We start from the raw sequence: 229,834 nt of genomic DNA, 5'->3' as shown, positions 1-229,834 counted from the left end.
GGAGCAACAGCCCCTGAGCGGACAGGGTACAGAAGACCCTTGTGAGCCCAGCGTCAGCCCTGGGGTCCCCTCCCTGACAGGGTACAGAAGACCCTTGTGAGCCCAGCGTCAGCCCTGGGGTCCCCTCCCTGATTGATGCACGTCTGCTGCTTTTTGCCTCTCCTTGGTCCACAGTCCTGGCCCTCACTTGGTATACCTGACATTCAAAACTTTCAGGGAGGCCAATTTAGGGTCAGCTAATCTCCATTAGCTGTCTTACGAGTTTGGATTCCCCAGAAACAGACTCTGAGACAAAGCTTCAAGTGCAAGGGAAGTATTTGGGAGTAACTCCCAGAAGCACTAGAGAGGGAGTAGGGAATTGAGACTAGGAAGGGAAGGAAGCCAGTAAAGGATGCTCTCAGAGCGGGTAGCCACTGTGGCCAAATGGGGCTTAATCTGCGGGTGCCAGTGTGGAACACAAGCCTGTGTTATCCCATCCAAAGAGGAGAGAGCTGGGTGCCTACACACCCTCTCTCATGAGCCACAGTTAAGGGCTGCCTCTGGGGGGTGTTAATTCCTCAGCCGATAATATAGCCTATGCAGCAAAGGCGTTTCCGACGACCAGAGAGCGCTCTCAGGCCCGAAGAGCCACACACGGGCGTGATGCGGGTGGGGTCCCAATGTGTCTCTTCTGCCACCTGATAGGATCAGTGCTACCGGACAGAGCTCTAGGACCATGCCAGCCCACCAGCACTGGCCTCTCCTACTTTTCTTCTGTGCTGAGATTCCCGAGTGCTCAGAAAAACGTCTCTGAAGAGACATTCAGTGTAAGTATGTCCCAAACAGTACAATGAGAGACTGAATATACACACAGATAATGGTCAGACCATGTATAAAAGCAGATCTCTGACCCACGACCTGCAGCAACCTGCCCGGGAAACCAAGCCCAGGAAGGCAGCCTGCTGTAAGCCAGACTTGGGGGAAGTGAGACAGCTGTCTCTGCTGACAATGCAGGAAGCCAAACAACAACTCCTGGCCCCCAACAGCCAGAAGTTGATTACTAACGGACAGCTTCCCAAAGTTTGTCCCCATTTCCAACTTCAGACCAACCAGAGGAAGCCAACTATGGAGCCCTAAGCCAGCCATGTAACACACCTCCCTCGTAGTTGGCCACCTCCAGCTTCCCCAGGCCCACTGTCCCCCATCAGTCCCCACACCCGAAGCCCTCCCTTTTTCCACCAGAAAGCTTTCCCACTCCTCTGTCTGCCTGTGGGTTGCTGCCAAAACACAGGTGATGGTGGCTGACCCTCTTGCCGTAGCCAGCTCTGAATAGATAGCCTTTACTTTTCTCATTTGATTGGTCTTTATTTCTACAATAAGTATGTCTCAAGTAAGTTACACTAAAAATTTATGGGGTTTTATCTGATATTGAAATTGAACTGGGCATCCTGAATTTTATCTGGAAATGCTAACGCTGCTTCATCTACGTGAGGATCCAAGTCAAGGCTCCATCCCCTCGGGTTGGAGGACTGCTGTGTTTCCACAGCTGGAAGGAGGGACTTCATAAGGTATGTGTCTGTAGCAAGCAAAGAGCAGAGACAGTAATTACCACCAACTGCAGACTGTCTTCCCATCAAAAAGAACCAAGTGGAAGCTAAGGGAGTATTTGCTTTAGGGTTGAACTTTTAAACATAAATGGAAACTTAGAGCAGTAAATATTCCCTGTCAAAGATGCATTTAACTCATAAGTTATCTAACACTAATTACCTATTGGCTGCATGACTTTGGACAAGCTACTTTACATCTCAGGGGAGAGAGGTTTTGCAATCGGAGTTCAGCCACATGAACTACCTCTTTTTAAAAAAAAACAGTCAACAGTCTTCAGGGGAACATAACAGAATTCTGAGGATCTGCAATTCATCATTCACAATATCCAGGATACGATATCATTCATCATGTCCAGGATATAATCCAAAATTGCTTTATATAAAAAGAATCTGCAAAAAAAAAAAGAATCTGCAAGATTCTTAGAGAAAAGACATAGAGATCAACCCCATTCCAGATATTGGAATTAGCAGATAAAAATTTACAGCAGGGCTTCCCTGGTGGTGCAGTGGTTGAGAGTCCACCTGCCAATGCAGGGGACACGGGTTTGTGCCCCGGTCCGGGAAGATCCCACATGCCGCGGAGCGGCTGGGCCCGTGAGCCATGGCCGCTGAGCCTGCGCGTCTGGAGCCTGTGCTCTGCAACGGGAGAGGCCACAACAGTGAGAGGCCCACATACTGCAAAAAAAAAAAAAATATATATATATATATATATATATATATATGTATATTCACAGCAGTTATTATAATTACTCCCAAGGACATAAAGGAAAATATTCCTGAAATAAATTAAGAGATAGAAAAATCTCAGCAGAGAAATAGACATTTAAAAAAGTCTACACAGAATTCTAGTTGAGTAAAAATATCCTTCAAGAATGAACATGAAATACAGACATTTGCACATAAGAGAAAACTGAGAGAATTTGTTGCTATCAGATCTACAACCAAAAAAATGCTAAAGGAATTTTTTAGGCTAATGGGATATGATAATAGGTAGAAACTCAGTTCTTTAGGAAAGAATGAAAAGCATTGGAAATGTTAAATATATGGATAAATATAAAAGACTCTTTTCTCTTAATTTCTTTAAAATATACTGTGTAAAACAATAATTATAACATGTTATTGTAGGGTTTATAAAATATATAGATGAAATACTTATGATAATTGCAGCTTAAAGGTAGAGGAGGGTGGGAAATGGAGCTATATGATTGCCAGGTTTAAACATTTCACATGAAGTGGTACAATATTAACTCTAAATAGACCGTGAAGTGTTAAAAGATATATGTTTTAATCTCTAGAACAACCACCAAAGAAGGGGATTCTAAGGGAGCTTTGTGTCTTCCAGTGGCCTCCAATTCCGCCTCCATATTTCTTCCATATTTCTGGGTTTTGATCCTTTTCTGTCCCTTGCTGGTCCCTACCCCAGTTCATTCACTCGGCAAAACACCACCCATGAGTGAAAGCCCACGTGTAAGACGGACTTCACTGAAATTTGGGGGCAGTGTTTTGTTGCCACATCACAGACAACGATTTACAAATAACTATTATACATCTTTGTTCTTAAAATTCTTCAGTCACCTGGCCACCCGAAATTTCTCTCTGAGCTACTTTCTCTGGGGTGCCCCCGCACCCTGCACTGGCCCTCCCTCTGCTCAGAATTCTCCACAACCTTCCTATTTTGTCCTATGGAACCACATGGTTCTCCGTTGCATTCAAAGCCCATCCTTGCCAGGATTTGGGGGTCACTACTTCACAATAGCCATGACCTTGCAAGGTGCAAGAAGATAGTTTTCCCTTTGAAAAATTCCACTACTAACTTTTAGACACGTTTTCCTCTTTTTTACATATAGATACACAACTGAGCTGTCTCCCAGCTCCCTTCTCTATTACATAGAACAGACGAGCTCCAATCCAAACTTGCGTCGTCCACTCATCCAGGTTCTGAGCCAAAGAAACCTGCCCTCGACAGCCATTGTTACTGAAGTAACTTCTCCGGGGCCCCAGGCCCCACCCCACCTGGCTTATTTGCTCTGCCAGCATATAAATGTATTAAGCATGTCCCACATGCTAGGCACACAGTGCTTGTCGTAATATTGTCATAATATTACATATGTAACTCTCCCTAAGAGGGGTTTTTCGGCAGGCTGCTAAGAGTATAAAAAATCTTCTCTCCGTATCATCTCCTTGTTACTGATGGACACTGAGCCACCTTAAGGCCTGTTTGAGAAACCTTAGTCTGACCGTTGCAGTCATCCATTGCCACATAATAACACTCCAAAACTCGATGGCTTGAAACAGCGACGACACTTATTTGGCTCATAAACCTGCAATTCGGGCAGGGCTTGTCGGGGACAGCAGAAACCTGCTTTAAAATCCTCAGTGCCGTCCTCCCCTACCCTCTCCACTTCCTGGTCCTCTCCTCTCTCTCCGTCGCCCTCCTTCCCCTCTCCACCACCCACCTCTACACCCATCCTTCCTCACTCCCCTCTCTCTGCCCTAGTTCGTGCAGTCCCTTTTTTTATCAAGTTAAATTTAGATTCTCACGTTTTTCCTTTCCCCGTGGTCCATTTCTATCTTTCCTCAATGGAACCAACAAAATTTTTCCTCGTTAGGAAGGTGGAAGAGGGTGGGTCGTCACTCTTTAATATTTTTCATATATATAGATTTGAAAATAAACCGAATAATTTTAATTCAGTAATTATATTTGCAAATTAACCTAGTATTTTGGGTAGACTAGACATCTTTGTATGTGCATAACCCATGATCGTAAATAGATGCACCTGAACGTATAGGCTATGGCACACTCAAGAGAGACATTAATGAAGAGATTATAGGGGTGCAGGCATCGAAGACAACTAGCAAAGGATGTTGAGGCACCCAGGGATTAGCAACAGCAGAAAGCCATCACTACCCATAGATCTGAAGCGGCGTGGTGTTACCCAAGGCAGTGAGAGCTTGAGCCGGAAGAGGGGTCCCTGTCAGAAGCTATAGTCACAAAAAACAAAACGAACAAACAACAACAAAAAACCCCACCAATAACAACAAAGAAGGACATGGGTTAAAAACACCTTGACTTCCCTCTTCTCCTGCCTTTTTATTCCCTGCTGGTTCTTCCCATTGGCCAGACCCAGCCAGAGGCCAGAGTGCAAGGGAGCTCAGGTGGTGATGCTGTCACAGGGGTCAGCCTCCAGACATGGAACACACTGAGAAGGGCAGAGAATGGGGAGGAGGGTGGGCAAAGGGAGAAAACCCAGCACAACTTGTTACAAAAATGTTAGATTTTTAAAATGTTAGAGTTTTAAAATGTTAGATTTTTAAAATGTTAGAGTTAGATTTAAAAATGTTAGAGTTAGATCACGGTAACTCTATGCATACATCAACTATGTATCAACTATGTATCAACTATGCATACATCAGGAGTAAAAGAAGGCGAGGGGAGGGGGGAGGCACATGTCCAAACAATTAAGAAAAATAGACATTGACAGCAATTGGCATGACAGTCATTCTTAATTACATGAGCTAACAAAGTGGGATTCCTGGCATGACTTACTACAAAGGAATTTATATTTGGCTTGGAAAGCAGAATGGTTCTTATAACAGATTCTTCTAATTATGTTTTGCTTGTGCTAATACGAAGATTTGCTTCCTCAAGTAAATACCACCTGATCACAAAGCAAGATGGCTCAAAAGTACACTGAACTCCAGGTGGGATTTGGCAATTTGCAGCAGATGATGCTCAAGTAAGTGGAAGTTGTTGCTTTGGTTTCATGGGGGCTGTTCTCTCCAGCTAGTCTGTCAAAGCACCAGAGGCAGCTACTGTATCTCGTGCTTTTTCTGGGTGCCTCAGAAATAATGGTACTCAAAGTTCACTAGGCATGAGAGTCACCTGAGGAACTTGTGAGAGTGCAGATCCGAGGCCCACCAGAAGGAAGGATTCCCTTGGTCTAGATGGTGCCTAAGAATCTGAATTTCAACATTCATTCCAGACCATTCTGATGCTGGTGGTCAGGGCATCACATTTAGGGAAACGCTGTTCCAAAGGCTGAACACACGATTCATATGCCAAGGAGACAAAGAGGTCTAATAGACAAAGTGGGTATCATAGATGATAAAGTGGGTATAATAGATAAAGTCAGGAGATGATTTGGGTCCAGAGCTGGGTTCAGATCCTAACTTTGCCCTTGATTAGTTGAGGCCAATTACTTTCTCTGATTAGCATTTTCAAAAAGAGTAAAAAACAGGGGCTTCCCTAGTGGCACGGTGGTTGAGAGTCAGCCTGCCGATGCAGGGGACACGGGTTCGTGCCCCGGTCCGGGAAGATCCCACATGCCGCGGAGCGGCTGGGCCCGTGAGCCATGGCCGCTGAGCCTGCGCGTCCGGAGCTTGTGCTCCGCAACGGGAGAGGCCACAACAGTGACAGGCCCGCGTACCGAAAAAAAAAAAAAAAGTAAAAAATGTACCTGAGAGTACACTTGAAGGTAATAAATGCAAAGTGAAAATCATGATTAATATCCAGTGACACTCACCATTTGTACCCAGAAGCTCCTTGAGTGAGGTTTTCTCAAGATGACAGGGCTCTGGGGGTCCTACCACAAAAGACCCATGAGGACGGCATCTCTGAGGCCCAGGACTATGTCCTTGTGCCCACGGAGCACCATCCTGCGATACGGTAGTTCAAACATTTCATAGATTTTTAGGCTTTGCTCTTTCCTTGTTTCCATTCAGGAAGTTATTATTCATCCTGCAGCATATGGATAACAGGTTTTTCTACCCATTTTCTCTCGTCACTGGCATTACACCATTAAACAATATGGTGTTAACAAAAAAATATTAAAACTAGCCATCTTAGTTTTTTGGTTCTGGGTCATAGTATAGCAAAATGAAAAGGAAAATCTTTCACACAGTCCCAGTGGTGCAGAAACATTTAGAAATGATTCTAAATATAGATTTCCAGCTGACAGAGGGGTTGTTTTATGTCATTCTGTAATTTCCTTTTCACAGCGTGTTCTGTGTGCCGGGGTAAAGATTTTTAATGAAGTCAGAATGCTAAATTTAAGTGAACCTTTGCTCTCCGTTCATTGCAAAAGCATTTCGTTACCATTTAATTGGCTGCACATCTTGGCATCAGACGCCCAAGCAGCAAAACAGACATCAGACCTTGTAATGCGACAGTCTTGATGACGCCCAGATTCTAACTATCACTGTGGGTCTTTCCTAATCTTTCACTTAATAGACTTTCAGTGAATACATGTACAAAGAGTTTCCATTGTTCCTATTAAATCATCCTAATTAGACATGAATATGTGATAATATGACTTGAGGAATATTTTACATAATGTAATTACCAATATTAGATGACATATAATAAGCTCCAAATTTTGTGGTCAATGAATAGCCTACGAATACCGCTTATTGTCGGGAATAAATTTAAAACGCAAGCTGTCCCAAGCAAGCCATACAAAACGTTTACTTATAACTCAGGTCCCAAATCTACAGTCACCTGTTAGTGACTGTAAAATCTGATGGAGCTCTACTGGACCTTCAAACTTAGGTGTGCATGAGAATCCCCTGAGAGGCTTTTAAAAATACAGGTTCTGGGGCCACCCACGGAGGAGTTGATTCAGCAGCTCTGAGGGTGGGGGAGAGGTAAAACGTGCATTTTAAACATCTCCCCAGGTGATGCTGGTGTAGCTAGCTGGGAACTAACTAGTCCATTTTTCCTGGAGGCCCTCCTCTCTCCTTTGTTCCTACCCTTGGGCCACTCCCAACCCAGGTATCCTTTTCAACACTGGCCTGGAGGCAGGTGTGTATCTATGATCAAGGAATGTTCTTCCAGCTCTCCAACTCTTGGCTTGACCCCATGGCAATCTAATCACTAACAAGGTAAATTCACACAGATCCAACAGGTTACCCCCAGAGAACGCTCAGAGAGGTTCTGGATGCCTTTGGGCCAAACAAAAATGCACAGTCATGTGCGTTCTTTTCTTGATCCTCTCTACTCTGTAGGGTGGGTCTTATGTGTACTTTACAGAGGAAGAAGCTGAGATTCAGAGAGGTCAGGGCACTTGGCAAAGCTCACACAAGAAAGGTGGAGAATTCTGAGCCTGTCTCAGGCTCCAAACGTGTGCTTACCTTGTCAAGAGCTCAATTATGTTGCCAGGATATGTGGAGGTGGGTTAAGCATTTTACATAAAAGAATAAACCAATTACCTCTCGGAATTAATTTTCTATACAAGAGGAGATTACTGTACATTCACAGAATAGCAGCTACACAGGAAATGATTAAAATTCTAAGAAACATCTCCCTGTCTCTAGCTTCAGACCTTTTACAATGCTTCCATCTTATGGTTAGGTGTGAAAACAGAAAATTAAGTCCTGGTTTGTCTCCCGTTTTCAAACCCTCTATCAATGGCCCAAGGACATCCTGGCTTGGGTGGGGGCATTGCAGGAGCTATTTCCCAACAGGATCAGAAAAGTGATCTTCATAAACGTAAGGCTGGAATTTTCAAAGCTAACTTTTGCAGTTTTGATGGGTTTGCAGTTTTGATGGTATTCTCAGACTCCATAACAAAATAACATACCGTTCATTTTCTGGTGAGAGCCCATTTCCTGGTTCACAGACGGCTGTTTTCTCAGTCTTCACATGGCAAAGAGAGAAAGAGATTTCCCTCTCCCTTCTTTTTCTTATAAAACCTATTGGATTAGGGCCCCATGCTTATGACCTCATCAAAATTTATCTCCTGAAAGCTCTATGTCCAAATACAGTCACCTTGGATTTAGGGATTCAACATATGAATTTGGGGGGCATACAATTCTGTTCAGAGCAGATGGATTCAGTAATTTTCTAGAAAAGCAACTTTGGAGAGATGCAAATAGGCAGCTTTTCCTAACTGAAGACAGTAAGCTCTGAGAAGGTACACTTCCAACGCTTTTGTGGAAAAATGGATGGTGTATCAGGAAGTCCACACGTGGGGTTACCAGGCCTTAGGCCGGAACCCTGAAAGATGCTGTGGCTGCTGAATCCGGTTCCATAGTGTCCGAGGCAGAATTGTATGCAAATACCTTTGAATATGGACATTTCTCAGGGAGGTATGCTCTAGCCACAGTGGCTTCCCTGCTGGGTTTTGGCAAGCTATGGTGTTAGGGCTGTCTTAGGCTGGGTTCCCTAGAAGCAGAGCCTGAGACTGGGATTCGTGTGCCAGCAATTTATTGACAAAATGCTCTCAATCCAGACATCAGGATAGGCATTGAGGAAAGGAGGATAGGTCAGGGGAAGAAATTAGGCAGAATTGTAGTTTTTGGAGAAGTCTGTCCTCAGTCTGTCCCATGGGGCACTCCGGAAGATATATTGCATCACAGAGAGTGTCCTGTTCAAAGGCAAGGGCACTGGGCACCCAAGCCTCCTCCTATCAGTTAGTCATTGACCACCTTCTAGGCATCTCTTGGAGGGGAGCTGGCTCTGGTCAGCCAAGGGCAGTCCTCCAGAGAAGGGGACAGTTGTGAGCCTTTTGCTGTCAACACCCACTTCAACACAGGACTGGGTGCACTGGCTGCTGCAGAGGACCAGGTGGGCTCCAAATGCACCTGCTACAGAGCCTGCTCTAGCTGAGCCCTCTGCCTGGATGCTCTTCCGCCAGATAACCTTTTAGCAGACTCCCTCCCCTCTGTCAGGTCTTTGCTAAAACCTCACCTTCTCAATGAGGTCCACACTGGCCACCCTGGCCACCTTACTGATGTGCAAACTGCACCTCCACCCCCTCACCAGCACTGTGACTCTGATCCACCCTTTCTTTTTGTTCACAGCTCTCATCGCCCTCAGACATACATAACTTACGTCTTTCATATGTTCAGTTTCCTTATGGTCTGTATCTCCCATTAGAATGGAAGCTCTTCATAAATACTGGTCTAGCTTTAGCCCCGAGAATACCGCCTGGCATATGCAAGGCACTTAATCAATGCTTGCTGAGTTAATTATTTAAGTCACAAAGGGACCCAGACCAAAGAATAGAGGAGGTCAAGACTCCAAAAGAAGAGAGGAGGTCAAGACTCCAAAGAAAAGACGGTCTAAAAGTACAGTAGCCAATCCAGTAGGGTGCATCTTGGGTCCTACAGGAGGGGTAACACCACCTCCATCTTCGGGTCCAGATGAATGTAAAGTGGTCATTAAAATGGCTCTGTGTGGCTGCTCAAAGCTGTCTGCCCAATACGGTTGCTGTAGTGGAGGACTTACTAGGCTACTACTGGCACTTCTGAAATAACTTTGTCGTATTCTCCCTCAGAAGACCACCCTGATGATAAGACCTTAGTTAGCAGAACTTTTCATCCTAAGGTACGGAAATGCTAAGATATGGAAACACTCAGATATGACAGTGCTTCATAGATACCACATGAGGAATTTTTACAGCTTCCTTAGAAGATGCATGCTAACGTGCACACTCCCATTAGTTCCGTGACAAGGTCCACCACGTCCTATCTGCCTCATAAAGAAGAGATCTTGGACAAATCGTGAAAAAAATTTTTTTAATCATCTCTTCCTTGCCTTCCCCCCCCGCAAAATTCACAGGAAATGGTTTATTCCTTGCCTAGACAAAATGGGCAAAAGATTTAGATAGAGATTACCCAAAAGAGAATGAATCATGAGTAACCAAATAGATGGGAAAAAGTTCAATTTTACCAAATTAAAACAACAGTCAAATACGATTGTCATCTATCAAATAGCAAAGTTGTTTTTCATTTTTCGTTTTTTTTTTTTCTATTGTACTACCAAAGCTGGCAAAGAAATAGTTCTACACATGGATGGAAGTATAAAGTCGTAAAAGCCTATGGAAAGTTATATGGTCAGATGTATTTAAAGACTTTGCTCTCTTCATAACCTTTGACCTGTGAGAGTCAGAACCCTGGTGGAACCCAATCCTACCAAAATAATCAGAAATTCAGGGAGAGAAGAGCCTTTTGAAACCAGCCATAGGGGTTTATAGCAGGACTAAAATGCCAGGAAGAGGAAAGAAGAGAAGGAGACTCCTTGGGTAAGATGCTGATAGATTCCCTCAAAATTTCTCTTTGGTTTAACTTTCTATCACTAGGACAAATTTTCTTTAACAAACCTGTCAGTAAAATGTACTTCTGATAACAAGTGTGTTTTCAGGTCCCTAAGACATTTTACAAATCCCCACATAATTGTGTGATGAAAGGTCATTTACTCTGTCAAAAATATATTCTATTAACTCAGGCTGAAACGTCACGTACGCATTTTCTACATTTAACTTGACTTTGCCCATGAGTTGGATAATAGATCTGAACCCAGCATCGAAATATGCAAATCATCCCACCTGGGATGCAAATGTCAAATATGCAGAGACAGACTTCAGAACACATTGTGTGTGTGTGTGTGTGTGTGTGTGTGCGCGCGTGTGTGTGTGCAAGGACAACTTTTGTCACATTTACCCTGTGGCCCAGCAAAGAGACCACTGGTATTTAGTTTCATAGTTGTATTTGCTGCTTTCATGTGCTTCTGACTTGAATCTTGTTTCCGATAGTTCCCAAACCTTCCCTGTGCATGGCTCTTAGTAACTTGGAGCCATGTTAATAAATTTTATTTTCAAAATTCAGAATTCAAAACAACAATTTAAAAAATTCTCTGTGGAAAGGGGCGGGGGTGCAATGAATTGGGAGATTGGGATTGACATATATACACTATTTATACTATGTATAAAATAGATAACTAGGGCTTCCCTGGTGGTGCAGTGGTTGAGAGTCCGCCTGGCAATGCAGGGGACACGGGTTCGTGCCCCGGTCCGGGAAGATCCCACATGCCACGGAGCAGCTAGGCCCGTGAGCCATGTCCACTGAGCCTGTGCGTCTGAAGCCTGTGCTCCGCAATGGGAGAGGGCACAACAGTGAGAGGCCCGTGTACCGCAAAAAAAAAAAAATAATAATAACTAATGAGAGCCTACTGTATAGCTCAGGGAACTCTACTCAGTTCTCTGTGGTAACCTAAATGGGAAGGAAATCCAAAAAGGGGGGGATATATGTATACGTATAGCTGATCCACTTTGCTGTATGGTAGAAACTAACACAATATTGTAAAGCAACTATACTCCAATAAAAGTTAATTTAAAAAAAAGGAAAAAAAACATGAATCAATAGACAGGATGTGTTCGTTTTGTAGCCTCAGCAAAAAGGACTCCTGTGTCTTATGGAAATGATCACAAATTTCAAACAAATAAAGTGAAAATTAATGAGAAAAAACCAAAAAATTCTTTGGGGACTTCCCTGGTGGCACAGTGGTTAAGAATCTGCCTGCCAAAGCAGGGGACACGGGTTCAAGCCCTGGTCTGGGAAGATCCCACATGCCACGGAGGAACTAAGCCCATGCGCCACAACTACTGTGCCTGCGCTCTAGAGCCCGTGAGCCACAGCTACTGAGCCCGTGAGCCACAACTACTGAAGCCCACGCGCCTAGAGTCTGTGCTCCTCAACAAGAGAAGCCACTGCAATGAGAAGCCCGCACACCACAACGAAGAGTAGCCCCCACTCACCGCAACTAGAGAAAATCCACACGCGGCAACGAAGACCCAATGCAGCCATAAAAAATTAATAAATAAATAAATTTATTGAAAAAAAAATGGAGATCCAGGCATCACCCACCTTCTGACAGCCCAAAACACTGTGGCTCAGGAGGTAGCCCGCATATCCTCTGAAGAGCACCCCGAGGAGAAACAAGCTTGACCACTATGCCGTCATCACGTTCCCCTCACCACGGAGTCAGCCATGAAGAAAATAGAAGACAACAACGCACTGGTGTTCATTGTGGATGTCAAGGCCAACAAGCACCAAGTTAAACAGGCTGTGAAGAAGCCCTATAACATCCACATGGCTAAGGTCAACACCCTGATCAGGCCTCATGGTTAGAAGAATGTATATGTTCGACCGGCTCCTGACTATGATGCTTTGGGTGTTGCCAACAAAATTGGGATCATCTAAACTGAGTCCAGCTGGTTAATTCTAAATATAAAAGTCTTCGCTATTAAAAAGAAAGAAAAAATAGCTTCAGCCCATAAAACAAGTGCTCACCCAAAATGGGATTTAAGGGTTTTTTGTTTTTTTTTTTAATCTTTTGGCCATGCAGTGCGGCAGGTGGAATCTTAGTTCCCCGACCAGGGATAGAACCTGAAACCCCTGCAGTGGAAGCGCGGAGTCTTAACTACTGGACCGCCAGGGAAGTCCCAAGTTTTTGTTTTTTAAATTTTTAGCGGAAAAGCTGCTTAAAAGGTTGTTGGCAGTTCCCAGTTTCTGAAGGCGGAGCCTGTGCAGCAGAGGTGTTCCCTGATTACTCCATGAAAGTATTTACCCAGACTTCATTTACTTTGGAAAAATTAATAGAAATGGGCTATTTAGTTACCCAAAGGTGAAGCAAATTCCCGCCCATTGATCTTGGAGATGCTGTGAAATCATAGCAGATGGGAATACAGGGTTGCTGGGGAGGAGCGGAGAAGATTCCATTCACCCCCATCCCACCACAGGAGACCTGCCTTCACGGCCCTCGTGTGAGAAGTCACATGGGGTCTGGCAGAGAGGGCAGGCAGGCCCCCCACGTTGCAGCATGAGGGGCTGTCACCTCCCCAGTCATGAATCCGGGCCTGAGAAAGGACACAGCAAGGCCGTCTTCCCCCAGCTAGAAGCCCCCTTACTCCAGACCCAGGACCTGCAGCAGCGCTTGGTTCATTCCCTCAGATCCTGGCAAAGGCAGACAGGACCAGGAGGGAATTCCCTGCTTTGAGCCTCTGCCATAAAATTATGTTTAAGGGACTTTCCAGCTGTCGAATTCTGAATTTCCATTGTAGTCAAGGATCTCTGCTTACGAGGAAGAGAAACGAGCTACAGGTGGAGATGGAGCAATGGCAGAGGCCAGGGAGCACAGATGACATGCAGGCTCAGACACATGGTGGCGTGGGGAGTGGGGCTCTTCCCTGGCTGTGGTCTTCCCCAGACGTTTCCTCTGCCCACTTTCCTTGCTCCCCTCTCCTTCCTGGTCTCCCTGGCTTTGCTTTGGCTCCACATAGCTGCTCGAACCCTGAAGTCCAGCTCCCCATGCCTGGACCCCTGGAAGAGGAACCTGGCCCATCTTGGGTGTCCACAGCTGCTCCAAAGAGCGATGGGTCACATAGGTCCAGTCCCGTGGTGGAAACATAAGCACCCACACCCATGATGTTATTAGAGGGAAAGCAATTAGACTTGGGGGGTCAGGACCCCCAAAATGTCTATAGCAGAACTGGCAGCTCCCTCCTTCTCCCATTCTCTCCTGGTACTTGGGTTTCATCACAACCTCTGGTTCCCTGACGAGCACATGCCAAGGCAGGATTAGATGTAACAGATTTACTGACGGAGACACCTGGGAGAGGAGATGGAGGAATGGGGGTCTCTGGATGAGGCTAGAAGAGCTGTCAGACCATGTGCAGGCCAGACCCTGGGAAGGAGAGAGGGAGGAAGGGAGGTTGGAAAGGAAGGCCCTCAGCCTGCAGTGAGTTCTAGCAAAGTTTCAGCAGGGCTGATAGGGCGTCTGTCTTAATCAGCTCTGGCCTCTTTAACAAGATACCACAGACTGGGCACTAAATAACAGATATTTATTCTTCACAGTCTGGAGGCCAGGAAGTCCAAGATCTATGTGCCAAAAGATTCTATGTCTGGTGAGAGCCCTCTTCCTGGTTTGCAGATGGCCTGGCAGAGAGAGATCATCTCTCAGGTGTCTCTTCTTATGAGGGCACTAATCCCATTCATGGGGGCTCCACCCTCCTGACTTAATCACCCCCCAAAGGTCGCACCCCCTAATACCATCACATTGGGGGTTAGGGCTTCAATGCATGAATTTTGGGAGGACACAAGATTTAGTCCATAACAGTGTCCTTGAGGCAAAGTCAGTCAGAGGAGTCTCACATGTCTCAGGAGTGACTTTGCCTTAGTTCCCCTGCTGTGCTTGGTCCCTGGTTGAGGTTTCCATCAGAAATGTGGACATGGCTTTATTGCAGCGGTGGATTCAGAGAGCAGCAGCAGTGGCTGTCAGTCAATTTTGATTCCCCAGTAGGAGATCTGAAGGGCATAAGTTCAAGGCCAACACACAGGCGCTTCTTTATTTTAAGAATGCAAAAACTCTCCTTAGCCTGAAAGCCTCACAAAAACAAATAGGCTGGATCTGGCCCACCTGCCATATTTTGCTGACCCCCCCCCACCCCCCGCCCTTGGTTTAAATTACAAGTTAAGGTTTCAGTTGTTTGCATCTGAAATCCTCCTAACTTCCACAAGTGGGGGAGTATTGCTGACACAAGAATGCTGACTTAAGGCTGCTTGTCCTTCTAATTCCCCTTGTAAATTAGTCCATTGACACTCAGACTTACTGCATCTTACTTTAATTCTTGCTTGCATGAGAGAATGAGTGTTTTCCTTTTCCTCCTGTCCACTCCTCACCTCCTGAAGCAGGTAACTTTTAAGTTTACAGTAATGGGTGTGGGGTGGGGGCAGGGCTTCTGTAACAGAAGTCAAGACCTGAGAGGAGAAAAATAATCTTAAAAATAATCTTACAGGTTTTTTTCCTTTTGTCCACGACGTTCAGCATGCGGGATCTTAGTTCCCTGACCAGGAATCGAACCTCTGCTCTCTTCAGGAAAAGCACAGAATCCTAACCACTGGACCACCAGGGAAATCCCAATAATCTTACGGTTTAATAAGGCACTGGAGAGGCACTAGCAAGAATCAAAGATCTGACAGTCTTTTAGATCCATCCCTACCAACCCCCTTCCCAGCCAGACCAGAGGGTCATTCACTCTTTCCTGCAACACCCGCCCCCCCCACACACACACACCCCAACTGACAGGAAATGGGTGGAGCGCAGAGTGGCTGACAAACTTAACCATCACAGGGGTGGAGCTCATATTGGACACCAAAGGGATGGGGCCTTGAGGGAAAGAGAGCTAAGAAAACTAGAGGCGGGAGAGAGAGAGGTAGGGGGATAGGTTGTGGAAGGGAGAGGCGGAGAGGGTGAGGGCCACTCTGCCCCCAGGGTGTAATCCTGTGGTGCAGCCCCAAGGTCTAGGGCAAGGCCCAGGCCCACGGGAATCACAGGCTGTGTTGGAAAGACCAGAGAGGACACCCCTGACTCTCCACCTCAATGCAGACTATGTAAGGGCTGGACCGGATCACATGAACCTGTCGGGAAGGCCAGTTGAACGGTTTCCTAGGTGTACTTCATGGCCAGACAATTCTGCCTGGACTGGACTGCCCCACACCTCCAGAAGAACGAGGGCTGTGCTGGGATTACCCAGGCAACTGGAGAAGCCGTTGATCCAGCATACTCTTTGACAAAATTAAGGGAGCTCTGCAAGGAACCTTTGGTTGTGGGGAAGTTTAAGAGACTGAGGTCTGGTGCATGACCTGGCATAGAAAAATGTCCTTATTGGAAAGAAGAGGTTCAGAACCAAGAACTGGAAAGTGTGTGCAGTCACACAGCACACAGAGTGGCCAGCCCTGAGCCCCGTCTCTGCAGGACGCTGCATCCCTGGCTGGCCCCTCCTTATTTAGGGATCAGCCTCCCAAAAGCAAATTGTCTGGGCATCCGGATTTGCAGAGCAAGTTCAACACACTGCTGCTCCAATTGTTGGCTTTTTTAAAGACAGAACGTCAACTTGATGCCTCAGCAAGGAACCCCATCTCATGATATGCAATATTTATTTAGTTAGTTATTTAATCAAAATACTATTCCACTGCTGTGTGCTCTCTACGTGGTTCTACTGCATGAGGATGCAGTGGTGGTTAAACACTCTGAAAAACTATTAATATCCCATGAGTCATCGAAATGGTGCTTTTCCAAATAGTGTCCCTTCACTTTCCGATGAGGGGGAAATGACAATACAGTTCTAACATATGGCAACAGTATTTTCTAATATCCCCAGGCTGACTCTAATCACTTTGAGGTTATTAAAATTTTCTCTGACCAGCAGACACTATTATTTAGAACAGAGCTTCACTTAGACGTTCATGAGATCTCAGATCCAGAAACCTTTCCCCAAGAATTTGGAAATGGATTGCTGATGAACACAAAACATGCATGGTGAGAAGAGTGGGTTGACCTTCCTCCTTTTGTCAAGATTTTAAAGTGGAAAACCCAGCCTTAGTGACCACCTGTGGGGACACTACCGTTCTGTCTGCCCAGCCCTAGTGTTTCCTTGGGCTGGTCTGCTGTCTTCATCAGGACTCTTGGGAATTCCCTGGCAGTCCAGTGGTTAGGACTCTGCTTTTACACTGCAGAGGACACGGGTTCAATCCCTGGTCTGGGAATGAAGATCCTGCCAGCTGCACGGCGTGGCCAAAACCAACCAACCAACCAACAAAAAATCAGGTTTCTTGGGTGGCAAGAGAAAATAAAAGCCCAGAGTAAACCAGCTTTAGTGAAACACAGGAATGTATTAGCTCATGTAACCAGACTGGGAAGGTAGGGCTGGGCTGCTTTCAGGACTGGCGGGAACCAGGGACACTAATGCCGTCAGAATTTGGGGTTTCTCGTCTCCTCTTCTCCCTGTGTGTTTGCTCCATTTTTTTTCAGGCTAAACTCTTCATGAGACCTGGGAGGGGACGTGGCTACTAGCATGGCCATGCATGGCCTCACTTCCTAACGGAAGGAGAAAAAGGGCCCCCCTCTCCCAGATCCAGTTTAAAAATCCCTGTGGAGGACAGTGATTGGCAAGGGTTCCTATACCCGCCCTTGGGACCAGTTTCTTGCCCAATGGGGCCAGGAAAAACCATGACTATAGTCAGGAGGGTGGATGTGTTAATAAAAGGATGGCGGAGGGGAGAACATTTAAGATCTACTTAATAAATTTCAACTTTCAACAGTCTGAACAGACGTGTTCTACACCTACCTTCTTCTGGGACCTGTCCCTTCCCCTCCATCCAGAGGGAACCACCCTGGGAGACTGACCCTGCCTCTTTGCCACATAGATTATTAGATACGGGCACCTGCCAGTCCAGTAGCCTCCTCTCCCAGAAATTTTTTTTTTAAGTTATTTGGGGTTTGGGGGGCTTTTTTTGTTTTTTAAAATTTATTTATACTTTATTTACTTATTTTTGGCTGCGTTGGGTCTTCATTGCTGCACATAGTGTTTCTCTAGTTGCTGCGAGCGGGGGGCCACTCCTTGTGGTGGTGCACGGGCCTCACTGCAGTGGCCTCTCTTGTTGCGGAGCACGAGCTCCAGGCGCGCAGGCCTCAGTAGTTGTGGCGCACGGGCTTAGCTGCTCCGCGGCATGCAGGATCCTCCTGGACCAGGGAGCGAACCCGTGTCCCCTGCATTGGCAGGCAGACTCCCAACCACTGTGCCACCACGGAAGTCCCCTCTCCCAGAAATTTATTAGACCTGGGACTTGGATATGCCAGCTTGGTCTGCTGCTGGCTTGTACTGTGGCGATGCTGGAGGAGCTGGACAAAAAGAGCTGGACCACAAGACAAAGGATGTGGTAATTTACAGAGGGAGGCAGAGGCAAAGAGATGAGCATTCTGACAGGATCTGCATCTGGGTCCCAGTCCAGCCACATCCCTGCTGCCAGCCTGGTGCAGCACCCCATATCCATATAACCTCCCCTTTCCCTTAAGGAAGCTCGAATTGCACTTCTATTGCTTGCAGTCAAAAGCATTCTGATACTCTATCTCATCCTAAAAAACAAAAACAAAACAAAAAAACAGCCAGAACCTTTATACCCTGATCCACAGCAGAGGGACATATGGTCATATGGCTGGGTTCTGGCACCAGCCTTCCTCAACTGAATCCGAGTTCTGCCTCTTACTAACTCTGTGACATCAGACAAGCTACCTGACCTCTGCGTGTCAGTTTCCTCATCTGCAAAAGGACATACTAATAGTACCTACGTGGTAGTGTTTTGAGAATTAAATAAGTTAATCCATGTTGAGCAAAGTATCTGGCACGCAAAAATCACTCATTTAACATTAGGTATTATTCATAGTAGGAGAGGGCAGTAGTGTCTGGGAGAAATTTTATCATCTCTTTAAAGAGCAAAGAGGCAAACCAAGGGAGATAACTTCCCACAGAGACACTCTCTCTCTCTAGCCATTGTCCCAGCTTGTTAGATGTGCCATGTTGAATCCTCCAGCCACCATTCCAGACACTTGGCTGTCAATTTATAAAAGGGATAACAAGGACTTTCTCTAAGAAAGTTAAAGTTTACTGTAATGCTTGTATTGGGGTACAGGGATAAAACCTACGTCAGACAGTCATTTTTAAAATGTGAAATCTAAGTGTCAACATATATGGAGTGGGTGATGAGACCTGTATGGGTTTTACTCCGCGTGCACAGAGAGTCTTTATAATGGAAATGTCAGGTGGTATGTATTCATATGTCTGCAAACACAATAACACTAAAGGAAACAAAGAAAAGCCAAGGGGTAAAAATGTCCAGCGCCAAAAAATGTGACATTTGGAAGGATCATCGGTGTGTCTGAAAATCCACGTCGGTTGGATTCTTGGCTATCCTTTCATTTACTCCAGCAGTCACTAGGTTAACTAGGTTACAGCAGTTAACACAGGAACATGGTTAGCTTATCTTACTTTCATTTTTAGTGATCTAATTTTGAGAACAGCTGAAAAGGAGTGGAAATAAAGATCGAGCCATATTTTTTTAAAACAGGAAATTATATTTTAAAAAAAGAATAAAAGCAAGAGAAAAAAAGAACAGAAGGGAATCAAAAGCCCTGGGCGCTGGCTGGGTCTTTTTGACTTTATAATTCCGTACATTCATACATAATCACATTCAGATCTCCCTTCCTGAAGAGTGAGCTCCTTGAGGCCAGCATCCAAGTCTGGCCATCTTTGTCTCCAGGCAGTGCTCACCCTGTGCCTGACCCACACCAGGACCCAGCTCTTTGACCACTTGCTGATTGAAAGATAAAGGAAAGCAGGGGGACCAAAAGGGAAAGGACAGAAGTAAATAGGACAGTTCTTGGAAGGTTGCACTTGAGTTCCTCAGAACTGGAGCATCACTTCACATGTATCTTACATCCATTACAGGCGGGCAGAATCCATTCCATAGATATCGCTATCCAGCAAAGCTGCTGCATCCTTTAGACACTCAGTATTTACCAGAACAAATAAAAACGCTTCTTTTAAGATCCATGATTTGTCTCCGGAATATTCAGACAACCTCATTTCCTCCTCCTTCCTATTACTCATTACTCATCCTCCCTCCAGCCAGTCCCCTCAGGGTCCGGGGAACACACCTGAGGCTTCCGAACCACCGACTTTGCTGACTTTGCTCTTCGATGGGATGCCCTCCCTATTGGCTAATTTAGGAATTGATTTCAAATCATTTCAAATTATTCTTTGTTTTACGTATTCTCGTTGAGCCAAACTACAATGTCAGCAGAAACAGAAACTGCACAATGGAGTGCAATAGTTAAGTCACAGATGCTAGAGTCAAACTGCCTGTGTCTGAAGCCAGGTCTGGCCAATAAATAGCCAGGTGTGCTCAGGCCAGTGACTTACCCCTGCGGGCCTCAGATTCCTCATTTGTAAATGAGGATAAAGATGCTAAGAGTAGCTAATAACAACCTTACTGAGGAGGGTTGTTGTGAGGATTAAGAGAGTGACAACACGTGAAATATTCAGAAGAGTGCGCGGCCCATAATGTTGTTAGAAGTGTTCCCGCTTATTAGTTATCTCCCACAGAACCTAGCACTCTGCTGAAGAAATGGTTTTATCGATAAATCTATGTTCGTTTCTATAACTTTTTCTTGCATATATAGTATGTATATAATGGATAACAATTAGAAAATGCATATAAGATATAGAAAATACATACAACAAAAGAACACCAGCAATGCTACTTCCCAGAGAAAATATTTTCATATATTCCATTCATTAATTAAACAACATTTACTGAGCACCTAATATATGAAAGACTTCACGCCCTTGCTGGAGGTAAAATGATGAAGAAAGACAGAAACGGCTCTTGCTGTGGAGGTTACAGTCTGTGGCGGGGAGACACGCCTTAAGCAAGTAATGATAAAAAACATGTGAAGCTGCAACTGTGATAAATGCTAGAACGGAGAGGTCCACGTGTCATTGGGCAATCTGACCTACTTGTGAAGGTCTGTTACTTGAAGGTTGTGAGGAAGTGACTACTGAGCTGAGAATTAACTCATAGGAGTTAACTCATAAAGGTCAGAAGGGAAGGGTTTGCCCAACAGAAGCACAGTGAATCCAAAGGCCCTGCACTGGGAGGGAGAGTGGTGAGCAGAAGAGAGGAGGAGTGCCCACGGAGGCTGCAGTGCTCACTGGGCAAAGCTGGCCGGGTAGGGAGAGGGCAGACCTACAGAGTTTAGTATCCTTAGTTTAGAAATTATATTCTCTACTCATTCAACAAACTTTGCCTGTGAGATCCAGGGACATACTAATTTTACATCAATTAGATTTATATCATATACTCCTTTTATTACGAACTTTTTTGAACAATAAATATACAGTAATTTAATTCTCATTGGTGGAAATCAATAGATATTTCCCAACTCTCCATTATTTCTAACAATGCTGTGACAGTTTTCTCTGGGCCTTTGTCCAAATATTTGTTGACATACATTCCTGTAAGGGGAATTGCTGGTTCTGCAAATTTGTTAACATGGTTTAATCATAATCTTGTCTGGGAAATCAGCATATTCAACTGTCAAGATTTGATTCTAGGCTCTTTTGAGGTTGGTACCACTGTTACATTTAGAGGCATTCTTCGTGACTTTCAGAACCTGCTTCTTCATTTGCTTCAGTGTGTGAGGAAGTCCCTTTTATTTCTGATCCCCATGGGTCTTTCCCACAAATTCAGATCACTCAGTACTGGCTGCTGACAAAATATGTTTACAGGTCTAGAATCCTAACTGTCCTACTCCTGGGTTCCACAGGAGAGGAAAGGCCTTCTTCTCTGTCTGTGAAGGATCTTCCTCTGGACTTTAGACACATTGAAAGAGAAGGCAGATTCTGACATTCCTTTCTTCTCTTCTGCCTCCTGTTTTGTCCGGCTCCATTTTCATGCAATAAATTTACTAACTTGTTAAATGCAGATGGAACTCAGATGATTCTACTACAGACCAAGGTTTCCCATTCTACTGAGTTGATAGATGTCATCTTCTCCCGAGTCTGTCTTTCATCTTCTGCTTTCATCTACTGGCAAACTGTCCTTTTTCTCTTTCAAAATCCTGTTTGTATCCTAACCCTTAAATGACCTTCTAAGGACCCATTTACTTTTAGGTCATAGATAATTTCTAGGCTTCTAATGATTTACATAGCTAATCTATTCGCATTTTCTTTAGCGGTTCTTTGCATTCCATTTCTTTATTGCAAAAAAAACCCTTTTCGAAGGTCAATGGGTTGCTCTTGCTTAAAGCAACCAATCTTTGGTTAGGACTTCGACGGATACCAAGTGTCCAGGTAAGGTTAGTCTTACTATGTACAGGCGCAGTGTGAATTGCATTATACAGTTTATTACTTTTAATCCTCACGACAATCCTGTGGGATAGGTATCATCCCTTCCGGTTTAGGGATCTTCCCCATTTTACAGATTAGGAAACTGAGGCTTAGAAATGCTGTCTCTCATCTATAGTCACACAGCTCCCATATGAGGAGTTTACTTCTGCTTGCAAACTGACATGAAGAAAAGGGAGGCAGGCTAAGAAAGAAAATATAAAACGGGGAAGAGCAAGCAAAGGAAACAGCAAGTGGGCGGAAGCCTCCCTTTTGCCTTTTCCTTTCTCCGCCCCCGACCCCGCAAGGCCGAGCCTCCAACGTGGCCCGCACGCCTCCTAGCGGCCGCATCTCTGCGGCCGGCACTTCCGGCCTCGGGATGCTATCATCAGCCAGCGCCCTGAGTCGGCGCCGGACATGTCCGTGCGTGTGGCGTAAGACGTCGGATGAGGAGGCGGGCTTTCTGGCTCTGTCCGAAGCCATTTCCGTCAGGAGCCGGAAGTCCGTCCTGGATTGCATCGGGGGAGGCCTGTTCGTGGACCTGAAACCTGGGGCTGCTGGTCCTCCCGCGCCCGCAGGTTGCCTCATGGTGCGGGCCGCGGCAGCCAGCCCCCGTGCGGATTGGCGGCGCTAAGGCGCCGGGGCAGCGCACGACATGTCGTCGGGCCTCCGCGCCTCCGTCTTCCCCCGCTGGAAGCGCCACATCTCGGAGGAGTTGAGGCGCCGGGACCGGCTGCAGAGGCAGGCGTTCGAAGAGATCATCCTGCAGTGTGAGCGGCTGGCGGGTCCCGGGAGCGGGCGGGCGGGCGGGTGGTCCCAGCCGAGGCATGCGGGGCGCCAGCGGGAACCCGAGGCCGAGCCCCCCGCGCCGCCCGCGCGCCTTGAGGCCGCCCCGGGTACCCAGCGCCTTGGACCCCCAAACGCCTTTTTAGATCTTTTCCTCTTTCACTTTATTCTTGGGTGTGACTGTGCTGGGTTTTCCTCCTCAATTGGGTATCCTTCACGGGCAGGCACCGTTCATGTCTGTGTTTGTGAATCCCAGCAGCTCACATAATGCTTGTGTTACTTAAATAGGCCGGTTCCAGAAACATCCTGTTTCGGGCATCGTGTTGTTACTGACACGGGCACTGACTTTAAGCAGTAACTCGCTCCGTTACCGTCGTCTTCAGAGTGTAGCGAAATGTTTGCCTTTCATTCCTGAAGATCTGTTGTTCTTCCTGCACTTTGGTGTGCTTTGACTGTTACATATTACACATCTTGAGTCTTAACGTACTTTTTAGTTGGGACATCACAGTCTTTACTGTCGTTGAAAACTTCAGTGTGAAAGAGGTGGCCCACACCCACCCCCGCTGCTGCAATTTGAGTACAAAAATGTTTGTGCCCTTAGATGCCTTCTAAAGAGCATTTCCTTGCCCCTCCGCCCTATTTTACCATAACTGACGACATATTTGGGGGAAGAAACGGGACACTCTTCGGACCTCTGGTTCTGTCTACCCCTTGAAGTAAGCCTGCAGATCTCAAATCATGTTGATGATGCAGTTCAGTGTAATGGTGGGTGCCCTTTATTGAATTCTGATTGTGCTAAATTTATGGTTCCTGAACTTACCGGCACATTAGAATCAGGTGGGGATCTTTTAAAAATTATAAAGCCCAGGCCACATCCCAGACCAACGAAACCCCAGTAGTAGAGGTGGGACCCAGGTGTCAGTATTTCTTGGTGATCCCCAAGTAATTCTAAGGTAGAGACAAGCTTGAGTGCTGTCGTAAATATTTGGCATGTGTCATTTCACTTTATCTTTCCGAAAATTCTATGAAGCAAGTCCTGTTGCCCTTTATACAAATGAGAAAATTGAGACTGAGAGAGATTAGGTCATTTCTCTGGGGAGGTACAGCAGATTAATGATAGGGCCTGGATCTGGACACAGACTTGATGGCTCCTGACTTTTTTGCACTTTTGCCTTTCTCATTGGGTCCCCCAAGAAACGGCCGTCTTGCTTTTGCTGAGTCCATCCTCTTAACTAAAATGGGGAGAAAAGGGAGATGATGAATGTGCCACTCCTGTGCTGATTCCTTACACTCTTAAGAGGCTGGCAGCCCAGTGCTCTTTCAGAAAGCCAGAAGCACAGGAAACTCCTTGCTGAAACGATTCCTCATGGGTTACATAAATTCAGGTCATCGGGTATTTCATCATATGCTTATTCTTTAAAAGCTAATACACTGAAGGTCAAATTGGGTTGGAGGTCTGACGACACTCCCCTTACCAGCCTCACTTACCTGAGTCTGGTTTGCTGCATCTATAAAATAGGCGTGAAGCTCGCCTTGCCTATTTCATAAACACAGTGCTGTGCGTATAAGTGCTTTGAAAGCCATCTACGTAACTGTCTATAAATGGAAGGTGCTTGTAATCACATTGACACAATTGAGTGTTTTTCTGCGCTTTGAAAATGGACATCTTGAAGGGGTGGAGGATGTTGAAGGAAAGTCAGAAAGACAGGTCAGTCCTGGAGAGGGAACACGTCTTTAAAACAGCTATAGTGAGTAATGCATGCCTGGGAGCTAGGAGAGGAGGCTGGGGGCGGGGGGTGGGCAAGAGGGCAAGACAACCTTGGCCTGTTAAAATCTGCAGTTGAGGCAGGGGACTGAATTTGGGAGGTCACTTCTAGATGGTGGAACAGCCTCACTCTTCATTCCTAGCCTCCCAAAGCAGTCAACCAGAGTTTCCCGTTCAGTCCTGCCTCTGAGCCTGAAGAGAAAGATGAAAAGAGGCTCTGGGGACAGCAGGTGGCCTTTGAGTGAGAGGAACTTTTAGGAAGGATCCCTCTTGAATACCTCATGTCTTTGATATCACAGGGCACCTAGCTGTAACATTTTGAAGATCTTATTAGAGCCCTTTGACACTGGTGAACGTTCAAGTTTGGAATCACTTCCCTGTTCTCTTGAGCTAATTTATTAAATTAATACTGATGAAGATAGTGTTTCTGTTTCTGCCCAGGATTTCCATTTTTAGATATCAAGAAGTAGGACTCAACTCTTTAAGAGGAAAGATAAGCTGTTCTGACAGGAATAGTCACTAGCATAAACCCTTCCAGCTTTTGCTGTGAAGCATTGCTAATCTCAGACGTTGGGGATCTGAAAGCCCCCGTCAGGTGTGGCTTTTCTGTAAGTTTCCTGTGGTCACTTTCTTCTGCTTTGTGCACCCCCTTCCACTTCTGATCTCACTGGCCCCCTACATGCATGTCATTTCTTGCCCTGACTTTTCTTTTGAATTTCTGCACTGTGTTCCCTGTCACATTTATTAAGTTCCAAGGACTCGTTTTCTTCCTTGAGCTCTCTGCTCCTGTGTTCTCCGGCATGTTAGGATCTTGCACCCAGTTGGACGAGCAGGGAACCTCAGAATAATCTTTGACTTCTTACTCATTGATATCTGTTCATGTCACTGCCTGCTTTTAAAAATCTGTTGTTTCGCTATTGCCAGTAAGAAGAGGTCTGAATTTCTCATCCTGCCCTCTCATGTGTTGGTGCAAACTTTTATTTCTAGCCATTTACTGAACAGCTCTCTAGACCTTCTGCTTGGACTGTCTGTTGTCTTCACCTGTGAAACCATCTGAGAAAATGAGTAAAAGTTCACTCTTCCTTTTTGTACTTGACCTCCACCCCACCCCCACCCCCATTACACTTTTTTAGCTCCTTGAGGTCAGGGACTCTGGTTTGTATTTGTATCCCTAGTGCCCTGATCTTAGATTAAATATTCCAGGGACTCTCTGGCAGTCCAGTGGTTAAGACTTGGCCTTCCATTGCAGGGGGTGTGGGTTTGATCCCTGGTCAGGGAGCTGAGATCCCGCATGCCTCGCAGCCAAAAATCCAAAACATAAAACAGAAGCAATGTTGTAACAGATTCAATAAAGACTTTTAAAAAATGATCCACATTAAAAAAATCTTTTTAAAAAAAATTCCAGGGCTTCCCTGGTGGCGCAGTGGTTGGGAGTCCGCCTGCCAATGCAGGGGACGTGGGTTCGTGCCCCAGTCCGGGAAGATCCCACATGCCGCGGAGCTGCTGGGCCCATGAGCTATGGCCGCTGGGCCTGCACGTCCGGAACCTGTGCTCCGCGGCGGGAGAGGCCACAACAGTGAGAGGCCCGCGCACCGCAAAAAAAAAAAAAAAGTATCTTCTTTCTAAAAAACTTCCAAATATAATAAGGTAAAGGTTTCCTCTCTTACTTAGAGATGCATAGCACTTCGCTTTTCCATTGTGTTTTGGTATGTTTGTTGCCTCTTTCCCAGGTAGAAACAGGTAGCTGTGGGAGTAGAAAGCATGGGCACGGGGGCGTTTTGGAGGGATTTTTCATAGGTTCCTTTGTCTGGGCTGCCTGTGCTTGGGCCAGGAAGCGTCTAAGGAGCGCATGTGCCTGGAGTTTGGACGATTGCTGTAATCGGTGGTAAAGTACAGTGCCTAGTACTTTGATACCTCATAAAAGTGAAACCTGCCCAGTCATCTTCTGGTTATTTCTTTGGTCCAAATCTTTATAAGATGTTAAGTAGTAATAAAGCATACCTGGGTTGTAATAACTTTTTTTTTTTCTTTGCTAGATAACAAGTTGCTGGAAAAGTCAGATCTTCATTCAGTGCTGGCCCATAAGCTACAAGCTGAAAAGCATGACATACCAAACAGGCATGAGATAAGGTATTCTGAAACGATCCTGTATTATTTGTGTCTCCTGAGATAAGGTATTCTGAAACGATCCTGTATTATTTGTGTCTCCTTTTTAATTGAAATTTGTCTCAGTTCAGTCGTCACTTCCCTGATTTTGAAGCAAACCAAGTACTGTTTGTGTTCCACTTTTTGTCAGTTCCTTTCAAATAAAAACTTCTGAAGCCAAATAACTAACTATTTAAGTTTTTTTTGAAGGTACGTAGCTACCCACCTAGAAGGCTCATCATCAGTGTGATGTGAGCTTGAGAAATTGCTTAAGACGAGTAAGCAGGCCAGCTCCTCCTGTGGCCTGCCAGGGCTCACTTTTTCTGAATAATCAGACAGGTAAGCATTCTTGAGCAGATTGACATAGATCTTGTCAGTACAAGATTGCCTGGCCTGTAAACATCAGCGCTGCAGGTCTATGTGATCCTTTTTAGTTCAGTGTCGTTTCCATGTATCTTAGTGTGCAGTCAAACCAGTGGGTTGCAGAAAGCTTTTTTTTTTTTTTTAAGAAAGATTAGGCAGAAATCTGCATTTTATAGGAAGGCTAAGTATTGCTTCACTAAATATGTGAGTATGTGTTCATGGTGGGGAGTTTAGTATCTTTACTTGGGTCATTCGTGTAAACTATCTCTTTTTGAGGGTCATGGTCCTAAAAAACCTTAAAGCCATACTTCATGCGAGTGGCTTAAATGGAATCATTCTGGAGTCTTACTGTCCTCCTTTTCCATTTGTTCATCACGTTTGCATATTAAATTTTGTGGTTTGTATGGGAACAGTACCCATTATTGTTCTAAAATCTACAAGCTTTTTTGCATATCAGCTAACATTTAGCAATTGTAAAAACAAAGCTGATGGTAATTTAGGATTTTAGGAAAAAGACAGAAATGCTGGGTGTAGCTTGTCATTTACTCCTATAGCCATATTTGCTAATTACTTGCCATCCGTGTTTCCTCATCTGGCGAGGTGGTTCCGTTGTTGCTTAAGAACAATTCAGGAGATCGTGCCTAGCTGTGGTCCTGGGAGGCCTTCTGCAGGATTTAAAATATTAGTTGCTGTGTTCTGGTCAACTTTAGGTGTAGAGAATCCGTTTCGCCCTTTTTCATCTACATTCAGTCAACTGAAACCTTGAAACATTTTATTTCTATCTGGTTAGCCTCATTGGTGACTATATTCCTGCATCCTTTATCTGTCAGCGAAACTCATTTGCTTGGAAAGGTGCAATAAATAAATATACAACATTCTTTTAACTGAGTATCACTGGGGTGGTAATTTAACTGGAAGTCCGTCCTTCCTGCAAACTTGTGTTCAGTCAAGCCTCTTCCTGACTGCCTTGTTTCTATTAATGGTATCCTTATTTTCCACAAGTCAGCTATGATTCCTTTTTCCCTTGGTGTCCTGCCCCTCCCCCTTTGCAGTCAGCCAGGCCTGTTGATTCTTTGCCCGAGTGTCCTGTGCATCTGTCCCTTGGTTTGCATTGTGTGCCACCAGCTTCGTTGCTTCCATTCCTAGACTATGGCAGGGGTCTCGTTCACTGAGTCATTTTGTGACTACAGTGTGGGCCAGGCGTTGGGATACAGAGATGAATAAGCCAAGAGTCCTTGTTCGCAAGGACCTGAGCCTCGTGGGGGAGAGTAGCTCAGTGAGGCGTGTGCTAGTAGGATACAGGTATTCACAGAAGACGGGGATCTCATTGGCTGCTTTCTCTCTCTTCTGGGCTCTCAAGTCCTGCCCATCGCATTCTAATTAATCTTGAAACACACTGTGCTTAAAAAGCTTTATCTCGTCAATTATCTGACTCCTCTCTTAAGTGTTTTAATCCCTTTGCTTACTGAATAAATCAAAGTGAAACTCATCCCTGAGAAATAGTTGATTCCAACAGTTTTCTAAGTATGCCTGCTAGACCACAGCCTCAGAGATTTGTTAGAAATGCAGAATGTTGGGCCTCACCCCAGAGCTCCTGTTTCAGAAACTCTAGGGGTGGCGCCCAGTAGTCTTGTTTTAAGAACCTTTAGGTGATTCTGATGACCTCTAACATATTAGAACCACTGCTTTAGTGGCTACTCAGTCCTTGTGAAGTATCCAAGACACCCGGGACCATGTTAGAAATGCAGATTATTGACCCTTTTCTTCATCGACCTGATGAATCGTTCTGGGATGGGGCCCAAGAATCTGAAACCTACTCTCTAGGTGATTCTTTTTTTTTCTGCCTAGTGAAGCACTGTTATTGGGCTTTTGTAAGAAGTTTGACTTTTATTGTGAATAAAGTTGGAAGTGGTAAAAGGCTTTGAGCAGAGGAATGAGTGCCCTGTATCCTTGCCTTTTCTCAGGATTCTCTTCAGCTCCTTGGAGGAACAGACTAGTTTTATGTTTCGCATATTTCACATTGCTTTGCATTAAAATAAGGGGATTTGATAAAAATTATTTCCTTTCCTTCTAATCCCCATATGCAATCCATCACCCAGGCCTGTTGCTTCTTCTGCCTAATTTAGGGTGGTTTCTTATAAGGTACGTGCCGCTTTCTGGTCTCTTGGCTTCTAGTTCATGGGCCAAGATTGGGGAAGCACTATGTTGCCTCAAAGAATGCAATATTAGTGTTTCTTAGAACGTGTAAGAAAAATGCTTTTAGAGACGGAGGGTAGATTTAGGAGGGAGCGTCATTCTGCTGCCTTTTCCCTCTTTATTTCTTATCGGTCATTGGGAAGAGACAGTGCCCCCACTTCAGATGGTGGCATCCTAGTTTGCCAGCCATCTTCCTTTTCTCCAGCTGTGTGCTTTCCCTGGGGAGTGGTTTCAGCTACTCACTCTAGTCTGATAATTTACACCTGTAGCTCCAGCCAAGACCCCTCTCCTGAATTACAGATCCACAGTTCTGTTCACCTGCTGTTATTTCTGAGATAGTATGCAAACACCTGCAAACTTTCCCAAATTCCATTGACTCGAGGTGGCCTGAGCTCCGTCCATGGCTTTAGATACATCTGTTTGCTGACAGCTTCTATATGTCAGCCTCCAGCTTGGACCTCTTTACTTGAAGTTCAGACTCTTAACAATATGCAATTTCCACTTGACATGCCCACTTGGATGTCCACGGTGAACTCGCTCTTCAGGCCTCCCCCAACCTCTTGCCCCCGTCCTTCTGCCTCAGTAGGTGACGCCTACCTTTAATCAGCCACTCAGGGCAAAAGCCTTGGAGTTGTCCTCGACTCCTGTCTTTCTCTCATTCCCCACAACCAATTCAAAGGCAAGTCTTGCAGTCTCTCCAGAGTGGATCTAGCTAGGATCTGACCACGTCTCACCGCCTCCGCTGCCGTCACCTTGTCCCGATCTGCACTTTCTGAGTCTGGAATATGTAATAGCTTGCTAACTGGTCTCGCTGTTTCTGCCCTTAACCCCTGCAGTGTGCTCTCCACCCAGCAACTGTAGCGATCCTTTCAAAACGTAAGTCGTTCCTCTGCTCAAAACCCTTGGCGGCTTCCAGTCATGCATAGGAAAAGCCACAGTCCTCGGGGGCCTGCGAGGCTCTGAGTGGCCTCCCCGATCCTCCCTGCACCCCCTGCCCTGGGCGCTGCGGTCACACTTGCCCCCAGCCTCTCCAACACTTGCTGTTCCCTCCACTCACAGGGCCCCGCCCCCGGGTCCTCATGGCTTGTTCCTCACTCTTTTCAGTCTTCAGTCAAGTGTCATCTCTCGGGATGCCTTTGATTACCGCACGTGGAACAGGAGCCCTGTCGCTCTGTCCCCTTCTTTACACTGCTTAGTTTTTCTTCACAGCATGTCTGACCACCTGACTCCATCCATCTACTCATTTGTTGTCTGTCTACTCTTAGCCGATTGTGCAGCTTCCTGTTCCCTGCCTTCTCCCCGCTAGGCACCAAAACAGGGCCTAGCACAGAGCCGGCACTCAGATACTTGTCGGGTGAGTGGACCTCGTTGTCTCCTCCCCATTTACCTGAACTTTATTCCGGAACCCATCCTTTATTCCTGACGCAGCTGGTGGTATGGGTTGTGGCTGGTTGGTTTTACCCTGTGTCTCATATCTCTTACTTTCTACTTTAGGTTTGTAGTGACTTATAACTCTGTTGGCCTGGAGAACTGAACTGCTTTCTTGGCTATATTGTCATGTACAGGTTTGAAATTCTAAGGTTATTGTTCCAGTGCCTGATTGAAGGGCTCTGGGGTCTGATTTTTTTTTTTCTCTTGTTTACACGTTCTCTTCATCTGCCTGGTTGGGGCATTTAGTCCTGGACATGATGGTGCATGGAATGATAGTCAGCTGCAAGAAATGGCCCAGCTGAGGATTAAACACCAAGAAGAACTGACTGAATTACACAAGAAACGTGGGGAGGTAAAGATAGCTCCTCTCCTCGTCTGTCTTGGGGGTTGGGGGGTGGGGCAGGCACTCCCACTGGAATTTGCAGCCATCCTGGCTACATACGGCATCACCAGCTCTATCTGTGGGAATGAAACAACAGAAAAGATGTGAGACCTCTGTCAACAGGTGGGCAAGCCATTGAGATAACAACCAGGTTGTCATGCTCCAAGATGGCATGAAAGGTACAAGTGGAGAAACATAAAAAGAAAGAAGCTTACTCCTTGATTGACTGAAAGTCCTAACTAATACCTGCATAAAGCGTGAAACCTGCAATTTCAGAAAAATTCATTAGGAAGAATCAAGTCCTGGGCTGTGTTTACACTGGGTGGTGGTCTAATGGCAAGTTATGAAAAAGTGCAACTTACCATTACTTCAGCTGAATTGATTATCAGCTGAAGAGTCGGAAAAGGTAGCTGGGGTGGAGGGGTAGCCAGGCGTTCTCAGCAGGAACCTGGCGGTCACCTGGAGCGTTGCTCGTCTATCCAAGGCTGCCTTCAACAGGGAAAGCGCACGCTGTGCCCCCGCGCAGCCCCTTCTGCTCTCGGCCACCCAGCTCGTTTCTTCTTGGTGCCTTGGCCCCACCGCACAGGCACCTGTTTTTTCTTTAAAGTAAACCGCAATTATGAGTTTCCAACTGAGGTCCTAAAATCTCTTGTTTATGAAAGTGTTCTTCTTTACCCCCAGTTAGCTCAGTTGGTGATTGACCTGAATAACCAAATGCAGCAAAAGGACAAGGAGATGCAGATGAATGAAGCCAAGTGAGTAGAGAGCACGCTTCCTTCGGGACTGGTCGTGGGATCTCACCGCCTGTTTTACTGTACTCTTGTGAGCGGGGCCAGTGGTGATCGGTGGCAAACAGTAGCCACACTGGGCTCAGCACAAGTTTCGTTTCTGTGCATACATAGCCTGGGGTCCTTTTCTACCCTCTGAGGATGGAAAAGGCAAGAAGAGTGCCCTCCGTCCTCCAGGGCCCCAGCACACCCCTGAGAATTCAGCTTCGCTCTTGGAAGTGTCCCTGAGGCATTCACAGTTCTCCCCATGGCCATTGCCTGGGGGAGCGGGTGTCTTCTGTGGTGGGGATGGGACCAAGATAGCCCAGTGCCCGGCCATTGGGAACGGGGATGAGTTTGTGGGCAGGGTTGTTCTTGATCTGGGAGAAGCCTACCGGTCAAGATAAACAGGGACTCCAAATCCTAGGATCTTTGAGCTGGAGGGGAGCCTGGGTTTCATCTGTGCCTTTTCCCTTACTCCGCAGAGAGGGCTCTCTAGAGGCTTAGAAAGGTGGGGAGCCTGCTCAGGCGTTCACACTCAGTGAGTGATAGAGCTGATGGAATGCACAAGATACCCAGCCTCCTTTTAATCTCCCATTACTACACTATTTCAGCATCAAAAGCTCCCTCTTCCTTCCCATCCTGCTTTTCTAAAAGATACTTTAACTAGTCATTCATAGTCTGGATGAATTTTGCCCTAGGTGTTTCCTCTCCATTAATGGGATTGTCCTGTAAACCCCTGGGGCTGGGCTTGGCCAAGTGAGGTGCCTGCTGTGATGGCTGAGGTCATTGTTGGTGCCCAAGCTCACACAGGTCTTGTGCAGTATCCCTCTCCCGTCGTGTTTTCAGAATTGCAGAATGCTTGCAGACCATCTCTGATCTCGAGACCGAGTGCCTGGAACTACGCACTAAGCTTCAGGACCTTGAAAGAGCCAACCAGACCCTGAAGGATGAATATGATGCCCTGCAGATCACTTTCACTGCCCTGGAGGAGAAACTGAGGAAGACTACTGAGGAGAACCAGGAGCTGGTCACCAGATGGATGGCTGAGAAAGCCCAGGAAGCTAATCGCTTAAATGCGGAGAATGAGAAGGATTCAAGGTGGGAGATGAATCGGCAGTCAGTGATTTCCATTGTTTAATGAAGTCGCACCTAGTTCTTAGAAAAGAAAGAAACCAACCTGGCAGCTCTGACCACAGGGTGGGGGCACCAGGAAGCACTAACAAAATTAGAAATAGTGGTGGTGGGTGTGAAAGAGATTTGCATTTATAAGAACACTTTTACAGCTGAGCAAAGGATTACCTCCCAAAAGGGCTTTGGCCCGTTGCTATTTTTGCCAGCAAATTCTTTCCGTGTTTCAAGAAGAAAAGCTAGTTCTTGAACAGTGTAAATTAAACCAGAGTTAGAAAAAGCGTATAATCCGCCCCCCCCACCGCCCCATTTTGTAAAACTATTCCAACCCATAGCAAAAACTCTGATCTGGCTAGCGTACAAGAAGACCGTGAGCCAGCCTCACTAGTAATGAGTTCAAAAGATTAGAACATTTTATTTTAAATCCCCACATCAGTAGTTTAGAATTTGAAAAGATTATTGTAGTTTATCTAAAAGAATAAATGCATGGAATAGGAAAGAGCCTTAAAGAATAACAAAGAGCCCTAATCCTACCAAATAATATATGGAAAAAGATTTTGAAATCTGTGTAAAAACGGAAACCAAAGGTAGAAGCAAAGAATGTTACTCTCTGCTGTTTGTTTTATGAAAAATTCCTAAATAGGAGTATTGGAGGACTTTCTAAACATTAAACGTAATGGTAGCTTTTCCAGTAAGCAGCCTGAGGTGACCTCTAAACATGGTTCGCTATTCACTTGACCCAGAAAACCCCACAAAATCATGCAAGTCAAGAGGTTCAAATCTTCATGTTCACTTTAAGAACACTTGTGAAACTGCCCAGGCCATTAAGTATATGCACATCCAAAAAACCACCAAGTATCTGAAGGATGTCACTTTAAAGAAGCAGTGTGTGCCGTTCCGTCGTTACAGTGATGGAGTTGGTAGGTGTGCCCAGGCCAAACAGTGGGGCTGGACACAGGGTTGGTGGCCCAAAAAGAGTGTTGAATTTTTACTGCACATGCTCAAAAATGCAGAGTAATGCTGAACTTAAGGGCTTAGATGTAGATTCTCTGGTCACTGAGCACATCCAGGTGAACAAAGCCCACAAGATGCTGCACAGGACTTACAGAGCTCATGGTCGGATCAACCCATACATGAGCTCTCCCTGCCACACTGAGATGATCCTTACTGAAAAAGAACAGATTGTTCCTAAACCAGAAGAGGAGGTTGCCCAGAAGAAACAGATATACCTGAAGAAACAAAAACTTATGGCCCGGGAATAAATGCTGCAAAAAATAAATGCAAATAAAGGTTAAAAAAAAAACACCCCCCCCCAAAAAAAAGTAATGGTAATAAAGAATGGACTGTATAAAAATTGTAGGTTTCTTAACATCGAAGAACACTATAAAACAAGCAAATAGGCTATGCTATTATAAAATATGTATCCTTAGTATAGAGTCAGTAAGGAACAGGTGAGCATTCAGACAGAGGGCTGTAACATAGATAGTTCATGAAAGAAGTGGACGAGCTCAGTGAATCTGGCAAAAAGGATTGTTGGGAGGAAGGTGGGACAGGCCCCTCACATTGCTGATGTGAAGGCTGTTTCCCTAACCCCTGGAGGGCCCTGGGGATGGCAGGCACCTGAAAATGGTTCCCACTTGTTGGCCTTTATCCTGAGTGATGAGGTTCGTTCACAAGCACGATTTTGTGGTAGTCCATTATTCACAGTAGTGAGAAATTAGAAGCGGTATATCCCTTGGTGGGGGGAGAAATTGTGATACTTTCATACAGTGGGATTTTGCAAAGTCTTTTCAAAATATATATACGTCTTAAGTTTGTATTAAGAAAACGTGAGCTGTCCTTATATTCTTTCTGTCTCATGTTTAAGTAAAATTGCGTGGCTTATATGTGGAGCTCTTGGGCAGCTTAGGGGTGGTAAGGACACCGGGGCTCCGTGGAAGTTGTTAGGCTTCGGGCTGAGAGCCTGCCTGAGGGAGAAGTGGGCAGGCGTGTGGTTCTGCAGAGGGAGAGCCCTTGATCATCACCGTGGGCAAGGACAACCCAAACTTTCTAGTGAAAATGGGGAGTGAGGCACATTACATACCTGCCCTTGTTCTGTCCTTTGGAATGTTATCCTAGGAATATACCATTGCACGTATAACCATCTGATTGCACGTGTGGGACCTGGGGATTCTTTTCGTTACTTGACTCAACTAGTTCCTCCTTCTTAGAAGCCTTCCCCCTTCCTACCTATTTCCCAGATTAGATGTCCTTCCTCTCCTAGCAGCTTTTGTTTACCTGGGTCATAGTGGAGCGCTGTTTTTTGAAATAGCTGCTTGTGTTCCGCCTCCCTTGCAAGGCTGGGGTGTGTCCCCACAGGCAGGCACGGTGGCTGCTGTGTAAGAAGCTGTCAGCATTAAAGAAGGACATTTCCGCTGTTGTCATGAAGCCTGGGCTGCGGGTGTTTTTTTCTCCCCGTGACTCCAGCTCTGTCCTTTACCCACTCCTTGCAGACAGGTGCCTTTCCTTTAGAGGAGTGTTACACACCCCGCACCGGGATTCTGCTTTCCCCTCAAAGATAGTTTATAGGTCATCTATTCCAGCTAAGAAAAATTTGTTAACCTGTAATTTTTGTCACTTGTCCTGTAAAACTGACTCTTCATCTTCAAGGTATAAGATTAAGAGTGTAAGGCACTTTTTCAAGCTAGAGCCTCATCCCATCGCAGATTCTGATGTGCCACCTACAGGACTTTGCCCTATTTTGAGAATTATCACTATAGTAGAAACTTTTTTAAAAACTTAGAAAAGTTGTTTTTTAATTTAGAAAAATTTTTAAAAATTCCAGCAGAACTCTTGACCTGAGCTCAGTAGCAGTGCTAGAGTTCTGGGTTGGGGGTCCTCCACAGCGGGGGCAGAAATGACAGATAGAGGTGAACTTGCCATGGAAAAGAGAGGGAGGCCAAGGTTTAAAGGTTAGGAAGCTCCTGAATTGAGGACTTGGGAAGGAAAGACAAAAATGATTCTGAGAGGGGAGAGAGTGGAAGCGGCTGCTGACGACATTAAAATTCTGCTGCAGCCAGGACTTGTGTGTCCAGCCCTAGTAAACTGAAGCCTTGTACATTTTGATGACTCAAGAATCTCACTATACCTCAGTTTCCTCGTCTATAAAATGGGAATCATAGTACTTAACCTCAAAAAGTTTGTTATAAGTGTTAAATGAGTCAAATTCTGTAAAATAAAAAAACCGTGCTAGGTACAAGTAAATTTTTATTATTATTCATGCTCTTGATATGTTAGCGTGAGACTGTTTACTTCAGAAAACTAAGTCTCGACCATGACTAACCCTGGATGAACCTGATGCATGTTTCTGTCCTGAGAGGCCCCGGGTCCCCACAGGCAGGCTTCTCCCTTGCTGGTTCACTGCTCTCTCTAATCCCTCCTAGGGCTTTGCTCTGAAATCCATTATAATAGGATCCTTGCTGAAGTTACAGTTGTGGATTTGGGACTTCGGGTATCTTTGTCCAGGGTAGTTGTTACTTTAAGTGCATTGAATATTCAAATGTGTTACTAAGTAGTTTTTTGAGAGACAAAACCCCATGCTTTCTTTAAGTAGACATAAATAGTGGGCTTTTTTTTTTTTTTTAAATAGGAGGCGGCAAGCCCGGCTGCAGAAGGAGCTCGCAGAAGCAGCAAAGGAACCTCTCCCAGCTGAGCAGTGAGTAGAGATGTACAAATCGAAACTATGCTCGTAGTAATTTGATTTGCTGTTTTGAAATAGTCTTACAATATTCTGTTTCTATAAAACCATTTTACAAAATGTAGAAGGAAAACGAAAAGACTTAGGGCAGCAAATAAAAAACACCCATTACCTTCCAGAAAGTTGTTCCAGTTTATACTCATTAGCTGTGAGTGTGAATTCTGACTTCCTCCACCCTTAACCAGTGACAGCCTCGCTGTTTTCCTGTTGAGACCGACCTGTTTTCTGCCTCTGGTTGGAGCTGTTGCAGTGTGATGCTGGGCTGGGGTTCTGTCTCTTGCTCTCTTCTTGGTTTGTGGCTTCAAGTGGAGCTTGGGCAAACCTTTGAAGCCTAAGTAGAAACTGGGATTTCCTGGAACAAAAGCAATTGAGTCAATATGGAGTTTTTCCTAATCTGAAATTGGGTGGAGGGTCTTCCCTGAGATTTGAAGCTTTGTTTTCAGAGCAGTGGGTATTTTAGTGACTAAATTCCCTTTGCTCTGGTTCAGGATGTGGGGTCTTCTCCTCTTTAAAATGGACTGTGGAATATAGTATTAGAGTTCTGATCTTCTGTTTTTTTAAATGTTGCTTGCTTCCTTGTAAATGGAGGGGAGTGATTTAAATTCACTCAGGAGTCATCTGCCAGACAAAGGTCTTGATTTATAAGAAAACAAATCTCATACCAAGCCTTTGCTTTAGATGTAGCATATGTGCATGATTTCTATACTCTTCACATGTCGAAAATGAATCTCAGGTGTATTTGCCCAAAGCTACAAAGTAGCTAAATAGTCGACCTGGAAATGAGATTTGGTTCCTTAAAAATAACGGCTTATAAAAGCATCATTTGTCTGCCTCTTATTGGCCAGCATAAACAGGTGACTAGGTGTAGAAAGGTCCAGCATCCTGCCCCATATCACAAAGGAAAAGGCAGAGACAGGGTGGAAACTTAAGGGTGTCTGACTGTGAAGTCCTGTTCTTAATCTCTGTTCTTTCCTACAAGTAGAGTTTCTAGGTGAAAGGACATTAACACCTTTGAAAGGTTTTGATAACGTGTTACCAGATGCTGGTATTTTCTCGTGGTCCTGGGCCTTTGCACTGTTCCAAGTACCTTTATAACTATACAACTCTATCTTAAACAAACCATTTACATAGGCTCAGCTCAGGTTTGTTACCCTTGCCATGTCTGCTGTTCTGTTGTTACCCTTGTGCGGACACAAGTGACCCGCAGACCACGACTGAGAAGAGAAGAAAGCCCAGCCTGTTCTCTGTCTTCAGGCCTGCCTTTGTTCTCTAATCCTGGCCAAGACTGGGTTCAGTTACACGGGACCCTAGAATCAATAGCCAAGGAAAATAAATTTACTTGAACTTGGTTTAACTTGCTTGGTAACAAGTTCTGAAGTATATATTTACATAATCCAGATAATTAATCATGGAAAAATCTCTCAAGTTCTTATGAATCCAAACATTTGGTAATAAAGTCTTGGGTTATTAGATTTTATTATTTTGCTTCTCCATGAAGATTGCAACTTGGTAGGACGTCATTAAGACCAAAATAATTACTTGCCTTCCCTGCAACCAGGAAAACGGGGAGGAAGGGGAATTCCAGAGGAGCTTTGCACCAGCAAAGGAGCATGGTCCTGTGACTTGATTATCTCATGTGTAATATAATGGACTCTCTAAAATGTCAGAAACAGCAAATACCCAGAGCTATGCTTAAACATATAAGCCTCAAATACCCAGTCAAAAATGAATTGTGTTTAGATCTTGCTTTCCTGTCTTTTACTATTACAGTAGTATTTAGAACTGGGTTGTTTAGGTACCCGTTGACTTCATTGCCCTTTTAGCAGTCCATTTCCTTATTGACTTGGATCTTCTCCCTATCCTGGAAGTTTCTTGTACACCATAGCTGCCCCTAGCTATCCTCTATGTTATTCAGCCCGTCTCATGGGAACTGTTTCTTGGTGAGTGCTGCAGTCCAGTTGGCATGCGGGAGCCCTTGAGCTACAAACCAGACTTCTGATGAGAAAAATCTACCTTAGTGCTGGTTATGTGAATATAGGCTTAATAAGCCATTATGTCATTGCTTTCCAAGTGGGAGCTGTGTTTAGACCTAAAAAGAGCAAAAGCTCACTTGTAAAGTTGTTTTCAGTTGGAATTCTGGATTAGACTTGAACAGATCGTTTCTTCGCTGTTGCTCAGATGGCAGCTCCTTTTTCTCCAGAGAAGCCTTGACTGCTTCTGTCACAGCCAAGTCACATAGCCCGTGTGTGATTAGGAGGTGGTGTTGGTGTCGGCCTTTGCAGAGCAGACTCATCACAAAGCTCCTGTTCAGCAGCATCAAAGACTCAGCCTCTTGCCCTTCTTTCCAGGGATGATGACATTGAAGTCCTTGTGGATGAAACCTCCGATCACGCTGAGGAGGCCTCTCCGGTGCGGGCCGTCAGCAGAGCAGCCGCGTGAGTAGACAGGCTGTGCCAGGGGCGGAGCAGCCCGGCAGCATGCTTGTGGGCGCCCCCAGCTGGAACGTGCAGCCCCGCTCGCTCAGCCATGGGGCTCGCGGGCTCCAGGGTGTCTCCGTCTTTCTCGGGTCACCTCTGCTTAACAGGAGGCTAGCCGTCCCTTAGTGCCGCCACCAGCTGTGAAGAGAAGCAGAAAAAGTGTAGTGGCTTTCGGAAAGATGGACCTTGTTAGGCAGGTGATTGTTTAGATCTTATGCTTAATTCTTACCAGGGCTCCAGGAGTTCTTTTCTTTTCTTTTTTTAATTTGCCAAAACAGGATGAAAAGAATGGGCTTGGTCATTAACCACTAGAAGTTGTTGTTAGGTCACTTAGACAGTTCATCGTCTAAAGCATTATTTCCAGGGAAGTTAATTTAGTGCTAGGGAACCGTGTTTCTTTTGAAACTTCAAGGCTGGGTTTTCCCTCCTACCTTCCCAATGCTTTCTGGTGGTTCAGTACTGTGAGGGGTTCTCAGCTGGGGTTTGGGAACTCATTGGGAAATACACTCCCAGGTACTTTTGTGGACTGTTTTTGATTGATTATTTGGGCAAAATGTTTCTAAGGTTTAAACCTATCCTCCCCTCCTCTTTAGTAAGCGACTCTCGCAGCCTGCTGGAGGCCTTCTGGATTCTATCACTAATATCTTTGGGTAGGTTAGAAAACCTTCACCTTTCCTTGTTAATATGTGTATAAATATACCTGAGTACATGTACATGATTTGTTGTTTTTTAAACGTGCGCCAGAATTTCAGTGCAGAGTACACAGATGCCTTAATTTCAGCTTTTCATTTAGCGTCTTCCTTTTTTCCTCAACTTCCTTTTTCTTAATCTCGCTGCGTGCTGATCTCTGGCCTTACCCTTTAGTCTGTCCGAGTCTCCCCTTTTGGGACATCACTCTTCTGATGCTGCCAGGTGAAAATATTATCCTCTCTTAGCCCAGCATGCAAGTGTGGGTCGTTGATAATTATGCTGATCACTGCTTCACTACACCAATCATCACGTGTACATGTGCTAATAACCAGGACGCTTTGCATGCTCCTAGGAATGCTGTCAGCCCTCTGAGACGGGTGAATAGGCTGAGCTCTGTACAGTAATCAAGGCCGGGTCGCTCTTTCTTTTGGCATGTGTTCAGCTCCACCTTGACCACAAGTGTATGCTGAGGATGATTGTAACCAGGCATAGGAATCATCTTAAAATAGTTTTATGAAAATACCAACGAGCTCCCTCTGAGCTAGCGGTTACATTAAGTTGAGAACATTTGTAGCTGTTTATTGACGGGGGCAGCAGTTGTTCAGGATTGCTTTTCAGTGTTGAGTTTTGGAGTCCATGGGTTAGCGAAAAGGAGAGTACAGGTAAGTGCTGACTGTCTTTCCAGTTGTCACTGAGTGAGGTTGCTTCTGATTTGGGGAATCGTTCTGTGGTTTGGAGGGTCTAGAAGGGAAAAGAAGCTATTGATAAAAGATGTCTTTGAATCCCTTCTGAGAGTTTGGTGGACAGTAAGCCTGTGCCATCCTGATGTTTTCCTTTATGTTACTTCTTAGGAGGCGCTCTGTGTCTTCCTTTCCAGTTCCCCAGGATAACGTGGATACTCATCCTGGCTCTAGTAAAGAAGTGAGGGTGCCAACGACTGCAATGTGTGTCTTCGTAAGTATGATTTATCCCCACAGCCCACCAAGCTTCATAAAGAAACAGAGCCTGACAAGGGACCCTTTCTCCTGCTGCAGCTAAGCTTTCTATTATTGTTTTATTCATAGGGAACTTTCTATCAGACGACCTGTTGGCTGTCTGATAGAAAGGATTGATTATATTTTGATAAGCAAAGCAAAGCAAAGTTGCTTTGATAAGGTGAGTAAAATTAGTGTATTTTGCCGCTCTTCAGAGAACAGAATTTATTTGCAGCCACCCTCTGTAATGTAGGACTGGCTGAGATGATGGGTAGCATGAGGGGGTGGGGGAAGGGGAGAGCTAATTTGGGATGGTGAGGTATTAGAGAATAATTCATGCAATTGTTGTCACCAGTTGGCTCCAATTTAGAGTTTCTAGTCAGTGGTCTGTTTTGGAAGGTCAGTAGGGCAGCTGTTGGCTTCACAAATTATACTCAGGTCCATGTGACTTCTGACCATTAGGAGCACATAGTTGGAAGCCGGAGAAACTCCTGGGCAGAAGCCACTGTGATACCATGGCTGTCAGCTGGAGTGTGGAGCTGGGTCCTAGTACTAAAGGATAATCCGGATCCTGGCTGGGGTAATTGAGCGGACATGCAACCGGCCTGGGGAATTGTAGAGTCCCTGGCTCAGGGCTAGGAAATGGGGTGGGGGATGGAAGAATAGAGCAAAGCCCAAATAGTTGGGTTAACTCTTGTGTTGTGAGGGGTGAGTTGGAGGAGCTGACGTTCGGGGAGAGAAAGGCTTGCTGTAAAAATGGGATGGGGCTTCCCTGGTGGCACAGTGGTTGAGAGTCCGCCTGCCGATGCAGGGGACGCGGGTCTGTGCCCTGGTCCAGGAAGATCCCACGTGCCGCGGAGCGGCTGGGCCTGTGCGCCATGGCCGCTGAGCCTGCGCGTCCAGAGCCTGTGCTCCGCAACAGGCGAGGCCACAACAGTGAGAGGCCCGCGTAGCGCAAAAAAGAAAAAAACAATGGGATGGAGTTTATATGGGGGGAGCTTTCAGTTCCAGGCATAAAGAGGAACTTTAATAGTTATTTCCATACAATGAACTGGCTGAGCGATTAGCCACCTTGGTCGTTGTAAAGAGAGTCCTGCTGTGGGTGAGGAGTTGGACGGGGGACCATTAAGGCCCCTTCCCACTCCACTCCTGTGATTCTCTAACAGGCCTGGGCACCTCGGAGGTCGATGATGATTGGTAAAAGGTCTGATTGCACTTAACGTCACATTGCCTTCCCTGCCCTCAACTCCCAGCAGCCCATTTTTTCCCTCCTGTCACATTTAAGTCGTGTGTATGGGGTAATGGAGCAGCTGATAATTGGGGATTCTGTCAGTGTGTGTCTCTGAGAGTGAGCAGTGCACAGCTGACAAGCGTCCAACAGAACCGGCCGCACAGGAGATTGACGAGAGGCAGCCATGGTTGTGATGGTGCGTGATCTCAAGTTTTCAATCTGAGACCTCCGAAGTAGAAAGGTACCATTACAAAGAAAACGGAATTGTATGGAGGTAAAAAGTTTGCTCCCCTGTCAGACGGCTTTTCAGCCCTGGGACACGAGAGGGTGGAGAGAAAGCAGATCAAGCAAAGTAACAAGAAATCATGTTTCTGTTCCAGTCGGTTCATGAGTCACGTTCTCGATACTTCGGGCACCTTTTTCAGTCCCAAGCAAATGTGAAGATCAGATTTTGTATTCCCAAAATGCCTTTTAGGCAAGTGATTGATGATAGGTTTAAGGATCTAGTATTTATCATTCATGTATTGCAGGGTCCCCCGCCCCTGGCTTTTGATTATGGAAATTTTCAAATATAAGCAGAAGTAGAGAGTAAAAGAACTTCCCGGACGTCCTCCTGTCGGGCGGCTTCAGTCAGTCACGTTTGCCAATCTTATCTGCCCCCCACCCCACGCCCACACTTTTGCTGGAGCAACTTAAAGCAAATCTCATGGTATTTCATTCATAAATATTTCAGTATCCATGGTCTTTTAAGAGAGGAGATTATAGTCATGTCTAGTGTTCTCTCTTCCCATTCTGGGATGGGGTGCTTTTTATTTGGTTTCCTTTCTCATCTTGAACACAAATGCCACCACCTTTTCAGATCATGTGTTCCAACGTGGATGCCATTCTCAGACATCTCCCTGTGAAGAATTAGGTTCTGCCAAAATAACACCTGCTACTTTTGTCAAAGGCCGAGTCATGGTCGGACATGTTCCTAGCTCACAAAACCTGCAGAAGTCTATTTTCATAGACGAGAAAACTGAGGCTTTGGGAAGTGAAGGAACTTGGCGGAGGCCTCACTGCTAGTACATGTAGTGCCGTGTTGTTTCCAGAAAGAACTACCTGGGATTCTACTCTAACACTGATGGGTGGCAGTAGGACCAGCATCTACTCATATCAGGATGTATTCGTATTAGGGAGACCAAAAGAAAGACTTTTTAAAAAAAGAAAAGGCTTCTTTTTTTAAAGTCATGAGAAGCCACGCTGTACCTTAATTTGATACGTAGTTTAACATGTGGTATTAATGCAGTCTGGACCAGAAGAGGTAGTTAACCATAGGCTTACTTTTAAGCTCTTAAGATCATAGTACAGTATAGATTGAAATTACATTATTCTTAGAAGAAGGAAAACTAATGCAAAGACAAACTTTAGGCAATTAGTTTACACAGATTCTGAATGCTTTTTAAGAAGGTTGCACTGCATTTAAAAAATAGAACTGTAACTATAAGTATTTAATGATAATAGAATCAGGAGACTCTGGGCTAGGAACCCAAGTTTGTGATTGGGTCCCCTCTTTAATGACAGGTGTTTAACCTTTGGTTAGGGGTCCAGAGTGTTCATCAGTATTGGGCCCTTTCTTCTTGGGGATGACAGGGGTTGGGTTTGAAACAGGGCACTTGTCTTGCAGGACGCTCATGATGGGGAGGTCAATGCTGTGCAGTTCAGTCCGGGTTCCCGGCTCCTGGCCACGGGAGGCATGGATCGGAGGGTGAAGCTCTGGGAAGTGTTCGGAGGTGAGATCTCGCTGGAGTGAGAAACAGAAGGAAGCTGTGTTGGTGACATCTGGTTGGCCCTGCTTTCAGGCAGTCTTTGAATTGTTCATCTTCTTGAAACATACAGTATTTTGTGTGAGGAATCATCTGACCAAAGCATTATTACCCTCTCAGTTATCCTTTACAGCTGATACAGCCAAGTAGATGTTTGCTCTGGGTTTCCAAGTAGACTAGAGAATGCTGTTGAGTTACAGATACGTTAGCGTTTGTGTTTTCTCAAAAACGTACTGACCAGGGGATCTTCCAAGATAGTACAGGTTTTAGAAGGAAAATAAAAAATCTTACAGTCATGGACTCTACAATTAAATTACACATCAAGCTGTGGTTTATGCATTTAATAATACCAGTGGCCATAGCCTAGCAAAAAATGACTGACATCGTATCTAAGCTTGAGAATAAACAGAGGGGTGTATCATCTAGGAAAATGTATTTAACAAATAGCTTATTGGACAAGGATTCTAAAATCAAGACTGAAGTCTCTTTGATTAGACATTGTTTCAGGAATGACCTCAGAGTACTCAAAATGGGATGACATTAGAACAGGAAATGAGAGTTAGTGAAATCCTCTCCCAGAATTCTGAACATGGGCATAGCCCACTTTCAACATTTTGATATTCAGTTAAATATACATGTATATTTAGTAAGGCAAGTTCAGGGAATTCCCCTGGAAGTCCAGGGGTTAGGACTCCGGGCTTTCACTGCCAAGGGCCTGAGTTCATTCCCTAGTCAGGGAACCAAGATCCCACAAGCCACACAGCACAGCCAAAAAATAATAATAGTAAGGCAAGGTCAAAGAATAGACTGAAGGGTTTTATAGGAACCACTTTGTCCGGTTTCCATACTTGCAGCACATACATGCTCACTCTCCAACAATAAATAGCACCATCATACCTTTCTCTACTTTATTTCCTCGGATCCTCACAATAGCCCTGTGCCGTTAGGTGGGTATCACCCCTGTTTGACAGGTGAAGACTCAGAGACACTACTTGATTTACACGGTTGATTTACGTGGACAGGGAGTCGTGAAACCTGGGACCTGAGCTTGAGTGTTAAGACTGTAGATGCCTTGCTTTTTCCAAAACATCCTCCTCTGAGCTATAGACCTGCTGAAGAAGCATGTGTGTTACTACTACTTTTTTATATATATAAATTGATTGATTGGTTGATTTTTGGCTGCGTTGGGTCTTCGCTGCTGTGCACGGCCTTTCTCTAGTTGTGGAGAGCGGGGGCTACTCTTTGTTGCCGTGTGCGGGCTTCTCATTGCAGTGACTTCTCTTGTTGCGGAGCATGGACTTCCCAGGAAAGTCCCTGTGTTACTACTGCTGATGTATTTAGAGCAAGAGCAATCTACTGATCCCTTTGCTGGAACACGTTGTCATATAAAGCACCCAGTTTGTCTACCCTGGCCTTTGATTTTCATGAAAATGACTCAGTACTTAAATCCCTGGCAGTTAGAGCTATTTGAAACCCATCAAAATTTGTGTTTTACCAAGAAACACGTTATGAATGGTAATTGCTGAAACTTACAAAACAATAATAAAACCATATCATAAGAATAGAAATTTTGGGCTTCCCTGGTGGCACAGTGGTTAAGAGTCCGCCTGCCAATGCCGGTGACAGGGGTTCGAGCCCTGGTCCAGGAAGATGCCACACGCTGCGGAGCAACTAAGCCCGTGCACCACAACTACTGAGACTGCGCGCCTAGAGCCCGTGCTCCGCATCAAGAGAAGCTACCGCAATGAGAAGCCTGCACACCACAACGAAGAGTAGCGCCTGCTCGCCACAGCTAGAGAAGGCCCACATGCAGTAACGAAGACCCAGTGCAGCCAAAAATAAATTAATTAATTAATTTTTAAAAAAAAGAATAGAGATTTTGTGATAAAAATCTACACAGATAGTCTGTTTTGATTATGCCTTGCAATTAAATACAGATAGCACTAAAAATATTTTCGTTTTACTCCTTGGTCAGTAAAAACACCTATAAGAAAATTAAAGATACCAGGGATTAGTAATAGTGTTACTTTTTTGCTGCTAAAGAGGAAGTAAACACTAACCAACATTAATACTGACATAATTTGTGCCAGAACATAATTTGTGTTAATAAAATGAAAAATTTCTACTAGGTCTACAGAAATAACATAGTGTCTGGCAGCATTTTTTATAGTTTTCAGGAACAAATATTAGTCCTATATATATATCCTATAACTAATTATAGGATCTTTCCTTCACAAATGGCTTACTTGGCCTATAATTTTTCCCCCTTGGCTAATATTTACTGAGTCTTGGAAGAGACCAAGTCCAAGAGGCCTTTTATGAAATAGTTCGGGGGTCCTCTTTTTTACCCTTCCACCACCACTTTGCATCCAGTAGGAGCACCTGTCTTTGCTTATTCTGTCAAAAGCAGCAGCTCTGCTGGGAATTACATAAATACTCTTGACATAGTCTCCCCAGTGCCTTCTAAATAAAAGAGATTTTAATAAGATCTTTGGTCTTTTCAGATCAATCTCTTGTGTAGACTAGCACTTACTGATCATTTCTTACATTTTGGCACTTTGTCACCTGCCAAACAAATAGACCAGTGTTTTAGGCATAAGCCAAAGAGATATCTTTTAGAATTTGCAGTAATATTTTTGTCTATAAAGATCTAATCTAAATAAAGTCCTAAATTAGTAGGTGTTGGCCTTTTTTTGACTTGTGAAAATCTATTGAAAGCTAGGATCCAGGGAAAGGCATTAAATGTGCCATATTTTGCAAATTAATTCAGGGGTTCATCCACCAGGTTAATAGTCCTGGCCCTAAATGTATTTGACAGCTCCAAACCAGTATTTTTTTTTCAGTATTTTTTATATATATATGTTTATTTATTTGTTTGGCTGTGCTGGGTCTTGGTTGTGGTATGTGGAATCTTCGCTGTGGCATGTGAACTCTTAGCTATGGCATGAGGGATCTAGTTCCCTGACCAGGGATCGAACCCAGGCCCTTGCATTGGGAGTGTGGAGTGTTAACCACTGGACCACCAGGGAAGTCCCCAAACCAGTATTTATATTTATTAGCATCTAGAAGTCCTAAGAGAAAAGGCTGTTAATTGAAATGTATACTATTCTGTGCTCCTATTTTATGAGTTTGATTTGAATGATTCCCTAATTGTTTTCCTGGCTTGTCTATATAGGTTATCCTTAAGATACCCTTTAAAAGAGTCATGTACCAAAACGTTCATTGCAGCTCTATTTACAATAGCCAGGAGATGGAAACAACCTAAGTGTCCATCATCGGATGAGTGAATAAAGAAGATGTGGCACATATATACAATGGAATATTACTCAGCCATAAAAAGAAACAAAATTGAGCTATTTGTAATGAGGTGGATGGACCTAGAGAGTCTGTCATACAGAGTGAAGTAAGTCAGAAAGAGAAAGACAAATACTGTATGCTAACACATATATATGGAATTTAAGAAAAAAAAAAGGTCATGAAGAACCTAGGGGTAAGACAGGAATAAAGACACAGACCTACTAGAGAATGGACTTGAGGATATGGGGAGGGGGATGGGTAAGCTGTGACAAAGTGAGAGAGTGGCATGGACATATATACACTACCAAACGTAAAATAGATAGCTAGTGGGAAGCAGCCACATAGCACAGGGAGATCAGCTCGCTGCTTTGTAACCACCTAGAGGGGTGGGATAGGGAGGGTGGGAGGGAGGGAGACACAAGAGGGAAGAGATATGGGAACATATGTATAACTGATTCACTTTGTTATAAAGCAGAAACTAACACACCATTGTAAAGCAGTTAGACTCCAATAAAGTTGTAAATAAATAAATAAAACTCTTAGAGGAAAAAAAAAGATACCCTTTAAAGAGGAAACTGAATCACATCATCATTGAGACTCATACGCTCATCTTTAAAGTTTCATTGCGGGTGGCCAAAGCTGTTTGAAAACAGCCTGGGGGTATATGCACGGGCCTCTTGGTGGAGGAGACTTGGCAGCGGGAGGGGGGAGCACTGGCGGGCGATTGGATTGCCAGAACCTTAGGCTCACGTATATAGAGTGAACAGAGAGGTGACCGAAACTCCAAACGAGCTTTACTAGAATTCTAGGGACCAGCCAGTTTATGTAAGTAGAAATTTCTTTTCCTACTTGGGTTCTGAAATTCTAATGGTCAGGTTCTACGAAAGTGATAGTTAAGTTGGCAAATATTGATCAAACCCAAAGATGTATTTATGGAAAGTAGAAAATTTTACTGAGAAATAACAAACTCGGTCTCTAGGGTCAATTGACATGTTTTTAAATTCCTGCACTTATCTTTTGTAAAGGAAATTGATGACACTGAATTTCTTGAAAAGAACAGCGTAAGAACCCACAGGAAAATGCTGGGCTCTGCACCCGCTTGTACATTCATTGCTCTTGGAACTGACCAGCCGGATATTTTGGTCTCATTATTCCATTTGTCCTGCTACTTGATTCTGTAAAGATGCAGGAAAGCTGTTTTTGACCATGTAGTTGGCTTCCATTGTGTTTCAAGTGCCTCATTTTAATTGATATGTTGGATTTGCCATCATTTGTTTTTAAACCTTCCTTTCTTAACCTTTGTTTGTATGCAGACAAATGTGAGTTCAAGGGCTCCCTGTCTGGCAGTAATGCAGGAATTACAAGCATTGAATTCGATAGTGCTGTAAGTACCTAATATCCACGGAAATGGGTGAGTTTAGAGGGTTTTAGAAACAGTTTTAAACATCTGGTTCTTGAAATTTAAAAACTTACCTGGTTTCTCTGCTATTTTCTGTCTTAATGTTAGAGAAGGATGTAGGTAGATTATAAATTCTGTGCTGATCACAACCGTGTTGAAGACTGGGTAGGGGGACAGGTCTGGGATACCCCAGCAAGGCAGTCGCCAGACTTGATAAAGGCCCCGGTTTGGGCCAAGGCAGTGCAGGTGGAGAGGAGAGGGTCTAGCGAGAAGCACCAGAGACAAGCAGGTCTCCAACGGGGGCAGTTGGGAGGTGTGGCTGGGGAGAGTCGGTGGTTCTGAGCTCTTGGACTTGGACAGGTGCAGAGAATTAGTACTTGCTGTTACTGAAGGTGGGAGGTGGTGAGGAGTGAACACAGGAGGAGGAATTCCATTTTGAGCTGGAGGTATCTACAGCTTACAGGTGAGGTCGAGCAGTCTCGGAGGAAGGTCTGAACTTAAGGGGGAGTGATAAATTCACAGAATGCTGGTTATAGCGGTATTCAGCTCAGGTGTATAGTTACAGGCATCGGGGAATTTGTATCATGTGAACTGAGTTCTATTTTGGCTAACATTTCTTCTCCTCCCCTTTATTCCTGTAGGGATCTTACCTCTTAGCAGCGTCAAATGATTTTGCAAGCCGCATCTGGACTGTGGATGACTATCGGTTACGGGTAAGACCCAGTGAGGAAAGTTAATGTAATCTCCAAACTTCACGTTGTTGCTTACCGGTCACATGATGTAGGAAATGGCAGGTTGATTGATTAGAAGAATTGTATGTTGTCGTGAAACTCAATACTTGATTGCCCCTGCCCTTTCCTTTCCTCCTTAGGAAAATTGATGTTTCCACTTTACATTCTTACTTTGTCCAATATTCAGTTGCAGAATATTTGCAATAGGAAACCATTACGTTTCCATGAAAGACTTGGGACACTCCTGTTCATAAAAAGTAAATATTTTTGGTAGGTGTCAGTTTTAGCTTATCTTCAGCTAATTTAGCACCAGAGTGTAATCTGTGTTTCTTAAGCACCCCAAGACTAAATCACCTCACAAAGTAGAACTGGAAAGTAGGCTATAGAAGTATATGTGGGTACACTTATGAGAGAGATAAAACAACTCAAAGCCAGGAAACAGGTGTATGGGAAAGCAAGAACAGTGGGATCAGATGTTGATGAAATCTGCATCTGGACCCAAACCTACCAAGAAGACGCTTGGATTCCAAGACAAAGACAAAAATTAGATGGTTATATCACTTTTGTTCTAATAGAAGACATAGCTTAATTTAGAGACGTGTTTTTCTCCTTAAGCTTGAAGCAACCTTCACATGAGCTCATTAAATAAAGGCTACTGAAAGATAGGATGGCGGATTTACTTGACATTGGTAGGTATTTTACCCGCAAAAAAAAGCTTGACGCAAACTTGTGTGTCAACCCACATGAAAAGCAGAGAGCATGATGTTAAGGTGAACTTCATAAAGAGAAATCTACAGGGAGGTGGGGAGCTGCAATAGAAGTGGTCCATTAGGTAGTTTCTGATGGTCTGATTCGATGGTGCAGGGATGCAGCTAGAAGAATAGTTAGAAACACACGGTTCACTTATCACTTGGGCTTTCCCTTTTCTTGAAGGAGCTGTGTGGAAAATGGCCAGTGTTAGATGCTAGCTAATACCTAAAGGGTGGTAATTCTTGATTCTTAGTTGAAAGAGGATCCATGTGCAAAGCATGAAATGTGAGGATGACAAAAGATTACGTTCTCTTCTGAAAGCGGAAGGGTCTCCCTGGTGTTCTTGTTGCAAGGAAGGAACAAGGGAGGTGGATGCCTGTGGCCAGGGCTGGACTCCTCTTAAGCAGTGGTACACATCTGTTCAAATGCTTGAACGAGTTCTCAGTTGAAGCCCTATAGTCCTGCACCGTAAGCATGGAAAAAGTTCCATGTAACAGCCTAGACTATTCTCCTGGCAGTGTTACAGTCCATCCTGTGGCATGCCTTCTCTATGTACCCATCAGTTGCTTAGCAGAAATTTAAGACAGGGTTGAATACTTCTGCAGTCATTATTTTTCCTAAAGCAAAGGGGCTTTTACCTGAGTGGTTTCTGTGTTTGACCCAGTAGTCAGGTATATTATATATGTTACTGCTTTTAATCCTCAGGGGGAAGCAGGTGAGGTAGGTAGATGGGGAAACTGAGGCTCAGCTAAGCCCACAGAATTGCCCGAGGTCACACAGTTAACAAATAGAAAGATGAGACTTTGGATTGAGTCCTGTGCTCTTTCCTGTGTTCAGTTGGCCTGGATTATTCTAGACTGAGATACAGTAAAACTGTGTAATTAGTGAAGAGTGACATACAGGATTCCTTACATTTTAGGCCCTTTGAGGAGTAAAGCAAGGAGTTGAGTGCGGGATGATATTTTTTTTTCTATTTTATTTTATTTCTTTATTTTAATTTTTGCATTTTATTTTTTATACAGCACGTCCTTATTAGTCATCAGTTTTATACACATCAGTGTATACATGTCAATCCCAATTGCCCAATTAATCACACCACCTCTCCCACCACCGCTTTCCCCCCTTGGTGTCCATACATTTGTTCTCTACATCTGTGTCTCAATTTCTGCCCTGCAAGCCAGTTCATCTGTACCATTTTTCTAGTTTCCATATATATGCGTTAATGTACGATATTTGTTTTTCTCTTTCTGACTACTTCACTCTGTATGACAGTCTCTAGATCCATCCATGTCTCTACAAATGACCCAATTTCGTTCCCATTTATGGCTGAGTAATATTCCATTATATATATGTACCACATTTTTATCCATTCGTCTGTTGATGGGCATTTAGGTTGCTTCCATGACCTGGCTATTGTAAATAGTGCTGCAGTGAACATTAGGGTGCATCGTGTGTCTTTTTTTTTATTTTTTTCTTTTTGCGGTACACGGGCCTCTCACTGTTGTGGCCTCTCCCGTTGCGGAGCGCAGGCTCCGGACGCGCAGGCTCAACGGCCATGGCTCATGGACCCAGCCACTCCGCGGCATGTGGGATCTTCCCAGACTGGGGCATGAACCCATGTCCCCTGCATCGGCAAGTGGACTCTCAACCACTGCACCACCAGGGAAGCCCCATGTGTCTTTTTGAATTATGGTTTTCTCTGGGTATATGCACAGTAGTGGGATTGCTGGATCATATGGTAATTCTATTTTTAGTTTTTTAAGGAACCTCCATACTGTTCTCCATAGTGACTGTATCAATTTACATTCCCACAAACACTACAGGAGGGTTCCCTTTTCTCCACACCCTCTCCAGCATTCGTTGTTTGTAGATTTTCTGATGATGCCCATTCTAACTGGTGTGAGGTGATACCTCATTGTAGTACTGATGTGCATTTCTCTAATGATTAGTGATGTTGAGCAGCCTTTCATTTGCTTCTTGGCCATCTGTATGTCTTCTTTGGAGAAATGTCTGTTTAGGTCGTCTTCTGTCCATTTTTGGATTGGGTTTTTTTAATATTGAGCTGCATGAGCTGTTTATATATTTTGGAGATTAATCCTTTGTCCGTTGATTCATTTGCAAGTATTTTCTCATTCTGAGGGTTGTCTTTTCATCTTGTTTATGGTTTCCTTTGCTATGCAAAAGCTTTGAAGTTTCATTAGGTCCCATTTGTTTATTTTTGTTTTTATTTCCATTAGGAGGTGGATCAAAACAGATCTTGCTGTGATTTATGTCAAAGAGTGTTCTTCCTATGTTTTCCTCTAAGAGTTTTATAGTGACAGGTCTTACATTTAGATCTCTAATCCATTTTGAGTTTATTTTTGTGTATGGTGTTAGGGAGTGTTCTAATTTCATTCTTTTACATGTAGCTGTCCAGTTTTCCCAGCACTATTTATTGAAGAGACTGTCCTTTTTCCATTGCATATCTTTGCCTCCTTTGTCATAGATTAGTTGACCATAGGTGCGTGGGTTTATCTCTGGGCTTTCTATCCTGTTCCATTGATCTATGTTTCTGTTTTTGTGCGAGTACCATATTGTCTTGATTACTGTAGCTTTGTAGTATAGTCAGAAGTCAGGGAGTCTGATTCCTCCAGCTCCATTTTTTTCCCTCAAGACTGCTTTGGCTATTTGGGGTCTTTTGTGTCTCCATACAAATTTTAAGATTTTTTGTTCTAGTTCCGTAAAAAATGCCATTGGTAATTTGATAGGGATTGCATTGAATCTGTAGATTGCTTTGGGTAGTATAGTCATTTTCACAGTATTGATTCTTCCAATCCAAGAACATGATATATCTCTCTATCTGTTGGCATCATCTTTAATTTCTATCATCAGTGTCTTATAGTTTTCTGCATACAGGTCTTTTGTCTCCCTAGGTAGGTTTATTCCTAGGTATTTTATTCTTTTTGTTACAATGGTAAATGGGAGTGTTTCCTTAATTTCTCTTTCAGATTTTTCATCATTAGTGTATAGGAATGCAAGAGATTTCTGCACATTAATTTTGTATCCCGCAACTTTACCAAATTCATTGATTAGCTCTAGTAGTTTTCTGGTGGCATCTTTGCGATTCTCTATGTATAGTATCATGTAATCTGCAAACAGTGACAGTTTTACTTTTTCTTTTCCAATATGTATTCCTTTTATTTCTTTTTCTTCTCTGATTGCTGTGGCTAGGACTTCCAAAACTATATTGAATAATAGTGGTGAGAGTGGACGTCCTTTTCTTGTTCCTGATCTTAGAGGAAATGCTTTCAGTTTTTCACCATTGAGAATGATGTTTGCTGTGGGTTTGTCGTATACGGCCTTTATTCTGTTAAGGTAGGTTCCCTCTATGCCTACTTTCTGGAGAGTTTTTATCATAAATAGGTGTTGAATTTTGTCAAAAGCTTTTTCTGCATCTATTGAGATGATCATATGGTTTTTATTCTTCAGTTTGTTAATAGGGGTTATCACATTGAATGATTTATGTATATTGAAGAATCCTTGCATCCCTGGGATAAATCCCACTTGATCATGGTGTATGATCCTTTTAATGTGTTGTTGGATTCTGTTTGCTAGTATTTTGTTGAGAATTTTTCCATCTCTATTCATCAGTGGTATTGGTCTGTAATTTTCTTTTTTAGTAATATCTTTGTCTGGTTTTTGGTATCAGGGTGACGGTGGTCTCATAGAATGAGTTTGGGAGTGTTCCTTCCTCTGCAATTTTTTGGAAGAGTTTGAGAAGGATGGGTGTTAGCTCTTCTCTGAATGTGTGATAGAATTCACCTGTGAAGCCATCTGGTCCTGGACTTTTGTTTGTTGGAAGATTGTTAATCACAGTTTCAATTTCATTACTTGTGATTGGTCTGTTCATATTTTCTATTGCTTCCTGTTTCAGTCTTGGCAGGTTATACCTTTCTAAGAATTTGTCCATTTCTTCCATGTTGTCCATTTTATTGGCATAGAGTTGCTTGTAGTAGTCTCTTAGGATGCTTTGTATTTCTGGTGTGTCTGCTGTAACTTCTCCTTTTTCATTTCTAATTTTATTGATTTGAGTCCTCTCCCTCTTTTCTTGATGAGTCTGGCTAATGGTTTATCAATTTTGCTTATCTTCTCCAAGAACCAGCTTTTAGTTTTATTGATCTTTGCTATTGTTTTCTTTGTTTCTGTTTCATTTATTTCTGCTCTGATCTTTATGATTTCTTTCCTTCTGCTAACTTTGGGTTTTGTTTGTTCTTCTTTCTCTAGTTCCTTTAGGTGTAACGTGAGTGTTTCTTTGAGATTTTTCTTATTTCTTGATGTAGGCTTGTATAGCTATAAACTTCCCTCTTAGAACTGTTTTTGCTGCATCCCGTAGGTTTTGGATTGTGTTTTCGTTGTCATTTGTCTCTAGGTGTATTTTGATTTCCTCTTTGACTTCTTCAGTGATCTCTTGGTTATTTAGTAATGTATTGTTTAGCCTCCATGTGTTTGTGTTTTTTACATTTTTTTCCCTGTAATTGATTTCTAACCTCATAGCGTTGTGGTCAGAAAAGGTGCTTGATATGATTTCAATCTTCTTAAATTTACTGAGGCTTGATTTGTGACCCAAGATGTGATCTATCCTGGAGAATGTTCCGTGCGCACTTGAGAAGAAAGTGTAATCTGCTGTTTTTGGATGGAATATCCTATGAATAACAAATCTATCTGGTCTATTGTGTCATTTAAAGCTTCTGTTTCTTTACTTATTTTCATTTTGGATGATCTGTCCATTGGTGTAAGTGAGGTGTTGAAGTCCCCCACTATTATTTTGTTACTGTCGATTTCCTGTTTTATAGCTGTTAGCAGTTGCTTTATGTATTGAGGTGCTCCTATGTTGGGTGCATATATATTTATAGTTGTTATATCTTCTTCTTGGATTGATCCCTTGATCAATGTGTAGTGTCCTTCCTTGTCTCTTGTAACATCCTTTATTTTAAAGTCTATTTTATCTGATATGAGTATTGCTACTCCAGCTTTCTTTTGATTTCCACTTGCATGGAATATCCTTTTCCATCCTGTCACTTTCAGGCTGTATGTGTCCCTGGGTCTGAAGTGGGTCTCTTGTAGACAGCATATAGATGGGTCTTGTTTTTGTATCCATTCAGCAAGCCTGTGTCTTTTGGTTGGAGCATTTAATCAATTTACGTTTAAGGTAATTATTGATATGTATGTTCCTGTGACCATTTTCTTAATTGTTTTGGGTTTGTTCTTGTAGGTCCTTTTCTTCTCTTGTGTTTCCCACTTAGAGTTAAGTTCCTTTAACATTTGTTGTAGAGCTGGTTTGGTGGTGCTGAATTCTCGTAGCTTTTGCTTGTCTGTAAAGCTTTTGATTTCTCAATTGAATCTGAATGAGATCCTTGCTGGGTAGAGTAACCTTGGTTGTAGGTTCTTCCCTTTCATCACTTTAAATATGTCATGCCACTCCCTTCTGGCTTGTAGAGTTTCTGCTGAGAAATCAGCTGTTAACCTTATGGGAATTCGCTTGTATGTTATTTGTCATTTTTCCCTTGCTGCTTTCAATAACTTTTCTTTTTCTTTAATTTTTGTCAGTTTGATTACTATGTGTCTCAGCGTGTTTCTCCTTGGGTTTATCCTGCCTGGCACTCTGTGCTTCCTGGACTTGGGTGGCTATTTCCTTTCCCATGTTAGGGAAGTTTTCAACTATAGTCTCTTCAAATATTTTCTCGGGTCCTTTCTCTCTCTCTTCTCCTTCTGGGACCCCTGTAATGCTAATGTTTTGCATTTAATGGTCTCTTAGGCTGTCTTCATTTCTTTTCATTCTTTTTTCTTTATTCTGTTCTGCAGCAGTGAATTCTACCATTCTGTCTTCCAGGTCACATATCCATTCTTCTGCCTCAGTTCTTCTGCCTCAGTTCTTCTGCTATTGATTCCTTTTAGTGTAGTTTTCATTTCAGTTATTGTATTGTTCATCTCTGTTTGTTCTTTAATTCTTCTAGGTCTTTGTTAAACATTTCTTGCATCTTTTTTTTTTTTTTGCGGTACGCGGGCCTCTCACTGCTGTGGCCTCTCTCATTGTGGAGCACAGGCTCCGTACGCACAGGCTCAGTGGCCATGGCTCATGGGCCCAGGTGCCCCGCGGCATGTGGGATCTTCCCGGATCAGGGCATGAACCCGCGTCCCCTACATCGGCAGGCGGACTCTCAACCACTGCACCTCCAGGGAAGCCCCCTCTTGCATCTTCTTGATCTTTGCCTCCATGAGGTCCTGGATCATCTTCACTGTCATTATTCTGAATTCTTTTTCTGGAAGGTTGCCTATCTCCACTTCATTTAATTGTTTTTCTGAGGTTTTATGTTGTTCCTTCATCTGGTACATAGCCCTCTGCCTTTTCACCTTGTCTATCTTTCTGTGAATGTGGTTTTTGTTCCACAGGCTGCAGGATTGTAGTTCTTCTTGCTTCTGCTGTCTGCCCTCTGGTGGATGAGGCTGTCTAAGAGGCTTGTGCAAGTTTCCTGATGGGAGGGACTGGTGGTGGGTAGAGCTGACTGTTGCCCTGGTGGGCAGAGCTCAGTAGAACTTTAATCCGCTTGAATGCTGATGGGTGGGGCTGGGTTCCCTGTTGGTTGTTTGGCCTAAGGTGACCCAGCTCTGGAGCCTACCTGGGCTCTTTGGTGGGGCTAATGGCAGACTCTGGGAGGGCTCACGCCAAGGAGTACTTCCCAGAACTTCTGCTGCCAGTGTCCTTGTCCGCACGGTGAGCCACAGCCACCTCCGCCTCTGCAGGAGACCCTCCAACACTAGCAGGTGGGTCTGGTTCAGTCTCCCCTGGGGTCTCTGCTCCTTCCCCTGGGTCCTGATGCACTCACTACTTTGTGTGTGCCCTCCAGGAGTGGAGTCTCTGTTTTCCCCAGTGCTGTCAAAGTCCTGCAGTCAAATCCTGCTAGCCTTCAAAGTCTGATTCTCTAGGAATTCCTCCTCCTGTTGCCAGACCCCCAGTTGGGAACCTGACGTGGGGCTCAGAACCTTCACTCCAGTGGGTGGACTTCTGTGGTATGTGTTCTCCAGTCTGTGAGCCACCCCCCCAGCAGTTATGGGATTTGATTTTACTGTGATTGTTCCCCTCCTACCGTCTCATTGTGGCTTCTCCTTTGTATTTGGATGTGGGGTACCTTTTTTGGTGAGTTCCAGTGTCTTTCTGTCAATGATTGTCCAGCAGCTAGTTGTGATTCTGGTGTTCTCGCAAGAGGGAGTGAGAGCACGTCCTTCTACTCCACCATGTTGGTTCCTAACAGGATGATATTTTTAATTGGTAGAAGAGTTCTCAACAGGTAAGCGTCAGCTTTAGGCCTGAAGTAAGAAGGCCCTGGAGGCGGAGATAGACCTGGATGATAGAGGTCATAATGTTGGTAACTGTTTTCAAGTGAGCTGGTTTGCAAAGGTGGGCTGAGTCTCACTGGAGAGGGTGCTGGAGCACCAAGCTGTGGGTGCTGACGAGCCAGGGGCTGGTGCCAGGGCTGTAGCCTCCTTTGCTGAACCAGCTGGCTCAGAGGGCCTCTGGTCTGCTCACAGCTGTGTGCTATCACTTGGTAAATGTGTGAAGGAGATCAGGAGGCCCTTTTAACAGGTTCTCCATTCCCACAGAAACCGCATGAACCCTTACCAGGGCCCAGGATGTAAGTAGGCTCCCTGTCTAGGAGGCTCTGGCTTCTACCGAGACCCTCGTTTACAGAGGATGTTGGAGGACATAGATGGGCATCTCCATGTTCTGAAACTCAAGATCCAAGCCCTGGTCATTGTCTCCTCAACTTGAGGTGGGTGGTGTTGGGTGAGACCAGAATGCAGGAGTGGCTGGTCAAGTGCTTGCTTTAAATCCGTTTAGTAAAGGATCCTAGAAATAGTCTCGTGTTGAAAGGGGCCCATTCCAGAGGACTTCTTCCTTTACAGGATGTTTTCGATTCTCTTAAAAATGTAGGGGCTTCCCTGGTGGTGCAGTGATTAAGAATCCGCCTGCCAATGCAGGGGACACGGGTTTGAGCCTTGGTCCGGGAAGATCCCGCGTGCCGCAGAGCAACTAAGCCCGTGTGCCACAAATACTGAGCCTGTGCTCTAGAGCCTTCGAGCCACAACTACTGAAGCCCATGTGCCACAACTACTGAAGCCCACGTGCCTAGACCCCGTGCTCTGCAACAAGAGAATCCACCGCAGTGAGAAGCCCTCACACTGCAACAAAGAGTAGCCCCCGCTCTCCGCAGTTAGAGAAAGCCCGCGTACAGCAACGAAGACCCAGCACAGCCAAAAATAAATAAAATAAATTTTTTAAAAAAAAAATCTAAAAGATTACTGCAAAACTGAGGAACTGGGCTGAAGAACCCATCCTGCTCACGTCTGTAGTGCTGGTGTGGAGAAGTGGCCTCAGTGAGGACTTGCTTTCAGATGATGGTTTTTATTTCAGAAACCTCCTTATCAAGTTCTGCATTTTTCTGAGGTCACTTGTCTTTGGTTGGTGTTAATGGTAGCTGCTACATGGTGGGTGGCCCTTAGGGTCTGCCCTGCAGCACCAGGGAGCCTGTGCAGAGCCTGAGGGAAGAGAGCTCTAAGCCTTCCCATTCGGGGACTCGGGGCTGCTGTGACATCAAAACCCATGCCCCGTCTCTTAAAGAGGAAGATAAAAGCCTTAAAGTAGTGTTAGAAGTTAAATATTAACTATTAAGAATAAATTCAAAAACACCGAATGGGTAAAAGAATTTAAAATAAATCTGATCCACTTAAAATGACTTAATAATCAGTTTTTACGTGATAAAAGTGAATGCTTGCAGGAGGCTGAATTCCATACCACTGAGAGCATGGAGATGAAACTACTCAGCCCCAGGCAGGGCCGATCAGGATGGGTTTCCACCAAGAACAAAATAAGCAGAAATCCAGACTTTTTTAAAAGCAAGGTAACACATGTGAAAAGCCAGGAAATAAAAACATTCCTTTATTCCATTAATCCAGCAGTTTCATTCCAGGAAGTAAGTCAGGGGAAAGCCATGTACTCATACATGTTCACTGCAGCATCATTTGTGATCGTGAAACTTTCAAAGGGATGTAGGTGTCTGCTAGCCAAGGAAATTTCTATTAGGTTGTAATCTCATTGCTTGGAGACTGTTTAGCTATTATAGAGTAATTACAGAAACTCTTAAGGAAGGTGGTGCAGAAAGGAAGAGAAAGAATGCAGTCAGCCATGGGCCTGGTGCGTGGGTCACCCTCCTAAACAGAGTGAGGAAGATGTTAGTCTTTTACAGACGTTAGAGAGCCAGGGTGTTCAGGCGCCAAACAGCGTGACTCCAAAGCCCGTGTATTTTCCCGTCACATGAAAAACTGCTTGTGCTATGAAGTTAAAAGTGCGGTGGATAAATTTGTAGGGGTGTTTTCATGTGAACTATATGAGAATATTAACGTGCATTTAGAGTAAGCAAAACGAGCACATTTGCATCGCCCATTTGTGGGCAGTGTCTTTTCCTCCCTATGTTTGTGAAACATGATTTTACTTTTACATTAATAGTAAGAAAGAAAACGGTGCATGTACACAAAACTGAATTTTTTGGTGAAGTAGAAGTACCTACACAAGTTTTTGGTCTCTCCCCATGGTTTGTGCAGATTGAATGATTTATACTGAGCATTATTCCTATACTGTATTTAGCATAAACTTTGTTGCTGGAACTTTTTTGATCTTTCCAGAAGGATCAGTGGGAGGTTGTCACACAGCCACAGCACAGCTGCCACCTGGCTGGCAGCGATTGTAAGATGCTGTTCCAGTTTCAGAGCGTTTTAAATGTGAGAAGGAGTCTCGGAATTCGTGCAAACTTCTTCTTAAAGGGGAAGTACATGTGGCCCTGAGTTTTCTCTTCCTGTGCTAAAGTGGAATTGTTCTCCTGAGCAGAGAGGAAAGATTGGTTTCTAAAGTGTTAACTCTAAACTGCGAGGTCTGGCTTTGGGGGTCAGGGTTGAAACCCAGTAAGTTGACAGTTATAGTAAGTATATTAGGGTCTTTTAAAAGCTGCTCATTTTTGGGGGGGGGTTGGGGGGAGGATTCCCTGGCGTTCCAGTGGTTAGGACCCCGCACTTTGGCTGCCAAGGGCCCGGGTTCAGTTCCTGGTCAGGGAACTAAGATCCCACAAGCCATGCAGCGCAGCCCCCACCCCCAAAAAAAAGCCTTTTCTTTTTTTAAAAAAAAAGTTATAGGGGCTTCCCTAGTGGCGCAGTGGTTAAGAATCCGCCTGCCAATGCAGGGGACACGGGTTCGAGCCCTGGTCTGGGAAGATCCCACATGCTGCGGAGCGACAAGGCCCGTGAGCCACAACTACTGAGCCTGCGCGTCTGGAGCCTGTGCTCCGCACCAAGAGAGGCCACGATAGTGAGAGGCCCGCGCACTGCGATGAAGAGTGGCTCCCGCTCGCCGCAACTAGAGAAAGCCCTCGCACAGAAACGAAGACCCAGCACAGCCATAAATAAATAAATACATTTATTTATTTAAAAATTACACAGAAATCATTAGTGAATACCTGTATATCTTCTGAGCCTTTGAAGTTTCCACACATGAATATGTTGATCCATATTGAAAAGTAGGGAAAGTGCGGCATCCTCACCATCCCCAGCCGCCTCTCTCCCATTGGGCTCCAGTAGTGCTGTGGCGGGCAAAGGGCACTGACGTTCGGTTATGACCCAGTTCTGCGTTGCTTGGCAGCCCAGGAAAGACGCCATGGTTGGCATCTCACAGCTAGTCACGAAAAGATTTGATTGTTGGGAATGCTGGTGTCTGTGGTTATGATCTGACATTTCAAGCGGAGACCTCTGATTGAAAAACCCCTAGGAGTTTTAATTGTTTATTGAAAGAGTCCTGATGGTTCCTTTTAGTTTTTTAAGAATCTTTTTTTTTTTTTTTTTTTAAGCTGTGTTGGGTCCTCATTGCTGTGCGCGGGCTTTCTCTAGTTGCAGTGAGCAGGGGCTACTCTTCGTTGCGGTGCGCGGGCTTCTCATTGTCATGGCTTCTCTTGTTGTGGAGCACGGGCTCTAGGCACGTGGGCTTCAGTAGTTGTGGCACATGGGCTCAGTAGTTGTGGCTCGTGGGCTCTAGAGCGCAGGCTTAGTAGTTGTGGCGCACAGGCTTAGTTGCTCCGCGGCATGTGGGATCTTCCCGGGCCAGGGCTCGAACCCGTGTCCCTTGTGTTGGCAGGCAGATTCTTAACCACTGTGCCACCGGGGAAGCCCCTGATGTTTCCTTTTATATTGATAAATTATGCCTCTGGTGAACCTGTCCATTCTGACTTTAAATAGGAGATTTGACTTTCTGAGACATTAGTAAAATCCAAGATTTAAAAATTTTGTAATTTGATATAATTCAGACTTACAGAAAATTGCAAGAGCCATACAGACCGGTATCTGTAATAGAGCTTATTTCAAGAAGGTCCTCTGGTTGCCCCCCGCCCCTTTTAAGTTGTGTAATTAACAGCTTAAAATGTGACAAGCCTCAATAAAGAATACAAATTCAGGAAATGTCTACATGTATTTTTTAAACACTTGGGAGAAGACAAACATGTTATTTTTCTATAACATGCAAGATTAACGTGGCAGCACAAATCTAATAATATTAAATAGATACCGTTAGTATATACATTGTTCTTTTCCATTTCATTGGCTAATAAGACTAAATACAGATATCCTATTTGTGTTCTGTATACTTTCTGTAGTAGAGCCTTTACTGAGTACTTTATTATACAGTTTTTGTATATCCTTTTTTTTAAATTGAAGTAGAATTGACCTACAACACTATGTTAGTTCCAGGTGCACGACATAGTGATTTGTTATTTCTGTACATTACCAAATGATCACCATGGTAAGTCTAGTTATACCTGTCACCAAAGTTACTACAGTATTAACTGTACTCCCCATGCTGTATGTACCTTTATCCCCGTGACTGTTTTGTATCTGGTAGCTTGTACCTCTTCATCTCTCACCTTTTTCACTCAGACCCCCACTCCCACCCCACACAACCACCACCTTGTTCTCTGTGATTCTCTTTCTGTTCTGTAAGGTGTTGATTTGTTTTTTAGATTCCACGTATAAGTAAAATCATATGGTATTTGTGTTTCTCTGTCTGACTCATTTCACTTAGCATAATACCCTCTACATTCATCCATGCTGTCACAGAGGGCAAGATTTCATTCTTTTTTTATGACTTATATTCCACTGTATATATGTACCGTGTCTTTATCCATTCGTCTATCATTGGACGCTTAGGTTGCTTCCATATCTTGACTGTTGTGATTAATGGTACAATGAAAATAGGGGGGCATATATCTTTTCAAATTAGTGGTTTTGGGGTTTTTTTGGAAAAATACCCAGAAGTAGAATTGCTGGATCGTACGGGGTTTCTATTTTTAATTTTTTGAGGACCCTTCATGTTGTTTTCTATAGTGGCTTCAACCAACTTACTTTTCCACCAGCAATGTACGAGGATTCCCTTTTCTCCACGTCGTCACCAACACTTGTTACTTGTTTTTTTGATAATAGCAGTTCTGACGGGTGTGCAGTGATAATCTTGTTGTGGTTTTGATTGGCATTTCCCTGATGACCAGTGATATTGAGCATCTTTTCATGTGTCCGTTGGCCATCTGTATATCTTCTCTGGAAAAATGTCTGTTCAGGTCCTCTGCCTGCTCCTCCCTTATTTTGAGGGCGTGGTCATGTGAAGTTTGTGCTGTGGTGTTGGATCTTTCATTTATTTTTTCATTACCTTTTTTTTTTTAGTTTTATTGGCGGTGGGAGGTTTATCCTCTTCCTCTTGAGACCTCACCCCGGGCAATGCCCAAAGACAGGCTTTCTGGGTGTTTTCCCTGAGCTGCTCCTCCTTTTCTCTCTGCGTGTTCCTGACCAGATCTCAGGGTGTTTGGAGAAGCTGGCTCCCTGGCAGTTTGCCGCTGACTCTCCCGGTGTGGCGCCCTGGAGGTTTACCCTGGTTGTGTTCTCTCCCTTAGCATACACTCACGGGACACAGCGGCAAAGTGCTGTCTGCCAAGTTCCTGCTGGACAATGCGCGTATTGTTTCTGGAAGTCACGACCGGACCCTCAAACTCTGGGATCTACGCAGCAAAGTCTGTGAGGAAATTCAGTCTCTCTGTGTCTATGAACGATTAGATATTAACCTCAGAGGTGTTTGTTTCCACGTTAAAGCCTGCATTTAGTGTGATAAACTTTGAAATTCCAGTCTCACGTTGAGTGGCGCTGACGTAGTGACTATTTTTCAAGTTTGAAGCTTCATTTAAATAAGTAGTTCTGATTACTTAGGGTGAGAGTGCAGCAGTGTTGCGTGCACAGCCGCAGAGGGGCTTCTGCTTGATTATTCGTGTTCGGTTGTCTTTCAGGCATAAAGACGGTATTTGCCGGATCCAGCTGCAATGATATTGTCTGCACAGAGCAGTGTGTGATGAGTGGACATTTTGACAAGAAAATTCGTTTCTGGGACATCCGGTAAAACACCCAGGAGCTTGGTGGGGAGGCAGGTGGGAGGGTCTGTATGTGGCAGAACTGTGATGGTGTCTTGTGTGTGGGTTGTGTTTTTAAAGTCCCTGGAAATGGCAGAAATGAGCTCCAGTCCACATTATCTTCCCAGTTTGATATTCTTTACCCTGAAGTAGACGGTCACATTCAACAGTCACCTCTGAGCATGCCCTATGTACTTACAAACAGATGAACAACGAGGTTGTTAGGTGGTTTCAAGTGTAATCGAGAAGACAGATACACAAGTCTGCAGGGTGTGTTGCAGTAGGGCCAGGAGCCCTTGTCCAAGGATGTTAGAGACCGTCTGTCAAGATGAGTCTTGAGAAGTGAGTAGGCTTCACGTTGCAGAAGAGCCACTGAGGGACATTCCAGGCCAGAACAGGGCAGTCTGGCAGGTCAGGCGAGGGCAGATGAGACCGATAGGGTGGGGTGGGATCAGATTGCTGCGGGCTTTGGACGCCATTGGTAGGTGACTTGATCTCATAAGTTGGGTGTTTAGGAAAGGATTGCTTCATGAGAGTGTGGTAGATTACATTGGTGGCAGTTTTAAAGGGTGTACTGGGGAGCGGGAAATCAGTAAAGCATTGAGGATCTGAACTCAAGGCAGTGGAGGGGGGATTTGGATGGGGTTTGTTACAAGTTGGATGTGGAGGGTGAAGAAGGAGAGAAGTAAAGTAAGATGCAGAATAAATGACAGATTTAGGAAGAGGATGCAGTGAACATGTTCAGAAAAGGACATAAATTTGAGGTTTCTAATGGACATTTGGAAAAACAAAAGTTTTGAGAGGTTGGCTGGGAGAGAAAACGAGACGTCCTCACAGGAGGACTTTGAAGACATGAGAGTGGATTAGTCAGAGCCCACCTGTGAAGCAACAGGAGGGCAGTACAGGGAGCTGCCCAAGGAGGGAGGAGTGGCAGAAAGGGAAAGAAAGCTGGAGTCCTGTTGATGGGCCAAGGTGGGGGCAGTAGAAGGGACAGGAGTCCTGTTAGGATGAGGACAGTTGGTTAGGAGGTAGGTAATTGGTGATTAGTTTCAGGTGTACTGGTTGGCAGAAATTTGAACTGGGAGTAAGGAATTTTAGAGCTAAGCTGGATGTTAGAAGGCTCCTCCTGGTCTCCCCCCTAATTTGACAGATGAAGACCCCAAGTCCCAGGGAGGTGGAGCGGCAACAGTAAGATAAACTGTCTTACTTGGTTATGGTTTGAGGTGGGAAATCATTTCATCGAAAGTTTACAACAGAATGAATGAGTCCAGAAGGGTCTGCACCTCCTTTGGCTGTATCACCAACAGGGCCCAGCCCAGGACTGCTGAGCACAGACCTGGGTGTGGACCGCGGCCCAGAGGAGAGCTGGGAGAAGAAAAGGAAGGAGAAGGGGTTGCCAGGGTGCCCCGGTTCCACATCTGGAGTCACCGGGATGAGTTGGAGGGTCCCCGAGCTTTACTTTGTATGACAGGAAGCCTGGAGAGCCCACACATTTGTCCATATAAGGCAGCCCAGACCTGCTAAAGCGGTTTACATCCCTTTGGATAAGTTGAAATGATAAAATTGAAGTAATACTAATTAAATAGTAGCCCTGCTTAGTTCATGCTGATCAGAAGCTCTGATTGGCAATTACTGTATCATTTCAGAAACAGGCAAGGAAATTAATCCTTACCAGTTTTAGAGTTCTAGTACTCACAGCTCCTGATAGAATCTGTTGATGGGAAAATAATAAAAGCCAGGGCTGAGATTATTTGTGTGGGCGTGGGAGCATTTTCACCGTCCTTGAGGAGTATTGTGTTCTAGTTCAGTTGCCTTTTCTCCTTCCTCCTTTTCTCCGTGGCATGCCATCCTGGTTGAAATGGGGAAGTTCTGACCTTTCTGTGTTAGGTTTTCTCAGACTTTCCATCTTTTTCCTAGATCAGAGAGTATTGTCCGAGAGATGGAGCTCTTGGGAAAGATTACTGCCCTGGACTTAAACCCAGAAAGAACTGAACTTCTCAGCTGCTCCCGAGATGACCTGCTAAAAATTATTGACCTACGAATAAATGCCGTCAGACAGACATTCAGGTAACTGAAGACACTCTGGTTGGGTTTCATTTGAGTCTTGCTGATTTTTCAGAGGGTTGTGAGAAGGCCAGAAGCCTGACTTGCCCGCGCATCCCAAGTTTGCATGGACTCTGGGGGTAACGGTGCCCTGTCGTCTGTTGCAGCGCGCCGGGCTTCAAGTGCGGCTCCGACTGGACGAGAGTTGTGTTCAGGTTAGTGGTGGTGCTCCTCCCGTCGCGCCCGCACCCCCAGCGTGGTTCACCGCAGAGGTTAGAGCAGAGGCCTCTTCCCACTGGGGAAACGAGCTACATCTGTACGGTGCCTCCACGTGCGCAGGTGTCCAGGAACGAAGCTGCACGTTCAGTCCTAGAGGTCACTGTCACTGTTTCCTTCCTTTCTAAAGTGTCCCTTCTGTGATTGCGTGAAACTGTGTCCCAATTCAAAAACTAATAATGGCTAGTTGGTTTGTTCTGGGTATATCAGGTTCCCCTCTCTTTACTCATTTACATGAGAACTCTTCGAGAGCTTTTTGGGAAGGGTGGTGTCCCCTGGAACAGAGCAGAATAGGCTCTCTGGAGAGGCGGTGGTTTCCCTTTCCTGTTCTCCCTTCCACGCATGGCTGTTCTCCCAAATACATTGCCATGGTCAGTGCCAATATCGTGGAGAAGCTTCTCTACAGTCGATGCTTCCTTCCTTTTCTGCTTTCACTGCACCATATAATGAGGCAGTCCATCAACTGAAAGAAACCCTTCACCATTTGGGGGTTGACTTTGACCTCCCTATGTGCTATGTTTGAGTCTGAGAGATGCTTAGGGACTTGTGGCCCCAAGAAGTAATGCAGCGGCACCATTTTTCATTAGCTGGTGAGGCCAGATGATAGGGTGAAGCGGCTTTGGCCAAAGTGGTTGTGAAGAGCATCTTCTGGTTTCTGGGTACACGGGAATGGTCACGTGTTTGACTCGTAAGTGAAGAGTAAACATGACTTCCTGGGGAGGGGTCCGGGAAGACGCTGAGTTGGGGGTGGGTGGTAGACGCCGTTTCTTGTCTCATGTGTCCTGCAGCCCTGACGGCAGTTACGTGGCAGCAGGCTCGGCCGAGGGCTCCCTCTACATCTGGAGCGTGCTCTCCGGGAAAGTGGAGAAGGTCCTTTCAAAGCATCACAGGTAAGATGTCAGCCCCTCTGAGGTGGTGAGCAGGCCTGTGACTCCATCCCAGGGGTCACATCCTCTTCGGGCGTGGACCCGAGTCGACCCCATGAGGGCAGTGTCCACTCACGCACTCTACTGTGAGCCAGGTTAGTGGAGGGAAGCTGGGGCCCTTCTCCCCGGACAGCAGACAGCAGCGTCCTGCTTATTTACATTTCAGACCGTTCCAGCTAGAGCAGTTAGGGTATGGCCACTGGAGAAGGTTAGAGCCCCGCGTTCTGTCTCTCGTCTTGTGGCGTCTCCTGTCTTGATCTTGCCCCTCACCGCTCTTCTTCCTCTCTGGCTCCCCTTCTCCCCCTTCTAAGCCCCTTTCCTCAGGAAATCGACTGCTTGTAAACGCCGATTTTCACGTGCTTTTTACTTTCATCCAGGCCCCTTTTCCTCTCGGCTTTGTTGTGTCCCCCAAGCCCAGCTGCTCTTAGAACCCAGGCCCAGGGCCCCCCGGGACCACCCCTCACCGTCCTCGCTGTGGTGGTGCCTCCCCGCTCCTCAGCCAGTTGCCCTGAGGTGCTCGTCAGAGGCTCTTTGCTTAACTCAGAGCTACTCCCTTAGGGTAGACTTGATAAGGCCTGATTCCTTTCATTCCAAACTACCTCCTAGAATCAAGGCAGGGTTCCTCCAAGTTCTTTCGCTCTCTAAGTGCCTGTCTGTGCATGGGAGCCACACCGGAGAGTAAAACGGGCGCTGGGACAAGCCTGACGCCCTGATGGCGAGGGAGCCCTGCGCTCGGCCCACGAATGTCTCACCCGTGTTCCGACCTCTCCCTTTGAAGCTCAGCGATCAACGCCGTGGCCTGGTCGCCTGCCGGCTCCCATGTCGTCAGCGTGGACAAAGGAAGCAAAGCTGTGCTGTGGTCAGAGTACTGAGGGCACCTCGTCAGGAGAGAGCGGATCAGAAGCTGGAGGGGCACGCGGGCCCCACGGCTCTGTCCTGGCAGGTGGCGCCTGGACTGTGGCTTTGACCTCCAGAGAAGAGCTCGAGCCGTGGGGTGCAGTAGCCTGCCTTCGAGCAGGGCTCCCGAGGGTCGTGGCTGAGGTCCCGTGGCCTGAAAGAGTAACACTGAGAAAAACCTGATGCTGCGGTTGCTCAGCAGAGGTTCAGGTTCTTGCCTTGATTCAAGTGGGAAACACTACTGGCTCTGATCTTGCATACCTCAGCGGGGGGAGCGCAGGCACCTGCTGGCTTCTCCCCTGGGCGGTGGCGCCGCAGACGCCCCTGCACCGGGTGTTGCTTCTCCCCTGTGCTTTCTCCCGTCCTTCCAAAGTCGGTTCTGGCCTGATGAAGGTCCTGTCACCTTGGGGTCATTTTCCCAGGGAACTTGCTTTAATCATGGATTAACAGAAACCCAGGTGGGATTACCCCTGCCCTCAGGTAGCCCACGGGGACGGTGGGACTGTGGTCCCCCCGCTGGTCTGTGTCTTTACTACGAGGCTCTTACTCTGACCTCACCTGATCACAGTTGGAATTTCCTTAGGTCTCCTAAACTGTTCTTAGAAAGCAACTGTTCTTCAAAACTCCTTCCTCCCTCCCCTCCCCCCCCAGTTCTACATATCTATCTCTTGGTCAAGAAAGAAATCTCAATTTGGTTAAAAAAAAAAAAAAATTGGCAGTGGGTAGGAGAAGAAGTGCACAACCCTTTTTCCAGAGAAGCGGGTGAGCTGCAGGAATAAAGACTGTATTCCCGGATCATCTGTAGCTTCTCAGAAGGTGGGCCGCCCCCTTCTTCCCGGCTGTGCTGGGGTTACAGTTGCCGGTGGTGTGGGATTGGAGGCCTCCAGTGTATTACCCTGGAGCCAGTAGTTCCGGGTCGCTGCCCCTTTGCCAAGCCTATGTGCAATACCCCCTCGGTGCTTTAGTGCAGGAAGCCCATTCCAGGAAGCATGGGAATGCCGTCTTTCGATTTCGGGACTTGCGAGTAAGGCCGGGAAGAAGCTGGCCTATGCATTTTTTTTTTAAACGTTTATCTTTACCATCTTACTCGTTTATAAAATTATAGTTCCTTGAGTGACTGAAACACCAATATTTTTATCACTTACTCATTCGCACTTTAATTTTCTTCCTTCCAGACTTGTTCTCTGGACATCTGTGGGAGCGAGGGCTAGAGCAGGGTGAGGACGGGCTGCGCGCTCCCTCTGATGGTGTTGGCGGCTCTGTTCTCCCCTTTCCCCTGCCCTCGCCTCCCCTTTTCAGTTTGCTGTTCAGGGAACTCGTGCTGAGGGGAGTTGAAATTCACAGGCCAGGGCATGTCTTTTATTTATTTAATTATGTTGCCCAACAGAACTTGATTGTAAATAAAAAAGAAATCTGTTATGTACTTTTCACACTCCATGCCTCTTGGTAGTTATTTTATTCTTCTTTATCCTTAAGGGCGAAAAGCTGGTTTTTTTTCATTTGTTTTCCTGGTATTCATTCATTTGTAAATGATGGTTAATACTGTCCCCGCGCCTTTCCTTATTGTTCATCATTTAAGCCCAAGGTATTACTGTCTGTAAACATCAGCGTTCCAGTTTCACGTCATTTGCAAATCTTAACTGGAACCAGAAAAGGGTCTCTTCGGAATTTTGGCAGCTGTGCGGTCTGCTCCACGCTGCAGCAGTACGAGCTTCCTGTCCCTGCGCTGCAGACTTTGTTCACAGGATTGATAGTGAACTGTATGTGTCTCCCAGCCGCCAGGCCTCTTCTTTGCTGAAGGGGCATGAATTTCCTCATTGAAGAGTGATTTATTCGTAGCAGCTCAGATATCTAGCAAGCGGCCGTGTGCCATAACAAATTAGGGTCTCCCTGATGTATCCCACCCCCACCCCCAAGGACCCCTGTCCAGCCCATTACCAGACGGTAGTCCAGCAACTTGAGTCAGGATTCCATCATGATCTGGAGTCTCAGAGGCAGCCAGCAATCTCCAAAAAGCGGAAGGTGGGGATCCTGTTACAGTCACCTTCAAGGAGGTAAGTCTCATTCTTCAAAAAGGCTGAAAGTAAACATTGTCATAGCCTCTGATTATCCTGGGGTTTTTTTTTTTTTTTGACCTTGGAGGGAAGCAGGACTGCTCTCTGCTCTTAACAAAGATGTTTCAGTTTGAGATCCATCCATACTGTAAAGCTCTCTTCAGGTCACCTGACTGCCAAGGCTGGGTTACAGGTGTGGCTTCCATTGGAACCACATGTGGAACATGGCTTCCATTGGAACCACATGTGGAACATGCTTCCAGCCAGCTCATGGTCTTCATTCTCTTTTTCTCAGATCATCTGGGACCCTCCTCCAGTGCTGCTGGTTTCATTGGTCAGGGTGGGAGGTGGGCATGGGGGTTTTTAATTTCCCAGATGAATCCCGACTGGTTAGAGCTAGCGTGCTCCCCTGCAAGTGTTGTGGGCTTTGATCCAGACGTTAGCATATCTCAGGCTGAGAATTAAAGACTTTTAAAATTTATATTTCCTAGGTTGTTTCCCCAAATAGTGTGATATATCAAGTTCTGTGCCTTATAGCACATACTGTGCACACATTCACTTTTACCTTTATCTTGTGAAGCCCCGATGCACCTTTCATATCACAGTGCACAGGATATTTTGTGGGGACGCTGGGGCAAGTGGATGAAGCTGCTCTCAGCTGGGAGGGGCCAGCCCAGGCCCCAGGGGCGTGTTTGTGGGGAAATTCTAGGGTTTGGAGTGTACCAAGGTGTGCAGAGCTACTGTGTGTCTTCACATCTATAGCACAACCGTGATCAATCGTGATCTTGGGGAATCTGACAATTTGAAATGTAGACCTGAAGCTCGCCGCCTGGGTGCAGCACCGGGAGAGAAGGGTGGCAGTGATGAAACCTCGTGCAGGACTGCTTGCCAGGCTGCAGAAGCCACAAATGTTTGTTTTTATGAGATGTCTTGGATAGTAATAAGGAAGCTATGGTGCTCAAATTCTGTCAGATCTGAAGTGTATCCCATTTCACAAATGGGGGGGAAGTTTCCCAGTGAAGCAAGAGGCTGTTCCGGAGTCCTGGCCCCCAGGTGGGCATTGGTGCCCCATCCAGCCCTCCACGTGAGCCAGCGGGAAGTGCCTCTTCGGGGGCGAGGACGAGCTGCCCGTGTTTGTTTTTATTCCACTGCGTCTTTTCTCTTGTGTCTTACTGTAAGGCTCATTCTCACTAGAAATCCCAAATTTTCAAGCCAATAAACTTTGGGAATCTTGAATAAAGTGAAATACATCTGTATTTGCATAGATTGTGTAGAAACACGTAGGATGTGTGGTACGTGCCAGTGAAAGATTGGACTCTGATCCAGAAAGTGATTCTTGCCTCCCTCACCTCGGCAGAATCGGATTCTCTCACCTCAGGGAGCCCTGGTTTCCATCTGTGCTGCTGAACTCTCCCCTGTGTTCACTCCAGACGCTTCTCGCATCCTGTCTGTGCTCTGGCCATGGTGGACTCTTCAGACACTCCAGCTCTTACTCATCTTGCTGGGGGCCAAGCTGCCCTCTTCCAACCCTGAGTGGCAGGCATGATGGGAACATCCACGTCTCTGGGGGTCCAGAACCTGAGGAGGCGAAGGAAACACCAGTGTAGCAAGGTGTACCTACCTGCCACTCAGTAGTACTCATTGCCAGAGTACTTTACAGCAAGGTTCAAGCATGTCATTTTCCCCATGAATCAGCATGCATCCCAACCTAATAAGGACACCATGCCGTAATTACACCTCACCGAATTAAGTGACCCTGTTATCCACTATCCAGTCTCTATTCAAATTTTCCTGACTGTTCCAATGTTTTTTATGATTGCCTTGTTTATGATTACAACCTCTTAGAACCAGGTGGTTCTAAATAGTCGTAAGCCAGAAGTCTTGGGATCAGCCATATCCTTGACACCTTGACATTTACGTAGTGCTTGGAACACAGTGGGCACTCAAAGTTTTTATTTAGTAGAACTGAATCAGCAAAGAAACAAGTGAATCAGGATCAGTGAGCTTTTTGCTGCATAACAAAACTGCCATGACATGGAATGGTTTAAAACAAGTACTATTTCTCCCGATTCTGTGAGCGGGCGTAGCCGGCTGGATTGGGGGCAACTGGTAGAGGGTGGCCTCACTCGTATCTGACTGTTAATGTGACATCAGCAAGGGGAACAAGGATGATGCGGCAAGAAGTCAAGCGTCTGTGGGACCGCTTCTCGCTCTGCCTGGTCACCTCCGTTACACTCTGTTGGCTAGAGCAGGTGGCACGTGCAGCCCTGCCTCTGAGTGGGACTGCGGAGCAGAGTGGGGACAGGGAAGGGACTCGCCTTGGCGGTTCTGGCAACTGATGTGCCACTCTGGATTTGGTTGACTTTCCTCATGTAAGCTCTGTGTCCCACTTGGGAATGTAGCCCTGGAGATTGCTATGTGCCAGGCTCTGGGGATTTGGTCCAACCCTAGGACCTGGAGAAGAGAGCAGGGGAATTCAGGCTTTGGGTTTCATTTTTCCAGAGAAATGGACTTCAGAGACAATGGGAAGGTATGCTTGTGAGCCAGGCCCATAGGAAGACAAGCTGTACGCGGTCTAGTTTCTAGATAGAAAGCCATACATTCCATTGCTCCCCGGAGTACGTGCCCAGGTGCTTCTAAGAGGTCGTAAGCCAGAAGTCTCAAGATCAATCATATCCTTGGTATCTTGACATTCACGTAGTACTTGGCACAAAGTCTTTATTTAGTAGAATTGAATCAGCAAAAACAAAGTGAATCGTAACCAGCTATAAGGAAGAGTAAGAGGGAGAGTAGTTTAAAAAAATAAGAATAAACCACTTAGCAAGGGTAAATATTGTTTCATAGGAGAGTTGTGTATATATGTGAGTATGTACTGGGTCGCGATGTAAAAAATGTATTTCTTTTTCTACTATTTTTAAATGTACTGAGTTGAAATTCAGCTAACATAAAACTAGCCATTTTAAACTGAACAACGGCATTTAGCACATTCACAGTGTTGTACGAGCACCACCTCTACCTAGTTCCAACAAAAAAGCGTATTTCTTAAACTGGATTAGTGTCCATTTTTTTCCCCAAACTTTGGATCGATAGCAGTTGATCTGTCTGTAGAAAAGCGCGGGCCCTCGTCCTGCTCAGCTTGGGCTGCCATAATGAAATACCGTAGCCTGCATGGGTAGATATCATAGACCTTGCATTTGTTCATGCTTTTTTTTTTTTTTTTTTTCTTCTGTACGTGGGCCTCTCACTGTTGTGGCCTCTCCCGTTGCGGAGCACAGGCTCCGGACGCGCAGGCTCAGCAGCCATGGCTCATGGGCCCAGCTCCTCCGTGGCATGTGGGATCTTCCCGGACTGGGGCACGAACCCGTGTCCCCTGCGTCGGCAGGCGGACTCTCAGCCACTGCGCCACCAGGGAAGCCCTGTTCATGCTATTATTACTTCTTTAATAAACATCATTGAAATTTTTAAAAAAGAACAAAAAAACCGTAGCCTGAGTGGCTTAAACAACAGAAGTGTCTCACACTTCCAGAGCCTGGAGTCCGAGCGGCAGGCACTGGCGGGGTAGACTTCAATTCATCCTGAGGCCTCACTGCCACTAAGCTGTGTGCTCATGAGACTTGTTTGTGCACAAGGAGAGTGGAGAGCCTGTCAGATCGGAACCACACTGATGACCTCATTCAAAGGCCCCACCTCTAAATACCGTCACACTGGGCGGTAAACGGGCTTCAGCACGTGAATCTGAGGGGACACATTGTGTGTAACAAACTTCTCCAGAAGGCTCTGCCTAATTTTGCTCAACTTCAGGTGTAAGCAGCTCAGTTTGTGGTCAACTCCAAGTTCCTTACCATCGAAACCCCCTCTAGCGTCAAGGCCCATGTGGCAGGAGCAGAGGGTGAAGAAGCTCTCACCTCAGAGAGGACGAAGGAACATCCATCAGGATCCTTTTCAAGACCTTGTCTGCACATTTGATGCATTTCCCTGACCCTGCAAGCCAGGGCAGCTCGTGGGCTCCCCTTCTACAGATGGAGAAAAGCAAATAGCAGTGAGGCCAAGCTAGTTTCTCAAGATTGCAGTGGATTCGTCAGTGAGCGACGGAGCCCAGGACTCCAGTCTGGGGCCGTTTGTACAACTTACTCCTTCTGCACAGAAACCTGGAGCATTAAGTACTGATGTCAGTGTGATGCTTCAAGATGGACATTTGAAATCTGTCTGGGTGTGAGAGGGTTTCAGTGCCCATGAGGCTTGAGCACCTGTGTTCTAATCATGAAAGACTGACGTGTGGAAGAGATTGGATTAACTTGGAGCAACACAGAGAAGTAGAAGGGAGGCTGATTTCCATCCTACAAAAAATTTTCTCACACTTCATGCTATTTCAAAGAAAAGTGGTAGTGATTTCCCTGTCCCTGGAAGCATTCAACAACTTCTGTGGCTATTGTAGAGGAGATCAAAGCAAGGGATGGAGTATAGACTAAATGTTTTTCAAGGGTCTCTGCCCGTTGGGTTGCATTTATGATTTCAGACATTAGCCAGCCCAGCCCATAACAACAGCCCTCTGTTCTTAAGGCCAATTGACTAAGAGGTACATGTTGAAATGAGGGTGGCTTTTAAAAGCTCTGATTCCCTGGCACTCTGCATAAATACAGTAGCCTCAAACTTGTCAAGTGCTCTCTGCTTCAGTAAAACTAAGGCAAGGTTTTCATTTTGTAGTTGACGGTTAGCAGACTGAACCAGTTTTCCTCATGCGTGTGCCCTAATAAGCCCCTAAGATGATAACCTAGCCCCAAAACCCCTAAGCTTCTTAGCTGCATATCCCGACCCCCCACCCCCTCGAGCTGGTGCTGCGTTTGATGTTGGAAATGAAACACAGGACTCACAGCTGCTTCTCGCTGGATGCTGACTCCAGAGAAACAAGTATTGTATAGCCAGTGAGTGGTTCTTAGACTTTGAGCATTAATAGACCAGTAGATTTCTAAAAGAATTGTAGAAAGAGGTGGATAACTTTTTATTTTGGCCAAGTAAGGGTTTTTTTTTTCTAAATTGCCATCTACACTCATCTCTATAAAAGGAAGGACACTTTGTCCTTATGCTTAGCGGCTGCATTCTGACGTTTATTGATTGTCATGATGTCTGCAATTTACTTTCAAATGGTTCAAAAGGAAAAAAGCAATAGAGATAGATGAGCACATGCAGCGAAATGTTCATTGTCGAATCTCCATGTTGACTATGTAAGTGTTTATTATACTATTCCAGCTTTTCTCTGTATACCTAAATTCATAATCAATTGTAGGAAATGCAAAACTAGTGGCAGAAGGCAAATCATTGGTTACCTGGGACCAGGAGTTGACTGAAATGGGTGCTAGGGAACTTTTAGGGGTGATGGAAATGTGTCTTGATCATATTGGTGGTTAAAGTCATCAAACCACGCACTTAAAAATGGGTAGATTTGGTTGGATGTGAAGTATATCTCAATAAAGATTGGGAGGAAGAAGGACATTTTAATATTTAAAAGTTTAAAACTTCAAATAAAAAAATAGAAAAATTTAGAACTTCATAACCTTAGAACAAAGAACAGTCCTTTATACTGAATAATTTGGTTCTATGAAAAAACTGACAACAGTGTCCTTATTTTTCTCATTTCTCCACCAAGCAGAGAAAAATGCATTACAGACCAGGGGCTGGGAATGACTACCAGAGACTACCGTTTCCAAAAAGAGTGAGGTCTGGCATGCAGTCCACCCCAGATTTTCCTACCTGCCCAGCATTGGCAGGTCAGTGACTGAGACCTGCACTCTTGGGGGCCTGGAGCTAACACAGCTGCAGGAGAACGGGGGTCCCAGGAGCACCCACAGCTCAGGGCAGCCCTTCTGATGGGGACACTGGATGAAGGGCCTCAGTCATTTTTCTTCCTTTTTTTTTTTTAAGGGACAAGAAAAGATTTCTTCAAAACAAAACCTAACATTCCCTTCACACAGACCACCAGTGTCAGCTCTTTGGTGTCTGTCCTCGTAGATTATGCATATAATGTGTACGATAACACACATGTGTGCATGTATATCCATACATAGACTTGTGTGTTTGCAAAATGTGATCATACTGTACATACCATCCTATGACCTTCTTCATTCAGTCACAATCTCTACCTTCCTAGTCCAGTAATTTCCATCCTACGTGTCAGAGCTCATATGACATATTACTGATACATTATTAGAGCATATTCAGATTTTCCCAACGGGCCAGGAATGTACATCCTGTTTGTCCATTTGGGACCACACGGTACATCTGGATGTTGAGTCCCTTAAGTGTCTTAACCTAATGCATCTCCTTTCTATGACATTTACTTATGAAAGAGATCAGCCACTTTCTACATTCATCTGGTAGCTCTCTTGTGGTCTCATTTAACTATTCCTTGTATTTCCTAAAAACGAGAAGTGATGTCTAAAGGCTTGATGGATTCCAGCTGCTGCAAGGTGACACATCACATTGGTTGACACCGTTTGTGATGTGAAGATTGACATTAGACTGTGGCTGATCCCCTGTTGTATAGTTTGGCTTGCACCTTGTGAAGAGTCATAATCCATATGGCATCACTTTGGTGTCACAGGAATAGCCATTTCCCCTTCAACACTTCACCTGATGATTTTCACACCAATAAAGAATCCTTGTCTGAGTCAATGATGTCATCAGTATTTTAAAACGTAAGTTTTACCATTATTCAGCTATGGCGAGGTCAGCAGATCTGGAGACAATTGCCGTTGAAAAGATAGTTTGTTACAGTTACCAAAAAGAGGGGGCAGGCCATGCGGGGAAGCACCAGGGCCAGTCAGGAGGTAGAAGGATCAAGGAGAAAACATGGGCAAGAGTTCGTTTGTGGTTTCCGTGGGAAAGAACTGGTGAGATAGGGTAAGCAGACTTAAGATTGGCTATTTACTTCAGCAGGCCCTGGAGTGCAGGGGCCCCAGGGTGATTAGGGCAGGGCAGTAGTGGCTCAGAGTGTCAGAGCCCAGCAAAGGAGGAAAGGAGGCCTTGGGGTGTATGGGCTCTGAGTTGGTTGGTTTGCATATGAAAAGCAGTCATTTATTCTCTCTAGGAAAGAGCTAGCCCTGGGATGGCAGTCTCTCCAGGGTCAGCAAAGCCTCAGATGTCAAAGCATCAGAATTACAGAAAACAAAAAGGCATGATTAATACCATCAGAGTTCGTCAAATGATGTTTTTCCAATTCTATCATTCCCTTTGCATTTATTAGCTGGCATTCCTACGTTAAAAATTTTCAAAGTTTTCTCCCTTAGAAATTAAAATTTTTCCCAACTTTAGCTATTGCCAGCCATTATACTGTTGCAATCCAGTGACTCATTGATTTGCTCAAAAGTCCACTGAGGCCCTATTCTAGAGCCTGGAGATGGGATAGGAACAAAACAGTCATAAATCTCTACAGTCCTGGAACTTATGTTGGGGTGGGGGACAGACAATTAACAAGATAAATTATCTTGTATGTCAGATGCTGATAAGTGCTACAGAGAAAGGTAAGGCAGAGAAGGAGGACAGAAGTGTTGGGTGAGATGGTACACAATAGGATATAGATAGATAGGGTGACATTGAAGTAAAGACCCAAAGGAATTAGGGGAGTGAGCCAAGTGACTATCTGTGGGAAGAGTGTTCCAGAAGAGGAAACGGTAAATGCAAAGGCCCTGAGGCAGGTTTGAAGAAAAGCAGAAGCCAGTGGACTGGAGCGAAGTGGGCGAGGTGGGAAGAAGGGGGCCCAGATCACGCAGGGCCTTGCAGACATTATCCAGACGTAGGTGGGAAGCCCCTGGAGTGTTTCGATAGATGCTAACGACCCAAACGTCACTTTCTGCTTAGACTGGCTTCACTCCCGGACACCAGCTCAAGTCCAGTACATATATGTGTTAGTGGCCACGCCATCCCATGCATTCATTCGCTGAGTATTCTGTTCTGGGCACTGGAATACAAAAATAAGGGAAACAAAATGGCATGGGTCCCTGACGTCCTGAAGCCTGGAGTCAAGTATGGGAAGAGAGACCATAAAATCATCTCCTGTACAAGCATCGAATGCAATAGTGCCTCCACCCTAGTCGGAGAGGTTGGGGAAGGCTCTCCTGAGGAAGTGACTCTTGAGCTGGAATCTGAAGGATGAAAGGAGTCAAGGAGGAAAGGAGAAGAGGATGGTTCCAGGCAAAAGCAAACAGCGGGAGGCAGTACAGGGAGATGGGGAACAGCAGGCGGAGGAGGCTCAAGCGTGTGGCTTTAAAGTTGTGTGCCTGTAGCTGAGAGCAAGGCGAGATGCTGAGAGCAAGGCGAGATGCTGAGAGCAAGGCGAGATGCTGAGCGGGAGGGTGACTGCTCAGGGCTTGGAAGCCCCCTCTGCAGCATGGAGAAGGATGTAGTCAGACCAGGAAAACAAAGGGGCTGGTATGGACTCAAGAGGGAGCGCTGGGGATGGGAGACTAAGATTCTGGAGACACTGGGGGCAAACTGACAGGACTCGTGATGTAATCAATAGCACATAGGGTAGAGGAGAGGGACATGACTTGTTTGGCTTGCATAACACCAGGGTTTATCTTGAGGCTGACATTTCTCCTTGACCTTTTTGTTTATATCCCCACCCCCAAGGTTGCGTTAGCTGCCTGCTGAGTTTAATCAATTTTGTTGAGCTCTTGAAAATCCCTTCTCCTGGTGAAACCAGGAGTGAAGGGATAATCAGTCTATTTCCAGAACCCAAAGTGGATTAAGATAAAATAGCTTTCATTTAGCTGGCATCCCTCCCCCAAACCTTCCCCACTCAAGCTTGACAGCTCCTGCACTGGGAGCCCCTCTGGGCCCTTGTCTAATGCTTTGAACTGCTGAAACTACCATTTCTCCCGTCTCAGCACTAATCCAGTTGCCACTCTACTCCTTAAATGGGATTTGGCTTCTAGACATTAAGACCTGGGTGTGGGCACCCTCTCCAGATTCCCTACAAATTCCCCACACAGTCAGCCAGGGCCCAAGTGGGGTCATCTGTTTAGACAGAGCAAGGGCTAGCTGCCTGCTCACCCCGGAGGACACAGAGACCCTCTCCTCACCTCCTGGGACCGTCCCAGCTGGTTGCCCAAGGTATGTGGTCACCCTCGAACAAGCCTTCTCAGAAACTCAGGGCAGGGCGCAGGGAAGAGCCAGCGCCAGGAAGACTGACATTTTCGTGTAGTCAGTCTGTCCCAGTTTCACCTTTTCTGTGTAGTTTTCATGGACGTTGCTTGTTAAGGAGCGCACTGAATTCCAGACAGCTCCGATGGCCTCTTTGTTGTGGGGAAAGCTGGGGAGTGGTGAGAGACGGCAGGAAAGGGAAAGCACTGCTTAGTGTGAATTGCTGAGCAAAACTTTTGGGGATTTAACGTATTTTTAAAATGATATTCGTGAAGTGGTTATGCTGTGGTTTGCAGGGACTTTTTCTATTTTAATTGCCGTAATAGATCGTCAAGATAGAATTTTAAATTCAGTCTGGCTTAATGTGACGATACCAAGGCTTAGTCTCAAAGTAAAACCTTCTCACTGGAATCTATCTGGACGTCCTGGTGAGCTTTGCTAAGAAATGTCTGAGGCTTATCAGGAAAAATAAAACACCTTTAAACAAAAAAAACACACTCTAGTAAAATACAAACTAGACGAAGGCCTTATTTAGTCAAATGTGGGTACTGAGGCAGGTAGAAGGAAATGTCTGATGGATGTACAGCATCTCATGTATGGGTTTTATTCACAGAATGTTCCTGACTTTATATTTAAGATGATTTTACCTTTTCCTAGCCCTCTAAAACCTGACACAACACCCCAAAGGGAAGAAACTGCCAGGGACAGGTAGCATGGAGGCCAACGCGCAGGACAGTAAGTCTACACCAAACCACGTCATCTTCAAGAAGATCTCCCGGGACAAATCGGTAAGTAGTACAGAGGTGAGGGGCTTAGTAGTAATCTTTTTTCTTTTTAAAGGAACTTTTTCGAATAGACATAATCAACATCAAAATCTTATGAGGTGAATGGAAGCTCTATGTCTATTTTCCATCTCTGTCTGAGATGGATGATAAATGAGATATAAATGAATGAGTAAATTGCAGAAATATAAATTCTCTTTGATCTCAACAAGACTTTAGTCCCAAGACCCTTAATTTTCTCCTAATCTCTCAGTCCCCAACCCCTCGACCCCAGTTTTACCTCTTTTCCTAGCCTTGAACCCATGACTTAACCATTTCCAACATTGGTCGGTCAGTATCTATAACTTCCTTGACCCTTTTTCTATCATCTCACCTAACTGCCTGGTGAAAGCCCTGATGCTGGATCAATGGATCAATGCAACTCTCTACCTTCTGTCACCCACCCCAGCTGCCATGCTCTCAAACGTTGCTGGGCCTCCAGGGCCAGTGGATAAGGGAGCATCTCTCGCTGCTCCCTTTCTGCCCCTCTGCACGGTGGCTGCATGGCCACCCAATATCCTGGCACTCCGCATATTCGGCAGGGATGATGCCATTGCTGGCTCCATCGGGGGCACGTTAGATAGTCTAGATGTGCCTGTGAACTTCCTAGCCTGGGACACCCTATGGAGAGCCCACCCCACAGCCTCCGAGGATGGGATCTCCTCGCTCCACTCTGGATTCTTAGGGGCTCATAATCTAGTTCAGCACCATCCAAAGCAAGCCACATATCTAATTTAAAACTTTCTAGTAGCCATGTTAAAAAAGTAAGAAGAAACGGGGAATTCATTTTAATACTATATTTTATTTAACCCAATATATCCAAAAAACTATCATTTCAACATGTAAATGATATAAAAATTATTAACAACGTATTTTACCTTCGTTTTCTAAGTTGTTCAAACCTGATGTGTGTTCTACCTTTATAGCACGTCAGCTTGGAGTGGCCATATTCAAGTGCTGGTGGCCACCTGGAGCTAGTAGCTGTCGTATGGACAATGTGATTCTAGGTCATTCTTCTAGTTGACTTCTGAAGCCTGTACATACTGCGCCCGAAAGGAACTCTCCGATGCTTTTGCGCCTCACGAGAGAATCGGGCTTTGCACGGACACTCCCTACCTCTCCTCTCCCTCGCTGAGGATCTCCATCATTTTCATCAAGTCCTCTGATTCTTTGGGGAGACAAGTTGGGTGCCCCTCAAACTTTCATCCTCCTGACTCTCTTCCAACTTGTGTCTTTCCAGTGCACTTTATCTTGTCTTCTGGCAAAAGAAGAAAGAAAACACTCCTGCTGGGCCATATCATTTTCTCACTTTTTTCTTCCTCACATCCAGATAGACATCTTTGACCTGGGAAATTTAGAACTTTTATATATAGGAGGAAAACATAATTCATCAGGTAACGTGTCATGTATTAGGATCATTTCAGTGGCAGGTTTTGCCTGGCTGCAGGTGTGGGTGCCAGGGCCCTGGCTGTGTCTCTCTGTGAGTCTTTCCACTCGTCCGTCTTTGGTGATCTTCATCCTCTGGCTGGTGGCAAGACGGCTGCCCCAGCTTCAGGTGCCTTACCCTCACTTTCTTCTAGAAGAAGGAAAAGGCTGTTGCTTCCTGGGGTCACTTAAGGGTGAGGTTATATTTCTCCAGCAGACTTCTCTCATATCTCATTGGTCAAAACTGGGTCACATGCCCACCTTAAAGCCATCCCGAGCCAAAAGAATAGGATCTGGCCAATCAAGAATCATCCTTGGGCTTCCCTGGTGGCGCAGTGGCTGAGAGTCCGCCTGCCGATGCAGGGGACGCGGGGTCGCGCCCCAGTCCGGGAGGATCCCACGTGCCGCGGAGCGGCTGGGCCCATGAGCCATGGCCGCTGAGCCTGCACGTCCGGAGCCTGTGCTCCGCAACGGGAGAGGCCACAACAGTGAGAGGCCCGCGTACCGCAAAAAAAAAAAAAAAAAAGAATCCTCCTCTGTGATGGATGTTAACTAAATTTATTGTGGTTATTGCTTTTCAATTTATACATACATCGTTATGTTGTACACCTTAAACTTATACAATATGTCAATTATATCTCAATAAAACTGGGGGAAAAAAGGAAAACGAATCATCCTCTGGGGTGGTCTCCTCTTACTATACAACCACATGGGACCCTGGACACAATTGGTGACTTTTCTTCTTTTTTTCTTTTGGCCTCACCCTGTGGCTTGTGGGATCTCACTTCTCCGCCCGATCAGGGATTGAACCCAGGCCGCGGAAGTGAAAGCCCGGAATCCTAACCACTAGACCACCAGGGGACTCCCTACAGTTGATGACTTTTATCCAGGAAGATGGGGCACGTGGCTATGGGGTTTGCAAGCAGCAGGTGGGCTGCAGCCTCACATCATCCAGCCCCACTTCTCTACCTGCTCCTGTCTCTTCTCTCCTCTTCCAATTGCAGCAGAAGAGGTGCTGTTTCTTCCATGGAGGTTCATACTGCTTACAGCCTGGGTCATGGTCCACCACCTTCTTAGGGTCCTCCACCATCAGCCTCCCTCTGGGGCTATGTGCAGCCTCTCCCTCTCTACCAGTACTTGGCCTGAGCATGACAACAAGTACCCACCTCATGCATCTTAAAAACAGCAACAACAGCAACAAGAGCAACAAACTCCCTCTTGACCCCGTCCCCTTTCTAGCTCTCCTTCCTTCACAGCCAAAGCTTGAAAAAGAAGACATGTGCTCTCCAGCCACCTTCTCCCTTCCGTTCACTCTCAGTGCTCCCTCCTCCAGACCACTATCAGCTTTCCCTTTTGCTGCCAATGCAACCAAAGTCTCAGTGTTCTCTATAAAATGGACATAATCCCTAGCTCAAAGAGTAGTTGTGAGGATTAAGTGAAATAATGTAGTCAGTGTACTTAGCTTGGCGCCTGGTACATGACAATCACTACATGCCGTTTAATTGCAGGCCTTTCATCCTGCTTCAAATGCTTCCATGTCCTCCTAGATTCTTTAGGGTCCGGTCCTATAAGACCCTTTCTGGCATCAGCTTGCATGCCCATTTGGAGGCCATTCACCCACAGATGAAACCATTGGCAGTTCCAGAAGCATTCTCTTGGCTCTGGGCTTTGTACACACTGAATTGTTTTGCCCAGAAAGCATCCTTTCACCATCTAACTCCCCGCCCCCATCCTGATCACCTGTCTATGCTGTCCTTCAGGTGCTTCAACATCAATAACGCAAATAACCTGGAAGCCATAGAGATCCACTCCAGGATACGGCCATGAGGGGGCAGATACAGGAGATGATACAATGCCAACAAAAACTATCTTGAGTGTTCTTGGAAATAAAAATATGAGTTTCAGAGGCTTAGGGAAGAAGGAGGCTAGCCAGGGTCTATGCACTCACTCATTGGCGTACTTAGCAAATGTTGATTTAATTCCTGTATGTACCAGATACTATACTAGATACTGTGATGGCTGAAAGATGAATAAGAGAATTCTTACCATCACGGCAGTCACAGTGCTGTGGGTTAAAGTGGTGAGTGGTGGTGAACCCAACCCATGCTCTCCCACAAAGGGGGTTGGTAAAGAGACCTTTGCTGCCGGGGGCATTGAAACAGATAGGACAAGGACTGAGACATGGTCATCTCTTCCCATCCAGGACCCCTTCCCCCATTCTTCAGGGCATGGGTTCAGGTTTATCTGTACAGATGCTCACCTGAGAGGATTTCAGGGACTCCAGAACATCTGCCTCTTAATCAGAAATTCTTCTAACAAGGAGGAGAAACCTTTCATTCACAGCTAGAAATAAAAGGCTTAACATGCAAATAGCTGACAGGCGCCTCATATGCATAGGCGTAACTTTCCACTAAAGTATCATCAATGAATTCAACAAGTTTACCTGGTTGATATCAGACCTGGGCTTGATGGGAAAAGGTGGGGAGAACGGGGAGCTATCCAAGGGGTGGGAAGAATTCCTTGGAGCACTTTATGAGGTTGAGGAAGGATCACAGCTTGCCTGCAATCCACTATGTCTGCCTACAGCCAAGCAGGGAGAGAGGAGGTTGTGGACAAGCTGCAGAGCCAGGCCGCTCCTCTTCTCAGGACTGGTCAAAATGTTTCGGCTGTTCCTAATTTTTATTTATTTATTTTTATTGGTTGCTACTGATTTTTAACATGAAACCTTAGTGTCCTTTGGCCATTTAGAATCCATACCTGTTCTCCCCACAGGTGACCATCTACTTGGGGAAGAGAGACTATATAGACCATGTTGACCAAGTAGAGCCTGTGGGTAAGTTGAGTTTGGGGTGAGTTTTTTTTTTTTTAATTAATTAATTTATTTATTGGTCGTGCCGCGTGGCATGCGGGATCTTAGTTCCCCGGCCAGGGATTGAACCCATGGCCCCTGCAGTGGATGCGCAGAGTCTTAACCACTGGACCGCCGTGGAAGTCTCCTGGGGTGAGATTTTAATGCTGGTTTTCCTTTAAGTCATCAGACAACCACTAGTTTTGTGTTATTTAAATTGACTTCATTAATAATCTAATCAAAGAAATGCAAATTAAAACATCATCAAGGTGCCACTGGCTGATTGGAGACAAATTTAAATGAGACAAAGGACTCATTTCTAGATAAAGAACATTCAAAACTCACCCGTTAAAAAAAAAAATCCAATTAGAAAATAGACAACATGAAAAGGCATTTCATTAAAGAAAATATATAGGTGGCAAATGAGCATATAGAAGAGTGTTCAACAACAACAACAACAACAAAAAAGAAAAATGTTCAGGACTTCCCTGGTGGCACAGTGGTTAAGAATCCGCCTGCCAATGCAGGGGACACGGGTTCAAGCCCTGGTCCGGGAAGATCCCACATGCCACAGAGCAACAAAGCCCGTGCACCACAACTACTGAGCCTGCGCTCTAGGGCCCACGAACCACAACTACTGAAGCCTGCACGCCTAGAGCCCATGCTCCATAGCAAGAGAAGACACAGCGATGAGAAGCCCGTGCACTACAATGAAGAGTAGCCCCCGCTCACCGCAACTAGAGAAAGCCCGCGTGCAGCAACGAAGACCCAGCGCAGCCAAAGAAAAAAAAAAGACCTGATTTCATTTCTAAAAAAAAAAAAGAAAAGAAAAATGTTCAACAACATTAGTTGTTAGGGAAATGCAAATTAAAACCACAATGAAATATCATTATATGCCTGTCAGAATGGCTAAAATTAAAAATAGTGACCATACCAAACGCTGGCAAGGATGTAGAGAAACTGTATCACTCGTGCCTTGCTCGTGGGAATGGGAATGTAAAGTGGAGCAGCCACTCTGGAAAACAGTTTGGCAGCTTCTTTAAAAGCTACACATCCACTTCTCATGTGACCCAGCAGTTGCATTCCTGGACATTTATCCCAGAGAAATGAAAACTTACGTCCACACAAAACTTGTACGTGACTGTTCACAGCAGCTTTGTTTGTAATAGCTCCAAACTGGAAAGAACCTAAATGTCTCCAGTAGGTGAATAAGATTAAACAAGCTGGGGCACATCCATGCCTTGGAACACTACTAAGCAGTGAAAAAGATTGAACTACCAATCCATGCAACAGCTTGTGGGTCTCAAGGACACTGTAATGAGTGGAAAAAGCCAATCTCAAGAGGCCATGTACTGTATGATTCCATTCATATAACATCTTAGACATGACAATGTTATAGAAAAGGAAAACTGAACAGTGGTTGCTGAGGGCTAAGGATGGTGGGGAGAGGCAGCTGGGCGTGACTACAAAGGGATAGCCCAAGAGGGAGATCTTTATGGTGAGGGAACAGTTCTGTATCCAGATCGCAGTGGTGGTACACAAATCTCCATTTGATAATATGACTTAGAACCATACACACATTGTACCCATGTCAACCTCCTGGTTTTGAGATTGTACTGTCATTATCTAAGATGTAACCATTGGAAGAAACTGGGTAAAGGATACCTGGGGACCTCTCTGTACTATCTTTGTAAATTCCTGTGAATCTATAATTACTTCAACTCAAATTGTTCTTTTTTTAAAAAAAGAGTGTAAAAGACTGGCATTTTTAGGCACTAGGATGAGAATGTCCTTTGGCAAAACACTTTCTAGAAGGTCATTTGGCAGTATGTTATCAAAAGCCAAATTCAATTCTGCCATGGATAGAGATTTATCTATAAGCGTGTTCACTGCAATATTAATTATAATGGGGAAAATCAGAAACATCCTAAATGCCCTAACAACAGGGGGTTGATTAAATAATTTATGGTGCCCCTGGTCAATGGAGCAAATGTGTGGCTATTAAAATGATTCGTACATGGGGCTTCCCTGGTGGCGCAGTGGTTAAGAATCCGCCTGCCAATGCAGGGGACACAGGTTCGATCCCTGGTTCGGGAAGATCCCACATGCCACGGAGCGACTAAGCCCGTGTGCCAGAAACACTGAGCCTGCGTTCTAGAGCCCATGAGCCACAACTACTGAGCCCACGTGCTGCAACTACTGAAGCCCACGTGCCTAGAGCCCGTGCTCCGCAACAAGAGAAGCCACAGCAATAAGAAGCCCACGCACCGCAACGAAGTAGAGCCCCTGCTTGCCGCAACTAGAGAAAGCCCGTGCACAGCAATGAAGACCCAACGCAGCCAAAAATCAATCAATAAATAAAATTTTTAAAAAAGATTAGTACACATTATATGTGTGTGTGTATGTATGACTAGTATGAATATGTGTTTTCACTATATAGTTGAATGAGGAAAGCAGTTAACAACATATATTAAAAAAAATTCATATAAATGTATATACATCTGGAGGGCTTCCCTGGTGCCCCAGTGGTTGAGAATCTGTCTGCCAATGCAGGGGACATGGGTTCGAGCCCTGGTCTGGGGAGATCCCACACGCCGCGGAGCAGCTAAGCCTGTGCGCCACAACTACTGAGCCTGCGCGTCTGGAGCCTGTGTTCCGCAACAAGAGAGGCCGCGATAGTGAGAGGCCCGCGCACCGTGATGAAGAGTGGCCGCCACTTGCCACAACTAGAGAAAGCTCTCACACAGAAACGAAGACCCAACACAGCCAAAAAAATAAAAATATACATAAAAAAAGAATATTAAAAAAAATGTATATACATCTGGAAAATCATTCTGTACCGATATGTTGACAATGGGTATCTCTGGGTATCTCAAGTGGAGGTGGCTTTGTTTTCTCTTTGCTTAGCTTCCCTTTCTAGTTTTCCTGTAATGAATATGGATTACGTGTGATATATATATGTATACACACACACTTCAAGAAGCTTCCAGTCTCTTTCACATCCGCCACCCTCACTCTTCTCTCTCTTTTGGTTTAGATGGTGTCGTGCTGGTGGATCCTGAGCTTGTGAAGGGAAAGAGAGGTGAGGCAGAGCTCGTCGTCCTCCGGGGAGCGGTGGTCTGGCTGCGGGAAGGGGGCGTGTGTGTGCAAGGAGGGGCGGGGAAGCTCTGGCACACCCATTCTCTCTGCCAGGCCCTTGCACCCACATTCCCTCATACGATCCTCAGGACACGGGCCCTGTTCCCACCAGAGCTCACTGTCCGCATCTTCCAGATGGAGGTGAAGACTCGGGGAAGCCACTTGTCAGAGGTGGCAGGATAAGGAACGGCAGACAGAGCCCGGAGCCCCAGTCTGCAGGCTCTGCGGACTGCCTGCTTGCCCCGTGTCCTGCCGTTCTATGTCAGGGCAGACTCAAGAGGGCTCCTTTCTGGGTTTATACGAAAAGCGGGGAATTGAGGCTGCGGGAAGGCAGGGTTTTTATGCTGAGCCTGGTGTTCTGGACCACGGCAGCACAGCCCCCTCAAAGATATCTGGCAGTTGCGATGTGTGGCAAGCAATTTGGTACTAATAACAGTTGTGTAGGGAGTTCCCTGGCGGTCGAGTGGTTAGGACTCGGTGCTCTCATTGCCGGGGCCCTGGGTTTGATCCCTCGTCAGGGAACTAAAATCCCATAAGCCGTGCCATGTGGCGTGTCAAAAACAAACAAACAAAAACCAGTCGTGTAAACTAAATTGGAACCAAGTTATCCTTATGATAATGTCACTGACTCAGTTCCATTCTAAATATGCCTTTTAGAGTGGTAGCTACCAGCACCCAACAAGGAATTGTTCCTAACCCTGGACGTGCCCATGGAGTATGTCAGATGTAGGGCCCACAGCATCCAGGGGACGTGGCAGAAACAGGCTGAAAATCGCCCCACTCTGCTGTCTCCAGCTTCCTCCTGGGTACTCTGCTCCTCTCTTACACCAGGCGGAGCCCAGTTCCAGCCCCTACAGCCCATGCCCTTGGCCAGGAACGCGCTGCCTGGAGAGGGAGGCATAAAACCAGGTCATCTCTGGGCACCTTCCTCTTACAAACGTTGAATGAGGGATAAGCAAATGATCAGTGGCTTTTCTGAGCTTAGCGCCGAGGGACAATTACTCTTGAGGCAGACACAGGCAAAATCCTCAACCAACAGCTACCAAGGACTTGGGGGGACCACTTCGTGTGGTTTTATTTACCACATTAAGGACAGTTGTAAACAGTCCATCCTCAAAACATGTGTAGTTTCATATAATTCTTTTGGTCCACTGGGGGCACAATTTACATCTGTTTAACCACAGTGAATTTTCAGAAGCGCTGATTGATTTAGAGAAAGCTCAATTAAGTTTCTGAGCAGTGTGAAAAGAAGGCTTCCTCTCGGAGTTGGTTTCACCTCTCCACCTGGTCCCTGAGCCCCTGCTCAGTTCCCTCAAGGCCCCGTCCAGCTCAGGCACTCGTCTGTTTTACTCTCTAGCACGGTTTCCCTCTGCTTTTCTTTTTTTTTTTTAAATAAATTAATTTATTTATTTTGGGCTGTGCTGGGTCTTCGTTGCTGCGCACGGGCTTTCTCTCTAGTTGCCACGAGTGGGGGCTGCTCTTCGTTGCGGTGCATGGGCTTCTCACTGCAGTGGCTTTTCTTGTTTCAGGGCACAGGCTCTAGGCGCACAGGCTTCAGTAGTTGTGGCTCGCGGGCTCTAGAGTGCAGGCCCAGTAGTTGTGGCGCACGGGCTTAGTTGCTCCATGGCATGTGGGATCTTCCCGGACCAGGGTTCAAACCTGTGTCCCCTGCACTGGCAGGCAGATTCTTAACCACTGCGCCACCAGGGAAGCCCTTCCTCTGCTTCTTACCTTCGCTCTCAACTCCATCCAGACCTTCCGCCCTCAGAACCCAAGCGACCTCACACTGTTTAAAAGCCTCCTGAGCTCACTGAACTGGTACATCAAGAGGAGGGGGTGGGAGAATGAGGGAAACAGTAGAGGCAGGAGGCTAAATAATGTGGCTCATGGGAGGAGCCTCCCAGCACTCAGACACTGGCCCTTTCGAGTCATTGACGCAAGCCAGAGGGAAGGGCCAGCTGGGTAGTAAGGTTCTCAGGTCCTTACTGAGATGCTGAAGGTGGGATGTTGAGACTGGTAGGCAGTGTCAGCCCAGGCAGGGGTGCCAAGCCCGCCAACGGGGCAAGCCTACCCCCTCTTGTCTCCCTTCCAGTGTATGTCTCCCTGACCTGCGCCTTCCGGTACGGCCAGGAAGACATCGATGTGATCGGCCTGAAGTTCCGCAGGGACCTGTACTTCTCCCAGGTCCAGCTGTTCCCTCCTGTGGGGGCCTCGGAAACCCTCACGAAGCTACAGGAGAGCCTGATCAAGAAGCTAGGGGAGCACACGTACCCCTTCCTGCTCAAGGTGGGTGACGACTCGACCCTCCACTTCCTCTCATTTCTTCCTTCACCCACCACACCTTATGATGGGATCAGCAGCGAAGGCAAGGGGCCAGAGTAATGACGTCACATTTGCGGGCCTGCAAATTGCACCCTTGGAGGAAATTCTAGATTGCACGGGCTGTGATTGTCTTTTTTTAAGTCCTTGAAAACAGCCTCCCGGCCTTGGAAGGCACCGTTTCAACCTACGGTTTAAATATTTGCCTGCATCCGACCCCCTAATTATATGTGCATATTATGCCTTCACTTGCTCGGCTATAAAAAGAAAGAAGTGCCCCTCGGTTGCCTCAAGGAGTTTCTAAGCAGGAAAGAGTCCCTGCCAGACAGGAGACCTTAGTGAACTGAGTCATCCTCTGTAGCCTTGACCAGAGCTCGGTGGGTCACTGTAGAGAAAGCCCTTCGCCCCTCTCATGGCCTGAGTCTCCCCTGATGGAACCTGGCTACCACGGGGCCAACGTTCCTGCCTCTGAAGACTTGGGCCTGAGCTCACTGTCGGGGTAGCTGCTCTCACCCTCTTCACTCGCGTGTTTATGGGTCTTAAGATTATATATTCCTCCAAAGTTATATGGTTCAGGCTTAAAAAGGCAGGAAATTCTGACACAAGCTACAACATGAATGAACCTTGGAAACATTATGCTAAGTGAAATAAGCCAGCCACATAAGGACAAATACTCTGTGATTTCACTTATATGAGGGACCCAGAGGAGTTCGTAGAGACAGGAAGTAGAATGGTGGTCTCCAGGGAATGGGGGAGGATGGAATTGGGTTAATGTTTAATGGGTGTAGAGCTTCAGTTTGGGGTGATGAAAACGTTCTGGAAATGGGTGGTGGGGATCATTGCAGGACAATGGGAACGTGCTCAATGCCACTGAACTGTATACTTAAAATAGTAAGTTTTATTTAGGGATGGATATATATTTTTTTTTCTTTTTTTTTTTGGCCATGCTATGCAACATGTGGGATGCAGGATCTTAGTTCCCTGACCAGGGATGGGACCTGTGCCCCCTGCATTGGGAGCATGGAGTCTTAACCACTGGACCACCAGGGAAGTCTCTATGTTAGGTATATTTTATAACAGCTTTAAAAAAAAAATCACTTAAAGTTTTGTGGTCCTGGGTGCTCCCATGTGCTGGGACTGGGAGTTTGAAGTGACAGAACCTTTTGGAGATAACATGTCAACATGTATCAAAACCTTAAAAATGTGATTTCGACCTGACCGTTCCCTTTCTAATAGTGTAGCCTATGGAGTGAATGGACTAAAACTGTGCTAAGGTGGCTGAAGGATGTTTATGCAGCCTTGGTGACAGTGGCAACAAAGTAAAGGCCACTTGATGGAGGGCAGCCAACAAAGGAAATGGGCTGAATTCAATGTGGTGTCACGGGGGAATTCCCTGGTGCTCCAGTGTTTAGGACTCTGCTCTCTCACTGCCAAGGGCCCAGGTTCAGTCCCTGGTTGGGGAACTAAGATCCCGGCAAGCCATGCGGCAGGGCCAAAAAAAATAAAAAGCGGTGTTACTGGAGCCTTAAAAATGGTGGCGCAGAACTACATCTCCCAGCATTGAAAATGGTCACACTCATCCTGAGCAGGGTTAGGAGCAGTGATGGGAGCAAACTAGACTGCAGGACACGTGCATCACTTGTCTCATTTCTGTAAAACTAGACAGGCACATACGTGTTTGTGTGAGGCTGACCTGGGACCCTCGGGAGGCTGTGTTCACGCCACTCCGGCTGTTGGGAACAGACGTGAAGATGTTTCCCTTTTTCTTGCTCCTCATCTTCATTCTTCAATTTTTTTTGTTTGTTTGTTTGTTTCGTTTTTTGTGGTACGCGGGCCTCTCACTGTTGCGGTCTCTCCCGTTGTGGAGCACAGGCTCCGGATGCGCAGGCTCAGCGGCCATGGCTCACGGGCCTAGCCGCTCTGCGGCACGTGGGATCCTCCCGGACCGGGGCACGAACCCGTGTCCCCTGCATCGGCAGGCGGACTCTCAACCACTGCGCCACCAGGGAAGCCCCCATTCTTCAATTTTTGTGCGATGAAGGTAGAACACACGTGGAATAACATTCTCTGAAAGAAATGATCTGTTGTTTCTTTCCACAGTTTCCTGACTACTTGCCCTGTTCGGTGATGCTGCAGCCAGCTCCACAAGATGTGGACAAGGTTGGTTCCAGAAGAAATGCCAGGGATTCATTCATACCTTCAAAAGACTTTTTCTTTTTTTTTTTTTTTGGCTGCGTTGGGTCTTCGTTGCTGCACGCAGGCTTTCTCTAGTCGTGGCGAGCGGGGGCTACTCTTCGTTGGAGTGCGCGGGCTTCTCATTGCGGTGGCTTCTCTTGTTGTGGAGCACGGGATCTAGGTGCACGGGCTTCAGTAGCTGTGGCACACAGGCTCAGTAGTTGTGGCACGTGGCCTCAGTAGTTGTGGCGCACGGGCTTTTACTGTGGGAAATTGCAGACATATGCAAAAGTAGAGAGACAGTATAATGAGCGTATCACTTGTCTTCAGCAATTCCTAACCATGAGCAGCCCTGTGAGCGAAATAGTAGGTCTCTCCCCTCGTGGGTCTCACTTGGGGAGAGAAGCAGACAAAAACCAAATAGCAAGTCCCTCTGCAGCCCATCCATGGAGAACAAGAGGCTCGGAGAGCTAAGGGAGGACCTGGTGGTGCTTGTCCGGGGAGCTTAGGGAAGGCCTCTCTGATGGGGCAAAGGAGGGGCCACTCCAGCCTCGGGAGAGCCACCCAGGTGGGCGGGCGCACCATGCACAGTGGGTGCTGCTTGGAGAGCAGGCGGAGCTGGGGTGAAGGGTGGGGGCAGGTCTGAGAGGGGCGGGAGGTGCGGCCAGGTCAGGAAGGGCCTCGTACATGTTTCATGGACTGGGACTTTCTCTGAGCGAGATGGGAGCCGCTGGCGGGCTCTGCACAGTAGGTTCTTTTTTTTTTTTTTGAATTTTTATTGGAATATCGCTGATTTACAACATGTCAGTTTCTGCTGTACTGCAAAGTGAATCAGTTATCCATATACATATATCCATGACAGAGTACTGAGTAGAGTTGCCTGTGCTGTACAGTAGGTCCTTATTAGTTACCTATTTTATATATAGTAGTGTGTATACGTCAGTCCCAATCTCCCGATTTATCCCTCTCCCCCACACACACAGAAGGTTCTGACTTGGGTTTGTAGAGGATCCCTCTGGCCACTGAGCTAAGAGTGGGGTTGAGCTCTGAAAGGCGAGAAGCAAAGGGGCCGTGTGTGCAAGAGAGCTGTGACCCCGGTGGACTGGGGACTCTAGGCAGGGAGGGAGGGCAGTGCGGACACGAGGAGAGAGGAAAAGGTGCTGGGGTCCAGGGACTACAGGCCTGAGGGAGTCACGAGGGAAGAAGCTGGAAAATAAAAAGACAGCAAATGAGGGCTGAGAATGGCAGATCGGTACGTGGATTACCGAGGGTCCAGGGCCATGATTTTCAACTTGGGGGTCCTACCCCATTAGTGGTTTGTGAAACCAGTGCGGTGGATCCGAGATGGCATTGAAGAAAGAAAATGGAATGGCATGAAGTGGAACAGCATGGGAGCTCAGAGCACATCGCACACAGTAGATAAGCGCTAGTTCACGAGCATTGCTTCACGCATGAGCATCTGTTTACCGGGCCTCGCAGTGAACTTTCCTACTTACCGTGGGCGGTGGCCTGAAACCTTTGAAAGCCACCGGGCCAGGAAAACAGGGGTGTGGGCGGGAAGGTGGAGAAGGCCACTCAATCAGAGTGGGGGACACTATACCAGCCAGAGGGCCACCCTTCCCTCTGTCCCTGGGGAGGAGACATCAGTGCAGCAGGGGCCCTGTGGGCCTCACAGCTGAGGAGGCCTGCGAACTGGGCTAGTATAAAAGGAGAGAGAGGCGTCAAGCATTTCAGAAGGAAGGAACAGCACGTGCCCAGGGTAGACAGGTGGAAGGGCTTGGCTTCTGCAGGGGGCAGCAGGAGGTGGGGGTGGAGGGGGCTGAGCAGAGAGGAGGCGTGGCCAAGAGCTCCAGGTGCTGGAGCGTAACGATGTGTATTTATTTTCAACCCAGGTTTTAGAGTTGTTGCGATTCCACAGTTTTGCAGAACCAGTAAGACTGTGACTTATGCGCTACTGTCACTCTGTGGGCAGCTGGTGGAGGGCCCATCCCCGGCCTCTGTGCCCTCACCCCTGCCCCGCACACCTCATGTTAACACAACAGAGGAACGAGGTCACGGGGGATTCACTCTGGGGCTGGGGGCTGAAGGGGCCCGCAGATGCATTTGTTCCATCCATGCAACATTTTTTAATCTAGTTAATTTAAAAATAAGGAACCTTCATTCCAAATTCTATTTCCAGCTTCTTTTCAAAAGTTGGGAGAGCTGCCAGCACCGGGTCCCCGTGGCAGCCTGGCCACGCCTGGCTGCAGCGGCAGAGCAGCTGCCCGCTGGCGTAGGGCACTGGAACCCCAGCACAGGCGGCCACGGACCCCTGCCAGCCCTGTGACCACTGCTCCCGCCCCTGCTGTAGGCAGTGGACCATCAGTTACACGCACACAGGGTCACTTCTGAGAAGGACAGCTAAATGGGGGATGGGCTGGCCGCCGTGCAAGGTGGTGAGAGGCTAGGACCGTGCTCTGCAGCTACTGGCGGGGCTCATCCTGCTGGCTGGGGGACCTTCACTGGGGCCTTGGAGCCCGTGGCGCTCTCCTCGAGCTAATGCCACTATTTCATCACTAGCACACTTCCAAAGCTAGTCATAATGGTGCAACTCCGAAAAGGATATGGCCAAGACAGAAAAAGAAGTAGCCACGTAACATCCCCTGCGGGAGCTGTGACCCCCATCCTGGCTCCCGGAAGGGAGGTGCTGACCGCAGCCCTGTCTGTTCTCTTGCCCCTGCAGTGCTGTGGGGTCGACTTCGAGGTCAAAGCCTTTGCCACACAAGGCACAGATACGGAAGAGGACAAAATTCCCAAGAAGTAAGAGTGTAGCTGTGGGAATATGTGAGGGTGTGGGGAAGGGCTGGGGATAAGAGACCGCCCCTCACTTTATGTCCCAGTGGCAGAATCTTCCCACAGGGCCATTGTGGTGGGGTAATGGAGCCTCCCCAGGTCAGGACCGTCAGGATGAACCATCTCCACATGGGGTGGGGGACAATGGCTGACCATTTGGGAGAAAAAAAACAAAAGAAAATGACAGGGGAGTTGGCAACCTCAAGGGCTCATGTAAGTCCTTAAAAGCCTCCAGATCCCCTCTTTCTTTAGTTTTCTTCTTCTTTTGTAATTTCTTTGTTGCAGTAAAATATACATAACATGAAGTTTACCATTTTAACCATTGTCAAGTGTACAATTCAGTGGCATTAAGTACATTCATTACGTTGTGTAATCAGTTACACCACTATCTGCTATCCATACCCCAAGGTATCTATACCCCAAATGCTGTCATCACTCCAAACAGAAACTCTCTGTGCCCATTAGGCAGTGACTTCCATTCCTCCTATACTCTCAGGCTCTGGTGCCCATTTTTCTTGTTCCTGAACAAGGTTTCCAGTTGTGCCCTCAACACTTTCTCTACATACTCAACATTCACACCTATGGACACTTATACCAAACAGCAATAACAGGGCATCACATCTGTAGAGAGTTTTGAAGCCTGTCACATAGGCACACATCCCCACATCAGCTTCACCCGAGAGGAGGCCACGCCGGGGTCCTAACAGAGGGTGAGAGGGACCCTTGGAGAGCTGACTGGTCCACACCACCCACCAGGCCCCGCCCCCCAGACCTGATCCCTCTACTGGTCCATCCTGCATCCATCGGCAGCATCCCTGAGGGATCCCGGCCTGGGGATGGGCAGGGGGACCTGGTAGGCCGTCCTGAGGAGGCCCAGGCTCTGACCCGGGGAACGATCGGTGACTTTTCATCCACAGGAGCTCCGTGCGTTTACTGATCCGGAAGGTACAGCATGCGCCACGAGAGATGGGTCCCCAGCCGCAAAAGGAGGCCTCCTGGCAGTTCTTCATGTCCGACAAGCCCCTGCACCTCGCCGTCGCCCTCAGCAAAGAGGTGACTGTGGAGCCGGCCTGGGGACAGCCTGCCAGGCCCTCTGCTGGGGGTGTGCTGCAGGCAGTCTTGGGGGCAGCGATAGTTAAAGCACCAACATTTGGGGACGACTGGCTTTTTTCATAATTTGGAGCCAGTAAACGTGACCCTTAGGATAGGACCAAACTGGCTTGCATTCCACTCACTGTGGGTCCCGACAACTTGGAGGTGGAGGGTTTCCCATACCCCCAGCCCAGGCTGTCTTTGCCCCCTGTCTGCCCCCAGGGGCCTCTTTACTAGTGTGTCATCAGTGGGTGTGGTGTTAACAAATTGTTCACTTCTGTGCAAACTTAAGTTTGGCAGTAACGGTGAGGGGGTGAGCATGTCGTGTGAAAATCACGGCCGAAAAAGGTGAAACTGGCCAAGGCCGTCTCTGGTCGACAAGAGTCGTGCACACACATTGCCAGCAGACTCTGTGTGTGTGTGTGTGTGTGTGTGTGTGCGCGCACGCACACGCAAGGACATGAGCACCTGGGCTAGATCACACAGAGTCACTGCTGGGCAAGCTCTACCTCTGGGCTTCCCCACTGATTTCCCCTCATTTCACTTATTCTGCCCCCAATAACCTCATGATTCCACTCAACACCCCCAGGGCTAACTCTGAGTGACCCTCAGGACTCGGGCGTTGGGGCCGGAGGCCCCATCATCCGCCTCAGCCTCCCACAGAGGGGGTAGAACCTGCTCCAGACCCTTCTCCACAGGAAACGTGATGCCATCACCCTGTCTTCCTTGAAAGTGTGGGCATTCAGCCACTTTTATTCCAGTTAAAGGACTGAGATGAATTTAACAAGATATGGCCACACTCTCTTCCCCTTTTCTGACGTATCTGCTGACTTCTTCAGCTCTATTACCATGGGGAACCCATTCCTGTGACTGTGACCGTGACCAATAATACAGAGAAGACGGTGAAGAAGATTAAAGTGCTAGGTAGGACCTTCTGCTCGAACCCGGACAGCAGAGTCTTCCAGGTTCCCAATCTAGTCATATTTCCCAAGGGTCTCTCCTCTGGTCAGTAAGGCCCCCTGGGGCCTTGGAACTGCCCGTTTGTCTCTGTCGTCACACGGCAGGACCTTAGAGGAGGAAGGTATCCTCTCCTGCAGCCTCGTGCCCAGCTTAGGGTTGTCTTCTGTCCTGGGACAGCATCCCCGACAGGGCATCTTCCCGTCCTTCCTTGTCACGCCTTCCTTGAGGGGCCCCTGTGCCAGGTCTCGGGGTAAGTGCGGGAGGAGTTTTCTTTCTGCACAGTGTAGTGGGGAGTCCTGGCCTGGGAACTCTGGGCTCCCCTGTGGGCTCGAGCTGTGCACGTCCTCTTGGAATTTAGCAGGCAGCCACAGCAGTGTTCCCGGACTACCTTCCCAGGTTTCGTTAGGTACTGATTGATCACACTGGACATGCTTTGTAAGTGGTAATCCCTACGTCACTGCTACTGTTGCGTCGCCGTGATGTGGTGGCCAAGCCTCCTGAACGCTCAGGAGATGCGCCTCCCGCTTGCTGGTCCTACACACTTCCTCAGCTCAAAGGACGTCAAAGTGCACGGGATGCTCCTAGATCTTGGTCTTATATGGGTGATGTAAAAAAGACACGATAAAATGACCTTGGAGGGAGACCTCTCTGTTCACTTCTCCCTCAGACACTCGATGGCTGAGACAGAGTTAGACTCACAGTGTGTTAGGGTGACCAACCATCCTGGGTTGACCAGGACCAAGGACGCAGGACTTTCAATGCTAAAATGGGGCCAGTCCCAGGCAGACCAGGATGGTTGGTCACCCTAAGTGCCGTATACCACGTTCCTCTTTCCCTCTTATCCATCATAGAGAAGACTCAGGAATTTGCTGCATACATACTAAAAAATTCTAGATTTTTCTTGATGCTAATATACATGCTTACTTTATGGCTTTGTTTTTATGTTGGTTTAAGTTCCTATGCCTTTAAGTCTTTGTAGGACCTGGCGTTATTTGTTTAGCATGTTGTATGTAGTGTCAATACAGTATTCCACAAAGCAGTAGGATTGAGAAAGTATCATTTGATACTTAAATTTTAAATTATTTCTCAAAGTTTTATGAATCCTAACATCGAAGCCCCTAATTTTTGAAAGAAGCTGTTGAATTTCTGAAGCAAGATGTTAAGAACTTTCTATAGGCTGAGTACTGTGCTGAGTGCTTCACACAAATTGTTTTTCTGATTCTCAAATTTGATTTTAATGGAGATTAAAAATCATCTTTTTAATCATCACAACAACCATATAAGTTAGATGCAATTATCATTCTCATTTTGCTGATGGGGAAATTGAGGCTTAGAGGAGCTCAGTAATTACCCCACAGCAGATGGCTAAGCTGGGATGTGAACCCAAGTGGTCTGGCCCCAGAGCCCACCTTCCTATCCACCATGCTACACCCACAAATCAACCCTGTGCTGCCTCCACGTGGTTTCTAGCTTGGACACCCGAAGGATATGCTCACTGAATAAGATAGAGAAGGTTGGAAGGGAGTGTATTTGGGGAAAGAGAGCACATGGTGAGTTTTGGGACACCGGGAGATTGTGTGTTTTGGAAGGATACCCACAGATGTGCCCTGAGCTCAGCAGGGAGGATGAGTCTCCCAGGAGGTGCAGTTTTAGGAGACTGGCTCATGGGTAGTGTTGACACAGAGCAGGTTATTGGTGAATGGAAGTGGCCTGAGGACAGAACAGAAATCTCAGCCTTAAAGCCGAGCCTTAGAGGTGCACTCAAATGGCCGTTAGGGAAGACCAACCATGTCCCCTGGAAGGCACCACGCAGGACTCCGCACCGAGTCACCCTACCCTGTCCCCCTTTGCAGTGGAACAAGTGGCCAACGTGGTTCTCTACTCGAGTGATTATTACATCAAGCCGGTGGCCATGGAGGAAACACAGTGAGTAGTGGGTTGGGTTTCTATTTCCTGAGCGGCTCCAGCTTCTTGGTCAAGTTCCCATTTTGGTCATCGCTGAAGACGGAAGTAGAATGGTCAGCTAGCTCCCCAGCTTTCCACTTCCTTCCCCTGTTCTCACTTCAAGGACTGCAAAGAAAGTTAGCATCTTGATCCTGTGCTCGCTAACAAGAACTCCGAGAGCTGGGTCAAGCTAAGGAATGATGGAGAGGAGAGAAATAAAGGCTGAAATGTCACAGTGGGAATGTCTAGAACTTTCTATTGATCCTTGAATAAGTGGGTAGGAATTTGATACTGTTTCTGCCCCCAGAGCAGAAAATCAAATGACCTGTCAGCCCAGTCAAGGGTTCCCTATCTTTTGATCTTCTCCATAACTTGAAAATCTGATACCAGTGACAACTGGATTAGGATGATATATCAGTTCTCAGCCACTTGTTGTTAGTGACTTTTCTCCCTTCATTAGAGTAAAAAACAAATGGGAGGATTTCCCAGGTGGTCCAGTGGCTAAGACTCCGTGCTCCCAGTGCAGGGGGCCCGGGTTTGATCCCTGGTCGGGGAACTAGATCCCACATGCTGCAACTAAAGATCCTGCGGGCCGCAACTAAGTTCCAGCACAGCCAAATAAATTTTTTTAAAAAAAGATATTAAAAACAAATGGGAACCCTGTGATGGCTTCTTCATGGTGGAGCGAGAGATCTCACCAGTTTTGCTTTGTGCTAGGCGGTCAGGTTCATGAGGCACACAGGCTTCTGGGGATTATGCCTTCCCCCAGAGAGGATTGCTTGGGAAGGTTTTTTTCTAAGCATTGTTGTATGCAAAAAATATTATCACGGTTAGAGGAAGGAGGGTTCGGGGAGCGGGGTGAGGAAAGACAGCTGATTCAGCAAGATAACATTACATGATATTTAAAAGGCGACTTCAGGATAAACTGTTACTTAAAGCAGATCCTGACCTAAGTTGACTTATAGGTCTAGAGAGGAGAGAGGAAGGAAAGAACCATAACTCACTGACTGTCTCCTTGGGGCCAGGCCTGGGGTCTACTCTACCTTTTAGGCTGTGTCCTCGAACATCCTTGTGTCCTGGGCGTCTTCCTGGCTCACCTTTTGGCACGCGTCCAACAATGATAGGAGAAACTGGTCCCCAGCTGAGTTTTCCCCTACTGTACCCCATTACCTGGGCCTCTTTACGGCTCTTGGATACATTTGGCATCAAGGACTCCCAGAAAACTGGGAACCATCCTCGGATACCCTCAGAAGGGTGGGAGGCAGGGAGGTTGAAAGTGGGGCGTCTGGGGCCCTGGTGGGCAGGCCTCCTGGGAACCAGGCCAGACCTGACACCCAAGCTGCTGCCCACCATCCAGTCCCAATCCCAAAGGCGCTGGGAAGTGGCCGGGCGGGACTTTGGCCCCAGGCCTTGGCATAGGCCTTCGGCAAGGGCTGCTGCGGGAAAGGCCATCGTCCAAGCCCCATCCCGGGGGCCCCTTCCTACTACAGCTACCTTTCCAGTGTAATTTGTGCTTCTGTCACTCTGCTGCCCAAACTAAGCTCATTAAGAGAAGTTCTACCAGGGCCCAGATGCAGGGATGTGGGCCACCTTGGGCTCAGGCAGGGTTCTGCATGCCCGGGGGCCTCCTGTGTGCACTTGGAGGCCAGGGAAGACACAGCCGCCTTCAACTCCCCAGGGAGATGGAGGAGGGGACCCGTTCCGAGGGTGGCAGTGGGACTCCCCGTCTGTTACAGAGCAGGCTGGGGAAAGGGCCCGAGGCTGGCTCCTGGACAGTGTTTTCAGGGCCCTGGCTGGGCACAAGGACAGAGGGTGTGCCAGGAGCACGGACACGGCTCGCCTGGGCTCTGGGGTCGGAGAGGGCAGGCAGCTGCATGGCGGCTGTGGGCACAGGCCAGGGGTCAGCACGTGGGTGAGTGGCAGAGCCAACTCTCCAGCCTCAGATGCTGTTCGGTGAGCCGGGATGCTGCCCAGCCTGGGGAGACCGCGCTGCTCTGCCCCCAGCTGCACCCAGGCCCACAGAGCCGCCCAGTCTGAACAGCCCACAGTGGAGGACCCGGCCCTTCTCGCGCCCCTCCTCCCTGGGCACACGCTGAAACCTCCCGACAGTGACGACTCCCAGCCTGGGCTTGTTGCTGGCACTGGCCAGTTGGCCCTGCAGCCCACTGCGTGGTTCACGAAGCCTCAGGAGGAGACTGGGTGTGGTCCCTGACTCTTGGGCCAGTCTCACTTCACCCCACAAGACATTCTAGAAATTCAGCAATCAGAACAGGCTGAGGGACTTGAGAAACGTCCTAACGTTGCTGCCAGCCTGTTTTGAGACGTCACTAATGCTGTTCTTCTCACAAGGCAAAGGCACAGGCACCTGGACTGTCTTTCCCATGAGTCGCAGGGAACGTGGGTTCTAGAAAATGCTTGACGGCACACAGGGTCTCGTGGGGGCGAAGGTGGCTTCAAGGCTGTAAGAGCAGCCAGCTAAATCTGCTCTCTGTGTCTCTTCCTGCAGGGAAAAGGTACCACCAAACAGCACCTTGACCACGACGCTGACCCTGCTGCCCTTGCTGGCTAACAACCTCGAGAGAAAGGGCATCGCCCTGGATGGGAAAATCAAGCACGAGGACACGAACCTTGCCTCTAGCACCATGTGAGCCCCGAGACTCAGTGCTGCGGTGGCGCTGGTCTACGCCCCCTCCTCGTCCCAGCCCTGGGCTCGCGGCCTGCACACGCAGCCTGGTGGCAAAGCGCGTGCTCGGGGCCCCGGGGCCCCAAGCAGGGACCCCACTCCCACCCCTGGTGTGACACAGTGGTTACAGCTCTGGACCTTGTGCTGAGCCCCAACACCCCTGCTTGCTGTCTGGGCCACCCTGGGCAGATAACTGGAGCTGTCTTGAGAACCTCAGTTTTCCCGTCTGTAAAGTGTGGGAGCGACAGCTCCTCAGAGAGAGGTTTTGAGGGTTATGTGAGACAGTCCATGTAAAATGTGGTGCCTGGCACACAGTAAGTGCTCCAGAAATGTCAGCTATTACCTTCAAAATCATCATTAGCTAGTGTAGAGCCCTGAGCATACGAACTGAGTGCCCCAGCTGGCTCCATGAATGATGGAAAGGTCGTTTATGCATTTCCATCAGGAAAGGTAAAAACAGGAGGTCCTGAGGGCTACAGAGGTCAGTTCAATTTAAATGAAAATAAGCACTGATATGCTGACCCTGCTCAGAGAACCATGGCCGAACTGAGCCAGCAGATCTAGTAAAAACTAGAATGAAGCTTCTACGTCAAATAGCCCTGTCACTCCTCACCATCCTCCGGGGCTTCCATTCCCAGCGGTGTGTCTGCTGGTGAGCCCTGAGGGTTTGGGGTAGGAGCTGCCACCCAGGCTCGGGCCCTTCGCTGCCATCTCCCCCTCCACCTCTGTGTGTTCCAAGGCCCCAGCGATCAGCTCCAGGCAATGCCATCGAGAAGAGCTCTCGCGTTTGCCCTCCCTGCCCCCGTAGCTCCGAGACGAACAGCGGGGTCAGCGAACGTTGGGCAGAAAGCAGGATCTTGGGAGTCAAAGGATTTTCTGAGGTTGATTTGCCAGTTGGTGTGTTAGATTCTAAAGCACATCTGTGATGCTCTGGGAGAGGGCCGAGCAGGGAGTTTGATGCCCTAGATCCGTGAACTCGAGGGCAAAGGAATCACGACATCCACAGCGGCGCACTGCGTTTGTAAAGATCTTTTGTGGTTCATGGAGTATTTTATAAACATGCCAGTCTCTCCATGCTTTTGTGAGGAAGGTGAATTTATACTCATTTCACAGATAAGGAAATTGAGGTTCCACCAGAATGAGAGCTTCAGCCAAGGTCACCGGGTCAGTTAATGGCAGAGCAAAGCCCACCCCGAATCCCGAGCCCCCCTTTCACCCAGCGTCAGGGCTGCCTTCCAGCGCCCCAGACAGTGAGGACACAGCAGAGCCTGGATGACGCAGTGGGGAGAGGTGGGGTTGATTCACCCGGTTTTTGCTTCCCGCTTCTCCCCTCCCTGCATTCTTCTGTTTTTCTTTTCTGTTTGAGCAGCATAAAGGAGGGCATAGACAAGACCGTCATGGGGATCCTGGTGTCTTACCAGATCAAGGTGAAGCTCACGGTGTCAGGGTGAGTGTCCAGCTCCAGCACTCTGCCTGCTCTATCTTGGCCGTCAGTAGTCTGAATGGTTTCATTCCTGAGTGACTGGGAGACAGAAAGCAAGAAAAGTCCACAAATTCTATCGATTACATAGCAGAGTTTTAGAGAGACTCTATTTGTCTAGTTTCACAATTCTACCTGATATAACATTACGGGGGAAAAGGTAGAAAAGCAGACTACGAAACACGTGCACTATTGGTACCACGTGGCAAAAATGGGTGTGCCTGTGCTCACATATGGAAGCTGATATAAAACAGGAGAATCAGTTGAGCGTCTGATTGTACTTTGGAAAAGACTGGCGGCTGTGAAATGAACTCGCAGGGCATCCTGGTTCACCTGCCTCTCAGGAGGCGTCTATCCATGACGGAAAGGGCCTGCCTTTCCTCCCCAACGAGCAATCACAGGACTGGGGAGTCTCCTTTTCATACAAGAGCATGACTGTCTCAGAGTTCTGAGGAAATGGTTTCCCATCTTTTTTGAAATCAATTTCTTTCCATTTAAAAATCTTATCAGAAGGGAAAAACTCGACTTCTCATTTTCCTTTTCAAATTCCATTGCCAGAGGCTCTGGCCTTGCACCTTGATCAGCCTTCGGTAGTTCAGCCATCAAAGCAAATCCATGTGTATATTCCATAGGGCTCAGGAGGTGAAGAGTTCCCCAAATTTTGGTTGGGGCAACAAAGTAGAACGTGGGTTGATTCTGCAAATTTCGTTAACACAGTGTGTGTAGCTGTGTTTCTCAAAGTGCATAGTGTTTTCTTTCATCTTCTCTGAGAGGATCTAAAACAGGGTCGAGTGCAGCAGTCAAGGTAAGTGATCAGCAGGTAGTTCACCGTGACCTTTGTGGCCCAGAGAGAAATTCTGGACCGAGGTTTATTCTTGAACATTAGGGCTTGAACCTATGTAATTCCTCTTTTTAACTAACCCACTTGAGAAAGAGATGAAATCACAAGTAGAGAGGAATAGCTGAGTTGGCTGTTAGGGGTGCGAAGATCCTGAAAGTTGTGAGTGAGGAACATGGCGGGCACGTGTCCAGCCTCTGAATAACGGCAAGTAAGGTTGTGTTACCACTGTGGAGAGTCACCACAGCCCTGTTTGCTTTTGTGTTTCCTAGCCTCCTGGGAGACCTCACCTCCAGGTAAACCCCTTCATCTTCCTTCTCTGCTTGATTCTCTGCTTGATTCCAAGATATCAAAGGGGACAAACCGGGGCTTCAAAACAGTGACAGTGAAGTCTGGTTTCCCGGCTCTCATGCTCAGAGGTCTTAGGAGATGATGCCCCTAACACCCTGCAGACCTTGGTGTGAGGTTGGGGATGTTCCTTTGAGACCGTAGCTGGGCCTGCACCTGGGCGAGGACACACACATACACGCACACTCAGAAAACTGGCACACTCCTTGCAGCTGCCCGTGTGTGTGTGTGGGGGGGAAATATATATAACGTGAAGTTTACCATTTTACCCTTTTAAAAGTGTACAGTTCAGTGGCATCAGGGACATTCACAGTGTTGTGCCACTGTCACCACTCTCTAGCTCCTGTACACTTTTCCCATCCCAAAAGGAAACCCCTTACCTATTATGCCGTCTCTCCCATTCTCCCCTCTCCCTCATCCCTGGCAACCACTAACCTGCTTGCTAGCTCTGTAGATTTGCCTAATCTGGACATGTTATATGAATGGAATCAGGCAATATTTGTGCTTTTGTGGCTGGTTTGTTTCTTCCCTTGACATCACGTCTGCAAGGTCCACGTTGTAGCACGTGGCAGCACTTCATTCCTTCTTATGGCTGAGAAATACTCCGTGGTATGGACGGACCACGTTTTGGTTGGTGGACATTTGGGTTGTTTCCACCTGTGGGCGATTGCGATTAGTGAGAGCAGCCATTTAAATCATGCACAAAGAGGCAGCAGGTAAGACAAGTCTGAGGCAGGCACTGACCTTACATATTCCTTCACCGACTCTTATCACCTCCCCTCACATGGAGCCCAGGCTGTGCCTTCTCTCCTAGACCCCAGCCATATTCGGGTCCACCAGGAGCACCTTAGCAGCAGAAGTGCTTTGACCGAAGCAGTAACCCCAGGGCGGGAGGTGATGGGTCCTGGGTGAAACAAGGAGTAACCCTTGTTTCCCACACCCCTTTCCATTCTTCCTGTGCCTAGGTTTCCCTTCCACCCCTTCCTGACTCCTTGCCTTCCTTTTTTTAAAATTTATTTATTTATTTTCGGCTGTATTGGGTCTTTGTTGCGGTGCACGGGCTCCTCACTGCGGTGGCTTCTCTTGTTGCAGAGCACCGGCTCTAGGCGTGTGGGCTTCAGTAGTTGTAGCACGCGGGCTCAGTAGTTGTGGTGCACAGGCTTAGTTGCTCCGTGGCATGTGGGCTCTTCCCAGACCAGGGCTGAAACCCGTGTCCCCTGCATTGGCAGGCGGATTCTTAACCACTGCGCCACCAGGGAAGCCCTGTTGCCTTCCTTTTTTAATATAAATTCCAAGTCGCCTCGAAGCCCTTTAGCCTCTGGAGTTGGGTAGACCGTGCTCATCCCTGTTCTGCTCTCTGCAGAGGGACTGTGTGCGGCCTTAACACAGATTTAACACGTAAAAAGTAGTTACGTTTTGCAAAGGATATTTTTCAAAGCTATCCTTATTCTCCAGGATTTCACCTCTTCTCTACCCATAATATCATGTCCCTGAAACTAATAACCAGGAGGAAGAGGGACCTAAAAATCCTAGCCGCCTCAGCTTCTCGCAAGTGGAGTTTCTAGACCACATTCCAGGGAATACATTTAAAATTCCTTCTTGACCACTTCCTGATTTCTGCTTTGTTTTGTTTTGACTCTCACTGAGTCCTCTTTCAGCTGGGGCCTGGGGACCTTTCACGAAGCTCTGCAACCCCAGCTCCCAGCTCTTGGCTGTGCGTTTACAATTGTGTGCGTGTTCTCACCGCTCTGCATCCTTCTTTCTTTCTAGTGAAGTGACCGCTGACGTGCCGTTCCGCCTCATGCACCCCCAGTCTGAGGACCCAGGTCAGTCTCGCGTTATCTTGCCTTTTTCTAGTCCTTTACCACTCACAGATTTATTACGTACTCACTGCTAGTCTTCCTTGACCGCATATCTGAGCACAGGCAGGGCCAGGTGGCCGAGGTTCCAGGCCACCTTCAAGTGCCTGGGCCCCCCTCCCAGAAATGAGTGCTCGGCTACTAGGTCCTGGGCCGGGTGGCTTGTCCACTTCCAGTGAGTGTGTGGAGGACGTAGCATCCCTGCTTGGGTGCGGGTTGTCTCGTTTGGTTTTATCAGGAATGATTTAAAAGCAGAAGCTTTGCTGTGAACAGACACGGATTCTTTTTTTTTTTTTTTAGTGTTTTTGTCCTTGTGATGAGAAGTCTTAGGATCTACTCTCTCTCTTTTTAAAAAAGAATTTATTTATTTGGCTGCGTCTGGTCTTTGCTGCGGCATGTGGGATCTTTTAGTTGCGGCATGCATGCGGGATCTGGTTCCCTGACCAGGTGATCGAACCCGGGCCACCTGCTTTGGGAGTGCGGAGTCTTAACCGCTGGACCCCCAGGGAAGTCCCCAGACCTGGATTTAGATTTAAATGAAATTTGAGTGAAAAGTAAATTTGACAAAAAAAAAAAAAAAAAAGTAAATTTGACAGCCTGAGGCTTTTGCATTTCATTTGGAAGCATTAATAGGAATTTAGAAGATGATGAGTATTTCTGACAATGGCAGTTATGATGAGAATACAGAAAATACTGGAAAAGAGGGTCGGGCTGGGTTCCTAATACCTTGGCTCCTTTGAATTGTAAATCCGTTGGCTCTTGTATGGATGTTAAAAGTACATTAAGTAATGGTTGTACAGCTCTGTGAGCAAACTAAAACCCATGGGCCTGTACGTGTAAATAGGTAAATTGTATGATATTTGAATTAGATCTTAATACAGCTCTTTTAAAAGGGATAAATGAAGCAGCAAAAATAATGTAGGTGCAATCTCAGAAATTCTGAGGAAAAATTCTCCTCTGTGTGTTAAGGTGGCTTAGTTGGCAGGAAAGAAAAATGGACCTGTCTGGATGAGAACCCTCCCGAGTTATAGTAATTAAGAACATTTTAAGTAAAAGTGGTATAAACAAGCAGGGTTTTTTTTCTTATATTTTATAAAGAGCTTTTCTGTGTTTTTAATGAAATGGCATTTAAACATTAGAATGAGCCCCATATTCATTTTGGCTTTGTCTCAAAACTATTTTGTCTCAAAGTGTCTCTTCCAAATATTTTAGATTCAAATACTCAAAACTTTTGGAAGTTTGACAAAAACTTCCCTTGGGGGAAAAATACAGTCTAACCATATTTTTTTTTATTCATTTATGCTTGTATCATTAAAATACTATTTTTAACTACGTGAGATTGAGACACATTCTGGTCCCTTTCAAGGACATTCTAAAAGGCTATTTTAAAACTATGACTGGAGGAGATGTCATAGTTTGTGTCAGATCATTTTCTGGCCCCGTGAACAGACTTTATGACTTCACTTGGGGGAAGTGGAATGATTCCTTTTCTGGGTATGACATTTTCATGTTCCAGTCATTATGGCCCTCATGTTGAACATATCATAACATCAAGGCTAAACCAATGATCTTTTATACTGTGAGATTTTGGGGAGAAAGGACAAATCACACCATGGCCTCAAAATTTTGATTTCCAGAGGTTTATGAGTCCCAAGTTTCATTCACAGATGCATGCTCACATCTTACCTGCCTGGTCCCCGGTGCCCCGAGTTGAGACGGGTAGATGCTAAGCAGAGAAAGCATAAGTTGGAGTTAAGAAACCCTGCCAGGGCCAGGGGCCAAGTAATTTGTATGTAATAAGTTCTGGAGAAATGCTACCAGAACTTATTACATACAAGGGTTGGGGGGGGTCCAGGATGGTTCTTGCCCAGGGTCATTTTGATGAGTCAGCCTCTCTGTAGGTCCCCTGTGGTTAGCAGCCCACACAGACACTTCCCTCCTGGTACTGCCTTCCAGACAGGCACAAGAGATAAGGGCAGTGGCTCAGCCCCGCCACAAGCTCCCCCAAACCCCCTGGAGCTGTGTAGCCTCACTTAGTTCTTCCTGGCTCACCATGGTGGGTGGTGAGGCGATTACACTAGGACTTTACTAGGTGGGCAGCAGAAAGCTAAAAACAAAAACAAGGGGCTTCCCTGGTGGTGCAGTGGTTAGGAATCCGCCTGCCAGTGCAGGGGACACGCGTTTGATCCCTGGTCCAGGAAGATCCCACATGCCGCAGAGCAACTAAGCCCGTGCGCCACAACTACTGAGCCTGCGCTCTAGAGCCCGTGCTCCACAACAAGAGAAGCCACCGCAATGAGAAGCCCATGCCTCACCACGAAGAGTAGCCCCTGCTCGCCGCAACTAGAGAAAGCCCGTGTGTAGCAACAAAGACCCAACGCTGCCAAATAAATAAATAAGAAAAAATAATTTAAAAAAACAAAAACAAAAAGCAGAAAACCTCACAAAGAATTAGCAATAACCCTGGGTCTGCAAAATATATGTGAAAATCTAACCCACTCCCCGTACCCGCCCCCTACCCCAAGATCAATGTGTTAAGAGAGAAGTCAAACTCCCTGAGGGGCCAGGGAGTGGTTCTCAAGCTTTAGTCACCCCCTTCCCCCACTGGAGTACTAGTTCAATGTCAAGTCCCAGGACTCACCCCTAGAGAGCTGGACCGTGGAAGTCTGGGTCGTAACAGCTCCTGGGGACTCTGATCTGGACAGGGTCCAAAGGGCACATAGGGAGAAAGGCTTAGAAAGGAGAAGCACAACATCAGAGGGGCTGAGGCTAATCAGGGAAAGGGTCCTAGAGGCGAGGTTGTGGCTGATTCCGTCTGGGGAGGTGAAGGTTGTGGTGGCAACTTTTAGAGGAAGTGATGGTTAAAAATGCAGGGAGAAAGGCCCTCCGAGTGGGAAATGGCAAAGAAGCAGGAATTCCACGCCATTCTCATGAAATGCATATATCTAGGCCTTTTATTCCTCCACCTATAAAGTGACCTAACAAAGGAAGAAAATTTCCGGTAGACAGGATTTATGCTAATAGATCTCTCTCTCCTTTCTTCCATGCTCACAGATAAGACCAAGAAAAGGTGAGTCCTGCTTGGTGTTATCCCGTTCTGTGACCTCCTTCTCCACAGCCCTAATGTGACCCCTCACAGTTGTTTTTGGTTTTTCTTTTTTTGTAATGCAAGTGCCTGACTTAAGCTTTGATTGCCGAGACATCCTCTTCAAAGAGGCATCCACTCGAATAAACACATTGCCAGCCACCAGACTCGATCAGAGCCAGGCCGGCTCTCCCTCTCCTTTGTTTTAGAGTTTGGTTGATTTCAATAGCAGATCATTTGAGCCACTTGTTTTTTGTCTTTCTGCACTTTAAATTCCCGCTCTTCTGTTTTAAATTCACCAATAAAGAGTGAGCCCTTGAAACCCTAGGCCCCCACCTCCAACCCCAGTAAAGGCAGAACCCCAGGCCTGTGCGGTGTGCTCTCCCTCGCTACCCACGACCTCGCTGTGTGGCCCCAGGTATATGCTGTGTAATTTCCAGGTTCTGTAAGTAATAAACCTTTATTTTCTAAAAGTTTCTGGATGGTTGTTGCTGAAGGGCATCTTGCAGTCGTAACAGGAACCACAAGGGCCAGTCCAACCACAACAGTGGTTATTGATAGGCTGAGATCTGCACAAGACAAGCGCAAACCCCTTTTTGGGTCTTTCCATACACGCCCCATGCTCTCAATACCGGCGCAGGGCCTGGCTTTCCTTTTGCTCTCTAGTACCAGGACATGCACACACGCATACACACACGCACACACGCGCACACATACGCATACACGCGCACACATTCACATATAGACACACAGTTATTCCGGGCATGTATGTCTACTCTGTGGGTTCCTTCATTTTCTCTGATTTTTGTTTGTTAAAGAGATTTTACTTGAAAAACTATGAGGAGAATGGCATTGTCCTGTGTTCCATCACGTAGGAAAATCTTGATCGGTTCCTGTGTTGCAAAAGGGAGATCAAAGATCTTGTTTTCCTCAAGATCTCATTGAAAGCTTCAAAGAACATGCCATGATCAAAGTTCTTTGTTTCATTTTAGTTTCCAGGATGAAAATTTGGTTTTTGAGGAGTTTGCTCGCCAAAATCTGAAAGATGGAAGAGAAGTTAAGGAAGAGAAGACAGACCAGGAGGCGGCTGTGGATGAGTGAAGAGGCCGGCTCAGGACTCGGGAAATGGGGTCGTTAGCAGCATGGTAGCAGTGCCCCACAGTTAGCCCTTTAGTTATGCTAAATACCAAAGTGCGGGTCTTCTTCACAGAAATAAAGTTTGTCTCTTCTGTCCTGGTTGTGAGTCAGGCTGACTTGTTGGGGAAGCTGAGTGACGTCAACAGCACGCAAGCTGCAGCCTTGAGGGGCCCTGAGTCTGGGCAGGGGGGAGGGCAGCATCTAGAAAGGAGACCCATCAAGGCGAGAAGGCATCCTGAAATCAATGCACTCACTTGAAGGGGCCTGGTGTGTCCCGGGCTTTCTCCAGGACCCCTGGGGTAAGCTGTTTCCCTGGAAACTTGGAGGGGGAGCAGTGTGTCTAATGACCTGAGCAATCCTAGCTCCAGGGCACCCAAAGAGCCTCCCAAGAGAAACAGGGCAGTGGACACATGTGGGTAAAAACACTCTTCATCTCTGATTTAACTTTTGGGTCTAAGTCCTGTTTGAGCTCTGGGCTGTTGGTTGTTTCCATTGAATGCAAACAATGAACTGCGAGTTGGCTGGTTTAAAGGGGAAAAAAAGGAATGCATTGGAAGGACCTCAGAGTGGCTCAGAGAACTGACTTAAAGGAAGAATCTCCAGTTGCCACACCTGGGCTGGGTGGAAATCAGAGAAGGTTCGGGGTCCCAGCCCAGGAACTCAGGGTCCTGCCCTCTGGGGTGGCCATTCACCTGGTGGTGGCTCAGAACAAAACGCTCCTAGTCTCTGAGCCTCTGGTTCCCGTGTGCCGTTTCTGGGCAGGAGAATCTGGCCCAGCTTCAGTCAGGGGATCAGTGCCCTGGGGCCAACAATGGCAGAGCCCAGCCCCGGGAATGGGTTGTCCCAGAAGAGGGAGTTCACTGTGAATCAGACAGGCTTCTTGTTTAGACTGTCTTCATCGAGATTGGGCATAGAAGCGGTTGGGGGAAAGGATGCTCACGTCCGGGAGTAAAGGAGGAGACGTAACGGAGGTGATGCCAGGGCCCTGTCCTTTGCAGAGTCCCCTTCTTGGCCCATGGTACCCCGGCCCTGGGGCCTGCTAATGATGGCAGAGAGGCTGAATGGCTCTCTTGGTGGCCACGGAGGGGCTTGGGGGATGTATAGGCTCTGGTCCATGTCTCAAGGGAATAGGATGAAAGGGGGTTGGAGAGTTCTGTACAGTTTAACCGGCTCACAGGAGGTACGAGGGTGAATGGGAGGGGGCATGTGTGGGCTGGACACTCGGGGTCAGGTCTCCAGGACAAACAGCAGTGGCGGAGGGCCAGACACAGTGTGGGTTCCGTGCATATGAAGGCTCCCACATCTGGGTTTGTTCAGCAGGATTCCAGGCTGGTTTGTGTCCTGGGGACTGGGGTTTAGACCGGAGGCTCCACTTGGGAACCTTGGACAGGATCCCATACACACAGAGCAAGGTCTGAACTCGAGTGTTGGATATGAGGCATTCTGATATTGACAGGGGTGAGGATTCATTTCTGGAGGAGGAAGACTGATAATAACAATACAGGCATGGGGCTTCCCTGGCTGTCCGGTGGTTAAGACTCTGCACTTCCAGCGCAGGGGGCACGGGTTCCATCCCTGGTCAGGGAACTGAGATCCTGCAGGGTGCGTGATGCGGCCAAAAAAAAATTAAGAAAAAAATACAGGTGAAAAGCTGTGGGTTTGCAGGGTAAGACACGATTTTCCCATCGGCAGGCTTCCACTCCAGCCACACCCCTCTCTCAGGATACTCAGGGAGGGCGGCATGCTCCTCTGGGAATCTGAGCCCGTCTGCTGCCCTCCTACCCCACAAGCCCACAGGTTGGCTGTGGTTGGCTCCCGCCCGAGATGCCGGGCAAGCCAGGGACTTGGGAGTCTGCCTGGCAGGGCCCGGTGAGAGGATCAGCCAGTTGGTTCCTGCATTGCTTGACCCCAGGATATCCTAAGTCAGGGTGGGCAGGAATAGGTCAGACCTTTGTGCGGGTGTGAGAGCCAGAGAGAAGAGCTGGAAGGCCAGTCCCTGGAGAGCAGAGGTCAGGACAGCCCTGGCCCTCCAGGTTATTCTGGTACCAAAACGCCTGGCTTTCGCGTGCTGGCTAGTTTACGATCTGCAGCTGGCCGCCCCTACAAGGGCGTGCGGGTGTGAGCAGGAAGTGAGCAGCCGCTGCCCCGAACGGGACATGGAACCTCAGCTCGGCTGGGCCTGCGCACTAGAGGCGTTGTGTCTGCTCTGGCGTCGGAAGGCAGGATGTCCCGTGTGCAGGTTGGAGGTGCAGCCCAGGGTTTTCTAGGTAGGTGCAGTGGGAGAAACAGGGTGCAAAGGAGCTGAGGGTGCTGCATGGAGAAAGCGGCAGCTGAGAACTTGGGGCAAAGTTCTGCAACCTGCAACCAAAGGAGAAGTAGGGGTCCCTGCTATTTCCTGGGCACCTGCCTTGTGCTAGGCACTTCACCTGTTACATCTAATCATTCCAACCATGCTTCCCATTTGTTAGATGAGGAAACTGCAGTTCAAAGAGGTTATGTACCTTACCCAAGGTCACACAGCTAGTGAGAGTTGGAGTCAAGACTTAAACTCTGGTTTCCCTGAGTCTATAACAACCAGAACTTTGCTCACCATTTTTTTTTTTTTTTTTTTTTTTTTTTTTGGCTACACTGTGTGGCATGCGGGATCTTGGTTCCCTGACTAGGGATTGAACCCATGCCCCCTGCAGTGGAAGCTCGGAGTCCTAACCACTGGACTGCCAGGGAATTTCCTTTGCTCACCTTTTGTTGCTGAATGTGTATATGAGAGTCTGGGGGAGGGGCGTTGTCGGAGCATTTAAGATTCAACAATGGCTGCCCTTAAGTTATTTTTTAAGTTGAAAATATTATTGAGATAATTATAGATTCACATGTAGCTGTAATCCACCCATCTTTTTCAGATTTCCCCCCTTTTCACTTGTATTCGTGTGTGTGTATTTAGTTCTCTACAATTTTATCGCGTGTAGATAACTTCTTTTTAGAGTGTCTGTTTTCCTATTCCTTTAACATTTTTCACTGCTTGCCTCCCAGTCTAATATCACAACCCTAAGGGTTTAGTTTACTTATGCTTGGGGGGTGGGCAGGGAGGGGGCGGAAGCTGGGTGCACTTGGAAATGTATGGGGGTGGTATTTGGTTGACACAGGTCCTGGGGGCCAGGGGAACTACATGTCACACACAGTAAAGCAATGTCCTGCTCCAGATGTCAATCATAACCGCAGTTCAGGATAAAATAAGATAATTCCCATGTTTTCAAGTGCATCCTTTATCTATTCTAACGTGAAGCGGTTCTTTTTGACAGGAGGTGCACTTCTACATTGACAGGTCGAGAAGAAAGATTAGGTTGGATATGAAGTGTGTTATTACTGCCACCTTGATATGCCCTTAAGGTGGGGTAAACTCGGGGAGCAGCATATTGTTAGAGATGATTCACAGCGTGACTCATTGCATAAGGAGGTACGGGTGAATGTGCTCTTACAGGTGTGCCACCTTGGGGGTGGTCTCCAAGGGAACAGTACTCTGCAGCCACCAGAGAACACAAAGGCTTCTTTGCTCATCAGAGAAAATATGGCAGTTATGTTCCTCTGATTTAAGAACATAATATAGTTCTTACTAAGCCTAATAATCTTTTTAAAAATATACTTTTTATTTTCAAATAGTTTCAGATTTACAGAAAAGTTGCAAAGAAAGTACAGTGAGTTCCCCCATACCCAGTTTCCTCTAAATTATTAACATCTTACATTAGGATGGTGCATTTGCCACACTGAATGAATCAATATTTACGTATTATTATTAAACTAAAGCCCATTCTTTATTCAGATTTCCTTAGTTTTTACCTAATGTCCTTTTTCTGTTCCAGGATCCCACATGACATTTAGTCATCACATTCCCTTAGGCTTCTCTTGGCTGTGACAATTTCTAGTACTTTTTCATAATTGCAAATAGACTCCTATTCAGCCACAATCTCTGCCTCCCAACTCTCCCTTGCGTTCACGTTCATGCCCTTGGCTTTTTGCCTCTAAAATGATGGATTCTGGAACCCTGGTATCCCCTGAGCATCTAACGGGCATAGGCAACAGCACACCCAGGCATCTCAAGCTGTTTGCTCCAAACCAAGTTCATCTTCTCCTCTAGGCCTACTGTGCTCAGTGGGGCGTTCTTCCCTGGAAAGCCCCGTATCTGGGAGGCATTCCGACTTGCCCCGCTCCCTAATCTCCTGCCAGGGAGAACCTGGTCCCTATTCTTCCCTCTACTACGTCTTCTGTCTGTCACCTCCTCTCTCCACCTCCACAACTACCTCCTCGGTTCTGGCCCAAATCGGCATTGCCTGGATTGGTAAGTCACTTTATTTTATTTTTTAAAATATTTATTTATTTAGGCTGCACCAGGTCTTAGTTGCAGCACATGGGATCTTTAGTTGTGGCATGCAGACTCTTAGTTGAGGCATGAGAACTCTTGCGGCATGCATGCGGGATCTAGTTCCCCGACCAGGGATCGAACCCTCCTCTGCTTTGCAAAAACCCTTCAGTGGCTCTGGTGCCCAGAGGATAACGTCCTTGCTCCTGAGTCAAACAGAGGCTGCTTTGAGTCCTGGTGCAGCTCACCTTCCAGACTCCCCACCACCTGACCAGTGGCTCAGCAGCAAATGCAAATCCCCGTCATCCTCCCAACTCGCCTAGTAGTCTCCTGCCTTTTTGTATTTTCCTGGAAAATTCCCTCCATCCCCTCGCCTTTCAGTTCAAATCTCCAAACCAGGCTGGGGTAATCCGTCCTCTGGAGAGGCTCCCCTGACACCTCCGGCAGAGTTATAACTTTTTCTCCTGCTGTACCGTCCCTCCCCCCATAACACCCTTAGATTTTTACACTTATGTATCACACTACATTGTAATTAATTGATACAAAAATCACCAATCTCCATGGAGATGCAGGACACCCTCCCCTCTGTGCCCTTAATTAGCCAGCTCCTTGCTGTCATAACAAGGTACCACAGACCTGGGGGCCTAAACAACAGAAATTTATTTTCTCACAATTCTGGAGACCAGAAGTCTGAGATCAAGGTGTCGGCAGGGTCAGATTCTTCTGAGGCCTCTATCCTTTTCTCGCAGATGACTTCTCTGTGTGTCTTCACATGGTCTTCCCTTGGAGCCTGTCTGCGTCCAAATGTCTTCTTATTGATGTAAGGACACCAGTTGTATTGGATTAGGGCCCATCCTAATGGTCTCATTTTAACTTGATTACCTCCTTAAAATTACCTCATTTTAACTTGATTACCTCCTTAACTTGATTACCTACCTGTCTCCAAATACAGCCACATTCTTAGGTACTAGAGGATTAGGACTTCAACGTATGAATGTTGGGAGGGGGGACACAAGTCAGCCCATAACAAGACCCTTCTCTCCTCTTTCTTCCTCTGAGCTCCTTCGAGCCTCAGCTTCCTGGGAGGCCTAACCCTGAAGGGTCAAGGACTTGGGAATCACGTAGTCCAAGTTCAAATTCTGCCTCTCATGAATTCCTTGGGAGACGTATCTGAACCTCAGGTCTTCATCTCTAGAATGAGACCATCAAGCTTGCTCTGGGGGACATGTGTGTGGACTAGAGTCGCTGGTCAAGTGTCTGGGGTGTGGCCGGTGGGCAGTATACAGGAGCCGTCACTGTCCTGCATTGCGGAACTTTCTGCGATGATGGAAATCTTCTATATTTGTGCTGTCCCGTGTGGTAGCTGCTAAACCACATGCAGCTGAAATGTGGCTAGTGTGACCAAGGAACTGAAAATTTAATTTTAATTAATTGAACTTGAAATCGAAGTAGCCACATGTGGCTAGTGGCTACAGCACTGGGCTGCACAGCTGGGTTCACCAGGGGTCTCCAGCGTGTCCCAGAGTGTTCCTGCATTATGCCCTGGTATACTCTGTCCTGGCAGTGTATCCATTCCCCTGGCCATGTCCCCACACCAGATGCTCCTCTGTGGCCCCTGGGGGGGGGTGTCTCACTTATTTTGCCTCTGGAAAGCATTGCCCAGTGCAGTGGGGGCCAGAGTGTGCTGACCCGCAGGCAGGACAGGAGCCACTGTGTTTCTAGGAGCAGCCCTTTGAAAGGGCAAGGGGAAAATTGTGCAGCCCCTTAGTACCTCAGAATGTGGCTGTATCTGGAGATAGGGTCTTTAAAGAGGATTTGCCCTTCTCAGGTGGCAACAAACCCTTCTCCACCTGGAGGTCCCATAGGGCAGCAAAAACTCACCTCCAATTTCACTCCCTCTCCTCCAGCTGTCTTAGCTGGGAAGGAGGGGCTTATCCCAAATTGCCTCTGCCTCTCCTCCAGCTACCCTCCGAAGTCCACTTCTCTGTCTCCCCAGCCCCTCCCAGTAATCCAGGGCAGCCACCTGCCCAGATTGCTTCAAAGCCTGGATCACAGTCCTCAGCTTTGTCACTTAGCCCCGCCCAGGGTCGAGATGGCTCAAGGGCTTCCTGTTGCCTTCAGGACTCAGCCTAAAAGACCAACCCCCTTATCAGGTTTACAAAGGCCCAGTCTGACCTGCCCGCCCCCAGGCTCATCTCTTCAAGTATTTTCCTTCCTTTAGGCTACAGTTTCCCTTTTTTCCAGAGATATGTGCTTTCTTGCCTCCAGGTCTTTGCACAATCTCATCTCTTGGCCTGGAACAGGGGTCCCCGGTTAGGGATAACTCCTGCTCACATTTTCCGTCTCACTTTATCTTTTTCTCCAGGAAGCCTTCTCGGATGGAACTGTGTATCCCTGTTCCGGCATCCCACAGGCCTGTCCAAGTACTTTCTTTCCTGCATTCATGCATGCATTCACCCACTCCTCGAACTGTTCGTCGTGCAACTAACTACTAAATGCCAGACGCTGCTTTAGATGCTGGAGACACGATGCAGGGCAAGAAAGACAGTCCCGAGCCGCCTGGAGGTCACTTACATTCTTGAAGGGGAACATTAAAGATGAAAAAGAGTGAACACAAAAATAAAAAACCCCATACAAATTGTGTCCCAGGAAGAAAAGAAACAGTTGCTAAAACCTGTGGTTCTGACACCACCGGTGGGGGCGAAGAGACGCCCGGCAGGGGCGCCACCTCCGGCTGCGCGCGCGGCCGGCAGGGGGCGCGGAGGGGCGGAGCTGGAGACAGCGGTCCAGGCCCCGCCCCTCCGGGCCCCGCCCCCCAGCCCGGCTCGGCCCCGGCCCCGGCCCCGCCCCCGCCCGCTGTGCGCGCGCTGGCCCGGCAGCATGGCGGCGGCGGCGGGTGCCCCTCAGCCGGGTCCGCCGCAGCCGCCTCCGCCGCCGCCGCCTGAGGAGTCGTCCGACAGCGAGCCCGAGGCGGAGCCCGGCTCCCCGCAGAAGCTCATCCGCAAGGTGTCCACGTCGGGCCAGATCCGCCAGAAGGTGAGCCCGCGGCGGCGGCCCGGGCGCGCGCCCCTCACGCCGCGGCAGCCCCGTGAGGCCCGCAGTTCGGCCCGAGCAGCCGCCCAGGCCCGGCCCGGCCCGGCCTAGGGTCCCGCCGGGCGCCGCTGCTCGGACGGAGCGCGCTCCGCGGGGTAACGGACCAGGCGCCAGGGGCTGAGCGCGCCTCCCGGCGGGGCGGCGGCGGGGACCCCCGGGCCGGGGAGCAGGTGGGCGCCGCGCGGGGCCGGGCCGGCAGGGCGGTTGGCGGGGCGGGCCGCGAGGAAGCCCCGTGCCGCGAGGACCGGGAGGGACAGGCCTGCAGGCTGGGGGGCGAGCGCACCAGAAATGGGGACTCCTGGCTGCGTCCGGCCGGCGAGCGCTCCCCGACCCGGGTTCTGCACATTTCTGAGGACGGATCGGGCTGTTTCTCGCTGGGTGCTCTGCACTCACCTGTGGCCCCTGAGAAATCCGATTGGACCCAGGTGTGGGGCTCTTCCTTCCCCTCGCGTGGATTTTCGTGCGGGAAAGGGCAGGTCCCGTGACCGTCTCTCTCTCCCTCCTCGGGAAAGCGGGGAGAGGGGGGCTGTCCCTGGCTGCGCACCCGCTTGGCATCTCACTCTCGGTGGAGAACTCCAGACGCGAAGTATTAGCTGCAGAAAGACGCATTTCCTTTCTGCAGGAGTAAAGTTGCACCCTTTGTTTTACCATTGCGGTTTCTGTTGCAAACTGCTTTTGGGTTTTGCTGCAGGTGAGCCCTCTGTGTTAGCACACGGCTTCCTCAGGCAGGTGGTTGGACAGGTGGCTGAGGGCAGACTGGGTCTGTGGGCAGCCTGGGCAGATCCAGCTGGCACAGACTATCTCATCCCGCTGCAGTGCGCTTTTCCTCCAGGGCCAGTGAGTTCAGCTGGTACTTTTACCGTGGGAGCCGTTTCTTAATCTTATGTCAGCCTCTGATACCTGGGATGGGGTAACCTTTTGTCCCAGTGTTACAAACAGTTTTACTGTGAAGTGCTCCAGTTATTCAGCACATAGGTATTGAACACCTCCTTTGTCCCAGGTATAACAGTAATAGTAGTAATTATAACGCTAGCAATTCTCCAGTGCTTACTGTGTGCCAGGCACTTTTCTTGGGCTAAGTTTACGGCACTTTCCATGGGTTAACTCATTAGCACTGGTGATAACCCACCGTGGTGGGTGTTGTCTGTCATTCCCTTCTTACGGAATTGGAGGTGGAGAGGGTAAGTGTCTTGCCCAGGGTGTCACTGGTAGTAGCTTGGATCTGGATCTGAGCTATGGTCAGGATCCCAAGATGGAAGGCAGTTTCTCCATTTCGGGGTTCCCAGCCTGTAGGAGGTGGACATCTGTCCATGTGACAGTATGATGTAGTAAGTGCTGTGGAAGCTTAGAGGACTGAGACTCCAGCTACCCTGGGAGGCAGGATCTTGCGAGAAAGAGTTTGTCAGGCTAAGTAAGGAAAGAGGGACTTTCCACCTAGTTGAATGTTGTATCTACAGGTTTAGGCACACCTGGGAATGGTCAGAAGGTGAGTGGGTCAGATTGAGAGGAATGAGGAAGAGGCTGGAAAGGTAGATCAGGCTGGATTTTGAAAGGATAGCCCTGGAGTTGAGTTTGTGGCCTTGGGCAAGAGGGAGCCACTAAGGATTATTCAGAGCCTGAGAGTGATGGGTCAGAGGTGCTTTTAGAAAGATCTCCAAGTAGCCCTAAATGGTACTGATAGGAGTTGTTCTCACCTGTTGCTTGGTCCTCAAGCATGGTGTGTGCCCAGTATAGGGTGGATCATGTGATTTACAACTGTTATTAAGATTTGATCTCTCAGAGATTCCACTGTTTGTCCAGAATTCTGTTCTTAAGGAGTCTTTTTTTCCCCTCTTAAAACAATAGCTGTTACACCAGCTGTTCTGGCTGAGGAGTGATGGGTAGAGTGTTAAAAATACACCCCGAGGACTTGAATTTCTGAATACAGTCACATCTGCTGTACAAATAGCTTAAGGTTGAGTTTTCTTTTGGGTTGTTAGAGATTGGTGGAATGTGAGGTTTACTGTGTGTGTGGTAGCTCCCAACCTCCCTTCCCCACTCCCCCTTTTAAAGCAGATAAGCCATTCAGAAAATTCCTCTGGTATATGTGGTGCACAGGGGAAATATCCAGAATGGTATGGGGTATCATTCTGAGTCCAAAAAGGAACGACCCACTTTAAGTATTCAAAACAGAGGGAGTTCAATGGGGAGTGGTCGCACAGGTGCTGAAGAATTGAGAATGCAAACAGTGGGCAGTGAGGTAACCCTGCGATGAGGCAGCAAACAGGAAGCTGGAAGACAAGCCGGGAGGCAGCATATCAGGAACAACTACGACTCACCAGAGGCTGGAACCACCATGGGTCATCTGGTGTGGGCTGGAGGCTTGGAAGGACACAGCTGCTCCTGGAGACTCACCCCATGCCCCCTCCTGCCTGGGAAACCCAGCCTGCAGGGATCAGCAATTTGGAGTAGAGCAGAAGAGTGAGGAATGGAACTGAGGACAAGCTGGCCCAGGACCAGAGCTGTATGTATGTCAAGTTTTTGAAACATTAGTCCAGTGCAAGCTAGAGCTGTCTTAATGGAAAAAGAAAAGGAAGTATCTTATGACAGTGCTTCTCGAATTTTCATGTGCAGACACGTCCCCTCGGGATCTTGTTAAAATGCAGATTCTGGTTGAGTAGGTCTGGAGTGGGGCTAGAGGTTCTGCATTTATCACCTCTCAGGAGATGCTGCTGCTGCTGGTCATGGACCAGACTTTGAGGAACAAGGCCATAAGGACATGTGTAAAGAGAAGCCTTACCAAACGCCAAAAAAAATCTTTATTCGTGAGGTTCTTTTAAAACTTTTTCCCAAGTCTTTGATGGGGAAAGTCTCTGAAAATTTGATGTGTATAGATTTTAGATGGTTGTTTATTAGTTTAGAATTTCATGTACATCTGATATTTTCATATATTCCAACTGTCCCCAGCAAACACATTACTTCATTTCATTTCCTTACCATAGTACACAGTAGTGATTTTTTTTTTTTTTTTTTTTTTTTTTTTTTTGCGGTAAGCGGGCCTCTCGCTGTTGTGGCCTCTCCCGTTGCGGAGCACAGGCTCCGGACGCGCAGGCTCAGCGGCCACGGCTCACGGGCCTAGCCGCTCCGCGGCATGTGGGATCTTCCCAGACTGGGGCACGAACCCTTGTCCCCTGCATCGGCAGGTGGACTCTCAACCACTGCGCCACCAGGGAAGCCCCACAGTAGTGATTTTATAGGACCACGTAGCTAGTGTGGAAAAAAGAAAATGGAACTAATACACTGGTAAATTAGCTTATGAACACATTATAAGGTATTTTGAAATCTGAGTAGAGAACAGTGTGATTCTGTGAAGCCTTATCAGTTAAGATGGAGCTTAATTTATTTAAAAATTTTTAAAAAGTTAACATTTTTGGCTTTGTGCATTAAAGTGCTTATATTCTTAATTTCAAATTTAAACAAAGTATTTTTTCCATTGTGAAATGAAGACTAGTAGAAATTAAGTAAAATGTTCAAGTTGTAAAATACTTAAAAAACAGCTTTACTAAGATAAAATTCACATACCGTACAGCTCACTCATTTAAAGTGTACAGTTCAGTGTTTTTTAGTATATTTACGGTTGTGTAATCATTACCACAGTCAGTTTTAGAACATTTTCATCACCCCAAAAAGAAACCCATGGGACTTCCCTGGTGGCACAGTGGTTAAGAATCCGCTTGCCAATACAGGGGACACGGGTTTGATCCCTGGTCCAGGAAGATCCCACATGCCGCAGAGCAACTAAGCCCGTGTGCCACAACTACTGAGCCTGCGCTCTAGAGCCCTCGAGCCACAACTACTGAGCCCACATGCCACAACTACTGAAGCCCGCGCACCTAGAGCCCATGCTCCGAAACAGGAGAAGCCACTGCAAGGAGAAGCCTGTGCACCACAACTAGAGAAAGCCCACGTGCAGCAATGAAGACCCAACGCAACCAAAAAAGATAGAAACCCATAACCATTAGCATTTACTCCCCATTTTTTCCCAACTCTCTCAACCCTAGGCAACTGCTAGTCTGCTTTCTATTTTGTGGATTTGCTGATTCTGGACATCTCACATAAATATAATATGTAGTATGTACCTTTTGTGTCTGGTTTCTTTCACTTAGTAAAATGTGTTCAAAATTCATCCATGTTGTAGCCTGTGCCAGTACTTCTTTTCGTTTTACTGCTGAGTAATATACCGTTGTATGGATTTACTACGTTTTATTTACATTCATCTGTTGCTGGGCATTTGGGTTATTTTCACTTTTTGGCTATTCTGGATAATGCTGCTGTGAACATTTATGTACATATTTCTGTGTGTACATATGTTTCATTTCTGGTGGATATGTACCTAGGAGTAGGTTTGCTGGGTCACATGGTAACTCTATGCTTAGTCTTTGAGAAACTGCCATACTGTTTTCCAAAGTGACTGCACTATTTTACATTTCCACCAGTAAGGTATGAGGGTTCCAGTTCCTCCATGTCCTCAGTTGTTTTATCTTTTTGATTATAGCTATCCTAATGGGTGTGAAGTGGTATTAAAGTTTTTGTTTTTTGTTTTTTTAAATATTTATTTATTTTTTGACTGTGTCGGGTCTTAGTTGCAGTATGTGGGATCTTTCGTTGTGGCACGTGGTCCTCTCTCTAGTTGTGGCTCGCGGGCTTAGTTGCCCCGAGGCATGTGGGATCTTAGTTCCCTGACCAGGGATGGAAGTGGCATCCCTTGCATTGCAAGATGGATTCTTAACCACTGGACCACCAGAGAAGTCCCTAAAAGGTTTTTTTAAAGCTAGTATGTAGCAGTATTTAAGAGTCTAAACTTTGATGTCACGAACAAGTCTCCAAACCTCTGAAGACTTGGTTTCCTTATCTGTAAATAGGGAAAATACTAGTTCTTGGGTAACGAGTGGTGACAGTAAACGTTAGGTGTGTGTTCCTGAGCCTCAGTTTCTATCTCTGCGAAATATAAATGATAATAATAGTTCTCAGATCTGTAAAATAAAAATGATGATGATAACTCATAGAATCAAGTGGAGTAGTCTTTGTGCAATACTTATTTAGCGTCGAGCCTGGCTTATTATGAGCATTCAATAAATGGTTGCTTTTATGATTATTTCTGTCTTTCTGATTGTTCACTTTTTATATCTTGACCAGTAGCCATCCCCCTGAATCCCTCCACCCCCAGCTCAAGCTGATCTGGGTGAGTCTCCATCTCTAGCAGCCAGAATAGCGAATAAAAACAAATCTGGCAGACAATTAACAGTGAGTATCTTTTCAAAAAATTGTTAATTTATTGAATACTAGTGGGAATAGCATGGGCTAGGTGTTATTTTCTTTATTTCACAGATTCAGTTTAACTCAGCAAATAGTGGAGACCTTAAAATTGTTCTGTGTGCTGGCACTTGGGGGGCCTTCCTGAGCAACAAAGAACACCCCTAGAGCTAGTAGTCTGAAGAAGGCGTTAATAGAATAACCACATAGGTACTGTAGGGTTGTTTTGGTGATGAAAGGACTCTAAATCTAATGTCTGGTGTCTTTGTAAAAGAAAGAGGAGGAAGATTTGGACACAGAGGAACACACAGAGAAAAAAGCCATATGAGGACAGAGCCAGCGATTTAGACCTGTGCTGTCACAAACCAAGGACCAGGTGGGGCCACTAGAAGAGGTAATAGAATCTCCCCTGGGTCCTTTAGAGGGAGCGTGGCCCTGCTGACACCTTGATTTTGGACTTCTAGCTTCCTGGATTGTAGGACACCAAATTTCTGTTGTTTAAGCCTCCCAGTCTGTGGCCTTGGTTATAGGGCAGCCACAGGAAACTAATGTAGGGCATATACTGACTCTGGAGGGGATGCCGAGGGGCTGAGCTCTGTGAAGCAGTCAGAAATGCCTGTGGGACCTGAGGTACTGGGATCTGCCAAAGGGCAGCAATCCTTGGTGAGCTCCCTCAATTTGGTTTAGGATTCCAAAAAGCCACTTCCAAGGAATGAGGAGGATTAGAAGTAGGACTTCCAAAGGCCTGCAGTCATGCTTCATAGCATGTCAGTTCTCTGAAATTAAGGTAATCCCAGAGTGCTGTTGTTTTTAGGTGCTTAACAGAAGCAACTTCAGTCCTCTGTAGAGGGAGATGACATCATCCAGTCGTCCAGTTATTTTCACAAGCCATGTTGTAAATTCATTGTTTTGTGTTCAATGAAGAACAGACACACGGGGAGGCAAGGCCATGTGAATTAAAACCAATGGAAACGGCAGACTATAAAGACAGATAAACAGGGGCTCTAGACATCAGACACAGATATTGAAACAACTATGCTTACTATGTTTAAGGAGATAAAAGACCAGACTGAGAATTCTGGCAGAGAACTAGAAACTAATAAAGAACCAAATGAAAATTCTAAAACTGGCAAATGTAATAATCAAAGTTAAGTTCTCAAAGGAAGGGTAGAATAGACACGGCTGAAGAAAGAATTCAGTGGCCCAGAAGACAGCTCAAAAGAAAATTACCCATAAGGAAGCCTGGAGACATAAAAAAATGGAGAAATTAGCAGATAAGGCGGGAGTCAGAGATAATAGTGAAAAGGTCTTTTATGAGAAAATTGGGCAGAAACAACATTTGTAAAGATAATGCCTGAGAACTTCCCACAACTATTAAAAGGCACCACCCACAGATTCAGTAGCCTGTGAACACAAAGAAAGCCTCACCTATCACTTAATAAAACTGCTGAAAACCACAGATGAAGAGTCTTGAAAGCAACTGGAGACAGATTACCCTCAAAAGAGCAACAGTGAGACTGACAGCTGTGTTCTTAACAGAAGCCATGGAAGCAGAAGTCAATCAAAATTTAAGTGCTGGAAGAAACTGCTAACCCTAATTCATTACTCAGCCAAAAGATCCTTCAGAAATAAAGCTGAAATAAAGATGTTTTCAAATAAACAAAATCAACTTTTTGTGTGCAGACCCATAATGAAGGAAACATCAGGGAGTGTTTTTGTTTGTGTCTGGCTAAAGGAAAATGATCTTAGGTGAAGGGTTAGTGTTTCAGGAAGGAAAGAAGAGCAAAGAAAAGGGCACTGAAATGGAAAACTGAATGATTATCAACTGCTAAATTTTTTTTTTAACATCTTTATTTGAGTATAATTGCTTTACAGTGGTGTGTTAGTTTCTGCTTTATATCAAAGTGAATCAGCTATACATATACATATATCCCCATATCTCTTCCCTCTTGCATCTCCCTCCCACCCTCCCTACCCTCTAGGTAGTCACAAAGCACCCAGCTGATCTCCCTGTGCTATGCAGCTGCTTCCCACTAGCTATCTATTTTACATTTGGTAGTATATATATGTCCATGCCACTCTCTCACTTCTTCCCAGCTTACCCTTCCCACTCCCCATGTCCTTAAGTCCATCCTCTACGTCTGCATCTTTATTCTTGTCCTGCCCCTAGGTTCTTCAGAACCTTTTTTTTTTTTTAGATTCTATATATGTGTGTTAGCATATGGTATTTGTTTTTCTCTTTCTGACTTAACTTCACTCTGTATGACAGTCTCTAGGTCCATCCACCTCACTACAAATAACTGAACTTCGTTTCTTTTTATGGCTGAGTAATATTCCATTGTATATATATGTGCCACATCTTTATCCATTCATCTGTTGATGGACACTTAGGTTGCTTCCATGTCCTGGCTATTGTAAATAGAGCTGCAATGAACATTGTGGTACATGACTCTTTTTGAATTATGGTTTTCTCAGGGTATATGCCCCACAGTGGGACTGCTGGGTCATATGGTAGTTATATTTTTAGTTTTTTAAGGAACCTCCATACTGTTCTCCATAGTGGCTGTATTAATTTGCATTCCCACCAAAAGTGCAAGAGGGTTCCCTTTTCTCCACACCCTCTCCAGCATTTATTGTTTGTAGATTTTTTGATGATGGCCATTCTGACCGGTGTGAGGTGATACCTCATTGTAGTTTTGACTTGCATTTCTCTAATGATTACTGATGTTGAGCATCCTTTCATGTGTTTGTTGGCAATCTGTATATCTTCTTTGGAGAAATGTCTATTTAGATCTTCTGCCCATTTTTGAATTGGGTTGTTTGTTTTTTTGATATTGAGCTGCATGAGCTGCTGGTAAATTTTGGAGATTAATCCTTTGTCAGTTGCTTCATTTGCAAATATTTTCTCCCATTCTGAGGGCTGTCTTTTCATCTTGTTTATGTTTTCCTTTGCTGTGCAAAAGCTTTGAAGTTTCATTAGGTCCCATTTGTTTATTTTTGTTTTTATTTCCATTTCTCTAGGAGGTGAGTCAAAAAGGATCTTGCTGTGATTTATGTCATAGAGTGTTCTGCCTATGTTTTCCTCTAAGAGTTTTATAGTGTCTGGCCTTACATTTAGGTCCTTAATCCATTTTGAGTTTATTTTTGTGTATGGTGTTAGGAAGTGTTCTAATTTCATTCTTTTACATGTAGCCGTCTAGTTTTCCCAGCCCCACTTATTGAAGAGGCTGTCTTTTCTCCATTGTATATTCTTGCCTCCTTTATCAAAAATAAGGTGACCATATGTGCGTGGGTTTATCTCTGGGCTTTCTATCCTGTTCCATTGATCTATATTTCTATTTTTGTGCCAGTTCCATACTGTCTTGATTACTGTAGCTTTGTAGTGTAGTCTGAAGTCAGGGAGTCTGATTCCTCCAGCTCCGTTTTTCTTTCTCAAGATTGCTTTGGCTATTCAGGGTCTTTTGTGTTTCCATACAAATTGTGAAATTTTTTGTTCTAGTTCTATGAAAAATGCCAGTGGTAGTTTGATAGGGATTGTATTGAATCTGTAGATTGCTTTGGGTAGTATAGTCATTTTCATAATGTTGATTCTTCCAATCCAAGAACATAGTATTATCTCTCCATCTGTCTTTGGGTTTGAAATATATATAGAATTAAAATACATAGCAATGTTATGTAAGTCAGAAGGGAGGTAAATGGAATAAAACTGTTTAAAGTTTTCCTTGCAATTCCAGGAAAAAGAAAAAAGAACCAATTAATATTAGACAAGTCAGGGATACATGTTGTAATCTGTGCAGCAGCCACTAAATTGTGAAAGATGATATGGTATCTAAGTTAAAAGGCAAGAAAAATTGAATAATAAATTCCAAATCTGAAAGAAGGCAAGAAAGGAGAGAAAAGGGAGAGGGAGGGATTGGGGGTTTGGGATTAGCAGATGCAAACTGTTATGGATAAACAACAAGATCCTGTTTTATAGCACAGGGGACTATATTCATTATCCTGTGATAAACCATAATGAAAAAGAATCTAAAAAAGAATGTGTATATATATATGTATAACTGAATCACTTTGCTGTACAGCAGAAGTTAACACAACACTGCAAATCAACTGTACTTCAATAAAATTAAAAAAAAAGAGAAAAGGAAACATTGATCAAGTGGAACAAAGAGAAAGCAAACAGTAAGTGGATAGACTTAAATCCCAATATAGCAATAATCACGTTAAATATAAGTGAATTTGAATGCTACCATTAAAAGTCAGAGATTGTCAGACAGGTAAGAAAACAAAAGCAGACCAGGTTATTTAAGAGAGATATATTTAAAACAGAAGGATATAAAAAGATTGAGGGCTTCCCTGGTGGCGCAGTGGTAGAGGGTCCACCTGCCGATGCAGGGGACACGGGTTCGTGCCCCGGTCCGGGAGGATCCCACGTGCCGCGGAGCGGCTGGGCCGGTGGGCCATGGCTGCTGAGCCTGCGCATCCGGAGCCTGTGCTCCGCAGTGGGAGAGGCCACAACAGTGAGAGGCCCGCGTACCGCAGGAAAAAAAAAAAAAAGATTGAAAGTAAAAGAATGGGAAAAAATACTATGCACACATCAACCTAGAGAAAGTTGCTATAGTATTTTAATGTCAGACAAAATAGTCTTTGAGGGCAGAATTTATTATTAGAGATAAAGATATGATACTGATAAATGATAACAGTTTTATTTTAGATATAATAATTTAAACTGTATATACCTAATGTAACTTCAAAATATTTAGAAGAAAAATTAATACAACTGTAATGGAAATAAATCTATGATCATAGTGGGATATTAAACAACCTGTTTCAGAGGCTGTTATGATAAGCAGACAAAAATTTGTAAAAATAAAGAAAAATTGAACAACAAAGTACTAAACTTGACCTAATGGACGTATATAGAACACTGTACCGAGCAATTGCAGAATCGAAATTCTTTTCAAAAGCACAGGACACATTGGTCAAAATTCACTATGTGCTGGCCACAAGGCAATTCTCAGCAAATTTCAAAATATTGAAATTATACAGACTGTGTTCTCTAACAACAGTGGAATTAAGCTAGAAATCAGTAAAATGAAAATCCTCATGTATCTGGAAATTTAGAAATTTGTTTCCAAATAACTTATGAGTCAAAGCTAGAAAATGTTTTCAGTTGAATGATAGCAAACTACGTATAACTAACGGGATACAGCTGAAGTCATGTTTAGAGGGAGGTTTATATCTTTAAATGCATTTATGTTACAAAAGAAGACTGCTGAAAATCCATGATCTAGGCTGTGTATTAGGTGATTAGAAGGCTAGCAACACATTAAATTCAAAGAAAACAGAACGAAGGAAATAATGAAGAGCAGAAGTTTTTTGTTGTTGTTGTTGCCGTACATGGGCCTCTCACTGTTGCGGCCTCCCCCGTTGCGGAGCACAGGCTCCGGAAGCGCAGGCTCAGCGGCCATGGCTCACGGGCCCAGCCGCTCTGCGGCATGTGGCCTCTTCCCGGACCGGGGCACCAGCCTGTGTCCCCTGCATCGGCAGGCGGACTCTCAACCACTGCGCCACCAGGGAAGCCCTGAAGAGCAGAATTTAACGAAATGAAAAATATTCATTAGAAAGGATAAACAAAGGCAAAAATGGAGTCTTTGGGAAAAAAAAATTGACAAACCCCAGCAGGAGTAATCAGGAAAAAGTTAGAGAAAGCAAATAATTAATGTTAGGAATGAAAAAGGGACATCATTGAAGATCTTGCAGATGTTAAAAAGAGTAGGCAGGTATTATAAACAACTTTATACAAGTACATTTGAATCTTTAGATGAAGTGGACAAATTCCTAGAAAAACACGACTTAAAGCTGACACAGAAATAGAAATGTAAATTGTCTTTATAACTATTAAAGATATTGAATCCATAATTTGAAATCTTCCAACAAGGAAAACTCTAGGCCCAGATGACTTTACCAGTGAATTCTAAGCATTTAAGGAAGAAATAATACCAGTTTTACATAAACTCTTCCAGGAAATAGAGACCCCCCAACTTACCCCCAGCTTCCTAGGAGTAGAGTGGGGCTGGAGGTTTGAGTCATAAAATCTCTTTAACAAGGATATTCGGGGAGCTTCTGGGTTGGTGAATGCATTAATATGCTGGGAGGGTGGCACACCCAGAGCAGGCATGGATGCTCTACCCCCCTCCCCCCAGTATCTTGCCCTATACATATCTTCCATATGGCGTCTCTTCAGGTATGAGTGAGGATGTGGAGCAAGGGAATGCTCTGGTGGGAATATTAAATTGGTAACACCACTTTACAAGATATTGTAGCAGCATCTATTAAAGTTGAAGGCATGTATACCCTATGTTTCAGCAGTTCTGCTTCTGGGTATATATCTAATAGCTTATGTAAGCAAATGTACTCCAAGAGGCATGTACAAGAATATTACTAGTGTATTATTTGTAACAGCTCAAAAGTGGAAGCAACCCAAGTGTCTGTCAGCAGTAGAATTGATAAATTATAGTATGTTCTTACAAGAGGATGCTGTACATCAGTGAAAATGAACTACTGCTACCTGCTGATTTAAGGATTAATCACAGCCATTAATGCTGCAGGCCAAAAAAGCCAGACATAAAAGAGTACATTCTGTATGATTCCGATTACATCCAGTTCAGAACAGGTAGGACACTAAGGAGTTTAGACTTGCCTGCTTGTGTGTTTAAGCTACGAGCAAGGAAGACGATTACCAGAGAAGTCGGGGTGGTGGGAAGTGGTGGGTAGTGACTGGATGGACCTTGAGAGAGGGAGCTTCTGTAGGGCCGGTAGTGTTGTTTCTTCACCTAGCTGGTGGTTGATTGGGTTCTCAGCTTGTGATAATTGTACATTTTTGTTTCATGGAGTTTATGTGTGCTATTTTGTAATGAAAAAGATTTTTTATGTTGAAGTATAGTTGATTTACAGCATTATATTAGTTTCTGGTGTACAACATGGTGATTCAATATTTTCATAGATTATACTCCATTTAAAGTCATTATATTCCCTGTGCTGTACTGAAAAGGATTTAAAAAAAAAGATATGGAGGAGGTAGTTGGTCAAAGAGGTATGCAAAGGCCCTGTGGCCAGGGGGAGCTTGGCGAAATCAAGAGGCTGAAAGAAAGCTGGTGTGGATAGAGTTAGCAAGAGTTGAGGAGACCTTGATTGTGCCATGAGGCTGGGGAGCTGGGTAGAAGCTCTGTAATAGTGGGATACTATTGCTTTAAGATTTTAGGAAGGAGTGAGACATCTGATCCAGGTTGGAAAGATTTCTCTGGCTGTGTTGTGGCCGCCTGAGTGGATGCTGGCTGACACATGTGGTGAGAGATGATGGTAGCCTGGGCCAGGGTTGTGGTAGTGGTGATGGAGAGAATTAGTTGGATTTGACATTGTGAGAACTCGGTGATGGTTTGATGGGGGTGTTGGAGAGGAGGGGGAGGGGAAGGAGGGGGAGGAGGAGGCTCATGGTTCACGTGACTGGCTGGCGAATGGAGCTCTTTCCAAGGAGGAGCTGTGGCTGAGGACCAGTGAGGACCAGCTCTGGGGATTCTGCTCTCACTGAGCTCTGCTGCATGGTGTCCAGGATCCTCTTCTTCTCAACCACACCAACTTCACAGATGAGGGACACAGAGGTAGTTAGGTGGCTTGTGGGTGTGCCCTGAAGCCACCTGGGTCTCATAGATTCCAGATTACACCTCTTCCTGCTGTGTTCTGTCCAGCCCCATAACAGTCATGCGCAAACAGTAGGAATGGTTCCTCAGAGCCTGAGAGGGAGAATAGTGGATAGTGGAAGGGGGTCTGGGCAGATCTGGGGCCACTGGCTTTTAGGAAGTGAGTAGAGGAGGAGGGCCAGTCTGAGAAGGAAGTAGGAGAGCTGGGCGAGGGCTGGGGAAGAAAGTCAGTCACTGATTTCAGCACCTGGAGGTCCACCGGCGCTAGTGTTATTGTTACTTCGGTGTTTCCTTCTGGACTATTTTTCTGGATGTGTTTAATTTAGTTGAAATGAAACTATATGTAAGTTTTCACTTTAATGTTATGAGCATTTCTCCATGTTATTACAATCTCTTTTTTCTTATCCTTTGTAATGGTTGTACCACATATTCTGTGAAGAATACCTTTGCAAGGAAGGCTCTTCAATTTTTTATTGTGAAAAATTGAAAAGGTACCTAATATACTTACTATCAAGATTCAGCAATTGGTAACATATTGCCAAATATGCTTTATCTATATGTATTAAATAGAAATAAATGATTTACTAAACCATTTGTAGGCATCATGACAGTCTATCCCTAAAGAGCTCAGTGTGTATCTTCTAAAAATGACATTTCCTGTATGGTCCATTTTTACACCTAAACTCCTACAAATAAGTACTCCTAAAAATAAGGACATTTTCTATATACCATTATTATTCCTAAGATATTAATTGTAATTTTCTAATATCTATATCCTTTTTAGTTTTCCCCAGTTGAACCCAAAATGCCTTTTATAGCCTCCCTTTTGGGAACCATGTACCAATCAAAACTCATGCATTGGTTGTATCTCTTTAGTCTCTTAACCTAGGACAGCTGCCCTCAGCAACCTTCGCCCTCTCTCCCCTCCCCTCCCCTCCCCTCCCCGACATTGACTTTTGGAATAGACAAGGGCAGTTGTCTTGTAAAATCTGTTTCTGGATTTGTCTGATTGTTTCCTCATGGTTTCTTTTGCATCGTTCTTTTATACTCTGTATTTGCTATAAGCTGGAAGAGAGGTTTGAAGACTCAGTTATATTCAGGTTGATGTTTTGGGCAAATCTCCTAGGTGTGGGATGTTCCATGTCCTGTCAGGCAGGCAGTCTCCTCTGCTGTGTCCTCATTTGGTTTATGTGGCGAAGCTAGATATTTCTACTGGAAATGTGGATTTCCTTCTTTGAGATTAGGAAGTAATCTGTGAGGTGATTCCTAGATACCCTGCAAATAATCCTTTTATCCAACAACTTTTTACCAAATGATTTTCAGCATTTATACATAATTAACTGGCCTGAGTCAGTTTTATTAACAGAGCTTGAGAGTTTGAAAAATGGACCTACCCCCTCCCTCAGCTTTCTGTCGTTTCTTCCACAATTATCTGTTGGTATTTGGTAAATTTTTCCCAGTTCAGCTGGGGAACGACTACATTTCTTACTACCAAAGGCAGGGTAATTGCTGGATTCTTTCTGTTTAATTACCAATTTTCAAAGTGAGGGTTTGGTAGAATAGTCGTCCCTAGTGGAGGCAAATGGTTTTGTTTTGTTTCTCTCTCTGTCTCTCTGCTGGGGGAGGGGGGGTTATCACTATGGATTCATGACTTTTTATTCAGTTTTGTAATCAGTTATAGTCATTCTTTTTCATGCTCAGATTGTCCCCATTTTCCCAGGAGAGCCCCTTCAAGCTGGCTCTTTGGTCTTTGAGAGCTTGCTTGCTGTGTCACGATCTGTCTTTTAATCTTCAGGATGGAGCCCAGAGGTGGGGTTGCAGGGCAGAGGGGATGGCCCCTGTGTGATGCTGTCCTTCTCTCTCCTGTGCCTGGGACAGACAGTGCCCAGTGATTTCAGCACATCAGCCTGGCAGCTCTTTGCTTTCCTTTTTGGGGCAGTATTAATAAATGAGGTGGAAAGCTTTTGTCTTCTCTACCTCTGGTTATTGCATCTCCATTTATTTTGTGTTCCTTTTGGGTGGTTCTTATTATTTGTAGGTTAGATAATCTGTCCCTTCATCACTCTGTCCATGAGCTTTTCTCTCAGTCTTTTCTCCTCTCCACTGTATCCAGTAGCATTCTGTGGGCACCTGTTTTGTCCTGTGCACCATCAATGACATTTTCAGCAGTGTGCATTTCCCCTGTAGCCCCTTCCATGTGGATTTTAATTCTGCTGTAGTGTGATTATTTTTGCTTCCTATCCTAATCATGGCCTGTATCTTAGCTTGTTGTCTTTCAATTTCATATTGTTCACATTGGTGCTCCCTGTTCTTTAAAAAAAATTTAACTTTAATTTTTTAGTAGAGGCAGTGTCCTCCTGTAATCTTTTAGAGGAAGCACATATTTTCTAAAAAGGTCTTCCGTTTTCTGTAATAATTCATTTCAGATTTATGTATGTGCTTTATCGTATATCTTCAAACTCCCACCTCCACTTTTTTGTTTTTGTTTTGATTTATTGATCCTTGAATGGTATTTTCTGGTCTGTGGGTTTGAACTGCTGTTAGCTGTGTGCTTGGCTCTGGAAGAAATGTGAGTCCCATATGAGACTGGGCCCAGGTCCAGTGACTCTCCCCGCCATCTTGGTCTGAGTAGTGCGAGGTTTTGGGTCACCTGCCACCCATTTCTGGCTGGCTGTGTTCTTCTGCATCTGAAGGTGAGGGTGCCTGGTTTGTGGTGGTTTTCCTGGGCCTGGCTCCTCAGGCTCCAGGATGAGCAGTGGTTTGTCCTTGGGGTAAGATGGAAGAGGGTCACCCTTCCATCACCACTTTCACTTCCAGAACTTCTTTATCCCCCACATTGAAACCCCTTCCGCATTAGGAAGTCATTCCCCACTCCCTCTTCTTCCTCAGCCCCTGGCAGCCACTACCCTGCTTTCCATCTCTGTGGGTTTGCCTGTTCTGGATATTTCACGTAAATGGAATCATAAAATATGTGTGTGGCCTTTTGTGTCTGGCATCTTTCCCTTAGCATAATGTTTCAGGGTTCATCCATGTTGTAGCGTGTGTCAGTACTTCATTCCTTTTTATGGCTGAGTCACATTCATTGTATGAAATAATACTCCATTTGTTTTATCTGTTTATCTGTTGATGTATATTTGAATTGCTTCTACCCTTTGGCTACTGTGAGTAGAGCTGCTAGGAATACTGTTTGAATGTCTGTCTTCAGTTCTTTTGGGTGTATACCTAGGGAGTGGAATTGCTGGGTAATTATGTGTTCATCTTAGTTAGGAATTTCCAAACTTTTTCACAATGGCTGCAGCATTGTACATTTCCAACAGCAATGTTTGAGGGTTCCAATTTCTTCACACTTGTCAACACTTGTTATTTTCTGCCCTTTCTTCCTTCCCTTCTCTCTCTCTCTTTTTTTTTTTTTTATTACAGACATCCTGAAGGGTGTGAAGTGGTATCTCATGGTATTGATTTGCATTTCCTTAATGACTAATGGTGTTGAGCATCTTTTCATGTGCTTATTGGCCATTTATATATCTTATTTGGAGAAATGTCTATTCCAGTCCTTTGCCCATTTTAAAATTGGGTTATTTTGTTGTTGTTGAGCTGTAAGAGTTCTTTATATATTTTGGATAATAGACAGTTATCAGATATATGATTTGCAAATATTTTCTCCCTTTCTGTGGGTTGTCTTTTCACTCTATTAATTTTTTAAAAATTTTATTGAAGTATAGTTGATTTATAATGTTGTGTTAGTTTCTGGTGTAAAGCAAAGTGATTCATACACACACACACACACACACACACACACACTTTTTCAGATTCTTTTCCATTATAGGTTATTACAAGGTATTGAATATAGTTCCCTGTGCTATGCAGTAGGTCCTTGTTGTTTATCTGTTATATATATAGCAGTGTGTATCTGTTAAACCCAAGCTCCTAATCCTCTCCTCCCTTCCCCTTTGGTAACCATAAGTTTGTTGTCTGTTTCTGTTTTGTAAATAAGTTCATTTGTATCATTTTTTTAGATTCCACATATAAATTTTATCATATGATATTGGTCTTTCTCTCTCTGACTTACTTCACTTAGTATGATACTCTCTAGGTCCACCCCTGTTGCTGCCAATGACATTATTTCATTCTTTTTTTATGGCTGAGTAATATTCCAGTGTGTTTGTGTGTGTGTGTGTGTATGTATATACCACATCTTTTTTTTTCTTTTTTCATTTATTTATTTTGAATCCCTGAAGACTGCAAATCATATTGACCGCATTGAATTTCAGTGGAATTCGCCCTGACCTTCAAGAGTAGGCCTTTCAAAGTTATAGTTTTAAAGAGAGAAAAAAATACAGTGAAAGTATTTTTTTTTATTTTATTTATTTTTTTAAATAGCAGGTTCTTATTATCCATTTTATCCATTCATCTGCTGATGGACACTTAGGTTGCTTCCATGTCTTGGCTATTGTAAATGGTGCTGCTGTGAACATTGGGGTGCATTATCTTTTCGAATTAGAGTTTTCTCTGGTTATTTGCCCAGGAGTGGGATTGCTGAATCATATGGTAACTCTATTTTCAGTTTTTTAAGGAACCTCCATACTGTTCTCCATAGTGGCTGCACCAATTTGCATCCCCACCAACAGTGTAGGAGCGTTCCCTTTTCTGCACACCCTCTCCAGCATTTATTATTTGTAGACCTTTTAATGATGGCCATTCTGATTGGTGTGAGGTGGTACCTCATTATAGCTTTGATTTGCATTTCTTTAATAATTAGCGATGTTTTATTTTATTTTACTTTTTATTTTTTTCCTTGGTCACACCATGCAGCTTGTGGGATCTTAGTTCCCCAACCAGGGATTGAACCTGGGCCCTCAGCAATGAACGCATGGAGTCCAAACTACTGGACCACTAGGGAATTCCTAGTAATTAGCAATGTTGAGCATCTTTTCATGTGCCTGTTGGCCATCTGTATGTCTTCTTTGGAGAAATGTCTACTTAGGTCTTCTGCCCACTTTTTGATTGGGTTGTTTGTTTTTCTGATATTGAACTGTATGAGCTGTTTGTATATTTTGGAAATTAAGCCCTTTTTGGTCACACTGTTTTCAAATATTTTCTCCCATTCTGTAGGTCTTCTTTTTGTTTTCTTTATGGTTTTGTTTGCTGTGCAAAAGTTTGTAAGTTTGATTGGGTCCCATTCATTTATTTTTGCTTTTCTTTCTTTTGCCTTGGGAGACTGACCTAAGAAGACATTGCTATGATTTATGTCAGAGAATGTTTTACCTGTGTTCTCTTCTAGGAGTTTTATGTTCTCTTCTAGGAGTTTTATGGTGTCATGTCTTATATTTAAGTCTTTAAGCCATTTTGAGTTTATTTTTGTGTATGGTGTGAGGGAGTGTTCTAACTTCGTTGATTTACATGCAGCTGTCTAGCTTTCCCAACACCACTTGGTGAAGAGACTGTCTTTTCTCCATGGTATATTCTTGCCTCCTTTATTGAAGATTAATTGACTGTAAGTGTGTGAGTTTATTTCTGGGCTCTCTGTTCTGTTCCATTGATCCATATGTCTGTTTTTGTGCCAGTACCATGCTGTTTTGATTAATGTAGCTTTGTAGTATTGTCGGAAGTCTGGGAGGGTTATGCCTCCAGCTTTGTTCTTTTTCCTTATGATAACTTTGGCAATTCTGGGTCTTTTGTGGTTCCACATACATTTTATGATTATTTGTTATAGTTCTGTGAAAAATGTCACAGGTAATTTGATAGGGCTAACATGAAATCTGTAGATTGCTTTCGGTAGTGTGGCTGTTTTAATAATATTAATTTTTCCAATCCATGAGCATGGGATACCTTTCCATTTCTTTGAATCATCTTCAGTTTCCTTTATCAGTGTTTTATAGTTCTCAGCATATGTGTCTTTCACCTCCTTAGTGAGGTTTATTCCTAAGTATTTTATTTATTTATTTTTTGATGTGATTTTAAAAAGGATTTTTTTTTTTACTTCCTGATATTTCATTATTAGTGTAAAGAAATGCAGCTGATTTCTGTGTGTTAATTTTGTATACTGCTGCCTTGCTGAATTCATTTAATCAGTTCTAATAGTTTCTGTGTGGTGTCTTTAGGATTTTCTATATGTAGTATCAGGTCATCTGCAAATGATGACAGTTTTACCTCTTCCCTTCCAATTAGATACCTTTTATTTCTTTTTCTTATCTGATTGCTGTGGCTAGGACTTCCAGTACTATGTTCAATAGAAGTGGTGGGAAGACTCAGTTTTTCACCATTGAGTACTGTGTTGGCTGTGGGTTTGTTGTAAATGGCTTTTATTATGTTGAGATATGTTCCCTCTATGCCCACTTTGGTGAGAATTTTTTTTTATCATGAATGGATGTTGAATTTTATCACGTGCTTTTTCTGCATCTGTTGAGATGATCATGTGGGTTTTGTCTTTTCCTTTGTTGATGTAGTGTATCACATTGATTGATATGTGTATATTGAACCATCCTTGTGAACCTGGGATGAATCCAGCTTGATCAGGATGTAGGATCCTTTTTATGTGTTGTTGGATTCAGTTGCTAATATTTTGTTGAGGATTTTGTCTTTTCACTCTTGATGGTGTCCTTTTATGCGTAAAAGTTTAATTTTGATGGTCTAGTTTATTTTTTCTTATTTTGCTGGTGCTTTTGGTATCATATTTAAGAAACCATTGCCAAATCCAAGGTCAAGAATACGTACGCCTAAGTTTTCTTCTAGAAATTTTATAGTTTTAGCTATTATGTTTAGTCTTTGATCCATTTTGAGTTAATTTTTCCATATGGTGTGAGGTAGGGGTCCACCTTCATTCTTTTGCATGTGAGTATCCAGTTGTCCCAGCACCGCTGGTTGAAGAGGGCCTCTTTTTTTCAACTGGATTCTGCTTCTGAAGCTCTATACCTTCTAATACATAAAACTAGCTAATGAACTTTTTAGGATTGGTTGGTAGTCTTGACCTTTTTTTAAAAAAAATTATTGTTTATTTATTTATTTTGGCTGTGCTGGATCTTTGTGTGGCATGCGGGGTCTTTTAGTTGTGGCATGCGGGATCTTTTAGTTGTGGCATGCGGACTCTTAGTTGCGGCATGCATGTGGGATCTGGTTCCCCAACTAGGGATCGAATCCAGGCCCCCTGCATTGGGAGCGCAGAGTGTTACCCACTGGACCACCAGGGAAGTCCCAGCCATTTTGGATTGGTCTCAGTAAAGTGGTTCTTAGTAGAATTATTGTTATGGATGATTATAATACATTTACACATTTAAAGGGTTTAAAAGGAAATATCTGCATTTCAGAATTTTTACTGCCATAGTACTCTTCTCCATTTCACGTTTGAGAGTGAATTCACTTCTTTCTGTGGTTTGGGAAGATGTGAAATAAATACTCACCTCCTTAAATCCAATCCCATTTGATAGTTTTTGTATTTGAACTCTTTGATAAAGATGGACTAGTACTCAGAAGCGAGTGAAAAGGAAGTCTGGGAAATTGTTCTTTATCGCCATTCTCTCTATGGTGGCTCAAAGTTTTCACGTACTTTAAGAGGACCCAGGTTTGTCAAGACTGAGGTGTGAGTCTAATCGTTTAAGTGGTTTTTTACAGTCTACTTGTAATATGTTCTGTGTGTCTTTTTGTATTTAACCAGTATTGTGTATGAGCTGGGATTTTGCTGTTTATAGGAACCTTGTAGCTGCTTTGCCCTCTGGCAGCACATATGGGTATAACATAACCACTTGGGGAAGCGATTTGGTGACACAGTGAAAAACTCCAAGAAACTGCAAACTCTTGCCCCAGTAATTCCACTGGTGGGACCCTACCTTGAAGAACTAATCTTAAATATGAAAAAGCATCATGGGCAACATGTTTATTGCACCATTAAATATAAAAAGTTGCAAACCCGTAAACACTTCAGGTTAACAACTCAGTGAGTTAATGACATTAGCTGACACCTGTTTGGTGCTGGTCCTACACTGAGTACCGTGCGTGGGTGGTCTTACGAACTTCACAACTGCATGAAGGTTGCCGTGGAGGGGCTGAGGCACGCAGCAGCACGAGGCCACACAGCCGGGAAGTGGCAGAGCAAGGAGCTGCCCTTGGCCTCATCAGCCATTCAGGTGATGAAGGAAAACAGTACTTTGGACAGTACTTTGTGATGTCGGGAAATCAGAGCGGCAGTGTGTATAGACGTTCAGCTGTGTGCCAAGGAGGTGAGAGTTTCCAAACTGATGTCAGGGATCGTGCTGGTGGTGCAGTTGGGATTATTTTTATTTCTTTTCTGCATTTTCTAAAATGAGCATTATTATTTTATACTAAAGAAAACAAAAAAGCATAACATGTTACCCTTCAATTGAAGATTCCTTACAGTAAGAGCGTCTGTCTTGCCACGGATGCTGTGTGTTAGTAGAAGATGGAGATGAGTCTGCCCTCAGTTGCTTCTCTGGAATGTCCTAAGACACAGCTGAACAGTTTGAACTGTTGGGTCAAACAGATTACATTTAAGGAGCCAGATTTGTGAAAACATAGGATTTAAATTTCATAGTATCCTAATAAATGTGTAAATTATGTGGAACATTTTAGTTATGTTCCCATTTGTTTAAACTTTTAATTCCTGTGTTGAAAATAAATCCAAACTTATGTAAGCAGAGAGTTCAAGGTCTTGGTGTAAATGAGGTACAGTTTAGCTTGGTTGAGACAGTTTGATATATGAAGCACTCAGTTTCTTAGATTTGTTCATAATTATGTCATCGTCCTTAAGCATCTAAATAAATGAAGTAGAAGTAGGCTGTAGAGAAACAAAACATAAAATAAAAGCAGATCTGGTCACAATGTATCGTTTGGAAAAGCAGGTTATTAAATAATCTGTATATTATATAACCCCACTTTTCTGTTTTATTTATATACTGAAAACACACTGGAGGGATATTATCTCAGGATGTTAGTGTCAGGTGTTAGCAGTGGCTGGACTCTTGAGTGTTCTCAAGTAAAGAAAAAGTAACCTCCAGGAAGCCCGTCAGCCCCGAGTTGGGCTGTGTAACGCTAGACTTTATTTCCACCTAATGTCTGAAAATGGGTGAGGGAACAGCGGGTTGAGCGTGTGCCCAGGGAAGAGGAATTTGAGTAATGATGGTTAAGGTACTGTCTTATATTTGTGTCTAAGCCCTTTGCAGTGTCTAAGCTGTTTTCTCAGGCATTTTCCGCTCTGTATAGCACCTTCTGGCGGGGATTGAATGATCAGGAAACTGCGGTAAGGCAGTGGCTGGCTTTAGCCTAAGAGGTAGCAGCTTCAGGCCTTGCGTTCAAGCCTGTTGTGTTTTGTTCACATCTGTGTTTCCAGAGCACCCTGTCTGTACCCCTGTAATGGAAATTTCCAAACATACACAAAAGTAGGGAGAGGAGTTTAATTAATCACCATTCCAAACAGTTGTCAGCCTTGCACCTTTTTTGTGTCATCTGTCCCCAGCCCTGAGCCCTGCTTTTTTCTGAGTATTTAAAAAGCAAATTCTAAGGGTCCCTTTTACTTTGTAAAAGTATCCCTCTACCAGCATGCAGTTTCCTTAAGGGTCAAGGGTCCTGTCTTTTTCATCATCATATTCCTAGCAGTGCTTGCACTAAGTGTTCAGTAAATATTTGTTGGAACAAAGTGTGCATTTCATTCCACAGGTCCGTGGGGAGATTGATTTCACTGTCTAGGCTCACAGAGGCCGGGTGAGTCTTTGGTGCCTTAACTGAGCCTCCGCGTGTGTTCAGAGGCCAACCTTGTGGGTAGGGGAGATGGCTGTGCCTTGAGACATGCACGTCTGTCCATGTGCTCACCCTGGAAGAGTGGGTTCCTTTCACTCAATATGGAAGTGTGGAGAGAGTTGGAATCAGACACACCTGGGTTTGAAGCCCCATCTCTGACCTTTCTCTGCAGACATAGGTCCTCTCTGGACCTCAGTTTCTTTGTAAGTGAAAGGGTGTAGTAACTCTTCACAGGGTGGTGAAGACTGGATGAAATACTGATGAGAACTAAGTTCCTGGCACAGAGCAGGCACGGCATGGGTACCGACGCCGTCTTCTCCTTGCCTGTCTCTGTGAAGTGGGAATGTTGGCAGTGCCCCCCTTAGGAGGTGGTTGTGCGGATGAAGTGGGGCCGGCCTTGGAAAGCCGTGGGGGTGGGCCAGTGTTAGTGCCCCTAGGTGCTGCTGCCCTGCAGGGGCTGCCCTCCTGTGCAAGTCCTTTTTAAGATGATGTACCTTCCTCCCCTGTCTGCTCTGCTCTGTCCTTCTCTTTCCCCATAGGTAACCATTTTTATTATTTTATTATTTTGGTTTATTCTTTCATTGTTTCTGTTTGAAAATTTAAAAATAATATATGCACCTATTTGCTTTTAATTTTATTTCTGTCTATACACACACACATATCCTTTTTACGCAAAAGGTAGCATACTCCTTACATGTTCTGAACCTTTCTTTTTTCACTTAATATAATCTGGAGATCATTCCATAGCTGTATAAAGATCTTCCTCATTCCTTTTACAATGGTGTAGTATTCTGTTTCCTGAATGTACCATAGTTTATTCAACCATTTGGATTATTTTCAGTCTTTTGCTATAATATTTTGTAGCAAATATCCTTGCACAAACCTCATTTTATATTTTTACTAGAGTGTCTGTGGGATAGTTTCCTTGGAGTGGGCTTACTGGATCAGAGGGTAGATGCACGTCTGATTTGCTGGGTTTTGCCAGATTCTGGTCCTCAAGGTTTACCTCATCCTGCAGTCGGACCAGCCTGTTTCTTCACAGTCTCGCCCAGAGTGTGTTGGCTTTTTTTGTTGTTGTCAATCTGATAGTGAGAATAGTAGTTTAGTTTAGTTTCAATTTGTTTTTCTCTCATTATGAGCTAGGTGGAGCATCTTTTCATGTATTTAAGGGCCATTTAAATTTATTTTTTGTGAAATGTACTATTTTAATTTTTTTGTGAAATGGCTGTTCATATTTTTTGCCCATTTTTCTATCAGGTTGTTAGTTCTCAATTTTTAAGAACCTTTTTATAGATTAGGGATATTAGCCCTTTATGATATTTTGCAGAAAGTTTCCTCAGAATTCTCAGTGCTGGGCACTGGGTAATTAAGATGAATAAGATCAATAAGACAGCCATAGCCCTTGGGCCTCTCTTGATCTGGCGAGGGACACAGCCTCATGATGGAGGGTCATAGACTTGCCAACAGATAATTTTGGCCTGACTAGGTTCTAGGTTTGAATTTCAGGTCTTCCATTTACTAGCTATGTGGCCTTGAGTGAGTTACTTAATTCTTCTGACTCTCAGTTTCCTAGTCTATAAAATGGGAATATTACTACATGCCTCCAAAGTCGGCGTGAGGATTAAAAGGTGAAAATGGCTTGTATGTTATGTGGTAGATACGGTGGGCACTCACTTAGTAAGAGTTTGAAATAATCTATTGGTCTTGGGTATGCTGTACATGCCTGTGTTTTGTGAGCAAATTATTTTCTGGTTGTTTCCTGTTTATTTATTACGGTATTCCTAAACCTTAGAAGGAGGTTTGAGATAAGAGTAAGGAGGCCTGACATTTCTTTTGTGGTCTGTTGTTAGCTGTTTAACCTTGGACAAATTACTCAGTGACCAGTTTTCTTATTTGTCACTCAGAATATTAGTGTCTCTCTCATAGACCATAAGTGTTTGTTCTCTTAAGAAGGCAAATAGATATAAAAATGCTCATGAAAATTTCAAGTGATGTGCAAATTTAAAGTAACACTTTTTTTTTTTTAGTTTATTTTTGCTGCGTTGGGTCTTTGTTGCTGCATGCGGGCTTTCTCTAGTTCTGGCGAGTGGGGGGCTACTCTTCGTTGCGGTGCGCTGGCTTCACATCGTGGTGGCTTCTCTTGTTGCGGAGCACGGGTTCTAGGTTCGCGGGCTTCGGTAGTTGTGGCACACGGGCTTCAGTAGTTGCAGCATGTGGGCTCTAGAGCGCAGGCTCAGTAGTTGTGGCGCACGGGCTTAGCTGCTCCGTGGCATGTGGGATCTTCCAGGACCAGGGCTTGAACCCGTGTCCCCTGCATTGGCAGGTGGATTCTTAACCACAGTGCCACCAGGGAAGCCCCTCTCTTCTGTTTCTTTATAAGGTGTCTGATGGCCAGAGTTTCTCAGTGGGAATTAAGTTGGTTTCAGCAATCTTATAGTTTATGTTTAGTATTTTAAAAATCCTATTTAAGAAATTTTTTCCAGTTCTAAGGTCATAAAGAAATTATCCTATATTGTCTACTGAAGCTTTTAAAGTTTCTCCTTTTGCACTGAATCTGTAGGCCACCTGGAAGTGATTCCTGTGTGGTGTGTGGGGTACGGGACCAATGCACCTTTCCCCTTAGATGACCTGATGTCTCAGCTCCACCGACTAGTCCCTCTCTCCCCCAGCCTGCTGTCACACATCACGCTTTCAAACCTGTGAGCATCTGTTTCTGGGCTTGGATCCCCAAGTTCTACTTCTAGTACTTTGCTCTAAGGAGTAGCTCAGGACATGTGGGGATATTCCATTATAGCACTAATCTTTGAAGCATTGTTGATAATATTGAGCAGGAAGCGTTCTAAATGTTCCAGCAGTGGGAGTGTGTTGAATGATACACGCACATCACTACAGTGAAACACTCTGTAGCAGACAAAAATGTATTTACTAATATGGAAGGCTGCTGACAGCACATTAGGACAGAAGGAATAGGAAGTTCAGGTACAGTATAATTCCAAGTTCATAAAAAGTTAAGAAACATGCAAATTAAAAAAACAACCTACCATCTTTGCTTCCTCCTCCCATCCGGGTCACATTCATTGCCCTTTGATCTGGCTTTGCCCTGGGTCAGGTCGAGAGTCTGCTCTGGCGGCGGGTCCTCAGTGACTCCTCACGGACCTCTCGTCTGGCTTCTCCTGGGCCCCACTGATGACCTCACCCGTGCACTCGACCTCAGCCCTTAGCAGATGTCATCCACGATGACTTCTCGGTGCTTTCTCATCTGCTCCCCTGGTTTTGTGCCACTACCTTCTTGTCTTCCGTTTTGGACTCCCACCTCCTCTCTGCACCTGATGTTCGTGTCCTGGGGTTCCCAGTTCCTTGAGCCTCTTCTCATTCCATTCCTTCCCCATAAGGGACTTCATTGAGGTGTCTCCCCCTTAAACTTTATCTTGTGCCCCAACCGCATTATCTGCTGCTGGCCCTCCACTCAGCTCCCCCAGGCGTCTCGGGCGTCCTGAGTCAGCACGTCTAAAACGAAGGCCACATCCTCCCCCAGGAGACCCCTTGGGATCATCCCCTTCACCCCGTCTATGGTTTGTCTTCTTTCAAATGCTCTCATGCCTGTGACTGTGCCTCATCCTCCCAGGTGCTCCTGTCGGTTGCCGTCTTATAAGAGTTTCTGGAGTGTCCTGCCTGCCTCCTCATTTCATCCCCACTCCCTCTTCTCCACATTGTGGCCAAAATCATCTTTCTTTTTTTTTTTTTTTTTCAAAATCATCTTTCTTAAGTAAAATGTACATCCTGAGATACCGCCCCCTGATTTGGGGGCCCTGTGACTGGGAGGTCTGGCTGTCAGTGATCTGGGCCCTTTGCCCACCTTCCCAGCCCTCTTGGGCTCTGCCTGCAGCCTGTAGGAGGCTGTGGACCTCTCTGCCTGGCCTGCTCAGACCCCTGCTCATCTTCTAAGACCTGTTCTGGGAAGCCTTCCCTTGTGGGGGAATTGTTCCCTCCCTGGCGTCCTGTGTCCTCTGTCCTCCTCTGGTCTGAGCTGTCCCTGGAGCCCTCTGAGCCACTGCTGCTGCCTGTCTGGGGAGGGCACAAAGGGAGGGTGAGAGCAGGAGCTCCCACTGCCTTTGCAGAGAGGGGTCATCCTCCCCCGTGACTGGTGAACAGGGCCCCAAGGCAGGCCTGACCTCGGCTTCTCTGCCCACTGGTTTGCAGGCTTTGGAAGGGCCTTTCCGGAGCTGCCTTACTCCGTTCTTTGCTCCTGAGCAGGATGACTAGGATGCGAGCTTCGCCTGTGGCAGGTGCCTGGGCCGCCTCACCTGTGGCTTGGGCGTGTCTCTGTCAGTCAGTGGGCGGCTTTGGCTCAGGCTGAATACCCTGCCGTCTTCCATCCCGCAGCCCAGCTTGGGATTTGCATCCTCTCCGTTTGGAGGGGGGCCACATGCTCCACTTCCCACTTACTTGCCGCTCGGATTCTCAGTGCCTGTGTGTGTTGCAAATCTGTCCTTTGTCCCTGATGGTAATGAAGGTGCCCCGGATGGCTTGAAGGACAGAGTTGGCCCTGTTGTTTGTGCAAAGAACTTGACAAAATGATTCTAAGAGCCTGGCTGACCAGCATAAGCGACCAGCCCCTCTTGGGTCTGGGTTTGGGCTTCTGGTTCTCTGCTCCGGTGGGCGTGAGGAGGAGCCCTGCCAGCTGAGCAGTTTCCTGTGGGTGCTGCTTACAGGCTGCCAAATGCAAAGCACAGCAGATTAGTCAGGGGTGTTCTTTTCTTGACCACTTTTAGTGCATTGCTTTTGACTGAGTGTTAAAAATATTCTGCAGCATATCTATAGTCTTCCACTAGCAGTGAATAGGAGAAGAAATGCAGTTTCTGAGAAAGCTTCAAAGAAATACTGGTCTTTATCTTTTCCCCAGCCGTTTCCGCTGAAACCCACCAGAGTCTTTTTCTGAGCACTGTTGTTCTATAAATAGAACAGCAGCTCTCCTTGGGTAGCCCAAGATCGCAGCTCTCATCCGCTCTCTGAAAGATTTGTGTGTGTGTGTGTGTGTGTGTGAGAGAGTGGATTTTGGTTTAATTCTGCTTTTCTTTTATGTGTGACATGTGTAGCGGGAGATGCAAGAAAAATACTCTAGCATTTATCCTTTAAAGATAACTTCTTATAACTTTTCTGGGTCTGGGCTTGTTGGTTTTGGTGCCTTTTTTTTCCTATTTTCCTTTAATTTGCATTTGGGAAAGAGGTGGAAGTGATGACTTCTTCTGCAGAGGTAAGGAAGACGTTTGGGGGTGAGGAGAGGTGACTTGGTCTGTGAGCGGGTCCTGCGGGGTCCAGAGGAAAGGCTCTCCTGGAGAGCTGAGCAGGCGTCTTGTGTGTGCTCCGTTGGGCAGTCAGCTGTCCTGTCTTTGAAGAGCACATTGAAATAGCATCACCATGTGCACTTGGGTCTGAAAAGAATCTTAGGAAACAACCTAGCAGTCCTTCTGTATTGCAGGAGCTCCTGGGACCAGAGGTTGGGACTTTCTCTCTGCCTTGGATCGGCACATATCTCTTACCTTGATCTTGGGTGATGTGTTCCTCTCTCCTTAATTACCTGGAAGAACAGTGGGTGGCCTCCTCAGAAGTAAAGGTGAAGGTGCATGCCACAGAATGAGTAGGGCGGTTCCTCACTAGTCCGTCCGTCCGTCCGTCCCCCCCCCCCCCCGCCAGAGTTGATTCTCTAGGGAATTGGAAATGGTTGCTCTTTGTGCTGCTGGGCCAGCCCTGACTGCACAAATTCCATCAGACCCAGCATGGGATCGCAAGCTGGCATGTGCAGCCCACCGTGCCCAGGAAGCTCCAAGAGGACGTTGTGTGGCAGGGATAAGGGGAGGAGCAGTGCTGCCGGCCTCCCAGGACACCTGGAGCGTGGGCTGTCACGGGGGGGTCCTGGTGCACAGCCAGATGCTGGTGGTGTGTGTAGGGGGTTGTCTTCAGCATTCTTCTACGGGGGTATCAGTGCATCGCAGGTTCCACTCCTGCGGAGGGACCAGGCAGCACAGACTTCTGCTCTTGCCTCTGACACATTGGGGTGACGTAGGGTTTCTGTGTCTTGTTTCATCGTATGTCGTCTTAAGTGGCCACAGACGCCCAAGTGCTTTGTACAGCTACTTAAAAAGTTACCTAAAGTGCAGAGCTGTAGGGGATTGGGTAATTAAACAAAAGCTTCTCTGGACCCATGTTCTTGTCCTTGAACAGAACTTTATACATTCTGCCTCCATCGCATGGTGGGCCTCCGTGTAGAATGGACATTTGTTGAGGTGTGTGCAGATGCTGGAAGCCAGGCACTTGTTTCAGGGCACCTTGTTTATTAGTTTTGACTGTGTTAGTGGCTCTGCGTAGTTCAACGCATCTAACGATCAGGTAGGTCCTTGAACTTTTAACTTGTAAGTGGTGTGTAGGGCTCCCTCCTCCCGTTTGGTAAGTGCCCGGGAAGCAGCCTCAGGAGAAGCCATGCCCCCATTCTTGGCTTTAATTGAGCTGAGCTGAGTGGACTGCTGTTCACCTCGTGATTGTCTTTGAACTCCTGCTTGGTGGTGGTTGGTCAGATTTTGGGGGTGGAGGAGTTTTAGTGACTTTGGCAGTGGCTCTTCTCTGTGTTACAGTGTGGGTAGATGCACATGCCCAGCCTGTGAACAGGGGTGAGGGCCCAAGGGGGCAGGCCTGGAACTGCACTGAACCCCATAGCAACCTACATCGACAGTTTTGGCAACAGGATCCTGAGAAACGGCAGGAGGCCAGAGAACACGGAGACGGGGCCAAGAATAGCTGAAAAATACCAAATGCTGAAGTTGGAGAGAGCACTGGCCCGGGGCCACTAATGGTGGTCCTGCGCCCCGCTTCTGCTAACCCCCCCCCCCCGCCCCGGGGGCATATGCAGGGCACACCTTGGGCCTCTGACACACTCCCATGCCCCTCCCCCCGCCACTCTGGCACACCATCGCCCCCTGGAGAATTGTGTCACCCTCCCCTGGCTGTGTGCTCAACCTGTCCATAGGTCAGGGTCTGGGGAGAGTGTGAAATAGTTCTGTTAGGCCATCAGCCCATTAGAGACACAAATGCACTGGAGTCAGTGGACAAGCGCATGGCACCACGAAAACATGCTCATGAATCCGTTTCTGTGCTTTCAGACCGTCATCAAAGAGGGGATGCTGACCAAACAGAACAATTCATTCCAACGATCAAAAAGGAGATACTTTAAGCTTCGAGGGCGAACGCTGTACTATGCAAAAACTGCCAAGGTGAGATGCAGAGGAGGAAACTTAACGAGAGAAAACTATCTGAGGAGCTGCAGGGAGAGACTGGGTTCTGTGTCCTCATCTTGGGAAAAACCTTCGATTCTAGATCTGTTATTTTGAGCAAGTTTTGTAATACTCAAGGGTGCTGGGTTTTATTTGTCTCAAGCATGTTTTATTTCTTATGAACTGATTTTTTATTTCTTATGAATTGATTTTTTAATTCATTTTCTTTAATGTCATGTGTAACCAATGGGGAAAGGAGAAAAGGTCACAGAAGTAACCACATTACCATTAGATATCTTTTTTTTCAGAGAAATCGGGGGTAACTGGCTTAAAAATCTCTTATTACAGCCTAAGTATCTTTTTCTTAAAAACACTTTAGTAAGGTATAATTGGCCTACAAAAAGCTGTACAGATACTTACTGTATACAACTTGATGAGTTTGGAGTTGAGTGTATGTACCTGTGAATCTAACTAAAAGTATTTTTAAAGTGTGTTGGGCTTTTTGGTGTGTGAATAGAAATTGCCTCTGGCTTTCTAGCCATGATCCTTCTTCCCATGTGCCATGTGTGTAAGATTTAAAGCTAGAATCACCAGGCAGATGCCAGTGACAGAGGAGGAGCCACTGAGAGTCCCTGAGTCACTGCCCAGTTTAGACGATTGTGGTGTCACACACTTCAAACACTAGCGTATCTGCAAACCTAGTTTTTGGTGTTCTGAATACCAGTCTTTTTGTATCAGTGTTGCAGTCAATACTAATATTTCGGCATTAAAAATAATCTGGAATCTGAATAATTTACATTTTGAGATGTATCCCTAGTGAGTTAGTGCATTAAAATTTGAAATTGAACAGAGTAACTTGTTTAGATAGGGTTCTGACCACATCCTTCATTAAAAAAAGACAAACCCTTACAGTTATTTTAGTTGGAGGGGTGGGGGAGTTACTTAAAAGACTGAATCTCTTTTCTAGCTTATTAGCGTTTCCTCCAGGGGTTTCTGATGGAGTCCTCCTCCTAGAGGGGACGGAAAGGTAAACAGGAGGTGAGGGCTATGAACGGGGGGATTTGGGAGAGAGAGGAGAGGAAAATGGGGAGGAGGGCATCTCCGACCTGGTTCCCAGCCCTTCTTCTGGAGCCTGTCTCTCTCTCCAGGACTAGATTCACTCTGCTCTGCTCCCTTGTTTTCTTTCATGGCTGGGTCCCTTCTATTTAGGTCAGTCTCTCTTCCCCTAGAATTGTTTATTTTAGCCGGGACCTCTCCCCCCAAATGTGCGAGGTGGAGAAACTAAAGTCGGAAGGACAGAGGACCTTCAGTCGGGAACCTGCCCTCTCAGGTGGACTCGTGTGAGGATATATTTTTGGTTCCATTAATGCAATCACTGGGGAACTCCCTGGACTAAAAAAAAGTCTTGAGCTATACCTGTGAGCTCGGTGCTTTGTCAGAAGCAGGTAGGGTGAACTCACTCAGCGTTCATTTAGTTCTCAAGTGCTTGCCTGGGGTCGAGGCACCTTACCCCCACTGACTGCAGTCCCTGTGTCTTTCCAGTCGATCATATTTGATGAGGTGGACCTGACAGACGCCAGTGTGGCTGAATCCAGCACTAAAAATGTCAACAACAGCTTTACGGTAAGTCTTTGGACGCACACTTTTCTTGATTCTTCACCACATTTGGTTTTCCTGTTTAATTTGAACAAATGTGTGTGAGCAGTTCAGATTTTTCATCCTTTGCTCTCTGATTGGAACAATTCGTGGTAAATTTTGAATTTAAGGTTCAAAATAATGCTATGGTTGGAGAATAACTGAGAATTTTGCACATTAAGCACAAAAGAACAAGAGGGACCAAAGGAATTTTTAAAACATGTTGTAGTTTACATTTACAATTTTGCACAGAGGTTTGTTTTTCATGATTGTTATAGAAAATTTGGAAAATACAGAAAATGTTGAAGCAATTAAAAAACAGCCATCAAGGGACTTCTCTGGTGGCGCAGTGGTTGGGAATCCGCCTGCCAATGCAGGGGACACGGGTTTGATCCCTGGTCCGGGAGGATCCCACATGCCGTGGAGCAACTAAGCTTGTGCAACACAACTACTGAGCCTGCGCTCTAGAGCCCGCGAGCCACAACTGCTGAGGCCTGCGTGTTTAGAGCCCATGCTCTGCAACAAGAGAAGCCACCGCAGTGAGAAGCCCGCACACTGCAACGAAGAGTAGCCCCCGCTCACCGCAACTAGAGAAAGCCTGCGCAGCAACGAAGACGCGACGCCGCCAAAACTAAATAAATTAAATAAATAAATAAATTTATATGTTAAAAAAGCAGCCATCATTCAGCCACCTCAAAACATAGAATGTTGATATTTTTCTTTTTAAAACTCCTCCCCCCACCACATTTATAGAAATTATGTTGTACTTTCTGCAAAAGTTCTAAATGCATAAAATCGTGTGACCTCAGTACCCAGAGGTAGCCAGCTGCTCACTTTAGAGTGATTATCTTTATGTCTAAATATCTATGTCTTTACCCTCTTTACCCACATATAACATGAGATCGTAGTGATCCTTTTGTTTTACATGTTTAGTTTTATTTTTTTCTCTTGACAGTTTATGGTGGACATTTCCCCATGTTGATTGATCTAAGTGTTCATCACATTTTTTAATAGCTGTACAGCATTTCTTGTATGACTTTACAGTTTTGGCTTCGGGGGCTGACTTTAGAACCTGATGTGTAAGGTATGACTCTAATAGCAGGAATGGAATATTTTAAAATATTTTTCATTGTGTTATTAAGTGAGCTTATCTAGAAATACAGTATGTTCCCTACCTTTTTTCAATTCTTTTATAACTCAGTCAAGGTGGGTAATTTTCTTCATTTTTTTTTTTTTTTTTTTGCGGTACGCGGGCCTCTCACTGTTGTGGCCTCTCCCGTTGTGGAGCACAGGCTCCGGACGCGCAGGCTCAGCGGCCATGGCTCACGGGCCTAGCCGCTCTGCGGCACGTGGGATCCTCCCGGACCGGGGCACGAACCCGTGTCCCCTGCATCGGCAGGCGGACTCTCAACCACTGCGCCACCAGGGAAGCCCTCTTCATGTTTAGGATCTAAACATTTTGGGTTAGTATTAGTTTTAGCTACTTTCAGGTTTTTTTTAACTTGTTTATTTATGGATCGATTATGTTGCTGCTCCAAATGGGATTTTCCTTCCTTCATTTAAACTTCTACTTATTTTGTTTTGGTGTAATTAACTGCTCTTGGTTTTACTTTGTGGCTTATCGAATTAGTCAGACTTCCCTGACGGCCTCTTTTATTTTATTCCTCGTTTTATTTGGACTGTTTTTACTTTTTCTGCATTAGTTTTATCATTTACTTACTGGCTGGGGAGACAACTATGGAAGTGGATTATTCTTTGATTTATGGCTTCTAGAGTGTTTCATAGGAGTAGGTGTTGAATTTCACTGGATTGTTTTGAACATTAATTTAGATGATCAGTTTGGTTTTAGGTATTTGTACATTTCATAATAATAAATTGTTCCTGGTAATGTTGAATGTTATACCCTAATTTTGGATTTAGAATTTTCTGAAAGCATGTGTGTGCTTTTCTTTGGGTAGGAGGTAGCCTTTGTTGTGTTTTGATTTCGGAGTTAAACTAGCTCCATAAAATCCATTTAGTAACTGTCCATGATTTTTTGTGCTCTGGAACATTTTTATAGCTTTAGAGTTGATTATTTCTTGAAAATTTGAGAGAATTTACTTTTCAGGGAGGTAATAAGGCTCTGAATAAACCTAAAAGGTTTATTTCAATTTTAAAAAAATATTTATTTATTTATGGCTGCGTCTGGTCTTAGTTGTGGCACGTGGGATCTTTTGTTTTGGAGCGCGGGCTCTTCCTTGCAGCACGCAGGCATCCTCTCTAGATGTGGCGTGTGGGCTTAGTTGCCCCGCAGCATATGGAATCTTACTTCCCTGACCAGGGATCGAACCCACGCCCCCTGCATTGGAAGGCAGATTCTTAACCACTGGACCACCAGGGCAGTCCCTAAAAGGTTTGTTTTTGCTTTTTGATCATAGGAACTTTTTTACTTCTTGAGTCCATTTTTGTATTTACTTTCCCATTTATTCCACACCTTCAAATTTAGTAACATTTATTGTTTGCACTTTATTTTTATTTATTTATTTTTGGCCATGCCGTGTGGCATGCGGGATCCTAGTTCCCCGACCAGGGATTGAACCCACGCCCCCTGCATTGGAAGCACGCAGTCTTAACCACTGGACCACCGGGGAAGTCCTGCACTTTAAACATAAATGTCTCTGGTTAGATCCCCTTTCACATACCTAATTTTACTTGTTTAGCTTTTGTTTTTCTTGTCATATTTCTCTCTTTTTAAAAATTTTATTGAAGTATAGTTGATTTACAATGTTGTGTTAATTTCTTCTGTATAGCAAAGTGATTGTTACACATATATATATTCTTCTTTCATATTCTTTTACATTGTGGTTTATCACAGGATATTGCATATAGTTCCTTGTTCCTATACAATAGGGCCCTGTTGTTTATTCATTCTATATATAATAGTTTGCATCTGCTAATCCCAAACTCCCAACCCTAACCCTCCATCCCTCCCCTACCTACTCTCCCCTTGGCAACCACAAGTCTGTTCTGTATCTGTGAGTCTGTTTCTGTTTCATAGATATGTTCATTTGTGTCGTGTTTTAGATTCCACATATAAGTGATGTCGTCTTGTATTTGTCTTTCTCTTTCTGACTTAGTACAATAATCTCTCGGTCCATCCATGTTGCCGCAAATGGCATTATTTCATTCTTTTTTATGGCTGGTTAATATTCCATTGTATATACATATCACATCTTCTTTATCCATTCATCTGTTGATGGACATTTAGGTTGTTTCCATGTCTTGGCTATTGTAAACAATGCTGCTGTGAACACAGGGGTGCATGTATCTTTCAAATTATAGTTTTACCGGGGTTGATGGATTATATGGCAACTCTATTTTTAGTTTTTTGAGGAACCTCTATACTGTTTTCCGTAGTGGCTGCACCAATTTATATTCCCACCAACAGTGTAGGAGGGTTCCCTTTTCTTCACACCCTCTCCAGCATTTGTTATTTGTAGACTTTTTAATGATGGCCATTCTGAGCGGTGTGTGGTGGTACCTCATTGTGGTTTTGATTTGCATTTCTCTAGTAATTAGTGGTGTTGAGCATCTTTTCATGTGCCTATTGGCCACCTGTATGTCTTCTTTGGAGAAATGTCTGTTTAGGTCTTCTGCCCATTTTTCGATTGGGTTGCTTGTTTTTTTGTTATTGAGTTGTATGAGCTGTTTGTATATTTTGGAAATTAAGCCCTTATCAGTTGTATCATTTGCAAATATTTTCTTCCAGTCAGTAGGTTGTCTTCTCATTTTGCTTATGGTTTCCTTTGCTGTGAAAAAGCTTATAAGTTTGATTACGTCCCATTTGTTTATTTTTGCTTTTATTTCTATTGCCTTGGGAGACTGCCTTGTCATATTTCTTAAACTCTATCATTTTTGTCTTTTAAGAGATCCAGTTCTTAGATTATTGAACAATTCCATTTTTCTATTACCTAATTCACCTTATGCATTTGTATTTATTGTCTTCTGTCTGCTTTTCATAACTTTTTAAAACAACTTATTGATTAGTTCATTTTTATTTTCATATATATAAATAATTAAAAGACATTAGGGACTCAGAATTTAACTGAGTGCATTTCTGTTCACATTCCAACATTCCAAAAGTTGTTTTTTCTCGCAGTAGAAAAATGTTAGTCAAGATAAATTACATTTCTGATAAAGTTATTAAAGAAAATTTTAAAGCGTATAGATAAAATAGGAAATTTAAAACCATCCACATTCCTACTACCCAAAGATACCTAATAATATATATTGATTTATGTCGTTCCCACCAAATGTGTTTTATAACGTATAGTTTTTAACCTCTTTCTTCAGTTAACAATGAGCTTTTTTCTTATAATATCCTTCAAAATCTTGTTTATTCGTGTTGCATAGTATTCCATCATATAAATTTATACATTTAACCAGTTTTTGATAATTAAACATGTTTATATTAATCTATGAAAACTAGAAGGCTTTTGGTATATTATTGCCAACTTGCCTTTAGAACTTTTATGAGTAGGACTTGATGAAGTGGTTTTTTTCTATCCTTTTACAAATACCATGTGTTAAAATTTTAGAACATCTTTACCGCTTTGATAAAAATGGTAATTTGTTTTATTTCGTTGATTATCAAAGTGATGTCAAACATTTCTCACAGTCTGTTGGCCATTTGTATTAATTTCTTTATGAATTGATTTTTCATGTGCTTTTGCATAGTCAGCTCTGTATTTTGGGGGTTCAAAATTACTCCTTTCTCTTATTCTATTTATCTACGTAAGTTTGCCCCCATTGGCTATGCTTGTTTCAGTGATCCTTTTTTTTGTTTTTTTTTTAAAAAACTAGATTTCATACACTAATAATAGGCCAAAATTGTCAGGTTGTCCATTTTTTTGTATAAAATAACACTGTGCTGTACACTTGCACACAGATACTTTTGTATATTTCTGATTATTTCCATAGCCTAAGTTCTTAGAAATGGAATCCCTTTTGAGGTAGAAAGTGTGAACTTTTAAAAGGCTTTTGAAAAATAAATGAGGTACTGATACGTGTTACAACTTGGATGGGCCTTGAAAACATGCTGAATGAAAGCCAGACACAAAAGACCACATATTTTATGATCGCATTTATATGAAATGCACAATAGTCAAATCTGTAGAGACAGTAGATTAGTGGTTGCCAGAGGCTGTGGGAAGGAGGAGTGCTAATGGGTACCGGATTTTAGTTGGGGGTTTGTGGCAGAATGTTCTAACATTAGATAGTGGTGATGGTTGCACAACTTTATGAATATGCTAAAAACCACTGAATTGTATACTGTAAAAGGATGAATTGTATGGGAATTATGTCTCCATAAAAAATAGTATGCCACTGTGCTTTGGTACTACATGAGTTATTATGGAGCTTTGTCAGTCTGATTTGAGAATGAACCCTGATTTATATACTGTCTCTATGGGAAAATGTGTGCCAAATAGTTGACTTCCAGATGTCGAGCCAGTTCCTGTGGGGCGGTCATGGATGGTTTCCCAGCTCTTGGGGCAGAGGCACTGATTCTTTCACATTTATTTTAGATTTTGTTAGTGCTGTAAAAACTGGTTTTTCCTCTGAGGATGTGCTGAAAGGACAAGAGAAAGATTAATAATGAGGTTCCCCAGAAATATCCCAAGATAAGGAGACCATTTCTGAGCAATCCGTGATGGCGCCTGGAATTTGGGGATACATGGGGAGTGTTTGGAGCCAGTTGACCGGTGCCCACTTCCCTGAGGCATGCTTCCACAGAGGGTCCGTAGGTTTTGGACTCTCCCATTTCTAACGCCCTGCAGTATTTACTGTCTGAACTCTGAACCTGTCACTTCCCATAGAGCAAACTGCAGGAATCTGCATGCAGGTCCTAGGAGGCAGGGCCTGGCCTTGGACTTTGCCAGTGCCTGGCCCATGTGTCCAGGGAAGTGAGTGCAGAATGAATGAATGCATTTGCCCAGAAACTACTACATTTCCTGGGATATCTCATTTGGTTTTCCAGCTATTCCGGTAGTAATTTCCAAATTCCACAACTTCTATTAAAATTGCATGCCTGATACAAAGAACAAGGCAGTGAAAGTTGCTGTTATCATGAATCAGCCAACAGATGGGAACCTTTTGTAACTGGAAAAGAATGAGTAAATTTGCTCCACATTAGAAAAGACTCCATTTTAATTTCTCCCTAAAATGGCCAAAGAACTGTATGATAAAGAAATAAGGATCTGAGGGACAAGAGACTTCCAAGGGAGATGGGAGGAAATATTTGGGGGAGAGGAGAGATTTTTATACAGGTTTGATGGAAGAAATGGTACGAAGGAGGCTTATGTAACTGGAGACGGGTCTGCTTGTTTTCTGTTCTTTAAGAACAAAGTGAAGGTGGGATGCAGCTAAAGACACAGATGTGCCTTTAGATGAGGTGGAGCTTTGGCCGTGGGAGCTTTCAGAAGATGGGGAGTAGAGCAGACAGAGTCCTCTGCATTCTTACCTTCAAGTGGGGTCTACAAGGTCAAAGAGCATAACAGCGCATGAAGAGGAAAAGGGGATTTGCCAGCTTCGTGTCCCAGCCTCTGAAATAACATGAAATAGGTTTTTGATAATTAAACATGTTTATATTAATCTATGAAAACTAGAAGGCTTTTGGTATATTATTGCCAACTTACCTTTAGAACTTTTATGAGTAGGACTTGATGAAGTGGTTTTTTTCTATCCTTTTACAAATACCATGTGTTAAAATTTTAGAACATCTTTGCCGCTTTGATAAAAATGGTAATTTGTTTTATTTCGTTGATTATCAAAGTGATGTCAAACATTTCTCACAGTCTGTTGGCCATTTGTATTAATTTCTTTATGAATTGATTTTTCATGTGCTTTTGCATAGTCAGCTCTGTATTTTGGGGGTTCAAAATTACTCCTTTCTCTTATTCTATTTATCTACGTAAGTTTGCCCCCATTGGCTATGCTTGTTTCAGTGATCCTTTTTTTTTGTTTTTTTTTTTAAAAAACTAGATTTCATACACTAATAATAGGCCAAAATTTTCAGGTTAAAATACTTCTCATTTTCCCCTTATATTTCTTTTCATGGGATAATTTAAAAATTATTTTCAGCCTTATCAAAAAATTTACAGATTTGTTCTGAACGTATATTTTAACTACCATGACTCTTCAAAGGAGTTTGTCAAAGCAAAGCAGCATTTCTGCTTTACTGAAAGTTTTTATATTCTAAATAATTAAAAAAATCGAACTATGACTTCCAAACTGAAAAGTGCACAGATGTATGTACAGAGCTTGATGTGTAACCGTCACCCAGATCAAGCTGTAGAACATGTCTAGGCCCTGGGACGCTCCCCTTGCGGTATTGCCCAGTTGTTCCCCCTCTCCGACCCCCGGCCACATGTAACCACCACCCTAACTTCTAATACTGTAGATTCGTGTTGGCTGTTTTAGATATTTGATGTAAATGAGCTCATATTCTTCTGTGTATATTCTTTTGTGTCTGTTTTCTGATCTGTGTGTTTCCTAATTTCATGGCATTTGGGTGATTTTTCTAGTCTTTTTTTTTTTTTTTTGCTGCATTGGGTCTTCGTTGCACGTGGGCTTTTCTCTAGTTGTGGCGAGCACTACCCTTTGTTGCAGTGTGTGGGCTTCTCACAGCGGTGGTTTCTCTTGTTACGGAGCACGGGCTCTAGGCATGCGGGCTTCAGTAGTTGTGGCACGTGGGCTCAGTAGTTGTGGCATGCGGGCTCAGTAGTTGTGGCTCACGGGCTCTAGAGCGCAGGCTCAGTAGTTGTGGCACATGGGCTTAGTTGTTCCGCGGCACGTGGGAACTTCCCGGACCAGGGCTCGAACCCGCGTCCCCTGCATTGGCAGGCGGATTCTTAACCACTGTGCTGCCAGGGAAGTCCGATTTTTCTAGTCTTTACTGTGATCAGAGAACATACTCGGAATGATTTCAGTCCTTTAAAGTTGTTGAGACTTTATGACCCAGTAAGTGGTCACTTTTCATAAATGTTCCATGTGCATTTGAACAGAACTTGGATTCATTAGTTCTTGTAAGTTGATTAGGACAAAAGTTTAATCATTTTTCTCAAATCTTTTATAACCTTCTGACTAGTTTTTCTGTTTGTCCTATTAGTTATTGAGTGAGATTTATTAAAGTCTCCTACTGTGATTGTGGACTTACCTGTTTTTTGTTTTCATTCTGTTAATTTTTGCTTTATATATTTGAAGGCTTATTATTAAATGCATACAGATTTAGAATTATTTTATATTCTTACTAGATTGACCCTTTTATTATGAAATAACCTTTTATTTCTCTTAATGTTTTTTGCCTTAAAGTTTACTTTGATGTTACTCTAGCTACAGTAGCTTTATTTTGGTTAGTAATTGTATTGTAAGTAGTGGTATATAATTTTCCATCCTTTTACCTTAAACCTTTTTGTTTATATTTAAGATGTGTCTCTTGTAAGCAGCATAAAGTTGTGTGGTTTTTTTAAACTGTCTATTGGACTGTTTAATTGGATGGTGCCTTTAACTAGATTATGTTTAATCTGTACTTAGTTTTAGATTCTCTTGTATTTGGGTACAAATCCAATACATTATTACTTGTTTTCTCTTAGTCTCACATTTTATATTTTTTCACATCTTTCTTTTTAAAATAGATGAATTATTTCATTTTCTCCTCTCTTTTAGCTTGTTTCATATACATTATTTTAGTGGATATTTTATAGATTGCAAAATATATCCTTGACTTATTAACTTCTACTACAGATTAGTACTACAGGGATCTTAGAGCATTTAAACTCTCTATGCTCTTCATTGCTATTGAAATTATAATTGAAATTTCAATTAATTTCTGGTACTTAAGAAGGAAACCTCTCAGGACTTCCCTAGTGGCGCAGTGGTTAAGAATCCGCCTGCCAATGCAGGGGACACGGGTTCATTCAGTCCCTGGTCTGGGAAGATCCCACATGCCGTGGAGCAACTAAGTCTGTGCGCCACAGCTACTGAGCCTGCACTCTAGAGTCCGCGAGCCACAACTACTGAGCCTGTGTGCCACAACTACTGAAGCCCGTGCTCCGCAACAAGAGGAGCCACTGCAATGAGAAGCCCGCGCCCCACAACGAAGAGTAGACCCTGCTCACTGCAACTAGAGAAAGCCCGCACGTAGCAACGAAGACCCAACACAGCCAAAAATAAATAAATAAAATAAATAAATTAAAAAAAAAAAAAGGAAACCTCTCTGTAGTCACCTCTTGCCTTTGTGCTGGTTTGTTATTTACTTTAATTTTACATATATTTGAAACCTCATAAGACATTATTATACAGTTGACAGTCATTTAGATTTCTAGTGAATATTTGCCTTTTCTGTTGCCCTTCATTTCTTTCTGTATTTCTGTGATCTATGGGGTAATATTCTTTCTGTGAAAAATTCTCTTTAATTTCTTTAGTGTTGGTTTCTACTTTTGTTTTATTTTTATTTATTTATTTTTTGCGGTACACAGGCCTCTCACTGTTGTGGCCTCTCCTCTTGCGGAGCACAGGCTCCGGTCGCGCAGGCTCAGCGGCCATGGCTCACGGGCCCAGCCGCTCCGTGGCATGTGGGATCTTTCCGGACCGGGGCACGAACCCGTGTCTCCTGCATCGGCAGGCGGACTCTCAACCACTGCGCCACCAGGGAAGCCCTCTACTTTTGTTTTATTTCATCTTTTTGAAGGTTATTCTTGCTTGTTATACAGTTCTAGCATGGCAGTCATTTTCTTTCAGCAATCTAAAAATGTCATTCCATTGTATTGTAGCTTCCATTATTTTTGTTAAAAGTAACTTGTCAGTCCTATTGTTGTTCCTTGGATGATAATATACCTTGCCCCCCCCCCCCGCCCCCACCCCGTCTGACTACTTTTAAGATTTTTCTTTTCCTTTGGCATTGTGCTGTTTTACTGTGATTTTTCCAGTCATGGTTCTTTGTGTTCATCTTGCTTAGTGTTCCTAACACTTCTGAAATCTGCAGCTATATGTCCCTTCTGTTGTCAGTTTGGGGAAAGTCTTGGTTATTATCTCTTCAAGTATTGCTTCTACCAATTAATTTACTTTGTTTTTATCGTGGCTTATTCTCGTTTGATAGAGAAAATATTTTTTAAATGTTTTCTGTTTAACATTGTCATTTTCCTGCCTTAGGGAAAGATTGTCCTTTGAGCACGTGCATTTCCTCTTGGGTATCCAAATGTCTTCACTGACTTTGGACATTCCCCCTCCCTGTTCTAGTCATCTTTGAGCTTTCTTTAGTGATTTTAGTTGTATTCAAGTCCTATGATGGCTTCTTTTATAACCTTCCTACAGCAGCCTAGAGCTATAGCCTAGAGCTATAGCTATTCTTTTATAATCTTCCCACAGCAGCCCAGGAATTGTAGGGCCATTAGAGTTGAGTGCTTTCGTTTACTTATTTCTTCAAGTCAGTGTTCCATCATTTTAAACCTGTATTCTATTTTGATAAATATTTGATGAAATGTCATCACACTCCTTTAAAGTTATTTGAAGTTTCAGAACGCAGCAAAAACAAATGAAAGCAGTGGGGCACAGCAGAGCTCTGTTCTCATACACCCCCCCCCCACATCCCTCCCTTGAGGGTCGCTGCTCCGAGTCCATGCAGTTTTGTTTACTTTGTTAAATGCTGTAACATGCTGCGTGAGAGCAAGGATTTTTGTCTGTTTTGCTCACTGCTTTACCCAAGTGCCAGCACACAGTAGGTGCTCATAATTATATGTTGAAGAGTGACTTGATCACTAGTTCCAGGATGATTTTGGCCCTGTTCCTCTCACTGATTTCACTCAGTAGAGCACTTTCAGTGGACAGGTGCTGGATAGCAGTAAAAGAGCTCCCTTCATGTAGTGAACAGTCCTGTGTGAGTGGCAGGTACTGAGCAGTTAGGAGCAGCAGGCCAAGAAGGAAGTAGCTTGGCTGTAGCGGCGAGCGGGTGTCAGGGCAGGCCTTCCCGTGGCTGCGACGCGGCCGGGAGAGACGTGCAGAGACCTGAGGCTGAGGGGGGCTGTGGCCAGCAATACCAGGTGTCTGGGGTTGAAGTGGTTCCTGTCAGAGGGAGTGGAGCATGTGTTAGGGTGGCGAGATGGGCAGAGGGCAGAGGGGAAGTGCTTTACAGGCTGTGGGGAGTTTGGACCTTTTTGCCATATGTATTGGGAAGTTTTTTAAAGCCTGTGGGTTTTTATTATGGCAGCTGCTGGAGAATAGATCTGCAGGGAAGAGGTGGCCAGAATGGGTGTGAGGAGGTTGGACAGGTGGCCTTTTCTGTGGCAGGTGAGGGAGGTGGAGCGGGGACAGGGCCTTGCAGGCAGTTTGGTTAAACACTGTTCTCTTTGTTAGCAGCGCTGCTCTTTGTTCTGCGTGATTCAGGAACAGCACTGAAGAAAAACGGGTATTGAGCAATCAATGAGAGATGCTTCTAGACGCTTCCTAGAAAGCAGCTCTGCACATATCACGGTTACATTGCACAGGGCAAGCCTCTGGCAGCTCTGTACTTTCTCCCTTTACCTGGGTGTGTTGCTGGCCGCTTCCATTTTTAGAAATTTCACCCCAGACACTGACTTCATGGTGGCTGGTGTCAGAGGCTCTGTCCCTTTTGAGGGAGGCAGAATCAGAGCCAAATTCAATTTAGTGAAGATATTCACAACGAGTAGGATAAAGGGATGCGTCATCTGAGGTGGACACGTGTGTTCCTGATGGACGCTGGGGAACAGGTTGAGCGCCGAGCCCTGGCCGTGTCCCCGCGAGGGCAAGGAGCCTGGAGCATGCCGGGCTCACAGACTCCCAGCCTGCGTTGCCTCTCGGAGAGGATAGTATGTTTCCCCAAGCCCCTCACCTCAGTCAGGGACGCCCCGGGCACCTGCGGCCACACCAGCACCACGCGCGGCTCGCTGGTTTGGCCGAGGCAACACCTCTGAATCCTGGGGCTGGTGGGAGCTCATGACCCCCCTGGGTGGGGCTCTGGGCCCCCACACGGTCAGAGTTGGGCAGGGACGGAGGCTGCCCTCAGGGGAGAGCCAGGCCCAGCGCTGTGGAGAAGGAAGCAAGGAGCCTGAGGGTTCCACCTGTGTGTTTGCTGTGACATGGTCAGTTACATTTTGCTTCATTTATGGGGGAAGTTACGTGCTATGTGGAATTTCCAAATTTCGGGTTTCCCAGAGGAGTCAGGGACTCTGTCTTTGAATCTGTCAGGATCTGTGTTTCCTCACTCAGGTGTAAGAGCCTAGACAGCAGGGCTGGGTTATGGTTCTTTCTTTATCTCTGAAAGTGCCCGCACAGGGCCTTGCACAGAAGCACGGTGCACAGGCAAGGACTGGGAAGCCAGGGCGTGAGTCTCAGCTTGGCCTCTCACCGGCTGAGTGACCTTGGGCAAATCACACGGCTCTGAGCCTCAGTTTCCTCGTCTGAGGAGTAGGGATAATAATAGTACCTGCTTGTGGGCTGTTGGAAGGGTTAAATGAATTAATGTAATGTAGGCGTGATGAAAGTGGTTGCTATTAATGACAATACGATTATAGGCACTTACTATAACAAGTGAGTATTCGATGAGTTAATGATGGAAAGCAATGGACCAAATTAATTTACTGTGTCATTGGTCTTAATTAGAAAGTTTTCTTTGGTTTGGTATACTTGTGTTTCTTAAATGGATCGTCCTGCGATCACTCCAGATTTCACTGGCCTGGAGCAGTCTGTTCACTCCTACCCGGGCCATAGGAGCAGCTGCAGTGGAGTTGGACCTTGAAGAGGAAAGACGAGTTTTACTGGAATATACCTGAATATAAAACCATTAAAAAGAGGCATCTTCTGCCCATTTTTAAAAGTACTGTAAGTCCTCGAGTGCCTCCTCGTTTCTTATCTAATGCCATCCAGGGGATCTGGCGCTCTCTGACCCTCCCAGCCTCTCCCCGACACGGACCTGCTCCAGTCCAGCCTGCTCTTTTTGCAGGGAACAAATGCCCTGTGCACGGTCGCCTGCTGGCCGTGGTCTCTGCGGGGCCCCTCGGTCTGAGGCCCTCTCCACAAACTCTCCCTGTCAACCTGGTCCGTTCCTCAAAGGTAGGGTGAAAACACCCTGTTCCCTAAGACCTTCCTATTTATGCTGTGGTCAGAAGGGAACGAACCCTCTGCTGCCTTCTCCCTCAGGGCGGTGGCTCCCAGCCTTGGCTATGCCTGATCACCCTTTAGAACTTAAAAAAAGGGTTCCTGGCACCATCCCCAGAGATTCTGCTGCTGATTTACAAATGGGTGATTTTTCAAAGCTCTCCTCGATTTCGAGGTGCAGCCACATTTGGGACCCACACTTCTGCAGTGCTGAGTGCAGCCTCCTTAGTAATCTGGGCACGTGGTCTCACCTTCTGTGTCTTGATTTGAGGTCAGGGGTTCTCTTTCACAGCTTGCCGTCCCAGCGCAGGGCACGTGCCAGCTGTGCGAGCGAGCGGGAGCCAGGAAGTCGGTTCTGCTGCCACTTGCTGTTCAGAGAATTGTTGCTCCTTTGTGAAGCCCAGTGGAACAGACGTCCATTATTGTAGGTGGTCCTGTGGGCCGGGCCCCTTTTTGTTACTGGGAGTGAGCAGGACCTAGGAGCTCCCTGGAGCTGTGTGCTTCTGGATTCTGGTGAGTAGCTTCGGCAGGGGCTGGCACCTTTGCTCTGTGTGCATTTCCAGGTTTGACAGCTTGAAAGCTTCTTGCTTACCGCTGGAGAATATAGGAATAATTTGACAAGTAAGACTTTACCCTGGCAACCTTATTTCTGAAATCATGTAGAGATCAGTTGGAAAAGATGCATGTTTTAGAAAGACTCATCTTCCCTTCTTTCAAAGGGAAAGAAGTCCCTGCTGTGGCAAGCTCCGTGAGGTGTCTGGGGGTGGACGGAGGTGGAAGATGCGTTCCCTGTACCTAGAGACTTCTTACGGGCTGTTAGACGTGAACAGAAATCATGATTGGACCCTGTGACAGGTGTAATGCAGAGGAAGGTGCAAAAGGCCGTGAGAGAGAGGAGAAAGAAGTGTCTCAGTCGGCCCGGGGAGTGGAAACTTCTGCTGAGAAGGGGATGTGTGAGCGGGACCTGGGGGACAGGCCTCTTACAGAGATGGCATGGGTGAGCCCGCACGTCAGATGCGTTCCAGGAATAGCACCTAGGAGCTCCCAGTCACTGACAGACCAACAGACCAACAGTGTGCAGACAGCTTATTAACGTAGTTCTTAAAGTGTTTGAATTGTGATAATGATTTTAAAGGAAATTTAAAGTGGAAAAAATGAAGATCCTGCAGTAGCTCAGCAGCTGTTTTCTTTTTTCATGTTCCCTTAAGACTTTTTCATAGGCAGACATTAAGTTTTGCATATGTTTTATATACATCAACATATGTATAGTTTTATATCTTGGCTTTATTTATTATTTCATCGTATAAATGTTCCCACATTGTGAGCCTCTATAATGACCACCTCTCTAGTTGTGGGTATTTCATCATGTAGATGAGTCATAGCTGATCAGTTAAACTTCATTTACTCCTGCAGTATTAGGGACTTAGAATGTTTTCAGTTTTCCTGTTGCAGATAATGCTAGCACAAGCGTCTTAGATCACAGGAGGGACATTTGGGAAAATGAGTGTGGTCTCTCCCTGCAGAGTAGCTCCCGTGCTGGGTTCCTTTGCTCAGGAGAGGCTGCAGGTTTTCCTGAGGGTGGCCTTTGCTCGGTCGTGGGGCCTTTCTCACCTCTGTCGCCTGACTTGAGGTTGAGAAGATAAAACTTCCTTCAGCTCTGTGTGATTCTGGTTTGGTTCTGGTTTACAGCTTCATTTCTGAGCATGAGGACTTCTGAATTTCAGCTTCTGCTTACTTCACATTATTTTAGATGGGTCACAACTGGAACTTTAACGTATCCTATACCCCCAGAATCTCTGGTGAGTGTGTCATGTACCTGTAGTAAAGGAAAGGAGGAGGCTGGGCTGGGTTTCATGATGAGGAAGTGGACAGACAGCTCAAGAGACCCTGGTGTCAGTGACCGAGCTGGTGGAGGAAGAAACGTGAGCAGAAAGTTGGAACATCTGCTCTGCAGGCAGTGCAGCCTGGAGAAGGGCAGTGGAGAAGTCGAGAACACGCTGGCGTGAGGGGTGAGGAGTGGTTGGGAGGGGGCGGAAGAAGCTTGGGCAGAGGGCAGGAACCAAGAAGCGAACGCTTAGTGGCATGATATAAGAATAGAGTGGAGGCAAGGACAGGCCCTCGGTTTATTCTTAAATTTCAGGAAAATGGATTGGCCAAATAATGGGGATTGAAAATAGAGAGTTTTCAGTATACACTGAATGAGAATTAAATTTAGGATATATGGCTTCCCTGGTGGCGCAGTGGTTGAGAGTCCGCCTGCCGATGCAGGGGACACGGGTTCGTGCTGCGGTCCGGGAAGATCCCACATGCCGCGGAGCGGCTGGGCCCATGAGCCATGGCCGCTGGGCCTGCACGTCCGGAGCCTGTGCTCCGCAACGGGAGAGGCCACAACAGTGAGAGGCCCGCGTACCGCAAAAAAAAAAAAAAAAAAATTTAGGACATACATGTTTAGAGAGCTGTTTCTGCATAATGCCATATACAGCATTGCATACCTGAAAGGGAGTTTACATTTAATTTTTAGTATTTAATGTTTAGAATATCATAAAGGTGTGTATATTAGAAATAGGTTTGGCTGCTAAATTAGTTTCCTGGGGCTGCCATGACAAATTACCATATGGCTTAGAACAACAGAAATGTATTCTCTCACATTTCTGGAGGCCAGAAGTCTGAAATCAAGGTGTTGGCAGGCCTGCACTCCCAACCGAGGTCTTAGGGGAGATTCCATCCCATGCCTCTTCCAGCTTCTGGTGGCTCCAGGCACTCCTTGGCTTGTGGCTGCATCACCCCCATCTCTGCCTCCATCTTTGCAGGACTTTCTCCTCCTTCCCCTGTGTCCTTTCTTTTGTCTCTTATAAGGACACTTGTCATTGGATTTAGGGCCACCCAGATAATCCAGGATGATTGCATCCTAAGATCCTTAATTATGTTTACAAAGACTTTTTCCAAATAAGCTCATATTCACAGGTTCTGGGGATTAGAACACAGGTATATTTTTTTGCAGGCCATCTTTCAACCCACTACATCTGCTTGTAAAAAATAGTTGTCAAAATAAAAATGGTGTGAACATGTAAAGTTTTATTTTTCTATACAGAAGTAGGCAGTCCTTGATCAGTATGGCAGTTCTACAGGGTCATCTGGGTCCCTCCAGAATTTGATTCTCCTGGTTCAAGATGACTGCTAGAGTGCCAGTGTCCCCCTTATCTCCTTTTGGGAGGTGGGGGAGAGGGAGGAGAAAAGAAAGGGTGTTGCCTGGCAGAGGTTTTTTTATCTAGGTTCATGGACCTTCTTCCCCACAAGGGGTCAGTGGGTTTGACTATAGTTTATTAAAACTGATTTTCATTGCAATGGTACTTCATTTTCTGCATTTAGAGACATTCTGAGAGGGTCCATAGGCTTCACTAGACTGCCAAAAGGGGTCCATGGCACAAAAAAGACATTCCAAGTTTCAGTATAATTTCAGTAGAAATTGAATGAGAATTACATTTAGGATATACATGTTTAGAGGGTGGCTTTTCTGCAAAATTCCATATTGAAATTTTGTGTGGTTTCCCAAAAATGACTTAGCACTTCTGTTAGTCAGATGACTACAGCGTATGGCCATTGGCATAGGGATCTAGCAGGCTTCGCTCATAGCATCATCCTGATGGTTGCCCTGAAATGACCATGTCAGAATAACCATGCCATACATAGAGAGGAGTGATTTTTCATGTCTGTATTTATTACTTCCTTTCCTCCCAGTACTATTGTTGAAATGTTTTATGGTATCCAGAAGTTTTGTGAGGTACATTATAAAGGTGGTCTTCTTTTTTTAGCTCTATGACTTAGGGCAAGATACTTCATCTAAGAGTTTTCTCATCTGTGAAATGGGGATAATACTAGACTCCATCTCACTGGTCATTGGGTTGGCAAAAAAGTGCCCTCTGAATGTTTCCTAGTTTTTATCTCCACTACCAGTTATCACTACTAGTAGGAAAGTAATAGGGGTCAACTTGCTAACACTTAGCAGTTATTCTGATTTGTAGAAATTCCAAAGGATTTCAGATGAGATTAATTTTCTTGGCAGTGTTAAAAATAGCATCTGCAACTGAAGAGTAGGTATCAGGAAAGAATTATTGCCCTTAAGAATTATCAGGCAAATAACTAATAAAAAGAGGAAAAATAAAATATAAAGGAAACACAAATGTAATTAAAAATATAAGGTATCTTTGTTTAATTTGCTTATTATAAATCACATTTGGTTTTCCCTTATATTTTATGTTTCCTGTTTCTATTAGTTATAGCCTGATAACTCTAAATAAAAACGAAGCTACAATATATGATGGATTTATGTAGTATTTTTAGTTGTTTTAAATCTTACCTATTTGGCATTCAAGTTTGTTCAATGAATGAGAGTCCCTTTGTAGGCCTGCATGAGGTGAAACCATGGACCTGAGTTTCTCAGCTGTTTCCAGCAGATGTCAGCCTGTGGGGTGGTCAGGCGCCGCTCCTTTGGTGAGCAACCATGACCTTTATCCAGATTTCAACATCAGTTTTCCTTTTCAGCTTGTTTGGAGCTCAGATATTTCCTGGGCAAAACCCCTACACCAGTCACTTTGGCTCAGAGAGAGGAAAAGCTATATATATAATTGGCAAATTTCCTTGCATGGAAAAAACTCTTCCCAATTTCTGTGACTGCTGGCCTGGATCTGGGATGGGGAGGGTTGTACTTGTGGGTTGAGGCTGTCCCGTAAGTCCTTGTATAGAAGCTGTGCCAGACGGGAAGCCCCATGTTAGGATAGCGGCTCCTGCCGCCTGAGCACACCGCCTGGTCCCTCCCCAAGCTCAGAGCTCCAGGAGAGCCTGACCTCATGTCCTGGCTGTGTCAGCCGTCAGCTGTGGGATCTCAGCTTCTTATACCTGTAGCTTCATTCTCCTATTGGAAAAGTCGGGGCAGTACTATCTCACACCTGGGGAGGGGAGGGGCAAGCACCTGGCACGTAGTAGGTGCTTAGTGAATTAAATGCTCTGATTGTTAAAACACCCCTTGGACAGTGGAGCAGGACTAGGAGAGCAGCTGCAGGAGGAAGTTAATCCAGTGAATTCCATGCTTTATAATCCACTCTGTGTTCTCAGTTTCAAGAAGCGGGAAGAAGCAGGCTTTGAGCCAAATTGGTGGCTGTGTGTTTGCTAAGTGTGGGGTTTTGCTGAAGGCAGCACCTGCTCTGTGACACAGATGGTCCAAAGAGCCGTGTACTCCACGTGAGGGCTTAGCATTTGGTTCTTACAGTCGTTCCAAGCAGGCAGAGAGAGAGAACACTGTCTTCTGGCAGCCTGGCTGGTGAGCGGTGGAACTAGTTGTGGTGTCTGTTAAGTATATTTAGAATTGGGGTGCGGGAGGACGCTGTTACTTGTCAGGGCTGTGTGTTATTTTTGAGTAGGGGGTTGCGTTTATGAAATTGAAGCCATTTTCACAATACTGTTGGGGGGTGTGTGTGTATGTGTTGTGTGGTGTGTATGCATGTGTATATATGTGTGTGTTAATTGTTAACGCTTCTGATTGTCTTATTTACAAGTGATAGAGGAAACAAAAAAGGACAGTTGAGAGACTGTAGTTTGACTATAGTAATTTTGTAAAGTTCTTTGAGAGAAGAAACAGTGGAGAAACATAGATTTGATTCAGTTTTTCTTGGGGTGTCCAGGAAATGAATAATTTTAGCCATTCTTTTTTTTTTTTTTTTTTTGTGCGGTACGCGGCCCTCTCCCGTTGCGGAGCACAGGCTCCGGACGCGCAGGCTCAGCGGCCATGGCTCACGGGCCCAGCTGCTCCGTGGCACTTGGGATCTTCCCAGACCGGGGCACGAACCCATGTCCCCTGCATCGGCAGGCGGACTCTCAAACACTGCGCCACCAGGGAAGCCCAATTTTAGCCATTCTTGACCCAGTGTTCTTTGGTAAATGTTCAGATAAATGCCCAGGTTTCATAAATACTTGGTAAATGTCCCAAGGATATGATTGAGCCGTGTCCTCTCTGGTTTTTTCCTTGAAAGTTAGGAAAATGGTGTCACTCTGTAGGGTATTACGTTTTAAAAAAAAATCCTGCTTTTCTGTTCCAGAATAATCTGGTATTTCAGAGTGCATAGAGTGGTGGGATCTTTTTATTTTCTTGAAACAACTTGTTATCAAGTTAAGATAATTCCCTGCTTGCTGGTGGGGAGACTGTGCTGTTTTTTGACTTAATAATCCCTCCTCCTCCACAGCTGAAGCACTTAGTTTGCAATGTAGACTCAAAAAGAAACATGTGATCCTGAGCTGTTGTACTGGTTCTTACAGGATGTTTAGCTAAACCTCAAGACTCAGCCAGGTGCAGAGGTGCTCAGGTAAGGCCGGGAGCTCCCCTGCGCCCAGCCGCTCTGGGTGCACCCAGGCTCACCTCCATCCAGAAAAGCCGGTTAGTGTCAGGGCACTGTCTTCTCTGCTTCCTAATTGTTCTCAGTCTGCAAAGGTATAACGATGGTGAATCAGAGTAATTAGACATTTGGAAAATAGTTAGGAGTGGGGGTGGCTCCCCCCTTATCCTTGGAAGGGCTGAAGGGACACTGACCTTGAGGCAGGAGGCTTGGCGTCTGTCCTGTCCCTGACACTGAAAACCAGGGCTGCTTCCTTGACCTGGGAAATAAGGGTCCAGGATAGCTGACCTTTGAGGCTGTTGCCAGCTTGGCTCTCTGTCTTCTGAGGAATGAACTTTATGGTTTGCTGTATGCAAGAGGTATCTAATCACACCAAGGAATAGATTAGGTATTTGTTGTTCCCAAAGCTGTAAGTGCTGGCTTTCCTGGGCACTGCCAGTTTACACACCCTGTTGTAGATGAGTTAACACTTGTCAATTATTTTTAGCACCCACTTGCAGAAATTTCCTGGCTTTGATGATAAACCCTCTGGTCATCTAGTCATTTAGAGAAAGGTTCAACCCTGTAATTTAAAGAATATTCTAGTGCACTAAGATATATTAGCATTAAAAATATTTTTATAGCTTACTTGAGGCCTAATTGCTGTACAATGAACTGCACTGTTACAGCTTTATGAGTTTCTCTCTCACACACACACACACGCATGTGCACGCACACACACACACATACCTGTTGAAACTGTCGCCACAGTCAGAATAACAAACATTTCCATCCCCCTGAAAATTTCCTTGTAATTCATTCTCTCTCCATATCCCTCCTCAGGCAAACAAGGATCTCTTTTCTGTCTTTGTAGATTAGTTTGCATTTTTTAGAATTCTGTATAAATTGAATAACGGTAGTGTGTCCTTTTTTTTTTTTTTATGTCTGGCTTCTTTGGCGTAGCATAATGATTTTGAAGTTTTCCATTTTGGGTGTATCAGTAATTTGTTTTTTTTCCCCAATTTGTTGATCCATTTACCTGTGGCGGCCATTCAAGGAGTTCCCAGTTTGGAGCTAATGCAGACAAAGCTGCCACGAACATTCGTATACACGTCTTTGTGTGGACATATGTTTTCATTTCCCTTGGGTAAAAACTTACTAGCAGAATTGCTGGGTCATATAGTAGGCGCTATGTTTAACTTTTCAAGAAACTGCTCAGCTGTTTTGCAGAGTGCTTGGAAGTTTACATTCTCACCAATAGTGCATGAAAGTTCCAGTTTTCCACATCCTCACCAGTACTTGGTGTGGTCAGTCTTTTTATATTATCTTTTTATTTTACATGTCCTAATAGATATATAGTAGTGTCTCATTGTGGTTTTAATTTCCATTCCCCGATGACAAATGATGTCAGCATCTATTCATGTACTTATAGACTATTTGTATGTCTTCTTCTGTGAAGCATATGGTAGAATCATCTGTCCATTTTTGTACTGACTTGTTTGTCTTATTATTGACTTGTAAGAGCTCTTTATATATTCTGGATATTGGTCTGTGATATATGTGTTATGAATGTTTTTCTTGTTCTGGCTTGCCTTTTTCTTAATGGCATTTGTAGAAGAATGGAGTCTTTGGTGAAATTTGTGTTCTATCCAAGAAACCCTTTCTACCTCAGCATTGCAAAGATTTTTCTTCTAGAAGTTTTGCAGTTTTAGGTTTTACAGTTAGGATTATGGTTAAATTTTATGTATAATGTGAGATAAGAGTGATGTTCATTTTTTTTCCCCCATATGGATGTTCAGTTGTTCCAGCAGCATTTGTTGAAGAGACTTTCCTTTCCACATTGAATTACTTTGACACCTTTGTCACAAGTCAGTTGACCATATATTTGTAAATCTATTTCCAGGCTTTCTATTCTGTTCCGTTGATCTATGTCTGCCCCTATCCTAACTCCATACTTTCTTGATTACTGTTACTTTACAGTAAGTGTTGAAATCAGACTCAAGCCCTCTTAACTCTGTTTTTCTTTCTTAAAATTGCTTTGGTTATTCAAAACCCTTCGCATTTTTATGTAAATAAAAATTAATTGGTCAGTTCCTATTTAAAAAGGGCCTGCTGGAATCTTGACTGAGGTTGCATTGAATCTATAAATCAGTTTGGAGGGAATTGATGTATAAATAACATTGGGTTTTCCCATGAACATGATATATCTCTGTATTTATTTAGGTCTTCTTTAATTTCTCCCAGCAAAGTTTTGTAGTTTTCAGTAGTAGTTTTGTAGTTTTCAGATATCTTTTTTTTTTTTTTTTTTTTTTTCTGTGGTACGTGGGCCTCTCACTGTTGTGGCCTCTCTCATTGCGGAGCACAGGCTCCGGACGAGAAGGCTCGGTGGCCATGGCTCACGGGCCCAGCCACTCCGCAGCATGTGGGATCTTCCCGGACCGGGGTGCGAACCCGTGTCCCCTGCATCGGCAGGCGGACTCTCAACCACTGCACCAGCAGGGAAGCCCTTTCAGATATCTTTAATGTCTTTTCTTAGATTAATTTCTGTGTAGTTTGTTTTTTGTGCCTATTAAATAAATTAAATAGAAATATTTTCCAATTGTTTGCTGCAAACAATGGCTTTTGTGGTCTTGGAAAATAACTTCATAGTTCTAGTAGTTGTTGTAGATTCCCCAGAAATTTCTATGTAAGCAGTCATATCATCTGCAAAGTAGGGACAGCTTTATGTCCTTCTGACCCAAATGCCTTATATTTCTTTTTCTTGTCTCATTGCAAAAGCTTGGACTGCCAGTGCAATGTTGAATAGAAGGAGTGAAAGCAGAAATCCTTTCATTTCTTTGAGTCTTAACAGGAAACAGTTAAGCTCTTCACTGTTAAGTATGATGTTAGCTGTAGGCTTTTTTAGGTAGCCTCTATCACTTTGAGGATTTTCCTGTTTGTTGAGAATATTTGTTATGAATGGGTGTTGAATTTCATCAGATGCTTTTCTGGTATCTGTTGAAGTGATCATATGGATTTTCTCCTTTATTATGTTAAAAGGAGAAATGAAATTGACTGATTTTCCAACGTTAAACCAACCTCACATTCCTGGGATAAACCCTGTTTCCTCATGATGTATTATCCTTTTACTTATTATTGGATTCAGTTTGCTGTTATTTTGTTAGGGGTTTTTGCATCTCTATCTGTGAGAGATACTGATCTGTAATCTTTTTGTTTTTGTCAGGTTTTGGCACTTAGAGTAAGCTGGCTTTATAAAACATGTAAGCTAGCATTATAAAACAAGGAGGATCATTGTTCCTCCCTCTGTTTTCTGATACAGTTTGGTGTTACTTCTTTCTTAAAATTTTTGCTAAACTTACCAGTGAAACTAGGTGTGGATCTCTCTATTTGGGAAGGTTTTCGATAATACCTTTTGAAATTTTTGATAATAAATTAAATTTTTAAATGGATATAGGCTCCTCAGGTTTTTTGTTTCTTGTCTACATTGACATTTTACGTACTCCTTTTCCCCTCCAATTTCTCTCTGTTGGAGGGAGAGGTGTCAACTTCTCTAGAGAAGGGATGTCCTGGGCTTGCTGACTCTCTCCATTCTAGCACCCTGAGACATGCTGGCACAAAGTAGGCGTTCTAGAAATATTTGTTGGGTTGATTGGTTTGTTGTTGCTGTGTCTCCATCCCTCGGCATCTCTGTGAAACTTCTCGCTCCTCCATCCACATGGGACTGTGTCATAGCTGTGTCATGACAAGGGGAGGTGGCTCCTGAGTCAGGCCAGCTGGCCTCGGCTGACCGCATGCCTTGCGCTTCCACTGCAGCTGTCCAGATACATGGGGATGTGTCCACAGCTCTGGTAGACAGACCCTCTGAGTCAGGGCTTGCCGAGGGAAGAAATATCTTCAACCTTTTTCTGTCTTGGGTTTTTTTTTTTTTTTAAATGTTAAATCCTGTGGTTGGAATTACTTCTTTTCATTTTTGAAATATACTTGAAATACCAGAGGAATATAGGAAGCTTGGTCAGAGGAAAGGGGTAAACTGTCTAAAGTTGAGGGGGAGTGGTTGTAGGTGAGGGGGGATTATCCTGAAAGTCACCTTGCCTGTGACCTACCTGCCCGGCTGGGATGGGTCTGAGATGCCCTGTCCTGGACTGCTTACTAGTGACAGCCCTGGACTGAGTACATTAGTCAGGGAGTGAGAGAGAGCAGGTGGTCTGGACTGGGCATCTCTGAGAGGACATGAGCGCTGTGGCTGTGTACTCCATTCAGGTCCTGGCACTGGAAGGGGGTCTAGTGCTCACGCCCCGCTTTGCATCTTAGGGTCTGGGTCTTTGTGTGCCTACAGTGCAGCTACAGAGGTTGGGTGTGGGAACCGGGGCTCCCTTGGCAGAACTGGGAGCTGAGAACAAGGGCTGTGCTTCTCAGGGTCCTGTCTCCATCCTGGGTCTAGATTTGAAGGACACGGCCTGCCGTGTTAGTTAGAGTGCCGCATCCACGTGCCAGCCGGCACAGCTCCCCTGAGCCCCAAGGTCGGTGGGCACTTCATCCCTCCAGGAGGGAGCTCCACAGGCCACGATGTGCCCTGGACACGTGTTGGCCATCTTCTTCTGGTCCTGGCTCTGCCTCCTACAAGCTGTGTGGCCTTGGGGAGCTACCTTCCCTCTCTGGGCATCCGTCGCCTAGTGTGTGACATGGGGTTAGAACAGATGGTTGTCCCGTCACGGGCACTTGTGCAAGTCTGTGACCTCACCTTCCGGCTGAACCCAAGCAGGACCACGTGATGGCTGTGAGCTGTGCGCGAAGCAGCTCGGGTCCAGCCGTCCTCACCTCGTCTCCTCCTCCAGCTTTGCTTCACACCATCAAATTGGAAACCTTCACGTTGTGGTGTTTACTTTTTTAATGCAGTGGTAACATGTCTGAAGACATTTTCCTTAGAATCAGTTCTGAGAGGAGGGGTTACCACCCCTTTCATTGCCTGGGGGTGGTGGTGGTGAGGCCATCTCACTGCCAGGGTCCCCACCCAAGGGGACTGGGGAGGGGCTGAAAGGACCCACACCTCGGTTTCTTCTCCTGCTGGCCTAGTCCTTTGCTGGGAGCAAAACTTGAGAGCATCCTCACGTATGTAGCAGTGTGACCTCAGCGTGAGATGTGGTCATTTTCCCAGAGTGAGTCACAGTAAGGTCAGAGAACCTGGGAATCCTCAACCCACTGGGTAAACTACATTGAAATAGTCCAGATAAAATGGGGGAGGGGGTGTTAGGGGAGGTTTGCAGAAGTATATATTGTTGTGGTAGTTTTCACTTTGTAAGGTTTTTCATCCTACATTGCTTAGTAAGTGTGAGCATATAAACACAGTTTTCAGAGGTGACCCTTCATGTTAAGGGCAAGTGTTCCATTCCGTCATTATTTATTGAGTGTGTACTATCTGCCAGGCACTCAGGGACTCCTCTGGGAACAGAGCAGAGACCCCCTCCTTAGAGGAACCAGAGTCAGAAAAGGGACAAGGTGCAAATTCCATCTTTTATGCAGCAAATTGCATTTAACACCTTCACATCAAATTCTTTTTTTTTTTTTTTAAACAGTTTTGAATTGAAGTGTAGTTGATTTACAGTGTTGTGTTAGTTTCAGGTGTACAGCGAAGTGATTCAGTTATACATATTGACATATATCCATTCTTTTTCAGATTCTTTTCCATTGTAGGTTGTTACAGGATATTGAATATAGTCCCCTGTGCTATACAGTAGGTCCTTGTTATTTATCTCTCTTATATATAGCAAATTCTCTTTATGTTCCTCCTAAGATGTATGGAATGACGTATATCAGAGGTCAGCAGCAAAGTTCTCTAAAGGGCCAGGCATTTCAGGCCTTGGCGGCTGTTGGGTCTTTGTGGCTGTCTGCAGCAGCCAGAGACAGTACGTAAATGAACAGATGTGGCTGTGTTCTAATAAAACTTTATTTCAAGAACAGGTGGCAGGCCAAAGTTTGCCCAGCCCTGATGGAAGTCGTCAGATTTGATTTGTGGTGTCATTATTTCAGCCTTACTGTTACTCTGTTAAATCAGGCTCCCTTGGTGCTGCTGCCATTTGAGTGGACAGTTTTCAGTTCTCATGTAACGAAGTAAATCAAGTTCTTTACCTGGATCGTGAAGAAGGCTCAGTCTCTGTGCCATGGTTTTCTTCTCTGTGTGATGATAGAGATGGTAGTCTTAATTCAGTTTAGGTCTGGGGTGTTTAACAGAAAACCCAGGTGACAGTGGTTTAAATACGGCAGAGGTTTGTTTTTTTCTCCTTGAAAAGACTAGGGCCCAGCAGGCTTAGCCAGTCTGGAACCCCACAGTTGGCAGGGTCACAGGGCCCCTCCCGGGGGCCAAATGCCAGGAGCAGGGGCCGCAAGGAGCGGGTGGGCAGAGGCTGCCACTGTGTCATCCTCTCAAAGAGCTTTCCTGGGAGGTCCCCCCACCAGCCCCAGCACGTCAGCTTGTGTACCTCTTTTGTGTCCCTAGGTCAGGGGCGGTGGAACGTGCTCTGTCAGCTAGGCCGAGCTAGGGGCCATCAGGAACAGCAAGGTCAGTTCATGAGGAAGAAGGGAAAATGCTAGTTGTGTAGGCAACTAGTAGTTTTTGTCCCAGATGTTGATTTTGTAGGAAAAAAAGAAACATAGATAATTTAAAAATACCCCTTACTGTAGACATTTTGGAAGATACAGAAAACCAGAAGGAAAAGAAAAAAACCTGAGGTGTCAACTTCCAGTTTTCCAGCCTATGTGTGTCCCTTCCTTGAAATATATATATTTTAAAGACAGAAGTGTAATATAAACATGCCCTTTAATAAATTCTTTGTAAACCTTGTTTTTTCCTTTGGTGTTTTGTTTGTTTCTGGCGGCATGGCATGCTGCCTGGTAGCTAGTCTGTGGCTTACTTAACAAACAGCCTGAGATCAGCTCATCAGTAAAGATGTGCACAAGACTTTGTCCCAGGGACGGACACCTGGCGAGTCAGCAGATGCAGGTGTTCTTACCTCAGGCCACTTTGCTCTTGGAAGTCTGACTGCCTAATCAGCTTGACCTTCAGTGATCAGAAAAGTGCATGGCAGGCAGACCTTGGACTATAGAGGTTGCTATGCGTCTCCTCCCCTCCCCTCCCCTCCCTTCCCCTTCCCTTGATAGTTGCTAACTGTACGGTTACTGTGGATACACCTGGGTATATGCAGATTTATCATCAAATAATCCCAGAGGAAAACAGATAAATTGTGACAGCATGGTGGCCTCTAGATTAGATTGCCAAGGCACTCCCATTCCACTCCCTCCATCCCCACGTCCCTTCAGGACCCACTGCCAGGGTACTTTGGTTTAGAGTTCATTATCACTGGGATAATAATAATTCTAGGTGTTTGAGCTAATCGTTCCTTTTGTGCAGTAACCAAGAGGGAGATGCAGTTAAAGTCCTTTCTGCTGTGGTGTGTTTCCGTAACAAAAAGTGTACTGACCCAGCACGGCCAGCCAGGGAGGAGCACAGCCCTGCCCTCGAGGCCTGCAGGCTCTGCCTGCAACTTGCTTATTGAGTCTTGGTCTCTGTGCGCTTTGCCTGTCTCTGATCTGTAACTCAGCTGCAGCAGCTTCCATCCATGAAGCTCCTTCATTTTTTTCAAAAGTAAAGTTCTATATTTACTGTAGTATTTCCTTATGTACTTTAAAGTTTGTACAGTACTAGTGTTTTTATTAAGATTCTTGTTCTGTTAACGCTTGGCTACAGCATTGCCTAGGTTTTGAGTGGTCTGCTCCAGCTCATCCTTTCCCACGAGGCTTAAAATTTTTATTGTGGGGCTTCCCTGGTGGCGCAGTGGTTGGGAATCCGCCTGCCGATGCAGGGGACGCGGGTTCGTGCCCTAGTCCGGGAAGATCCCACATGCCGTGGAGCGGCTGGGCCCGTGAGCCATGGCCGCTGAGCCTGCGCGTCTGGAGCCTGTGCTCCGCAACGGGAGGGGCCACAACAGTGAGAGGCCCGCGTACCGCAAAAAAAAAAAAAAAAAAAATTTTTATTGTGCACTTTTGTAGAATGTGAGGATTTTCAGCAACTCAAATTTTACATTATAGCAAAAACACCTGTAATGTTTTACCAGTGCTCAGATTGTTCTTTTATTCGGTTTTTTATACAAATAGCCCATTCCTTATAAATAATTAAGCACACATAACCAAAATGAACAATAAACACTCAGTAGTCTTATCACTGAGATCATAGATGCAAACACTGTTGTAGAGCCCTGTGGTTCTCAAACATGGGCGGGACTAAGGAGTGGAGAGGTGAGGTTCACCCACAGAAGGACATTTGGCAGTTGGAGACGTTGTGGCGTGTGACACCTAGGTGAGGGGGTTGTTGAGGGCATGCTACTGGCGTGTTCAAGGATGCTGTTCAGCATCCTCCAGTGCTGTGGGGGACAGTCCCTGCAACAAAGAATTATTGGGCCCAGAGGGTCAGTAGTGCTGGGGTTCAGAGACCCTGATATAGACATAGATTTAGGTATTTTCCTGTGAATATCAGTACACACACTTCAGTTTTTACAAAAAATCGGACCAATTATGCATACTAATTTGTAGCCTGCTTTTAAAATTTATTGTCTCATGAACATCTCTGTACATAAATACGCGCTGTCGTCGCCCTTTTTAAAGTTGGCTAAATGGTGTCCCACCGTGTGAAACGTCATTATTTATGTATTTCACCGCTCCCCAGTGTTTGGAGATCTAGGCTGTTTCCAGCGTTTTGCTATTGGAGGCATGTTAGATTTTGTTTGTATTTTGCCTTCTGCTTGCCGTCTCCTGTTTCCCGCCTCTGCGGCACCACCCCCATACCTGGGTGCCCTTCGTGGGCCATGGTACCCCTCCCCCCAGGGGCTCTCTGCCTCTGCCACCCTGCTCAGGGCCGCCTCTCATCTCCAAGGTTTCCCTCACGTTGAACACATTTCAAAGCTAATGAAGCACCGTTGAAATGTTGACTAGATGAGTAACTTGAAATACTGTCATCCCATTTCAGTTGTAGGTATAACTTTTACTTTTTGCTTCATCTTACGTTTTGTTCCTTTTGAAAAATCTGTCTTCTGGTAAGTTACATGTGAGTTTGACCTGTGGCCCAGTTGGCTTTGCTCCCTGCCTGGGCGTCCTGCAGTCCCTGTGGCCAGTGTCCTCAGGAGGGCTGGCAGGTGGGCAGGGAAGAGGGTGCTTGGCTTTGACTGAATGAATGCCTTGGGCCCCCGGGTAGGTCGAGTAGCAGTGGTGGTGGGGACCCCTCTTTGCCCCCAAAGCTGCCCTGTGACTGGAGGTGAGGTGCAGCTTCAGAGAGGAGGGTGTCCCATCAGCAGTCGAGGCCTGGTTCCTTTCTGGAGGGCAGATGCGGGGCGGGGAGCCTGGGTGTCTGGACCAGCATCCTGGGCTGCTTTCCCACAGGGCCCTCCAGGAGCTTGTTTGCGTGGTGGTGTCTATTTTTGTGTTTCGTATGATACCATGTGAGGAAGTCCCTTGTCTACGCACATCCCAGCTGTCGTGAATAGTTTGTATATCGGGGCTTCCAGGTGGGGATTGTGTATGGCGAACTCAGTGTTTCGGGCAGCATCGGAACGGCAGGACGTGAGTAACAGGAAGTGACAGAAATGACTGAGCGTGCCAGATGCTTATTCTTGGCCACCTTTCCAAGCCCCGTGGACCGGGGAGCTATATTTAGCCGAGTATTTCCAGGTTCCTAACCCTGTGTGGACACGGCCCCTTTGCTCCTCTTTGGGTCGGTGGCTAAACTGCGCCGTGCTGATGGGCTTCTCTGCGTCTCTGGTCTACTTTGGTGACCCACAGGTTCTTGCCCATCGGCTTTAAAACTTGAGTTTTGTTTTTGCTGGGCCGCTTCAATTCTGATCCATTTTGAGCAGTTGGAAAACGTTCTGAAAGAGGGAAGAGTGGAAGGTAAGAGTTCCAGGTGATGGTGGGTGATGAGGCTGTGGGAAGCTGCGTGGGGAAGAAGTTAAAATTATAAGGATTTAGAATGAAGTAAGTGGAGTGAATTGTAGGTTATTGTAAGTACCTCTAGAGGGCTGATTTATGTCTTCTGTTTCTTGGAAGCAGAAGGCTGGGATTTTTAAAGCCATAGGCTTGGTGGTGTGACTTCACCCACATGCTAGAAATGCTCTTTGGTCACCACCTGGCCGAGTAGAAAGCCTGCAGGTCGGATAAGCTTCTCGGTGATGAATTCCTGTTGTCTGAGCTTTGTCACAGGAGAAGTTTCACCCAGATCCCCAAGTACCACGGAGCCTCAAGTAGTCTGCGCGTAGATGCGGGTGATTTTTGCCCAGTGGCGTCAGATGGCGCTTCAGGCACGTGTTGACCAGATGCCCCCATGGGCTGCTGGGTGTCTCTTGTACCCAGGTGTCTGCTGTGACTGCCGTCTCTCTGTGGGAGCAGCTGGGGAGCCAGCCTTTTGCTCTCATCGTTGCCTCACATGCCCTGAGCTGTGCTGGCCTTCGGACCAGCGCCTTCCTGCTGGAGGACAGCAGGTGACAGCTCCAGGCACGAACAGCAATAACGGCCTCTCTCATTCACCGGGGCCGTGACCCTGAGGTTAAGAAGCTGAGGACTAGAGGACCAAGGCATCTGTCCCAGTGTCCCTCTGATGGCTCAGTCTGTTGTAACTGCTGTGCTGTACTGTCCTCTCTCCACACCTCTCATTCTATCACTGGGCTTACTGAGCTCGCTTGGCCTTTGAGCAGCAGGATGTGTGTCTCTGTGTGCTTTGAGAATCCTCAAAAAGGAATTTTCTGGGGTTTGATGTTAGCTTCTGGTAGCTGCCACCCCAGTGGTTGACCAGGGGGTGTGTTGGGAGAGAAGGTTTTTTTTTGGTCTCTAAAAGCTTCGTTCTGAGCCGTCCAGCCAGCGCGCCTCCCCCTTTCTCCCTTCATAAAGCATCAACTTCATTTTCACACACTCAGCCAGCTCTTTTAGGATTCAGAAATCTACTTTGAGATAAGAAATTTGAGAGGCAAATTAGGAACAGTTGTGTCTGCTATGAAGTGCATGGCAGCCAGCAGAGGTGGGCGGGGAGTGTGACTGCCACGCGAGTGCCCAGAGGGGGGCGTTTTGTGTGGTGAGTGAATGAACGCATGATCGCCAAGTTCAGGCTGCTGGAGATTCCCCGGTTTTACCAGCAGAATCTGTCTGCAGGCTGACACAATTCCATTCTGTGGGGCTAAGCTATAACCACAAGGCAAACTATAAATTTATACTGTAAACCATAAGTACAGTAAATTGTACGTACTCTGTATGTGTGTGTGTGTAAATACTATAAACTATAAGTACAAAACATAGTGTATGTCTCTAGCCCTAGCTTGGATATTTTAGCATATTTTTGTGCCAAAACATTTAACATTTTAAAAAATTATTAAATATTTCAGGCATTCAAAAAGTAACATAGTGAACAACTGTGTACACTTCCCAGCCCGAGAAAGAAACATTATGGATGTACTTGGAGTCCTTTATATTCCCTTTCTTATCCCGTTCCCTTCCTGCCCTCCCTCCCCTGAGGTCACCCCCATTCTGAGTTTGCAGTTTATCATTTGTTTGTGTCCTTTTTTATACTTTCTCTACTCATATATGTAGGTATAAACAATACATAGTATTGTTTAATCAGTTTAAAAACTTCTAATAAATGGTGTCACACTACACATCTCCTGCAGCTTGCTTTTTTCTCACCCAGTATTGCGTTTCTGAATTTTATCCATGTGGATACATTCATCTTTAGTTAAGTGGTTCAAGGTTTAAAATGACAGATTCCTGATTTCTAGAATTAAATCAGAATTTCCAGGGAGTGGGACATGAGCCTCAGAACTTTTCGCAGGTACAGTGAGTTGAGGCTCACGATGCTCCAGGGTTGTTTTTGTGGCTTACATTGGGGTCCAGTGTATGACGTGTCCCACTGTCGACTTGTTTCCCAGATTTCAGCCTTGCAGACAGCGCTGCCGGGAACAGTCTTATACTAGTCTTCCTGGGCACACAGCACGAGTTTCTTTAGAGTGTGCTTCTAAGGGTAGAATTGCCAGGTGTGCACGTCTTTAGCTTGATGCGATATTGTCAAATTGCTCTGCAAAACTTTAAATTTTTTAAGCGACCCGCCAACAGTGGTAACTTGTGAGTGATGTTATTTCCTTTTATAATGTAGCCAGGCTGATGGCAAGGTGATGAAGTCTCATGAACGAGATAAAATCTTGGCCATGCCCAGCATCTGGATAGACACCCCAAGCCCAGCACGTCCAGAATTGCACTGCTGCCCCCCACCCCGGCTCCCAGCTGCCGAGCCGGCTCAGAGCCGTCCCCTCCCAGGGTGGCGGCCTCTCCCCCGCTGCTCCAGGGGTCTTTGTGGCTCCTGTCTGTACATTCTGTCAGGAAACCCCTTGTCTTCAGGAGGCGTCAGAGTCCCGCTCTCCCCTCCCCTTCATCTCTTGATGGGATTGCTGAGCACGCTCCCACAAGGTTTCCCGACTTCTGCCCTACCTGCTACGCCCAGTTTTCAATAATGCAACCAGAACGATGCTTTTTAAACCCAAGTCAGATGTCAGCCTTCTGCTCAAAAGCTCCACGGCCCCCATTTCACTGGGGCTAAAAGCCAGAGCTCTTACAGGTGCCCCCAGGGCACTCTGGGCCCTGTCGCTTCTCCAGACTGCCCTGCCTCTCTCCCCAGCGACCTCTCTCCCCGGCTCACTCGCTCCAGCCACTGGCCGCGCTCCTGCTTCAGGCTCTTCTCTTCCACACCCTTCCAGTCTTTTCCAGTGAGGCCTACCTCAGTCTCCTGACCTCCTTCTTCTGGTCTCTCTCCTCTCCCCATAGACTTTATCACCAGTACTACTCTCTGTGCTATATAATTTACTTCTTTATTATGGTATTTATTTCCTGTCTGAATTTGAATGTAAGCTCCAGGGGAACAGGGATCTTGTCTGTTTGTTGGAACGGAAGAGTGACTGAATTTATTTCTGAGAAGAAAGGAAGAATTTGGAACCTCCAGATGAGGGTTGAGCATGGGAGAGGAGGTGAGGTTGAGGCCTCCGGGGGTGGTGGGCAGTTGGTGGGAGGACTTGTTTTGGTGTGTGCGTGGGCCTGTCCGGTGGACAGTGGGATCTGTGGGTCTGGAGCGGCGGGGCAGCTTGTCTTGAGGGTGTTTCTGGTTGCTCCCGGAGAGTACCTGCTGTCTGCGGGCGTTGGGGCCGGCCCACCGCAGAAGTACAGAGCTGTTTGCAGGCAGGACTGAGGTTCACAGCTGACGTAAGGTGTGGCTTCACTGATTTCTCAAGCACTGTTGTGTACAGAAGCGAGTCCTGCCATTTCCGGTGCTCTGTCTTGTGCAGGTGTGACTACCAGCCCAAGTGTCACAGCCGGAAAACAGCGAGCACTGTGACCCTCATGTCACGTGGGGAGGACCCAATTTCGTTTTCTTTGAGATTATGTACCCAGGGTATGTCCACATAATATTTCCTTGGCAAATCAGATGTGAATTGCATGAGTTTGTGCCACCTACAAATAAAGGACTTTAGCAAGGTAAGATTATACTTTTAATCAGTGCTGAGTGAGACCACACGTGCCCCTGTTCTTAAGAAATACAGCATTGTTCTGAATGCTTAACATTTAATTTAAACATATTAGTTATTAGAAAATGTTGATTGTGGTTACTTATTTTTAATTAAACCTTTTAGTTCGAGATCATTGTAGATTCACATGGAATTGAAATAATACAGAGATCCTTTGTGTCCTTTACCCAGTTCCGTCCGTTGGTAGCATCTTGCAAAACTAAAGTAAAATATCACAGCCAGGAAGTTGATATTGGTACTGTTAAGATCCAGGTTTCCACCTCCACAAGGATCCCCTGGTTGTCCTTTTATAGCCACACCCACTCCCGTTCTTATCCCCTGGCAACCATCAATCTGTTCTGTATATCTGTAATTTTGTTATCTCAAGAATGTTCTGTAAATGGGATCAGGTAGTATGTAACCTTTCGGGATTGGCTTTTTCACCCAGCAGAGCTCTTTGGAGATCCCTGCAGGTTACTGTGTGTATGATAGTTTCTTTTTATACAGAGTGGTGTTTCATGGAATGGGTGTGCCACTGTGAGTTTAATCATTTACCACTGAAGGACATCTGGGTTGTTTCCAGGTTTTGGTGCTTATCAATAAAGCTGCTATAAACGTTCATGGACAGGTTTTTTGTGTGAACATAGGTCTTCATTTCTTGGGAGAAATGCCCAAGAGTTGTAATCCCAGGGTTGTTTTGTAGTTTCATGTTTGGTTTTTAAAGAAACTGCCGAACTGTTTTGCAGAGCGGCTGTACATTCCCCCCAGTATGCGCCAGTTTCTGGACATCTTCATTTGGTGGTGTCACTTTTTTCTTTCAGCCATTCTCGTAGGTGTATAGTCATATTGTGATTTTAATCAGCATTTCCTGAATGGCTGTTGATGTTGAATTTGCCTCTGTATACCCTGTGACACTGTGGGGATGTGGCTGGCAGGGGTGAAAGTCCCTACCTGGTGTTCTCTGGGCAACACGTGGCCGATGCTGGAGCCTTATTGCTGCCTTCCTGGTGGGCGTGGGGGCCACAGTCGTTTCCGTTTGGCTGGAGTAGAGTGGTTATTGGCTGCTCTCCCACTGTTGATTCTGCCTTGTTAGGCTCCCCTTTCCTGGAGCCATGGCCGGAGAGGGCAGGCTTTTGGTGAGCTTTTAAATTCTTTCTGTACTCCTTGGTGTTTCTGGCTGGGCTTCTTCAGCTCCATGTTTAGGATGTCAGGGGCAAACAGAGACCCGAGAGAACTCAGTGCCTTGTCATTCCTCAGGCCCTCTTCTCTCCACCCTTCAGAGCCTTTGCATATTTTTTTATATCTAAGTCCAGGGTTTTAGCTGTACTTAGCCAGAGGAATAAGGAAAAGTATGTCTAACCGTCTTCCCGGAATCAGAAGTCTGCTGGTTACTCTTATTATTTTTGGATCTGTGAAATCTGATGACCCAAGGCTGCATGTCTGCCCTGCCTGCTTGCCCTGCTTGTTGTGGCCTTTGGCCCATCCCAGGCTCAGGGCCCCACATTTATTACTGCTAAGGTGGTTTGGCTTGGCCTGTAGTCCCAGCGTGACAAAGTTTGCAGGAGCTCCATCTTTTTGTCATTTAAGGTCTCATTTACAAATGAGAGGCACATCCAAATCCGTGGTAAGGAATTGCTGGACGGGACTTTGCTGGTGAATCGTGGATCGCCCTTGTCATCGTCCCCCAGATCGTATTTCTCCACCCTCTATTTTGAACTCTTGGGAAACCTGGTTGGAGTGGGAGGGGCAGCGGTCGGGTGACTCAGTGAGATGTCCGTGTCATCCTTGCACTGATCCTCCAGGCCAGTATTCCTGTCAAAAAGGAAATGCAACGCACCAGACGTTGCCTGCTCCGAGTGAGCCTAGGAGAGCTCTTGGCGACTGCCGGTTCCTTCCCTGCATTCAGCCCCTCCATTCCTGGCATCGCTCACATGGCAGTCTTGCCTGGAATCCAGGTGGGGACCCGCTGCCCAGGGTCCTGGCCCCCTGCTTCATTACTTGTGGGACTTTGGGCAAGTCACTCGGCAGGCCTCAGTTTCCTCTCCTGATAACCTCCTCCATCACGTGGTGGGGAAGCTGGGACAAGCAGACACCTGTCAACACCTAGCAGATTTCCCAGCATTGCCAAGCGCCCGGCCAAGGGGAGCTGCTGCTGACATCCTCTTGGTTGCTTCCCTGTCCTGTCCGCTCCTGTGTGTGTAACTCAAGCGTCCACCTTCTCCATTGAGACATCATATCTGTGTGTTTCCAGCATGTCTCCTTTTTCTCCTTGATTTCTCAAAGATCACTGCCTGGGGTTTAGTAACCTCCCCGGCTAATTCTTCCCAGGACATTGGAAGATATTTGTCTGACTTGGGTGTCTTAGATTCATTTAGAGTATCTAGCATTTTCTCATATTTCCAGGAAGATCATTTCTATGAAAGGATGGGAACAAAAATTAATAAAAAATATAGAACTTAAAAAGTTCTTTTTTTGTTTTTAGCATATATTATAAACTTAAGGCTTTATTTTTAAAATAATTATAATGAATACATGCACAAGGTAAAGAGCTCAAAAGGATGAAAGGTATAAAGTAAGTTTCCCAGCCCCTCAGAAGCCCCCTCCCAGAGGTGACTAAGTTACTTTTTCCTGTACACCCAGACTATTCCTGCAGTTTGTTTTGAGCATTTAACAATGTATCTTAGAGGCTGATCCCTGTAAGGGCATGAAGAGTAAGTAGCTTCAGTCTGTTTAAGGCTGTGTAGGCTGCCGATATATGAAGGTGCCATGATTTATGTCGCCAGCATCCTACCAGTCATACCTTGATCAGTATTTCAGTTGTTCCTTTTGTCTTTACAGTGAACTTTCATGAATTACCTCGTATACACTCCATGTCAGTGCTCCTGAAGGCATATTTGTAGAAGCACTATTGCTATGACAAAGATGTATATTTTAAAGTTTGCTAGATTTCACCAGATGTTCTCTGTAGGAGTTTATTTATTTACACCTCGATGTATGAGACTCGACAGAGCAGGTTATCAAACTTGTGTAGGTAAAAAATAGGTATCTTGTAATTTTAAGTTGCATTTATCTTATGAGTAAGGCTGACCACTTTTCCTGTGTTTAAGATCTGTCCACTATTTTAATATAGCTCTGCCAGTCTCTCATGTTCCTGTATACACTTCTGTCTTCTTTTGCCTCTCTTGTGCATTTAGTTTTCTAAACAGACTTTATCCAAGGCTCTGGGTAGCTATGCCGTTTGTCTTTTTTTTTGTTTGTTTGTTTGGTGCAGGGTGCTGTGTTGGGTCTTCGTTGCCACGCGCAGCTTCCTCCAGCTGTGGCGGGCGGGGGCTGCTCTTCGTCGCAGTGCGCGGGCTTCGCATCGCGGTGGCTTCTCTTGTTGTAGAGCGAGGGCTCTAGGCGCGCGGGCTTCAGTAGCAGCACGCAGGCTCAGTAGTTGTGGCACGTGGGCCCTAAAGTGCGCGGGCTTCAGTAGTTGCGACACCTGGGCTCAGTGGTTGCGGTGCGCGGGCTCTAGGGTGCGTGGGCTTCAGTAGTTGTGACTCACGGCCTCAGTAGTTGTGGCGCACGGCCTCTAGTTGTGGCTCGTGGACTCTAGAGCGCAGGCTCAGTAGTTGTGGCGCACAAGCTTAGTCGCTCCGCAGCATGTGGGATCTTCCCGGCCCAGGGCTTGAACCCGTGTCCCCTGCATTGGCAGGCGGATTCTTAACCACTGCGCCACCAGGGAAGTCCCTGCCATTTTTCTTTTGATTCAGTTACATGGTTAGTTTTATTCCGAGTTCTATATTCTTTTACTGAAGTATAGCACACATATGGAAAAGTGTATTGATTAATAGACAGGTTGATGAATGTTCCGGATCAAGGAACAGAACGTTAGCAGCCTCCAGTAGCTCTCTTTTGTACCCTTCTCCCCAAAAGCAACTCCTGGAAGTAGCTAGCTTCTAACCCTATAGATTAGTTTTACTTTTTTTTTTTTTTTTTTTTTTGCTGTACGCAGGCCTCTCACTGTTGTGGCCTCTCCCGTTGCGGAGCACAGGCTCCGGATGTGCAGGCTCAGCGGCCATGGCTCACGGGCCCAGCCGCTCTGCGGCATGTGGGATCTTCCCGGACCGGGGCACAAACCCGTGTCCCCTGCATCGGCAGGCGGACTCTCAACCACTGCGCCACCAGGGAAGCCCTACTTTTTTTTTTTTTTAACTTTGTACGTGCATAATGAACTTATATGAATAGTATATATATATTTTTGTGTCTGGCTTCTTTCAGCATTGTAAAACTCGTCACATTATTACATGTAGCAGTAGGTGGTTCATTCTCGTTGCTCTGCAGTGTTCCATTGTACTAATACATTAGAGGTTATTCGTGCACTTTACCCATGCAGGGCATTTGGGTTGTGTCTAGTACGGGCCTCTTAAGAGTAGTGATGCCATGAAGTCCTTGTCTGTGTCTCGACGAGGAGATATGTTTGTATTTCTGTTGGGCCGATGGGTGGAATTGCTGAGCCATAGGGTGACTGTACCAACTTGCATTCCCACCAGAACCGCGTGAGAGTTCTGGTTGCTCTGCATCATCGCCAGCACTCCATACTGTCTTTTGACACTGAGCGCTTTTTTTAGCTCAGCCACCATGAAAGGTGTACCACATGGGGGGTTTTAATTTCTACTTCCCAGATGACTAATCAAGTTGGGCACCTTTTCGTGTCCCTTATTGGTGACTTGTGAAATAACTGTTGTGAGATAACTGTTGAAGTCTTTTGTCCGTTTTCCTGTTAGTTGGTCTGCTTCTCTTCTTACTGACTTTTAAGTTTTTCTACCTCAGGAGAATTCCAGCAAGTGTCTAAGAATTCAGATCTGTTTATTGTGCTTCTGGCCTCCTCAGAGGATTATGTGAGAAATACTTCCACTGTTTTCCCTGCTCTTCCTCTGGGATACCCTTTCTGTTTCATTCATGTTCTGACTTCAGGGTATGTGGTGTGCTTTCACTCTTCAGTTTGTGGGTTTCCACGTGGCTGTCTGTCTTCTCGCCCCATCGTATTCCTCTGCTCCATCCCTTAATACCACGTCTGCTTATTCCAGTCATGGACCTAGCCCGCTGAGTCTCTGTGCTGTCGCTGATTTGTTCTAAGTTCACGTTATTACCCTACTTTTAATTTGCATTTACCTTCTAAGTTCATTGAGTTGTGTGAACTGTTTCTTACCATACAAATTTGCTTGAAAAATTTAGAGTATCTTTTAGTCTCTAAAGTCTTTTCTGTGTGAAGGCTAGGATTTGGAGATAGTTCTAGCTTTTTCGCACCATTCCTTGGTTTCTAGGAGTTACAGTATTGGCTGCAGCCCAAACAAAGGGACACTCTTATTATTCCTTAGGGCATCTCCCCTGAATCCTGCCTTCTTCCTGCCTCGGACTCATCCAACACCTGCTTCTCTCCTGGGTCCTGTCCTGCCTGCTGTGTCTCCAAAACCAAGGGGTTCATTCAGTAGGAAGTCCTGTCCAAGGCTTCCCTCTCAGAAACAGCCTCCCCTCTCCCTTCCTCCTGAGGAGACCCTCCCAGCCTCATCTCTCCCATGAAGCTTCCCCAGGGCTGGAGGACTCTTGAGGAGCTTGCAGGCGACCAAAGGGAGGCGGAGCCTCCAAGGGAATGGAGTGATGAGCCGTCTTGTTGGCAACTAAGAAATACGGCTTCTGTCTCAAGGTGGCAGGGCGTGGTCGGAGAGAAGCAGAGGTCGATTTTTATTTGATGGGCGTCCTCTGTGATGATTCTCATGATCGGGAGGTGGACTCTTGGCACCAGAATGGTCTCAGGGAGATTTGCCCACATGAAAAGCCATCTTTTAGTTCCATCAAAGAGAAAATACCCTAAGGTCAGGACCTAGAGCCTGAAGTAGCACCAAGAGTAATGGTGGTGGGGTGTTTACGTACGAGGCGCTGTTCTCAGCACCTTACGTGGTCCCTGCCCCACACTTCACAGCACCGCTAGGATGTGACAGCACCATTAATAGTGCCGGTTTTCAGGTGAGCAAGTGGAGGCACAGGCAGCTGCTCCACGTTACACATCTCACAGGGCTTCAGACCAGGGGTGTGTTGGGCCCCCTGCTGGGTCCTGTGCACATTTGGCCCCGTTCAGTCCCGTGACAACCCTGGCAGGTGACTTCTAACACCTCTCCTTTTCCAGAAGGGAAACGTTTCCCAAACAGTCAGTGGCCAGGTGGGATTCTGTCTGAGGTATCTTCAAACAGGCGCAAGAGTTTAAACAAAGAAGGCTGAAAACCAGGTTCTTGGACATTCATCTGTTGGTCAAGACCTAAAATAGGATGGGCATAAAAAATCTCATTGTTCTCTTCTGTAGATATCATAGTAACTCCTAATAAATCCCTGAGTTATGCAAAATAAATGTACTATTTTTCTGTAACTGTATTTATTATGCTCATAAAAATGTTCAAGTATGAAAACTCACCCTGGAGTGAATTATAAAGAAGTGTTTGCTGAGATCTTATAGACTTACAGATGCTGATGAAAATTCCTTATGCACCGACCCCAGGCCATTGGCGGTTGCCAGGCTGCCATGGCCTTCCGTGACCACCTGGTCCAGAGCACCCACCAGCCCCCTTGCACATGACCCGCTTCCTGTCAGTGTCTGAAATTGTTTTGTGGTTTGTCTGTCTCTCCTCAGTGCAAGTTCTGTGTGAGTAGGAACCTTGCCTGTCATGGCCTTGGGAGCCCATGTCCAGAGCAGACACTTGGCCTGCGTCTGCTGGGAGGGTGGGGTACAGCCGCCTGCCGTGCTCTCCAGGAGTGAAAGAGCAGCTCCCACCACCTGACCCCAGGAGGGTGCGGCTGCTCCAGGCCTCTGTGTTCTGTCTTTCTGTCTCCCTGCACCCTCTCCTAGGCTTACCTCTTTTACACCCAGCCTGGTCCCTACGTGGAATTATCGTGGTTACCCCGGTCATGGAAGAATGAACAGCACCGTGCATTTGTGACCCAGTTCTATTTACCCCCTTCTGTGATTAAGCTTTGTAGGTAGTTTATGGAAATCACGGAAGAGATAATCTATAAAATACTATTTCTAAATTTTCTGAGCCAGAAACATGATCATCTAATAACTTAAGTTGGGTATTCCTAAATTGGATCTTTCTATATAAATTAAAGCTCTAAAATGGGCAAACATCTAAAAGTTAAATAACGTATTTTATAGGTGAATCCATGAGGAAGCAGACATTTTCCTAACGCTGCTGGTGGGAATGCGAAATGGTACAAACCCACTGGAGGGAAATTTGGCGATAGCAGCAAAATTACGTATGCATTTATTCTTTGTCAGGGCAGTTCTACTTCTAGGAATTTATTCCAGAAATACCCCAGTAAAAAAATGAGAAGATCCACGTAAAGGCTGTTCATTGTGCTGCTGTTCGAAATAGCAAAGGATTTTCAGTAACATAGACCTTCCGTGAACAGGGACTGGTTGAACAGACTCTGGTGCTTCTATGCAGTGGAGCACCGGGCAGCTGTTGGAAGAATAAGGAATCGCGGTCGTTTGCTAAGGAGTGATGGCCAGGATGTGTGCAGCTGACCCTTGAACAGCGCAGAGGTCAGGGACCCTGACCCTCCGCGCAGTTGGAAGTCCAGGTATAATTTATAATCGGCCCTCCTTTGCCGCGGTTCTTCCCTAGCCATGGTTCACATCTGTGGATTTAGCCAACCATGTGTCATGGAATATTTGCTGTTGGAAAAAACCTGCGTGTAAGTGGACCCTTGTAATTCAAACCTGTGCTGTTCAAGGGCCAACTGTGATTAAATTAAAAAAGCAGAGAGTGGACAGAAGGGTCTGTGGTATGCTACTGTTTTGAAAAGAGAGAATATGAATATATACATGTATTTGCATGTATCTTACAAATGGGAGGATAAACCATACTTCTATTTAGTTTTCAAGCTGCCTTTTGGGAAGGGAGGGAACTAGGATGAGGGACACATAAAATCAATGCCTTATTTTGTCAGTTTGACTTTGGGACCATGTAGCTATTTTACAGCATTATAAAAATAATTACGTAAAAGGTTTTGACTTAAAAAAATTTTGATAGACATTGTCAAATTTTTCTCTAAAAGGTTTATACTCTGTTTCCCTCCTATGAGTACTTGAAGAGAACTCTCTTCTCTCACACCTTTTCCAACACTGGATTATTGTCTCTAAGAACTGTGCCAATCTGATGGGTGAAAAATAGTTTGCTGTTTTCATTTGTGCTCCCCAGTGATGAGAGTGATTAAGCATCTTTTCATTCCTTTATTAGCCATTTTGTATTTCTTTTGTGAAATGCAAGTTCATAGCCTTTTTTTCTATTGATTTATAAAATCTCTATATGTTGTAGGTATAATTTTCATTTGTTGATTATTACCAGGTTCATGACCTCATTTCTAGTTAAATTGTTCAGGCCTGACTGTAGTAGCTGGTTGTTGTTCTGTTGTCATACAGTAAAAGGTTTTTTTAAAAGAACATTTATGTATGATAGGCTTGAAATGCACAGGAAATTCCTCCAGTAACTGTGGATCAGACTTCCCTAAACTGTTCAAGTGCTACGTGTCAGCTTGTGAGCTCTTTGGTGCAATGGAAACTGTGTTTTCTTTTCCTTTAAAAAAAATTGCTGGTACTTTCCTGGTGGTGCAGTGGTTAAGAATCCGCCTGCCAATGCAGGGGACACGGGTTCGAGCCCTGGTCCGGGAAGATCCCACGTGCTGCAGAGCAACTAAGCCCATGCGCCCCAACTACTGAGCCTGCTCTCTAGAGCCCGCGAGCCACAACTACTGAGCCCATGCGCCACAACTACTGAAGCCCGTGCGCCTTGAACCCGTGCTCCACAACAAAGAGAAGCCACCGCAATGAGAAGCCCGTGCACTGCAAGGAAGAGTAGCCCCTGCTTGCTGCAACTAGAGAAAGCCCACATGCAGCAGTGAAGAGCCAACGCAGCAATAAATAAATAAACGAATAAATAAAATTGCCTATGACTGATTACCGTGTCTCAGTAGTAGATAGTTGGTAGATGTCCACTTGAGTTGATTTTGGTGAATCTGTAATCTAAATTTGATTGTCTTTTTGGTTTGAGATTGTTCTTGCCTTTTAATGACCCATGATAACCATCTTTATGTTCTGTTCAATTGAATACCTGAATGAAACAGTACTTTTTCATGAAAAAAGAAAGTATATAGTGAAGGTAGGTTTTTAAAAAGTTTTCATAGTTGCTAGCATTTGTCTTCTGCTCATGGACATGTTGCATGTTTCTTGTTTCTTTCTCTAGGTCATCACTCCATGTAGGAAACTCATCCTATGTGCAGATAACAGAAAAGAGATGGAAGACTGGATCGCAGCGCTGAAGACGGTCCAGAGCAGGGAGCACTTTGAGGTTAGGGGAGGAAGCCCTCCCTTTTTGTCGCCCTCCCCCTTGTATTCTGCCATATGAATGTCCCCCATGCTGGGCCGTTATGGTCTGGAGCTCACTTTCTCAGCGTGCTCCTTGCAAACTTAAGGCTTGTTGCTCATCTTTGGGCCATCGGGCAGTGACCCTGTCTGATTTCTTATTGAATCTCGTCCAAGTTACTGTGTTTAGGGAGGTCAGAGGGTTGCCTCATCTTTGCCATCTTTGTTCTTTGTTTGCAGCCTACCCAGTACAGCATGGACCACTTCTCAGGGATGCACAACTGGTACGCCTGCTCCCACGCGAGGCCCACCTACTGCAATGTGTGCCGAGAGGCTCTGTCTGGGGTCACGTCCCACGGACTGTCCTGTGAAGGTACGAACGATGAGTTTCCCGCTGGGAAAAGTGGCCTGAGGTTTGACATGACAGAGCCTTAGGAATCCAAGCACAGTCCCCTCAGGTCAGTCAGGAGTAGAGTGGCTTGTATGACTCCACCCTTGTTTACTGTGCCTGCTCAGGAGTCTTTGATAAATTATTATTTGTAGTAACGGAACAAAGTAAAAAGAAGGGAATTGGTAGTAATGAGACACAAAGAGGAAACCTAGAGGACACAGGGAAAAAGGAGTTAAAGTCTCTCTCAGCCCTTCTCTGGGTAAATGGTCCTCCAGATCTAGAGGATAGAGCCCTGGGCTTGGGCAGGAGCAGAGAGAGGTGGACCGTGGCCCCGGGCCCAGTTCCCACCTGCCGCCTGATGTCGTACAGCCTGTGAGCTTAAGAATGGTTTTTACAATTTTAAAAGGTTGAAAAATATCAAAAGAAGGCAACTGTTTTGTGACGCAGAAAATCCCGTGAAACTTAAATTTCAGTGTCCGTATGTGAAGTGTGGCCACGGCGGCCCTTGTGCTGCGGGGACAGAGCCGAATGGTTGGCCCGCGGAGCCTGAGCTGCTTTGTCTCCGGCCCTTCACAGAAAGCCTGCCGCCCCCTGGCCAGGCTGGATGCCTGGTCTCCCTGTGAGCAGTCTCTGCACGCATCCTGGTGGTTTCGTTTATGAGTAAACTAACCATATATGTTGGTTCCCAACTTTCCCAGGAGAGCAGGGCAGTCCACCCCAGACCATGGCCGCAGCTCCGAGGGTTAACGTGTTCATTCTCTCACAGTGTGTAAGTTTAAGGCCCACAAACGCTGTGCTGTGCGTGCGACCAGTAACTGCAAGTGGACCACGCTGGCCTCCATCGGGAAGGACATCATCGAGGACGAGGACGGGGTATGCCCGGGGACCCTGCACGGCCCTCCTAGCACCGGGGCGAGAGGCACGCCCACCACCTCCCGCCTGTGCTCAAGTTTCTTTCTTGAGGACAGTGAGGGCAGGGTTTCCCTTGGTTGGTTACGCTGGTGTCTGGGGGCCCCGAGCTCTGGCCAGTCCCTGTGAGTTGTGGATGCCGGCAGGGAGCAGTGGGCTGGACAGGGCTCTGCAGACCCTGCCCCACCCCCTCGTGGAATTCATTTTGGAGCATTTTTGCCTGAGGGTCCCCTTGGCCTGCGTGGAGGCTGTGAGGACGCCCCCGGTGCATGTCTCTGTGTGGCTTGCAGATCGCCATGCCTCACCAGTGGCTGGAGGGGAACCTGCCCGTGAGCGCCAAGTGCACAGTGTGTGACAAGACCTGTGGCAGCGTGCTGCGTCTTCAGGACTGGCGCTGCCTCTGGTGCAAGGCCATGGTGAGCGAGCGCAGCTGCTGGGCAAATGCCAGATGGGCACAGGCCGGCCGGGTCTGAGAGCACAGCTCCTGCAGAGGCAGGGCTGGGGAGAGCTCTGGGGTGTGGGAGGGATGCCGGCGCCCCCTGTGACGAGCGGGTCCGTGTTCCAGGTGCACACGGCGTGTAAAGAATCCTTACTGACCAAGTGCCCGCTGGGCCTGTGCAAAGTGTCGGTCATCCCGCCCACCGCTCTCAACAGCATCGATTCTGATGGTGGGTACCACACGCTCTCCCGTCTCAGCCATTTCCTCGTGCTTCCTTCTCCAGGCCTTCTCCCCTCCCCCGCTCTGGAATTGGTTATGTCAGTGATTTTGAGATGCGGTCGGGAAGAGGTCAGGCCCAGCCACTGTGGGGAGAGGAGAGGAGGTGATGAACAGTGTCCTGACAGCTGGGCTTCTGGGCACCTTGGACTCAAGGCCAGGACCTTACTTGAAGGTGGGTCCATTGGCTATTGAGTAGAAACCGAGTCTAAGATGCTTCTCCGTCTTTGGCATGGGCTGTCCGTCAACTAGGCTCGTCTAGTAGCTGATATTACACGCTCTTCCGCCTCTGCGCTCGCTTGTCCAGATGGTACATGATGATGCATATTAACAAGTGTTGGTGGGAACTTGGGAACCGGGACACGTGTCTCAGGAAGTCACCTCTGCTAGATTGAGAGCAGTGTCTGACATTTAGAGTCCTGCAAAGGTGAGGTCAGACCAGATGAGGACTCACTTCCCTCTACACGGGGGATGGCGTTGTGGAAACGTGGATTAATGTCTTGCTGGTTTCCTGGGTGTGTATGTGTAAGTTGTAGGTCCCACGGGGGGTGTCTACTTGGTACACGGTTGAGGGCGCCCTGATGTCTTTCGTGGCTTTCAGATTTTCTTGTGTCCTTTTCCATCCTCACACCTAGGCTTCTGGAAGGCCACGTGTCCTCCATCCTGCACGAGTCCATTGTTGGTCTTCGTCAATTCAAAAAGTGGGGACAACCAGGGTGTGAAGTTCCTCAGAAGATTTAAGCAGCTGCTGAACCCTGCCCAGGTCTTTGACCTCATGAATGGAGGACCACACCTTGGGTAGGAAGCTTGTAAAATATATCTTTCTTGGAGTTTAAAAAGCGTTCGAAGAAAATGCGTGCTTATTTAAAGATTCAAAGATACAGAAAATTTAAAATAGGAAATAAAAGTTACCCTTCCCAAATTCCACTGGCAGAGGTGTCCACTCTGAATGTTTCATAGAGTTGTGTGTCCTTCCAACATTCCAGTGTGTGTTTCAGTCGTGTGCACACACAGATTTTGAAACCAGGTGGAGGCCTAGGTTACCTGCCCTTGTGCGGTGTGCTTTTTATGGGTGTCAGCCGACAGCAGTGTGGATGTGTTCTGATGTCAGTAGTTACAGATCTGCCTCATTTTTTTGAACGGCTGCTTAGTATCGAGTAGGAAGCTTTTCTCCAGTGAGGCCAAAAGGGAGATTTTTCATTTTAGAGGGCACTTGAGTTTACTTAAGTTGCAGGTGCCATGACATGCAGATGTGCAAGGCCCCGTGTATCTGGCAAAGTAAGAGACCTGATGTGTGCTTTCTAGTTTTATACGATCCAGAGGTTTGTGGAAAACGTTTGCTTTTGTAAATTCTGGCATTTGAACCAACTCCTTCCCTGTTTGGAAGCACCGGCTCCAGGTGGGAGCTCTGCGAGCCTCGTGGCGCGTGCGGGAGGTGGTGTAGGATGTTTGCAGCGGACAGTGCCCGCAGAGCCTGCTCTCTGGGGTGGGGGTGGGGTGTGCTCCTGGGAGGTTCCCTGGAGGGTGTTGGTTTTGGAGCTGGGTGCTCCTGTGACCTGAGCCTGGGTCTGGTTGGAGAGACCTGCTGTTGGAGAATGGTCACCGGCGGCAGCTCTCTAGCCTGTTTCCTTGGTGACAGCACCCCCTTCCCTGGAGGGACCCTGGAGGTGCCCTGCGGGGATGCACCAGACAGGTGCAGGCCGCTGCTCCCCGAGGTGCCAGGGATGTTGGAGGAATGCCACGAAGGGGTGTTGGGCAGGGCGGGCTGCACAGTAGGACGGCGGAATGAGCATGTGTTCATTTGGAGAAGCATGCAAACCCCACAGCTAGTAGTAGGCGTTAAGGATGAGACAGGACGATTCAGGTGCAGACCTGCAGAGGTGCGGTGCGCTTGGCTTAGACAGGTCCCGTTTCTGGGAAGCAGCCTTGCTTTCACACTGTTCCTAAGAAAACTTAGAGATACTGCTTCATTTTCCTGATTCCTGGCCTTGACGTGTCCCCTCTTCTCCAGAGAGCGGGAGGCCTGAGGGAGGTCAGTGTTCTTAAAGGACACGTGTGGCTGCTTCTCTCCCAGCCTGAAGGTCAGGTGCAGCCTCGCCCCTCTGTTACGTCCCGAGTTCCCTGTCACCTGGTCCTGTTTGTTGTCTGAGGCCTTCCCCCGGCTCGGTCTGTGCTGGATGCAAAGCCCGGCCAAGGGGGCGCCCTGCCTGCCGGGGACGGGTGCGGACGGACAGTCCAGGCCCGAGGCAGGCGATCTGTCTCGTTGGCAGTGTGGTGTGCAGGTTCTTTGGGAACCAGGAGAAGGGGCTTATGAGTCAGATGGGGGTCTCAGTTTCCCCGCCGAGCTAGCATTTGAGGAGAGTTCGTGGTAATGGGGAGGGAGGCAGGGAGCCCTCTAGGCAGAGGGTGGGCTGTGTGCAGAGGTGCAGACACATGGTGGCAGCTCCTGGCCAGGGAGGGCCGTGGGGGCCGCTGAGAGGTTTGAACCTCTCCTGGAAGCAAGCGGCCCCTTCCAAAGCCGGACACCTGACGACACTGGTTTTGGGAAGATGAGGCTGGTAGCACGAATTGGAGGCATCTTGAAGGAGACGAGAGGCAGGTAGGAGGCTCCTGGAGGGGTTGCGAGAGGGGACAACGGGGCTGCCCGGTAATTGGGTTGGTGGTGGCTCTGCCTTTCTCTGAGGAAGGAAACGTCGGTCGAGGAGGCGCCCGTGCGACACCGAGTGGCACGTTCTGGTAGACAAGGGCAGGTGTCCTTCAGGAGAGCCGAGGGATCATCATCAGCGTCATTCAGGGTCATCAGCGTCTGTGTCGTCCCTGAAGCCAAGACGCGGATAAGGCCACCCAGGAAGCGGCTGGGGAGTGAAGGGGGAGTGAACAGAAGGCTGCCGGGTGTCCTGGGAGGAACGCTGTGAGCGAGGGGCAGGGCCGCCAAGAGGAGCACAGGAAGGAGACGGAGCTGGAGTCACGAGGGGCGCGGGGTGGGTCGTCACCTGGGTGGGCGGAGTGGCCCAGAGGACAGGGACAGCGTGGGCAGGATCCTGCAGCCCGGGGCTCCTGAAGACACGTGCGGCCTTTGCTCTCAGGCGCCTGGCGGGCCCCCAGTGGGCGGAGCCTGAGCACAGCCGGGCTCCGGCCTCTGAGAGGCTTTTTCGCGGGACAGGCCGCAGGGTCGGCCTTGAGCACAGAGGGTGTCCCCCAGCCCCAGACTGACTGGCCGTCGGCTACCTGTCCTTTAGATGGACCTCATTTCATTGACGTTCTGTTTTCTCTGCAGCCTACGCTTATTCCAGAAGTTTGATACGTTCCGGATTCTGGTTTGTGGTGGAGATGGCAGTGTTGGTTGGGTCCTCTCTGAAATCGACAGCCTCAACCTTCACAAACAGGTACCTGGGTTTGGAGGGGCCGGCCCCACGGGAGAGCGATGCCACCGTTACAGAGAGGCTGGGTCATCTCAGGGGGTGCTTCTCGTCCCCTTGGGGTGGTCTTGGAGGGAACAGCAGGTAGCCTGATGGCGTTATGGGCCCAGGGACCCAACAAAAAGAACACTTCCATCCCTGCAGGTTCCAGGCACGGGCAGATCTGGGTGCGGCTCCTTATTGGGTAGTGATGTCGCCTACTGCCTGATGCCTCCTGCTGGCGAGCAGGGCTCAGAAGTATACTTGAGCTTCAGGTCAGAGTAGGGTTGTTTTTTAAGTGTTGATTTATTTTCTGCTCCAGCTCCCTCACACCCCCGCCCCCAATAATTAACCGCTGCCAACATTTCAGTAACTATCCTTCAGACCTCTCTCTATCAAAATGTATATATAGTACAGTGTGCAATGCAGTTTTAATTTAAATGGACTCATGGTACCCTGTCAGTTTTTAATCAACACACTGTGGGCACTTCTCGATCCATCAGTTTAAATGGAGGCCTATGTGATGGTTTTCCACTGGGCAGGGCTGCGCCAGCCCTGGGTTTAGCTCATCTCCCCCCATGGATGGACACTCAGATTGCTTCATAATGACAGTGCTGGTGAAAACCATGTATACAATGTCCCAATTATGTTCTCTTTTGAAGAGCGCCCAAATGTAAATTTTGGTGATATTGCCAGACTGCTCTCCAGTTTCTATTCCTAATGCTCATAAAACTGTCTTTTCGCATATGCTGTCCACTGTACATCTTAAGGCTTTTGCCCAACTTAGTAGACAAAAAATGGTATGTTTCATTTTTATTTAATACTGGTGAAGTCAAGCATATCCTCAATTAACTATGAAGTTTTAAATGAATCATCTGTTCATGTTTTTTTTTTAACCTAATATTCTATTGGGGTATTTACCTTTTTAAAAAATTGATTTCTAAGGATTATTGTTATATTAGGGATGTGAACTCCTTGTTGCCCATATTTTTCCTCATTTGTCACTTGTCCTTCAACACGTTGGTGGTCTTTGTAGGCAGGGTGGACCTTTTGCTGTCAGCGTTTAGCTCCTGGAATGACGTTGGAGTGGGGACCCTGGGTGTGCAAGTAACTGCTCAGCTCTAGGGAGGCCAGTTGCTCGGGAAAGAGAGCACTGCCCCCTCGTGGTAAAGTTAGAGCAGTACACTTAGGTCCAATTTTAGGTTTTGTTCACTTCCAGGATTGTTACCAAGTTCATTATCACAAGTCAGGAAGACAGGTTTTCATGCATTCAGCTGAGTTCAGGGAGCATCATTTCCTTTGACTTCTCTGTGGCCCGTGATCCTACCCGATATCCAAGCCGGATATCTGACAGTAGTTCTTGAGCCTTCCCTCACCCTCCCTCCTCGTCCTGGTTAACCTGCCGCCCTGGAGTGTCCAGCACAGCAGTGTGTGCTGCTGAGCGCGTCTGGCTGGCCCCGGGCTCCATCTGTCCACTCCTCGAGGGGGCCTTCCCCTCGGGCCGTTCTGCTCACGCACCTCCTTGAGCCTCTCGGACCGCGCCGGTCCCCACCTCCCCAAGGACCTTCTTTGGGACAGCTCTGCTCCTGCACCCTTGCTGAGCGTTCCCCGGTGGCTCCTTGCCTTAGGAGAAGGTCCGGACTCAGAGTGAGGCCCCAGTTCAGCTCCTTCTTCCTCCTCTGCTTCTCTGACTGCTCTCTCCTCACTGCCCTTCCAGTCTGAGCTCTGACTTGGTGGGGGGTCACCTCTCCCGGAACGCCACTGTCCCTTCACCGTGCTGCCTGCTCCTTTCCTTTAAGGCTCCCGGAAGCCGGCGCCGGGTCGCCTCCCCCCGGTGCTGGGGCTTCCTTGTCCTCCTCACCTGCTCTGTCCAGCTTGCTGTCCCTGGCAGGGTGGAGGGCCTCCCTCAGTGGCTGCGGCAGGTGACCGCGGGCTGTGCCGTGCTCAGGGGGGACCAGGGACCCTCCCCCACCCTGCGTGTCAGGCTCGGAGGTCGAAGGCTCTTGGGCAACTGGTGTCTGGGGAGCTTCCTAAGCACTGAACTGACGAGGTGGGGTTTCCACAGGGGGCTCTGGGTGGGAATTCCAGGTGGAGGGTGGGGCCTGAGCAGTGCAGGGGGTCTCTGGGGAGTGACGGGCAGGGGGGTGCAGGCCGAGTGCCAGGGTGTGCTCCAGTTTGACGGCCAGACTGGAAGTCCTGGCGCCTGTCTTGATAGGACTTAAAGCCGTGGAAGGTGCTGTGAGGGGAAGGAAGGTGTTAGTTAGTGTGGTGCTGTAGAGGACGGAGAAGCAGGAGGAGGGGAGTCGTACAGACTGATTCTTCGGGGGTTCAGATACTCAGCAGTCAGCACTGTGGCCACAGCTGTGAAGGTGGGAATGTAGATCGGGGAGGTTGTAGAGGATTGATAGTCAGATGTGGCAGCAGATGAGAAGCAGGCCTGTGGGTGGGAGAGGAATTTTCTGTCGGATCGGAGAGACATCTGTCCTGCCTAGTGGCTCTGCCGGGAATGCGAGCACCACACCGTGTGAGATCAGACCTCACACCTTGTAGGTGAAAAGGAGGGTGTTTGATGCCATGTCTTCCCCCCGTGTCTCAGTGTCAGCTGGGAGTGCTGCCCCTCGGCACAGGGAATGACCTGGCTCGCGTGTTAGGCTGGGGCTCGGCCTGTGACGATGACACCCAGCTCCCGCAGATCTTGGAGAAGCTGGAAAGAGCCAGCACCAAGATGCTGGACAGGTGAGTGGACCGCACGAGTCCCCTTGACTAGGTGTTCTCAACCCAGGGTCCCTGGAAACCATAGGCCCTCTGCAGTTACTTGTAAAAATTCGGCCTGAGCAGGAATCCTTGTTTCTGGTGGGCTTTACCTGGCGATCAGATTATGAAAGAGCTGACGAGCAGAACAGGTTGGCACTGTGCCCTCGAGCGGTCAGATCTCATCAGCCAGGCCCGATCCTCTGGGCCGTTAGAGAAGGTGGCCCTGTCCGCTTTGGCCTTTGCAGCCTTGTCTGATACCTGTCAGCAGAGTCTTGCAATAAGGAAGACTTATTGCACAGCTGAGCAATCCCGTGTTCCCAGAAGAATCTCAGTTTTGGACAGCTCTCCTGTGTGTGTTTAGAAGTAACTTGGGTCTTCTCGAGCGAGCTGCTCTTAGTGCTGAGCTCACGTATGAAAGCCCCTGACCACAGCCTGCGGGACCTGGTATTGCTGAAATGCCCGTATTCTCTCTTAGGCTCCTGCGCTGCAATAAGCAGGTGTGGCCTTGAACCCTCTCCAGCTGCCTCTACCGTTTCTTCTCTATTGAAGGGAGGCCTACGTGCCTTTGGAGGCTGTGAAATGCTCAGCCCCCACGGGAGAGCTGGCTGCTGGCTGAGTGATTTTAGCTCTGAAGAGGGGAAGCCCATTTTCCCAGAAGCAGCATTATGGGATGCCTTTCACCACCTTCAGTGGAGCTGCAGTGTCCAATGGGTTGTGACGTTTGTTCTCAGCTAAGTGAGGAGCCAGGTTAGGGACACGGGAGTCAAGATAAATGCTTAAAAATGAAGTTAGGGCTGTCATAAGATCAAGCCCCCAGGCCATGAGTCGGGGAGGTGGGAGAGGCACGGGGCCTGCCTGGGGGTTCGAGCCGACCTGCTGAGAGCTCCTTTGTATGTGCAGGTGGAGCGTCATGGCCTACGAGACAAAACTCCCCCGGCCAGCCTCCTCTTCCACTGTCACCGAAGACTTGAGTGAGGGCTCCGAGGTATTTCCAGTTGCCCTGCCGCGTGCTCACACTGTCCTCACCACTTTGGGGCCCTGCCTCCACCCTTAGACATCCTCCCCTAGGTTAGACCCGCACAGGCGCAGGGCCAGCCGAGGTGGAGCTGCAGCCCATGGCCTCTGCCCCACAGGATTGGTGGTCGTCTGGGGGCCTCCTGGGGTGTTGCTGGATTTGGGGTCCTCTGTGATGATGGCCCTCTCGGACTTGCTGCCCCTGCTGCTGGTGCCCCCGCCCAGCCCAGGCTCCCGCTCTGGGCCCGCCTCCTCCACTTCCTACCCTTGCCGTCGGTCTGTGCTAGTTCAATGTTCAGCTCTTCTTTTCACTTTACGCTGGTTTTTGTCATCAGTGGTTCGCTCAGGGCCCAGACGGGCGCAGCGCTGGGCGCCCAGCCATGCTCACCCCACTGGGCGAGCTGGCTGCTGGCTGACCAGGAGAGAGGGCTCTGCCAGGGCCCGTCTGCCCCTCAGGAGGGTCAAGGGCAGCAGTTGGCAAACTACAGCCCCCCAGGCTACACCTGCCTGGGCTGCTGTGACCTGGCCTGAGAGCAGAGAATGGTTTGCACGTTTTAAGAGAGGGAGCGTACGTACGTATACAAAGCCTAAATATTTACTCTCCGGCCAGTAGTAAAGTTGGCCAACCCCGGGCCAAGGTCTAAAGAGAGGGCTCGTCACACAGGGTGAGCGACCCCAGTTCTGCAGGCAGGGGTGAGCGGTGAAGGGGGTGATTTGTATCGAGAGGTAGAGAGGGGCCCGGGCCGAGTTCCAGCCAGGCAGAGAAATGTGACTGGAGCCTCAGCTGAGGACCCTGCCTGCTGCCTGTACTGCTGAGGAGGACGCGGGATTCAGGACTCCAGTCCAGCACAGGCTGGCGGTGTTGAATCTCCGACGAAAGCAGCACGAGCCATTCACGAGGTTTTATCACCGTGTTCTTTTCTGTTAAGATCCCTTCATCCACAGCTCTGTGAAGCTTTTGAAATCTGTCAGATTAGCGTGAAGTGAGCTGGGGCTGGCCGGCAAGGGGCGGGGGCTAGTGTCGAGCTCACCGGGCTCCATCGTGGGGCTGACAGTCGCCCGCCCTGTTTGGGGCAATGGCAGGTGCAGCAGATCCTCTTCTATGAAGACTCGGTCGCGGCCCATCTCTCTAAGATCCTGACCTCCGACCAGCACTCGGTGGTGATCTCATCAGCCAAGTGAGTGCCCAGCGGCCTCAGGGGAGTCAGGGTCCCAGCCAGGACTGTCTCTCTAGAAGCCTCTTCCCGCGTTCCCCCCACAGAGTGCTCTGCGAGACCGTGAAGGACTTCGTGGCTCGGGTGGGGAAGGCCTACGAGAAGACCACCGAGAGCTCAGAGGAATCGGAGGTCATGGCCAAGAAGGTGCGTCCTGGGCACCTGGGGTGGGTGTCAGGGCGGGGCAGCAGCCCCTCCACTCCCTCCTCTGTTCCCCGCCCAGTGCTCTGTCCTGAAAGAGAAGCTGGATTCTCTCCTCAAGACCCTGGATGACGAGTCCCAGGCCTCGTCCTCTCTGCCTACGCCGCCCCCCACCATCGCCGAGGAGGCGGAAGACGGGGAGGGGGCGGGCGGCAGCTGTGGCTCCAGTTCCACCGGGGACCGTGCCGTGGGGTCGGCCTGCCCAGCCCGGCCGCAGATATTCCGTCCTCGGGAGCAGCTCATGCTGAGAGCCAACAGCCTGAAGAAGGCGATTCGCCAGATCATAGAGCACACAGAGAAAGGTAGCCGGGCTCTGGATGCCGCGGGGCTTTCTGCAGGCCAGCCCCGGGCGCTCCCAGTTTCCCCCTGAACGTGGCGCGAGACACAGAGGGACCCACCGTGTAGGCCAGAGCCGCTCTGGACCGCCTGACGCAGGCCAGCGCCTCCTTCCTCAGGGCCTGTGCCCGATGGAAAGACACTGAGCGGACGGCAGAGCCGAGAGGGCGCCCCCAGCTGGTGGAAAGGTGCCTCGCGCGGGCACACGCGGGGAGCGTGTTGGGGGACCCACTCCCTGGAAGTGTCCTCACCTGTGGCAGCTCTGGCAGACCTCGGGCGCAGCCGGGCCTTGTCCGCTTAGAGGTGGGACTGTCTCTGGGGGCGGGGGGTCCGAGGAGAGCCTCCGTGCTGAGACCTGAGGTGTTCTGAGGACACCCGCGGAGGACGGCCCCATGCCCAGGAGGGAGGTGGGCCTGGGCCAGAGGTGGGGGATGAGGCTGTAGGACGATGTGAGGGACAGAGAAGTGAGGATGGGGTCGGAGGCCGGGCGCACCGGGGCGGTGCTCAGAGACGGGGGGACACCTGACCGCAGGAGCGCGGGTGGCTGCCCTCCACCCCCCATTCTGCCAGCACGTGGGTGGGCGGGTGGGCAGCCCCGCTGCGAGTCTCTTTCTGCCTCAGGTCTGACTTCTGATGCCAGAACCCCCGCCTGGCCGCCCACCCCCACCAGCCCCCAGCTCAGGGTCCCACCCCCGTGCGTCCTGTTGAGCATCCGCGGGTGTCTGGGGGAGCAGGTGTCCCGCAGGGGAGGCTCCTTCCCCCGGGTCTAACTCGGTGTGTGCCTGCGGTGCTGGGCGATGCTGATGATTGTAGGGGACGGGGCAGGGGGAGTCCACCAGCTGTGGAAACGCGAGTGGGGCCTGGGGCCAGCGGGCGCTCAGTCCCCAGGGGCCCTGCCTCTGCCTGGGGCGCCCCCCAGCCCCGCCGCTGCCTGTCGGGGGGGTTTCCGGGGTGCCGCTCAGCACCCCTTATGCAAACCGGGACGTAAGGGGTTGGGGGCTGAGTGCTGTCCACTCCAGAACAGGCGGGGCTCAGCAGCACGCTGAGGGTGGGGACCCCCCAAACCCGGGGTGGAGAGGGGCTCCAGGGGCCCCCCCGTTCTGGAGGTGCTTGTGGATGAGCTGCTTCTAGAGGCTTCCTTGTGACCTCCAAACCGGCCGCAGGGCTGTAGCTGTCCGGCTCTTGGGGGGTGGTTTGCTTGTAACAGCTGTGCATTTGTACAGCCCCTTTTCTCACTGGTAGCATTTTTGCCCACTACCATCCTTTCTTTCTTCCTCCACTTAATTTTGCTTCTGCCTTTTTTGTTGGCAAACACGACTTCAGCCTTTCTTTCCTGACGTGAAATTTCAGTTTCTCTGGGGTTTGTCAGAGGGCGTGGGGATGGCGCCTGAACTCAGGTTAAAGGGAGAAAAAACTTCCAATAAAAAGATGTAAAACTACCCTCTACCTCTGGCCGGGCCCAGCCTGTTGCGCCCTGGCCATGGTGGGGCAGCCTGTGACGATTTATTTCAGTTTTTGCAGGACATTCAGGTATTGAAAGGGAGGGGGGAAAAAAAAGACCAAAAAAAGAAAAAAAAAAGGTGTGATTTTGAAATTGAAAAGGACACTGAAAGTTTACATTTTATAACATTATGTGCAGATTGTATTTAAAGCAGAAATATTTAAGACAGTTGTAACCCTATAAAGCTGATGAAATATTAAAACAAGACAAAATACTTTTAACAGAAAGAAAAAAAAAAGGCGGGGGGGGCGTCTGCGCTGTGGTGTCTGAGGCAGGCGCCGGCTCCAGTGGTCGAGGGGCCCGGGGCTTGGACAGGTCATCGGCCCTGGTGTCCCCTGATGCCACTGCTGAATGTCCTTAGTCGGCCTGGGGGAGAGAGGCACCCCTGCATAGGGTTAGAGACTCGCCCAGTCGATCGCTCCCTTTTCCTAGACTCTGTTTGCTAAGCTTTGAAGAGAACACTGTAAAACCACAGTGACTGTGAACTGCATTACCTCCACCCTCACCCAGACCCTGAGATCCTCCCCAGCAAGTTTTCTTGTCTTATCTCTCGGTACCTTCAGAAACCATCTCATACCTTTTCTGCTCTCATCAGACCCTTTTCTCTCTGAGCAGATCGACCTGCCGCTTCTTACAGTGAGAATAGTGAGGTCGTGACCTGCCTCTGTGCACTGGCGGGTGCACTGTTCCGTCCGGGCTGTGCGTGCTCTCGCTCGTTACTCCCCTCCCCTCTGTCTCTCCCAGCCCTCGGCCCTCCTCCCCAGCCAGCTGGCACGAGTGTCCCGGTGCCCTGTGTGCCGGGGCCGGGGAGAAAGTGGGACGGGTCGGAGCTTCGGGTCTAAGCCTTCAGCCGAGACGACGTTTGAAGGGAGATGAGTGAGATGAGGGGGGGTCCGCGTCCAGTGGGAGCCCCGCCAGCCCGGTGATGCCTGCGGGGTAACGTCCGTGCGCTCAGCCGCAAATACCCTTGCCTTGCACAGCTGTGGACGAGCAGAACGCCCAGACCCAAGAGCACGAGGGGTTCATCTTAGGTCTCTCCGAGTCGGAGGAGAAGAAGGACCTGAAGTCGGACGACAGAGCGTGCCACGGCGAGGGCCACGGCGAGGGCCACGGCGCTGCCAAGGGCAGGAGCCTCCGCAGAGGTACAGTGGCCCTCGTGACCCGCGGCGCCGCCATCAGGCCTTTTTGTCTGCGCTGCTCAGAAGCTTGCCTTGGGAAGCTTACGGGTGCTTTCTTACGGTTTCTGTGGCCACTTGGAAGTGTAAAAAGTCTCAAACAGGTGACCTGTCTCACATACCACCTCCTTTCGCCTGGTGCAGGCCTGGCGGGACCCTGGGCAGGGGGCGACCTTGCTGCTGGGGCGGCACTTCCCTCTGAACCTCCCTGCGCGCCCGGGGTCCTCACCCAGGGCTTGGGGCCTCCTGGCTGCAGCTGGCCACATGCCACGTTTGCTACAGGTGGTAAGGGACCACCCAGCTGTACGGGCCACCACCTGGGGACCCCTAGCCCTCCTGGAACAGCCCCAACTCTGTGCAGCCCCCTCGCTCGTGGCCTTTACGAGCCACCGGGAGATCCTGCCCCAGAGTTTCCTCCACCACGTTCCTGTGCAGGACTCCCCTCTGCCCGTGCACAGACCCCGCGGCCCGACTGCGGTTGCAGGCCGCCCCTCCCCCTCCCTGGCCTCGTCAGGTCACCTCACATCACCGCGGCCCCAGCCCCTCAGGGGCCTGTGTCTCTTTGGCGGGTGCCCGAGCCCGCTCGCCTCTGCGTCCCCTTTCTCGTTTCCCCTCCTTGCTCGCTGCCTCGCTCCTCGTCTTGCACACTCGGCCGCGGCTGGTGGCGCTTGTGCCCACTCCTCGCTTCCCTTGGCCCCCCTCCGCCTGCTCCTTTCTCTGATGAACGCTGCCAGTAGCTCAGTCGCATTCTGTTTTCTGTTCTCATAGTGTCCAAATCCCCGTGTGAAAAGCTGATAAGCAAAGGAAGCTTGTCCCTGGGCGGTTCTGCCTCTCTTCCTTCACAGTCAGGAAACCGGGACAGCCTGCCAGCACTGAACACGAAGATCCTGTTCCCCAGTGAGTGCGGCACCGCACTGTGTGTCTGGGGGAGGGGCGCAGGCAGGGCGCTAAGCTTTCCAGCTCAGCGCCCAGCTGTCGCTCTGCCTGGCAGTAGTCTGAGGGGTTAACGAGACCAGGCCCCTGTCTTCCAAGAGTTCACAGATCCATGGGAAAGATAGGCAGAATTTCAGAGTCATGTCACGGTATGAAAAGTGCTCTTGTTTATTACAAAGAGCAGACGGCATTCAAATCGTTGCCCTGGGGTCCCAGGAAGATGTCACTGAGGCGGTGATACTCGAGCTGGGTGCTGATGGGTAAATAGGGGTTGGGCTGAGTGAAGAGGGAAGGGCCGGCAGGTCGTGCCGGGGAGCCGGTGGATCACCCCTTTGTTTCCAGCATGATTGCAGAAGGAGCACAGCTGGCCACCGGGAGGGTCGGGCCCAGTGCCCTTGCCTTGCCTTCATTTCGCCCAGGATCATGTCAAGGCAGCTCCTGTTGCTTCTTCCCTCAGGGGGAGTCACGATAACACTCTGTGTCTGTAGTAGGAGGGAATGGTCCCTTAACCAGCTTCCTGAGGCCGCTTCGTGAGGCCTGCTGGGCAAAAGCTAGAGCACACGCTGCTCCTGTAAGTGATTGGCAATCGCTAGGTGAATCTCATTTGAATAGAAAGAAAATTGCGGAAGCTCTAGGGAAAAGAGGCTGAGACAGATTTGGTTAATAAGCAGCAAAGATGTTACTGGAAGGGATGGATTGGCAGAATGTTCAAAAGCAGGGCTCCATCTCAGCCTTACTGTTTATAATTTAAATTTTTTAAATTGGTGCAGGTATCTTGAGGGTTCTGGTCACCTGGAGGGTTCCTTGTTTAACCTTTTCTCGTGAATTTAGCCTTATAAAGTTGTATGACTAGACCCTACGATTAGTTGCAGTAGGGATCATTTTGGTGGAGTTTCTTAAATTAGTGAGAACTATCTTTGTAAGGTCTTTTCTGATGTGTCTCATAGGTGTTGGTTACCACCCGGCGTTCATTTTTGTTCTGTGAATATGGATTTATGACAGTGATTTTTGCCCTGAGACTATTAATTGTCAAAGTTTGGACATTTTTATGCGGTATTTTAGAAACATCTTATTATAATAACCTTCTGAAGAACATGTGGACCATTAGCCTCAAAGACACGACGGCCTCTTCATTTGGGAGCCGCCAGGCAGTACTGTCTCCTGTTTTCTCCCTTACAGATGTTCGCGCCGGGATGTCTGGTTCCTTGCCTGGAGGTTCAGTCATCAGTCGATTATTAATTAATGCTGATCCCTTTAACTCCGAACCAGAAAACCTGTGAGTACGGGGTAAACCAAGGGGGCATGTTGTTAGCTGAATGCTGGAGCGTAGAAAACTGGCTTGGAATTAACTAGAGAAATTCGTGAGCAGCTGCCTGGGTGACCCTTTTCCAGCTGGTGTTGGCCAATAAGGAAAACCTAGTAGGTGTGAGGCGTCCGGGGCAGAGGGTGGGTTGGGAATGTCTGGGAAGGGAGGCGCCGTCCTGGCGCGTGCCTGACCTTCTGGGGCCTCGGCAGGCTTGGAGACTCTGCCCGTGTCCTCGGTCGTCCTCCCCGCGGTCCTTGCTGGCCCTGCGTTGGCGCCGCCTCCTGACCACCTTCCTTCTGGCGGGTCTGCCGCTCCCGTTAGTGTAGCTCCCAGGCTGGAAGCGCCTTCTCGCCGTGCCTGGGGAGATGCTGTCCTCTGGGGAACGAAGTCCCGACGCTGCTCTGCGCGCCACGTGCTGTGTCCACTGCCCAGCGTCAAAGGCAGTGAGGGCTTTCGCGCAGCTTGTTCTCGTGTGTGTAGAGACCGTTGCGGGGACACATGGTATTTTGAAAGCCCAGCCTTCTAGATTTCCCTTCCTGCTGGCTGATAGCAAGTTCTGGGCAACTAGTGGCTAGTGGCAGCTGGTTAAAAGTTGTCCACCATGTGTGTCCGGCGTGGTGGGGAGAGTAACAGTGAGAAAGGTGCGGTTCAGAGACTCTGGCTTTCGGGAAGCAGAGCTGCAAGCCTGCACAGTGGCAGCCAGTTTTCCTGCAGGGTGGCCTGGGTTCCCACACCTGCTCCAGTGCTGGCCCGCGTCCTTGTCCCCAGCCTGGCACCACCCTCCTGTCTGCTCCTCACGCCGGGGCCTGTCAAGGCCTGTGGTCCTGACCCTTCCTGAGTTGTTCTCCCCAACAAGGCCAGAGCTGTAGGCTTACATGAGCAGCGCCCACAGAGGCCTCCGGAACTAGATGTGCTGTCTCTTTCTGCCACCTGAGGTCCCTGCATTTCCGCACCTGGCAGCGAGGGCTGTGGTCTCTTCCTTCAGGGAGAGGCTTCTCCTTCCCCTGGGGAGACACAAGCTGCTCTCCTCTCCTCCCTCCCCAGCATGGTGTGCCGGGCCTCGTTCACGGGGGTGAGGGTCCGGAAGGAGTCTTACCTGCAGTGGACCTGGGACGTGGGGCTGGGCTGGACATTTTCAAATTGGGGACTTTGCTTTGATTGGGTCTAGGGACATTTGAGGGACGTTTTGGGATCCAGGGTGTAAGCACGTGTGAACGTGTGTGCCACGGATGTCATCAGGTTTAACGTTGCTGATGGGAACGTGAGGTGTTGCAGCCACTTTTAAGACAGTCTGGCGGTTCCTCAAAACCCAGGGTTTTTGGGCTTCCCTGGTGGCGCAGTGGTTGAGAGTCCGCCTGCCGATGCAGGGGACGCAGGTTCGTGCCCCGGTCCGGGAGGATCCCACATGCTGCGGAGCGGCTGGGCCCGTGAGCCATGGCCGCTGAGCCTGTGCGTCTGGAGCCTGTGCTCCGCAACGGGAGAGGCCACAACAGTGAGAAGCCCGCGTACCGCCAAAAACAAACAAAAACAAACAAAAAACCAGGGTTTCCACGTGGCCCAGCAGGTCCCTTCCTAGGGTTACTCCCAAGAGAAGAGAAAACACGTCCCCACTGAAGCGTGTGTACGAGTGTTCACAAATCATAGCTCAAAAGTGAAGCAGCCCAAAGGCCCATCAGCCAAGGATCCCTGCAGTGGGTTGTCGCTGTTCCCCATTAACCGGGCTGAAGCCCTGAACTCAGGTGAACCCAGTGTTCGTGGCGTGAAAACGTGCTCAGTGATGGGAGCCAGACGCAAAGGGCCACACACTGTGTGATTTCATTTCTAGGAACCATCCAGAATCTGGAAGTCCGCAGAGGACAGAAAGCAGAGTAGTGGTTGCCGGCGCTGGGGAGGGGTTGGGGCTCCTGGCTGAAGGATGTGGACTTTCTTTTTGGGGTGATGAGCTGTTCTAAAATTGATTGTCGTGACTCTGAATACGTAAACAATCACTATGGAGTTGGACATTTTAAATGGGTAAATTGTATGGTATGTGAGTTATATCTCAGTAATGCTGTTACCTCCCCGCCACCCCCCCCAAAAAAAAACAAAACCAAACAAACAAAAAAACTGAGTTTTGCCCTCAGGAAGAACTGCTTAGAGGCTGGCATGCAGGGTTGTTCTAAATGGCGTGAAACGCTCCTTTGCAGAGAGTATTACACAGAGAAGTGCGTCATGAACAATTATTTTGGCATCGGCCTGGATGCGAAGATCTCCCTGGACTTCAACAACAAGCGTGACGAGCACCCAGAGAAGTGCAGGTGGGTGCCGGCTCCTGCGCACGCCTGTCCTTCGGGTCTTGTGGTGGTTTCTCCTTCCGGCCGTGGGGTAATTTCTGGGGCGCACAGAGCCCTCAGGCAGAGTACAGACACGGAGCCCGAATGCCTTGTCAGAAAGCGGGGCGCATCTGTGTGTCATGGCCACAGCAGTGGCATCTCCATGTCACCCTCAGGTGGGGTTAGGGCTTGCTCCCCCGCAAGGCCCTCGAGCAGGCAAATGCCACAGGAGAGGCCCCGGGGGGGTGTTTCGCTGGGGGTGTTCAACTTCTCCCCTAAATCACCACGTACTGTCTCCCCCTGGTCGGGGAGAGGACGGAGAGAAATGGGAAGGTTTCCTCCTGGCTGAAGTAGAAAGTCCTCTCCTCCGGGGAGACGTGACAAGGGAAGAAGGGAGTTGATGTCTCCTGCCCCACCCCACGGTGACCGTCACCTGGAGGGCAGACTGTTCAGCTGTGACTTTCTAGAACTAGAGGCAGGAAAGCTGGTGTGTAGTTTGGGCGGAGAACAGCCATTGATGCAGGAGGAGGGGGCCCCTTGCTGGAGAGCCTGCAGACCTGCCCCCGCCAGGTGCCCTTGTCACTCGGAGGGAGGCGGTCACAGTGACACCTGAGGAGTTGCCCGGCAATCCCCCGACTCCTGTATGGTTGGACCTTTCTCGGAAAACAAAATCAAGCATAAGAACTCAAAAACCTTGGAGCTCTGGGGCTCGAGTATCAGAAAAGGCTCAGAGGTCCCCAGGGGGCATCCCTGTTACACAGTGCATGATGGGAGCCCAAATCATTTGAAGATACCCCTGTTAGTCTGAATACAACTGAAAAGGCATTGAAATGCATGTAATTTATCAGAGCAGAACAGGTGAGGAGCAAGGCCGCATGTGACATATTTTTAGAAACTTGGGATCCTGGTATATAATCTTCCCTGAGTTTGTATCTTTGAGAAGGTCTACTTAGAAAATGCCGCTTCTACAAATCTGCCCTTAAAAAGTAATTGGGAACTTCGGCAAAGAGGCGTTTACCAAGGGCCACTGCCATGTACGTTATAGAGCTCAGGGGTGGGAACAAGTAGAGACCCGTCAAAGGGGTTAATTCAGCGAGTGCTGGTGGGAAGTGCCCCGTTGTGGTCATTCGTGCTCAGGACACAGGGCGGTGCTCTCCGTGCAGGGCGAAGTGCACAGTTACCGCTATTTCAGCTGTAAATCAAGTTCCTAAGGAAATACACTGAAGCATTTATCATCAGTACTTACAGATGTGGGGATTGTGAATTCTCCTTTGTGCTTTTCTGCCCTTTCCAAATTTTCTGTGGTAAGCATAATTTTATAGCTGGAAAAAAATTGTGATTTATACTTTTTTTTGTGAGGTTCTGTAATGTCTTACCTTTTTTACCTCTCAGGGTATGATTACTTTCTTGGCAGTGTTACTCTTTAGCAGAATTTCTGGTCAGTGAATGTATCTCTTTAGCCCGTCTCGCGTGGACATGTGACAAGGGCATGTCCTCCTCATCTTAACGGTGTCGCTGCTGGGAGTGATTGCCCGGTGTGACCCATCTGTGATGAGGTGGCAGCAAGGGCCGTAGGTAGCTGTGTAGAGAAAGCTGAGACCCACGTCCGTGCTTTGCTTTCCACCCCTAGGAGTCGAACCAAGAACATGATGTGGTACGGAGTCCTCGGCACCAGAGAGCTGCTGCACAGAACCTACAAGAACCTGGAGCAGAAGGTCCTGCTGGAGGTGAGCAGGCGGCCCCCTGCCGGCCCCTCTGCTGACCCGGTGGCCCCTCGGCCTTAGCCCAGGGCGGTGTGCTGGGGGGAGGGAGCCCCCAGCTGACGCCTGGATCTCTCTTCTCTCCTTTTACGCATTTCTACCACTCAGTGTGACGGGCGACCCATCCCACTGCCCAGTCTCCAGGGAATTGCTGTCCTCAACATTCCCAGCTATGCTGGAGGGACCAACTTCTGGGGGGGCACCAAGGAGGACGATGTACGTACGGGGGTGCTGGGCGGCGAGGGCCCGAGCCCAGGGAAGGGGATGGGGGCGGGGTCCCGAGAGGCGGCCCCTTCGGGAGCCATGGAGGAGCCTCCCGCTCTGGGGGTGCTCTGTCAGTGAGGCGGAGGGACGGGTGGAGCGGGGCCCCTGTGCCGGCAGCGGGGGTGCAGCGGAGAGCACGGCAGGCAGGCCCCCGCTCCCGCGGCCTCGACAAAGGGATGCCAGGCAGGACAGGCGTGGTCGCAGGCGTGGCTTGGAATCCGGGCCCGTATCTGGGAAGGCTCCTAGGAGGAGGGACACCTACACTGAGACCTGAGGGTGATGCGGGGTTGGACAGGTCAGGTGGGTATGGGGCAGGAGGAGGGAGCAGCGTATGTGAAGGCTTGGCGGCCAGGCAGGGCCGGGTGCGGACAGGAGGCTCGCTGGTGTGTGCGTGCTGGGCGGAGCACAGAGAGGTTAGAGCTCCCGTGGGGCCGTGTAAGCCAGGGAGGAGTTTGGAATTTATGCCGAGAACTCTGGGGGCATTGATAGGTTTTAACCAGGGGCCTGACTTCCTTTGTACATAATAGCTAATAAAAACAGTTGACACCGGCTGCACACTGAGCGTGTGCCAGTCCTTCTCAGCACTGTGCCCGTTGACGGCCCTCATGAGAACCTGTGAGGAACGTACCTGTGTTAGCCCCGCTAACACAGGGAACCCGGGTAGAGACAGTAACTTGCCCAAGCTCCCACGCTAGTGAGTGGCAGGCCTGGGGTTTGATCTCAGGCAGCTGCTCTCAGGCTCTGACGTGGAGACCCGTCAGCAAGTGTTCACCCCATAGCTTCTCCTACTAGTGGGCCTGTCGGGCTCTCGCCAGTGCAGCGGCCCCCAGGTGAGAAGGATGCGCGTGGCGGGGGGCGTGTTCAGGGAAGCTGGGAGCAGAGGTCAGCTCTGACGCCGGCCCTTCCAGACCTTTGCAGCCCCGTCGTTCGATGACAAGATCTTGGAGGTGGTCGCGGTGTTCGGCAGCATGCAGATGGCCGTCTCCCGTGTCATAAAGCTGCAGCATCACCGCATCGCTCAGGTACCGGCCGTGGTCCTGGAGGCTGGAGGGGCCTGGGTGGAGCTGTGGCTCACACACGTTTGGGGCGGCAGGCCTGGCCCAGAGCCGTGCTCTCAGATATATGGGCCCCCGGAGTGCGGAGCCCAGGGGAGGAGGCGCTTTTCCAGGATCGCCCTGGCCTCCGCCTGGTCCAGAGCCTGCTCTCACCTGCCGTGTTTTGACAATTAAAAAATACTTTCGAAACTGGGGCTGGCTTGTACCCTCCCTGAGCTCCCTCCCTGACTCACTCTGTGGGTACCATCTGTGTCCTGCCCACCCCTGCTGAGGTGGGGTGAGATGAGACGGGCCTGGCTGACCTTGGGCCCTGGGCCTGCAGCTCTTAGAAGCCACAGCCTGAGTCTGGGAGCAGAGGCTGAGTGCGTGGCCTCGCCCGGCTGCTCGGAGGCCCGGCTAGCAGGTGGCAGGGTGGGTTCCCCATCCGGTACTTCTGGTAATGGGTTGGGAAGGGTGTGTCTGTCGGTGGGGTTGGGGAGGGCGATGTTCTCAGGCACAGAGATGGGGAGTTCATGCTCCCCTGAACCCCAGTCCTTTCTGTCCCCACCATGGGCTGCTTGAATTTCACAATTTTAATTCCTTGGCAGTATTTTTTGTTGAAAAGAGGAGCACTTGTTAGATGTTTGCTCTGTTCTGGGAGTGTCCTCACGTGCCCAGGGACCCAGCAGCTCTTGGTGGTCATGTGTCCCCGCCCTGGGCCTGGTGCTGGTGTCTGAGCACAGAGTTCCCCGCACTGCGATCACAGATGGCGGTGCTGGGTGCAGGGCAGTGGGAGCGGGGTGGGGCACACCCCCTGCGCTCCATGAGCTGCGCTCTAGGCGGGGATGCTCTGACCCCAGAGGCTGGGGGGGGCGAGGTATGGTGTCACCCCAGGGGTCAGCCGGCCAGTGCAGGGGTGTGTAGGGCAGGACGGTGCCTGTGGTGCTGACAGCACTTGAAGGCTCCTGGGTGCAGCTCGGTGACGGCTGTGATGTTTGCTCAGTGTCGCACGGTGAAGATCTCCATCCTGGGGGATGAGGGCGTACCTGTGCAGGTGGACGGAGAGGCCTGGATCCAGCCGCCAGGGTACATTCGGATTATCCACAAGAACCGGGCACAGACGCTCACCAGGGATCGGGTAAGACAGACTGCCTGTGGCGCACATGTGCCCCTTCTAGGAGAAGACCTGGAGTTTTTAATGTTTTGTTCCAGGAATTTATTTTTTTGAAGATTAAGATTAAGTGAACAGGGCTCTAATTCCTAGAACTGCTCCCTCTCCCCCCAGCGTTAAAAAGAATGTCCCTTTCTAGCCGGTTATCCCGCTAGTGTCCCAGCAGTGATTATTGTTAGATGTGTGCTCGCAGGAGAGAGTGTAACACTGGCTTCCACGCCCTAGGCCTTTGAGAACACCCTGAAGTCCTGGGAGGACAAGCAGAAGTGTGAGCTGCCCCGCCCTCCATCTTTCTCTCTGCACCCGGAGATCCTGTCCGAGGAGGAAGCCAACCAGATGGACCAGTTTGGGCAGGCAGCGGGGGCCCTCATCCACAGGTGGGTGCCGCCTTTCCTCCGTGGTCCACTCCTCCGCGAGAGCGCCCGGGCCCCCTGACGTCACTGGGACGACCCAGGTCCGTGGCTGGGCCGCAGGCGTTGAGATGCCCCTGCCGGATCTTATGTGCCGTCTGCCTCCTTCACGAGGGCTCGGCCTGAGTTTCTGCTAACCCCGGGCTTTGGTATTTTCACTGACGGTCTTCCAGGGATTACTCGGGGTTTATGCAGGTGGGAGCTTCACACCACAGGCGTTTTCAGAGGCAGCTCATAGGTTTTACAGCCTATCCCAGATCTCTGAGAATAGTACCCCTCCTGCCTCCTTTAGCCCCCAGAGAGCGGGTTTGCTCTTAAGAAGCAGACCTTGTAGTTATTTTGAAAAAACAAAAGCCAACAGCCAAAGGCGTTTCCTTCTACTCTGGACCTTCCAGCACGGTGGTTGCCGCTCTGCCCACTGTCCATTCTCCCCGCCCCCTGCTGTGTCCACCCACCTGGCTCCAGCATGGCCCTTCTGCCTCGTGACCTCTTGGTGGCCACATCCGCTGACCCCCTTCAGCCGCTGTCTGGCGGTGTCTTTGCATTGTGCCTCCCCTCCCCCTGCTGGGAGCCGTGCGCAGGCCGGGGGCCCCTCCATGGCCGTCTAGCTTCTTCCTGGCTTTCTCCTCCTCTGCCTCCTGCTACTTACCCGCTCGCTGTTTTGCAAGGTGTAGGTCTCATTTTGGGCATTACCTCCTTGGCTGAGTTTCTAGAAAAGTTTGGGATTTTGTTGTCAGATTTCCCATTTAAGGCCTCCTCCGCCACCGGCCAGGAAACGATCGGCCGTCACGGGTCACCACGGGCAAGTCGTGGTCTTGTCGGCCCTCTGGGCCGAACCTGGGCTTGTGTTCCAGCGAGGCGACTCGCAGGCTGCTGCTCTTCGGTCTGATGAGCGCCGTGTCTCCCTCCAGCATCCGGGAAGCAGCGCGGTCCCACCGAGACGTGGAGCAGGAGCTCGCCCACGCCGTCAACGCCAGCTCCAAGGCCATGGACCGGGTGTACGGCAAGCCCAGGGCCGCAGAGGTGCCTGCGCTTTTCCGGCCTTTCTCCTGTGGGCCCCTTTCGCCCTCGGGACGTCTCCACGGTATCTGTTCTGATTCCTCCCAGGGGCTGAGCTGCAGCTTCGTGCTGGAGATGGTGAATAACGTCAGAGCTCTGCGCAGCGAGACGGAGCTGTTGCTGGCGGGGAAGCTGGCCCTGGTGAGCTGGGGGGCCACTTACTGTGCGCACGGAGGGCAGCCCGCCTCAGCCCAGGATCCCCGGCCTTGAGAATTCTAGGCCCCCCGTCGGAGGGGCCTCAGAGGCCATCTGAGCTGATGGTGTGGTGATGCTCAAGCCCTCTGGCCGCATCTCGCCACGTCATCTCCAGGGTGTCCGAGACTGGCGGACGGGACCTCCTGTATCGTAGACGGCGCTCTGCCCCAGACCCTCCAGGTGCACGGCCACCGCCGTGGCCAGGCTGGCCGGCCTTTTCCCCGCGCCCAGAGTCGGCTGCCTTCCTCGCTCAGCCCTGCAACCTGGCTCATGAGTCAGCCCTGTGGAGGCGTGCGGCTGGAGTTCGATTGAACCGCAGAAGCTAGCTCAGGGCAGACCTGAGAGAGCGCCTGGCCAACCTCCTTGTTTTAAAAAACGAGGAGGTGGGAGGTCAAGGAGGCGAAGTCACTAGAGAACTGCCCTAAGAGTCCAGTTCCACACTCTCATTCCAAAGTACTGCGCTGTCCTGACACGTACCAGCTGCTGCGTCCGTGGCCCCACCATGCTTCCTGCGCTCTGGTGCAGGCAGGCTGCTCCCCCGCTTCCGAGAGAGGGTCCCGAGGAAACCAGAGCAGGTGACCTGTCAGCCCTGCTGATGAGATTTTAGACAAGCTGGGTCTCCCCCATCATTTACGAGAGGAGAGTTTAATTCTCTCACCTGACACTACTTACGAGGGGAGGTTCTGAGTCTGGCCCTTCAGTGGCGTGGGACTCAGTTTCCTTGCAAGTTTTTAGAAAACTCTCTGAGAGCAGCCTAGCCCCTGGAGCAGACCTCATGTCTGGGTGGGGCTCTGCCATGGCCCCAGCTCCCTGCCGGTAACCAGCTGTGTCTCTTCCCTCCCTGCCTGGAGCAGCAGTTGGATCCCCCTCAGAAGGAACGGCTCACGGCTGCCCTCGTCGAGATGGACCAGCAGCTCAGGAAGCTGGCGGACACCCGCTGGCTGTGCCAGCCCGTGGAGCCTGGTGATGAAGAGGTATGTGGGTCACGGGGCTTCAGCACGGCGTCCCTGGACACAGTGGCGCTCCCTTCAGTGCCTGAACCCACGTGCTCTGTGCAGCTTTGGGATTAAGATGGTGTTGGTCCTGCAGCCCCTGATCTGGCCTCCCACACTTCTCTTTTAAGATGCCTTCAAGGCACAGAGATGAACTTCGGCAGGTAGGAAGGAATTGGGAATTGCTGTTAAGAATGACCCTTGGTGACTGGGGCACAAGTTGCCCTCGGCAGCAGAACTGCGGGGCTGTCCAGGACATAGGTGGAAAGAAGGCTGAGCCCAGCCCCACTATTTGCCCCCAGTGTGGAGGCACATCAGTTGGCTAAACAGCAACTTCTTGGGAGTTTGTTGTTGACAGGGGCAGAGTTGCTGTGTTCAAATCACAGTCGTGCTTTTCTGTTGTGCGTATTTAGAGATGCCAGCTTGCACAGGTCTTATAGCTGGGACAACAGATGGGACCCTGGGCATATGTGCCCTGGGGGGAGTGTCTCCTGAAGCAGGAGAGGCAGGAAGAAGGCCCTGGAGAGGTGCTTGTTGTTGAGTGGTTGGTTTTTGCGGGCAGCATCTGGAGAGGGGCAAACCCTAGATGGCCTTCCTCTCAGGGGTGGAACAGAGGTGGGCCAGGAGAAAAGTTCACCAGGTAAAGAACTGCTAGACACGTTAGGCGCCCCTGCTGCTGGCTCGATTGTTAGGACCCATGGGCAGCAGTAGGGCGAGGGGACAGGGGGCCAGCAGTCCAGAGCTCTTCTTGAACATGCGGCGTTTGTTGACAAATGTGCACCCCACCTGGAAAACTGACTCAGAGGCCTTCCAGCCAAGAAACAAAACTCAGCAACTGAAGAATGAGGACATTTTGGTTCAGAGGGCCAGGCCAGGCTCATCAAAATTTGTAGCTAATTATAAATATAGAAATTTCATTTAAAGAAGATTACTAAAACAATACGTAAAATATTCAACAAATGTAGCAGTAACCTAGGCCTGTGATTCCAGATTATGTTGTCAAAGCCTGTGAAGTGTGGGCAGTGCAGTGGGGAGACAGGGAAGAGGACATGGATGGGAGTGAGGGCACATTAAGTCCCTCCTCTTACGGTGGAGGAAGGTTCATGAAAGTTCTTGACTTTGATAATTAGAGAAAGGTAGTCAATTATGTTTTAAAAACTTAAATGTAGTTTTAAAGGTAGCTTTTAGTAAAATTGAAAAGGTGTATGTCTTTTTGAATCACCACAAAAGACACGAGCAAAGTGTAGTCTGTATCATAAAAGAAAATAAAAGAAGTAGTAAAGATGGAGCTAACAGCATAAAAATAAGAAAATAGGAAATAATATAACTGCTCCTCTTAAAAGCAAATTATTCTTAGATTGTGCTAAAAAAAAAAAGAAATCTAACCAAATACTAGTCACAGGAGCCCAGTTTTCTCTTCCATACCCTCAATAAAAAATTGTGACCCAGAAAGATTAAAAATAAAACAATTTCAAGAAAACACAATAAAAAATCCAAAGTAACAATGTAAAAATAGAATTGCATACCTAAGGCAGTAAATGATAGAGGATCACTTTATATTGGTAAAAGATAATAACCATATCATTATACTATATATTGTATAATTCTGAGATAAACTTATGATGGTTATAATGATAAAATCTTGTCCTAATATAGCATTTAAATGAGTTGTATTTCCCAATATGTGAGATTTTTTTCTAGTAAGTTTTTTGTTACTGATTTTTAACTTAATCTCACTGTGTTCAAAGGCAGTTGTTTGTATGTTACCAGTCCTTTGAAATCTGTTGAAACTTACTTTATGGCCCAAAAGGTGGTCAGTTTTTATAAATGTACCTTATATCCAGTTGTAATTATTTACGTCATTAAGTCCTTACTTTGTTTTTTATTTTTGTGTCTTCTTGATCTGTCAGTTACTGTTGAACTCTCTGACCTGTGAATGTAGATGTCTCAATTTATCCTTGTGGTTTTGTGTATATTTGCGGTTATGTTATTGGATGCATACAAGTTTCATCATTATATAAAGACCTTTATTAATTCTTTTTGCTTTCAAGTCCACTTGTTTGGTATATTCTTTTTCATACTTTCACTTTCACGCTTTATTTGGAGTGTCGCTCTTATAAATAGCATTGCTAAATTTGGGGGTTTTATTCGGTATAATACTCTGTGTTTTGATTGGAGAGTTCAGTCTATTTACATTTATTATGATTCTGATATTTAGATATATTTTTACCATATTTTATGCTTTCTGTTTGTCCCATTTTTTTTTTCTTTGCATTCCTCCTTTTTGATTGATGAGTCTCTCCCTCTTCCCACAGAATTCTGGTTGTCCCTCTACTAGTTTGGAAGTATGTACTCTTCTGTCTGTTCTTTTAGTGATGACCCCCCAGATTTTAATCTTTACATGCATAAAATATGTAAAGCTACAACTTCTTGAAATGATAGGAAGCGTCAGAATCCCAATTTTGTAGTGTGAGCTATCCCTATCAGTCCGTGATTAATCACATAAAACCAACTGTCACAACATCTGAACAAAGCAAGTTGGTAGAATACGTATGTGTAGAATATATATACAAGTATATATCATGCTTCTCTATAGAGAGAATTTTATACTCTGCAAAGAGGGAAAATGCTTTCTTTTCTGTTGCCCATAGGACATTTTGAAAATCTGATCATTTTCTAAACTGGGACTACTACTGATGGTATGAAACTCTCTGTTATCATTGTAGAAATTGAGAGGAAGCGTTTAGAAACTTTGAAGCACTTGAGAGGGAAACTTTATTTACGTTGAAAATAATAAATTTTTTTTATAAATTTGTTTATTCATTTATTTTTGGCCGCATTGTATCTTTGTTGCTGCACTTGGGCTTTCTCTGGTTGCAGCGAGCGGGGGCTGCTCTTTGTTGCAGTGCACAGGCTTCTCATCGGGGTGGCTTCTCTTGTTGCGGAGCATGGGCTCTAGGCACGCGCGGGCTTCAGTAGTTGTGGCACGCGGGCTCAGTAGTTGTGGCTCGCGGGCTCTAGAGCGCAGGCTCAGTAGTTGTGGCGCACGGGCTTAGTTGCTCCGCGGCATGTGGGATCTTCCCGGACCAGGGCTTGAACCTGTGTCCCCTGTGTTGGCAGGCAGATTCTTAACCACTGCGCCACCAGGGAAGTCCCGATAAAAAAACTGAGGTTTGTATTTTGTATGCCTTTTGGGGGTTTCATTTTTCTAGTAATTTGTTTTACTTTCTTTCATTCAAGTACCAGTCCACTATGGAATGGGAATTTTTAACGCTGGTTCTTTTCCAGGGGTAGTTTGAGCAGCACAGCTCTAGACCACAAGGAAGCCTCAGATACTAACTCAGAACAGAAATTGTACCAGCTGTAAACCATGGCCCCTGTGCTCCCAGTGCGCTGCCCTGCGCAGGTGGGTCGCTTCTGCCTCCGTGCAGATTCTTCAGTGAAGACAGGGAGGGCCAGGATTTTCTTTAGTTCACGGGCAGGGTAGCAGCTGCTGCAGTGGGAGGCCCACAGCCTGGTGCCCAGTTGCATGGTGACCAAGCACCTCAGTTTATTTGGGACTGTCAGGTCTTAGTACTAAAAGCCCATGTCTCAGGGATTGTGTGGTTCTAAAGCTTTAAGCCTAAAAGTGTTTTCAGAACAACTATCACCAAATGCCATGCAGCCACCATGGAAACAAACACAGAGCACCACGAGTCCCCCCTGGATGGCTGACCTGAATGCTGCCTGCCTGGTGAACCCTCTAAGCCACGTCTAGAGTGGCCCTAGTTTCCAGGGTTCCTAGATGTGGGCTGCTGAGACGGAGCAGATGTTAGTTCTTGCAGTAGTAGGTGGGAAATAGTACCGATGGCACCTGAGGTTTAGTTGCAACACCAGAAACCTTCTGGAACCATCTGGGGTGGTGTTACTGCAGGCATTCACCCGATGGGGCCTGAGGCCAGAAACCGAGGGCCAGGGGTCCCGGGAGTGAAGGGAAAACCACACTGGCTCCTGGGCTCCTGGCTTCTCCAGCCAACTCCGCTGGTGCCTTCCAGCTCAGTGCTGCCACCCTCTGGGACTCGGGCTCGTCCCCCCGATGCAAGGCACCAGGAGGAGGTGAAGTGTGAAGGGCAAAGGGAACCTTGGAGGGGGAGGCACCATATTTCTACTGGCATAAAAATAGGAAAATCATTTATTTGAAAGGAAAAGAAGTGATAGGTCTTTGAGCTGGTTCTTTGAAAGGAAAGTAAAAAAAAAAAAAGTCTCCTCTGGCAGATGTAATGGGGGGGAAATGAACAAAATGATAAGGGGGCTATAACAACAGATACAAGCATTAATCAAGTTACAGCATATACAGAGAAATGACAATGAATCTTACAATCTTGATGAAACTTGATTTTTTCAGAAAATATTTAAATTACACAAATTGAAACCTCAAGATATTTTAAAAGGAATAGTCACAGAACAACTTGAAAAAATAAATTTTACTTCCAAAGAGAAAATGTCAAGGAATATATAATTTCCATATATAAGAAAGTGTCAAAGCTGGAAAAAGGTGGACATTGTCCCAGTTCATTTTTTTAAATTGTGGTAGAAAAACACAATTTACCATCTTTGTCATTTTTAAGTGTATAGTTCAAGTAGTGTTGAGTATATTCACATTGTTAGGAAACAGATCTCCAGAACTTTAAACATTTGCTGTATGCGGGCCTCTCACTGTTGTGGTCCCTCCCGTTGCGGAGCACAGGCTCCGGATGCGCAGGCTCAGCGGCCATGGCTCACGGGCCCAGCCGCTCCACGGCATGTGGGATCTTCCCGGACCGGGGCACGAACCCGTGTCCCCTGCATCGGCAAGCAGACTCTCAACCACTGCGCCACCAGGGAAGCCCTAAACATTTCATTTTTAAAAAACCAGCACGTTGGATTCCAGACTTCAGTATTATCAGTAGATCCCCTGAAGTGATTTCTTTAAATCAAATAGTTGATGAAAGAAGTTCTTTATAACAGAATTCTAGCTGGAGTGTAGGATTAAAGCACCATTTTGCACCCCTGGGGACACGAGATTGATGGACTCAGCAGCTCTGGACCACACGGGGAGTGGGGAGGCAGGGAGACGCCCGTCGGAGCCAGAGCGCGAGTTGTCCCGCAGGGCAGACTCCTGGTCTCTCTACAGGTGGCCCCGAGGAGGAGAGACTGAGCCACAAGAGCTGGGTGTCCCCTGTGAACCCCGTCAGGGTCCTGATTCAAAGGTTTGCTCCAAAGGTTTATCCACACATATCCAGCTGTGAGGATAAACCTTTGGAGCAGTCGGGGAGGTCTGATACAAATGGATTCGTGAGAGCCAAATGAATTCTTGTTAGTGGTATCAGGTGTGACAGTGGCGCCATGAGTATGTTTCAGAAGAGTATTCTTAGAGTCGCATATACTGAAGTACTTAGGGGCGGGGTAATTTGATGTCTGAAATCTGCCACATTCTACTAGTCTCCTCGTCCTACCAGTGGAAGGAAATATGCATAATGAAAAAGTTAGAAGTAAATTTAAAGCTCATGTTTGCATTGAAGAAAGAAATTGTAGAGTCAGGAATCGGATTTCGTGTGGGTTCTGGAGAGTACCTGCTCACACGTGGCCGCCCCTCCTGCAGGCGGCGCTGAGGAGTGAGGGGCGGCTCGTCTTGGGGCCGGAGAGCCCGTGACTGTGCTGACCGCCTGGGAGCTGGAGTTCTTGCATGGAGCAGCTGTGCAAGAATGGGCGCTTGATGGTTTTGCCAAGAATAAGACATCTGTGAAAACAAGTTTCTTCAGTACTCAGTCATTGACTAGAAAATGTCATTGTAAGAGGTCTTTTTCCACGAAGATGACCGTGCAGGGGCATGAGGAAGATGGAGGGTCACGACAGTCTGGGTGTGGACATGCTTAGTATTTCCAGGCTCTAGGTTGGGTACGATCCCAGTGAAAATGCCGGTGGAGTTTTTTCAGTGCGACCCGATGTCCCCGTCAGATCTGAAAGTGTGTCATAAAGCTGCGCAGTCCTAACTGTGCCGGTCACAGTGGGGATGTAGGTAGACAGGGCCCAGGGGCAGAATCCAGGCCGGCGGGGCCAGGAAGAAAGTGGCACACCTGAAAAACAAGGAAATTACGCTTTATTTGGGAATAGGTTTATACACATTATCAGAACAGGTACGTGTTTGTGTGTGCACAAAATGCTTTACTGGCGGAGACCCCTGCCCTAGCTTCTGTGAGAATCAGCAGAGAAGGTCCACAGACCCGTGGGGAAGGGGCAGCGATGGCTCTGCCGTGCCCTGGACTGCTCTGTGGGGAGGTGGCCACCGAGCAGGGACCCCGTCCCCGTGGTGTCCCTCTGACTCCCTTCCCTCCTTGATTCTGCCTCAAGGAACAGATCGCAAGGAAACAGTGCAAAGTGCAGGAAAAGCTTTATTTAGAAAGATACTCGTGATACTGATAGTCAAAGTGCGCCAGTGCAACGCTGGAAGAGTGGCTGATAACTTACCAATCTTGATATGGTCCTGATATTTAAATAATGTATAGAGAGCTTTCTAGTCACATGAGAAATAAACACTGTAAAATGAAAAAAAAAGAATATGAAAATAGATACTTATCACTGTGAAACCGCTTTTTAAAGGCATTAAAAATCAGCAATAAACACAAGGCTAAAAGTCAAGGAAAAGCCCCGGAGTAAGAGTATCAGGAACGACGTGTCTTCCCAGCTCCGTGCCTGTCTGCTCGAGGGGTGGCTGAGGTCTTGGTGAGCCGGGGTCTGACTCTCACAGTTTCTCGTTTGCCACACAGAACGTGATGCTGGATCTTTCCAAGCGCAGCCGCAGCGGTAAATTCCGCCTGGTGACCAAGTTTAAGAAGGAGAAGAATAACAAGAACAGAGAAGCTCGCAGCAGCCTGGGAGCCCCGGGTACCTGCCCTCTGCTGTTCTCCTGGCCACCCGGGCTGTGTGGGGCCCAGGCTCTGCTTTCTCCCTGGCCTCGTGCCTGTCCCCGTCGTCCCGGGGCCACGGCCTCCGGTCATGCCCTGCGCCGACTCGTCTGGCTACAGAACTGCACCCCGGCTTTCCCGCTCCATGTGGGAGGCTCACTGGTGTCACGCCCTGCCCTGAACTTGCTCCTGGTGCAGATTCAGGGTGACAGACAGGCCACCGAGCCGCCTGCCTGCGCTAGATTGGGGCGCGAGGTGGGGAGGAGACAGCAGAGGTGACGAGACAGAGACACAGCTCACACTCCGGCCACACAGTGGCCCCCCTGTGCCTGCTTCCTCTGCGGGGCTGCTCGTCCCCCATTAATCAGTTCATTGATCAAGGCCCCTGCGCCGGGAACCTGGGCTGCCAGTGGCCCTGAGCCGTGAAATCAATAGAAAATGGCACTAAAGGATGTTTCTCCTCTGGGTCAGTAAACTGGGGCTTTAGAATCTCCATTCAAAGTGTCGGCCCTGAGCACAGCTGCCCCCAGGCTCTCAGGTGCTGGGCGGCCCCAAGCCTGGATTGGGGGTGGCATTTGCTGCCAGTAAGGGTAGCTCCCTTTGATTTTTCTTCTTCGCATGTTTGTCCAGAAATTGGGTTTCTTTGAATGATGGTGGCTCTGACTCCATGGAATCTCTGCATATGTTTCCCTTCCCGCTGTGGGCTGGAAGTGAAATGGACCCCTCTAGAAGGGAGAGGGAAGCTGACCTCAGCCGCAGTCAGACCCATGTGTCCCTCCTGGCACAGAAGGCTGCTGGTGACCTGGCAGGAACAGACACCAGCTTCTGTGGCAGCTCACGCCCCCGAGGGCGGGCAGCTCCCCTCCTCTTTCTGCACAGCCTGGGGCGGCACCTGGGGCTGGGTGGCGGGTGCCTGCCGCTGGGGTGTCTTGGGTGCCTGCTTGCTGGGGTGTCTCGGGTGCCTGCTTGCTGGGGTGTCTCGGGCGCCTGCTTGCTGGGGTATCTCGGGCGCCGCCTGCTGGGGCGTCTCGGGCGCGGGCCGCCGCCTGCTTCGCGCTGGGCTCTGGGCACTCATTGCACTCGTGCTTTTCCGTCTCTGACAGTTCACCTCTGGGGCACAGAGGAGGTTGCTGCCTGGCTGGAGCACCTCAGTCTCTGTGAGTATAAGGACATCTTCACGCGGCACGACATCCGGGGCTCAGAGCTCCTGCACCTGGAGCGGAGGGACCTCAAGGTACTTCCACAGCGTCTCCTGGGAAGGTGCACCTGCGCTCCCCGCGGCTCCCCTGTCCCCTCCCTCTGACCTGGCCTTGTCCCAGTGTCAGCAGTCTCCTCACCGTTCTTCTCAGGCCTTTGTGCGTGACCCGGGGTGACGACCTGGGGGTGATGCGACCTGGGGGTGATGCGTGGCGGCTCCCAGATGTGATGTCTCTCCTGCTGGGGAGCCTCGCTCTCTTAGTCTAACTGGACAGTGGGCCATGTTAGCGTTAAAAACCCTTTGGGGAATGCAGCCCTCCGCTAGTCAAGCTGAAGTGTTCTCTGTGATGACAGCCATCCGGGTGAAGGGGACCCAGCGGACGGGGTTCCTTCCCCAGTTGGCCGCTTTCTGGCTCCCCCAGTGGCCCCGCTCGCCCATCTCCCTCCCCTCGGGAGGACGCGGGGCGGCCTGACCCGGGGCTCCCGGAGCTTGGCTCTCTGTGCCGCTCAGGCCGCGTCCCGTCCGGAGAGGCTGAGAGGCCGCCAAGGGCGTCGGGACGGTGGCGCCCTCGGGTCGCCTCGCTCGTCTGTGTTTTGCTCCGTGCGCCTTTGACGACTCCCGTCAGGGACCGGGACGTGGCGGGCGGCCGCGGGCTGCTGGTTTCGGGCGCCGTCTCCGGCCGCGTCCCCTGTTGTCGCTTTCACCCTCACTCGTGTTCGGACGCGGGTGGCAGCGCGCCGGGGCCTGAGCGCTGTCCTCTCCTTGCAGGACCTCGGCGTGACCAAGGTGGGCCACATGAAGAGGATCCTGTGTGGCATCAAGGAGCTGAGCCGCAGCACCCCTGCCGCCGAGGCCTAGCCTCCGCCCTCTGGGCCTGCGTCCCCCGCGCCTCCCGCGACTGAGCCGGCTCGGCGCCGCTCATGGTGCTACTCCCGCCGACCCGGCCCGGCGGCCTGGGCCCCGGGTCCCGACCCGCAACACAGCTACCTTCCAGCCGACGCCGCCTCCCGCCCTGTCCCGGGCCTGGGCCCCTCCGTGTGCCCTCAGCGGCGCAGCGCGGGTAACCGTCTCCCGCCCCTGCCGGCCCGGGCTGTGTCCCCGCGCGTCTGAGTGCCCTGGTGTGAGCGCGGCCTGGCTGCCTTCCGTCCCGCCGGTTCATTTTGACACGAAGGCGACGCTGGGTGCCCCTGAAGCCGAGCAGACGGTAGTTAGGGTCTGGGGCTGACGAGCTCGCGCCCCGACCGTCTTGGCCCCTCGTCCCTGGGCCGCGGGCGCGGGGTCCCCTCTGTGCCCAGGACGCCTGGCCTGTCGTCTCCCCGCCGACAGAGGCTGGTCCGTGTTTTCTGTGTGGAGGAGGCTTCCCGGGCTGCCGAGGGCGTCAGGGGCCGCCCAGAGTTTCTCACCCCGGGGCGGAGCCGCCAGGTCAGCGTCCCTCCGCGGGGACGAAGCTGAGCCGGAAACGGACCCGGCGGTACCCCGGTCCTCACCGCCTGGCACTTGGCCCTTTTCTCCGCTTCTGCCTCCCGGGGGCTGTGCGCCGCCGTCCCGAGGGGCCCGGGAGCGGGGGCGCTGTCGTCCCGAGGGGTCCATGGGGCGCGCGGCGGAGCATTGACCTGCCGCTCGCTTCGCACACGCTCTGCCGGCTCCCCGCCGGCGGCGCAGTCGGCCGCTGCCTCCGGCCGGCGGGGGCTCCCACTGGCGGGCCTCCCGGCGCTGAGCTCGGCCGAGGCCCTGCCCCAGGCCAGCTTGTCCCCGCGGGCGGGGTGGCCGCGACCCACCCAGCGGTAGTGTCCCTCTCCGCGCCCCCGAGGTTCCCGCCCATCAGAGCCTCCGCTGCGGGTGGAGGGAGGTGGAGGAAACCCAGTCACAAGTCCCTGGGTTTCAAAGTAGAACAGGCTAGCCCGGCCCGCGGTGCCAGACGCCGTCTGCTCTGTTGCTTCGGGCCGGGGGCACCCTGGGCTCTGAGGCCTTCAGGCCGACGCACAGGAGGGGACTCGGCGGAGGAGGGCGCACGTGGGGTTTGGTGGCCGGTGCTACGGGGCCACCGTGGCCCTCAGCGCCCTCCCTTGGGAAAGCCTTAGGTTTAGGTCAAGCGTGGTGTTTAAAGGTAACGTGGTCAGTGATTAGAGCAACACTGTTTACGTGAAACCACTTTCTGAGGGTAGTGAGAGCGAGTGGAATAAGCACGAGCGGTGCGCGCGGCCGCGTTTGCAGGGCGGCGGCCCACGCGCATTGTGGTGCGTGTTGCTGCGCGTGGGGCTGCCCTCTGGGCCCCCGCCCCCGCCGTGAGGCTGGACGGCTGTCCCTCGGGGGTCCCCGGGGTCTCACGGTCCTGTCAGTGTAGAGGGAGGGAGGAGGGATCCCTGGAGTCTTGGAGAAAAGGTTTTGTGCCCTCTGGTGGGGCTTCCCCCATATTTATGATCTTAATTTATACAGCTCCCACCGTGGAAGCAAACGCCTCCTGTATCGCTATGTACATATCCACATCTGGAGTTGTAAATACGTTGTTCTGTGTATAAATAAAACAAGCCTGTTTTTGATCTTTCACTGTCGGGTTTCTTGTTATCGTTCCTTGCGCTTGGACGAAAGATGTCGTTGCCAAAAATCTTCCCGAACTGGGTTCAGAATTACGTTTTTCAGCTGCTCTAAAAACAGGTTGAATTGGCGGTGGCTGAAAAGCAAAGTGGGATGAATGCCATTGTATTATTTAGGGTGTAGGTTCTAGGATCTATTGATTTAAAAATTCAGCGACCTTGGGGCCAGGTAGCACCAAGGTTCTCAGGCCTAATCACATGCAGCTTCAGCCCAGCCTACTGAGGGCCGGGTCATTTTAGCTAATATCCTAACTTCCTAAGTCTTTTTTTTTTTTTTTTTTAACATCTTTATTGGAGCATAATTGCTTTACAATGGTATGTTAGTTTCAGCTTCACAACAAAGTGAATCAGTTATACATATACATATGTTCCCATATCTCTTCCCGCTTGCGTCACCCTCCCTCCCACCCTCCCTATCCCACCCCTCCAGGCGGTCACACAGCACCGAGCTGATCTCCCTGTGCTATGCGGCTGCTTCCCACTAGCTATCTACCTTACGTTTGGTAGTGTATACATGTCCATGCCTCTTTATTGCTTTGTCACCGTTTACCCTTCCTCCTCCCCATAGCCTCAAGTCCATTCTCCAGTAAGTCTGTGTCTTTATTCCTGTTTCACCCCTAGGTTTCTCATGACATTTTTAAGTCTTTTACATGTAACTGCAAACCGGAGCTCTACTTACCGCTCTGTTTAATCATAGTACGTTTATTACAAGGGAGCTGCCTCTCCAAGCTCAAGGTCACTTTAATCATCCCCCAGTTTCCTGGGGTGAGGGATGGGGGCTGGGATCACGGAGTCGAAAACCAGGCAGGGTACCATAGGGCTGTGTGGGCTTTGGATGTGTAGGTTGCCTCCCCAGCAGCTTTCTTCTCTCTCCTTTGCTTAGCAGAGCCCCATTTTTGTCCTGGTGTGCATGCTCCTCCCACCTGGCCATCCAGGATCAGGCCTCATGCTTACAGAATAACTGCCACTATTCCAGGGATCACATCCAAACATGACCACGTCCAGGCTAAGGTGTGGGTGTATAGGGGCGTTGTCTCTTCTGCGTCTCTTTTTAAGGAAACCTTTCAGAAAGTCTGGCTTCCACTGACCTCCCCTAATGTCTCATTGTCTAGAATTGTATCACACACTCATGACTAAACAAACGGGTGGGTGCAGAGGGAATGGGGCTATGCCAGTGATGGCTGATCACGGTGCTGCTGGTCTAACACATTTCTGTTATTTTATGCCAGGTGCCGGCTTAAGGACTTTACACATCCTAACTCACCTGTGTTCCTTAGCAAATCTTACGAGGTGGGTATCTGCACTTTACAGATGAGGACACAGGCTCAGAGAAGATCATGACTTGTCCCAGCAGCACGTGGCAGGGACGGGAGTCACGGGGCAGTTGGGTACCGGAGATCACACCTCGAGGGCCATGCTGGTCCTGTGTCCCAGGCCTGACACCAACCCCAGCCCACGCTGGGGGAACGGCCTAAGTCACACACAGGCATCCTGGCCTGGGAGCCTGTGGTCCCTCTCACACTGGGATGGCAACTGTGACCGTGCTGGCCGCCCAGCCCAGGTGCCGGCCTCGGAGCAGCGTCTGTTGCCACTTTTGATCACAAAAGCCTAATAAGCAGGTTGTAAAACTCGCAGAGGAAAACCCGCCAGCTGGGGACCTGAAGGCTTTCTTGCTCGCGCCGTGGACGGAAGCAGATCAACCAAAAAGCCTGCTGCGCTTTCTGGTAAGTCATGTTGCCAGCTGGGCCCCACGCTGAGAACAAAATTGCCTGTGGTCCCAGGTCTCCAGGACGTGTGCCGCAGGAGGAAAGTGCCCCAGTGTGGCCGCCGCCAGGTGCACCCTCGGGGCCGGGCGGGCCTCCGCGGTGCCAGGCAGGGCCGTGTGCAGCGCCCATCACCGTGGAGGCCGTGACCGCTCGGGGTGGCCTCGACTTCCAGAAGAGCCGTTGTATCGTGGTCCCCACTCCCTCAGTACGCTGGTTCCAAGTCAAATCATTCATGTCACTGAGCTGCTGCTGGCCGAACCGCGAGGCGCTCCATCCGTCGGGCCCAACCCAGACCCCAGGCTGCAGGTAGGAGCCGGTGGGCCCGAGGGCCCAGCCCCTGGGCTGTGGGGGTTGGGGCTGCTGATAGGAAGATGGGGGCCCCGCAGAGTGCCCCTCCCCCCGGGACTAGAGCCACCTTCTCCCCGGGGGAGAAGCTGCGGGCGCGTCAGGTCTGCTCAAGGCAGCCTGAGCCAGGATGCAGGCAATGAGCTCCTGGTGGGCGCTGGAGACGTCTCTTCCTTTAACTAGCTCGTGTGTCGCTGTCATAGCTTCACCTTCCTCTCTGCAGTGCGGCGCCTTCCCAGAACGTACACATACCCACGGTGACCGGTCACGTCTTTTACTGACAGGGCAGGACTGAGCACGGAAGGTGCGGCTGCTGCGTCTCCCGTCCAGCCGGGCTGAGGGGCCCAGGACTTGGCCCTTCACAACCAAGTCTGTCCCAGAGGGAAGCCAACCTCTCTGAGCCAGGATTCTGGAT

The 229,834-nt window shown here is 47.3% G+C and overlaps 3 protein-coding genes and 2 non-coding genes across 13 annotated transcripts; all 5 read left to right on the top strand.

Moving 5' to 3' along the window:
- Positions 1-22,575: 22,575 nt before the first annotated feature.
- ATG16L1 (autophagy related 16 like 1) lies at positions 22,576-69,242 on the top strand. Of its 4 annotated transcripts, XM_060301727.1 has the most exons (20): positions 22,736-22,857; positions 26,044-26,285; positions 26,675-26,768; positions 31,020-31,125; positions 31,837-31,910; positions 32,772-33,023; positions 36,682-36,747; positions 39,138-39,224; positions 39,860-39,916; positions 40,131-40,178; positions 40,808-40,910; positions 43,828-43,933; positions 48,577-48,647; positions 49,304-49,375; positions 63,157-63,277; positions 63,544-63,649; positions 65,581-65,730; positions 65,874-65,921; positions 66,771-66,872; positions 67,687-69,242. In XM_060301727.1, the coding sequence occupies exons 4-20, from the start codon at positions 31,063-31,065 to the stop codon at positions 67,778-67,780; spliced, it is 1,620 nt and encodes a 539-aa protein (XP_060157710.1). In that variant the 5' UTR covers positions 22,736-22,857; positions 26,044-26,285; positions 26,675-26,768; positions 31,020-31,062; the 3' UTR covers positions 67,781-69,242. The 4 variants fall into 4 exon arrangements, with proteins under 4 accessions (XP_060157709.1, XP_030726147.1, XP_030726235.1 ...); XM_060301726.1 differs by lacking the exon at positions 26,044-26,285 and having other exon boundaries at positions 22,576-22,857; XM_030870287.2 differs by lacking the exons at positions 26,044-26,285; positions 40,131-40,178 and having other exon boundaries at positions 22,576-22,857.
- On the top strand, positions 42,113-42,388 carry LOC115853014 (small Cajal body-specific RNA 6). Its single transcript, XR_004039360.1, has one exon. It is a non-coding gene; the product is annotated as a small Cajal body-specific RNA 6 (non-coding RNA).
- On the top strand, positions 60,730-60,972 carry LOC115853017 (small Cajal body-specific RNA 6). Its single transcript, XR_004039367.1, has one exon. It is a non-coding gene; the product is annotated as a small Cajal body-specific RNA 6 (non-coding RNA).
- A 10,468-nt stretch (positions 69,243-79,710) lies between the features above and the next one.
- SAG (S-antigen visual arrestin) lies at positions 79,711-109,945 on the top strand. Its single transcript, XM_060301435.1, has 15 exons — positions 79,711-79,785; positions 84,016-84,076; positions 87,129-87,173; positions 89,322-89,515; positions 91,649-91,708; positions 94,446-94,522; positions 95,473-95,608; positions 96,487-96,571; positions 98,461-98,533; positions 101,058-101,195; positions 102,604-102,681; positions 103,825-103,848; positions 105,671-105,730; positions 108,299-108,304; positions 109,837-109,945. The coding sequence occupies exons 1-15, from the start codon at positions 79,711-79,713 to the stop codon at positions 109,943-109,945; spliced, it is 1,221 nt and encodes a 406-aa protein (XP_060157418.1).
- Positions 109,946-117,202: 7,257 nt separating this feature from the next.
- DGKD (diacylglycerol kinase delta) lies at positions 117,203-227,261 on the top strand. 6 transcript variants are annotated; one of them, XM_030869258.2, is made up of 30 exons: positions 117,203-117,368; positions 147,316-147,426; positions 148,969-149,049; positions 191,431-191,535; positions 191,790-191,922; positions 192,707-192,813; positions 193,140-193,265; positions 193,415-193,517; positions 194,200-194,362; positions 196,842-196,950; positions 199,559-199,698; positions 200,617-200,701; positions 201,814-201,908; positions 201,992-202,091; positions 202,168-202,447; positions 204,963-205,124; positions 205,926-206,054; positions 207,270-207,366; positions 209,583-209,693; positions 211,339-211,435; positions 211,577-211,684; positions 212,641-212,754; positions 213,770-213,904; positions 214,163-214,314; positions 215,259-215,370; positions 215,455-215,547; positions 216,456-216,575; positions 223,379-223,496; positions 224,620-224,750; positions 225,483-227,261. In XM_030869258.2, exons 1-30 carry the CDS (start codon positions 117,213-117,215, stop codon positions 225,570-225,572), a joined length of 3,663 nt encoding a protein of 1,220 aa, XP_030725118.1. In that variant the 5' UTR covers positions 117,203-117,212; the 3' UTR covers positions 225,573-227,261. The 6 variants fall into 6 exon arrangements, with proteins under 6 accessions (XP_030725118.1, XP_060157706.1, XP_060157705.1 ...); XM_060301723.1 differs by having other exon boundaries at positions 215,202-215,370; XM_060301722.1 differs by lacking the exons at positions 224,620-224,750; positions 225,483-227,261 and having other exon boundaries at positions 201,820-201,908; positions 223,379-224,591.
- The last annotated feature ends 2,573 nt before the right edge of the window (positions 227,262-229,834 follow it).

Source organism: Globicephala melas, chromosome 7, assembly GCF_963455315.2.
Source record: "Globicephala melas chromosome 7, mGloMel1.2, whole genome shotgun sequence".
Taxonomy (NCBI): domain Eukaryota; kingdom Metazoa; phylum Chordata; class Mammalia; order Artiodactyla; family Delphinidae; genus Globicephala; species Globicephala melas.
The sequence above is the reverse complement of the archived record's forward strand: the minus strand, read 5'-3'. Positions and strand labels throughout refer to the sequence as shown.

Coding starts and splice junctions, on each gene's coding strand:
- SAG (XM_060301435.1), top strand. CDS start 79,711: ATGGAGGCCAACGCGCAGGACAGTAAGTCTACACCAAACCACGTCATC. Junction 89,516..91,648: donor CGTACCCCTTCCTGCTCAAG/GTGGGTGACGAC, acceptor TTCTTTCCACAG/TTTCCTGACTACTTGCCCTG. Junction 98,534..101,057: donor GTGGCCATGGAGGAAACACA/GTGAGTAGTGGG, acceptor CTCTTCCTGCAG/GGAAAAGGTACCACCAAACA.
- ATG16L1 (XM_060301726.1), top strand. CDS start 22,743: ATGTCGTCGGGCCTCCGCGCCTCCGTCTTCCCCCGCTGGAAGCGCCAC. Junction 40,179..40,807: donor CACTCTTCTGATGCTGCCAG/GTGAAAATATTA, acceptor GTTACTTCTTAG/GAGGCGCTCTGTGTCTTCCT. Junction 48,648..49,303: donor GCATTGAATTCGATAGTGCT/GTAAGTACCTAA, acceptor TTATTCCTGTAG/GGATCTTACCTCTTAGCAGC.
- DGKD (XM_030869033.2), top strand. CDS start 117,213: ATGGCGGCGGCGGCGGGTGCCCCTCAGCCGGGTCCGCCGCAGCCGCCT. Junction 202,092..202,167: donor CGGAGGTCATGGCCAAGAAG/GTGCGTCCTGGG, acceptor TTCCCCGCCCAG/TGCTCTGTCCTGAAAGAGAA. Junction 216,576..223,378: donor TGGAGCCTGGTGATGAAGAG/GTATGTGGGTCA, acceptor TTTGCCACACAG/AACGTGATGCTGGATCTTTC.